This window comes from Plecotus auritus, assembly GCF_963455305.1.
Source record: "Plecotus auritus genome assembly, chromosome: 1".
NCBI lineage: Eukaryota > Metazoa > Chordata > Mammalia > Chiroptera > Vespertilionidae > Plecotus > Plecotus auritus.
This window is the reverse complement of record NC_137770.1, coordinates 9,058,077-9,310,412: the sequence shown is the minus strand read 5'-3', so window position 1 is coordinate 9,310,412 and position 252,336 is coordinate 9,058,077. Positions and strand designations below refer to the sequence as shown.

General features: G+C 53.3%; 3 protein-coding genes across 6 annotated transcripts; all 3 read right to left on the bottom strand.

Moving 5' to 3' along the window:
* Window positions 1-10,809: 10,809 nt before the first annotated feature.
* On the bottom strand, window positions 10,810-174,193 carry EML1 (EMAP like 1). Of its 4 annotated transcripts, none has more exons than XM_080664369.1 (23): window positions 174,045-174,193; window positions 79,506-79,688; window positions 65,640-65,775; window positions 54,189-54,323; window positions 43,078-43,106; window positions 42,222-42,278; window positions 39,591-39,720; window positions 36,270-36,419; window positions 34,451-34,520; window positions 32,138-32,248; window positions 31,300-31,395; window positions 29,203-29,337; window positions 28,367-28,466; window positions 27,205-27,359; window positions 25,801-25,926; window positions 25,172-25,303; window positions 22,495-22,562; window positions 21,183-21,271; window positions 16,220-16,317; window positions 16,033-16,120; window positions 14,313-14,408; window positions 12,887-13,017; window positions 10,810-12,329 (listed from the first exon to the last, which is right to left on the bottom strand). In XM_080664369.1, exons 1-23 carry the CDS (start codon window positions 174,070-174,072, stop codon window positions 12,204-12,206), a joined length of 2,469 nt encoding a protein of 822 aa, XP_080520495.1. In that variant the 5' UTR covers window positions 174,073-174,193; the 3' UTR covers window positions 10,810-12,203. The 4 variants fall into 4 exon arrangements, with proteins under 4 accessions (XP_080520495.1, XP_080520498.1, XP_080520497.1 ...); XM_080664372.1 differs by lacking the exon at window positions 174,045-174,193 and adding an exon at window positions 127,963-128,106; XM_080664371.1 differs by lacking the exon at window positions 42,222-42,278 and having other exon boundaries at window positions 174,045-174,182.
* Window positions 174,194-182,384: 8,191 nt separating this feature from the next.
* CYP46A1 (cytochrome P450 family 46 subfamily A member 1) lies at window positions 182,385-211,230 on the bottom strand. Its single transcript, XM_080679279.1, has 15 exons — window positions 210,987-211,230; window positions 203,048-203,128; window positions 202,416-202,497; window positions 198,087-198,160; window positions 197,532-197,618; window positions 194,519-194,657; window positions 193,672-193,782; window positions 192,437-192,587; window positions 192,255-192,317; window positions 191,317-191,389; window positions 187,550-187,634; window positions 186,774-186,884; window positions 184,225-184,313; window positions 183,305-183,371; window positions 182,385-183,143 (listed from the first exon to the last, which is right to left on the bottom strand). The coding sequence occupies exons 1-15, from the start codon at window positions 211,106-211,108 to the stop codon at window positions 182,973-182,975; spliced, it is 1,506 nt and encodes a 501-aa protein (XP_080535405.1). The 5' UTR covers window positions 211,109-211,230; the 3' UTR covers window positions 182,385-182,972.
* Window positions 211,231-218,426: 7,196 nt separating this feature from the next.
* Window positions 218,427-244,954, bottom strand: HHIPL1 (HHIP like 1; the record flags this gene model as incomplete). Its single annotated transcript, XM_080666845.1, has 9 exons — window positions 218,427-219,013; window positions 220,887-220,969; window positions 224,326-224,407; window positions 227,475-227,620; window positions 230,489-230,615; window positions 231,164-231,492; window positions 235,345-235,488; window positions 236,907-237,553; window positions 244,679-244,954. 9 exons carry the CDS (start codon window positions 244,952-244,954, stop codon window positions 218,427-218,429), a joined length of 2,421 nt encoding a protein of 806 aa, XP_080522971.1.
* Window positions 244,955-252,336: the final 7,382 nt, after the last annotated feature.

Here is a 252,336-nt window from a genome sequence, read left to right as displayed (position 1 = left end):
TCCCAATTTGATTTGTCCCTCTCTTCCAAGGGTCAAGATCGGTCTTTCTTGACCTGTCAGAAGAGACTTGTTAAGCCCTAAAAATTACTAAAATGGACAAGCCCAGGTCACTTGTTGTCATTTAGGCGTGCTCTGCAGAGGCAGGGTTACCCCTGGTCAGTGCATCTCAAAGTTCTCTGAGAAGATTCCCTGGGATACTGGCCTGTGTATTCCCAGCTTGGTTTGTTGAAGCATGTGGCCCACTCTGACCTTCAGATCACGCACTTTTCTTGCTGATTTGGAGTCTGACAGGTTGTTACTCTCCGGTAACTGGAAGGTTTGCTGGGAAATATTGCTGGTAGAGTTGCTATAGAACTCTAGTACCAAAGGCGAGGGGTACGTACCCACCCCCTCCATCAAACTTTCCTGCTAACTACCAATCCCCTGGAACCGTAGTCGGCAAACTGTGGCTCAAGAGCCACATGCGGCTCTTTGGCCCCTTGAGTGTGGCTCTTCCACAAAATACCACGGCCTGGGCGAGTCTATGTTGAAGAAGTGGCATTAGAAGAAGTTTAAGTTTAAAAAATGTGGCTCTCAAAAGAAATTTCAATGGTTGTACTGTTGATATTTGGCTCTGTGGACTAATGAGTTTGCCGACCACTGCTCCTGGAACAATAAAGACATTCACAATCCTTTTTTTTTTTTTTTTTGGTTAATCCTCACTCGGTATTTTTCCCATTGATTTTTAGAGACAGTGGAAGGGAGTAAGAGAGGGAGAGAAAAAAACATCTATGTGAGTGAGAGACACATCAATTGGTTGCTTCACGCACACGCCCCAACCAGGGTCGGGGATTGAACCTGCAGCCCAGGTACGTGTCCTTGACTGGGAATTGACCTGGGACCCTTTGGTGTGTGAGCCAACGCACTAACCACTGAGCAAGCCAACCAGGGCAAGACATTCACATTCCTTTTAGGGGGATCCGAGAATGTTGGTGCTAGAAGGGACCTGCAGATCCTGCCGGTGAAGGGTGAGGGCACAGCGCACTGAGAAAGGGAAAGGGACTGGTCCAACCTCCCTCAGTGCATTCATGGAAGTAGCTGCGCTGGGCTCCCCGAGAGGTCGTTCCTTGCATCTGATGTATGTTCCTCAGGGCATCACGAGCAGCAGGAAGGGTCAGGGAGGACAGGGGACCGCTTGTGCCCTAAGCTGAGCTCCGATTCCCCATGAATGGGTGTTGGTCTTTGTCTAACCAGCCCAAGGAGAGGAGAGCACGCAGACCCAGCTGCAGACCTCTTTGAACCTCCATTCTCATTCAAGAGAGGGGACACCCGATTCTGTCTTGCGGGCCCTGCTGAGAATCAGCACAAAGTAAGCTCCCGAAAAGCAGCCTTTCCGCCCTTCTCCAGCACCTCGCTCCTGTCTCCATCCCCTTTCCCCTCACTATGCCTCTTCTGAAACATGTCTTTTTAGCGTGTTTCCCTTTACTGAATAAAGGCGTTCTTCCTTAAAAGCACATGAATTCATGTTTTCCCTTCTTCTGATAAAAAGGAAATTCACATTTTGGGGGAATATGTGGCCCCCAAATGATTTGTTTGTGGAGGTCACCAGTTTTTGGATTTGAAAAATAGCTCACCGAAGTCAGTGACTTTGTGACGCAACAGTTGTTTTCTGGAAATACAACACAATTTGTATTCATTCATTCATTCATTCATTCAGTGTTTATGGAGCACCTACACATTTTTGCCTCCTCTCACACCCAGGCAGGCTGCTGCCTTAGTCTACGTGGCAAATCATCTTCAGACCCCACCCTCGTGATCTTGCTCCTGGAACCCTGAGCCCCTGCATGCACCATTCTCCACGTTGCTTCAGGGCAGGGGTCCTCAAACTTTTTAAACAGGGGGCCAGTTCACTGTCCCTCAGACCATTGAAGGGCTGGACTATAGTTTTTTAAAAAAACTATGAACAAATTCCTATGTGCACTGCAGGCCCGGGACGCGTCGGCTGCTAAGCAGGACAGGCAGCGGCACTCGGCGGGCCGCATGTGGCCCGCGGGCCGTAGTTTGAGGATGCCTGCTTTGGGGCTTTGGGCTCAGCCCATCTTCCCTGCCACGATGGTCTTAGCGGCTGGCTCCGCCACCAGACTGGGAACTTCATGAGGGCAGCAAGCATGTTGTATGCCTCTTTGCCCCGCTGCGAAGAAGAACCGAAGACACCCTGCTGAAGCATCCTCCTCATCGAGGCGGTGTCTGCGGGGGTCGGAGCAGCCTGTGTGCACAGGCATCACACGTTGGGAGCAGGAGTTCCTGCCTGTATCCTGGTTCCATGTGGCAGGAAATACAAACGGCCTCTAGCCCATTTTGCCCTCCTCGTGCTTGAGGATGGGTCACAGCTGGTGCTTCTCATTTGACTCTGTCTCATGGGCTCTTTGGCTCAAAATACAACTCTCCTTAAGGTTATGTTTCACCCACTTTGAAGACTCAGGAGGGGGGGGCTCTTGGGAAAGGAGCCTGCTGGTGTCATAGCGGGGGGGGAGCGACCCCAACTTCCTGATGGGGTAACTCAAAGACCTGGGCCAATCAAGGGGAAGCTTGGCCAGATGTGGAGGCGACCTTGGGTACTTGCCCGGCAGATGACAACTTCTTAGTGCCGTTGTTGGCAATAGGAGGAGGGCTGAGTCCCAGGCTGGAGCAGGCCTGCCTTTCTGGAGGGGTCTGAAGCCAAGTCCTGCTGTCCCAGGCTGCATGAGTGTTCCCACTTCATTAAGCTAAGAAAACTACGCCAAGTACATGCCTCAGGCCAGCCTAGCGGGGAACCCAGAGGAAGCTGCTGACTCCACGGGAGCCTATGCCCTTTCCCAGGAGCCCAGGACTTTGGGAAGGGATGCACCCTGACCCCCCGCGGAAAGCCCCCCTCTCTCCAGTATCCCAGCCTCAGTCATCAGGTCTCAGCATGGCCTGTGTGTGTGTGGGGGGGGAGGGAGCGGGACGAGAGATGGAGGGGGCAGAGAGGAGCAGTGGGGAAGGGAGGGAGGGGGGAAGAGGTGTCAGCCATGGAGAAGAACTTCCTGGTCACTTGTCCCTGTTGGCTGTCTCACACTGGTCTCGGCCTTGGAGACCCTGACAGCCAGGCCTTTGTGGGGGCCGATGGAGCTCACTCCCACGTGGGGCTGGAAGCGCTGTTTTAAAAACAGTATGTGCTTTTAAAATGTAAACTTTAATTAGGGGCAGTGAGAGACAGAAAACACACTGATCTAAACTCGGTTGGCACACTTTCTGCAAAGCACCAGGGAGTACATATCTTTGGCTTTTTGCAGGCCATTCAGTTTCTTTTCTAACTATTCCACCGGGTCTTACAGTTTGAGGGTTGCCATAGGCCATGTGTAAATGAGCGGGCATGACTGTTCTCCCATAAAACGTTGTTTATAAAACTAAGAGGCAGGCTGGATTGGGCCTGCAGGCCATCGTTTTGATCCGGGACCTAGAAGATCAAATGAAAAAAAATTCCCTCACAAAGCAGAGTAAAATAGGAGGAAATGGAAATGATCATTTTGACAAAATGAGACACGTAAGTGATAGATTCAAGGGGCCCAACTTCTCAATAATAGCAGTTCCAAAAGGGATGAAAGAGCAGAAGCCATAATTGAGGACAAAACGGAGTTTTTAAGTTAAAAGAGCTCACCAGAAGAGTGGGTGTTTCCCCCTAAGATCAGAAACAAGACAGGTTACCTAGCTCACCGCTGCTTCTCCATGTTGTACTGGAGGCTTGTCAGGGCCATTAGGCAAGAAGACATTACTAATGGAAAGCAAGTAACACTGTTATTTGCAGATGACGTGACTTTGTGTATAGACAATCCTAAGAAATCCAGTAAAAAACGATTTAAATAAACAAGTTCAGTAAGGTTGCAGGATGCACAATTAATGTACAAAAGATACACTTGCTTTGAACATCCGAAAATAAAATGGAAACAATTTTATTTACAGTAACTTCAAAAAGAATAAAGTACTTAGGTATAAATTTAACAAGAGAAGTGAAAGACTTATACACTGAAAATGACAAAACGTCATTGAAAGAAATTAGAAACCTAAATAAATGGAGAGACATCCTTTCATGAATTGAAGGGTTGAATATGGTTGAAATAAAAAGAATCCCCAAGTTGATCTACAAATTCCACACAATCCCTGTCAAAGTCCTAGCTGCTTGTTTTTTGTTTTTGCAAAAATTAGCAAGCTGATCCTAAAATTCATTTGGAAATGCAAAGGACCTAGACCAGCCAAACAATCTTGAGAAAGAAAAACAAAATTGGAGGAGTCATATTTCCTGATTTCCAAATTTATTGAAAAAACAATAGTAATCAAGACAGTGTGACTGATGGAATGGAACTGAGAGTCCAGAAATAAGCCCTTACATTTATGGTTAATTGAGGTTTAACAAGGGTGTCAAGATAATTCAGTGGAGGAAAGAATAGTTTTCAATAAATGGTGCTGGGACAACTAGATAACCACATATTAAAAAAATGATGCTGGATCCCTCTTTACATCATATACAAACATTACCCCCAAGTGGATCATAGCCTTAAATGTAACAGCTAAAACTATAAAACCCTGACAAGGAAACATACAGGGTGTGGCAAAAGTATGTTTACAGTTGTTTGTATGGAAAATGATACAATAAACCTATATAATAAAAGGCTAATACGCAAATCAACCAAATGATGGAATGACCCGTCGCTATGATGCACACTGACCACCAGGGGGCAGACGCTCAATGCAGGAGCTGCCCCCTGGTGGTCAGTGTGCCCCCACAGGGGAGCAGCTCTCAGCCAGAAGCCGGGTTCACGGCTGGTGAGCACAGCCGCAGTCTGACATCCCCCGAGGGCGCCTGGACTGCGAGAGCGTGCAGGCCGGGCTGAGGGACCCTCTGAATGCATGAATTTTGTGCACTGGGCCTCTAGTTAATAAATAATAATACAAGAATAAACTCTTGTGTTTTGTGGGCTCATAGCTGTAATCCTACGTTCGCCCACCCTGCATGTGGAAATCTTCATAACTTTGAGGTAGGCAAAGTCTTCCCAGGTATGACACCAAAAGCCCAAGCAACTGAAGAAAAAACAGATAAAGTGGACTTCATCAATGTAAAACACAGTTGCTGGAAATAGTACCATTAAAATGAAATGACAAACCACAGAATGGGGGGAAATATTTGCAAATTATGTATCTGAAAAGGGAATCCAGAGTATACAATGAACGCTTGCAACTCAATAATACAAATACAAGAAAGCCAGTTCGAAAGTGGGCAAAGGATCGGAATAGCTATTTCTTCAGAGAAGCTATGCCACTGGACCACAAGCACGTAAAAAGGTGCTCAGCATCATTGGCCACCAGGGCAGTGCAAACCACAGCTACGGTGAGACGCCACTTCACGCCCACGAGGTTGGCTGTGAATGTGATTCCACCTGAATTTGTGATTCCTTTGCCGTGGAACCTACATATGGTTATGAGGATATCATGGCAGTTTTATTTCAATACATTTGAGGAGCCATGTGAAATGGATAATTTTTAAAAAACACAAATAGGTAGAAATGTTGGTAAGAGAAATTGGACCGAACCTTAAAACCAAAGATTTTCAACCTTTCTCACCTCATCGCACACATGAACCAATTACTAAAACTCTGTGGCACACCAAAAAATATATATTTTTTTGCCGACCTGACAAAAATGTAAGTATAATTTTGATTCATTCATACTGGACAGCTATTGCTGCATTGGCTGTTGTCATTTTTTATTTGACGACCTTAGGGGAAAGAGGCCAGTGCCCCTGGCTAGTCAGTATTGTATGTTTAAAAAATTTTTGCGGTACACCCGTGTGCCTGTCATGACACACTGCTGGAAAATCGCTGCCTGAAACCAAATTGGTAGCTGGGGACCCCTGGATGGTGAGCGCTGGGAAGCCAGCCAGCTCTGGGACCACCTTGGAGAAATGTTATACGCTGTGACCGCACCACCAAGCAGGCTCATGGCCAGACCGCAGGTAGACAAGGCTCGGAGCCCAGCAGGTGACCCTGCTTGGCCACCACTCAGTGTGGCCTTGCTGGGCTTGGTCTTTCTCGAGTTGGATTCTACAGGGTAGACTTTGGTGTCACTGGGGCAGCTGGAGGTGGCGGGGAGGGCTGGGGTGTTGAGGGGAGTGGCGTGGGCGGGAGAAACGAACACGGGATGAGAGTATTCGTGGTTACCTCCACCCCGACGCTTCAGCCAAAGCAGCGGCATTCTCGCTCACATCACCGAGAGGATTGTCCTGCGCGATTTTGTCTGAAGAAAGCTTTTGCTGCTAAAACAAAGTTTGAAAGCCAGCGGGCCCCCCAGCCCCCAAGCTGCTTTCCCTCTCATCGTTTCATAACATTCACCTGCCACAGTTCATCGGTTCTGCCTTGATGACTTCCTGGTCTGTTAGCGTTTGGAAGAAGTTCATAACGTGTACGTTTTTCTCCTTTTTACAAAACCGCTGCTTAATGTGGAACATCATTTAAACTTGCTTTTCCCAAACGACCTAGAACTAGGCTAGTGCGCAGGGCTGACGGGCTGGGGAGGCGGGTACAGTTTCTGTACGACGCCCCACTCTCCTCTGAGAGTGATGAGGTTTACAGCTGTTAGGTAAAAATAGCTTCGAGCAGCTTCCGGCAGGAAGACACAAAGGGAAAAAGGATTCATTTGCTAAAAAAAGAAAAAGGCTCCCAAATTGCTACCATAATTTTGGAATTTATTTTTGCAAAATGTATCAGGAGGCAGAAAGATAATCTTGCACTCAAGTCAGCCAGTCCACTCGCCCTGAAGAAGTAAACCTAACTTAAAAAAAAAAGCCCTTGCCCTCACCGGTTTGGCTCAGTGGATAGAGCGTCGGCCTGCAGACTCAAGGGTCCCTGGTTTGATGCCGGTCAAGGGCATGTACCTTGGTTGCGGGCACATCCCCAGTGGGAGGTGTGCAGGAGGCAGCTGATCGATGTTTCTCTCTCATCGATGTTTCTAACTCTCTATCCCTCTCCCTTCCTCTCTGTAAAATATCAATAAAATATATTTAGGAGTGGCCCCACAACACTGCAATATCTCGTCCTTTACCCTTAAATTCTGCCCACACCTTTGTAAACACTGTAGACCTTTATTAAACCTGCCTCAGACTACCCCGGTTAAATGTGCTTTCTGGTTCCTACCAGGGCCCTGGCAAAATGTATGAATGCCCCCCCCAAAAAAACGCATTTACATTTACTCATTTAATCATAACAATGACCCTGCCGAAGTCAGTCACATTGCTTTAGAGATGAAATAAGCTATACAGTTGCCCTGGATGGTCGGTCAGTGGTTAGAGCAGGGGTGGGCAAACTTTTTGACTCGAGGGCCACAATGGGTTCTTAAACTGGTCCGGAGGGCCGGAACAAAAGCATGGATGGAGTGTTTGTGTGAACTAATATAAATTCAAAGTAAAGGAGCGGAGGGGAGAGCAAGAGAATCCTCCGCTCTTTCGGCTCCGCGGGCCGGATAGAACAGCCGAACGGGCCGGATTCGGCCCGCGGGCCGTAGTTTGCCCACGGCTGGGTTAGAGCGTTGGTCAGCAGACCGAAGGATTGCAGCTTCGATCCGTGGCCCTGATTGGGGTGCTGGCTGTGTGCGGGAGACAACCAATGGATGTGTCTCTCTCACACTGGTGTTTCTCTCTCTCTCTCCACCTTCTCCTTCCCTTCCATTCTGTCCGGAAAAACAAAACAAAACAAAACAAAAAAAACCCAAGCTGTTCTCGGCAGTGCTGTGGGCAAAGGTGAAACAGTGAAGCAGGAAAAAATACTCAGGGTTGAGGGCGAAGGTTTCGGAATCTCATTCATTCATTCATTCATTCTCATCCAACCAACACCTACTGGCCACCTGTCCACACCTGGTCCTGTGCGAAGTGCGGGAGGCAGAGCATTGATGCCTCAGGGAGCTTCCGGACGTGAGGGCTACACAATGCTTACAATTCAACGGGATCAGGGAAGCACAATGAGCGGGGACACAAAAGAAGGACAAGAACTCAAGGTTAGGTACTCAAGGAAGGCTTCCTGGAGGAAGCGACTTTTCAGCTGGGCTATGCATGTTGTGGTGGCTGGCAAGGAAATACGGGAGGAAGAGTGTTAGGACAGAGTGCGTGGTGGCAGAGAGCAGGCTTAGTGTCAGGACAGACAGCTCGGCAGGGGGAACCGAGCCGGTGTTGCAGGGACACAGCCCACCGAACAGGCCCTGGGCGCCACGTGAAGGAGTGTTCCCTGAGAGCCACCCTAGGGCTTTAACCAAGAGAGGGACGTATTTCGAAAGCTCGCTTACTGCCAGCAAGGCCTGTGCAGCCAGGCCAGCTGTGACAGCGGCTGGCCGGGGCAGAGGCAGCGCAGATGGGGGGAGCCCACGTAGATGCAGACGACAGTGAGTGTTGGGGAGGCAGAATGGTGCTGTGGTTCCTGAGAACTCAGCACCCGACTCCTCAGGTTCCCATCCAACTTCCTCGCTGTGTGGCCCCTCGAAGTTCAGGGTCACAGTCAGAAGCCGTCTCACGGGCTTGCTGAGAGGATGGAGGAGTGTGTCAGACACTCATGGTGCCGTGTGGGGTCACTGCTGCTATTCCAGTCAGTTACTGGCAGCCGTTGATACGGGCAGCGGGTCAGAGAGAGGGCGAGACGGATGCCCACAGGGCTGGTCTGGGCACTCGGGAGGACCGAGTGCCGATGTGGGGGGAGAGGTGGGTGCAGTGGTTTGGGGCATGAGACTGAGGCACCAGGGGGACAGCAGGGGTGAAGCTAAGGAAACCGAGTCAAATACAGGGATTTGGGCCTTCGAGAGGCCTGCACAGCACAGAGGGCTAAGCGACAGGCGGGGGGGGGGGGGGGGGTTCTTTTTAATGGGACAGAGTTGAGCTGCCTCCAGGCTGGTGGGAAGAGCCTGGGGAGAGCACACTGAGGTGTGGCCTTTACGATTCTTCTTGCCAGTGTCATGGCCGTGAAAGGCTGGGACAAGGAGCCACGATATTCATCACAGCCGCCTGTTATGCTGCTAACAGGAGTTATTTATAACGAGGTTATAATGACATGGAAAATGGCTTATAAAGTGATACGAAAAAAGCGATATAAAGCATTGTATAGGAATTATGTCAACCATGGAAACACACCCAAAAATGTTGGCGTAGGAAACCATGCAGGGAGCGATGCCTAGAAGAAGGGGTGCTATTTCTGGGTGGTAGCGGTCGAGCAGGCCACCCTCGGAACCTGCCAGAATGGGTGTATGTTAGCTTTTTCGTTAAAAAGTCAAGTCAACTTTATTTTATAAAAAGGAACCAGCTAGGGTGGCTGGGGGCTGCCCCTGCCAAGGTCACCAGGGCAGATCCTTGTTCTCCGAGGGCTTTCGTTTCTACATCTATAGAAAGAGGGGGCTAAAGAAGAGGTTCCCCAACGTGTTTCTGGAGATCCTGCCTTTGGAGATGTCCCAGGAAGGAAAGGCCGTGTAGCCAGGCTTTGGGAACTCTGTGTGCTCACAAATTCTGAGAAGATCCATCCGGAAAAAAAAAAAAAAAAGGCCCTGATCAAACCTGTTTAACTGTCAAACACACAAGGTCTATTAACGCCCTGTGGAATGGTGTTCCAAGGAACACACTTTGGGAAACACTTCCCCAAGTTCCCCTGCAGCTCCACCATTCTACAAGGCGTCCAGATAAACATCCTTCTGTGGGGTTGGCAGAGCACCTGGGGGATCTGGGGGGAGGGGAGACTGCGGTAGCTGCTTGGCTGCCCTCCTGGACCCCGCATTACCCCCCCTCCCCCACCAATGGCTGTCCTGAGCACCTGTGTTCTCCCAGCCTCTGCTCCTGGCTGATGCCTGAGTTCAGGTGTTGCCTCGGCCTGGGAAGGAGACACAGAGGAGGGAACATGCCAGAACAGGGAAAATCCTCTCCTTTTTCATCTCTGCAAACTGCATTTCTGAAAATGCTTTCACATTACCTGATGTCATGATCCCCAATGACTGATGTGAGGATGGGGCAACCTGAGGTTCCCCCAGGCCCGGAGCTCTGGGATGGTGCCTGGCTCCTCCCCCAGTGGCCAGGGCCATTGCTTGCTATGCTAATGAGGAAGGGAGTGAATGATGAATACCCACAAGGCTAATCCTGGGCTGTTTAAAGAATTTCATTTAAATGCAGGCAAGTAGGAAGATAGCAATAATGGTTTACAATACCCTTTTTCTATTATTGAGCTTAAGAAATAGTGGAAGTATACAGAAATAAAAATAGATCTTATAAGTAAACTAGAGGACTGGTGCATGGATTTGTGCACCGGTGGGGTCCCTTGGCCTGGCCTGCAGGGATCGGGCTGAAACCAGCTTTCCAACATACCCCGAGGGGTCCCAGATTGCGAGAGGGCGCAGGCCAGGCCCAGGGACCCCACTGGTGCACGAATCTGTGCAACGGGCCTCCGACATCCCCTGATGGGCCCTGGGTGCGGGTGAAGCAGATTTGGGGCTGACAGTGCCCCAGCAGCAACCTAACCCACGGCCGATTCCGCAAGGAATCGGGCTCCCTCCTCTACTGGTCAGAGCATCTGCCCCCTTGTGGTCATTGCGTGTCATAGCTACTAGGAGAACGGTCGGACTGTCGCTTAGGCTTTTATATATATAGATAATGGTTCCCTTTTCCTTCCCTGATATGGTTATTCCCTCAATTATCCATTTGAGAATGATTATTTATACACCACATGCAAATTATAGTCCCTAGGTGAGGAAAAATATCTATATATGAAACAGAATATAGTGTGAATCATAGCTAATTTTAAATATTTTAATTTATATACTTTCATGATTATAGGTCAATAAGAAATCCACTTTTCAGATTTTATTTCATTACAGAATATATTTGATAAGGATACATACAAACAGATTCACCTTTAACACATGTTCACTGGCGCCCTGTCCACAGCAGCCGGGAGCTGTCTGTCATCACAACGCTTCGCAGCGTCGTGCCCAATCGGCTGGCGGAGCAGCCAGGGCTGAGTCCAGACAGCTCAACTCATTTACTTGCCTAGAACAAGTAAAAATCTTAATATTTGTTTTTAAAGTCTGCTTATTACTCTTCTATTTTAAAATCTGAGATACATTCCCCAATGTAAACAATACATTTCAGTCTACCTCACAATCGAAATGGATAAGGCCTTCTTGACAAATGGACGGCGCCTACGTTTTACTCATCAGAACGCAATCTTATTTCATCGCCAAGCGAGCCGGCCAGGCACAGAAGACAGGAAAGAAGCTGCCTTGTGTACCTGGCGGAACCTCCCAGATGCCCCCCAGCGGGGGCTGCAGGTTTGTGGTGTCTTTTTGACTTGGTCTACTTGGTCTTAAGGTACAAATATACAATGTCCATAAGCATAAAATAGTAAAGCCTAGCCTTACGTATTTATTTTGAATCGCTAAAATCCTATACAAGTACAATACCATATCATGCCAATTAATATACAGAGGAAGGTGGCCACATGTCTCCACTCATGGGGCAGGTGGACGGGGACCACGGGGGGTGGGCATTCACGAGGGTGTCAGGGCTGACTACATGGGGCTCGGCGGGCAGTCTAGCTGCAACTCTGAGATGCCTGTGTCCCCGGCTGAACCGTTAATCAACCCCCTTCCCACCTGCCTCCCCGAGGGAGAACTGAATGGAACCGTAGACAATGGAACCAAATAAAGTCGTAGCTGCATTTCCTGACTCAGCTGTGCAGTCGGTTCTTCCCTCTACTCAATCCGTGAGTCCCTTTAGGACCAATTAACAGTGATCGTGATTCAGTACCTCGTTCTCATAAATATCCAGCCTCGCAGGCTCCACGGTGAACGAGTCAGCCTACGTACAGGATCTGAAAAGGCATTCTGTGACTGTTTCGAAGAGTTCATAGAAAAGGTAGGAAGGATATACCAGTTAACCTGTTGACGTTGCCGTGCTGTAAACCTTGGCTTTTTTTTTTTTTTTAACATTAAATGTGTTTTATATATTGTACAACGGAGAAACCTGAACTGCTGATCCGACGTGGCGCTTACTGATCCACTACGCTAAGGTAACCGGTACAGGGAGTGGTTTTCCTGAGGTTTGTGAGAACTTTTCAAACAAAACAGAAATCACAGTGACCGAGTAACCGAGTCCGTGCCTCGGGGCCTGCGCTGCTCCCGGGTCGCCGCCGGCACTAAATGACCCGCCACTGCATGATGCTGGTGTCTTTGCCGCCCGTGGAGATGAGGTGGCTGTCATCACAGAGGAAGTCAACGTTGGTGACGTGACTGCTGTGCCCACTGTACACGTGGCTGGGGGCCTGGGAAGAAGACAGGGAGGGAGCTCAACGCAAAGCGCACGCACTGCAGCCGAAGGTGTGAGAGTGCTGTGCGCGTTCCCACATTCCTGCATCCCCTCACTCGGCTGTGCTAGTCTGTGCAGTGCTCTGCACAGCTCAGGCGGGACCCAGACACAACCATTGGGGGACAGACAGGGGCAAGGGACTGTCCTGGGCGGATACATTCAATCCCAGAGATGCCAGGGGTGGAGGGAGAGGGGTGTGCTGCTGAAGGAGGGTCAGGGAAGGGAAGGGCCAGGAGGGGCGTGCTGGGCAGAGGTGCTGGCTCAGCACAGCAGGGCTGCAGCAGAGGGGCTGTGGTGGAGGGGAGAGGAGTGGGGCCCACGAAGGAAGCCACAGAGGTACGGAGCCAAGTCTAAGGGCTTCCTGGGGGGCGGGGGAGCCCCTGAAGTGCCCAAGGGCAGCGGGTGACAGGGTCAGGTCTGCACCTGTGACAGGTGGCATTCACTCACGGGCCTTTCTATGTAAGTGCCAAACGCGTCCCGCGAGGGGTGAGATTTGTGAAGACCAGTCCTTACCCTGAACTGCGAACAAGGGTAAGAGAAGAGGTGGACTTTGCCGAAATCATCGCCTGTCGCCAGGACTTTTTTCTCGTGGGCCCGACAGACGGCATTGATGTCGGTCCCGTCCGAGCCTTCTGGCCACACTCCTAAAACAAAGACCACAGACAGCATTGGAAATACCAGAAACACTGGCCACGCTGCGGGGGGGACTGCTTTAAACTCTCATCAAAGTAAAATCGCCCACGCCCCGGGCTCAGACCAGGGCCGAGAGAGCGCTCTGTCTGGTTTGGCCTCTCCCTGTTCCCGTCAGCGGCTCACTCCAGGCCTCCCAGGAGCCCCTCAAGGCTTAGCCCGCTCTGTGGCAGGGCAGGAGCAACAGCAGGCTGGCTGGGCTCCGACCTTTGGGCGGGGGGGCTCTTCTTTTTTGTCCTTTTTTGGGGGAGGGGAGTGGCTTCTTGACAATACAGCACCAAGTGCGCCAGAAACCCTGCTTCTGGACACAATGCCTTTCTTTTGTCCCAAAGTGTCTGATGGGAAGCTGACTAGTCCTCAAGCATGCCGTTTCCTAACTTTTCTTTTTTCTAGGTAACTCTTTACATGTGGAAGTCTCTCCCAAGAACTTTCTAACCCTGACTCTGAGTGTGCCTTTCAGACATTTCTTGGGGTCAGCTCTTTGTGGCTGCTGCTTGCTTCTGCCACCGGGCAGGTGTGGTGTCTGCCTGCTGTGGGCCGGGGGAGGCAGCAGCTCTGGCTCTGGTGGGCATGAAGCCTGGTCTGGGGGTGGTGTCTCCTGACCATTGCTCCAGGAAACCCCTTGGGTCCCAGTCACTTTGGCTCTGAGAGAGCTGTGTGTGCATCAGTTTCTCAGCTGGAAGTTCTGCAGTAAACCCGGGGGTCCTCGCTTTTAATACCAGAAAATGGTAAAATGCCAGCTCTAAGGAGATTTGTGAAATTCTGACCAAATGACTGACCTGTAGTCTTACAGAAAGAGGTTATAAATACTGCTTTTTCTTTCCTACTGCACTGTGGCAATTTAATTTAGGGCATTTATGAATATATTCCTAATCTGAACTTCGAAGTGAACATTTGAGTTGAAGGACCAAGAAGATGGAGTAAGAACGAGCAAAGGGTGAGTGAACTGACTGAGTGCCATCGGCTCCATCTAGCCAGGAACTCGGGCACAGCCACATGTGAGAAGATGCTAGAGCCTTATCCCAGGACCCCCTTCCCACACCAGGAAAGGGCGGACACATGTCCTGGCTCCTCTCGCCCGGCCCTTCCCGGCGCTGCAGGGACTGGGTCCCGGGGGCTCACGCAGCGGCACAGCACGCTGACGGAACTGGCGACGCCGAGCCTTCCTGACCGTTAGGGAGACCGTTAGGGAATGTTCTGAAAGCGGACGCACTTACGTCCGAACCGCGTGAAAGCGGCGGGGACTTACCGAAGACGTGGAATCCCAAAGTGCAGGTGTAGGTAGCCCATTCGATGTCTCGTGTAGTTTCCACACTGACCACTTGCTTGCATGCAGAGGGAACCCCTGGGAAAAGCACACGCAGGTGTGGTGACACCTGAGCATCAGCCCCCTCTCCTTCTGGGGCGAGGCAGGGCCCTCAGAGCCTCATCGGCGACAGCCCTCAGGACAGGGACCCATCCACCTCCCAGCCCAGCGCAATCGCACTCCTGGCCGGCACTGAGCCCAGCCCGGGGCCTGCGAGGGGCTCACCTCTTCCTCGCTGTCTTCCCACCCCCCGCTCTGGGCCTGTTCCCCCCAGTCTGGCTTCTTTTCTTTGACCATCCTCTGGCTCCTAGGCCTCTACCTGCTCCTGTCCTCCCCGGAGCCCTGAACACAACTTGAGCTCCCAGCCCTCCCCCGCCCCACATACACATACACACACACACACACATACCCCAATCCCTTTAACTCCAAGCTTATGGAAACCAGTCGACCAAGTACCTATGGCCTCCCAGGTGACTGGTTTGTTCCCCACATGAGCTCTTACCAGTCAAGTGTGAGACTGTGTCTGAGAAGAGACTAGACCAGGGGTGGGCAAACTTTTTGACCTGAGGGCCACAATGGGTTCTTAAACTGGACCGGAGGGCCGGAACAAAAGCATGGATGGAGTGTTTGTGTGAACTAATATAAATTCAAAGTAAAGGAGCGGAGGGGAGAGCAAGAGAACCCTCCGCTCTTTCGGCTCCACGGGCTGGATAGAACAGCCGAACGGGCCGGATCCGGCCCGCGGGCCGTAGTTTGCCCACGGCTGGACTAGACCCAGGGCCTGCCCCTGAAAACCTTCCCGTTTCTGCCCCGCATCAGGCAGGACCTTGGAGAGGGCGGGAGGGCTGACCCTGGCTGCCTGCCCTGCTGGAGGGGGCATGGTCCTGGCCCAGGTATCTTCTCCTTTCCTCCACCTCCAGCTGCCCTGCCTGTCCGGGCTCTTCGACAATTGGGCGATCACCCCCCCGCCCCCCGCCCCCCGCTGGCTCTTGGTGCCTATGGCCTCGTGTCTGGGCCCCGATTTTCTTGTCTACAAAAGGGGATGAGCCTGAAAGGGCCGTGGCTCGTGGAGGAGATGGAGGTCAGAGCAGCACCCTTTCTAGTACCTTCCAGCAGGTGGAGCCCAGGCCCTCATGCTCTGTGACCCGTGTTTAGCCAGAGCTGGGCATGCGGCAGGTGCTTGGCAAGTGTCTGCAGAAGCAGAGCACGGCACGCACCCTGTGCTCAGTAAGTGCCAGCCATTATGACCCTCATCACTCCCAGGTCCTGCCTGGGCACACACACTGAGCAGAGGGTTTGGGAGAGGAGGAGGAGGGGTGCCAGGGGGCTTCTGTCACCCAGCGGGAGAGCCTTCACGGTCTGCCTCGGGGGGATGACGTCCCCACAGGGTCCCTCTCCCTGTGACGGCTCTGACCCCATGCTCTTCGGCCACATCTGGCCCCGCCAGCCTCTCTCTGCAGAGCCTGGCCTTCCCTTTCTCGGGGCCCTTATCTCCTCACCAGGGCCATGGTCGGCCCGGTCTCAGGGGTCTCAGCGTGGGGAAGGACTTGAGAGGTGCCCAGCACACAGTGGACAAAGCCGAGGCCCAAGATGTACGGCAAGTGGGTTTTTGTAGGAGGCCACCATTGGTCTCAGGGCAAACGTAACCCTGGGTGCTACTCACAGTAAAGGATTTCATAGTCTCCGGAATTTGACACGAGGAACTGTGAGTTTACAGACCAGTCCAGGTGAGTAATGAAGCTGGAATGACCCTGAGAGACAAACACATCGTATGAGGGTCCCTTGCCTTATGAACTCCTGACCAGCAAGTAATGACCACCGACACGGGCATGAGAAGTAAGTGGGCTTACCGAGCATTTGCCAACTCGCGTGTACTTCCTCCCATTGTCACTGACTCCGTATATATAGATACAGTTGTCATGGGAGCCTATTGCTAAGAAATTCCCATCTACAAAGATATGACAGATTATAATTCAATTATTAAAAATAAACACTTGAGCGCATCATAGTGACCGGTTGTTCCACCAGTCCTTCTGCCATTCAGTCGATTTGCATGTTAGGCTTTTATTATATGGGATAAAAAAATAAAATTTTTTCAAATTGTTAAAAAACAGCCGAAACCGGTTTGGCTCAGTGGATAGAGCGTCGGCCTGCGGACTGAAGGGTCCCAGGTTCGATTCCGGTCAAGGGCATGTACCTTGGTTGCGGGCACATCCCCGGTAGGAGGTGTGCAGGAGGCAGCTGATCGATGTTTCTCTCTCATCGATGTTTCTAACTTTCTATCCCTCTCCTTTCCTCTCTGTAAAATATCAATAAAATATATTTTTAAAAAAATTGTTAAAAAACAACAACAACCCCTCCCCCCCAATAAAAACACTTGACCAATTATAAGGGCTAATGCTAGTTGCCATCACAGATTTAGAAAACAGCCAGATTAATGAGTTATTTCAAAAAGAAAATGTGCGCTTGAATGACTCCTCAACCACTTCTAGAACTACCTCTTGAAAACCGCACCTGGCCAGTTCCTCTCCTTATAAAACCCTTCCCCACTCAGAAACTGAGGGACCGAGGCTCCGTTTGTACGTGGGGCCCACAAGGCCCCCCAGGATGTAGCCACTCACTGCTCACGGAGCTGCAGGTTCTCTCAGGCCTCTGAACACCACCTCCTCTCCTGCCTGGAAGGCCCTTCCCGCCTCATCTCTGCGCACACTGCCCCCCGCTGCCTGATTATTTGAAAAGATAAACGAAGTTGACAAATCTTTAACTAGGCTGACCAAGAAAAAAGGAGAGAAAACACAAGTTACCAGAATCAAGAACAAAAGAAGAGACTTCACTACCAACTTCAGAAAAATGAAAAGGATTAAAAACAAATGTTATGAACAACTTTATGCCAATAAATTAGACAACTTAGATGGAAAAACCACCAAAACTGACTTAAGAAAAAAACCAAAACATCTGAATAGATCTACAAGAAGCTGAGAAATTGAATTAGAAATTAAAAACCTCCCTACAAAGAAAAGCCCTGATAGCTCACTGAATTCACATGAATTCTATCAAATATTTAATAAAGAAATAACACCAGTCTTTTATAAACTCTTTCAGAAAACGAACAAAGAAGAAACATTCTCCAAGTTCCTCTATAGGCCAATAGCAGTCTCATAACTAAGCCAGACAAAACCATCACAAGAAAACTTCAGACCAATATCCTTCATAAACATGGATGCAAAAATCCTTAACAGAAGATTAAACAGAATCCAGAAAAATATAAAAAGGATTAGACACCATGATCACGTGAGATTTATCCCAGGAATGCAAAGATGGCTTGACATCTGAAAATTAATGGAATGCACCATATTAATAAAATAAGGGATAAAAACTACATGATCATCATGATAGATACAGAAAAAGCATTTGGCAAATTCTAACACCCATTCATAATAAAAACGAAACAGGTTAGGAATAGAAGGGAATGTCCTCATCCTACTAACCAATTAATGACTGTTTTCACCCTAACACTGGGAGCAAGGCAAGAACCCACTTTGCCACTTCTGTTCATCGTCATGTTCAGGGTTCTAGCAAATGCAATAAGGAAAAAATAAAGGCACCCAGATTAAAAAGGATGAGTAAAACTGTCGTTGTTTGCAGATGACATGCTCCCGTATCAAGAAAAGTCCAAGAATTTTACACACAAAAAAACCTACTAAAACGAATAAAAGAGTTTAGAAAGGTCACAGATATAAGATCTATGTGCAAAAATTTTTTATTTCTCTATACTAGCAAACTACATTCTGAAAATAAAATAAAAAACAACTTCATTCACAATGGCATAAAAAGCAACTTAGGAACAAATTTAACAACGGAAGTATAAGACTTGTGCACTGAAAACTATAAAACACTGCTGATAAAAATTAAAGATCTAAATAAATGGAGAGACATTCTAAGTTCAAGGATTACAAGACTCAATCTTGTAAAGATAGCAATTCTCCCCATATTGATCTATAAGTTCAACATATTAAAATCCTGGTAGGCTTTTTAAAATTAGAACTTGACAAGTTGATTCTAAAATTTACATAGACATGATAAGGACCTAAAATAACTAAAACAATTTTGAAAAAGAACAACAGAATTGTAGTAATTACACTATTCAATTTCACAACTTACTTCAAAAGTACAGTAATCAAAATTGTGTGATATTGGTATATGGATAGTTATATAAATGAATGAATAGAACCGAGAATCTTGAAATAAACCTTTAAATTTATTGTTAATGGATTTTGTTGTTGTTGTTAATCCTCACCTGAGGATATTTTTCCATTTTTTTTTTTTTTTAGAGAGAGTGGAAGGGAGGGAGAGAGACACAGAGAGAGAAACATCAATGTGAGAGAGACACATCAATTAGTTGCCTCCCACATGGGATTTGAGCCAGCAACCCAAATATGTGCCCTTGACCAGAACTGAATCCAGGACTCTTCAGTCTGCGGGCTGACACTCTATCCACTGAGCCAAATTGGCTAAGGTATGTTAATGGACTTTTGACAAAAGTGTCAAGATAATCCAATAGGGACAGAATTTTATCTTCAACAAATGGTGCTGGGACAAGTGGACAGCTACATGCAGAATAAATAAACGTATACTGACTTCTCACCATACACAAGCATTAACTCAAAATGGATCACAGACCTACATATAATGGCTAAAACAACAACCTTTCTAAAAGTAAGCATAGGAGAAAATCTTCGTGACTTTTGACTATGACACCATAAGCAAGATCCATATCAAAGAATAAAATAAACGGGACCTCATAAAAATTAAAGTGTCTGCTTCAAAAGACCCCATTAAGAAAATGAAAAGACAAGCCATACACTGAGAGAAAACATATGCAAATCATATATCTGATAAAGAACTCATAGACAGAATATAGAAAGAGTTCTTATAACTCAGTAATAAGACAAGCAACCCAATTAAAAATGGGCAAAATATTTAGATAGATAGTTCATCAAAGAAGATACAGAATGACTGGTAGATACATGAAGAGATGCTTAACCTCTGGGATAGTCTTTATGGAAATGTAACTTAAAACCACACGAGAGACCACTACACCTCTATTAGGAGGGCTCTACTGAAGAAGACAGACTATGGCAGGTGTTGGTGAGGATGTGGAGAAATTAGACCCCTGACACAGTGTTGGTGGGAATGTAAAATGGGGCAGCCACTTTGGAAAGCATTTTCATCAGATGTTAAACATAAATTTACCCTATGATCCACCAATTACACTCCTAGGAATTCACCCGAGATAAATGAAAACAAATGTCTACAAAAAGTACATATCATGATTGTTCATAGCAGCCTTACTCCTAATAACCCAAACACAGAAACAATCCTAGTGTCTGTTAACTGATAAATGGATAAAGAAAATGTGGTATATCCACAAAATGGAATTCTATCCAGTAATTAAAAATATATAGGAGGGATAAATGGCAATGGAAGGAGACTTCACTTGGAGTAGTGAACACACAATCCTATCTAATAAAAGAGTAATATGCAGATTGACCATCACTCCAACACACAAGATGGCTGCCCTCATGTGGTCAAAGATGGCTGCCCCCATGTGGACACAAGATGGCCACCACAAGATGGCCAGCAGGGAAGGGCAGTTGGGAGGGACCAGACCTGCAAGGGAGGGCAGTTGGGGGGCGATCAAGTCTGCAGGGGAGGGCAGTTAGGGGTGACCAGGCCGGCAGAGGAGGGAAGTTGGGGGCGACCAGGCCTGCAGGGGAGGGCAGTTGGGGGGGACCAGGCCTGCAGGGGAGGGCAGTTAGGGGCAATCAGGCTGGCAGGGGAGTGGTTAGGTGGTGATCAGGCTGGCAGGCAGAAGCAGTTAGGGGCAATCAGGAAGGCAGGCAGGCGAGCAGTTGCGAGCCAGCAGTCTAGTAGGATCGGGCCTAAACGGGCAGTCGGACATCCCTCGAGGAGTCCCAGATTGGAGAGGGTGCAGGCTGGGCTGAGGGACACTCCCCCCGCCCCCATGCACGAATTCTGTGCACCAGGCCTCTAGTACAATATATAGTTGATGTATTACAGAATTGTACACCTGAAACCTATAATGTTATTAACCAATGCCAACCCCAAAATTCAAATAAAAAAAGGAATAAAGTACTGATACATGCACAATAACACAACTAATCTAAAAAAGATTATTCTAAAACAAAGAAGCTGATGTAACAGGCTACAGGTTGTATGAATCCACTGATATAAAATGTCCAGAACAGGCCATTCACAGATCAGCACAGCGCATTAGAGGGTGCCCAGAACTGGGGGTCGAGGCGGAGATTAATTGCTAACAGGCAGGAAGGGGACTTTTTGGGGGTGCTGAAAAGGTTCAAAAATTGTGGTGATGGTTGCACAACTCTACTAATTCACTAAGAATCAATGAGTTATATATTTATAATGGGTAAATTATCGTATGTAAACTGTACTTCAATAAAGCTGCTAAAAGAGTCGTCACCTTTTTGAGACTCAGCGATATTAACGAAAGGATAAGATGTCTGTGAACTGCTTCAAAATAACACGGGGGGGGGGGGCAGTGGGGCTCTAATAAAAAAGATGAATGAGACTGGCTGAGAGTCCGTAGTACTGCAGCAGGTGACGGATACACGGGGGCTCATTATGCTCTCTGTCCAGTTTTGTTTGTTTAAAAATTTCTATAATAAAGAGTTAGAAAACAACACGAGCATAGGGAGCATCCTGGGAGGCGTGTGAAACTTTCTGTAAAGACATCTGCACAGAACTTCCCGGGGAGCGGTGCGCGCTGACCTGGCGAGTACCGCATGACGGACAGCTGCTCGTTCCCATCCGTGTGCACGGTGACCAAGTCCTTTGTTTCTGTGTCAAACACAAACCACCTGGTGCCAACATGAGAAAGGGACAATATGAGATTTAGTGGGAAGTAGAGCAAGACGATTACAATAACAGGAAGACAATTAGAAACTTTAACCCAGGGGCTTAATAAGTACTCTGTGTTTACTTAGCAAGAACACTTAGTCCCAGCTTTCGCGTACAGAGAAGGTCCGACCTCTGAGCACACCCTACCACCAGAAACGGTTCGGTTACCAAGGCTCTGACGGCTTCCTCAGGTCTGAGTTCTGCCACTGACATGTAAAGGGAGGGACAGCTCTGGGCAGCGAAGTGGGACCAACACCGAACTCGGGGTTGTGGCCACAGGAAGTGGCAAAGGGACCCCCTGCATGGCCCCACCCCAGGGTGAAGCGGAGCAGGTGCCGGAGGTGGGGCTGGGACACCCTTAGGGGTGGTGATGTGCCTAACTGGGTGAAGTGTCTGACCTCTGGGAATGCTGGCGTGCAACTAGCCGGGTGAAAGAAACGATGGAGGGAACGGAAGAAGAGCGAGCAGAGGGCTGGTGTTTGAAGTTAACCCCTCTGGGCTGTTTCCTCAGCTGTCAGGTGGGGGTCAGGGCCCAGAACCACCAGGTAGATCCAGCGCTAAGTCAGTGCAGGTTGTAATAGATGCAGAAATGATTCGAATCCCTAATAAGGACAAGGCACTTGGCAAATGTCCAAGAGCGGAATGACCACACTCTCCAAGCGGAGAAGCGGGAGCTCCAGCACCAGTCTGCTGCCTGGCCTTCAGAGGCACATGGTCAGGAAGTGTGAGCCAAGTCTGAACATGAGGCTCAGGATTGGGGCGGTTTCTAAAATTCTGAAAGGGCAGCAAGAAAAGCATTTTTAAATTCTCAGTGCTGTGAAACGCTTCCTTGCCCAATTCTGAACTGAGGTTCCTCCCACCACGGGCAGCAGAGGCCTCGAGGAGGCACACATCCTGTGAAACTGGATGCAAGGGTGTGTGTGCCTGTGTGCGTGTGCACGTGTGTGCATGTGTGTGCATGTGCCTGTGCATGCATGTGTGTGGGCACTCCTCCAGGAGAGGGGGCCACAGCTTCCCCAGGTTTTCCCCAGGGCTAAAACGTGAAGGACCCTGCTTCGTTTCCCTGTGGGGTTCTGGCCTAACTTGTAGGTCACCAGAGGCTGGGGCTGCAGCCGAGAGCGCCGGAGCCCACCCGGGGAGACACTCCCTGAACCCCGAGCACAGCGCGCTGCGGTGGGCTTACCTCCCAGTCAGTGTTCCAACCGCAACCACAGACCCTGAAGGATGAAAACCAGAAGACTGAGCTGGATCCTAAAACATTTTAAAGGAAGTGTAAATTGATGGCCAGACAGCACTGCAGCATAAAAACACAGCACAGCCCAGTCCCTCGGGGCCGTGTGGCCCCATTTTAAATCTTTCCTCTACAGGGAGGACACTGTTTTCCTACTTGGACCAAGCAGGACTTCCCCTTTCTGTCTTACACCTTTCACAGCTACAGTAGTCAGCTGACAGGCAGGAAGTAAGCGCCTGTCCTCCAAGTCCTGGGAGCCGGTGCAGGTGACCCCAGGCTGCAGGGTGAGCGCCATCTGTCGGGACGCATGACCACTGCACCTGTTCCGTGAGGTGGACTCTGGATGAGTGCGGGACAGCCCGGAGCCCTGGAAGGATGGGAGACGAGCAAGGCCCGTTCCCATTTGGGTCTGGGGGTACACACACGTGTTCAGTGCTAACTGACACAAGATGGGACGCGGTGGATGAAAAGCTGTGGGGTCCCAGGAGCAGGGAGTCAGACAGGGAGGCTGGGTGGAGGCTCGGTGGAGGCAGACGGCCTGACTCCGCCTTCCGCCACAGGAAGACCCATCGGTGGTGAATGTGGAAGTAGACACACCAGTATTTTGGGGGATCAAGTGTTAAGGGGACAATAATGTGATAAAAAAGGTGGAAGCAATGTAGTTTGGGGCCCAGCTGAGAAAGGGCAGTGGGTTTACAGTGCAGAGTTCACGGGGTGGGGGACGGGGAAGCGTGCGGGTGACACTGGGAACGGGGCTGCGTTGCTATGCTAAGGACTGTGGTCACTAGGAAATAACACAGTGAGTGGTTTTTTTCTTCCAGTAAAAGGAGTGCGTGATCGAGTCTGTGATAGACAGAGGGTCACCTGGCAGGGGTGTTTAGGACAAACTGAAGTGAGAAGAGGCTAATCCCGGGAAGACAAGAAAAGAGCAGCGATGGAAACGGAATTAGGAGACGGAGAAACTTCTGGATAAACTAAAAAGATGAGACCAGAAGCTCTTCAGGTATTGATTCTATTACCGCGACGCTTTTTCCAAAGCGGGAGCTGTAATGAAGCTCAGGCTGCCGCGGACACACAGACAGAGGTCACGGCCACTGGAGGCTCCAGCATATAATTCCTGAGATGAAGACACCGAGGTTCAGGGAGGTCTTGTCCAAGGTCACATGGCCAGTGGAGAAAGCCGGTAGGACTTAACTCTGGATGTTTCTGGCGTCCGGGTCAGTCCCTACCCTTACGCAGGTGGAGGGAGCCCACAGCCTGGGGCAGGAGTGGGTGCGTGCCCGGACTGCTTACAGCAGGGCTGCCGTGCTGGCCGGGGCCTCAGGGAAGGCCACCCTCCCGGACTGCCACTGTCCCTGCTGTGCCGGGGCATGTTGTCAGATCTGCACAAACCCCTCATGTATTTTTCACACGTGAAGCCCCTGCGTGGGGACAGGTACAAGGCAGAACCTCCGATAGCCATGCCCTGCCACCTCAGGCCACACCATTCTCTCCTCTGAGCAGCTGGGCCACCCCTCAGGCCCTGGCATCCCATGATCTGCTCTCCCAGCGACCTGACCTCTGAAGGCAAAATGCAGGTGGCTGAGACTCAGACCCAGCGCATTGGGGCATGCTGGCAACTGTGCGGGTTGCAGGGCGTGTGGGCCACAGGGGAGCCCCCTTACACGGGGCCCTGCCGGATGTGGTCCTGGCCCACCGCAGTGGGAGCGGTGGAAGACCCCGGGTTTGGGGATCAGGCTGAGCTGGGTGAACACTGGCTCTGTCACCAACTCAGTGATCTTGGCAAGCGATGTGACGCCTCTAAGCCTCAGTGCCCGAATCAACAAGAGCAGGGTAAAAACACCTCAATTCGCAGGCTGCACCAGGGTGAAGGGTATAATTAATGCACGCACGGTGCTTGGTATGCAAACGGCCCTCAATACGTGCAGTCACGGCGGCCTTAAGCGTCGAGGACAGTTCGGCGCTGTGCTCTGTGAACTGAGGCCTTTCATAAAAATCACAGAGATGCGGACTTTAAAAGGAAAGCTTTGCCGTTGTTGAGTTGTAGAGAGAAGCTATGCTTTTAGAACAGTTTATAATTCTCATTCCAAAGGTACACTGTGAACAGAATGCAGGCTCAAACAAGGGCTTCTCAGCACTAAGCCGGTGGACGGGTGCAGTCAGGACACCCAACCACCGACTCAGGGGCTGACTTGCTGTCAAAAAGTTCAACAGTGCCCAGCCGGTGCGGCTCAGTGGTTGAACATCAACCTATGAACCAGGAGGTCCTGGTTAGATTCCTGGTCAGGGCACATGCCCGGGTTGCAGGCTCCATCCCCAGTGTGGGGTGTGCAGGAGGCGGCTGATCAATGATTCTCTCTCATCACTGATGTTTCTATCTCTCTCTCCCTCTCCCTTCCTCCCTGAAATTAATAAAAATATATTTTTTTAAAAAAGTTCGACAGCAACCTTCACAATTACACGGGTGAGACCGCTCAGGAATGCTTAAAGCAACACAATTCAAATCGAAGGTAAATTAAGTGACATTTGCATCGGGACAATTTTATATCTATCCATTTCATGCAAATAAAAGAAGAAACATGTTCAGATGAATTTCTACAAGGAAAATGGATGCAACGTGCACATCTACCTCTATTATCTTGTCCCAGACGGGCCGGTGACAGACGGCGTCCCAGAGAGTGGCGTGTCTGTCGTGCCCACAGGTCAGGAACTGGGGTTTTGAGGCGTGGATGGCCAGTCCCCAGAGCTCATCCGTGTGACCCTAAAGAACCAAGACAAATGCACGCTCTCTGAAACACTACAAACAACACTCGGGAGCTTTCCTTTATTTTCTTTTTAAAATATATTTTTATTAATTTCAGAGAGGAAGGAAGAGGGAGAGATAGAAACATCAGTTGATGAAAGAGAATCATCGATTGGCTGCCTCCTGCACTCCCCACATTTGTGATCGAACCCTCAACCCGGGCATGTGCCCTGACTGGGAATCGAACCGTGACCTCCTGGTTCATAGGTCGATGCTCAACCACGGAGCCACGCTGCTGGGCCCGGGAGCTTTCAAGGATTACAAGGTAGGCTTGCTGCAGTTAACCTCATCAGTCTCTTCCTCCCCAACCTCCGTCAGGACAGCCAACGGGAACTCCCGCAGTGCAGGCAGGCTGTGCTGGTATAAAACGCAGCGGTAACCCCCTCTTTGTGGATCGTTATCAGCTTCCGATATTCTGTAACAGGGACGCGTGGGGTGGGCCTGCTGGGACGCACCTGAGTGATGGCGGAGAAGTCCCCTGACAGCGTGCCCTGCAGAACAAAGTTCCTGGTGGTGCCTATCAAGATCACGTCGCCTTTCCCCTCGGCCACCGTCCGTATCGGACCAAACTGTTCCGGAATCTGCATTGAAAAGAGAAAATGTAAGGCGTCATTAAAAATGCTTGTTTATATACCATGACGACAGCTCCTGTCACAGTCTCGCACACACACGCACACATACACACGCAGGTGTACACGGAGAGACAGGGAAAGGTCCACAATCAAATGGTTGAGTGAATGATCAAAACCCCAAATCTTACTTTTAAACTCTGAACATTTTATAAACCTTAAAAAACCCACAAGAGTAAAGCTGTTAAAAAAAAAAAAAAGAATAAAGAATAAAGCATTTTTGCCTGGCTGATGTGGCTCAGTGGTTGAGTGTCAACCTATGAACCCAGGAGGTCACAGTTTGATTCCTGGTCAGGGCACATGCTGGGTTCTGGGCTCGATCCCCAGTAGGAGGCGTACAAGGATGTGTCTCTCTTACATTGATGTTTCTCTCTGTCTCTCTCTCCTCTCTCCCCTCCTATCCCCTTCCATTCTCTCTAGAAAAACAACAACACACAACTCCGTGAAGGGGAAAGTGATTTCCAAGTTCAGATGAAAGCCTTCCTTTATTAAGAGCAATCATCAGAAAACCAAGTTCTTCCACAGCCAAAGCACGGTGCAGTGGGGCGCTCTCTGATGGAACTCGAGCTACAGGATGCAACGAGTTTGAGAATCTGCCTTCCAGGCAGGAAATGCTTTACAGCGTGTCCACTCTACGGGAGGGAGAAAGACCATCAACTGTCAGACTGACGTGGCATCTGTCTGCTCATAATTTCTTGGGGCCTGGGGGGGAGTGTGCGGAGGGAATATTAGATTTCTCGCCTCTGGCTCCTACCGACTGCAGGCTGCTAACCAGGTGAAAGGAGGTGAAAGAGATGGTCAAGGACTCAGAGCTCACGAGAGAACATGCTGGCACTCAGCCAGGGGCAAAGTAGCTACTCAGTAAACATTAGCTCAAAGCGATAATGTCTCCAAAGTAACACCCTGGAGATTAAAGTGAACAAAAGGAGAAAGATTTTAATGGTAAGTAAAAACGTAGACAATATTCCCTTGGAAAAGTGAGATTGTTTCTATTATAAAAATATTCTAAATGTGAAATATGTTACCACCTCAGATTTTATACGTCGAATCCCATGTTACTAGCTGTATTTAAACTGCCTCCAGGATTTTAATAAAATACTACACTACTTAATAAAATTTTATCAAAACAACTTCCAAAACTGTAGGCTGATTTCAAATCAACAAGGAAACTGGTTAGGACAACAGCTGAAGGTTCAAAACGGATGTCAATAGTACTGTTTGCTGTCTTACCTCGGTTTTATGAAGTTTCTGATAGTTTCCATTCCAAGAAATGAGCTTCCGGTCCTTCCCGCCTCCCGACACCAGGGTGCCGTCCCTTAACATACAAAGTGCAAAAATACCACCCTCGTGGGCCCCTTGAATGGCATAGCTTATTCGATTCGTACCTAGACACACCAAGAAAACCATCCTTAGTCCCTTGCGAAGAGGCTCACCTCTGCCCGTCGCTTCCACTCTCGTTTTAAAGTTGACACTGTCGGTTAGGACATCACTGATGTGTAAGTCTCTAAGGGTCTGATTGGCAGCTGTTCACAGAGCACCAGGCAGACGTGGGCAGGGTTACTGCACAGTTAAGGAAACGTGCTGACGCGGGGGCAGTGTGATGAGAACCCAGGGACCCGAGCTCAGAACGGGGACTCGAGTCCGCGGAGCTGTGTCTTCGGCCAAGCGACTTAACCTGCCCCACCTCAGTTTCCCCTTTGCTTATCCACAGGCCTGTTCTAAGGGGAGAGAAAACACTGCAGCAAGCACCCGGCGCCCGGAGGAGCGGGGACTCCACAGAAGTCACCCTACTGGCCGGAAATAGCATCGATGGGTCTTTCCCACCTTTCCCACCCAGACCCTAAGGTCCTGAGCCAGGGATGGTGTATTTTTCCTTATTTCCTGGCACGTGGTGAGTGTGCATAGCTGCTCACTGAACAGAACTGAATGGATGTTTTCTGAGTGACGGCTCCTCCGTACCACAATGTTTGCTCACTGGGACGGGGGACTCGGGTCTGACTCATCTGTATGCCCCGGTGTCTAGCAATGCCGCCTCTCACATCCTGGTGATCGTTAATGTCTGCCAAATGCTATGAGAACCAGAATACTTATTAAATATTTCACAGCTAAGCAAACAGTCGTGGATGACTTCATCCTTACGATATGTTACTAGATCTTCTAATAAAGCTATTATTCCAACATAACATCTGGGCTTAATGAGTCTTTTAGGATGATGGAGGGTCACTGACTCTTCCCCTCCCTTTTCCTCTGCTCCTGTGTATTGTGTACCTGCATATGTTGGGATTTCACAGTCATCCCGTGGACTTATTGGTAGACAATTCTTACAGAAGTCGCCTTTGACTTCTCAGAGCACCGCCAAAGCCAGTCAGCTCTGGGAGCAACCAGGCGTTACCTTTTCCCCAGACCAAGATGTTGCCACTCGAGTCTCCGGTAATGGTGTCGCCGTTTTCAGAAAACGTCACACAGAGGACAAACTTTGGCTTCTCCTGCTTCTGCAAATGTTGTAAAGATACAAATACAGTCAGTCAAGGCTGCTTTTCGTCTGTATGAACACTCTCTAGACTCCCGATCATCCCAGCTGGATGGCGCCCCGCACTGATGCTTTCCACGTTCATCTACCGTCGTGGTACTTACGCTGTGAGATGATCTGCTCTAACAGAAATTCCTGGGATATATCAAGTTGCAGACAATTAGAGCGGAGGAAGGTGTTGGAGGGGGCTAAGGGGCGGGTGGTGTTGTCATGACTACAGTCTGAGGAGCGGGGTCCTGGCCCCAGAATAAAGAAACTCTAACTCCACCTCCTGGTGTGGCAGCAATTGTCCCCACAGAGAAGGTGTGCTATTCCCGGGGCTCTCACAAGGCCCCGCGTGGCCGGACTAAAAGGCACAGAGTGGCTACCACCCTTGGCAAAGGTGGGCTACCCAGATGACCCCCTAAGTGCCTTCTTAGCTGCTCTTGGCCATCATGGCCGCTCCCGGGCACCCTTTCCCTGTGTGGCCCATGTTGGCCCACCTTCTCCCTCGGCATCACCACTGTCATCCCCATGACACAGGGGCTCCCCAATCCTGTTAGGGATCTGGATCTGGGAATAGTCTTTGTCACGACACCCACATTGGCCACTGAAAAAAATGCTGAGACCGGATGCCTGACAGCTCCCTGGTCACAAGCAAAGTCAGGTGATCACCAGACACTCAGTGAAAACAAACGACCGGTGTCACTGAACTTTACCTCGAATAATCCTTGCTTCTTAATGAGGCAGTTTCCTTCTAGCGTCCAAAAGTAGAGGTGTGATTTTCCGCAGGTGACTATGATGTTGGTGTCCGTGGGGTGGAAGTCCACGGCAAACACGGCTTCATTAGAGCACTGAGTGAAACAGGAGACTCAAATGTCTCGGATCTCGCAAGACCCCACAAACAAACCACCCCCTCAAACTAAGCCCCAGCCTCTCCATTTCCCCCACTGAATTTAGCGTCTATAAACACCAAGCCTCTGACCTTGACCTCTCCTGTCTCTCTCCCCCACTGGCCCGTGGCCTGAGGGCAGGGCAGGGCCCCCCCTCTGTGAGGACCCATCACAGGAGTGGGTGCAGAGCAGGCCTGGCAGCGGGCATTTGCTGAAGGAGGGGTCGGGGCAGCAGGGGACTTCACGGCAGGCATTTGCCCTCCTCGTCCAGGCATGGATCCCAGCCCCAGACGAACAGCAGAATCAGCTGGGGTGCGTCTCGTGCAGGTGCCAGGTCTTGACCCCATTTAGTGAGGGACCTCGAGGAGGGCCTAGGAGTCTGCATGTTATACAGCCCCACTGCTCCTGGACGCTTCGCACCACTCGCCCTGGGAGTCCCTCCTGGTCTCATTGCTGGGCCTGGGCCGGTGGGTGCGGGAATGCAGCTCTTTGGGTTACCCTTCACCCCGTTATCTGGCTCCTATGCACCCTGCCAGAGGCACGAGACTGCCTGCTCCCTCCGCTTGATAAGCAGTTACACCTCCTCACACCTGGATAACAACTTGCCTCTGGTACTGCCCACCTAGCAACGTAGTAGGAATGTCAGCGCTGGACCAGATACTAGGCAGCCTACAGCATGAACACAGGTGCCAGGAACCATGAGATTAGTATAAGGACCTGCCCCCGACTCGCAAGGGAGGAAGGTGCCCAATGCTGTCCTCACGTCAGGTGAGTAGGTGCCCAACGCTGTCCCTCACGTCAGGTGAGTAGGTGCCCAACGCTGTCCCTCACGTCAGGTGAGTAGGTGCCCAACGCTGTCCCTCACGTCAGGTGAGTAAGGTGCCCAACGCTGCCCTCACATCAGGTGAGTAAGGTGCCCAACGCTGTCCCTCACGTCAGGTGAGTAGGTGCCCAACGCTGTCCCTCACGTCAGGTGAGTAAGGTGCCCAACGCTGCCCTCACGTCAGGTGAGTAAGGTGCCCAATGCTGCCCTCACGTCAGGTGAGTAAGGTGCCCAATGCTATCCCTCACGTCAGGTGAGTAGGTGCCCAATGCTGCCCTCACGTCAGGTGAGTAAAGTGCCCAATGCTGCCCTCACGTCAGGTGAGTAAGGTGCCCAGTGCTGCCCTCACGTCAGGTGAGTAAGGTGCCCAATGCTGCCCTCACGTCAGGTGAGTAAGATGACTCAATGCTAATATTAATGTGAGGGAAGCAAGGTTACCTAAGGTTAATTGATGCCAGCATGAGAAATATGAAGTTGATTCTATGAAAGAGACTGACCCATGACTTAACAGGGGAAACATAAGGGTTCGGGAAGTTCACCGCTGTTTTGTGTGGAATGGATCAAAGGCGGGAGAGAGAAACCCTAAGGGCACCAGCACGGTGATCCCTCGGGAGCCTGGGACCCGGCGCGGCCCCTCCTTCCCCAGTGCTGACCTCTGGGCCCTGGGCTGGCGGTCAGACCTCCTCCCCGTCTCCTCCCCCCATCGGCCCCTCCCCGCCCTCCCTGCCTGGAACTCAGTGTCACCACACCTCCAGTGCCTCCTCAGCATTTGGGCACACAGGGGACACTTGGCATTGGTGGAATCAAAGCGAGGAAAAGTGAACAAATGAATTTAAAGGGCCGTGGCTGTACAATGAGGTCGGCAGACCCTGGTAGACATTGTGAAGAGAGGAAGCAACTCTGCCAGGCTTGCGCATGGCATCCTGAGAGGAGCGGGGAGGGGCGGGCCACAGGGATGCTGGGGCAGGTGTCCCCCGAGGCTGCCCTGGGATGGGGACCCGCAGCCCTCTGAGAAGCGGGGAAGTGGCCAGCGGCCCGTGGCCTGAGAAGGCTCCACATGGAGAATGACAGCGTGGCCAGTGCCAGGCTGGGAGAGAGACCTTGACGTCCGCCAGCCGCTCCTCCCGCTGCCAGTCCCACACCGACAGCACGTGGTCGTTGGAATCGTCCACAGCACACAAGTTGCTCCCTCCATTCTGAAAAAGAAAAGCATTCCCGGGAAGACTACATTTGAGGATAAAGTGGGTTGAGCGTGATTAGAAATGAACAGTAATTTTACTTTTAACGGAGTCTGCTGCATGTCGGCTAAAGAATGTGGGCCGACTGCCTTTGAGACCTGCTGACTTGGGCGGATAGACAAGGAGAGACGGTGAAGGGGGGCTGATGAAGGGACAGCAGCAGGAGAGGGGTTTCGGGGGGGCTCCCTACCAGCAGGACCAATAAAAACAGCCTCCTCAGGGCTGCAGAACCCTCCCCGGCACAGCACAGGCCTGGTACTAACGGGGTTACTGAATGGTTGTGCCACGACGGAGAGCATTGGGGTGAAGCGTGTGCTGCTTGGATGTGGACACAGGCATGCGCCTTGGACATAAGTCTCTGAACTGGATGAAGACGTGGTTGACAGGGAGGATCTGGGGGAGACCCTGGCGCCCGTCCAGCCCGTGTCAGACAGTGAACCAGCCTGTGAGGACAGCAGGGGCATGCTGGGGTCCCCTAGGGAGGGGCAGGTGACATTTAAGGCCAGAGCAGGCAACGGCCCGCGGGCTGGAAGGTCTGACTGGAAGAGGGTGGCCTCTGAAGGTGGGGATGGGGATGTCGGCGGGTTTCAGAGTCAAATCTGCACACACACCCAGGAGCCACCCCGGCGTAACTCTCTCCCGCTTTGGCCACGAGCTGACTCCCTGTGGAGAGTGCGCTACCCGCAGAGCTCAGACTTACGGATTTAGAGAACGCGATGCAGGTGACGGCTCGGTCAAAAAACCCGGTCCCAATGACGTGCAGGGTATTCAACGTCACGGAGTCCCAGATGCGCACGTGTGGGGGCAATTGCTGTTGAGAAAAAAAACACGAAGTCACTATTTGTGAGAGTTACGCAAGTTTACCTTTACCTTGAAGCTACAAGATGACTTCAATTTTGTCAAGACAAAAGGTCTTTTTCTGCATTTGATAATTCTGTCTTTTAACATAAATGACAGATTCCCAATGTCTTCAAGGGATCACAGCCTCTGTGCCATTTAACCTTAGGTGAGGTCTGCCAAGTTTTAAATTTTGAATAGCCAATTCTTTTTTTTTCTTTTCTTTTTTTTCAAAGATATATTTTATTGATTTTTTACAGAGAGGAAGGGAGGGATAGAGCGTTAGAAACATCGATGAGAAAGAAACATCGATCAGCTGCTTCCTGCACACCTCCTACTGGGGATGTGCCCGCGACCAAAGTACATGCCCTTGACAGGAATCGAACCTGGGACCCTTGAGTCCACAGGCCAACGCTCTATCCACTGAACCAAACCGGTTAGGGCTGAATAGTCAATTCTTGATCACACAGGAATTGATATTCTAATGGATACATCTGGACGCAACTGAATTTTAAAATTAAAAAATGACGAGAATGGAATCTCGTATAAGGATTAGTCTTACAAAGTTCATATTGTTATTGTGTGTGTGTGTGTGTGTGTGTGTGTGTGTGTGTGAATTCATCAAGACGGTCACCAGCAAACCATTTTAAGGACTCTGTGGGGCCCGTAAGAGCAAAACAGGCAATTCATTATGCACAAATAAAATGCAGAACTGCTGTGATGCAGTACAACACCCTCTCAATTGTGTTTCAACGTGCTTTATACTAATTTTCTTCTTCCTCAACAGAGAAAAGCAGCCCATCACTGTCAGCAGACTTGTCAAGAAAAGGCCTAGCCGTGCACCTGGTGGACACGGTGGGGTCAGGCGAGTTAGGTTCTAGTGTGGACTTGTCTCTGAGCAGCTGGGCGGCTGCAGGCAGTCACGTGACCTCCCTGGACTTCGCTGTAACTTGGAAGGAGAGGCTCAGATAGCCATCACATTTTCTCTGGCTGCAAAGTTCTAATTTCAATGCCAGAAACGGAAATACACGTTCAATCCACCAGAGGGAGGAACAAATGGCTTACTACTAATTTCAAAGAACTTCTAAGGTCATTTAACATTTAGCAAAAACAGGCGACTCTGTTCCACACATGTGTGTTTACATAATGGCGGTCTGATTTACTGTTCCTGCTACTTCAACTGTAGAACTTCAATGGAAAATAGAAAAGTTAATCTTTAAAAGTTGATGTTATTGAAATATTTTCCAAAAAATGGTAACACTTGTGTTTGCTGGAAGGCAATGTTGATAAAAATGGAAGTATTTCATGTGGTAAGTATCAGGCCATCTATTGTTCAATAATAAGCTATCCTAAGGCAGGTAACAACAAAGCTACAGGGAGCCCTAGCCGTTTGCTCAGTGGTAGGAGCGTTGGCCTGAGGACTGAAGGGTCTCGGGTTCAATTCCAGTCAAGGGCACATACCTCAGTTGTAGGCTCAATCCTGGGCCCTGGTCAGGGCACATGCAGGAGGCAACCAATCGATGTTTCTCTCTCTCTGTCTCCCCCTCTATAACAAACAACTATCAATGGAAAAATATCCTCTGGTGAGGATTAACCACAATTACAACAACAAATAAAAGGTACAAGGAGTTTTGGATAAGACATGGCAATGACCACAGCCTGCAGGAAGGAAGGAACAGACAGCCAGTTCTGAATTTTTCTCTTGTTGAATTCCACTCGCTCCCCCTCCAACTGCTGACTCGACTGCTGACGTGCTTACAGAACTTGTGCGAAGGCCCGGCGGTCTCTGTGCATCTCACACAGATGCAGATTCCAGGGCTGAGGTCTTGATTACAGGGATTAAGAGAATGTGCCTGAAATCACCGGAGAGGCAAAAGGCCCACTTCAAATGATGTCATGACGATTTTAACTTTACGCATTAAATGTGTACTTGGCATTTTAATGTTTATCATGTATGTAAAGAATTAGTGAATTCTTAGGCAAGAATGATGTTATTTAAAAATTGGCTGAAATTAAGGTGAATTTAAGGAGTTTTTTAAGATTACTGTAAAATTTTAAATTTGCAATGAAAAGTTCTAATGAGAGATTAGGAAGTGTTCAGGTGCTCTATATCTAAGCGGCTTGTTCATCAGCACAAGGTTATGTAATACAAAGAGGAAGAGATAACGTAACTCACCTTCCCATCCTTGGACGTGCCCGCGACTTGTCCTGTTGCTATTGTAATCTTATCCGGATGAACTGCTAGGCTATAAAAAAGATACTTATAAATTCTTACTCTTTAAAGGTAAGCTTTATTTTTTCCTTGATCCAATATAATCTAGGTGACAATCCTATATAATAAAAGTGTAATATGCAAATTGACCGAATGTGGAACGACTGGTTGGTGGGGGGTGGGGCCGGCGAGCAGGCAGCGCCAGATCAGCCAAGGTGCATGCCAGCGGGCAGTGGGAGGGGACGGCGATCGGAGGCAGCGGTGATCAGCAGCAGTGGAGGGGTGATCGGGGGAGCAGGGCCAGCCGCTCGCCGCCGGCGCCTTCTCTGATCGGCCCGCCGGTTGCCTCCTACAGAGGGAGCCCAGACTAAGCCGTCAGTGGGACATCCCCTGAGGGCTCCCAGACTGCGAGAGGGTGCAGGCCAGGTTGAGGGACTGCTCCCCCACCAAGTGCACGAATTTTTGTGCACCGGGCCTCTAGTCTATATATATAAAAGGCTAATGTGCTCAGTGTCTGTCCGACTGGTAGCTATGATGTGCACTGACCACCAGGGGGCAGACACTCAATGCAGGAGCTGCCGAGCTGCAGTGACTTGGCAGCAGCGGTTCTCGGGTGACACACCCTGAAACCAGAGAGGAGGGAGCCTGATTCCTCGTGGGGCTGTGCGATTCCACCTTCAGCCATGGGTTATGTTGTTGCTGGGACACTGTTGGCCCTGAATCTGGTTTACTGCACACTTGCATTTGCATTCCACACCCTGTATGACAGCAACTCTGCAGAGTGCTCTCTCGCACTCCGGGACCCCTCGGGGGATGTCAGAGAACTGGTGTCGGCCCAATCCCCACAGGCCAGGCCGAGGGACCCCACCTCCTGGAAGGACCCTGCTCGCTTTGCAAACGCCCTTCGAGCTACGGCACCACCCCAGGTGCAGTCAGCGGGGAGGAACCACGGGAGGTTGGCTCCAGGATGTGTCTGGCCCGTCTCACCCAGTCCCGCCCCACCGGCCACCTTCTAATTAATTTCCTTTCAATGTGCATAAATCTGTGCACCGGGTCCCTAGTTCAAATATAAAAATATAGAATGCCTAACTTCTTACAGACTCTCAGTAAATCATCCTAGCACTCCAATGGCTTTAGACAATTAGCGCCTATTTCATTTCATCTTAATTCCTTCATCTCTAGAGAATTTTTAACTCAAGGAAAAAGCATTTTTTTTTTTTTTTTGCTGGAAAATATTTTAATCTCAGAACTACTTAATTAGTAGTCTGCAAGCTTTTTAAAGAAGTCATTTTGAGTATATCAAATAGCAAAGACATCACTGTTTTCAACAAGACTTTTATAATGGACTAGGGATCTAGGGCAAATAGAAAAGCATAAATCCATCGCTTCATCCATCCATCCCTCCAAGATACATAAAACCCCACCGAAGGCTGTGAACAAATTATGGGAATAGCAGAGCCAGCCCAAAACACGAGGCAAAACATTTTACTTTTTATTAAAAAATGAAGACCCAAATTAGAAGCCGTTAGCATGAGATGTGTTAAGAAGGCTTCTAATCAGGGGTCTGTTAGAGGTATTGGTTCAGGTAAGGTGGTTGGTTAAGAGTATGGGTTACAAAGATAGAAAACTACAGAGGTGCCTTGGAGAGCCAGGGAGCTAATGGACAGCACAGAACACGAAATGCTTTTCTCAGGTCCCTTCTCGTTAGGGATGTCCCGACATGGAGCCCTTCCCGCTAACGGTGCTACCCAGGTGCCCCTGCCTCAGGGTGTGGGGGACTCACCACTTCACGTCGTCATTGTGGCCGGCGTAATGCCTCTGGAGCTGCTCCTCCACGTTGTACAGCACGACCACGGACGCGATGAAGTACACCGTCTCGCCCGTCGGGAGCAGGTACAGGTTATTCCGACAGTCCCGGCCCCTGTACCCGTAGCTTCGTGTGTGTCAAGAGAAAACTTGTTTTCTTCTGAAGAGCTGACAAACATCAGCTTTATCTAACAGGCAAACAATTCTACATGACTATTACCATCAATTTCACAACGTTAAATAATGTTGGGTTGCAAACGGGGCCGAATACATCTCCCTCCCTAAATAGGAAGGCAATGAAGTTGGAAATGGCCATTGATTTAATGTGAACACTTATTTTTAACAATATGAAGATTTGGTTTTATTTTAAGAATGTGTATATATATATATATATATATATATATATATATATATATATTTAAAATTTTTACTTTTTAATTTTATTGATTTCAGAAAGGAAGGGAGAGGGGGAGAGAGATAGAGACATCAAAGATGAGAGAGAATCATGGATCAGCTGCCTCCTGCACGTCCCACACTGGGGATCAAGCCTGCAACCCAGGGATGTGCCCTGACCAGGAATCGAACTGTGACCTCCTGGTTCATAGGTCAATGCACAACCACCCAGCCACACCGGCCAGGCAAAAGTATGTCTTATATTTTGAAAGCTGAATTGTTTAAGCTTGATCAAAAGTGGTGATTTATCACTTTATTACTAAAGGTAACTAGGTCAGACATTCGTGACGTCACCGGCAGATGAACTCTTTCTGATTCAGCCTATTAACCCTGGCTCTGGGAAGCGACAGCCGGGGCACGTTTTCATGTTGAGCTGTTGGAATTTTACGTGGATGCCTGTCTTCTTTGCACCTCGTCTCCCTTTAAATTTGGCCAAACTGGTGTTCTGAAAGGCTGACAACCGTGACATCCTGCCTCCAGAATTAAAACCACCTGAAGCTGTAGACGCTGCTCTCACAAGAAAGCTGGAATACTTGGCAGCCCATTTTGCCTCTCGTTCCTTCCTGCTGCCTCACTTGCGTAACGTTTATCTCCAGTTATCACACGTGCTCAGATCTGCTGGACCGTCGCCGGGGCCCCTGGGGTGTTCACGTTCCCTCGGGCGCCTCTGCTCTTTACAGGTGAGGGCCTGACGCTGGGAAACAGAACCAGAAGGAGCAACGGGGCCAACGGAGCCTGCCCTCGTCCACGTCTCCAGGTCACTGTCGTCCTGAGACACAGACCTACAACGGGGACCTGAAATGGCCATTACTCTGGGTTAATGAGAGAGAAGGCCTGGTTCCAGAGTCATGACTGGGAAATTAATCAAATTCCTATTTTAGTTTGTGTCTTTTGTAGCTTGTATGGAAAACAAAATACATCTGAAAATGGTAAGGGAGGTTATCAATCCTACCCCAAGAAAAAACTTGGAGCTTTGATAATTCCTTATGTTTTAGAGCAGTGGTCGGCAAACTCATTAGTCAACAGAGCCAAATATCAACAGTACAACAATTGAAATTTCTTTTGAGAGCCCCATTTTTTAAACTTAAACTTCTTCTAATGCCACTTCTTCAAAATAGACTTGCCCAGGCCGTGGTATTTTGTGGAAGAGCCACACTCAAGGGGCCAAAGAGCTGCATGTGGCTCGCGAGCCGCAGTTTGCCGACCACGGTTTTATTTAAAAAAAGTTGAGATGCTGATAATGGACTTTAACATACTACGGTTATTAAGTCAATTATGGGCTTGTTTCTTATTGTAACCTTGGAGCTCAATCTTTATAAAAGTACTTGTAAAAGGTGCAAACCACACACACTCTCACACACACAAATAAAAAGTAAAATATTTAGGTCCTTCCTCCAACCGCTCCCTGCTGCCTAGGCTAATACCACTGAGATTTTGGCATGAACACTTCCAAACCTTGAAAACTATTTTGCGAGCAAAGCATGTGAACTTGGATGTGAAAAAGTAACCTGGAAAAAAAACAACACACCACTTATTGGGAGCAAATTCCAGTGTTTTCTATATTCTGCAATATAGACAGGGAGTAGGCTGAGCAAATGCGATGTTTCAGTAATGCTTTCCAGATCTGATTTAGCCAATTTAACAATTACTGACTTAAAGAACTCCAATTCCATGAGCCAGAATGGATAGAAAAATAGCGGCAGGGAAATGCTTATGACATTGAATCTGAAAAATAAAAAATATCTTTTGGCGGGAGAAATTTAGGTACAGATGCTAATTCTAAAAACATTCCGAAGCATATGATTCCGTAACTTCAAATATAGTAGCAATTCTCGTAAGTGAAACTGCAACAGCGTCTGCTTAAAACTGCTTCGTATAACCTGTGCTTAGGGCTTTGCATTAAACTGAAAAGCAATTAATAGCTGTTTAAGGGGGAGGAAGGATTTTTGCTTTGTCTTAAAATCTGTGTGGACTGGAAGGTGGCCTCTGCAGGCTTCCTCTAAAGCACAAGGAAGTACAGTAAAATAAAGTAAAATAAAATGCCAACATTTAATTCAGCCCTTCCACAGGCTCTCAGCGTCTCCCATTGGGAGCTTCTTCCCTTTCCAAATCTCACCCCACGAAGGGTGGGCACCAGCTTTATTTCAAGGACGGTAGTCATGTGGCCGACCGGCATTTTTGTGGCCTCGATTTGGGGGTGGGGGAGAGATTTTCTGTAGTGTTTAGGTGGTATCACAGCTATGCCACGTGGGGGTTCCATTTAGGACTGGGTATTCGCCGACAGAAGCCCTTCAGTGAGGCCGTGTTAACCCGCAGTCAGGCTCCGCGGGGGCCGAGTCCTGCTGGGTTGGAGGGGGTATCCGTCCTTCCTTCAGTGCTCTCATTTTCATTAGAATCCTAATCTTGACCCATTGAGATTATTTTTGCTAAATTTGCTTTTCGAGGAGTTTTTAACTAACTTTATTCTGTCAGAAAAATTAAAATACGGGCCAGAAACTAGTGATGCATTTTCCCACAACTGCCCAAAAGAACCATTCAACCATGTAACATTTGAATATTATCTCTTCAGGAAGACGATGTATATGTATTTGAGTGAGGACCACAAATACTGACCTCAGGAATGACAAGTCGGCGTCCTTCATCATCGCTAGCTCTGTTGGAACGACTTTTCTAGTCTACGGGGTGCTGACTTACGGCCAATCTTGTTAAATCAGTGTTACATGAGAGATTTTTTTTAAAAGACGCTTAAGAGAAATTAAGCTTTAAGAGTTTCTACCGTTAAGCATCAAGCCCAAAGCGTGACCAGCGATGGCTCATGTGAGCCCTGTGCGGGGGACGAGGATACACCCACTCCAGCTTGAGCCTCTTGGTCGGAAGGTCCACCTTGGCTTCCAAGTTGTAGGACTCCACCTGGTCCCTGGGCATGTACATGGTGACCGGGCGGCCGCGGAGGAACATCTTCACGTAGCCCTCTTCTACAAGAAGAACAGATGCCGTCAGACAGCTCGCTCGGGCCAGGGCCCTCTAAGCCACGGCCCTGCTCTAGCCTCTCGATGCAGAGGGAAATCTCCGCCCTTTCCTGTCACTCCTAACGAACGTCTAATTTCGCCTTGTCCTCTTTCGACATTCTGCTCACTGAAGTACATGAAGTATACAGAGGCTGTAAAAAGCAGGCAGGAACGGGATTCCATTATTTTTTCATGGGAGATTTTAGTGCTTACGTTTTTTATCATCAGGAGGGGAGAGAATGGTACTCCTCCCATATTATAACTAACACAAGAAATCCAATGAAACTTTTGGAGCTCAATGTATATATAATTTCCAGATCGAAAGTCGTAAGATATCCTTCAGTGTTTAAATTGGATGGTTACAGTGCAATGTAAAAATGTGTCTCTACGTGTCTTTTACGTTGAACAACTCCGTCCCCTGTAAAGAACCTCAAGGCGGAAGTACATGCTAGGATGCATGCAAAAAGGGAAATGCTCCAGGAAAAGCTATAAATGGAAAACAAACGAGCCAAAGGCCCATCGAGAGGGAAATTGGGAAATAAAACTTCCCAGAGCAAACACTTTCATAATAAAATAACTTTCGATGTTTTCATAAACAGTGGGTACAAAAGTAAAACCCGGGGATATATCGACATGGGGATCTCCTGGACTTTGGAAGAGAAGTAACTTGGGGTCTCTAGCGTTTTCAGGTCATGCTAAGACCGAAGGAAGTTCTGCTGTGCTTCTGAAGAATGCGGTTCCCATTCAGCGCTCACTGCGCTCGGGTGCGAGACTGCGGATCAAAGGACCAGCCGAGAGGCACTTACATCGGGGAGTTGGACGGGGGCGATCTGTGCGTGACCCCACACAAAACCATCCGCAGGAGGAGGGTGGTGAGCAAACAGGAAATCACTCCAATACCGCCAGATACCGCAGTCACACATTAGTCTGTCAGTCTTAGTCCCAAGGGTGTCAAACAACGCCGCATGCAATGCTGCCCAGCAGCACGAGGCCAGCTCCACGCGTTGCCGTGTGCGTGCCCCCAGGCCTGACGCATGCACGTGACACACTCTTCACTCGGCACGTGCAGCGGGACTCTGAGGTCAGAGCAGCACGCGTTCATCACGCACAGGGTGCCGCCGCTGGGCTGTGGCTCCTGCTGGGATGCTTCACTGGGCTCCGTCCTCCCGATGCACTGGGACCAGCCCGCCAGGCTCTCCTATCGGTCCCCTAGGCCAGTGGTCGGCAAACTCAGTCAACAGAGCCAAATATCAACAGTGCAACGATTGAAATTCCTTTTGAGAGCCAAATTTTTTAAACTTAAACTTCTTCTAACGCCACTTCTTCAAAATAGACTCGCCCAGGCCGTGGTATTTTGTGGAAGAGCCACACTCAAGGGGCCAAAGAGCCACATGTGGCTCGCGAGCTGCGGTTTGCCGACCACGGCCCTAGGCCATCTCACATTCTGTGGCTGAACCCATGCAGGCCCAACCTGGACTTCACTGAGTCTCTACCCCGAATCCTTCACTTGTCTTTGACGTGCTGGATGCCAAGGTCTAACTGCCCGGCCACAACCACCCACGTGGGTTCTCCTCCCTGGCCAGCTGCGCTTCCTGGCCACCCCGCACACCTGTCCTGCTCTGGACTCCGAACAGGCTCTTCTGGCCTCAAACCGCTTCCCTTCCTTACTCCCTCGCCAACCTCTGAGCTCATCAGACTGCAAGGCTCCCTAAAGAACCGGAAGCTCCCAGCAGGCTGACAGCCGTGCAGAGAGGGGCCGGCATGACAGAGCTTCATGTCACCTCGGGATTAATGAGTCCGCCCATTCCCCTTGTGAGAGAGGAATCGGACTCAGGCCAGGGGCCGAGGGAACGCAGCGACACTCCTGCAGCACACGCAGAGCCCCGTGCTGTATTTAATCAGTGTCGGAATGTGATCCAGTATATCTACTTGCACATCCTGGAGTCGGTGCTCCTTACGGAGGCCTTACAACTAAGGTTTACTTCCTGCACAGATCTCAACTACTGTCTGCACCCTACTGTCTGCACCCCACTGTCTGCACGGCCTTGGCATGGTTTTGTCCTGGGAACTCAGGTGTCCTACATCTAAAGCCCAACGCGGCAGGGAAGCAAGGTTTTCCAGGCATGTTAGGGTAACAGCAGACAGCCACCACACCCAGAGGCGCCGGGGCAGGCCAGCAGGGGTGCAGGGGCCATCTCACACAGTGGGTGCCCAGGCCTTGTCCTATAGCTCTCTCAAGGCTTATCCAGATTTTTTTTCGGAAAGTTCCTGTCATCAGCCAATAATCGACCAAGACCCAAATGACGGCTACTTAGTCAAATGCTCAGGGGCTCAACTTCCAGCCAAGTGGGTGCGTCGCAGAAACGCTTTCACACGGGGAGAGGGTCTGCTCGGCGTATGAAGAGCGTTTCCGGAGCCGGGGCCGCAGCTTCGCTCGGAGAGCTATGCGGGGCAGACAGGCGGCCTACCTTGGCAGTGGGTCACCCGGCGCTTCCCTTGAGATTTCGGAGACAGAGACAGAAGGGCTAGATAAAGAGACGTGGAGTACTGAGGGGGCCTGCCTGCCTGGGCGAGCGCTCCTAGCTCTCGGTGGGAGAGACTCCCTGGACACATTTCAGGGACTCGCGCTCTGCAGGCTCGTGGTCATTACACGGTCAGGAGCGACCTCACGCTCCCTGAAACGCAATGAACACGGCAGCACTTGCTGACACACCTGGAGCTCTGACTTCCGTGCTTCAATTCCAGGAGGAAAACACGGGGAAGGCGAAAATTAAATGAGTGGATTTACCCAATTACTCACGTGCCCATTTTTCTGCATTTTAAGTGCACGTTTAAATAAGGTTAATGCCCTATACGTAGCGTGTACCTTACTATGGGATGTGTTCACAAAAGACCTGCGGAAAGGCCCACACGAACTGTTTGTTCGCGGGTTAGGAAACCAAGGCAGCAAGAGGAAGAAAAGCTCCTTGTGGACAAGTTACAACTTGGTGTGTGGGAGAAGCTCCTTTCCAGGAAACGCAAACGCTGATGCCGGGAAGCCCGCGAGCGGGAAGGCGGAGGCGGCAGGCCTGAGGACCCCAGTGCCCTGCGCTGCCCGCGCGGCATCTTCCTCCTCCTGGTGGACGTGTCAGAAACCAGCTCTTAACGGGGCCAGGGAAGGTTTCGTCTGTACGATCTGAGCAGTGGGCCCCCCGGGACCGGCCGACCTCAGCCTCGCCACGCAGACACCCAAGTGCTGGTGTGGACAGCGGCCCCGGCCCGGCGGCGGCTGAGCTGGGCCCGGCCCCGAGGGCAGGGAGGGCACCGGCAGGGGCACAGACTTACCCGCGCTGAAGACGGGCTCCTTGGGTTTGCTGCGGAGAAAAGAAAAGCAGATTTTAAAGGGAGGCTGACCCCACGCCCGTGAGACCCCACCGCGGTCAGCTGGCTTGTCACACGCCTGCGGCGTGAGGGGCACGTGTTAACAAGGAAAACAGAACCACGCGACTGAGAAGGAGCAAGCGTGAGCAAACGTTTCCCGAGCCGGGGCCCGAGGCTGCCATCCGCCTCCTCCCGAAGCGGTGCTCCTCGTGAGCGGGTGAGGCTGGGGAGGAAACATTGGTTCGTCGAGGTGGGCACGGCCCTGCTAAGGGTGTAGGAGGCGTGTTTTCCTGCCCGTGCCCTTCAGAATGGCCACTTAAAGAACCTCTTTAAGACGAGCGGGTTCCTGGGAGAGGGGCTTGGCGAGGAGTTTCAGAGCCCGATTCCGCAGGGAGGCCACGGGGAGGGAGACAGGAGGAAAGAATAGTGAGGATTGGGGGGCATATCATCGGAGATGTGGGGACCCCACTGTGGACTTCGGCCAGGCTGAGGCCATCCCGTGACTGCACCCTGGAAGCAATCCTCCGAAGCCTTCAAGGTCGGGCCACCCCTGGGCAAGCTCCCCACGGCGAGCCCCCGCGAGGAGTCCGAGGAGTCCGGGTGCCAGGGAGATAGCCCGCCTGTGGGGCAGCCCCTGCCGGTACAGAAAGGGAGCTCAGGCCGGGCAAGAAGTGCACCTGTTGAGACCCCGAGGCCGTACGTGAGCCCAGGTCAGCGAGGCTCCGACACCCGAGCGTCTTCCCCGGCCGTCAGCCCCCTGGTCACGTCCCACTTTCGGGTGCAGAACGAGACACTGTGAAGGAAGCCCACCCAAGGGGCCTCGGGGAGTGTGAGCCCGGGAGGAACATGAGCTCACTGATTCTGAGTGTTCCTGAGCAGACATCACCCTAATGAGACTTTCCTCCTTCATTTTAAACTTGAAACATCAGCCGCGGAGTTGCCCTCGCCCCGCGATGTAATAAATAATGTCCTGCATTTCCGGGAGCTGCATGCAGTCGCAGGGCCTGCTGATGCTGCAGGCTGAGCACTCTGCTCATGGGCTTTCAGGGGTGTTACAGGGTCAGTTTCCTGACCTCTGACCTCTGGCCACTGAAAACTCCTCACCGCATGGCACACCCACGAGGAAAAGCCATGTCTGATCTTGGCCTAAAGGTCCCGAACCACCTACTGCCCTTTACATGCTGCCAACGTCACTGAGTCCAGCCACGCGGCCCGCGCCGCCCTCACTCGTGCCAGGAGCCCCGTGTCAGGCTCTGTCGTAGCTGCCCCGTCCTGGCGGCCAGTGCCGTGGCCAGTCCCAGGCCGAGTGGGCTCTGTGCCGCTCCACCTGCAGGCACCTCAGGCCCTGCTCCCGGGCCCCCCAGTCCATCACCCTCATTTTCCTCTAATGCCCTATTCGCCAAGCCATCCGTTTTGCTTTTCCCGCCAAGAGGTAAGTGCAGGGGGGTAAGTGCAGGAGGTAAGTGCAGGAGGTAAGTGCAGGGGGTGGGGTCTCAGCGCTGCCCCTGCTGCGTTCAGGCCAGGAAGTTGGTGACCTCTGGAGTCGCAGGGACTTCCTCTCCGCTGTCCCTCCTCAGACTCCAGCAGCCTGTGGGGCTGTGCCCGGGTCGGGGTGGGGAGACACTGCTGCCTGGCACCTGGTACCTGGGGTGAGGCCCCCTGGGGTGGGCCTGACTCCACTCTGCCTGCACCCCGGGGCCCCTCTCTGGGCCTCCCATCCCTCCCCCGTGGATGGCCTGGCTCCCTGCTCTGTCCCCGACCTGCCCGCAGTCTTCCCCAGTCCCCGAGGTCTGTGGGAGGGGGTGTGGTGTGCGGGGCCCCTGTGCCCAGGGCTCCAGGAGTCCAGCTGCCCTGCGGTCCAGTCCTCCAGGCCGCACTCCGCTTTCCGGACTCCGAGCCTCCAGCCGCCCTCCTTCCTCCCAGCACCAAGGCTCCCTCTGCCTGCAGCTCCGCGGACACAGGCGGCCTTCCCGTGACCCTGGTCGGGTTAAAGCAGCTTGATTTATAGGCTCCCCGGCGTGTCCGCTTGTGGCGGGGAAGCACCAGCCCTCGCTCCACATTTTCTAAATGATGAGATTAGATTCGCAGGCGGGAAAGGACACAGGCGGAGGGGAAAACAGATCACAGGCACCCCCCACAGGGACCCAAGGGCAGGGGTGCAGGCAGGGATCTGAAGACGGAAGCTGTTCTGTCCAGCACGACTTTGGTCACAGAAACAGAAAAATCCGAGAGCCACGAGCACAGAAGTAAGCCGCCCAGCGCCTTTCCGGGGAACGCGACAGCAACCACGGCCCGTGTTCCTCTTAGACAGGAAACCGCAGGGACCGGAGCGCGGCGCAGGGCGGCGGGGCTTCCGACGCCGAGGCAGCGCAGGAGGAGGAATGAGTCTCCGCAAAGGGTCAGAAAGGGCGGCCTGCGCCACGCCGGACGGGCACCAAGAGAGGCACCCGGCAGCGCCGAGGTGTTCACGTTCCTTTACGTCTTGCCCTAAACTCTGCGTCACTTTTTTGGCCTACTGTATTTAGAAAGCAGACTGTCGCTATGTTGCATTATTTTAGAAAGTTAGATTTTTATAGAAAAAAAAAATACTACATTGACTTTAGATTCCATTATCCCTGCCAACGCACCAACTGTCCTGAGAGGCGAGAAGGGCGCCCGGGAAGGTAATTCCACGCATGGGTGCACGTCTCGCTACCACAGACCGAGAGCACGGCCATGAGCAGTAGGTGAGGCCTATGGGATGGGTGAGGAGGCCAATGACCCAACATCAAGGACACTGTGGCCTCTCGTCAAAATCCGTGGACCCGCGTCCTTCCAGACCTCGCGGGCAGGGGAGCTGGGCGTGGGCATCAAGCCAGCACCACGTGAGACCTGCGTGGCCGAGTTCACTGGAGATCGCCTCTCAGGTGTCATGCATTTGTCTCTGATTACCATTCCTTAGTGGGGGCTCACGGAAAGATGAAGTGGGTGACAACACCCTCTCGGGCGGGGGACCTGATGAGGCCTCGTCCATCTCTGTCCGAGCATGGAGGCGACACAGGTGTCACCACCCTCCTGAGAGGCCCAGGAGAGAGTTCAGCCCAGAGGGGAGGAAGGATGTGCCCACTGGCAAGCGACCCCTCACCTCTTGGCTACCCCAACGATAGGCCGCGGCCAGTATCTGCAGAATGAACAGTATTGCAATCCGGGTGGTTTTACTGCCGTGCTCTGGCAGGAAGGAGGTGGGCTGGATGAGCCTGGCTTACACTCCCTAGCGCTAGGGGGTTCAGGAGACTCTCCCAAGGCTTCTTACGTGCAGGAGCTGGGGGCTCCCAGCAGGTACGGGGAGCCTGGAGCCTTCCCCAGACCCGGGCTGGGTTTGGAGGCAGCTGATTTGAAAACCAGGCAGTTGGGTCACGGTTTGCACTCCCACAGAGCAGCTACAGCTAAGTCATGTTATTACCAAGTCCCGGGAAACGCTCTGTGGCCTTGGGGCGCAGGGGCTCAGTGTGGCCGGCTCCCTTTGCAGCTGATAAAACTCACACTTGCCACCTGCAGCCTGGGTGTTTCTAAGGAGAGAGACCGGCAGGGACCATGTCCAGACTCGATCCACCGAGTGTTCACTGCCTCCTCCTCCGAGTGGGTTCGCACAGCACTTTCGTATCTGCTCCCTGATTTACCCCAAGTTCCTGGAAGGGGCTCGGGCTGCACTGACAGGGCCAAATGCTGTTTGAGCGGAGATACTGGCTTTTGAAAATGACTGATAAGGCTGGACCAAGGAGGAGACCTCTGCAAAGTCAAACATCTTATTTCCCTGTGACTTACCACCTGTAAAAACTTCAGCCCTCAGCACACATTCCATGACTCCTTTTCCAAAGATTGCCCCTGATGAAATAAAATTCCTGCTGGAAGTCAAAATACTATCCTATGCAAACGGAGATTCTTTACAGAAATAGCCCCCACCGGCTAGAAATAGGGTCACTGAGGAACCCGTCTATTAAAAAGGTTAAGAAGGCACTGAAGACCTTATTGGGGACAAAAACTGCTGCTTCATAGACACTTCCCACCACTGCTCCCAGTGTGCCATGTGGGCGGAGCACGGATGGTGAAGTCAGCTGACCTGCGCTCCAGCCGGGACAGTCACTTCCCTCCACAGGCCTTCGTTTCCTTCGTCTACAAAGCGGATGACACCACCGAGGGACATTGTCAGAATCAACTAAGTCGTGACAAAGGGCCCAGTGCATGGTGACCAGTTACCATCACTTCCCTCTTCCTCCTGACGTCACCGACACGAGTATATGCCTTTCTGGGCTCTTCACCTAATCGCCTCAAAACTAAAGCAATGTAAGAAAATCAGCATTTACTATTTTAACATTTATTAAAGGATAAATGACCCCGGGGGTCCGAAGAATGAAACAATCTCGTCAGTTAAAAAAAAAAAAAAGCCAAATTTTAATCACTTAATGTCAGTGCAAAATGTTCCAGAATCTAAAATGTAGTGTTAAAAGCATCTGCCAATAGGTGGCGCTGTTTACACACTTCTTAAATGGTTTTAAATTAAACAGATAATATCCTTTCATTCAGCGAATATTTATTGAGCAGCTACTGTGAGCAAGGCCCTGTGCAAAGTGCTAGAGATGCAAGAACAGTAAGTGATGCAGCTTCTGCCTCCCAGAGCCCCGGAGGGCGAGGGGAGCGGGGAAGGAGTTCCAGTTCCGGACAGAGTGAATGGGCTGCTCCAAAGCCACCTGACCTGCACCTGGCTCCGCCCCGAGGGCCAGGGAGGCTTCCCAGCGAAAGGGGCACCCTGCTGGGACCGGAAGGACAAGCTGGAGCTCCTCCACACATCCCCAACACCCTCTCCCGACGAATTCCCAGACACACATATAGGGTGTCCCCCAAAATGCATGCACACACGTTAACAGCTGGTCTGTTAAATGAAGATGAAATGTATTTTAATAAACACTGCCTTATAATTATTCGAAGTGTGTGTATACATATTTGGGGGATGCCCTGTACATATATGTCACTCAGGAGAAAGTTCTAGAAAGTTTAATTCATTAAGCTATGCATTTGTTTGTGTGTATGTGTTTTGTATCTGTATTTTATAATAAAGATTTTTCTAAATATACTGTCTTCTTACTTAGGTTTGCATTTCTTCAATTAAGACTTGAGTTTTCCCATGTTTTCATTAGTTGGTATTTGTATGTCTCAGAGAGAACCTGTCCCAACCCTTTACCCATTTTTCTAGTGAGCTGTTGTCCTTTTTCTCACTGGTTTGTGCGGAGTCCTTTGGAAATGAGGGAAACTGGCCCTTTCCAGTTACACGTGTCACTAGTGTCTGTTGAGAGAATGAATCTTTGTGTGCAAATCCTTTCATTTACCACCACGCCTTGCGCTGTGTTCTGCACATAGTAGGTGCTCAGTAGGTTAGGCAGTGCTATGGAACTGAATGAGTAAGGTGACAGAAGTATCCAGAACTTCTGATGCCTCCCTTTCCCCGTGGGGGTGGAGGGGTGAGGGCTGAAACAGGAGTTGGAAGATTCCAAAATGTCCCAACAAGGAGGGGCCTCAAGACGGGGGAGTGGAGCTAGCAAAGGTGTGCACACAGCAGCACTCACACTTTGGGAGAGAAAAGTAGGAACTGCAGCTACCATTTACCGAGGGCCAATAGTAGCAAGCTCCATGCTAAGGGTTCCACGTCCAGGATCGTATTTAATCCTTACTTCAGGCCCGGGAGGCAGTGCTGTTTTTGCTGGCGCTGAGGAAAAAAGCCCAGAGCCACCGAGAGTTCTGTCCACAGTCCCACAGAAAGTGGCGGGCTGGGAGTGACGCTGGGTTACGGCTGTATCGCCTGTCCGTTTAACCTGTTTTGTTATATTGACTGGGGTGAAAATATACACTCAACAAATGTTTACTGAAGCCCTACTATGTGCCAGGCAGTGTTCTAGAGGGTGGGCTGGTCAAGTTGGATTAGAAAAACCTTGTTGGTAACTAAGCGTGAAACTACAGTGCATTTGCCTAGAAAAATGATGATCCACATCTAAAATAACGTTGGAAGAGTATATTTACTGACACAAAGACCTAGTCATAGAGCAAATAAAAAAGAGGGCTACAAAACATATGCTGAAGAGTATAATTTTTGTCAAAATTATACGCTACACCCCAGAAACAAAACCAGATGGAAATGTAATAAAATGTTAAGTTATGAGTTCTCTGAGTGGGTGAGATTATAGGTAATTTCCATTTCCTCTTTTTTTTTTTTTTTACATCTGGGTTTCCTAAAACACATGTTACTTATGAAATAAATAAGTTTCCTCAAAAACAAACAAACAAAAAATCCCACAAACACACACACACACACACACCCACACACACACACACACACACACACACCACACACACACACACACCAACACACACACCACACACACACACACACACCACACACCACACACACACACCACACACACACACACACACCACACACACACACCACACACACACCACACACACACATACACACACACACCCCACACACATACACACACACACACCAAAAAACAAAAACAAAATAATCGAAAAACAAACAAACTAACTAACAACCTTGCTGGGGAGAAGTGAGAGCTGGTGCTGAGAGGCGTGGCTCCCAGGCACAGGGATGACGAGGCGTCAGGAGGTGGCTGGAGGAGGAGTGAGGCTGCACCATCGGTGATGCTAAAACACACATCTCAGGCCTCCCTGTGTCACTCCAGGATGGAGCTCGGAGTGTCCAGCCTAGTGGTCTGGACCTTCCAGTCTGGATAACACGGCCGGTTCAGGTGCACAGGATGTGCAAGGCAAAAGGGCATTAGGGGACCACGTCCACATGTAGAGATCTTTGTTATTATTTAAATATTCTTATTGATTTTTAGAGCGAGAGGAAGGGAAAGAGAGAAACATCTATGTGAGAGCAAAACATCGATCAGCTGCCTCCTACACGCCCCCTCCTGGGGATCGAGCCTGAAACCCCGGGCATGTGCCCTGACCGGGAATTGAACGGGCAATCTTTCCGTGTAGGGACAACGCCCAACCGACTGAGCCACACCAGGCAGGGCAACATGTTCATTATTTTGAAGTTTTTTCCATATATGTTGACTCTGAAGAAGGACAGCTTATATGTTTATTACAACAAGGTTTCTAGCAGATGGTTGAAACATTTCTTAAAATCAAACCATTAGAATAGCTTTTTGATGGAAACAAAGTATTTTTTTTTAAGTTGCGATGTCTCATTCCCGGCAGAATTATAAAGGGGGAACCAGTTTTATAATTGAAACAATTTAACAGTCTAACATCTAACATAAATTGTGCGTTCTAAATAGTAACTTTTTCAGTCTGAAATAAAAGACTTAAAAAAAAAATCCTATTGGATTGATATACTGGCTACATTAGATAGTCCAGGTTGTTCATCAGGATGTTACTGTTGATTCTCTATTTAAATTTAATAAGCACTTCACTGTGACATGAATCACTATATAATTGTTAGTATTTATTGCCATCAATAATATATAAAGAAAATATTACATTGCTATATATTGCTATTGTTTTTCTGGAAGTCTTGTCAGTGCAAAGATTAAGTGCTATTAAACTTTTGTGGCTTGCTACTACCAAGTATTATAAAAATGTTAAGCATCCTATATAATAAAAGCCTAATATGCTAAGTGTCCGGTCGTCCATTCATCCAATCAAACCATAATATGCTAATGATATGCTAAGGCCTCTCAACCTCTCTCTATGATGTGCACTGACCACCAGGGGGCAGACGCTCCAACCGGTAGGTTAGCTTGCTGCTGGGGTCTGGCCCATCAGTACTGAGTGTGATGGGCCAGACACGCCCTGGAGCCTTCCTGTGTCCCTCCCTAGCCCCGATCCTGCACCGGTGGGGTCCCTAGGCCTGTGCTCTCTCGCAATCCGGGCTGAGGTACCCCCTTCTTCCCCGAGTGCACGAATTTCGTGCATCGGGCCTCTAGTTCTAAGATAAAAGTCTACAATGTCTCACAGAAGACTGTCCAATCCAGTGACCATTTCCAAAGAAAATGAGAAACAGAAGCAAGAAGACGGACACTGCCGAAACCGGTTTGGCTCAGTGGATAGAGCGTCGGCCTGCGGACTGAAGGGTCCCAGGTTCGATTCCGGTCAAGGGCATGTACCTTGGTTGCGGGCACATCCCCAGTGGGGGTTGTGCAGGAGGCAGCTGATCGATGTTTCTCTCTCATCGATGTTTCTAGCTCTCTGTCCCTCTCCCTTCCTCTCTGTAAAATATCAATAAAATATATTAAAAAAAAAAAAAAGAAGAAGACGGACACTATTGTAAATCAGAGTGTCTATGAAAGCAAAGTGGAGCGACTTTAACATGAATTATATCTTAGAAAATGTGAATGTGGAGCTCTCAAGAACACTATTATTTTAGGTTCAACAGTAAGATTGGCCCATATGGACCGGCTTTTCACTTGCTGTAATCATTGTTATTGAGAACTATATGCTTGATGTGCAAAAAAGCCTCCTTTTTCTCGAGGAGGAGGAGCCTTTTTCTAATTTTCACTAAAGTGTCACACGTGCTAACGACAGCTTGCATATGGCGTGTGGTGACTGTGAGCTTTACAGCAACTAACCAGTGACTGACACCGGTTAAAGCAGCGCCGGTGAATGACTTGTTTGTCCTACAGATCGGGGCAGATCCAGATTCTCCTTCTGAGAGCATCACCTCACCCACCTGCATTCTGATGAGTGGTCCTGAGTCATCAGACCTGCAGACCAGCTCACCTCGCCCCCCCCCCCCCCCGCTTTTTTTTTAAGATACACAGTCTTCCAGCCGCCCCAGCGCTGAGGACCAGGCTAAAGCTGAGTTTTGAGCTTCTAGTATATGTGACCTATTTTCTTTGGCTTCATTTTCCATTGTCAAAGCCTGGCTTCAAGGACTGGCACCCTAAGCCCAATGTCAAGGTATCTTGGTTTCTTTTTTTAAAAACTTTCACCCATGTCCCTCTTCCCCCTCTGACAACCATCAGCTTGTTCTCTCTATGGGTCTGTTTCTGTTTTGTTTTGCTTATTCAGTTTCGTTTGTGTGTGTGTGTGTTGTGTGTTTTTTAGATGCCGCATCGAGGTGCAATCATACAGCATTTGTCTTTCTCGGGCCGATGTAGTTCCCTGAACACAGACAGATGTCTCACTCTAATGTGACATTAACGGCCGTGGGAGCCGCGAGGATTACCACACTTGATTCCCCCCTAACCACTTGGATTTCGTGGTCTCCTACCCAGCGCTCACTAGTACTTGCCCATGGTCCTGGGATGCGGTCTCACCTTTGAAAAGAATGTCCTGTTCGGTTACTGCCGGCGGCAGGACGTGATGGAAAGGGTACAGGGCTCCGGAGGGAAAGGAGGGTCTGGGTTTGTACATCAGCTCTGCCGCTGACCGGCTCTGGGCCTCGCTGCTTCCCTCTGTGAAGCAGGTATTTTAGAGCTAATGCCCTTGAGTCTTACCAATTTATAAGAAACAGTAGGAAAACACCCAGCCCGGTGCATGGCGTCCTCCTGGCAGCCGCTACAGTGAGACCTATGTGGAACACGAAGGTTCTACTGGGACAGGGAATTATTTTTAAATGGACACATTCGGTTGCTTACATTATTTTGAGAACATGACTAGTAAATTTACTCAGACCCTCATTTCCAAATCAAAATGTCCTACTGTGGCATTTATTTTTTGAAAAAAAAAAAAAAAACAAAAACCCTTTTAAAATACCTTTTATGGAAATGTTTACCCAGCATATTCACCAAAGCCATAGGATTTAAAAGATAAAACCGATCTGGAGTTTGCACAACGCAGATTCCTTTTGGAAATTCTTAATAAAATGCAGATGTGCATAGAAGGGGCCAAGTTTTCAACAGCTGCCAAACCTAGACCTCTCAGGTCAACCTGCAAGCTCACCCGGAACTCAGAGGCGCCCACAGGCCGCTGTGTGCCTGCTGGACTCGCCCTCGGTTGCCATTGTAACCACTTGGCCTTATTTCCAGGGTATTATCACCCAATTAACATAATCTTCTGATAAGAAGCACTAATAGTCTTCATTAGGAGACAGAACCCCTGTCGGTGGTTTCGAGAGACTGTTAATCGGCCATGAACTTGGCCTGCTGAGGATGTGAGACGTGCTCGCTTCTCTTCTGCAAAAGATATCTTTCAGAGATGAAACGGGAAACGGGTTAAGCCTTTATAGGACTGAATCGGGACGGATTTACACACTTGGAATTTTTACAGACTGTGGGTTGGAGTCGATGGCTTGATGACTAAGCTTTTTCCTTACATGAGCACTTGCAAAAACAAAAAGAGTTTTTGCCTCTGAAGCTGAAATTCCTCCCTAAACCTCGCTCAACAGAGAGAATAAAAATAAAGTACAATGTTTAAAAAGGCAGACCAAAGTACATGAGGTCGATATACACAGAGAAAGGGATCTCATCTACATGATACATTCTTCAACATGAAAAGCCATTAACAGGCCAAAAATGGGCTCTCACTCACAAAATGTTTCTATTCGTTTCATAGTTATTTGTCCTCATCCATTACACACTAACCGCAAAGAAAAATTCGAAATTAGGAGTAATCGCATTTCCTGAAACCAGTAAATAAGACAAACCAGACTGCTTCCGGCCTCCGTTCAGTACTGCAGACGGTTCCTGACAAATCATGAAAGTACCACTTTCCACCCACCCGACCTGAGAAAACACTGCTTCAGCAACGCGCTCACACTACCTTTCAGGGTGTGCTGGAGGCACAGAGCGGACCAGCCCCCCAATTCCATGAGCTGGTGCTATCGGCTTCTCAGGAACGGCTGCGAGTCCCCGGGGAACTCCCACCCGGACAGGAACTGCCGCAGCCTGAGCGGCCCCGGCGCCCCCGAGGGCCCTGGCTCGGGTGCGTGCTCGGGGTCTCTGCTCATCTCTGGGGGAGACAGGGACCCAGCGGCCTCGGCGCCCCCGAGGGCCCTGGCTCGGGTGCGTGCTCGGGGTCTCTGCTCATCTCTGGGGGAGTCAGGGACCCAGCGGCCTCGGGGGGCCCCGTACCTTTCGCTGTTCTTTTTGCCGCTCGAAGAGCTGCTGGTGGAGCCCGTGCGGTTGCGGTTGCCTTTGGAGTCCCCGTAGCTTTCCCTCCGGCCGCCGGGGGACACGCGTTCCGAAGAGCTGGTCCTCTTGATGGTGCTGAGGTGAGATGCAGAGGACAGTGAGAGGCTTGCCGGGTGACCTTCTTTACGGCCGAGTATAACAATATACGCCCAGGACACCCGTTTCCACGAGGATGTGCGAAGGACAGATCGCTTCCCACGTCCTGACTATACAGACGGAAAACCACTTTTCAGAGCATGACCGGACTCTGCCTCTGCTCACTGTTTTGTGACCTTAGCAATGAGTCGCGCTCAAAGGCATAGAGGGAACTGAAAGGAAGAACCCCACAGCACCAGGTGAGAGGACCCCAGGGCCTAACGGGAGGCCACCTGTCCTGGGGCAGCTTCCGATTAGCCCCGGGTGCTCAACTCGCTGACTCTGCCCCGGGACACTGGGCCATGTGCCAGATGCTTTTGGTTGTCAGGGCCGGGTGGCGGGGGGGGGGGGGGGGGGGGGGGGGGAGGGGCGGCTACTGCCCACATCTATTCCAGGCATCCTCAAACTACGGCCCGCGGGCCACATGCGGCCCGCTGAGGACATTTATCCGGCCCGCCGGGTGCCGCTGCCTGTCCTGCTTAGCAGCTGACTCGTCCCGGGCCCGCAGTGCGCATAGGAATTTGTTCATAGTTTTTTTTTAAACTATAGTCTGGCCCTCCACAGTCTGAGGGACAGTGAACTGGCCCCCTGTTTAAAAAGTTTGAGGACCCCTGTGAGGCCCCGGACGCCGCTCAACACCTGACCGTGTCCAGGACAGCCCCCAACAAAGGCTGTGCCAGCCCCAAACGTCCATGGTGCGGATACTGAAGAAGTCTGGTCGGAAGGCACACGTGGGACCAACACGAACAGACGCCGCAGGCTGTGACGGGGAGAGCCCACCCGTGTCAACGCCGGTGCTTAGCCCATGGAAGCACGAACTTCCTTTGGAAAACCGCGGACTGAGTGGAGGCGGGGTCGTTAGGTGTGAGTAGAATTTTTGACAAGTGAGAAAAGGAAAACTGAGATACTAGTAGATGGTTAGACAGATGGGGCCAAACAACTGGAGCAATTTACAGCCAGCTAGTAAACCGCCAGATCCCATCTTCCCCAGCCAAGGGCACGGGAGCAAATGGCTCCACCTCTCTTTTCTCGCTGGAAAGTGAAGAGCTTAGGTCACCTGGTCAGGGAGGTAGATACCAGAGACCCAGTTAGTGCCCTTGGTGCCAGCCACACCCAAGGGCGGATTAAGTCAGGGGAATAAATAACAACAAACCCAATTAGAACCGAGCACATCCAAAACAGAGGGAAAGCGGACCCGAATGCGGCCCCGGTCCCTCTTTGCACCGAGGAACATTCTACAGAGACCCTCCCAGGGCAGGGACCTCCCCTGGGTCCCCACCTTCGGAAAGTAGGTAAGAACCCCCCAACTAAAGGACTTTGCGCAGGCTCTCTCTGGAGCATGCCCACGCCTCCCCCCCCTCCTCTCTCCTAACCTCTAAGGGTCCCACAAGATTTGCACCCAGGGGAGCAGCGGGCAGCGGCAGCTCGTCCCCAGCTAACCCCCGAGCCTGTCCCCAGGCCTCCTTTGCTCGGACTCCCCAGTGAGCTGGCAGCAGCCGGGGGCTCCCTTCTCTCCCACGATGTCTCCAGAGCCCGGGCAGACTGCCTCGTCTCTTTCCTGTCGCTCTTCTCTCCTAGGCCCTTCCTGTCCCACGGTTGTTCCGGGATTTAATAAATGTCCTCTCAAAACCACCCGGGCTCGTGTGGAATCGTTCCTGTACAAAGCCAAGAAGCCGCACGTGGGGCCAGGTCCCTTTCTGGTGACGGAGTGGGGGGAGACTGGGGGGATGTGGGGGAAGACGCCTGGAGACTGAATTTCTGGGGGAGACAAAGGGCTTGAACGAAGTGAAATGACACCGTGGGGAAGAGCCTGCACACAGGTAACCCACAGGCACGTCCCAGACTCAGGAAACGCACAGGCGGGGTGGAGGGTGGGGGGGGTAAGGGGGTGGGGGGTACCCAGGGCCAGGCAGGGGGCGCGCGCTGACTGCTCTGCTCTGGGTCATGTGACTCTATCACAGGTATCCCTGCAGAGTTTTAAAATCACCGCCAGCGGCCACACGTTTCTTGAAATCTTCTCTCATTTACCATTCTTGTATACTTGTTGGCACTGAAGCTGGATAAATATTTATTACAGGAAAGGGTGAAACAGTGACCAATACAGGGGAGCCCCATGCTTTGCCCCTGTCACAGGTTAGCACCTGCTCTAGCAGAACGAGGGGCGGAGAGGGCAGGCTGGTGGGGCGGGCCCAGGACTGGGGCAGCGGGAAGAAGTGGACTTGGGGGGAGTCAGGTCTAGCACATGTGGAGGTGCATGGGGGGGGGGAGCGGGGGGGCGTCATAATGCAAGCCCGTGACCACGCGGTGCTCAGGGCAGGCACTGAACCCCAGCCCTGGGGAAACCACTGAAGGCGCTGAGAAAAATCCAGGTCAGAGTCAAGTTTCAGCTGTGGCCTGAGAAACTGCTCAGGAGCCCGAGGCGCAGAGACCCCCGAGGGACAGGCAGGCAGGAGCGAGGAGAGGGAGGCCCGACAGAGGAAACGGGGCAGGACTGGTTCGGGGCTGGCGCTGCGGGAGGGAGGAGACAAGGTCTGCGGCTCAGGATGCAAGCTCCAGGGGAGGGTGCGAGCCGAGCCCGCCAGACCAGACCGTGCCCTGGGCTGAGCTGTGCTGTCCTCACTGCTCCCGGCTGCCCCTCCTCGGCTCCGCTCTGTCCGTCCTCCCTCCGGGCACCGTGCAGTCCTCCTCCCTTCAGGACTTCCATCCTTCCGTGAGGAGCCTCAGCACGTTTTTAAAACCGCACGGTGCACCGGCGTTTGAGAAACCCCTCCCTCTCTGCGTGAGCAAACGGCACTCAAATGAGCCCAGTGCTCGGGTCTGAATGCTCCCTGCACCGCCCTGCTGGGGGCAGAGGAAGCTCTGAAGGCACAGCCCAGCACCGCCCCCCCCCCCCCCCCCCGCCCTGCGGAGCAGCAGGAGTGGGCGGGCCTCAGGCCCACGGGAATTTTTAGAACGCACAATTTGGGGACAAGGAAATTACAGATCTTAGGGAGAGCATGACATTTCTGAAATGTGGGGATTGACGTCTTAAAATTATAGAAACCTTTGTGCCTCAAGTTCAAGATCTTTCGATGAGGAAAAGCACAAGCTGATGTGACGTCAGGGGTCATTCCGTGCCAATCACCCGTAGCAGGCTCTTAGGCCCCGGGAGGCAGGGAGGCAGCCTCCGCGGGGGTCCCTGTGGGAGTTCACGGCAAGTTCACAGCAATTTATGGGGGGCGGGGGGAGAAATGGTGATGGAAGGATACCTGACTTGGCGTGGTAAACACACAGTATAATATACAGACGATGTGTTATAGAATCGTACACCTGAAACCTATCGAACTGTATTAACCAAAGTCACCTCAATAAATTCAATATAAACAAAGGAAGAGACTACAGCACTGTGGGCCGTCGGTCAGGTTGGTGGCAGAGTGCCCTGCTCGCTGGCTGTCGCTGTTGTATGGACTGCGTCTCTCAGGGGCGGAAAACAGGCTGGCTTCCTGCAAGCCCTGGTGGCAGTACTGATGGGCGGGGGGACCTTGACCTTGGATAGGTTCCCGAAACTCTAGTCTCAGCCTCCTCACCCAAAAGAGTAAAATAAAAAATTCAACCTCTCAATGGGATGAAATGCCCTGAAAAATGCCTGGAGAACAGATGCGCGCTGGGCAAATCTGAGCTTCCCATCCCTGCCCTTGGTCCCTTGCACAGATGGGCTGTCTTGATTTGCAAAGTGGAGAAAGTGGTGATGGCCTCTAAGGTCCCTCCCAGCTCAAATGGTCTATGAGGAGCCTTTGAACATAGAAGGTGCTGGGGGAAAATAAATAAATAAAGGCTTGCATAAAAACACCCTTAAAGAGCTGAAACCCCAATTTTCTGGTAATTAACACTCAACCTGGTGGCTGGAAGCGTTAACAGGAATATTAATGATGGAAACCAGAGCGGCAGCAACAGGTGACGTACACTGAGTGGCCAGATTATTATAATCTCTGAACGCATAATAATCTGGCCACTCAGTGTATTTGTATCTCAAATGGGTACCAAAAGTATTCTAGACTTTTGCTGCAGATCAACCACCTATTTGCCCTGAGCTTTCTATCAGCCAGCGCAAAGGGGAAAACTGATCAGGTGCACGATTTATAGTATCTTTGATAGCAAATCAATGAGGTACTCAAGAGAAGTACACTGAGTGGCCAGGTTATTATGCGTTCAGAGATCATCATAATCTGTGTATATTAAGGACCCTGCCTTTTACCTGTCACCTAATTCAGACCTCACAAAGCCCCTGCAGAAGCATCACTACCCCATTTCACAGGTGAGGCGACAGATTCGGGCACAGAGCCACCCGCTGCAGGTCCTTCACCCCTGCTCTCTCTCCCGAGCCCCCTTGTGACGCCCTGCAGTCCATGAGAGCCTAGCACAGGGGCTTTGAGGACCTGCTGAGTTACATGATCTGAGACCTGATGAACGGGAGGCACTGGCGAAGATCTCTCAGCTACTGTCTAACAGGGAGCTGAGCCCGGCCGGTGTGCCTCAGTGGTTGAGTGTTGGCCTATGAACCACGAGGTCAAGGTTCAATTCCCAGTCAGGGCACATGCTGGGTTATGGGCTCGATCCCCAGTAGGGGGTGTGAAGGAGGCAGCCAATCAATGATTCTCTCTCATCATTGATGTTCCCACCCACCCACATTTAAAAAAGGGAGCTGAGGTTACAGGGGAGGCAGCCAGGGTTACCAAGTACAGCTGAGTGGCCCTCGCCTGGATGGTACCTATTCAGTTTGCCTGCACCGAGGAGACTCACAGACCGTTTAATCTATGCATAAGGGTGCAGAAACGAAGCGGAATAAACGTGAGTGCCATCATCAAGGCTGGAGAAATAGCTCGGTGAGCTTCCATAAGTTACAGAACTCACACCACAGGCTGGAATGGGAAAACACGCGGTTTGCATATACAGACGTGGATATAATCCACCTCAACTCTTTCTGCATACTCGTCCTTCGCGCATTTGCATTAAAATGTAAAGCTTTTATTTTTTTAACCTACCACTGTTGTATGCCTAGAAGAAACAAGACATTTCCTTGTGAGAGCCAGGAGCTCTTATGAATGCCAGGATTTACTAGGGCCCAGAGTGAAGGACAGAAAATAAAGCGGGAAGACGAGACATTTGCAGAAACCAGGGCAGCCAGAGGGAGTAAAACTGTATCCGCACTAGGAGGCGCCTCTGTAAGCAGCCGGCGGGGACCAGCAAAGCAGCTGTGCTCCCTCTGGACAGCAAGTGGGAGGAATGCCCTTTATTCCGAGAGTCCGAGACTGGCTTGAGACACAGGCGTCTTTTTAGTGCCTAAGGCAGGGGTGGGCAAACTTTTTGACTCGAGGGCCACAATGGGTTCTTAAACTGACCGGAGGGCCGGAACAAAAGCATGGATGGAGTGTTTGTGTGAACTAATATAAATTCAAGTAAAGGAGCGGAGGTAAGAGCAAGAGAACCCTCCGCTCTTTCGGCTCCGCGGGCCGGATAGAACAGCCGAACGGGCTGGATCCGGCCCGCGGGCCGTAGTTTGCCCACGGCTGGCCTAAGGCCTGTAAAGGCTTTCTGGTGCGGAGATACACAGATGCCATCCTTTCTTCTTTTTCCAATATAAATACCTAAGTTCTGAAAAGATAACAGCTCTCCAGACGTCACACTTATATATGCCTCCAATGGTGTTTGCCAACCTAATGAAATTTCCGCCAGGGAAGTGGGAGACCAGAAAAAAGTGGCAATCTTCTTTCTTACGATCAGATAGGTAACTCTAAACATAATAAGCTATCATTATGTCTGTGTGTGTGTGTGTGACTCAGAACTGAGAACTGGTTTTACAAACTTTTGCAAAATGACCCCACATTTCTTACAGTAGAAAAACCAGAAATCTGACAGGTAGCTATTATGCAAGACCAGAGGTTCTCCGACGGTGTCATGGCGGCCACGACGCTAACCCTGGATTAAAACGATCATCCCCTCCGCAAACCTTTACTAGGCATCGGCCTTATCCTGGGCGCCGTGCTGAGCACTGGGGAGTCTACGTGGGGCCACAACATGGCTTTTGTGCTATAAAGTCTGAGCAATGCCCTAGCCGGTTTGGCTCAGTGGACAGAGCGTCGGCCTGCAGACAGAAGGGTGCTGGGTTCGATTCCGGACAAGGGCACATGCTTGGGTTGTGGGCTCGAATGAATAAAAAACATGTTTTTTTAAAAAAAGCCAAACAAAAAGAAAAAAAGCCTGAGCTAAAGCTGATAGTCTGAGGTCACTCCTCCAATGATTAAGAACAGCTCTCTCTCACTGTCTAAAGACATAACTTTGTGGCAAAAATCAAGTGATTTCCTAAGAAGGCTGGTGGCCTTGCCCTGGCCGGTTTAGCTCAGTGGATGGAACATCGGCCTGTGGATTGGAAGATCCTGGGTTTGATTCCCGTCAAGGGCACGTGCCTCGGTTGCAGGTTCAATCCCTGACACTGGTTGGGTTGCATGCGGAAGGCGACCAATCGGTGATGTCTCACATCGATGTTTCTCTCTCTGTCTCTCCCTCTTCCTTCCACTCTCCCTAAAAAAATCAATGCAAAAATATCCTCTGGTGAGGATTGACAGCGACAACTACAACAAAAAGAAGGCTGGTTTTCTCGGAGAATCGGCAGATCAAAGGAAGTGCGGGGGGGTTTTCTGCCAAGTACCTGAGCTCAGAGAGAAGACGGGATCACGCCTGATAAAGGGTAGGAGCCAAGTGGTCTTCCTCGGCTGACAGGAGAATATTTCCATCTCTATTCTGCTGCCGAGAACAGACCCAGAGCACGAATTCAACGTCTACATTTCCATGCACCTCAATGATACAAATAATAGTAGAAGTAAACATTTAAAAACAAACAAAAAGCAGATTTTGTTTTTCTATTCTTTAAGTCGTGCACGGCCCCTATCTGGCTTTGGTGCATCTATAAAAGATGCATTTCTAACAAGTGCGACTACCTTTCCTAAGGACCGTCAGCTGCCTGTCTGGAAGCAAGCGCGTTGACCGTCCTGCCTTCCACCCCGAGCGGAGTGATTTTAAAATAATGCTCTCTTTCTGCACCAGCTTTGTTCTCTCGATCTCTCCTCTCACAGCGCCGGCCCATTGTAAAACCCCACTTCGGAGTGGGAAGAACGAGTGACGGTCTGCGTTGAACCCGTGGAAGTGTTACTCTATTGTCAGCTTCAGCACTCCCACTGAGCAAGGTATGACCTACAACATCTTCCCGGATTCTCTGCCTTTTTTCCTTTGACTAATGGAAACAAAGCTTTTCCCAAGGAGGCCAAATCCAGCCCCCCCCCCCCACCCGTCCGTGTCTTAATTGACAACACAAAGCACAACCACTGGGTCCTGGACAGTTTCCAGGGGATTTTGTTCTTTAGCGCCAGGCTGAGCCCCGAGGAAGAAAATAAACAGACCCATCCGCACACCACAGATGCTCCAACTCGGGTAATTTGGAACTCCGATGACAGGAAAATTTCTACATGGTTGTAAACATATTTGAAGTGCTTGGAAGTTGTTTTAAATCCTAATATTTACAATACCCGTCTTTTTTTTTTTTTCTTCTTTGTTTTCAAAATTCTCTCCTAATGAGAGACTATAGGAACTTTACAAACATGGAGTAACCATCAGACGCTACTGTTTGGGTTTCCAACTTCCAAACGATGGGAACGCACATCCACAGAAGCCCATAAAAGCCAGAGAGAGAACGTAAGTGAATCCCTACACTCTACACAGAAACCAAGAGTCTTGGACACTCAATCTTAGAAAACTGTATTTCTAATTGGCAGCTAGATAATAACTTATACTTTTGTTTTTAAGCTCTGAAAAGAATTTCTTTTAAGTTCCAGGTATATAAAAGAGGCATAAATTATAAAATTGTATTTTCTTCAAGAAAAAAGGGAATCTCATTTTTCCCCCCATTAACTATTTGGCTCCTTAAAAAAAGTCAATCTAAGGCCGAAACCGGTTTGGCTCAGTAGATAGAGCGTCGGCCTGCGGACTTAAGGGTCCCGGGTTCGATTCCAGTCAAGGGCATGTACCTTGGTTGCGGGCACATCCCCAGTGGGAGGTGTGCAGGAGGCAGCTGATCGATGTTTCTCTCTCATCGATATTTCTAGCTCTCTATCCCTCTCCCTTCCTCTCTGTAAAATATCAATAAAATATATTTTAAAAAAAAAGTCAATCTAAGGATTAAACAACTCACTCTTAAACAACCAGTGGGTCAACAAAGACATCAGTATAGAATTTAGAAAATATCTGCAGACAAATAGAAATAAAAACAAAACATACTAAAACTTATGGGATGCGAAAAAGCAGTATTAAGAGGGAAACTTATAGCCATAAACACTTACACTAAAAAGAAAAAGGATCTCAAATCAACAACCTCATTTTAAGCCACAAGCAAATAGGAATAGAAAAACACAAAAGTTAGCAATTGTAAGGAGATAGTAAGGAGTACAGCAGAGATAAATAAAATAGAGAATAGAAAAACAAACAAAAAAAATCAGTGAAATCAATAATTTTTTTAAAAAGTTCAACAAACTTGACAAATCCTCAGCTTGACTAAGAAAAAGAGAGAAGACACAACTAAAATTAGAAATAAAACTTATCATAGAAAGAAAAAGGACTATAAGAGACTACTGTGAACAACTATATGCCAACAAACTGATAACCCAGAGGAAATGGATAAATTCTTCAATACATGCAACCTACTGAGACTGAATCATAACAAATAAAAATTCTGAACACATCTATGATTGGACGGACACTGAAGCAGTAATCAACTCTCCCAACAAAGTAAAGCCCAGGGCCAGATGGCCTCACTAGAGAATTCTACCAAATATTGAAAGAGGAATTAATACCAATCCTCTCCAAACTCTTCCAAAGAATTGAAGGGGGGAGGGGTGGGAGGGGGACACTTCCAATTTCATTCTATGAAGGCAGCATTATTCTGATACCAAAACCAGACAAAGACACAAGAAATACTACACAGACTGATATTCCTGATGAACATTGATGCAAAAATCCTCAACAAAGTAAGACCAAACTGAATTGAACAGTACGTTAAAATAATTATATATACCATGACCAAGTGGGATTCACATTTGGAAAGCAAGGATTGGCATATGAAAAGCAATCAATGTAATACACAGCATTAACCGAATGAAGAACAAACAACAAATGTTTGTCTTGATTGATGCAGAAAAAGTACTTGACAAAATTCAACATCCTTTCATATGAAAAATACTCGACAAGCTAGAATAGAAGGAAAATACCATAACATAGTAAAAGCAGTCTGTGAGAACCCCACAGCTCACATCATATTCAGTGCTGAAAGACTAAGAGCTTTTCTTCTGAGGACAGGAAAAAAGCAAGGATACCCACTGTCCCCACTACTACTCAACACAGTCCTGGAGGTCCAACCGGTGCAATTAGACAAGAAAAGTAAATAAAAGGGATCTAAATTAGAAAAGAAGACATAAAATTACCTGTTTGCAGAGAACATAACCATACATGTAAAAAACACTAAAGATTCCACACACAAAAATATTTAAAATGAATAAACAATTTCAGCAGTTACAGATAGAAAAATCAACACACAAAAATCAGTTGCATGTCTATGCACTAACAACAGCTAATCCAAAAAGGAAATTAAGAAAACAGTATTTGTTATAGCATCAAAAAGAATAAAATACTTAAGAAAAATTTAACCAAGGAGGCGAAAGACTTGTACAAAAAAAACTACATGGGAGGAGATAGAAGAGGGTAAAGGGGGGATAAATGGTGATGGACGGAGACTTGACTTGGGGTGGTGAACACACAACTCAATACACAGGTGATGTATTATAGAATTGTACACCTGAAGTCTATATAATTTTATTAACCAATATCACCCTAATAAATTCAATTAAAAATAAAGAAAATGACAAAACATTGCTAAAAACAATTGAAAAATGATAAATGGAAGTATATCCCATATTCATGGATTGGAACTCTTACTACTGTTAAGATGTCTATCCTACCCAAAGTAATCTATAGAGTCAGTATAATCCCTATCAAAATCTCAATGGCATTTCTTTGGTGAAAACAGAAAAAAAAACTGTAAAATTCCTAAGAAATCTCAGGAGACCCCAAATAGCCAAAATGAACTTGAAAAGGAACAAAGTTAGAGGCCTCACACTTCCTGATTTCAAAACATACTACAAAATAACAGTAATCAAATTGCTGTGGTATCTTCATTGGCATAAATACAGGCCAATGGAACAGAACAGAGAGCTCAGAAATAAACCATTGCGCATATGGCCAAGTGACTTTTGGCCAAGATGCCAGGACTACACAACGGGGAAAGGACAGTCTTTTGAGCAAATGGCACATGGAAAAGTGAGTATCTAACATGCAAAAGCATAAAGCTGGACTGAACCATTAAGGTTGTGGTGACCTGAATTTTGCCAGGTGCTGAGTGTAGACCTGGGAACAGCATTTTCTTTTTCACCTGGGTTATACCCTCATTTCTCCCCCAAAAGAGAATTGTAAGTAAAAATACAAGACGGTACAGTGTAATGTTAACTAATGGGTTTTTCAAATGTACTACGATTAAATTTTACAGGGATGTGAAATACAGCACAGGGAACAGAGTCAGTAACATTGTAATAATTATGTATGGAACCAGCTGGGTATTGGACTTATCAGGGGAACATTTCGTAAATTGTACAAATGCCTAACTGCTAGGCTGTACACCTGAAACTAATATAAAATAATACAGAATGTCAACTGTAATTGAAAATGTAAATAAATAAATAAATAAATAGCAAAAAATGTGATTAAATTTTAAAAAGCAGAATAATAAATCTATATGGTTTCTGTTATGGCAACACACCAAATATTATACTTTTATAAGCTTTAATCAGAGGAGAAATTGTAAAGTGTCATATAAGAACAGAAAAACATTTTTTAAAAGATAGCCTTTTTAAAAAAAAATTTTTTTTATTGATTTCAGAGAGGAAGGGAGAGGGAGAGAGAGATAGAAACATCAATGATGAGAAAGAATCACTGATTAGCTGCCTCCTGCACGCCCCCTACTGGAGATTGAGCCCGCCCTTGACCGGAATAGAACCTGGGACCCTTCAGTCCGCAGGCCCACGTTCTATCCACTGAGCCAAACAGCTAGGGCAGGAATACATATCTAAACACCTGAGATGGATCTGCTTTTAGACTTCCTGTAAGTCACTTTGTGCCTACCTTTTGGTTATTGCCGGCATAGCAGTTTCTTTCCTGGTCCCGGAGGGGGACGGCAGAGAGCCACTAGGTTTCTTTGGTAACACGGTGCCGTTGTTGACGGTGGTTCTTAAAGGCAAGGTCTGCACCAGGGGTCTTGCTGTAAGACAAGCAGAAAAGGAAATCAGAACGTGCCCCGTGTCAAGGTAACTCTTTAAGATACGTAGAAAGGAATCGACGTTTACCGATGCTAGCAAAAATGAGCAAAGTTGCAAAAGCAACTCAATGGGCATTTTTAACAAGTGGTGCTGGGACACACAACCTAGACACCAACCTCACACCTTACTCAGAGACGAACTCAAAACGGACCACAGAGCTAAGTGTAAAAGGCAAAGCTATAAAACTTCTAGATGAAAAAATGGGAGAAATGTGACCTGGGTTTGGAGATGACTTTTTTTTTTTTTTTTTTTTTTTTTTTTAGATACAACACCAAAAGGGCAATCCATAAAAAAAAAATTAGTAGCTTGGACTTCATTAACATTATAAAAATGTTCGCTCTGTGACAGACACTATGAAGAGGATGAAAAGAGAAGTCATAGCCTGGGAGAAAATATTTGCAAATCACATAGCTGATAAAGGATTTGTACCCAGAATATTTAAAACAAAACAAAACACCTCTAAAAACTCAACAGTAAGCAAACCAACAGCCCATTTTAAAAAAAAAAGGCAAAAGATCTGAACAGACCCCTCCCCAAAGAAGATGCACAGATGGCAAATAAGCATATGAAAAGATGCTTAGCATCTTTTGTCACTAGGGAAATGCAAATTAAAACAATAATGAGATATCTCTATACACCTATTAGGATGGCTAAACTCCAAAAAACAGACAGGACACCAACTGCTGGTCAGGACACGGAGGCACAGGAACTCACGCCTTGCTGGTGGGATGCGAAAGTGCGGTCACTGTGGGAGACAGTTTGGCAGCTGCCATATATAGTTTACCGGACAATCCAGCAATTGAGTGACACGAGGTATTTACCCAATGATCGGAAAACTTATGTCTATATAAAACCTGCACTTAATATTTACAGCAGCTTTATTCATAACTGTCAACAACCAGAAGCAACCAAGATATCCTTCAACGGGTGAGTGGATAAGCAAACTCTGGTATGTCCATCCAATGGAATATGACTTGGCAAAAAGGGCAATGAACCCATCACAGGACAACATGGATGAGCCCTATTTCTGTGTTGCTAAGTGAAAGGAGCCAGTCTGAAAGGCTACAGGCTGTAGCCTCACATGACGTTCTATAAAAGGCAAAACTACAGGGAAAAAGACCAGCTCAGAGGTTGCCAGAGTTTGGCGGTGGTGGCTGTGTGGGGAGGGGTAGACCAGGCAAAGCATCAGAGACTTTCTAGGGGGGTCAAACTATTCTGAATACTACTGTGGTGGTGAAATGCGACACCATGCATTTGTCAAAGCCTAGAGCAACGGTTCTCAACCTGTGGGTCACGACCCCTTTGGGGGTTGAACGACCCTTTCACAGGGGTCGCCTAAGACCATCGGAAAACACATATTTCTGATGGTTTTAGGAACTGAGACACCGCTCCTCTATCCGTCTCCAGGTGGGTACGCCCACATGCAGATACGCCCACATATGAGTACCCGGCGTGATGACATCATCGCACCAACCCCATCACATACACCCCGTACAAATACAGGTGTATGTGACAGGGTTGGCGCCATAATGTACTCATGTGGACCAGTCACACATGTGTAGAGAGCAGCTACTGTGTACAGAGCAGCTACTGTGTAGAAAGCAGCTGCTGTGTTGAAAGCAGCTACTCTGTTAAAAGCAGCAGTATTGGAGGTAAAACGACACTTCATGAATTATAATTACTGGGTAAATGTAAAATCATGTACTGTAAAATCATCAACTACTGCAAAAAAAAAAATCTGTACCATGGGAACTTAATCTGGATGCTGATCGGTCTTTTTATATTCAGCTGTGGTTGATGTGAATACTGCCCCTTGTGATAGTAACAGGTATGTAAAAAAACAACACAGAGAATGGTAAATCATAGGAAACTTCAATGAACTGTATTGACTGGACTATGCCATGTATCATGTTTTGTATTATTAAAGCTATTGTTATATATTATTTTCATTAGCAAACCATCCCATGATAATGGATCGTGTAGAGAAGAACGTTAAGAAAATATAGTGAGGATTTTTTACAGTATGGTTTTACCTCAATAATTACAGCAGGAATTGAGAAACCACAATGTGTTATTTGTTGTGAAGTTCTATCAGTTGAATCTATGAAGCCAAACAAACTAAAACGCCATTTTGATAGCAAGCATCTGAGCTTTGCCGGCAAGGATACCAACTATTTTAGAAGCAAAGCTGATGGACTCAAGAAAGCCAGACTTGACACTGGTGGCAAGTACCACAAACAAAACGTAGCAGCTGTTGAAGCTTCATATTTGGTGGCACTCAGAATCGCCAGAGCTATGAAACCTCACACCATTGCTGAGGATTTACTGTTGCCAGCGGCCAAAGACACTGTTCAAGTTATGATTGGAGACGAATTTGTTACAAATTTGAGTGCAATTTCCTTATCTAATGACACTGTCTGCAGAAGAAAAGATGACATGTCTGCTGATATTCTTGATCAGGTAATCCAGGAAATTAAATCTGCTCCACTTCCAATATTTAGTATCCAGCTTGATGAATCTACAGACGTTGCAAACTGTTCACAGTTACTGGTTTACGTGAGGTATATTAATGATGGCAACTTTAAAGATGAGTTTCTTTTTTGCAAACCTCTTGAAACGACAACTATTGCGTGTGATGTATTTGACACAGTTGGGTCATTTCTGAAAGAGCATAAGATCTCTTGGGAAAAGGTTTGTGGTGTTTGCACAGATCCAGCTATGCTAGGATGTCAATCTGGATTTCAACATTTGGTACTGAGTGAGTCACCAAAAGTCATCGGAACTCACTGTATGATTCATTGGCAAATATTAGCAATGAAGACGCTGCCACAAGAGTTACAAGAAGTAATGAAAAGCGTCATAAGTTCTGTCAATTTTGTAAAGGCGAGCACTTTAAACAGTCGACTGTTTTCACAACTGTGCAACGAGTTGGATGCGCCGAACAATGCTCTGTTATTTCACACTGAAGTGAGATGGTTGTCGAGAGGAAAAGTTTTAAAACGTGTTTTTGAGCTTCGTGATGAACTCAAAACGTCTTTTAATCAGAAAGCAAGACCGCAGTTCGAAGCACTTTTCAGCGATAAACGTGAAATGCAGAAAATAGCTTACTTGGTTGACATCTTTGCCATCTTGAATGAGTTAAATTTATCACTGCAAGGACCAAATGCAACATGCCTCGATTTGTCTGAAAAGATCCGATCATTGCAAATAAAACTTCAGCTTCGGCAAAAAAAAAATTTAAAAAAATGGATGAAAATAAAATTTACATGTTGCCTACCTTATCTGCTTTCTTTGAGGAACATGACATTGAACCAGACAAAAGGATTACGATGATAATTTCTGTGAAAGAACACTTGCACATGCTTGCAGACGAAATTTCGTCGTACTTTCCAAATCTACCTGACACCTGAGATAGCACAAGAGGAGTTCATTGAACTTATTAACAGCGATGCAGCGAGAACTGATTTCTCTACAATGCCAGTTACAAATTTCTGGATCAAGTGTTTGCAGTCATAGCCTGTTCTGTCTGCGACTGTGTTGGGCCTTCTTCTTCCATTTCCAACAATGTATCTTTGTGAAACAGGGTTTTCCAGCTTGTGGGTTATCAAGTCTAAATACAGAAGTAGACTTGTTGTGGAAGATGATCTTCGTTGTGCTCTTGCAAAGACTGCCCCGAGAATTTCTGATCTGGTGAGAAAGAAGCAATCTCAACCTTCGCCCTGACGTTGGCTTTTTACGCATACTGTCGCAAAATGTAGCAATGTAGTTTACTGTTGTTATATTAAGACTGTTACCCATGCTACACCATGCTTCAAGACAAAATTTCATTTATTTGTAATTAGAAATAAACATTTCACAATATATAATTACATATTGTTTTTGTGATTAATCACTATGCTTTAATTATGTTCAATTTGTAACAATGAAAATACAACCTGCATATCAGATATTTACATTACAATTCATAACAGTAGCAAAATTACAGTTATGAAGTAGCAACGAAAATAATTTATGGTTGGGGGTCACCAGAACATGAGGAACTGTATTAAAGGGTCGCGGCATTAGGAAGGTTGAGAACCACTGGCCTGGAGTGAACTTGAATGTATGCAAAAAAAATCGATTAGGAGATGGGGGAACCTCAGGATGGGATGCAGATTGTGACAAAAGAATGTAACTTACTACAAAGGTATGTTCCAGCCTCATGGATGGGAGTGGAGAGGAAAGGTGCTGACAAGTGATTCTGGGAGTGAGTGGAGGTTGTAAGATTACCGAAGGAATCGCCCAGAAGTTGCTCCCCAGGGGGGCACAACTCTGAAACCACTGTACATAAACACTGGATTGAACAACTGAGCAAATGCATGGAGGGTGGCTGGAGGCAGCTTCTCGCAGCCGGGGAGGGCGGTAAAGACCAGCAGGGGGCAGGCTGGAAGGAACAGGTGGTGATGGGGCAGACGAGGAGACGTGGGATGAAGCCACGTCTAGCTGGATTGAGCTACAGATACAAGATCGTAGACACGTGTGTGTACACAGGCTAGTATAAACACATGGATTTCCCAGCTGTCTGCTGAGAGCCTAAGGCAGGGACACCCAGTGCCCAAACCTTGGTTTCTAATATCATTCTACAAAAGACGAGTTAAAGGGAGGCGGGAGCCAACAGAAAGCTCCCGATGGCCAAAGCTGGAACAATTTGAGCAACGAAATAAAGCTGCGTTGAACTGTAGCCCCAAGTTTAGAATAAACGCCTTGAGTCCACACTGATGCACGTGAGTGACTGAGTAAATGACTACATGGGGAGAAGAGGTAAAAGTCCCCTGTCTCTTGGCCTGGCTATCTAGATTGGAGGCTCCGGGAAGTGGCACCCGTGAGACACCCCCACCCAGGAGGTATTTAACCTGTGTTTGTGGACCAGGCTGCATTAAATTCTGCTAACAAAACCCCTGCTTCAAAGAAAAGGCATTATGTTGCCACTTCTGGGTCACTCCCAGGTTTTGTCCCTTCGGGCCCAGTGCGCCCAGCACACCCTGATGGGCAGTGTGACCGCAGGCAAGACCCCTGGGCCCGTTTTCCTGATCCATCAAGTAGAGGCTTTAGTCTGTACGTGCTCCAAGGGCACGTCCTCCCGCTCTGAGATCTATGATACGAGCTCATGTGAGAACGGGCTCTGCAAAGCAACACTCTGGTGGGTTCTCTTTGACTCGCCACGCCACAGGAAGTGAAAGGAGAAGCATCCGAGGCGGAAGCGGACAGGCCCAGGGGGATGGGGTGGGGGAGGTGAGGGGGACGGGGAGCTGGAGACCCAGGCACAGGTGTGGCACCCGGGGCCAGCAATGACCGGGCATGCTATGCAACAGAAGGTCCCCACACACTGCCTGGAGTAAAACCCTGGCACACGAACTCCACAGGGTGGGGACGGCCCTCTCTGGCTCTGCGTTATTCCGAATGTCAGGTCTCAAACAGGCACCAGCAGGCCTGAGGGGAATAAGCTTCTCATCCTTCTACGTGGTAGACTGGAGGAACCAGACTTCACAAAGCACTGTCCATGGGAACACATTTTCAAAACTACGTCGATGCAAATATGGAAATGCGAGGATAGCTGGTCACATCTACCAGTGCCTACTATGACATTGATATCAAGTTATGATCTAAGATCAGGAAACCCTTTGAATTGATATTAACAACTCAACGTGCAACTTTCAATACGTAAAACTTTCCACTAGGCCTAAAAATAAATTTAATTATGCAAAGCATGACTATGTATGTGATTACATGTGATATCTAGTTTAACTTTAGCATATCTGACCAGTATGGACTTAGAATTCCCAATTATCCTTTTAAAAATTTAAAAATGTCTATATTTGGAATTGGAGAAGGCTACCTGCTTTTGCTAAATTGTAAGACAAAGTAGATAACTGATTAAGTGCTGGGGACGATTCCTGTCACCAATACCCAGGGAAATTGCAGATGCGTCTACCTTTGATCCAGTAACCCCACTTCCAGGAATCCACCCTAAAGATGTACTGGGATAATACAACATGCCATATGTACAATTATTTTTAAATTATTTGTAAAACAGCCGAAACCAGTTTGGCTCAGTGGATAGAGTGTCGGCCTGCGGACTGAAAGGTCCCGGGTTCGATTCCGGTCAAGGGCATGTACCTTGGTTGCGGGCACATCCCCAGTGGGAGGTGTGCAGGAGGCAGCTGATCGATATTTCTCTCTCATCGATGTTTCTAGCTCTCTATCCCTCTCCCTTCCTCTCTGTAAAATATCAATAAAATATATTAAAAAAATTATTTGTAAGACAAAGGCCCATCGACAGGGACTGGCATCAACTATGGCTCATCCCCGGGGTGGAGTACTCGGCAATGGTGTGAAAGGAAAGAGGAAGGCCTCTATGCACGGCAGTGAAAAGAGCAAAGTATGGGCTGGTGTGTAAATATGTTACCTCCTACCTACTGTGCCAGAACTCCGCAGGTTTAAAACGCTAACTCTTGTTATATCTTTTGGAAAAGATTTTGAAATTACCAGATGCACATGAATCAAGTTTTAATACACTTGAGGCTATCTATGGTACCATGATTATTTATGTGACTTCTCAGGCATAGGGCCAGTAGTGCAAGAATCCTGTAACACTGAAAATTCAAGGTAATGGAAATATATATGGGGGAAACATTAATGACTGGTTGCAAAAAGTCATTCATGAACATGCCAAGTTTCCATCCACAGATGAGCAGATAAACAATGTGTTGTATATCTGTACAATGGATTACTCAGCCACAAAAAGGGATGAAATATGGATGCATGCTTTGACATGCATGAACCCTGAATGCTGAGTAAGAGAAGACAGCGGTAAAAGGCCTCATATTGCATGAAGTGTCCAGAACAGTGAAACCCATGGAGACAGTAAGTTCACGGTTGGCAGTGAGGGTAGAGGGAGGGAGCAAGGGGGAAATGAATGCTGATGGGTGTGGGGTATTTTTTGGGTGGTAAAATGCTCTACAATTAGATAGTGAGGATGGCTATACAACTTTATGAAACTAAAAACCAATGAATTGTACACTTTGAAAGGGTGAATTCTATGTTATGTGAATTATATTTCAACTAGAGGCCCGGTGCATAAAATTCATGGATGGGGGTGGGGTGGGGGTGTCCCTCAGCTGGCCTGTACCCTCTCCAGTCCGGGACCCCTCGGGGGATGTCTGACTGCCTCTCGCAATCCAGGACTGCTGGCTCCTAACCACTCACCTGCCTGCCTGCCTGATCACCCCTAACCCCTCTGCCTGCCTGCCTGATCACCCCTAACCACCTCTGCCTGCCTGCCTGATCGCCCCTAACAGCTCCCCTGCTGGCCTGATCACCCCTAACCACCCCTGCCTTGCCCTGCACCCGGGACCCAGGATTCCCTCCCTCTGGCCAGCCGCAGGCACCCAGGACCTGGCCCGGCCTCAGCCGCAGGGGACCGTGGGCGGGCAGCTTCGCCCAAGCCACAGCTGCAGGCGCCTGGGACTATGGGGCAGGCGGCTTGACCCTCTCCCAGGCTGCAGGCACAGGCGCAGTAGCTGGTGCCCGGTACTGTGGGGTCTGTGGGGTGTGCGGCTTGTCCCTCTCACGTGCCACAGGTGCAGGCACAGTCGCTGGCACCCGGGACCGTGGGGTGGGCGGCTTGTCCCTCTCCCAGGCCACAGCCTGGCTGGTCCCCATTCCTCTCTCGTGAGCTCATTTGTGCCTGGCTAGTCCCCATTCACCTCTCCCCAGTGTTGAGTGTCTGAGCCATTATGGTGTGACGACCACTGGCATATTAGCTCTTTATTATATAGGATAAGGCTGCTATAAAGAAGTCATTTATTAGATAACTGGGAAAAATCTGAATGCTGACTTGATATTAAGTAATTGTTCTTTTTAAAATGTAATAATGTTATTATGGATTTTTAAAAAGAGAATCCTTATATCTTAGAACTACATAGTGACTTATTTACAGATAAAATAATGTAATGTCTCAGATTTGCCTTTAAATAGTCCTAATGGGGTGAGAAGTGAATGGGGGTGGTGGTGGGGAGGAATCCTATTTAATAAAAGCCTAATACGCAAATCAACCGAACGGCGGAATGACTGGTGGAACAATTGGTCACTATGACATGCACTGACCACCAAGGGACAGATGCTCAACACAGGAGCTGCCCCCAGCCCGCAGGCCCCAGGCCAGCCAAGGTGGGTGCCAGCGGGGGCCCCCCAATCACCCCACCGGTTGCCCCACAGATCAGCCCTGATGGCTGGCCAAGCCTAGGGACCCTATCTGTGCACGAATTTCGTGCACTGGGCCCCTAGTAATAAATAAAACAAAATTGACTACACGTTGATATATAATGAAGCAACTAAAAAGTAAGGTATTTTTTCTTTCTACTTTTATATACATGTGAACGTTTTCATAAAACAAAGTTTAAAAACAATCTTTCTTAGTCTCTGAAAAAGTGACTATACCTACTAAGCCTTTTCTATAAATCACTAAAGAATTCCTCCCTAAACTGGGGAGGGAGCTAGTGAGAAAACGGAAGGAACTGTGGTGTGCGCTGCGCAATAGGAAGCAGAAGTGATTTTCTCTAATAACTGGCGGGTAAGGCGAGAGAAAAGGAGAAAGCACAGTCGACGAGAGAGAGAGGAAAACTGCACTGTAACTGTGGTTAACCAGGATAAAGAAGGAAGTTAATTATTCGTTAATGCAACTCCCTGCAAATTTGCTGGTTGTATCTATCTAATAAGATTTGTGAAGGGACCATAACATAGTATTTCACACAATTATGTGCTGAATATGATCTACTGTGCTTGGGATACTTTGCAAATCAAATCAGTTCTTGAGAAAAGAACCCTCATTGCTAGTCATATAGTTATTCATTTATTAAATATTTGACTTGATTTGAATAATGCACATTTAAATAATATTGCCAAGAGGTGAGCGCAGCAAAGCAGCATGGATGGTGGAAAGAACCCCCTCATGTGTCCAGCGGGCCTTGGGGTCCAGACTCAGATCCCCCCCGCCCACTAGCCGTGTAGCCTGGGGCAGATTATTCAGTCTCTTGGAGGCTGCTTCCTCCTCTGTGAAATGGGCATGTTAATACCTCCCTCAAAGGACTGTGGGGAGGTGAGACGAGCTGGTGTACCCAAATATCTACCGCAAAGCCCAGCCCCGGGCTGGCTGATGAGCGGCAGCTACGGTGACATTTTAAACACCAGGAGAAACGTCCGGTAGCAGAGGCTACATTGTTAAAGATCGCCAGCACCGCCGACAGGGCTGTTTGGTTATATTTATTAAGTCTCTGATCATCAATGAGGCTTTAATAAAAAAGCCTGCAAAGGCACATGAAGGTTTTACAAGAGGCAAGCTGTCCAAATCACAGCAAAATTAAAATGAGCAACAGGAGCTACTCGCTGGTTAATGTCAACAAAGCCCACAACCCAGATGCTGGGGCAACAAGGACATTGCAGCCCACATTTTACACGTAAAACCCCACGACGCACGACGCTCTCCTGGCACTGACGTGAAGTTAGCCGAGCACGTGTACAATGGATCCGTTATTCATTTAACAAATTCGTGAGGCTCGGGAGCCACCTCCAGGCCCGGAAGTCAGCCGAGAGCCTGCTGCTTGCCCAGAGCACTGAAGGTCAGATTCGGTGAGAACGGAGTCACTTTTAGACATAAATGTCTTTTGCTTATGAAGGAATAGACTCCAAAGAACATTTAGAAGCCAACTAAAAGTAAAAAAAAAGAAAAAAAAAAGATCATAATCCTACCACTGAGGGGAAAAACCAGTAATAACTGTTGGTATAGCTCTTTCAAATGTTTGCATAGATTTGGTCTATGCCGTCGGAACGATACAGTGTATACAGTTTGACATCCTGCTTTTGACTCCTAACATAAAAACATAATACGTGAGCATTTTCGCTGTTGTTACCCATCAGGTATTTTTAAAGATACACAGCGCTCAATCAGGAGGTGCCACAGTTTTCTGGCCATGCCCTGTGCTTGCTTCCCCCTATTGTTTCCCATCCAATTCCCCTTGTGCATAACGCCACAATGAACCCCTTTATTCACCAGCATGTTCTGTATTTACACTCACAACAGCGACAGATAAAGGGTCAGTTCATGTGATTCCACCAGCAGTGAGCACAGCCCCACTGCAGCCACAACCCTGAGAAAACCTGAACGTTAGTGTGCGTTTTAGAATACAGGCCCACAAGCAGGTGGATTCTCTCTTCTCTGCTCTATGGTAACCCCAGTTCCGCAAATCTTCCCGTCTGCCCGGGGATCCAACGTGGACAAAGCTAACTTTGCAGGCAGGCATTCTCTACAGTAAAGACACAGGCGAGGGCAACCAGTTCCTAGTATTAAAAAATATATGAAAGGAAAAGGAAGAAGAGATAGCACGGCGTGGGGGGCTTGGCTGAGTCTGGCTGTGAGCCAGTATCGCTGGGGGAAGCAGCGTTGGAGGATGAGTGCAGGAGGCCATTCTGAGGACAGGAGACTATTGTAAAAGAAGAAGAATAGCCCGAGACACGCTCCCTCTCTTAAACGAGGTCCACAGGCATTTGTGGGGTGGCTGCAGCCTCCGGTCTCAGGAAGCCTGGCACTTGATCTGAGTGAGGAACTGTTGGGAGACCGCAGTTCTCACTGTCACACTAGTTTCAGGGGTCCTCAAACTTTTTAAACAGGGGGCCAGTTCACTGTCCCTCAGACCGTGGGAGGGCCGGACTATAGTTTAAAAAAAAACAAACTATGAACAAATTCCTATGCGCACTGCGGGCCCGGGACGCGTCGGCTGCTAAGCAGGACAGGCAGCGGCACCCGGCGGGCCGGATAAATGTCCTCGGCGGGCCCGCGGGCTGTGGTTTGAGGACCCCTGAGTTAAGTCCCACGAAGAAAGACCAAGCGAGTCCCAGCTCAGGCGGCCTGCCTTTCCTCCAGCAGGTGCAAAGGAACCGGAACCATCCTTGACGGCCTTGCAGGCCACGCGGAGGCCACAACCGGGGACGGGACAGCGCAGGCCACAGCTCACCCTGCACTTGCTCTGAGCGCTGGATGCTGATGGCGGCCCAGCCACCATCCCTGCCGCTGCGAACAGCACGGCGATGTGCACAGGGCCCTCAGCTTTGACCACTAACCTTGGGGTGGAGTGGGGAGGGGGGGTCACTGAATATTTAAAAGTTAGACTGCCCTGTGTCCAGTCTAGTTCAGGCCTGTATGAGGACGGCCAGCCAGTGTAACGTGAAATAATGTGGCCTTTTAGAAGCCAAAGGAGGTTTGTCTAAACCCATCTTCTCTAAAAGATTCCCAACCAAACCAGGGCTACGAGTGCCAGCTTTCCGGGCAGAGGGGCACGTGTGGGCCAACGCGGGCCCTTGGAAGCAGCAGCACCCGGCGCCGGTGAGGGACACCCCCTCCCCTGCTCCAGTGTCCTGCGTGGAGGGAGCAGCAGGGGAGCAGGGAGAACCAGGCCCCCCTCAGGGCTCCTCCCTGCACTGACCTCTATGTCTTTCTCCATTTCTTGACCAGACCTTCTGGCTGTTCCGCTTTGGTTTACGTTCACTTGTAGAAAGGATGGTACGAGAAACATCAGCTATAACCATGAAAAAAGTGATTTCTCCTAGGAGTTTTATAAAAATCAGACTTCACTTTTTTATTTTCTATTTTAAATCCTCACTGGAGGATATTTTTCCCATTGATTTTTAGAGCGAGTGGGCAGGAGGGCGGGAGGGAGGAAGGGAGAGAGGGGGATATAACCTATAACCCAGGTATGTGCCCTTGACCGGGAATCAAACCTGAGATCCTTTGGGTGCGGGCAGGCACTCCAACTGCTGAACCCCACCAGCCAGGGCGAACTTCACTGTGATCAATCAAGAAAAGGTAACTCCTGGACAGCCTTCTCTTATGATCACCCCCCTCCCCCAATTTTCTAAAAATAAAGACACTGCAGAAGTTTTACATGAAGCAACTACCTCGAATGTACCCTTTAGGATACAGTAGTCATCAGAATTATTTTTGGAAAGCTGAGTAGGTCAAGAAGACCTAAAATAACCCGGTTTCTATTTAAAACGCCCAATTGCTTTGCCACTGGGAAGGAGAGAAAGATTACTTAAAAGAATTATTCGAAATGTAGACGTTGCCAGCGTGCGTCTCTCACAGGACCTGGCGGTGATGACCCAAAGGACAGGGAAATAGACTTCCTTCCACAGAAACGTGAACAGAGCCAAGTCCTCGAGGAACAGCTCGCACCTGCGGGAGACAGGGCCCCTCCTGACTCCAGGAAAACGGGGGAACTGTGAGTCACCTGTCAAGTCCAAATGAAATAAGGAAGTCCATTTTAAAGGGACATTACAGCCTGGCCGGCGTGGTTCAGTGGTTGGGCATCTCTGTCTATGAACCAGGAGGTTAGGGTTCGATTCCCGGTCAGGGCACATGCCCAGTGTAGGGTGCTCAGGCGGCAGTCGATCAATGATTCTCTCTCATCATTGATGTTTCTCTCTCTCTCTCTCTCCCTTCCTCTCTGAAGTCAATTAAAAAAAAAAAAAAAAAGAAAATAAAGGGACACTACAGGCCACAATCTCAAATGTTCTAACCGAAGGAATTCCGCAGACAAGAGGAATTTAATTCCGCTCCCGAGGGGTGGCCACGAGGAAAAGTCATTCTGGCCAAAGGTGAGCCACGCGTATGGGCTGGAAGCAGACGGCAGGGCACCAACTAGCCGGACAGAAGCTGTCAAGAGGCAATTCCCAAAATTTCAAAAAGAAGGTCCCTACCAAGTGACTTCAACAAAAATGCTGCTTTGGCCGAAACCGGTTTGGCTCAGTGGATAGAGCGTCGGCCTGCGGACTGAAGGGTCCCGGGTTCGATTCCGGTCAGGGGCATGTGCCTTGGTTGCGGGCACATCCTCAGTGGGGGGTGTGCAGGAGGCAGCTGATCGATGTTTCTCTCTCATCGATGTTTCTAGCTCTCTATCCCTCTCCCTTCCTCTCTGTAAAAAATCAATAAAATATATTTTTAAAAAAAAAATGCTGCTTTCTCATGTTTTGTCTCCAGTGCCCCGGGGAAATGAAACAAGTGTTTCAATCTGCCAGAAGCCCAAGGGGCACAGGAGCCTGGGGGAGGCTGCGCCCACGGAGAGCGGAGAAGGGGATTCAAAGGAAAGGGGGTGCCCAGAAGGAGCTCACTAGCCAGTGTGTGTGTGTGTGTGCGCGCACGTGCGTGTGTGTGTGCGTGCACGTGTGTGCGTGTCTGAGGGGACGAGGATGAACTTCAGGGCTCTGAGCTCCCCAGGGAGGGCCTAGCTCCAGGCTCAGGTGTAAGGTGAGCACTGAGAAGGGGCGGGGAGTTAGCAAACGCCTCCCAAGGGCACCCACGGGAGGGCGGGGTATTTTTTGCAACCGAGCTCTACTCCAGAGAATCTGGATGAACAGCTGTCCTCATCCCTCGGCCCACCGAGCATTTACTGGTCACCGACAGCTGTCCCCCTCTGGGCCGCATGTCACCGGCATCAAGGAAAGCACTGCCTGCTCCGCGTGGTGACTGTCCACGCTGAGGCTGTGCGTGTGGGTTCCCTGTCAGCATCACAGCAGTGCATCGGCCGGGCAGGGGCACCCAGGAGACCGGCCCTCGCGCCCTCCTGGTGACGCGACCACCCACCTTTGGTAGGTCCTTTCCTGCTGAGCACGGCCTGCTGCTCCTCCGTGATGTTCAGCCGCCGCACCACGTCGGCCAGAGCCGACTTCAGCAGCTGGATGTCGTCCTCCTGCATCTGGACCCGCTGCTCCAGGGAGGCGATGCGGTCCGTCACCTCCATGCTACTTGCCGCGGAGGCGCTGTCATCTGAACCCAAGGAAAGGAGCAAGTGAGTCTCACGTGCACCCCGGGGAAGCCAGCCCAGCACGCGCCCAGCCGTCGCCGTGACGAAGCAATTAAACCCCAAGGTGACGGCCTTCCTGCAGAATCACGCGGAGCCTTTCATACAAAGGCTACACTTCTTCTTTTTTTAAAATATATTTTACTGATTTTTTACAGAGAGGAAGGGAGAAGGATAGAAAGTTAGAAACATCGATGAGAGAGAACCATCATCGATCAGCTGCCTCCTGCACACCTCCCACTGGGGATGTGCCCGCAACCAAGGTACATGCCCTTGACCGGAATCGAACCTGGGACCCTTCAGTCTGCAGGCCGACGCTCTATCCACTGAGCCAAACCGGTCAGGGCAGGGCTACACTTCTTTCTACTACAGTCTTCCTCCGCCGTGGGAGTGCTCCTCATTGTTTATTTATTATTTTTTAATCCTCACCTGAGGATATGTTTCTATTGATTTTCGGAGAGCTAGGAAAGGAGAAACATCGATGTGAGAGAGAAACATCGGTTATCTCCCATATGTGCCCCAACGAGGAATCGAACCTGCAGCCTTTGGTGTACGGGATTGATGCTCCAACCAACCGAGCCACCAGCCAGGGCAGTGCTTCTCATGTTCTGAACTGTTTTCATTGCTGCTATGTTTTCCTAGAGGCAGGCCGCCTTATCTCGTCCATGATATCCGAGAACCTCGGAGGTAGCGGGGTGCGGGAACCTGTCTATTTCAGCTCCCCACACATGGCCGAATCCAGCGCACCGTCTTCCAGCTGTTGCTCCAACAGGTAGGTCAGATAGTCACGAGGCCACACCATCCACCGGGCAAGACGTTTAGGGACTGGCTACGCTGCCCAAGCAGCATGAGGCGTCAGTCTGTGCGGTGTGCGTGCCCGTAGCGCCAGGTAACCACATTTTCTTGTAGGGAATCGCTGATTCCCATATTCCCACTCCTCCGCAAGGTGCGCCGGGTCTGCGTGATCGTCCCTGCCTCTCGGACCCCCGTTGATGCCCTTCTCCCCTTGGGCACCACGCTGCGGTCGTGCTGACCTCCCTCCCACCGGAGGGCTTCTGTATCTGCTGTTGCCTTTGCTTAACACATTTCTCCACCAGCTTTTCCCATAACCCAAGTCCTCAATCTTTACGTCTCCACTCAAGTGGGAGCCCTTCCGAGAACCTTTTAAACAGCCTTACTAACGCTGCCACCTGGCAATACTTCAACCTTATGTCTTTCTTCAGAGCTTCACTACAAACTCTGACTGCTCACGTGCCTGCTTATTGTCGACGTCTCCTAGCTAACACCTGCACGTCACAGAGTCGCTCTGCTTCCAGGTACGACAGACCCTGTTGGACAGCACCCCCTGCAGAAAGCAAGTATTAAGCCTGGAAACACACACGACAGCTTCTTGAAGGTTCTAGAAGTGGGCCCAGCAGCACAGACACTCTGACGGGGCTTTACGCGTGCTTGGCGGAGGCAGATGGACAACGATGCCCTTTTCTGTGGTGTTCAGCCAGAGCCAAGGGCACACGATGGGGGAGGGTACGTGTGGAAAACCCGTCACAGTTTTATCCCTAAGGAAACCCAAAGTTAACTCCAAAGACGGTGAACACCGAAGAGAGTGGGGAAATCCCAGGAAGGAAAAAGCCAGAGAGGGGATCCCCAAACTGTCTATTCACATACAGGGTCCCACGGACTCAACCATCCAGCTCACTGACTACAAAAGCTCCGGCTGGGCCTGGAGCTGCAGCCTAGAAACAGAGCTCGCAGTTCAAGTCCAACGAGAAAGGTCCCCACTGGGACACAGGAAACAGTGCTCATTAGAGAGAGCAGACACCAGCACGTCCGCCACTGAACATTCATCACGCCCAGGCGCAATCCAAGGACACTCAGGACATCGAAGAATCAAGACACGGAACACATTCTCAAGAGAAGAGAAAATAAGCTGAGCACCAATCCGAAATGAACAAAACGCTGGCGCTAACAGAGAACCCTTGGCTATCCACTTCCTTCAAGAGCTAACAGGCCTATGAATATATGTCAGCAGCCAAGAGGAAGATGCCAATGAAACCCACAGAGAGATGTCACCACACACCTGCTGGAATGGTTCAAATACAAAATGCTGACAAAACCAAAGGCAGCGAGGCTATCGGGCAGAGGGGGCTCTGCTACATGGCTGGTGGCCACACATGATGGCCTGGCCACCCTGGAGGACGGCTGTGCCGTTTCTTAGAAAGCTAAACATACTCTTACCATGGGACCTAGAATCCCCAGGCACTGACTCGAGAGAAACGAACGCTCGCATTATAGTGGCTCCGAGCAAACTTGGTAAAGATGGGAAGCAATGCAGGCGTGCTCCACCTGGTGAACGGACCGACGTGGCACACCCACACCGTGGAGTACTGCACAGGGACAGAAAGGGTGATCGATGGATACAGGCAACAATCTGGACGGCTCTCACAGCATGATGCTGAGGCAAGGAAGCCAGTCTCCAAAGGTTACACACTGTATAATCCATGTATGGGATTTCCACAAGACAGAGCTCTAGGGAAGAACAGATCAGTGGGTGCCAAGGGCTGGGGGAGGGGCTCAGCACAAGGGAGATGGGGAGAGTATAGAAAAGCTCTGTGTCCTGATGGTGGTGGCAGTTACATGCATCAAGACTGTGTTAAAATACATAGAATTATCTCACAATGGGAATTCTGTTGAATGTTAAGCTAAAAAATAAAATAACTTTTTGAAGCTCTGGTAGGGTAACTCAGTTGGTAAGCGTGTTGTCAGGATATGCCAAGGTGGCAGATTAGATCTCCAGTCAGGGCACATACAAGAAGCAACCAAGGAATGCATAAATAGGGGAATAATAAATCAATCTCTCTCTCTCTCTCTCTCCCCCCCCCTTCCTCCCTCCTCCTCTTTCCTCCTCCTTCCCTCCCTCCCTTCCATTCTCTTTAAAAATCAGTGGAGCCCAGCCGGCCTGGCTCAGTGGTGGAGCACTGATCTATGGGCGAGGAGGTCATGGTGGGATTCCAAGTCTGGGCCCATGCCTGGTTATAGGCTCAGTCCTCAGTAGGGGGCGTGCAGGAGGCAGCTGATCAATGATTCTCTCTCATCATTGATGTTTTCATCTCTCTCCCTCTTCCTTCCTCTCTGAAATCAATACAAATATATATATATATACATATACATACATATATACATATATATACACACACATACATATACATACATATACATACATACATACATATATATATACACATATACATATACATACATATATATATATATATATATATATATACACACACACACACACACACACACACACACACACACATAAAAGAACTTTTCGAGAGTCCAAGCAACAGCAGGTCTACCTACTGGCTTCGTCAACCAGGGGATACTTTTGCTTGTTGAGGTTGGTTGCTATTATACCATCTCAGCAAAGGGCTGTTTTAATGAAAACTGAGCCCCTGTGGCTCATTTGAGAGAGGCCGTCCTTAAGTTCTATAGCACATCTCGTGGATGGACAGGTCCTGTGGGATTTCCCCACTTGTCCTTGGGCCAGCGTGGGAAAACAGGCAAGTCCCCCTTCATCACGTCAAGAGCGAGGGGGGTGAGGAGGACCAAAGGGCATGTTACATCTGTCTTCCCTCTGAGGAGCTGAACAGCTGGATGAAACCCTCCAACGTGTGAGCAAAAGACGGGAGGGCAAGTCTGTGTGACAGCTGCCACGGGGGATCCTGGGCCACCGCACGCCTCGCCAGGAAGGCCGTGGCCGCAGGAAGAAGGCAGGGAGGGTCCTCTTGAGCTAAGCCCGCCTTGGAGAGGACTTGCAGGAGAGGCAAATACTGTGGTCACTCTTAGCACGGACTCTGGGTTCAAGTCACCTGGTTCAAATCCGCCCACTACTTGCCAGCCGTGTGGCGGAGGGCACAGTATTCCATCCCCACGTGCCTCAGTTTCCCCGTTTGTAAAACAGGGACAACAGTCATCGAATGTTGTAAGAGGAAATGAGTTACTATATGTAGAGCACTGAGGCTATCCTTTTGCAGGTAGTAAGTGCTTTATAAATGTGAGCTATGATTAAGCGATTGTCGTCATTACTGCTGATAAAAATTACCGAAGTGAATTCAAGTTGAACATTTCCTGGAACATTCCTATATGCTGTCTAAACACCGACATGCAAAATAGTGCTGAAAAATTAATTGGAAATCGGTGCTTTATTAGTAGGAGGTGTTTTCCATGTCATAAAAAGAATCTGGTCACAGAATCCTACACGTTCCTGTCCTCTCCTGGGGTTGAGCAGACGCGGCCGGAGCGGGCGGCGCTGACGAGGAATGCATGGCAGCCTCTATCGCGCAACCTTGTGTTTTCAAAACCATCACAACAACGTAGCCAGCACGGGAGGCCTGCTCTGAGCTCTAAAAACTTAGGGTGCAAAGAGCATCCGGGTGGCCACAGTCTGGCCTGCAGACGGCTTTACTAAAACTGCACGCACCGGACTCTGCTTTCATTCTGTTGTGAAATTTATATAAAAAAAGGTCTCATTTTAAAATTTTACCAAAAAAAACCCACACAAAACAAAATAAAAAACAACCCGCACCCCAAACCCAACAAACAAAACCCGAACCACCTGAACACACCTGCCTTCCAATACAGGTGACTATAAACCGAACGTCAGCCCCGCTAAGAGAACCTCCATTTATGGGGCTGGCTGAGCTTTTCCCTAAGACACGACCCGGCGCTTTCCCAACGCCGCCGCCGCCGCCGCCGCCGCCGCGTGACCCTGGGAACTGACGGCTCCCGCAGGCGGTCCCTCTCCGGGCGGAGCGTGTGAGCGGCGTGGCCTTCTTCCCTTCATGTGCACAGCAAGGCCAGTGGTTCAAACGACCTTACCCTCCAGGGCAGCCGGGAAGAGGCTGACTCGCATAATGAAAACCAACCCCAAAGCCTGGTGTAACCGACACCCCCTTTCCCACCTCTGACCCGGCACAGGGTTCCACAGCACAAGACGGGGGAGTTCACCCGAGTTCCAACAAAGGAAACCTCATGGGACTGGGAATCCCACACAAAGGAAACCCTGGTTTATGTTCAAGTCATTTTCGTTCCTGTACCTCTACGGCTGATCCAAGGAGGTCATTAGGAGTTTTTACAGTAGAGTCTCCATCTTTTCCTCCAAGTTTCACATCCTTGTCAAGCATCCGAACTTCATGAGGAAGCCAAGGGGACCCACGTACACGCGTCAGGCAGTGTCCCTGCACCTCAGCATCGGGGACTATCTCAGTGATCAGGCTGTACAAACCGGTGCTATGGCAAGGGCAGGCAGGACTAAATCAGGGCAGGAACCAGGCGCTGGGTGTGAGGCCCCCAGTGTAGATGTCTCAGCGGCCACCGGCTCTGGAAGCGGCTCTGCCTCCCCCGCCAGCAGCAGACCTTCTTGGGGCTCAATGCCAGCCTCGTGGCATCTTGTCGAGGTCCAGGCTCAGCTCAGGAAACCAGTCCTCGGGAAGGCTGGTGAGCGGCGCCACCGCACTGGGCGGCCTGGGGCCTGGAGCCGGGGGAAAGCACTGACGTGGCGTCCAGATCGGGCTGGGCCGGTTCCTGGGCCTGCCGCTCATTAGCCGCGTGACCCTGGCAAGGGACTGACCTCTCCGGGAACACCCCCACCTGCTTTCTGAGGTTCCTGAGGGTAAGTGTGAATGTACATGAAACATCTGCTACAATGATGGTGGGCAGATGCTCAGCACAGGCGGCCGTGGGCGTGTGTCCAGTTCGTTGTTGTTACTATTATTGTTCATAACAGCGAAAGGCAAGCACGGACCTCCCGTGAAATCAACATCAGCAATAGTCACTGAGCACATTCTGCGAGAACTGTGCATGCTGGGCCCCGGGGAGGCCCGGACTGGAGCAGACGGAGCACCTCTGGTCGGTCCAGGAGATGTGACCGTGACCTTAGGGAGAGGACAGTTCCATATACCCCCCTCACTGGCAGCACGTGATTCGTGGGCAAAGGACGGACCAGGCCTCACATTCATGGCTCGTCTTAGACTTGGTGCTCGTGAGAACCTAGCCAAACGCCCCTTCCTTCCGAATGTAAAGTGATGTCATGGGTCCAGGGAGCACCTACATCACCTCTGGTTCCACAGCAAAAAGATGACCTTGAGGCTCTGCCCTTACCCTGGATCTGCAGGTGGCTACCGTGGCTATGACTTTTAAGTTGAATTACCATCTTACAGTAAGAAGTGGCACAAAAAGATCTTCCAGGAACCTGTCTGTTTCATTGTATTCAACAGGCAAGGGAGGTGCACTCTTTCCTCCATTCCCAAGACCGTCTCACTATCTAGAGATAAACAGCTCTTCGCCCTGCGGATCTGGTGATAGGAAGACCTGCGGCTGCCTGAGTGAGTCCCGGACATCCAAGGGGCCTATCCATTTAAAAAGGGTCACTTAGAATCTGCCCCTTCATCTTGAGATGGTCCTACTTTCTTCTCTCCCATCACTTAAAACAACAAGAGCTGCACTTTCTCCCCACTGTGTGTCTGACGCCTCGCCGCTCGGTGTCTCTCCAGGCCACACCGCACCCTCCCATCGCACAGATGACTCACGCAGCAGAAAGAGACAAGCTGGGGATCAGCGGCAGGTCTCAGCTCTTCCCACGGTATCGCGTGGTCCACCCAATGACGGGCATTAATTCCAGTGGGACTTGAATGGTACTAAGTAAAATGTGCACCATTTTACCTTTTCCAAAATATTAGACAAATGTATTTAGGGGGGAAATCTTACTATAGGGTTTTAGTATCTTAGAACCAATCAGGTGAGCAGCGAGGAATGACAGCCTTTCTCTCAGTGACCTGCAGGTGGACATCTCATTACAGCTGGCTTTCCATGTGGGCACTGTTGGCGGAAAAGCCGTGTTGCACTGTCACCCCTGGACCATCTGAAACAGAGAGGCCGTGTGGGGAGGCCCTACCTCTTCTGCTGTGTCAGGGTCTGGACCGGCCCCTCGGATGTGCGGCTCTGAGCCCCTGACCTGGCTGGGGGGCTGCCGCTGCCTCTCTCCTAAGACTCCTCGTTCTCCCCTGATCGTGTGGGTCCGTCAGGAACCCCGAGCCTCGTTCGTCCCTGGGCCGGACCTGCCACATGAGCGCCAGCCCTGAGATTCATCACAGAAAATCGCAAGAACAGACCCTACCCGGCGGTCAACCTGTCTCGACAGCTACCGTTCGCGCGCCTGACTGTGAAGGGATCCTACAACAGCCCTCGCCTGGAGCAGATGCGGCCTCTGCCTGTTGATGACAGGAACATCAGCAGAGCCTCTTGAACCGGGGGGTGGGGGTTGTGAGGGGGGGAGGGGAAGTGGTATGAAGACCTTTTCTGAGTCTTCGGTTGTGAAACTGGAGACCAGGAGAAACACATACATCACCTTGAGAAGCAACACGTGACTATGCTGAATTCAGATGACGTGATGTGGTTTAAAGCTAACACTTTTTCTGTTCAATTCAATAAAGTATTATTGAGCATCCTTCTGGGCCAGACCTCGTGCCAGGCAATGCAGTGACCGTGCAACCTTCTAAACTCCAGGGCGCTCAGTCCGCCCGGGGAGAGACTGGCCCACAGAGAACCAGCCCAGAAACAGAGGAACCAATGAGAGCGATCACACAGCCCCCACCGGCCCGCTCACCAGCTCAGCAAGAAGTCTGGCTCCAGATGCAACACGAGGACCAGACAAACTCAGATCAGAACACAGGCGGAGGAGGAAGAGCCGGGTTTCAGGTGAGCTTCTGAGCTTCAACGAATGAAGCAAGAATAAGAGCAATCACAGCAAGAACAGCCTGGGCATCCTCGAGTTGAGTATTTAGGAAACTTGTTAATGGCTTTATTTTGAAATCATGTACTTTCATTTCATTTTTGCCTGACAAAGACTTCCCAAGGAAGCCTGGGAGCCTTCAAAATCTTTGGAGTGTCCTTTTTATACCACGCACACACATGTGCGCGCACACACATGAGCACATGCACACACATGCACTAACATACACGCATGCACACACGTACATACACACCTCTACCTCTGCACACGTTATCTTGCTTCTCGTTTCTGTGAGAAACCACAAGACCCAGAAAAGCAGCCCCCAGTGACGTGTGACACAACATGCTTTACAACGTGGCCTCGGCGCTGGGTTCAGTGGCACCAGGAGCCACAGGCAGGAAGGGTGCATCCAGTGTCTGGGACAGCTGGGATGACAGAGGAAAAAGACGACAGCCTTTTAGCAGCACGCCTGGCAAGTCCGGCAGGGTTGCCAAGTCCTAACCAGAGAAGGAAAGAGGGAAATTGTGGAGGTGGGGGAGGGGCGAGCAGACAGAATAATGCGCGTGAGGGTAGGACTTGAAAGAGATCTGGCCGCTGCAGTCCCCATTCTGTTTCACCGGGAGACCAACTATTGCAACATGTGCCCGTCACAGCTCTGGATAAGACGCCATCCGCTCCTAAACTGACCGAACAGAGTTATCTAAAAAGGCAGCTTTAAGAAAAGTTTGTTTGCTACATCGTTTCAAAACCTTCCAGCAAAAAGAACGCGCGCCTTGGCTGGTGCGGCTCGTTGGCTGGAGCATCATCCCAGGCCCCGAAGAGTCTTAGACTGCATTCTGATTGAGGGCACACACCGGGGTTGCAGGTTTGTTCCCCAGGCAATGGAGTGATGTTTCGCTCTCACATGGATGTTTCTTTCTCTCTATCTCTTCCTCTCGCTCTCAAATCAATAAAAATATATCCTCAGGTAAGGATTTTGAAAAAAGAATAAAATAAAAGCTATTATCTTAAATTTTTCTGTTAATTTCCATTAGTATAAAATGTTTCTGTTTGAAGTACTATGCAGTTGCATTATCACAACACTGACAGTCTTCGAGACCAGTGGTCGCCACCCGGTGGTCCGTGAGGGCCGAAAGGTTGGTGACCGCTGTTCTAGACCGAACAGTTCGGATTAGTTTCAGACAATAGTCCCTCGCATGAAAGTTTGTCCTTTGATAGCTGAGATGAAAACTCATGCCCGGCTAGTGTGGCTCAGTGGTTAAGCGTCGATCCATGAACCAGGAGGTCATGGTTCAATTCCAGGTCAGGGCACATGCCCAGGTTGCGGGCTCGATCCCCAGTAGGGAGCATGCAGGAGGCAGCCAATCCATGATTCTCTCTCATCGTTGATGTTTCTACCTCTCTCTCCCTCTCCCTTCCTCTCTGAAATCAATAAAAATAATTTTTTTTTTAAAAAAAGGGAGAGGAAAGCAGAACAAAACCCACACAAAAATACCAAATATATGTATGTAAATTATTTCAGAAAACCTACTCAAGTGTCACAAGCTATCAAAAACTCTTCATTAAATGAGACAGGATACAAAATAAAAAAATAGGAAGATATTCAGCTTATAGCATTTTTCTTAATAGTACTTAAAAATATTTTAAATCAAGGTCAGTGCTACATATTACAACAGTAATAGCAAAACTTTGTTTCCACCCCCACCCCCATACCCACCCCCACCCCCATCCCCACCCCCACCCTCACCCCACCCCTCAGTTTTACTCTCTTAGACTAGCTGAGAAAATCCCACTGGGAATTTCCAATTCCAAATTCCACAAAAGATACCACACCCCTACCCTCCCGCCACTCCCCCTCCTCCCCCGCCCCCCCCCCCCCCGCCCCCGTCACAGCTGCTGATGGTGCCCATCCCAGGGGCTGTAGCTTCCCCCACCCGCTCTCTTCCCCTTAGAGCTCAGAGAGTGAGGCTGAGATTAACCACCAACTCAGCCACTCAGCTGCATATTCAGATCTACCCAAGAGGACCTTTGCCTCTCTCCCTGCTTCCAACCCTGTGCAAAATGCATGGGGAAATACCACTCAGACTACATTTCCATACCATCACGTTTAAGGAGCCTTCAAACACCCTTTGAGAAGGGTACCTGGGCCCTGAAGCGGAGCGTTTCCCACGTGGCATTCTGCAGGTTGATTCTTCGAGGATCATTTGAAATTTAATTTGAAATGTGAATACAGTATGGGGGGAGGAGTGAGTGAAAGTAAAAAAGTGGGAGGGGGGAGGCACAGGAGACAATTACAATATCCTTGTCAATCTAGAACCCTCAAAGAAGCAGCTTCCTAGAAAGCCAGGCGTTACGAGGGTCCAGCCTTTTAAGGAGCCCACTTTTTAAAGTTCCAAACCTTTTGTTCAACGATGAAAAGATCATCAATTTAAGAAATGGGCAAAGGACTTGAATGGACATTTCTCCTGAGCAGATACACACATGGCCAGTAAGAACACGAGGAGATGTTTAACATGGTTAGACATTAGGGAATTGTAAATCAAAGTCACGACACACCCCCTCACACATACCAGGGTGGCTATAATCAACAAAACGGAAAACAGCCAGCTTTGGCGAGGATGCGGAGAAACAGGACCTCATACGTTGCTGGGGGGAAGGTAGGGCGGCGCAGCCTTGTGGAAAAGTGTGGTGGTTCCTTGGGGAGTTAAACATAGAATTACCATTCCATCCCTAGGGTGTGCACCCAAAAGAATGGAAAACAGGGACTCAAACAGACTTCCACACCCGTGTGTTATCACAACGGCCAAAAGAGGGACACACCCGAGTGTCCGCAGCTTATTCACACACCACAAACGCACGCCAGCCTACTGGGTTCAGGCGCTCTCCGAGGGTGGGCGAGCTTGCTAGGGCCTGTATGACATAACAAAGCCATACAGGCGGGTGGCATAAACAACGGAAATGTTTTCCTCGCAGTTCTGGAGGCTGGAAGGCCAGGACCAAGGTGTGGGCAGGGCTGGCTTCTCCTCAGGCCTCTCTCCCCCCTCACCACCTTCTCTGTCCTCACCTGGTCCTCCCTCTTTACGCATCTGTGTCCTACTCGCCCCTTCTTGTAAGGACACCAGTCCTACTTAACTAGGGCCCATCCTAGTGACCTCTTTAAAGACCCATCTCCAAAGGCAGTCACTTTCTGAGTTACAGGGTTAGGGCTTCAACATATCGGGGGGTGAGGGGTGGGCACAATTTGGCCCCTAACACACGGTGTTCACAGCACCCAGGCCTTACTCTCCGAGGGATTTGCACGCACTGCTTCCTCCTGGCTCCTGCAGCCACCAGGGTATCTGCAGTCCATGCGAGGCTCCCTGTTGCATTTATTTTGCACCTACTATGTGCACAATGCCTGGTGTTGAATGAATAAGGATGGGTGGACTTACGGACACTGTCCACGGGCTGAAACCAGTATCTGGAGCCGCCCTGACTGGTCTCCCCCAGTGTTCAGAGCCACAGTGCGGGTCTGTCTGTGCCACACGAAGGCCTTTGTTTGTAGAACGTTCCTGGTCACAACGGAGTCCTAATGCCCCTCTGTCTCCCGACTAGTTTCTTCCCCTGGCACCAAAGTGGACCTCAGCCTTTCCCTCTAGAATGGCACTGCATTTGTAACACTCACAGAGTCCTCAAACAGCCTAAGAGTCATTTTTTGCTCTGATTTTTTTAAAAAGAAGCAGGGTGATACTGAAATTGGACAGGACCCTGTGTTTAAGGTGGTGGAAATGCCGGATTCCGGGAACAAGGGAAAGTCTCCATTCGTGGCGGGACCCGAGCCACAGCGCTCATTCCCGAGACCGATGGGGACTGCAGGCTGGGCCGCTGGGGCTTAAAGTGACGATGCTGATGCTCCAGGCCAGTGGTCGGCAAACTCCTTAGTCAACAGAGCCAAATATCAACAGTACAACGATTGAAATTTCTTTGGAGAGCCACATTTTTTAAACTTAAACTTCTTCTAACGCCACTTCTTCAAAATAGACTCGCCCAGGCCGTGGTATTTTGTGGAAGAGCCACACTCAAGGGGCCAAAGAGCCGCATGTGGCTCGCGAGCCGCAGTTTGCCGACCACTGCTCCAGGCGATGCTCCCAGCGATGCTCTGGACGACATTGCAGGCTCCAGGAGGGAGTGGTCAGGTGGAATTCCTGCCCTTCTACAGCAGTGCTGAGTGCTTCCTGGTTCATAGGTCAACCACTGAGCCACACCTGTCAGGCAGGATGTGGTGCTTAACCCTGGCAATACCCTGGGCCACCAATCTGAGTCACTCAGTCATTAGCTCATTTTTTTCAGGTTCTAGCAAGACCTGTTCATCGACTTTGCTCACTTGTTCTCTGTCCCTCTCCCAGTAGGACAGGGGTGGGGAACCTTTCCTCTGCCCAGGGCCTTTGGATTTTATAACAACACTAGAGGCCCGGTGCACGAAATTTGTGCACTTGTGAGGGGGGTCCCTCAGCCTGGCCTGTGCCCTCTTACAGTCCGGGAACCCTGGGGGGATGTCCGACTGGTGGCGTAGTGGCCTAAGCCGTCAGTCGGACATCCTTAGCATTGGCATGTTGGCGGGAGAGGCCCCCACCACTGCTGCTGTGCTTACCAGCCATGAGCCCGGCTTCTGGCTGAGCGGCGCTCCCCCTGTGGGACCGCACTGACCACCAGGGGGCAGCTCCTGCGTTGAGCGTCTGCCCCCGCTGGTCAGCGCACATCATAGTGACCAGACATTCCACCATTCGGTCATTTGCATATTAGCCTTTTATTATGTAGGATACGCTGTAGATGAGGCCCCCTAGAACCATAAGGAATGCAAAACATTCACTGTTAACTCATTCTCGAATTGCCCCCACTTAAAGTCAAATTGTCTCCCTGTGGGGCGTGTGCTGCCCCTTGGGAACCACTGGGCTTGAAGCTTTTCCTCTCTGAGCTGCATTTCTGAATACAGACTCATATTCCATGGGAACTGTAATCTCTCCTCCGCCTGCCTCACTGGGTTGTCATGAGGAGGTTCTGAGCTAATAAACCTAGAAATGTTTCATCAAGTAAGTGATGTCTAAACGGGAAGGGACTGTTATTTTTAAGCCCACGGGTACCCTCACAGGTAGCAGGTGCTGATTAGGGGAGGAGGGCATGATCGTTTCCTGGGACTGTAGCTATGGAAGCTTTGCAGAAGGTTCCGCAGGCCTCGGAGGGGCGGGCTCTGGCCAGCAGCCCTGTAGCAGTGGTCGTCCCCGAAGGCGCTGGCAGGGGGCAGGGCGTTAGGGGGTCACTAGGGGGGCAGCAAGGCCGAAGGGGGAGTAACTGTCAAACCTTCCTGCTTGGCGCCATTCTTTAAATTGTATGTGGCTATTTCACAGCTCTACCTGCTCAGGGCGGGGCTCCAATCTCCTGGATCAGGGTGGGGGCCGGGCCAGGGTGGAGCCAGGTGGGCTAGGAGAGCAGGTTTAGCCACGCCCCCAGTGAGGTTCAGCGCGCTTCCACTTGGGAGACAGTGCTGCTGATGTGGGTGGGGGGGGGGTCTGACCCTGGGGGGCTGTTCAGGCCTGCCTCCACCAGGTCTGGAGTTGTAGGGAGGAGAGGCGTGCCCGGCCCCACCAGAGGGGGCCCGGCAGCGGTGGGCCGCGGGCCCCGTGTGCCTCTGGGGTGCTGACGGGTGGTCTCCAGTGGTGGGTGCCCCTGGCGGGGTGGCGGGGGAAGAGATCAGGAGTCGGAGGTGGGGGCTGCAGCTACCCCCTGAGACTGGGTCTTCTCCCCATCTGGTCAGCCTCCCCGTCTGGTCAGCCTCCCCGTCCCCCCCGGGGGTGCGGGGGCTGGGGTAGGGTGTCGGTGCAGGGGGATTGGAAGAGCTCCGTGGCCACTTCCTCTTCCTTCTTTGCAGTCTGGGCTCCTGTCAGGCACTCTCCTCAGACCCCCAGGAACTTGGCTCCAGCCACCGCTCCCTGCTGTGCGTGCACAGCCGCCTGCTGGTCTGTCAATATGCAAATTGGTTGTTACTGGGACACCGTAACGGCAATTAGCATATTGCCTCTTTATATGTATAAATTCATGGGCCATACAAAATCATCAACTCAAAAATTAGCCTGTGCCCAGCCAGTGTGGGTCAGCGGTTGAGCGTCGACCTGTGAACCAGATCACAGTTCACAGACATGTGCCAGCGGACTATCAGGGCACATGCCCAGGTTGTGGGCTCGATCCCCAGTGTGGGATGTGCAGGAGGCAGATGATCAATGATTCTCTCACATCATTGAAGTTTCTATCTCTCTTTCCCTTTCCCTTCCTTTTTGAAATCAATAAAAATATATTTTAAAAAAGAAAAAAACAAAAAATTAGCCTGTTATATTTGGTCAAAGATTTAATTAGCTCCCACCTAATGCCTTGGCAGAGCCAGACAGAAGGATTTCTCGGCCCTCATATAGCCCCTGGACTGGACGTCCCGCACCCCTGCATTAGGATGTAAGGCCTGTGTCCCCAGGGCCTAGAGGAGGGCGGGGCTTGCCGGAGGCCCTCAGGAAGCACACCTTGGAGGAATAAGCCAACTACCGCGTCTCCAGTGCCTGTGTGGTCCGCAGTGTGTCCGCATACATTGTTTCACTTGCTTCAGGAATTGTTCCATCACTTGATCCAATTTCATAGATGGTGGAAATCCAGGCTCAGCGAGGATCCAGACTCGAGGCCTCCTGCAGATCCCCTGAGGCCGGCCCTGACCCTCTGCCACCCCACACTACACGGGAAGGACTGGCCCTAACGCCCGAGCTGGGCCAGGCTCCCGCGGGGCCAAGCTCTTCTGCTGGCAGTAGGGGCTCCAAGCGGCAATGTTACAACAGGAAATGGAGCCGGGGTAAAAGGCGCTAGTTACCCTTCCTAAGCCAGCCCCCTCCGCAGCCCCTGGAACTGAGGGGCATGGCAGGATGGCAAGCCTCCGACTAGAAAGACAGAGGGGGGTCTTGGTCGCCTTCCCGAGGCGGCGGCTTCCCAGGGCCCGGCATGCAGGCATGCGGGACCCAGCCTGTCCAGGCGCTGACGCTCCACGGTGAATCCAGAAAGCACAGATGGACTGGACTGGCGACAGCCAGCATGTCTGGTAGGGCAACGCAGGCCAAGAAGAGGGAGTGTTAGAATACGAAAAGGCTAGAGAGAGGTGTCAGCTGCCTGAAACGGGGCCCAGAGGAATGGAAATAGGAGACACAATGGAAGGAGGGAGGAGAGAGCAGGGCTGGCCGGGCCATCCACCTGCGAGCCTCCACCCGAGCGGCACATTCAAGCTCCAGGGCCTTCATGAGGGACCCACAGGGCGACAGAAGGAAAAGAGATGGTGTTTTTAAAGGAAGCAGAGACGAGGGAGGCAGAGAAAGGAAAGGGAGGAGGGTGTATTATATGAATGAGTGTGAGTCAAAGAAATCCAACAGGAGGTAGAAGGGGCGAGGGGACGACCGAACTCTACCCGCCACCCCCCAGCTGGGGGCTCAACTTCCTCAGAGCCCTGATGGGAACAAGAATGACGTGAGCCCTGTTATCAAATGACGTCTGTGCGAGCACTCTGGAGAGTGACCGCACCTTATACCCACACGGGATTATTACCAGCGTCAACGCCAACAGCTGAGCGTCGTTACATGATCATTCATCGGCTACCAGGGGTCCCCACGCTCATGTGCACACAGGCTCCTGCCACTGACATTCAAAAACACCACTGAGAGACAGCGCTAAGGCCAGAAAGGTGTGTGTGTGTGAATGGGGGGGGCGGGGGGAGGGGCGCTAGGGTGCTAATAGTGGGAACCGCACCGAAGAGGAGGCAGCCCGCCCTCTGCGCAGATGCCAGAGCTCTGTTCGCCTTCGCCTGCAAGCACCGCACAGGCTGCGAAGCGCCTTCGTGCACAGAAGAGCAGCCGGAATCCGGTTGTGCGCGCCAGGCTGGCCGTCTGCTCCAAGGCGACGACGTGGCATCACTGGAGGCTGCACTCCTGACTCCCTGCCCCGGGGCGGGCAGCGAAGACGCTGGTTACCTAACCGCAGACACACTGACTAGCAATGGCTGTGGTTAGCCACAGACGTAATCAGAGACCGACAGACAGGCTAGCAAGCAGGAGTGCAATGGCAGATGCGGATCTGCATGCTTGTTGGAGCGGCTCCTGTTCCATTCGTCTCTTCTGTCACCTGGTGCAGACGGCCCGGAGTTGGCAGAGACCAGTGTCTCCTTCTTCCCACCCAGGAGGCGGCCAGGCGATAGACAGAGAGCCGGTTAGAAGACCCGGGCGAGGGTGCCGTTACCACAAAGAAGTCCTTTACCCCTGGACTCAGTGTCCTCATCTGTACAACAGGGACAAACGACCTGGCCTCACAGGGTCACTGCCGAGACCTCCCACATACACAGCTCTCACCGGGGCAGGAGCCACGTACAGTTCGTGAGAATCCCTCTGCAGGGACCATGTTCCTTATCACCGGCCTCTGCTGCAACCAGCGGCTGACACCGGGCCCGGTGCCTCCTGAGGCAGTGATTCCATGGTGAGGAAGTGTGCTGGTGTTTTAAAGATATGATTTTATTTACTTATTTACATATTTATTTATTTTAGAGAGAGAAAAAGGGAGAGGGAGACAGAACATCGATGAGATGAGAGAGAAACATCATCGATCGGCTGCCTCCTGCACGCCCCGCTCTGGGGACGGAGCCCTCCACCAGGCCTGTGCCCTGACCGGGAATGGAACCGTGACCTCCTGGTTCCTAGGTCGATGCTCAACCACTGAGCCACACCAGCGGGGCTGTGCTGGCTTTTTAAAACCCGCAGCTGAAATCCGCCCCGGGGCCTGTGAGAGGCGCCCCCACGTGCTGCCTCCCCACGCGTCCCGTGCCCTGTGACTGCTGCTCCGTTCGGTGGGAGGCGGCTGCCTGGCCGTCACACCCAGCACGCCGTTAATGGAGCTGGACCAAAGGAAGGCGCACTCACTCCGGGCCCACCCCCGGCTCCTGATCTGAGGTCGGGGTGCAGTGTTGTTGCGGGTAGGGCTTCGGGCCTCTTATTACAGGAAAACGCTGGCCTGGGTCACCGCCGGTGTGATGTGTTGCCAAGCTATCTGAACATCCACCCCGCCAGGACTGGTTTTCTAAGAATTTGCTTCAAGCCAAACGGTAAAACTACGATGCCACCATCACCCTGGGAAGGGGCTGCGGTGGCGGGGTTCTTCCTCTACATCCTGACAGTCCTCTGCCGGACAGCTGCGGGCCCGCCATGACAGTGACGGTGGAACCAAGAGCCGGGAGGTGCCGCCCCTTCCTCTCCCCCAGTGCGCTCCCCTCCAGCCGAGGGCTTATCAACTTCCATCATGGGCGAGCGCAGAACCGAGAATACATCAGCAAAGTAAAATACTGTCCACCCCTTTCCTCCTCCGAAAAGGAAGTGCAGAGGTAAAGCGAAAAAAGCTTTAAATACAAGTATTTAAGGGCAGGTCAGCCCTAGCTGCTTTGGCTCAGTGGATAGAGCATTGGCCTGCAAACTTAAGGGTCTCAGGTTCAAGTCCGGTCAAGGGCACATGCACGGCTGTGGGCTCGATCCCCAGTGGGGGGGCATGCAGGAGGCAGTCAATCAATGATTCTCTCTCATCATTGATGTTTCTCTCTCCCTCTCCCTTCCTCTCTGAAATCAATAAGAATATATTTTTTAAAAAGGCAGATCAACTTTCACAAGCCCCAACAGTTGCCTGAATCCCAGATCCTAACACAGAGGATGCCCCGTTCCTCCATCACGCACCTCCCTCCCCCGCACCTGGGTCCTGAGTTATGGGGGAGGGCCTTTAACAGACAGCCTGGGTGACCAGTGAATTGCCTGTGTGTTGCAAGTTTAGCGTTCGGAGACATTTTAACTGCTTACTCTTTTATTTGCCTTGATTTTAAAAGTACAAAGACACATCAGGAAAGATTTTAAAATGTAAAGAGAAATGAAAGTAACCATCAGCCCCTCCCCCCCAGGTGAGGCTGGCGGCTGGGCACCAAGCCATTGCTCAGGTGGGCCTGGCATCATCGGGGTGCCAAGGGGGCAGGGCTGAGCTGCCCGTCCAGACTCTCCTTCACGTTATCATTCCCATCGCTGGCCACCAGACATCATGAAAATAATAACTTCCAAAATCAGCAGTAGGCCTTATTAGTATAAAGAAAGCACATTCCTGAGAACTGTGAAACGTAGATGGGGAAAAAGCCACCCTTTTTTAAAAGCAAAATATTCAGGGGTGCGGGGAGGAGACAGAAACCGTAGCTGGCATTTTACCATAGTCCACACTCCATCGCTGGTGTCAGCTCAGGGACGGGATGTGAGTGAAACAGGCTGTGCTCTCAATATGCGTCCCGTTTAGTGTGGCGTTTGAAACACACTGGCCCATAACCAACATTTAGCTGAAAGGCTACAATGTGTAAATTTCTCTCTACTCCCTTCTATATGTGTGGGGACCAGGGAGACCTGGGTATCGGGTTTCCTTCCTCCCAAAGCTGGGGACCAGCAGAGGCCTCTCTCTGGCTGGAGCCATTCTCCCCCCCCCCCCCCCCCGCCGAGTGACCTTATTAACTCAGGGCTGCGGCGACAGCCTCTGCTGAGACCTGCAGCCCAGGGCCGCCTGAGGTTCCAGATCTGACTCCTCCGCCCGTTGCCCTTCACCAAAGACCTGGGTATGTACCAGGGTCTACACGTGTGTGTGCCCGTGTGCTATGTGGATTCCTGGGCTCCCTCACCTTGTGAGTGCACCCCTGCACAGCCCATCGGTAATCCACAAACTTCAGGGTATCTCTGACCGCTTCCATATTTCTCACCCTCAACATCAACTCAATCATCAGCTCCAGCCGTTCCAGATGTCTGAATACTCAGAACACGAAACACCTTCTCCGTGGCCAAAGATCCACGTCCATGGTCACCCTCTGGGCTCCTGCAACAGCCTTGACTGGCTCCCCTGCCCCAAGCTGACAGACCCCTCCCCACTCTTCTGCAACATGGCGGACGGCTCTTTCTCAAACACGGAGTCCGTCGCATCCCTGCTTACGTCCTGTGGCGGGTCTCCCTGTCTTGGGGACAAACACTCAGCACCTGCCCTCTGTACACCTCTAGCCCCATCGGACACCAGAGCCTCCTGATCCCAAGCCCTCCCTGAGCCATCCCTCCTCCCTCTTCCTCACCCGCTACAGTAGCAAGCTCCTGGGTCAGGGCCACCTCCTCAAGAAACAGCCTTCGTCGCCAGCACTGGAGAAGCAAGCTGGGTCTGCTGACCCTCTGACAGCCCTGTCATCCCTGGGGCTGACCATGACCATGGCACTTACTGCCAAGTCCTGCAGGCACCCGCCTCCTTGAGCCCTCCTCCCCCCGACTGTGAGCTCCTGCCAGCAAGGCCTGCGCCGTCCGTTCTGGAAGCCTCAGCCCTGGCACATTACCTGGCACCAGGCTGGGCCTCCCTGAAGGTGCCCACTGAGGAGCTGTTCCTCATTCTTCCAGCAGCAAGCAGCTCTTCTTATTTATTTATTTATTTTAAAATATGTCCTTATTGATTTCAGAGAGGAAGGGAGAGGGGGTGATAGGACATCAGTGATGAGAGAGAATCACTGATCGGCTGCCTCCTGCACACCCCGCACTGGGGATCGAGCCCATAACCCGGGCATGTGCCCTGACCGGGAATCGAACCTCAGCCTCCTGGTTCAGAGGTCGATGTTCAACCCACTAAGCCACACCAGCGAGGCAGCAAGCATTTCTTAACGTCTGGTCCCAAGACCCCTGGATATCCCTGAGCCCTTTCCGGAAGTCCAGGAGGGCAAAACGATTTCATCATAACACCGAGACGTTGTTTGCTCCTGTCCCTGTGCTGACGTGGAGCGTAGCCCGGGGGGTGGGAGGGCAACAAGAACCTGTGCTCTTCGCTGTCACTGACGGTAAAAAACGCCCGGCTCGTGTAAGAAGGTCTTTGACGAAGCTGCGAAACGTGTTAATTTTATTAAAACTCAATCCTTCGTATTCTGTGGGAGGAACAGACGCGCTCACGAAGCACCTTGGCCGGAGCGAGCCCACTGCCTCCGGGCGGAGCCTGCGCCCCGAGCTGCTTGGCGGCACCCCTTCCACTGTGCAGAGCAGCTCACTCCGCCGCGAGGCCTGCAATCGCTTCCCCAACCGCGAAGGCAGTGAGCCTGTCACTTCAAGAAAACAGGGGACAGAATTTGCCGCCAATGAGAGGATGGGAGCTTTCCAGAAAAACCAGGGCCTGGGAAACGGCAGCCCCTCCGGGAGCCGGATGCTGCCCGAGGCCTCCAGGCCCTTCGGACGACCCGGCGGTCATCCACAGCCCCCGTGACTCTGATACTGTGTACGAGCCACGTCGGTATTAGTGACACCTGCCCAGTGAGTCCCTGTTTTTCGAGCAAAATCACACGTGGGTCAGAGCATTCAAAGGCAGGATGGACTCCAAGGTTTGAGACCCCCTGACCTCCAGTGTCCACCTGAAGGACTCCAAGCAGAGAGAAGGGCACACCGCCTTCCACCAGAAAAGCCCTCCCCTCTCCAGGGACGGGCGCGGGCCCCGCGGTGAGAAACGGACGGAGCTGGGGCTTCCTCTCACCCCTGCCCCGCCCGAACCCACGCTTTCCTCGTTTCAAACGAAGCGCACAACTTTTCAAGTTGGACCGAACCAAGAGGCCCGTGAGACACTGCGGACCGGCATCCTAAGAACGACCCTCCCGCCGTCACCGGGGACACTGGTGCCAGCCGGCGGGCCGAGCGAAGTGCCCAGCCCACGATCGCGGTGTCCTGTCTGCGGCCCGAGGAACACTGTCCACCCACAGTGTGTGGGAGGCGAACAAAACGCGAGGGCGCCCCCCCCCTCCGCCCCGGTCAGAGCGGCACAGGCGCTCCCGGACCACGCTCCCGGCTTCGCCCGCAGGGTCTGGTCTCGGTGACCCCCGAGAGGAAGGGTGTGACAAGAGGAAGCACGAGGACCAGTAAAAGGAGGCCGAACCCCCCTCCGTGCTCTGCGGTGTCAGCGGTTAGCAGGTCAGAGCACCTGCCTCGCAGGGAGCCCCACCTTCCTCCTGGCGGGTCTGCCTTGCAGGAGCCACCTTTGACCTCTAAGCAAGCACAGTGCTCCGCTCGAGGCGTCTCCGCCACGGGAGCCACGCCAGAGTCACCCACGTGCTCTCCCTCTCAGGTCATAAAGAAGACAGAGAGGAAATGTCACAAACCCCAGAACTCAGCCGTGGGCAAACTACGGCCCGCGGGCTGGATCCGGCCCGTTCGGCTGTTCTATCCAGCCCGCGGAGCCGAAAGAGCGGAGGGTTCTCTTGCTCTCCCCTCCGCTCCTTTACTTTGAATTTATAGTAGTTCACACAAACACTCCATCCATGCTTTTGTTCCGGCCCTCCGGTCCAGTTTAAGAACCCATTGTGGCCCTCGAGTCAAAAAGTTTGCCCACCCCTGCCAGAGCCACTCACAGGGTCCCCCGTGATCACTAACGAGCCATCCATCGAAGCCGTCCTTCCAGACGCGGCAGCTTCACGGCTGCGACCTGGCATCAAAGTGAGTATCTCCTCATCCCGTCTCAACAAAGACACTCCCCTCCCAAAAAAATTCTCTACCACGAACCCATGTTAACCTGACAGTCGGTACCCCGTGAGAAGGTGTACCTCCTCATTCTGTGTCAGAGTGAGGGAAATGCAAGCTCGCATACCAGGGGCCGTGCAGGATGGCTCTGGAATCAAGGAACTGGAGCTGGAGGACTGGTTCAGCCACGCCCTGGCTGTGTGGCCTGGGGCAGGTCACTCTGCCTCTCTGAGCCTCAGCAGTCCCCAGCCTGCCTGCCACCAGATCGCCGGGAAGAGGAAGGAGAGCACAGACCCAGCACAGGGTCTGGCACAGGCCCTCCCTGGGGGTCTGGCTTCGCAGGAACGATGGCTACCGAGACACGCCTGCAGGGCGGCCTGGGAAAGTGGAAGGCCATCTCTGGGCCCTGAGCTAACTGGTCCATTGGGGGTGGGATCCCCGAGGGAGGGAGGGGACAGGAGGGGGCTCAGCTGAGCGGCGCGCAGCCTCTGTGTAACCCACATCTTAACGCACTCCACTGCGTAATCCCAGCCCCGTGACCTATTCATTCAAAAAACGCTTCATAATAAAATGGGCTCCTTTCATCTTCTTATTGATTCCTTTTTTAAGAAGCTGAGCTCAGCCCTGAGTCCCTTTAGGCCAGTGGTTCTCAACCTTCCTGATGCCGCGACCCTTTCATACAGCTCCTCATGGTGTGGTGACCCCGACCATAAAATTATTTTCGTTGCTACTTCATAACTGTCATTTTGCTACTGTTAATGAATCGTAATGTAAATATCTGTGTTTTCCGATGGTCTTAGGCGATCCTGCTAGCGGTTCTCAACATGTGGGTCGCAACATTAGAACCTCTAGCAGGGTCTCCTAAGACCATCGGAAAACACAGATATTTACATTCCGATTCATAACAGTAGCAGAATTACAGTTATGAAGTAGCAACGAAAATAATTTTATGGTCGGGGTCACCACAACATGAGGAGCTGTATGAAAGGGTCCCGGCATCAGAAAGGTTGAGAACCACTGCTCTAGGCCCTTTAATCTCCAGGTTTCTGTGAGAACGACCACAGCGCCACCCCCTTCCCTTTCGTGTTTGGGGGAAGAACAGGGTCCGCTCTCAGCGTTCGGTAAGGCGGACGCTGTGGGAGGCTACACGTGTGTCAGACACCTGGGCCTTCACGTCCGTGTAGGTCTTGGCGTGCGGTTTGCAGCACCAGGAAGCTGAGGAAGGCCCCAGGCAGCACGTCCGACTCGGCACCGGCCACCGCAAGGCAGGCGTGAAAGGGTGCCGGGGTCCGAGTGTCCAGAGCGTGACCGTAAGTGTTCCATTTATCTGCGTTTTAATTAATTTTGGCTGATAACTGGTCTTTAATTTGGATTGGTATAATCACAGTCACGCACAGCTTAAGGACGAGGGTACATTCCGAGGAACGTGTCGTTAGAGGACGCCGTCGCTGAGCGAACATCGGAGCACGGGCACCCACACCTGGGTGGCCCAGCCTGCGCCACACCTGTGATGCCACCAGCGCACCCAGGCGACGGCTGCGCACCACGTCACTGTACAAAACAACACACAGTTAGGTCACGCACGAGAGAATCGATGTGATGGGAGCTGGATGCAGCGGGGATGATGCAATCGCAGCCAAGGCCAGGCGTGCGGGGCTGCCGGGGCGCGGCACACGCTTTACAGAAACCTGCTCTTTCTAAGTAGGAAGAGCGCGCTCGGAACAGCCACAGAACACCTAACCCGGTGGTGGGGTCTCTTGCACTTGTTACCGAGCGCTGTGTTCTGTGCACAACGGCTTGGGCCCCCCTTTCATCTGAGTGGCAGCCTGTAGGTGCGCTCACAGCCTCATCCCCACGTGGCCGCAGGGATTTCCCAGCTCCGCTCACTCTTCTGAGACCACCTTGTATATCCGGTCTGTGGCTCATGACTGTGCATGCCAAGTTTACAGTCTTCTGACGTCTCCACATTTTTTTTTTTAGTTATTTTTGTCAGTTCTGATAATCTACCAGATTACCTGCTCTACGACCAAAGACCACATAAATGTCTATGCGAAGGCATTTAAGCTTTTGCCTTGAAGATTAAAAAAAAAAAAAGAAAAAAAGAAAGAAAGCTAAGTGACTGTTTTATTGCCCCCTCCCCCTGCCCCCAGCTTAACTCAAAAGCCAGCATTTCTCCTGCACAAGCTTGTCATGTGCTGCTCAAACCAAATCGACAGGCTGGTATTTCACAGCACCCAGAACAGGCTCGGCCACAACCCTTCTGCGGCCTAACAGCTCCATCTCCTTCCTCAAGAAAGGGAGCTCAGGAGATTCCTGGGCCAAGCAGGTACTCCGCTGCCAGGGCGGCATCTAGTGTAGTCACCCCTGAGGAGGAGGCTGGGGAGCTGTGGGCCGGATTCTTTTTGAAAAATACTTTTTTACTGATTTTTATTTTATTTTATTTTTTTTAGAGAGAGGAAGGGAGAGGGAGAGAGAGAGAGAGAAACATCAGTGATGAAAGAGAATCATGGATCAGCTGCCTCCTGCACGCCCCACACTGGGGATCGAGCCTGCAACCCAGGCAGGTACCCTGACCAGGAATTGAACCGTGACCTCCTGGTCAACCTCTGAGCCACACCGGCCAGGCTGGACCAGAATCTTGGCAGAGTAAACTAGAGGTCCTTTCTTTGGTTTACAGCCGCTCTGCCCACTCTCCCAGTGGATCAGAAAAGATAATTATTTCACTTAGAAACACTTTATCCCTTCACTTGCTTTTAAAACCATGTCATAATGTTTCGCTACAGAAAAGCAAATTGTAACAAAGCTGTTGATAACAGAGATGCTAGCCACTGGGAACTCCGAGCAAACTCCTATTCAGGAGCCTCTACTCAAAGGTTTAATGATTTCCTTGACCCTTGAACTTGCAGCCACCCTGCAGGGAAGCCTGCATCCCCCTCCCACCCCACCCACGTCAGAGGGCCCTAGATCTTGACTGACACTGAGCCTCTTGGGTATGGAGCCAGGCACCCTGTGGAGGGCCGATGCAGCCTGGGGCGCACAGTGCCACGAGGAGGGTCACCCCGAGGCTCCCGGCAGGGGACGGATTGTGAGAAACACCCAAGTGCTGTTTGGCTCCTCCAAAAGCCACGAGGGAGGGTCTTAAACCAACACCCAGCCTCGCACGGGCTGCCCCTCGTTGCAGCATCTCAAGTAGCGGCCACCGCTGGATGTTGCCTGAAATGGACCTTCCTAGGTTTAGGTGAAACACTCATTTGCTTGACTTTCTCCGACTACACCCAGTTGTTTGGGTGTCAGACACATGTGACTCGGGGGGTTAGGGGACCATGCCCGCTGAGGCACAGTCAGCAAGACCAGGCCACCACTGGCACCCCACCCACATCTCGGGGTGCGACTCCCAGCAGGCTCACTGCTCACTTAGCACAGAGGCTGCACGGCTCTCCGCGCCGCGTGAAGACAACAGAGGCCTTGCTCCGGAGGATGTCAGGGGAGACAGTGTGGAAAGAAGTACATGAGATGAACCCCAAAAAGACCTGGGGGAAACCAGGGGGCCCCAGACAGACTTATCTGGGTGTGGGGCAGAGAAGAGAGCGTGGGGAGCACTTCACGGCGTGGCCAGGCAGATTCTGGGGTTCACCAGGCACCCCTGACCGTTTCGCTAACAAGTACCCGAGAGCCCACTGCATGGCGGGGACACCGAGGCCCAGCGGCGTCAGCGATCTGTCCGGGCCTCGGAGAAGAGCCACCGCTTCACCTGACCTGGGCTTTGAAGAGCTGAGTCCTAGAAGGTAGAGACTTGGTCCTGATCATGGGGGCCTCGCAGGCAGCAGGAGAGGAAAGCACAGGCCTGGGACCTGCAGACGGAGAGGGGCATCCTGGGGAGCACCGGCCCTCACGCCTCTGCCCGGAAAAAGGCCAACCCAGTTACCACAGAGCTGCTGAAGGACAGAGGCTACACCCAATGGTGAGCTGCATGAGGTGAGGTCTCACCGCGCCCAACGCCAGGAACCCAGCCAATGCCAGTTAACAGTGGACACTCAAATCCTACGGCAGGAAGGGAGGGAGGAAGGGAGGAAGAGAGGAAGGAATGAAGAAGAAAGGAAGGAGGGGAAGGAGGAAGGGAGGGAGGGAGAAGAGAGGAAGGAGGGAGGGAGGGAGGGAGGGAGGGAGGAAGAGAGGAAGGAAGGGAGGAAGGGAGTAAGGAGGGAGGAAGGGAGGGGAAGGAGGGGGGGAGGGAGGAATGGAGGGAAGGAGGGGGGAGGGAGGAAGAGAGGAAGGAGGAAGAGAGGAAGGAACAAAGAAAGGAAGGAGGGGGGAAGGGAGGGAGGGAGGGAGGAAGGAGGAAGAGAGGAAGGAACAAAGAAAGGAAGGAGGGGAGGGAGGGAGGAGGGGAGAATTTAGCGAAGACAGCGGACTCTCCCTGGACTTGGCTTTCTCGGGACAAAGCCTGGCCCATCTGGCTGTCTGTGCTGGAGGCCAGGGCTGGCTCCAGAGGCGCAGTGACAGGTGACTGGTATGGCCTCATGTGCCCCAGGGCGCCATTCACCTACAAGCCGGGCTTTCCACTGAACGTCAATCAAGTGTAGGACCCAGGGAGGACCCACCATGGAGTCTCGTCAGGAACCACCCCGGGCACAGGGCCAGCTTGGCTACCGGGTCCACTCGCCCAAGAGCCTTCCCCAACCCCTTGGATACTCCTGAATTCCGGTTCTGACCTCAGAATGGAAGCATGGGGCATATTATCATGTGTTACCCCAAACCCCCAGAGGGCCTGGGGCGGCACGTGGGGTCACACTCGGAAACCCCTCCACAGAAAAGCAGAGGAAAGTTCGCATGAGAGAAATAAATGTAAACCATCAGAAGCCACATGTACCCATTCAGATGAGCTTCCTACCACCCCGGCGAGGTGATTTCAGACCCAGCCACGTCTGACAAATGAGTTACCAAAAAACACTTGGTTCTCAGAGCCTTCTGGAGTCTGAGACCCCAGATAAGGGGCTGTGGGCCGACCTGGAAGCTTGCTCTCCCGCGGGGCTGCTGAGTAAAGGCCACGCTGGCCGTGGGCACCTGGGTTCCGGCCCACACGGGCCAGGATGGGAAAGGCAGGAGGAGGGAGGGCCCACTGCATGCCGGCAGCTCCCACCTCCCATGCCCAGCAGGGGTGATCCGAAAACAAGGACTTTTTTTTTTTTTAAAAGAAGGCACTTTACCAGGATGTGCTTCTGAGGAAGAAGGTAAGTGTTTGGTAAATACATTTAAGCAGAAAAGGAAATTAACAGTTTTAAGAAAATGCTATGGGACCCTGTAAACACTCTTATCATGGCTTATATCTTATGCATCCAGATTCTTGAATGTTGCATTTTCTTAAAGCAGGATGCATCTATAAAAAAAATTTGCAGAACAAATGATGCAATTATCTTTATTTTTTTAAATATATTTTTATTGATATTTTACAGAGAGGAAGGGAGAGGGATAGAGAGCTAGAAACATCGATGAGAGAAAAACATCAATCAGCTGCCTCCTGCACACCTCCCACTGGGGATGTGCCCGCAACCAAGGTACATGCCCTTGACCGGAATCGAACCCGGGACCCTTCAGTCTGCAGGCCGACGCTCTATCCACTGAGCCAAACCGGTTTCGGCTATCTTTTTTTTTTTTTTTAATACAGTAGAGTGCTCTTGTAAAAAGGTAGGTTAGCAGATCAACAGAGAACTAATGTGAAGTCAACTAATGAAAGGCAGGTGGCACCATTCAAAGGGCCCGGGTTTTGCCAGCGGACCTGTCACTAATTGCAAAGCTGCGTAATGTCCACCAGTCCACCTGAGATAAAACAGTATTTTACTAACCCTGGGGTTCAGTTGTGGGAGGAAAGGAAGAAACAGATGGGAAGGTGCTTTTAAAGCTATGAAACATGACAGGGGAGATTAGTTTAACTGGGATTATGTGTCAAGTGAAAGAAAGTAAATGAAGTTAAAATAGAGAGTCTCAATATTACTCTTGAGAGTCCCAGTCAAGAGGGTGGAGTGGGTGAGCACTGTGCTTGCCACGCCCAGGGCCACATCAAATTACAAGCAAACTACAGGACCACCAACCTGGAGAGGCACCTGGAGAAGGGCTGAGCAGAGCCCATCGCTAAGGATGTAAAGAAGAAGCCGCGTGGAGAATGGTAGGAGAGGCAGAGACATGGGAAGGGCTGGCCCCACACCCATGTGTGGCGGCTGAGAATCAGGAGGGATAGCTCAGCTGCAGAGGCCCCCCCTGAAAAACGAGGGGGCCAGGCCCCATACCGAGCTCCCCAGCCGGGAACACCAGCACCGGGAAGAGAAGCCCACAAAACGTCTGGCCGTGAAGGTCAGCAGGGACTCTGTCTGTCCAGGTGAGATGACAGGGAGGGATGATGGAGACCTGGGTGTCCCTCCTAAAGGGCGCTCACAGACTCACGCTTGCAAGCACTCACCCTGGGCTCTGGCGGAAGGATAGCGGCTTGGCGGGGGGGCGGGGGGGGGGGCGGGGGTGTGCCAGAGAGAAACTGATCTGTGTGGCTTCAGGGAGAGGGCTGGAGGGACAGCTGCCATTGTCCCTGTGTTGAGCCCTCCTCTCACACGGCCAAATCTGAATCTGCATCAGACACCACTCGCTCCACCCTTATGGCTCTCTGAGACCTGCCCCACCCAGCTTTCGGACCACCTGAGGCTCTTTCATTGGCAGCCAGCCTGCGCCCACCTTACAGTCGTCCTTAAAAAAACTCTTGAGGAGTTCCAGTCAAGATTGGGAGGCGCCAGAGACATACAGGGACTATCTGATCTGTGTGGCTTCAGGGTGAGGGCTGGAGAGACAGCCACCATCGTCTCCATGTTGAGCCCTCCCCCGACACAACCAAATCTGATGCTCTCTGGGACCCCCCACCCCGTGACCAAGGTCCATAGGCCCGAGGCGGGTGGCGGCTGGCCACAGTGTACCCTGAGACTTTTGCTGAGTGGCCTCAGGCTCAGCACTGGAGCCAAATCTGAATCTGCATGGACCTGGTGAACACCACGTGCCCACCCTGGCTGCTCCCTGAGACCCTGCCTCACCCACCGGCACACCACCTGAGGCTCTGTCAGCAGCACCAGGCCGTGGCAGGGCTCGGTGCCTGTGCCTTCTGCTGGCCTGCCCCAGGTCAGGTACTGGTAGAAGCTGGTCTCGGTTCACAGGGTGGCCTCTCCCATGCACATCCAGGTCCAGCCAGGCAGCTATCAACTGCAGATCACTTTGTGGTTCCTAACAGGCAGCCCCAGGCTGGTCACAGACAGTGCCTGACATTGGCCTCTACTGGAGACCCTCCCAAGAGGCCCCAGAAGCAACACGCCCAGTGGCCAGCTTCAGACCACAGTAGAGCACCACCTGATGAGCTCCTCAAGCAGCCACCCAAAGGGTGGTCTCGGCTGGCACCGGTTCCCCCTGGTGGAATCCCCACTCTGTGGTCAGCCCCTGCACAGCAGCTTGTATGCTGTGGCCGTGGCCCATTCTCACAGCCAGTCAGCCTGTGGGTCAGTCCCACCCACTGACATGACAACAGCAATTAACACTCAACCACAACAAGAGAGCACACACAACCCATACAAGGGACCCTCCTGGTGCACCTGGCTCAGGTGATCAGGGAGGCTGTGCCCCTTGGCCCCTCAGGACACCTACTACTTAAGGCTACCCTGTCAAGACTAGGAGATGCAGCAGATCTACCTAATATACAGAAACAAATAGAGAGAGGCAGCCAAAATGGGGAGACGAAGAAACATGTCCCAAAGGAAAGAATAGGAAAAACCTCTAGAAAAAGACCTAAATGAAACAGAGGCAAGATATAGACCAGATACAGAGTCCAGAACTCTGGTTAGAAGATTGCGCCAGGGTCCCTGGCCAGGTAGCTCAGTTGGTTGGAGAATCATCACGATATGTCAAGGTTGTGGTTTCGATCCTGGTCTGGGCACATACACGAAGCAACCGATGGCGGCATAAACAAGTGGAACAACACCCTGATGTCTGTCTCCCTTCCTCTCTCTCTTAAATCAATCCATTAAAGAAAGGTTTGCTCAAGGAACTGAGAACTTCAACAGAGAGATAATAAGCATAAAAAGGACACAGAACCCACCTGGCATGACTCAGTGGTTGAGCATCAACCTATGAACCAGGAGGTTGTGGTTCAATTCCCAGTGAGGGCACATGCCCAGGTTGTGAGCTCAATCAATCACCAATGTGGGGCTTGCAGGAGGCCACCGATCAATGATTCTCTCTTATCATTAATGTTTCTATCTCTCCCTCTCCCTTCCTCTCTTAAATCAATACAAATATATTTTTTAAAAGACCATAGAAACCATAAAAAGGAACCAGTCAGAAATGAAGAATTTCTATAGAAGAACTCAACAGCAGATTAGATGAAGCAGAGGATCCAATCACAAATTCGGATGACAAGACAACTGAAAACACCCAATCAGAAGAGCAAAAAGAAAAAAAAATGAGGAGAGTTTAAGGGACCTCTGCAGAACCATCAAATGTAACAACTTTAGAATGGGTTAGCAATGAGATCAAGGAAGAAATCAAAAGATACCTAGAGACAAATAAAGATAAAAACACAAAGTCCCCAAATTGTTCTAAATCCCAAAATCTATAGGACACAGTGAAAGTAGTCCTTACAGGAAAATTTATAGCAATGCAGGCCTACCTAAAGAAACAACAAAAAAAAATCTTAAGTAAACAATCTAACGTTACACCTAAACAAACTAGAAAAAGAACAACAAAGCCCAAAGTGAGAAGAAGGAAGAAAATAATAAAGATCAGAGCAAAAACAAATGAAATAGAATCTAAAAAACAATACAAAAGATCAATGAAAGCAAGAGCTGGTTCTTTGAAAAGATAAACAAAAATGATAAACCTGAAAGTACCCAATAAAATCAGAAATGAAAGAGAAGTGACAACTGACACCACAGAAGTACGAGGAATTGTAAGAAAATATGATGAACAATTATATGCCAACAGAATGAACAATCTGGAAGAAATGGACAAATGCCTAGAAACATACATTCTTCCAAGACCGAATCAGTAAGAAACAGATCATCTAAGCAGACAGATTACTACGAGCGAAACTGAATCAGTAATCAAAAAGTCCTGATAAACTAAAGTCCTGGACTGGATGGCTTCACAGGTGAATTTTACCAAACATTCAAAGGAGAATTAACACCTGTCCTTCTCAAACTATCCCAAAAAGTTCCAGAGGAAGGAAGGCTCCCAAGCTCATTTTACGAGGCCACCATTAACCTGATTCCAAAACCAGATAAAGACACTACAAAGAAAGAAATTATAGGCCAATATCCCTGATGAACACAGATGCAAAAATCCTCAACAAAATCCTAGCAAACTGAATTCAGCAATGCATTAACAAAGAACATAAAACAAAGAAAAGAGAAACAGACTCATAGATACAGAGAAAAACCTGGTGGATGCCAGATGGGAGGGCGTTTGGGGGTCTGGGTGAAAAAGGTGAAAGAATTAAAAAGTACAAATTGGCAATTACGAAACAGTCACAGGGATCTAAAGCACAGCACGAAAAATATAGTCAATAATATTGTAGTAACTATGGTGTCAGGAGGGTATTGAAATATTAGGGGAACACTTTGTAAAGTATATGATTATCTAACCCAGCCTTGGGCAAACAAGGCCCGCGGGCCGGATCCGGCTGTTCTATCCGGTTCTCTTGCTCTCCCCTCCGCTCCTTTACTTTGAATTTATATTAGTTCACACAAACACTCCATCCATGCTTTTGTTCCGGCCCTCCGGTCCAGTTTAAGAACCCATGGTGGCCCTCGAGTCAAAAAGTTTGCCCACCCCTGGACTCTAACCACTATGCTATACACCTGAAACTAATGCAAAATAATATTGAATTCATTGTTGTTTTTTAAAAAACACCTATAATAGCAAAAACAAAATAAAATAAAATAAAATTACCCTTGGACAGCATGCGTGGTCTTGAGTAAACTGTAGCATCTCTCAGTAAGTCCCTCCAGTGTTGGAAGAGATTACAGCAGTCGGCCTGTGTGGGGAGCCCCCCTCAACCAAAGAAATAGGTAAATAAGCAAAACAAACTGCTATCAAAAACACATTGCTTTCCACCAGGTACGCATGCAAATATGTATACTCCATTCTACGGTCATGAAGGGCTTTGCCTACGACTGAGTGATTTCACTATGCAAACAAGGAAACGTGTTCTGGTTGGTCCTGAAGAGCTCCCAGCATCCGGAGGGCCTGCCCTGCCTTCCATGAGCGTTTGAAGATAGCACGGCCCTTGGTGTGGTTTTCGTGTTTGACTTGTTCATTCAACAAGCTTTACCAAGCACATACTATATGCAAGGCCCCATGCGGAGCAATGGAAGGGAGCGACACACAGAGACAACACAGGGTCCCTACCCTTAGGAACTTACTGGCTAACCATAGTGCAGGTGCATGTGTCCTACTGTGGAAATGCAGAGGAAACCCAGGAGCCCTGGTGGATGGGGGAAGGTCCTGCAGGCTGTGTCCCCAGGGTGAAACAGGAGGGGTGAGGATCGATGAGGCGTGACCGCAGAGCCATGGGCAGTCTGGGCTTACTGGAGACACAATGTGCACAGGAGGCAGAGGGATGTGCTACGGCCCCTGATCCAACATTCGGGGGGGGGGGGGGTACCTACGTGGCCACAGGAACTGGGATAGATCAATGTGGTTGCAACCATGAAAACACGTCTTACTAAGCAGGAACGTCTGCATTCTAGACTACATTGCCGACCTCTCGCATTAGCTCTCCAGACCTCTCTCCCCTCCTCTGCCGCGTCCCCCGTGCTGGGGGCCACCCAGCACCACCTGCGTGGGGCTCCAACGTGCTCCCTTGCTCTCGGCTTTCCTCTGGGTGTGCCCAACAGGGCACAGAGCTGGAAGAGAGTGGGGCCAGGGCATTTATTCCCCCAGCTTCTCTGTAATTCGCAAAATCAAAATTCAAACCCAGACCTGTCTCCAAAGCCCCCGCTTTGAACATTGGGGGAAAGTGCGTTGGTGAAAGATTCCAGCGGGTGTTGAAAGACAAGTGTGCGATTTTTTTCTGCTGATTTTCGGGAGCTCGTTCCTTTTGGACACGTGTAGCCTGTGCCTGCTTGTCTTTTTAAACAAAAAAATCCCGCAAAGGAGATGTTCCAGCCAGACATTCCTGTCAGGGGACGGTGCCCATGTGCAAGAGCAAGCTTCAAAAACAAAACCAAAACAGAAAGTCAGAGATATTCCAAGCCTCCGGCCCACATCTCGCCTGCGTCACGGGTCCCACATCTGCTGTTTCCTTTCTTAGTGTGCTAGCTAGTTGCGAGGGAGCATGCGCTAGTGGTGAATCAGAAGGCACATGCCGTGGAATTTCTTCAGCAAACGTATGCACCCCCCTCATCATTTTTCCAAACTGCTCTGCGTGCTTCCCACCTCCCCCATTCCTAAGAGAGCCCAGACACTTGTCCCCATTCTCCGCGTGTCAGAGGCGCCCTTTGTGGCTGTTCGCTGGGCGTAAAGGGCATCCCGGGGTCTGAGCCCCGCTCCGGGACTCTGGCCGGCCTTGTGCTGACGCCAGCTTGGGGGGAGGGGGTGGGGGAGGGAGAGGAGAACATGCTTTGTATTATAAGGATTCCAGAGATAAGATGCTTAGACTTTACAGGGGTGGAGCAGAGCGCCCGTAGGACATGTGGGTGTGACCTGGGGATGCCTCGGCAGAGCCCTGATGGCCTCGAACATTAAGGTGATTAGCCCGCTCTGCGCCTGGCCTTGAACCCTTACTTAGACACGGTTCACTTTGGATTCTGGAACTTCACGAAACTATAGCTCCTGCAAGGGACACAAACGAGTCACGGAGGGACAAAAACTCTGTGAGTCCACTCTCCTGAGGGGCTGGGAGCAGTGAGAGTCATAGGGACAAACACAGAATGGGGGTTGCCAGGCCGGGAGAGGAGTTAGTGTTTCATGGGAAGAGTTTCAGTTTTGCAAGATGAATTTCTAGAGATGGATGGTGGTGATGGTTGCACAACATGAATGAACGTCTGCCGCTGAGCGGTTGGCTTAAAAATGGTGAAGATGGACCCTGGCTGGTGATGCTCAGTGGTTAGAGCGTCAACCTGCACACAGGAGGGTCACCGGTACAATTCCCAGTCAAGGGCATGTATCTGGGTTGCAGGTAAGATCCCTGGCCTGGGTCACGCAGGTGGGAGGCAAGCAATTGATGTGTCTCTCTCACATTGATGTTTCTCTCTCTCTCTCTCCCCGCCCTTCCACTCTCTCTAAAAATCAATGGGAAAAATATCCTCAGGTAAGGATTAAAAAAAAAAAAAAAAGGTGAAGATGGTAAATTTTATGTTAGGTATGTTTTGTAATAATTAAAAATAAAAATGTTCTGAGAAAGGAGGAGACTAATTACTAGAATAAGGCCACTGGAGAAAAACCGAGAGAACCAGAACGGCTAACCAGAGAAGGAAGTTTCATTAAAGCTGCTGACAGAGGATCAAATACCTGCCACAGAGGCCATTTCCAGACCAAAGTGACTGCTTAGCGTTTCCACTCGGAACTGACTCAGCCCTGGTTCAGCACACAGGCACCGAGGCCCACGGCAGGTCCTCTGGGCGCTGCTGGTTCAGAGGGTAACCAAGGTCTGCGGGGCAGTGAGAGGCGCGGCCTGGGGCCTGGACACCCCATGCGCCCATGGCGTGCACCCACTGCGTGCACCCGCTGCGTGCACCCACGGCGCCTAAATGAAATCCCAGCCAGGGAGGCGTGCAGGAGGCAGCCTACCAACGTTTCTCTCATCGATGTTTCTCTCTCTCTAACCCTCTCCCTTCCTCGCTCTCTAAAAATCAGTAAAAGCATATTTTTTAAAAAAATGATAGCAACTCAATAAAATTTTGAAGGAAGGCCAAGACATGACGCACCGGGCCAGATTTCAGTCTGTGAGAGCAGCGGAGGGCGGGCAATGCGGGTCATCGCTGTGCAAAGGCCCGATTCCGCGAAGCCCTGCTAACAGGTCATTATCTCCATTACAGGGCCCACAGGGGACCAGCGAGCAGCATCCAGGTTTACCCTGGAGGCAGCATCACAGGTGACTTGACAATAGAGGGAAGAGCCCACTTGGCCTGTTCCTGTCTATGGTGCTGCAATGGGGCGGCAGGGCCAACGCTGGGGAGTAGCGGAGTCCCAGCCCCACAGGGCTCTCCGCTGGAGCACGGTTTCCCAAGAACGGTTACATCCCTGTTACACAAATGACCTCTGGGGGCTGATTTCACAGTCAGACCTTTGTTAGTGCTCAACATGCCCGTTTTGCCAACAACTACTTTATTGTGTCAACTACTTTGCTGCGAATAATCGTTTTGGGCTTCAATCACCCCGGGCTTTCTACAAATGTTTCCACTTCTCGATGCAAGCGACCCCGTGTCCGGCTGGGGGAGCTCTGTCATGTGTGCGCAGGTGAGTTCTGACTCCACCAGGCCTGGCTCCTCACAGTCCCTCTTCATACGTGTCCGAGTTTCACCCACCGTGTCCCTCGCCTGGAGTGCCTTCCCTTCTCAGTGCCCACGTCTACCAGTTCTCTGGTGAGGGAGCACGTCCCATATAACGTGCGTGTAGGTGTACATGTGTAGGCATGCACATGTGATACTTAGCACATGACTATATGCACATTGTTTCCAGCACACAGAGAGTGGCGGGAGTGCTGTCCCTCTTTAAAAGGCAGGTTAGCGCACACCTGTTCCAGGCGCATTCTGCCCGCTGTGTGTGTGTGAGGGGCCGCTGCCAGGAAAAGACTGTCCCTGCTTTCATTCCTCTGACATTCCTGGGGACCCGTCACGGTCAGGGACTGCCCGGGCCCCAACACCAGGGCGCTCTGCCGGGAAGGAGATCTGTAAATAAGCCACAGCGACGGCCTCTGGGGCAATCATGACGACAGCGGTTTACACTAAATAACCCGCGGACACCGAGGAGGCACACCTCACTGCCCGGGGGAGCGGGGCGGGGGCAGGGCGCGGAGCTGGGACCTGCTGAGACGGGCAGCCGCCCGCCGAAGGGCCCGCGTGCCAGCGTGGGAGGAAGGGGCGCGGGAGACTTTCGACAGGAGGCTGGCAGGCTCGGGTCTGTCTACCAGGAGGAACACGCCAAGTGCCCAGCTTGCCTTAGTGGGCTCACGCGGGCCAGGACCAGTCACATCTACCTACCGACAGCACTCACGTTTGTTATCTCCCGTCCAGACGTCGCCCCGGCTCCAGACCTGCCTCCCACAGCCTGCTGGCCCCGCAGCTCGATGTCCCACAGGCCCCCGATGCCCCATCCACCCTTCTAGCTCCCTCTGCCTGGGCACACAGCCCCCCGATGCCCCATCCACCCTCTAGCTCCCTCTGCCTGGGCACACAGCCCCCCGATGCCCCATCCACCCTTCTAGCTCCCTCTGCCTGGGCACACAGCCCCCCGATGCCCCATCCACCCTTCTAGCTCCCTCTGCCTGGGCACACAGCACCCCGATGCCCCATCCACCCTTCTAGCTCCCTCTGCCTGGGCACACAGCACCCGCTCAGGAGAATGAGCCTGACGCCTGATGGGCAGGTCCCCCCCGTCCCAGCTCCTAATACACAGTCCAGGCGAGGGGAGCCCTACTCCCCGGCGGTGGAAACGCTGTGGCCTCTCCCCCGCACCCACGCAACAGACGCCCGCCTCCACCCTGCCCTGATCTCCCAGCCCAACCTCCTTAGAAAATCCCTGGACATCTGACCACGCCACTCCCTTGCCTCAGAATTCTCCGCCACATTCTCTCTGCTCCTCGGAATAAGACCAACCTCCTTAACATGGCCGAGGAGCCCTGGGATCCCCCCCAACCCCGCCCCAGCCGCATTTCAGGCCACTCTGCTCCTTTTCCTTTTACTGTAGGAGACGTTGTGGCTTCCAAAAGGTCCTTTCTCCCCCGGGGCTTCCTACACACGCCCCTTGGGGACTGGACTGGCCTCCCCGCCCTCTCCCAGCCCCTTTCTACTCATCCCAGAGGGAGGAGCGCCCATGGGTCTTCCTTCGGAAGCACCAGCACCCAGCCCAGCCCAACGCTGCTCCACACGCGGCCCCTAGGACCACCCCCCGCTGGGGTCTTTAATACCCAACTGCAAGCCAAGGGTGAAGGTCTAGGTCCCAACAGCAATACGGGCCGCCCGTGCGCTGCTGGAACCGCAGATCACTGTCTGTGAGCACAGCGGCTCTCACGGGGGGTTCATAAAAGGGAGTGGCCTGCAGGGGCCGAGGCTGGAGGCAGAAAGTCTAGTTCGGGGCTGCTGTTTTTATTTTTATTTATTTACTTAGTTCATCCTCACTCAAGGGTATTTCTCCACGGATTTGTAGGGAGAGTGAAAGAGAGGGAGGGACAGAGAGAAACATCAATGTGAGAGAAACACATCGATTGGTTGCCTCCTGCACAACCCGGACTAGGGCCATGGCCGGGGAAGAGCCTGCAGCCGAGGTGCGTGCCCCTGACTGGAATTGCACCCGGGACCCTTTGGTCTGGAGGCCGATGCTCTATGTACCCAGCCAACTCGGCTAGGGCAGGGGCTGCTGTATTTTCTTAAAAAGAAATCCCAGAGGAGAGCTGACGAGGGTCTGAGCTAAAGCAGGAGCAATGGCGAGAGCCCAGCCATCAGCCCAGGCCTCGATGGTCAATTAATATTTGACGAAGGAGGCAAGAACCTACCGTGGGGTAAGGACAGTAGTCAGTGAATGGTGTCGGGGAAATTGCACAGACACATGCAAAAGCATGAAACTAAGCCACCTTCTACACCATATATAAGAAAGGACTCTTTTAATTAAAGACGTGAAACCATAAAGCTCTTAGAAGAAAACATAGGCAGTAAAGTCTCTGATATTTCTGTCAGAAATATTTTTTCTGGCATACCCCCTTGGGCAAAGAAAACCAAAGAAAACATAAACAAATGGGACTACATCAAACTAAAACGTGTTTGCACAGCAAAGGAAGCCATCAACAAAACTAAAAGACAACCTATGAAATGGAAGAAGATATCTGCCAGTGACACAAAATTAATATCCAAGATTTATACAGAACTCAGACAATTCAATACCAAAAGATAAAAAGTAAATTACAAAGTGGATGGAGGACCTGAATAGACACTTCTCCAAAGAGGACACACAGATGGCCAGCAGACACGTGAAAAGATGCTCAACATCGCTAGTCAGCAGAGAGATGCAAATTAAAACCACAATGAGACGCCACCTCACACCTGTCAGAATGGCGATCATCAATAAATCAACAAACAACAAGTGCTGGCGATATGGAGGTTCTTCAAAAAAGGTAAAACGGTCCTGGCCCGGGTTCAGTTGGTTGGAGTGTCGTCCTGTGCACCAAAAGGTTTCGGGTTTGATTCCTGATCAAGGTACATACCTAGGTTATGGTTCAATCCCTGTCTGGAGGTAACTGATCTCTCTCTATACATATATCCCCCCCTTCTTCCTCTCTTTAAACATATCCTTGGGTGAGGATCACAACAACAGGTACAAAAAATAAATAACAATGGAAGTGTGTTATGGCGCAGAGATTACACTTCTGGGTATATAACTGAAGAAAGCCAAAACCCTAATTCAGAAGAATATATGCCACCCATGTTCGTTATACTGGTAGTGTGATTTACCATAGCCAAGATATGGAAGCAACCCCAGTGTCTAACAACAGACGAGCAGGTACAGATGATGTGGTACATATACACAACGAAATATCACTCAGCCACAAGGAAAGAACGAAATCTTACCATCTGCGTCAGACCTGGAGGGTATCGTGCTAAGTGAAATAAGTCAGTCGGAGAAAGACAAATACCATATGACTTCCCTTATATGTGGGATCTAAACAACAAAATAAGTGAACAAGCAAAACTGAAAATACTCCTAGATGCAGACCACAGACTGAGGGCTGCCAGAGGGGAGAGGTGTTGGGGGGCTGGGTGAGAGAGGTGAAGGGGTTACAAAGGACAAATCGGCAGCGACAGAACCGTCACGGGGATGTAAAGCACAGCATGGGGCGTACAGTCAGTGGCGTTGTAATGCCTACGATGGTGCCAGGTGGGTGCTGGAAACATCGGAGAGACACTTGGTAAAAGAGACATTGTCTAACCCAGGGGTGGGCAAACTTTTTGATTCGAGGGCCACAATGGGTTCTTAAACTGGACCGGAGGGCCGGAACAAAAGCATGGATGGAGTGTTTGTGTGAACTAATATAAGTTCAAAGTAAAGGAGCGGAGGGGAGAGCAAGAGAACCGGATAGAACAGCCGGATCCGGCCCGCGGGCCGTAGTTTGCCCAAGGCTGGGACTCTAACCACTGTGCTGTATGCCTGAAACTAATACAAACTAATATTGATGGTAAATATATATATCAGGCGTCCTCAAACTATGGCCTGCGGGCCACATGCGGCCCGCCGAGGACATGTATCTGGCCCGCCGGGTGCCGCTGCCTGTCCTGCTTAGCAGCCGACTCGTCCCGGGCCTGCAGTGCACATAGGAATTTGTTCGTGGTTTTTTTTTTAAACTACAGTCCGGCCCTCCAACGGTCTGAGGGACAGTGAACTGGCCCCCTGTTTACAAAGTTTGAGGACCCCTGATATATATATTTATAATAAACGTACAAGTCAGCAAAGAAAACATTAAGCCTCTCTCCTGGAATGGTCAAAGGACACGAATGAATAATTCAGGAAAGAGGGAGTAGAGATGGCTGAGAAACATAAAATGTTCCAATTCTCAAGTAATGAAAAAATACACATTAAAACAACAATAATGTACATGCAAGACACCTCAAGTCTACCTATTTGATCGTAAATATTTAAAACAGACATAACATTCGACGTGTGCGGAGGGAGAGTGTGACGGCAGCTCGGACGCAGGGTAGCGATGCACCTGTGGTCTTTGACTCAATGATCCCACTGCTAGGAGTCTAAGCTAATAAAATTGCTAGCTATGTAGCGAAATGCAGATGCACAAATAAGTGACTCAGGAAATGCTTTACAGTAAAATTAAGTAAATAAATAAAGCAGGAGCGATGGCTGTCAGAGATTGGGGAGCAGAATCTACCCCGCCGACGGAGAAGGGCCGTGTGTGAGGAAGCAGAGTCTGGGAGGATTCCTGGGAAGCCCGTGTTTTGAACATTTTTTAAAAACCCTCACCAAAATATACGTTTTTATTGATTTTTATAGAGAGAGGAAGGGAGAGAGAGAGAAACATTGACGTGAAAGAGAAACATCAATCAGTTGCCTTCCTCATTACTCACCCCGACCAGGGATTGAACCCATAACCTGGGTATGTGCCCTGACCGGGAATCAAACCCCTGACCGTTCGGTGTACGGGACGACGCTCCAACCAGCTGAGCCACACCGGCCAGGGCTGAACATTCTTAACTGCCCTACACTGCAGGGATTCATTGGAAATAGGTTCCATCTGCCAACTGGACTTCAAGGCCTTAAAACCGACCCGACCGTTCCTATCCTCAGTCCCTTTAACTGTGAGCGGGCCGCTGTGCAAGCAAGGTGATGTGTGAGGATCGTTTGCAGTCCAGGACGGTGATGCACGGGACGACGGTGCCCAGAATGAAGGACACACCCAGTCCTGGACCACATCGCAGTAAGGGTACCATCTGGCCGCCGCCCCTCAGAGGCCAGCATGGCCGGCTCTCCCTCCTTCTGCAGGTGCCCAGCGCCTCCCGTCAGACTCCCCACTGGCCAGGCTCTGGGCTCAGAGTGCTTGCCCTCCGGCAGAATCCAAGCCTGTGAGTCAAATCCGTGCCTACACAGCGCGGGTAGTTTGTAAAAGACAGAGGGTTTACATCTTTTCCAGAAAGCTGGCCGAAGAGCCATGCTACTGCATTTTATTTTATTTTATTTTATTTTTTTAGCACACAACTGAGCACTCTGCAGAAATGTGGTTTTCCAAAGCCACAGTATTTTCCAGTAAAGACACAGCTTACGAGGAAACAACGTTAGAAGGATGCCCATCGAACTCTTAGTTACAAAGGAAGTACTTGGGAGAAAGATAAACTCTTCTGAAGAACGCTTCCTTTAAAACCAACCAAGGAGGGTGTGCCTGGCCCCTCCCGGCACCTCGGATGCCCCGTGCTGCCCCGCCCAGCGCTGCCCGCCCGCCCGGCCTCACAGCAAAGGTGCTGTTTCAGCAAGATACTGTATTGGCGTCAGAATCCAGCGAGAAAAACATGAAGCTCTGGGAGGGTTTTATTGATAGTAAAATTACAGCATTTAGAATTTACAGCATACTTCTTTTTATTACCAATGTTTCTGACGTTATTTAAAACATTTTGCTAATACTAGACAGCTTCTCTCTATTAATGAGCTGGGATTTTAAAGGGGAATAATAATATTTCTCCTGAAAAAGATTTTTGCACATAGTACCAAATACCCTTGACTTTAAGTGCTTGGAGAAAGCAACTCCTTACTGGTAAAGCAATGCTTCTCAACGCTTTCCGTGGTTAAGGCTTCCACGGTACCCGGTTTATAGCGCAAACAGACTGTAACAGTAGGAACCAAGAGGTTATTTCGCTTTTCTGATCCACCCTCCACTCCACTAAAATGTTTACTTTGTTAAGAGACTATAGGGAAAGGCTCACACTATCTCAGAAATTAACAATAACCAACGCCTGGTTACTTTTTAAACACAGTTTCTTCAATTTTCCACCAAGATGCTTGGGTTTGTTTATGATGCCATAAATGCTTGTGGTTTGGCTGTAAAATAAATTCCTTGCGGGTGGAGCACCAGGTGCACGAGGTAGAGGCTGCCGCCCCGCACGGCGCCGGCCCTGCACTTTTGCAGGAGGGCCTTGCCCGAGTTTGCCCTCTCGCAAAGCCCAGGGGCCTCCCGTCACCACGGGCGGGTGCAGAAGGGGTGTGAGGACACTCCATGCAGCTGCGTTCAGATGACCGCCTTCCACGAGTTCCTGGACCCCGCTTTAAACCCAACGATCTGCCAACTTGAAAATTCTGTCCCCGAGTTCAGAGGAAGTCATCTGTATTACAGATGCCAAACGCTGTTTAAGATTTTAAATAAATCATTCCTAATTCCCCGAACAGAAATGCTTGGAAATGAACACTGTTTTCCATTTCAAAACTAGGAAATAAGTCAATGGCCAATAGCGCAAAAGATGATGAAAGTGATTTCAAAAATGTGTCTGAGAGCAGCAGGAAGCGGGACTTGACCTGCCGTGGCGATTCGAGTAGCACCTGCAGGAGAAGGCGGGTATCAGGGAACGAACGTCTAGCTACACGATGGACAGGCGCTGGAAGGAACATAATAAAGTCCCTCACGACGCCTTCCAAGGCAAGAGGAAAAAGAGGTGGTTAGTCAGACTCATACCCTCTAAGGCAATGACCAACTTCCAAGTTACTGCAATGTGAAATGTGTTACAGGAGGGCTGGGGAGATTTACAGCATTACAGTGCAGATCACCACTGTGTTATTTATAATCTGATAGGGTTCTGTTCAAAAGGAAAAGTAAGAAAAGAAAGGGTTTAGCCACGATACACGTAAACAAACAAGAATTTTAGATGAAGACTGGTTTGGCTCAGTGGATAGAGCGTCGGCCTGCGGACTGAAAGGTCCCGGGTTCGATTCCGGTCAAGGGCATGTACCTTGGTGGCGGGCACATCCTCAGTGGGAGGTGTGCAGGAGGCAGCTGATTGATGTTTCTCTCTCATCGATGTTTCTAACTCTTTATCTCTCCCCCTTCCTCTCTGTAAAAAATCAATAAAATATATTTTTTTAAAAAAGAATTTTAGATGAAAATCAGTCAGAGGTTAACAATGTGAGGTGACCGACAAAAGAGCAAAGGTGATCTTGGGCTGCATTAGTAGAAATATAAACGGTAGAATAAGGGGGGTGAAGGATCCTGTTCTCCTCTGCTCTGTTTCAAAATCCTACCTGGGAGAGCACATTCGGTTGTGTCAAGTTTTAAAAGGCATACAGACAGAAGAAAGTATAGCTATGGCAAACCAGGGTGATTAAGGGTCTAAAACTGTGTCTTGTGGGGAATTTTTTAAAAATATAATTTTATTGATTTCAGAGAGGAAGGGAGAGGGAAAGAGAGACAGAAACATCAATGATGAGAGAGAATCATTGATTGGCTGCCTCTTGCACGTTCCCCACTGGGGATCGAGTCCGAAACGAGGGCATGAGCCCTGACCAGGAATTGAACTGTGACCTCCTGGTCCTAAGGTCGACACTCAACCACTGAGCCATGCCGGCCAGGCAGTTTTTGGTTTTCTTAAGCATCCCAGAGGTACAGGGCATGTGCAGGAGGCAACCTATCGATGTGTTTCTCTCACATCGAGGTTTCTCTCTGTCTTTCCCTCTCTCTTCCACTCTCTCTAAAATCAATGGAAAAATATCCTTGGGTGAGGATTAAAAAAGAAAAATGAAAGTAAACCAGGAGATGAGACGATCTGTTAGGTCCCTTCAAATGCTGAGAGTCTTATTACCTATGGCAGTGGTCGGTAAACCGCGGCTCGCGAGCCACATGCGGCTCTTTGGCCCCTTGAGTGTGGCTCTTCCACAAAATACCACAGCCTGGGCGAGTCTATTTTGAAGAAGTGGCGTTAGAAGAAGTTTAAGTTTAAAAAATTTGGCTCTCAAAAGAAATTTCAATCGTTGTACTGTTGATATTTGGCTCTGTTGACTAGTGAGTTTGCCGACGACCACTGCCCTATGGCAACTAAGCAAGGGTGTGCTTTGACACTTTGGTGAGCTGTGACAGGGGCACGTGAGTGTTGAAAGTGAAACGGAATGGCAACATTTTGTTCTTCCCACCTGCTCCTCTTTCATCCAGGTCCTTAATTCCCTATTCTTTTTACTAGCAAGGTGTAATACAAAGAGCTGGTATTTAGATTTCACAAACTCCAGACTGATTTCTCAAAAGTGTTAAACCCTGGGTTACAATATAACCCAGCAATTCCACTCCTAGGTATCAACCTAAAAGAAATGAAAATATCCGTCCACACAAAAACTTGTCCACGAATGTTCTTAGCAGAATTATTCATGATAGTCAGAAAGCGGAAACATCCCACATGTCCATCGACTGGCGAAGGATGAACAAAATGTGGCCGACCCATCCAATGGGATATTTGGCCAGAAGATGGAATGAAGTACTCACTTCAAGAGGCTACAGCTTGGATGAACCTTAAAACAAGATGCTCTGTCAAAGAAGCCAGACACAAAAGGCCAGTGATTGCAAGGTTCCATTTATATTGAACACCCAGGATCTAACTTAGAGACAGAAAGTAGATTTGTGGTCATCAGAGTCTAAGGTGATGGGGGAATGGGAGTAACTGCTCCTAGGTACTGGGGTTTCTATCCAGAGTGATAAAAAATGTCCCAGAATCAGAAATGTTGATGCTTGCACGATGCTGTGAATATACTGAAAGCCACTTCATTGTATATTTTAAAGGGGTGAAATTTTATGGTATGTGACTATCTCAACAACTAGAGGCCTGGTGCATGAAATTCGTGCATGGGTAGGGTCCCTAGGCCTGGCTGGTGATCAGAGCCGATTGGGGCCTGCCGGCCACCGGCCAGGGCCTTCCTTCGTTCCGCACCGCCCCCATGGTGGTCAGCACACGTTATAGCAAGCAATTGAGCTCCTGGTCTCCCAGTCAAACTCCTGAGGGGACACTTTGCATATTAGCCTTTTATATATATATATATATATTAGAGGCCCGGTGCATGAAATTCGTGCACGGGGGGGGGGGGTGTCCCTCAGCCCAGCCTGCACCCTCTCTAATCTGGGGCCCCTCGAGGGATGTCCGGGCAGTTGGACATCCCTCTCACAATCCAGGACTGTTGGATCCCAACTGCTCCCCTGCCTGCCTTCCTGATTGCCCCTAATCGCTTCTGCCTGCCAGCCTGATCACCCCCTAACCACTCCCCTGACAGCCTGATTGATGTCTAACTGCTTCCCTGCCAGCCTGATTGCCCCTAACTGCCCTCCCCTGCAGGCCTGGTCACCCCTAACTGCCCTCCCCTGAAGGCTTGATTGCCCCCAACTGCCCTCCCTTGCAGGCCTGGTCCCTCCCAACTGCCCTCCCCTGCTGGTCTGATCGCCCACAACTGCCTCCCTCACAGGCCTGGTCCCTCCCAACTGCCCTCCCCTGCTGGCCATCTTGTCACAGCCATCTTGTGTCCACATGGGGGCAGGATCTTTAACCACATGGGGGCAGCCATCTTGTGTGTTGGAGTGATGGTCAATCTGCATATTACTCTTTTATTAGGTAGGATAGAGGCCTGGTGCATGGGTGGGGGCTGGCTGGTTTGCCCTGAAGGGTGTCCCGGATCAGGGTGGGGGTTTCCTTGGGGTGTGAGGCGGCCTGGGCGAGGGGCCTGTGGTGGTTTGCAGGCCGGCCACGTCCCCTGGCGACCCAAGCGGAGGCCCTGGTATCTGGGATTTATTTACCTTCTACAATTGAAACTTCGTAGCCTGGAGCGGAGCCAAGCCTTCTGCTTGCTCCGTGGCAGCAGCCATTTCTGTTGGGATTTATGTATCTTCTATAATTGAAACTTTGTAGCCTTAAACAGAGGCCTGGGCCGGCCAGGGTGTGCGGAAAGCTTGGCTTCCTCCATCACCAGGGGCAACCCTAGCCTCCTGCTCTATCCAGCTCCGTGGCTGCCGCCATTTTTGTTAGGATTTACTTATCTTCTATAATTGAAACTTTGTAGCCTTAAGCGGAGGCCTGGGCCGGCCATAGTGTGCAGAAAGCTTGGCTGCCTCCATCGCCGGGGAAACCCAAGCCCCCTGCTCTCTCCGTGGCCACAGCCATCTTGGATGGGTTAATTTGCATGCTTGCTCCTGATTGGCTTGTGGGCGTGGCTTGGGGTGCAGTGTAGTGATGGTTAATTTGCATATTACTCTTATATTAGATAGGATTATTAGATAGGATAGATGCTGTTATTAAAACAAAGTCACACTGGTATCCAAGCCTTAGCAGTTGCGTGGCCTTATAAACTTACACATTTCCCTGAGCCTCAGTTTCCTCATATGTAAAAAAGGATGGTGAGACTGCCTCCCTCAAAGGGAGGCCTTGAAGAAAGTGTGGCGGCAAGGACGATATTTTCCAAGGCGTAAATTGGCTGACAAATGATAGCTTTTTCCACTTTTCAACTGCTGTCGGTTTTCTTAGAGCAATAAAGGAAGTTTGTGATTTCTAGCTCACTTGATAAAGTTCTAAACACGGAAGAAAAAACCGCACAGATTCTCTGCTTCTGTGAGAAAGCTAGTATCTAAACGCTGAGAATGGCTAGTCTTTCGGGAGACTAGAAACTGCCAGACTTTACGTGGAGCATCAATGACAAAGGAAGTAGGAGAAATAGCAAGAAAAAGAGCACAAGGCGAAGACAGAAATGTCATTCATTAGGACAAAATTTCCTCCTGCTCCCATCTCATTTAGATACGATCTTCTATCCTGAGCATGCTCAGTGTGACCATCATCCAAACGATAAGTATGGGTTGTATTGTCTGAAGCTAATAAGTAACTATGACTTTTTAGTTCCTGTCACTATCAAAAGCATGGAGCTGTACTCAACATTTGAAAATTAATGAGTTCATACAGTATGCTGTGTAGTCTTGCCATTGTAATGTAAATCTATAAAAAAAGTGTTTCAATGCAGCTAATAAAAAAATCCAAATGTTCCATTTAGTTCTTGGTGAAATGGTGTTTCTGCGATCCAATGTTTTAATTGAATCACCATAGTAATTAACTGAATTGTATTTATTTACATTTTCACTTAATGGGAGCCTCTTAAAATGAATAATCTCACATCAAAACATCTGTTGCTTAAGACATCACCAGTGAGCATTCATTTCTGCCACACAGACGACTCTTGCTCTAAGCTGTATTCAGAAGGTAACCCAAAAATAATAACAAGAGCTATGAACTTTTTGAGAAAAGTAATTCAACAGTCACGATTCGCTCCACTGTGTTTTGAAGTGATATTATTGTTTGCCTCTGGTTCAAGTGATTTTTCTTTAAACTGCTACCTACAATAGGTAAGAGTTGGTTTTTACTTTCTTTTAGACAGCATTACCAGTAAAATATCTTACCAATATCTCTAAACTAGCAAATAACAAGAGAGGGCAGAAAATAAAAAAACTCATGAATATGTGTTCAGGTCAACCCTATGACTGAACTGCTATTTAGGAACAATATGACCAGGCTTCCCTATCAGCTGCTCCAATAAAAACATCGAGGCTCATTCCATAACCTAAATCAAACTGTCAACATATATGACCACATAGTAATTTTTTAAAAGCCTCCATGCCTGGACTGCCGAATCTCAGAGGGAAGGCGGGGGAGGGTGGGTGCGTGGGAAATAATAAAAAAAAACAACCAAACTCCAAAACCTCTATGCCTGGAAATCATTTAACATAATTTTTCAGCCACATGCCTTGCACAACTAACACAGAGGGAATTCTACCATAAACATGTAGGAGGGGGTACTACCGTTTACATAAAAAAATAGTAATTCAAATATGATTGATTATAAGTCAATTAAGAAAGGTATTCAAAATCTATTGGAGAATAAAACCGTTCCCATGACTAAACTATGGGGGATCCCAGCGGCCAGCTGAGTACCCAATACCCTCCATCTGCCTTCCCACCTTCTGAGGATCAAAACACACAGAGGGGTTCTGCTCTGGGAAACTGGTGTCCAATTGGAAGAGAGTCAACACTTTCATTCCACTGTAGGGGGAGGGCGTTACTAAGTTAGGGAAGGCCCCATGGGATTAATATGAAAATTATAAGCTGCCAAAACCGCTTCCATGAAAAGGTGATATTTCACCAGAGATGAGAATACCATTATAGAGGATGAATCAGCACACTCACTAATATTTATTGCTACAGCTAATACCTCCTATGGCAAACAGGTGTTAAATGGCTAGAAAAATTCCCCTAAATCACAGTTGCAAAATAAATAGCTTGAGTTGTCAAAGCATCTAGAATTCCAAAAGATTCCAACTGCACTCCAGACAAATCCTAAAAAAAAAACCCAAACAATACACACTTTTTTTCCTTTACAAACTTTTGGGGCTCTCTGATAAAGCAATCAATCCAAGGTATGTCTAAAAAAAATCATGTTGTTTGTGCATGAACTACCACACATCGTGTTCTGATAAAATAGGTAGTGCTCTGTGGAAATCTCTCAACCTTACTAGGGAGAGCAAAAATTTTAAAGATGCCATATTGGTAGCTATTAATGTTTACTTCCTGTTAAAAAATAATTTAAATTTTTTTTAAATTTATCAACGTGTGAGCAAAATAAGTGGAAATACTTTTAAGGCAGGTCCGCTTTGCCTGCCCATTTAGATGGCATTAAACTGGGATGATTTCATCAAAGTGGAACTGAATGGATTCTGAGGGTCCATCCGCAACAAATGTGCGTGCATCCTCGCAGCAGTGTTTTGTTATTAAGTGATTTGTTTGCCGAGTTCCTCATCCAGACCTTTCCAACCAGATGTGAATGGGGAAGCAGAACGCAACCGTCCCCGGAGCCCGCGGGCGGCCGGGCCTCCCCACGCGCTGCGGCGGGTGCGCTCGTGCGGGAGGCGCCCCGACCAGCCGGTCCCGCGCGCACTGGCCGGAGCCGGGCGGCGGCGGCGGCGGGCAGGGGCGCGGGGAGCGCGGCCCGGGCCCGCGGCCCTGCACAATGCGTTCCGGCGGCGGGAACCGCGCGCCCCTCCGCCGCAACTTTACGCGGCCTCCTGCCCGGCCGCCCGGCCTCTCCCCTCGGCCCGGCCCCGCCGCGGCCCCCGCCCCCGCTCCCGCCCCCGCCGCCGCTCACCGTTGCAGAACTGGAGCAGCGAGGACGTGTCGTACAGGCTGCTGTAGCTCGAGAAGCCGTCCTCCATGCTGAGGCCGCCGGGCAGCGCCCGCTCCCCCGGCCCGGCCGCGCCGCCGCCGCTCACCCCACACGGAGCCGCCCGAGCCGCGGCCAGCGCTGGCGCTGGGGCGGCCCTGCTGTGGCGGCCGCTGCCGGTTACCACGGCAACCCCGGGCCCGCCGCCGCCGCGCACGCCAGCGCGGGTTCTGCCCGCCAGGGGGCGCCCGCGGCGGGGACGTGGCCGGGCGGGGCCGGGCGGGCGGGGCCGGGGGCGGAGTCCGGGTCGGGGTCGAGCCCGTCCTGTGCACAGAGAGGAGGGAGGGCGCGGGGCCGACGGGCGGGGATGCTGCGGGGGCTCCGCGGCCAGGCCCGCCTCCTTCGGGAGGCCGAAGCATGGGGGATGCGGGGACAAAGGCGAGCGGGGAGGGCGGCGGCGGTGGCGACGCGGGAGGGGCGGGGAACCCTCCCGCGGACCCTCCACTCCCTTCCGGCCAGGGCAGCCCCTCCTGCGGACGCCAAAGCCCGCGCTCCCTGGAGGCGCTGTCCTCCGGCCCGCGGCAGCTGCAGGACCAAACATGGACAACTTGCGAGCCCAATTCAGCTGCCTTTCCACCCCGGATCAGCTCCGCTTTTGGCCGCGTCCTGCGAGGAGGGCCCCGCGGTCCCCATGGTCTTCCTTGCAGCAGGGCCCGCCTCCAGGGAGAAGGAGCGCCTGGTTCCTAACTCCGCTGGCACCTTCGCTCACCAGTGGCAAAAGATGCGGCTTCCCACTTTAAAAAGCAGGAAGTCTGGGCCTTTCCAGGAGTTAAAACATCTGCTTTGTTCGCTCCCCCTCCAGCAGCCCCCCCGGGTGCAGACTTGCTACATTCCACACTAGTTAACTTGTTATGGGACCCAAGGAAATCAGGATTGATTCTACCTCAGGAGGAGAAACACACACGCACGCGGGTTTGTAGCGTTTCCAGTCCACCCATGCACAGGCGAGGCGGACCCTGGGAGTATCATTGCCCGTGGCCTGAAGTCAAGGCGCTGGCAACAAGGAATCCGAGAGTCCGCGGATCGGACCATCTCCTGGCTGCACAGCCAAATCCGAGTGGCTTCGAATTGTAGGTTGAACACAGGTGAAATGGAGATGGAGTAAAAAGTTCCTCTGTCTCCTCCCTGTGGTTCCCAGATGGAGGGAGGCCTGTGTTCCACAGCAGAAGGCAGGGTGAGGCCGGGGCTCTGTGGCTGTGCGTGGCATATTTGGCTCCCGGTTGGCCACGTCTGCCATTGGATGCCGAAGGCAGAGGGAATGGTGGAGTCCTCGTCAGAGAGACCAAGCCCAGAAGACGAGAGGGATTGTGAAGGAGAAAGGTACATGTAGGAGGCTGAAGGGCTACAGGTGCCATTTGCTTGACTGTGGCCTGGTATTTGAAGGACAGTGTTAGTGATGGTGAAGGAAGAGAGTAGGGCCTGCTGATGGCCAAGGGCCGGTCGGACATGACTGGACGGGTTGTCTGGCGGACAGTGGGAAATCAGAGTGGACAGAGAGGCGGGGTCAGGTGGGAGACCCGGCAGCGGGTGGAGCGAGGCAGGCGGTCTACATGCAGGTAGGTGGCCGAGCAGAGCACTGTTGGGGAGATGAGTCTGAGTGTGATCTGGACTGCAGGGGCCAGTGCCCGGAGCCGGAGCAGCTGAGTGTCTGTGTCGCTCCAGAAGAGAGACTGAGGGCCGAGCCAGAGGACCACACAGCTGGAGAGTCAGAAAGGCAGAGAGGGGACAGCAGCCTCCCATTAGAAACGCCCTGTGGCTACTGGAGGGGCAAGACCAGCTCCCCGGGGACTTGGGAACTGTTGGCAAAGAGGTGTGAGTGAACGGCCTGAGGGGGGGAACGGAAGGAAGGTTGGCAGGAGCTGGGCAGAGCCTTGGAAAGGGAAGAGGGAAGCGGACTCCGAAGGCACAGTCAGAGGGGCACGGGAATCAGCCACGGGTGCAACCCATCAAGCTAAGAGCACAGAAAGCTGCCAAGAGGCGGGCCTTGCCCTAGCTGGTTTGGCTCAGTGGTAGAGCGTTGGCCTGGGGACCAAAAGGTCCCAGGTTCGATTCCGGTCCACGGCACATGGCCGGGTTGATCCCCGGTGGGAGACTTGATTCTCTCTCATCGTGGTTGTTTTTATCTCTCTATCCCTCTTCCTTCCTCTCTGAAATCAACTATATATATATATATATATTTTTTTTTTTTTTTAAAAAAGAGGTGGGCCTTGTCACGGAACAGTCCAGGAGGGCGAGGCTGGGGAAAGGCCCTTCCGCCTGGTGACCGAGGGCTTGCCGACGACCTGGAGCATCTTAGTGGGCCCTGGGGTCAGGAGCAGGGCCACTGGGCAGTGAAGGGGGAGTACATGCATATGCATATTGGAGAACTTTTGGCAGGAAAGGAAATGGGCCAGAGCGCAGGGGTGCCAGAGGGTTACATAGGTGTCCCCCCCCCTCCTCAGAGTACTGAAGGACCCCCTGCATCTCGAAGGCAAGAGACATGTGTGACGGAGAAGGGGCTTTTGAAAGGTGAAACTTAGCAGAGAGACTCATTTGAACGTGGCCTTTCTCTGTTTTCTCACTCCCCACCCCCCCCACCCCCACCCCCACCCCCGCGTCTGGTCCGATCTTTACACTCTCCCTACGCCACCTGATGATTGTACGCGCCAGGAAGGATTGGGTAAGTGACAGAAAAAGCCGAACGGCATCGCATCTTGACCTTGGAAAGGAAATGAGGACCATGGGTAAATGAGTGGGCGATGGTTCTCTTTAAGAATGTTGGTGGTGTTGGTTTGTAATGTTAAAGGTAGATATTTGGTGACCCCCAACTACAAGAGGCGAGGGAATAAAGGAAATTCAGAAATGGGACAGGGGAAAAGTTCAGCTGCGCGTTTCTTTAGAAGGTTTTATGTCCACTAGAGCAAAATGACAATTAAGAACTCAGTCCACTTGCTTTGAGATGATAAAGATTATCACACTCTTAACCTAGAGTACTGGACAACTATGTTTTCCCCACAATAATAAAAGTGTACTCTAGCTCTAGCTGGTTTGGCTCAGTGGATAGAGCGTCGGCCTGCGGACTGAAGGGTCCCAGGTTTGATTCCAGTCAAGGACATGTACCTTGGTTGCGGGCACATCCCCAGTAGGGGGTGTGCAGGAGGCAGCTGATTGATGTTTCTAACTCTCTATCCCTCTCCCTTCCTGTCTGTAAAAATCAATAAAATATTTTTAAAAAAAGGTGTACTCTAGACACACACACACACACACACACACACCAGCAAGATTTAGTATAATTATAAGGATATGCATGTTAAATCAATTAGGTGTAATCTACACAGCATTTAAAAAAAAAAAAATCTATGGAGAAAGTTCAAGAAAAATCCCTGAAAACTTAGTTAGTAATGTGAGATTTTGTGCCCAAACATTTTTTTTAAATATATTTTTTATTTATTTCAGAGAGGAAGGAAGAGAGAGAGAGAGAGACATCAATGATGAGAGAGAATCATTGGTCAGCTGCCTCCTACATGCCCCACACTGGGGATCCAGCCCACAACCCAGGCATGTGCCCTGACCGGGAATAGAACCATGACCTCCTAGTTCAGAGGTTGATGTTCAACCACTGAGCCACGCCGGCCAGGCTTGTCCAAACATTTTTAACCGATCGTTAGTCTGCATCATTTTGAGATAATTTATGGCCTGAGTCCAGAGAATGTTGTCATTGTAATAAGGAATGTGAGCTCTCTGGGATACTATGACCACAGTGTTCCATGCACTACATGCACACTTGTGCAACCTGCGAAAAAGAGAAAGGGAAATGGGGGTCCTGTCGCCTCTATTCACCGAGAAGTATTACAATTGCCCAGAAACATGATCGATCGTCTATTGTTTAACTCAACATTCTTCCAAACGTAGTTGCTCAGTGATCTTGGGGCTGGGATACACTCCCAGCAGGTGGCTGTGAAGTCGATTTAAATAGTCGCATCAGCACTTTAAACAATGGAATAGAAAATTCCACTCTGGGTCCCTCCCCAAAGGAAGTGAAAGCAGGGCCTCAAAGATATCCTGTACCCCATGTTCATAGCAGCACTAGTCACAATAGCCAAAACCTGGGACCACCCCAAGTGCCCACGGATGGAGAAATGGGTAAGCAAGTACTCCAGCTGCACGCTGGGGTACGGATCCGTCTGGCGAAGGAAGGAAATGTGGGTGGGCCTGAGGACACAGTGCCGCATGGAATAAGCCAGTCCAAAGTGACAGATACTGTGTGATTCCACTTCTATGAGATCCCTAGAGCAGTCAAACCCATGGAGACAGAGAGTAGGAAGGTGGCTGCCAGAGGCTGGGGGAGGGAGGGCTCGTGGGGACAAGTTTCCTTTCGGGATGTTGGGAAAGTTCCGGAGATGATGGTAGTGATGGTGGCACAACAAAGGTAAGTGTACTTGGTGCCACTGAACCACACACTTAAAAATGGTTAAAGCCCACCAGCATGGCTCAGTGGTGGAGCGTTGACCTATGAACCAGAAGGTCACAGTTCGATTCCCGGTCAGGGCACATGCCCGGGTTGCAGGCTCGATCCCCAGTGGGGGATGTGCAGGAGGCAGCCGATCCATGATTCTCTCCCATCATGGATGTTTCTATTGCTCTTTCCCTCTCCCTTCCTCTCTGAAATCAATAAAATGACATTTTTTAAAAAAGACTTAAAATAGCAAACGTTATGCTATCTATAATTTACCACACACACACACACACACACACACACACACACACACAAAGAGGAAATGTAATAGGAAACGTCAGCGTGCACGGAGCAGAGTGAGAACAAGTATTTTGCTCGAAGGATTGTCTTCACTTGAAATGTCTGTGCGCTGCGCTGTGATGTCAGGTGTATTTCTCCCTGTAGGTCCCGGAGTCTGGGAAAACATTCAGGCGTACATAGTCATACAAGTACAGGGATCATGACAAATTGTAGTGAGTGTGCTATGAAACCAAAGAGAGGGGTTCCGGTGAGTGGGGAGCGTCTGGATTGGGCTGAGCAGGGGCAGGGGGAACAGGTAGCAGGGGACGAAGAGCAGGAAGCCACAGGCAGCCCCAGCTTATCTGAGGACCCAGGAGAAGACAGGCAAAGAAGGAAGTGGCCTGTGCGTGAGGGGGCTCCGAGTGGACTCTAACAGCCAAGGGAACTTGCCCTGCCGTTAATATTAGGGGTTCCATTGTGTCCTCCCCGCCCTGTCCCCCCACCACACACACACACACATTCATACGTGGAAGCACTAGCCCCTCGTACTTTAAAATGATTTGGAAATGGGGTTTTTACACAGGTGACCTGGTTAAAATGAGGTCCCTGTGGTGGGCACGAATCCAACATGGCCGGTGTCATACAAGAGGAATTAGGACACAGACATACACACAGGGATGACCTGTGAAGACCCCGGGAGGGGACGGCCACCCAAGGAGCGAGGCCTGGGCTAGGTCTTTCCCTCGGAAGGCAGCGTCCCACCGATGGGGGATGCCCAGCCTCCAGCGCTGTGGGACAAGGCGTTTCTGAGTTGAAGGCTCCCCGTTCGCGGTCCGTGTGACAGCAGCCCTCACAGTCTGGCTCTGTCACAGCGTCAGGACACCGCTCGTTACCGACGGTGAAAGATAACGTCAGCTTTCTCGCGATAAAATCGTTACTCTCTAAAATGAGAGGTAGTCACAGACTCTTAGCATCCGTAGAGAACGTGGCATTCCGCGATCCCCGGCCCTCCAGCCCACCCAGCTGTGCTTGGCTACAGCATCACTGAGGCCTGGGCATGCAGGCCAGCGCAAAGTTGTAAGAGCCTGCATCGTTAAAAAGACAGTTGGGTATTTTTTTCCCAAACCGTCCTTCCCAAAGCACCCCTCCTGGATCCTCCTTTGGTCGGGTCGATTTCATCTCCCTCGGTCCTGGTTCGGGCTTTGGTCTATTCTGAAATGTCGTGGTAACAGCCCGTGTCCTGGTTTCCACAGCCCCGGGCGGTTAACTCGCCCGAAGAGGGCTGAATGAGGTCATTTCACCCTCTGTCGCCTACCCCATGAAGTGCACGCATCTTGGCTCAGACTTCAAGTCTGTGTTCCTGCCGCAAATGCTGTCTTTGGCATCTGCCACGCTCCTGCCAGGCCACGCTACCAGCAACTCCTCCCCACGATGCTCAGACACGCCATGTCCTTGAATGCCTGGGACCCCCGCCCTGAGTGCCCGCCTTCCCCACCCACCGGTGTACAAGCTGCCCATCATCTGCATGAACTTGGCGGCCTCTGCGGTCATGAGCGATGCTGTCTGCTGCACCCCCACACCTGCTGACACCAGTTTACTGTATCCCTATGTCAGCCTTGTGTCAACCCACCTTGCCTGGTAGGAACTGGTGTGTGTGTGTGTGCGTGTCTTCCAGGAAATTAATGGTCTTAGGCTCTACAGCAGCGGCTGTAGATTAATGGTCCAATGGTCTTAGGCTCTACAGCAGTGGTCGCGACCCACAGGTTGAGAACCGCTAGCAGGGTCGCCTAAGACCATCGGAAAACACAGATATTTACATTACGATTCATTAACAGTAGCAAAATTACAGTTATGAAGTAGCAACGAAAATAATTTTATGGTCGGGGGTCACCACAACATGAGGAGCTGTATGAAAGGGTCGCGGCATTAGAAAGGTTGAGAACCACTTCTCTAGACCAGTGGTCGGCAAACTCATTAGTCCACAGAGCCAAATATCAACAGTACAAGGATTGAAATTTCTTTTGAGAGCCAAATTTTTTAAACTGAAACTTCTTCTAACGCCACTTCTTTAAAATAGACTTGCCCAGGCCGTGGTATTTTGTGGAAGAACCACACTCAAGGGGCCAAAGAGCCGCATGTGGCTCGCGAGCCGCAGTTTGCCGACCACGGCTCTAGACAAAAGCAGTTGCCCATTACACACAGCAGGCTTTCAACTGCCTAGAAAGCTCCTATCTTCTCCAGGTAAAGTTCTCCATTTCCTCCCTATCCATCTAGACCTATCCCCCGACCCTCCGCCCCGCCTTCGTCTGCATAGAAGCCCACCCCACTCCATGGACCTCTTTTCTACTGGATCCTGGTACCCAGAACTGAAAACAATAACCTTGGAGGACTGACCCCGGCGGCATTTCCCTTTAATAACTTGGATATTATGTTTCTTTTGATGCAATTGAAGTTTGCATTGATATCTTCTGAGCCGCCAGGATATATACTGTCGGTTCCTTTGAAACTTTCCATCAATTATAAACGGATCAGTCTTTGCAAATGAGCTGCGGTTGGGTCTTCTCCATCCTGTACTGAGCTAATTGATTTTTTTTTTTTTTACATCCAAAGACAGGATTATCTTTATCCCTGTTAAATGTCATTTTGTTGGTTTCAGTCCATCCTGTTAGCCAATCAAAATCCTTTAAACGCTTAAATCTGGCGTCTGACACATCAGCCTTTGACAGCAGCCCATGTGCCACAGCAAACCCTTTAATGTCGCCTTCATGTCGCAACTGACAAGCATTTAGCAGTGCAGGAGGGGGGACCCTGTGCACAACCTCAGGACCCCACCCCCGCTGCAACTCCATCGATCTGTCAGTACTCTGAACATGTCTGTCCAACTAACGATGAAATCCGCCCCATTGTGCGTTCGCCCAGTTGCTGTCTCTCAGCCACGGGAGTTGGGGAAGGAGTTTCGCCAGCGCTTTGTAAACGCCGCGGAAAGGGAGAACTGGTTGCTTTGGCTCCTGGTAACCAGCTTTCCTTCCAAGTCATACACACACACACTTGTGCTCAGAACCCATATTAACACCAAACGCATCGTCTGTATTCTCCAGAACCAACTTTGTCTGCATTTTGGAAATCATGACATTTTTCCCCTCCCCACTTTGCTGCGACTCCCCTCTGGCAAAATCCCAGATGGTGTGCCGAGGCCTCGAGAACGGGTTCGCAGTCACTCAGCAGCCCCAGCCCTCTCTCCCTGTCGTGGGCTCTTGACAATTTCTCATAAAGGCCGTTACTTCAACTCTTTCCCGTTTTAAAATTTTTCTCTTTATTGGAGAAAAAGAACCCAGCAACGTCCTGAATATGCAGACAGGCGCTCAGAGTCCTTCGTGACCCCCGTTCCTCAGCGCCCCCCCATCAATCCACTGTTCATTCCCCGAACCCCCCGCAGCTGCCTGCCCCTGGGGCTCCGCTTGTGTGATTCACCCAGAAATGCCCTCTGACTCAGTCTGCGCGCTCAGCCCAGACGCCGCCTCCCTGACCTGCCAGAGTCGCTGCCCCCTCGGATGCTGATGGCAGCCAGCGCCTGCCACCTGCCTTTGAAGCCCTAGACACTGGACTGCCGATACCATGGAGGCAGAGCTGGGCATGTGTGCGTTTATCCTGCCACGGCAGCCAGCGTGGAGGCTTCCCAGGCTCTCCCTGGCCTCGGCCCTGGCCGGGAGCCTCAGCCTCAGGCGTGGAGGCAGGCCCTCAGCTCACCTTGCAAAGATGAGGCATTCCCAGCCTGAGGCGCCCGGCCCCTGCCCACCTGGGCACCGCCGGCCCTGGGCGGGCTGGGTGCGTGAGAGGCGCTGGACCGGACGCGCTGTGATGAGCAGAGTCTCATGGGGCTTTCCCACCGCTTTATCCCATCACTGAGTGTCCTCGCTGTAGGATGTGGACCTCAGAGCCTTCCCCAGGCAACCTGTTCACAGTCCCAATGGCTATGGACGAGCCTGAAATAGCTAAGAAACCAGTGGCTTTGCCCCTCGTGGGTCATTCACGCCAACGTGTTCTGAATGGCTTGCCTCCATCAAAAGAACTGGCATCTTGGGAAGTGTCTGAAGTGAACCGTTAAAAGCAACATTCAGTTGGTTTTCTCTTGTAAAAACGGACGTTTTCATTGTCTCGGAGTCGCACAGTCACGCAGGTGCTCCGTAGACTGCAGGCAGAAGGCCCAGCCCAGGCTCTCCACCGAACAATGTCACTTTGTTCATTTGCTCCGTCGTGTTGCCTGTGAGGTTTTCTGGCCGTTCTTGGCTTACCACCCAGCGACCACAGAGTAAATACGCTAATATTAGGTCCACTACTCATCCCTGTGCTGGGGCAGCTGGGTGTACGCTGGCGTCCGGGGCCCTCGCCAGCCAACCCCCTCTGACCCCAAAGTATTCTGGTTTGGATGACAAACCCTGTGGTCATCCTAGCTAAGACGGAAAGACCTAGAACATTGAAACAATTATTGAGGTTCATACAGGTGTATTTGAAACGCCACCCTACGCTGCCTCACAGCATCTGCGTTGGAAGAGATAGAAGTTGCTGGACATTTGGGTAGTTATCAGGAAAGTCAAGTAAAAGCTCTGCTTCTGAGGTTTGCCCGTGATGGAGGTGGTGGGAAGGCCCCAGGCAAAACTCAGAAGCAGTCCAGATACACACGACTCATCTGTAATTAACCAAGTATCCGGGAATCCTTGCTCAAACCTGGGCCCGTGGAGTCCAGTCTCCAGTTCTCACCCTGTTTAAGGCAAAGATTTAGGGTCTTCTGATCAGAGGTCAGTGGTGAGACGCTGCCCCCACTCAGTCATGGCTCCTTCACAGTGTTCTTCCTCACAAGCTAGGGCTGACCATTGCTTCACTTGTTCACACACACCAAGTGCCCACTGCGTGCTGGGAAGAGGGGCCACAGAGGGAATAAAGCACCAGGCCGCCCCTGAGGGTTTGGGGTCCAGGAGGGGAGAAAACAGGTACAAACACACTGAAACCCACAGGAGGGCCCCGGCATACAAGAGCTCACTGGGGGAGCGTGGCAGTCACCATCCAAGCATCCGCTCCAGTCCAGTCTCTCTCCCCATCTCTGCCATGTGAGGACGCGGCAAGAAGGTGGCTGTCTGCAAGCCGGGAAGAGAGCCCTCACCGGGAGCCACCATGCTGCCATCCTGACCTCGGCCCTCCAGTCTTGAGAACTGTGAGAAATAAGGTTCTGGTGGTCCAGCCCCCGCTCCCCGTCTGTGACATTCTGTGATGGCCCCTGAGGTCACTAATAGAGAAGCAGGTCGACCCCTCCCCCGTCTCCTTTCTCTCCCTGCAGAAGATTGGAGATTCAACCTCTGAAACAGGTGAACTAAGGGTTCTCTGCACAAAGCAATACCAGGGGACCATCCTGAGCTGAGGACAATGGGCGCCTATTCAGGCAAAGACTGAGGGTCTTCTGACCAGAGGTCAGAGAATGGCGATACCTCCCCCAGCCCCTTCCCACCGCAGCTCCTAGAATCCTGGCTGCCAGTGTCTGCTCTGCAGACAAGACTGTGAGGACCCTTTTTTAGGGAATATGACAGACGCGTGGGAAAACGCCTGGAGTGTGGAAGGTCAGAAATCACTCAGGTTGACAAATCTCATCTGTGGGCTCAGAGCTTCTAGGGCTAGGCAGTTGTTGAATGCTCCTCTCTACAACTTGAAGGAAGAGCCAAGAATCTCTAAACACTTGGGAAAGTATGAAAGGAGAAAAGGGAGGAGGACTGTGAGTTAACAGAGAACAGAAGGAACTAAAACTGTCATTGACATCCTCAAAGGTCAAAGTCATTGCAGCCATGACACAGGGACAAGATGCTAAAATTAGATGATAAAAGGGAGTTTTTGGAAATGAAAACTGTGACAATAGAAATAAAATCTCCACGGAAGACTCTAACACAGAGTTAAGGAAATTCCCCAGAACAATAGAACAAAAGGAGAGAGCAATATAGAATACAGGAGGAAAAAAATTCAATAATCATATTGAGAAGTTCAATGTCTGCATAATAGGAGTTCCAGAAAGCAAGAAAGAAGTGAACAGGAGGAGGCAAGCCATTCTATAAATCATCCAAGAAAAGTCCCCAGAACAAAGGGACATGGATTTCTAGATGGAAAGGGCCTACTAAGTGCTAAGCACAATGTGGAAAGAAGGAAACATTTCTACCCCCGTTATATTTTAGAACATGGGAGAGAAGGGAAACATTCAAAAAGCGTCCAAAGAGAAAGAACAGGTCTAAGACAAAGGGTTAAGACTTAGAATGGCATTGGGTTTCTGAACAGCAATGACAGGAGCTAGGAGACCATAAGATATGCCGAAAGTTAAGTTTTTTGAGGGAAACTGATTTTCAACCCATAATATCACAGGCCCAGACAAACCAACAATTCAGGTGTGTGAGCAGACAAAAGATATTTTCAGTCATGGAAGGTCTCAAAAACACAGCTCTTTCTCAGGAAGCTACTGCAGGATGTGCTCCACCCAAATGAGGGAGTTGCCAGAAAGCAAAAGACATGGGATCCCGGACATGAGGAATCAAACCCTGGAAAGAGATGAAAAGAATACCCCGGAAAATGGGCCCAGAGATCCCGGTGCATGAATTCGTGCATGGGTGGGGTCCGGCCAGCCTGGCCAGGGGGCGGGGACATGGGTGGTTGGCCAGCCTGCCTGCTGGTCAAACTCCTGGTCGAGGGGACAATTTGCATATGAGCCTTTTATTATATAGGATATACACCGAGTGGCCAGATTATTATGCGTTCAGAGATCATCATCATCTGGCCACTCAGTGTATATCTTCAAGGAGGTTAAATATTTACGTGCCTTTTTACTTGTTTTGCCTAGGAGTTGAATTTTTCGAAGAACTCTAAGTTCTGCATTTGCAAGTCAATTGAAGCCTTGGGACAATGAGGGGCTGAAGCTTGTGACTTAAAGGGCTCTTGTGATCAATCTTTCAGGGGGAAAAAAGGCCCCCATAACGTATCCATGTGAACACTCGGGTGAGAAATAAATGTGGCAGCAGGAAAGATAGTCCGACCACACATTTACGGGCGACACACGGCCATGTGGGAAGAGAGGAATTCGTTTATGACCAATATTAGTAATGACAACAGATTGGAATTCACGTGGTGCTTAATCACATTATGATGCACATTCTTAATGACGTCACGTAATGATTAAAAACTAACCATATCCAATCAACGGGATAGTAAAATGCAAGCTATAGGTCACTGGGGTTCTGCATGCGTGGATTCCACAGGATTATAATTATTATTATATCTGTTACAGACGTACAGCTTCATCCACAGGGACACCCAGGAGACATCCTCTCTGTATTTCATGTGTGGCAGCTGTGTCACCCGCTAGGATTTTATTTCTGCCTGTGAGACACTTTATGGCACCACGGAGAGCAGCTGGGAAATAACCTTTTTTTTTTTTTTAATTGATTTCAGAGAGGTAGGGAGAGGGAGAGAGAGATAGAAACGTCAATGATGAGAAAGATTCACTGATTGGCTACCTCCTGCACGTCCCCCCCATTGGGGATCAAGCCCACAGCCCGGGCATGTGCCCCGACCGGGAATTGAACCATGACCTCCTGGTTCATAGGTCGACGCTCAACCACTGAGCCATGCCAGCCGTACAGGAAAATATTCTTAAAAGACAGCCATCGTCTGGAGGGACCACGTGTTTTAGTTGGAAGAGGCTACACGTTAGCTGCACCATGAAAACTTGCTGTGAAAATGCTCTTTCTCCCAAATGTTGCCTGGTGCGCGCGACTATTTATACTGTCCTGGGTGAATCTACAAAACGTTTTATCCCAAGTCCTCGCTGCTGTCCCCGTGCTGTGAGCCAAAGAGCAGGCTCCTTGGTGATCCCCGTGGATTAGGCATGCCTTTCAAATGGGAACAAAAAATGTTATTAAGTAAAGTACACCCCACCCACCTGGTTCATCTCTAATACCACTTCCTCAAATGCCCCCTCCTCCGGGGACCCTCCTTGCTCTCCCTGCCTGATGGCCCGCCCTTCCTCTGTCCAGGTGAACGAGGGTCCTTTGAGGCCCTGCCTTGTCCACCCAGTGGGCTCTGCGCTCCCTGACGACAGAGACTGGGTCCCTTAGATGCTCTGCCTTTAGAAGACAGATTTGACTTGGAGACAAATTCTTGTAACTTTTCAAGAAGGCTCTGCCTGTGTCTCGGGCACTATGCCAGCAAGCTGCATTCCTAATTATAAAACGGCATTAAAATGTAAAGTGTGTGTCAGTGCGAAGAGAGGAACAACTGCTTTCTCCTTTCTTTCTTTCTTTTTTATTGATTTTATTTTGCAACCAGGAAAGCTCCTTCTGATCGCTGGGCTAGCTTCCATTTTAAGCTAATTAGTAAATTGCATTTTTGGCTCTTTCGCTAACTAGGTTAAATTTAGCTCATCTTTTCCCTTCAAGTCAAGCTGTCAGTGGGATTTGCAAGTAAAATTTTCCCTCTCAACTTTCTTTCCCATTCAGGATATGTTGGCAACTCACCCCCGCTTCCAGCCCTTCCTCCCTGCGGCTTTTCCCCAACCTGAGCTGCCCCAAGCAGCTGTTAAAAATTTGCAACACCCTAAAGGCCAGGGCTGGAGCAGGGGCCTGGAGACCCCCTGATGTGTGAGGCAGGAACATTTTTCTTGCTGAACATGGGGAGGTCTGGTGGCGGCAGGGGGTGGGGGGTGGGGGGTGGGGGGTCCTAGAGGAGGAGAAAAGGGTGCCATTGAGGGAGGACTGGGGGTCGGGTAACATTACAGACATACTGAGCACTGCAAACAGTGTTTGAACACATTGGAATCTTTGGACAATCGCCATGGCCAAGCCCTGGGTGTACCAGCTGACCCCGGCCCTTCCAGGCCCCAAAGATGCCCAAGAGCATCATGGTGAGGGGCGTGGACCTGTGTCAGGGGGCAGCAACCCAGCCCACCCGCACACTGCCTCTACTGACCAGAGTCCTTCTGAGAGCCAGCTGAATCCCCCCCTCCCCACCCTAGAACCCCATCCTCTCACCTCCAGGCCCCCTGTTCTCTGCTTGGGACTTGGCTTCACCCTCCCATCTGCCTCCCCTTGAGCCCTACAAAGGGCTCTCCCTGCTCACCTCCCCCCAGTGCAGGTCAGAGGCCCCATGGCCCGGTACCCAGCCCTGCAGCAGCAGGCCTTACGGTGGAAGGGGGAGATGCTCATCCAGCATTTGGCAGAAGGAGGATGCCAGGCTGCACGATGCAGGCACTGCTGGGTCTCGGGCTCCAGCGCCCTGGGGAGCTGGGTGGGCTGTGAGCGGGGAGCAGCACCCACCTCGCTGGCTGGATCCCTTCCCATCCACCTCTGCTCTCTGCCCCGAGACCCTGCGGGTCTGGTAGTGGCAAGTAGGCAGAGGAGGCCTCCTCAGGGGACCGACGGCTGTTAGTGTGATGAGCTCAGTGGCTGGGAGTCCAGGAGCAGAGAGGGTCGGGGAACACGTGTCCAGGGCTCTGCAGTTGGGGCCACCTGAGATTTTGGTGAATTCCCTGTGGAAAAGCTGGAAAGCATTCTTTCTCTCCCAGATGTGTGCCCTTGGGCAGATGTCACCCCTCTCTGGGCCCGACCCCAAGGGAGGTGCATTCTGGGACCTCCCAGCATCTTTCTAGCCCCGGGCTCCCAACACCTGTGGGGCAAGGGGGGTACAGGAGGGGGTGGAGGGGGGGGCGGGGGGGAAGGATGGTGAGAAAAATGGGAACTGCGTTTGTCGTGGCACAAAATGAATTTAATTTTAGGACTTTGCCGAATTCTGGGATTGTCCACCTGACATTTTCTTAGCATTGCTTTGATGAAATGGCGGCCAGAGTAGAGAGCCGTCATTTTTAAAATTCCTTATTTAGCACTAGAAGGAGTTGGCAGCCTTATGTGGCGCCCAGGGGGCTCAGGGGCATGTACCCGTGTGTGAGTGACGGTCAGCAGTGAGGCCGGGCCCCTGAAGGACTCTCACTTAAGCTTTGGTCACTGTGGGCCCCAGAGGGGGGCGTGGGGGAGGGGACACAGATGTGCACCCCATCTGTGGGGACAGCACTGTGACCACCCTGCTCCCAGAATGTTCAGGACCCAGAGCCTTCAGAGCCCTGGGTGGGGGAGGGGAAGCGCTTGCATTTATCTTTTCAATGAGCTTGTGGACAGAGCATCTGCTCCTGGTCAACCAGCCATTAGGGCGCCAAGGGTCAAACCGTGGGCCGTGCCCCACTCCTGGGTCATGAAATCAATTTAGCAAGAGACCGAGACGCGCATCTTAAAAAAATGAAATGTTGTGGAGCAGAGCAGTAAGCACCTGGGTTTATCACATGTCCATATGCAGTAGGGTAAGTATTCATTCCTGAACCTTTTGCTTCCAACATACGTGCATTTGTTTTTGTTTCAAATACATATATTCAATACGTGTATAATGTATATACTCCTCTCTGCATGGAGAAGTAAATTCTTCACAAATCCACCCTTCAGCAGGCAACATCGACACACTGCAGACAAAATAACGGAAACAACACCCTGAGGACCCTAGAGAACAAACAAAAGCAGGTGGGTTTGGGAGCAACATCAAAACCTGGAAGAATCAATCCCATTTGGGTGGCTTTGCCCTACGCGCAGCCACATTGGTGGTGGGGGCACCAGGTGGTCCCCTTCAGTAGGAGGCCTCTGGTCCTTCTGGACGAGGAGAAGGGGCCTTGGACAACCAGGATAGCTGGCGAGTGGGGAGGAGCGTCGTAAAGGAGACAGCCAGGGAAGGAGAACCCCACATTTTGTGCACAAGTGTCACAGAGTTTGAAGTCTGCATCTAACAAGTGAGTTGCCCACTGAAACAAACCATCAACACGCTTCAAAACTATATTGCAGAATCCAGGTTGCACAACAGAATGTTCACAATGTCCAGGATACAATTCAAAATCCCTCTACACAGGAAGGGCCAGGAAAATGCAACCCATTCTCCAGAGAAAGCCAATCAACAGATAGCTCCCCTAAGATGGTGTAGATATTGAAATTATTACCTAAGAACGTTAGCCCAGCTGGAGTGGCTCAGTGGTTGAGTGTCAACCCATGAACCAGGAGATCACGGTTCTATTTCCAGTCAGGGCACATGCATATCTCTCTTTCCCTCTCTCTTCCTCTCTCTGAAAAATCAATAAAAACATTTTTTTTTATTTTTTTAAAATATATTTTATTGATATTTTACAGAGAGGAAGGGAGAGGGATAGAGAGCCAGAAACATCGATGAGAGAGAAACATCGATCAGCTGCCTCCTGCACACCTCCCACTGGGGATGTGCCCGCAACCAAGGTACATGCACTTGACCGGAATCGAACCCGGGACCCTTCAGTCCGCAGGCCGACGCTCTATCCACTGAGCCAAACCAGTTTCGGCAATAAAAACATTTTTTAAAAAGAACTTTATGGCAGCTATTAAAACATTTAAAGCAACTTTACTCAATGAGGTAAAGAAAAATATGTCCAGGAGAAACCAAGATGGCGGCATAGGTAACCACCTAAACTGCTGCCTCGCACAACAATTTCAAAACTACAACTAAAAGACAGAACGTCTATCACCCAGAACCACGGGAAAGCTGGCTGAGTGGAAGTTCTACAACTAGAAGGAAAGAGCAAACAGCATTGAGGGGTGCACAAGCGCTGAAAAGCTGAGGTACGGAGACGCGCGAATTGGGCTGGCGACGGGTGACTGAAAGCGCTGCTGTTTTCAACCCGAAGGGAGATAAGCTCCCGATTACTCCGAACTCGTTTCTGGGGAGACGCGGGGGACCCAAACTCCTACAGGAAGAAGCTGGACTGTCTGCCGTGGGGTCGGAAAGTGAGGGAGGCTTGCTTGCAGGGCTGCGCGCAGGAACAATTGTTTATTGTGCTGGGGCGTGGGACGCGGGGACAGGGTCGGAGCCACAGAGCCGGCTTACTGGCAGCCATTGCTGTTTGCCACGCCCTAGCCTAGTCACGCCCTGAGACCCCGCCCTGCACAATCTACGAACCCACCCAAGCTCCAAGCAGCTGCTTTAGCATATGAATGGCCTGCCCTATCGCAGCTTAACCTAGCAAACTTGCAGCCCGGGTCAGACAGCTCCAAAACCTCCAAACTCCAAGCAAAGAGGAGAAAACTGTAGTTCTTGCTGTAGCTCCTGCTGGGTGGCCTCAGACAGTACCTGACCTGCACCCCATTGGCGATCCAGAAGCCAGTGTACCTAGTGGTCAGTGTGAGACACCAGATTTCAACTCCTCACATCCATAAGTGACACATTCAAGAGGCAGACTCAGTGAGCACCAAAGCCCCACTGAAACAAGCCCTGCACCATAAGCGTGTCTCCAGCGCAGCAGTTCTTCCATTATAGACACAGCGGGTCCTCACAGCCAGTTGGCCTGGAGGTCAATTCCTCCCAGTGTACCAACAGCAATCAAGGCTTAACTACACCAAGACTTTGCACTCAGCCCACAAAGGGGTGTACCAAAGGCGTCCACCTCAGGTGATTGGGGAGGCTGAGCTACTGGCCCCTATAGGTCACCTACCACACAAAGCCACTCCATCAACATAAGGAAGCAGCAAAATGCGGAGACAAAGAAACATGTCACGAATGAGAGAAATGTAGGAAAGCAAACTAATGGACGACATAGTGTTCAGAACCACATTTATAAGGTTACTCAAGAATCTTCCAAAAACCGCCGAGAAACTTGATGAGACCTTCAAGGACCTTAATGAGAATGCCAAAAAAATGGAAAAGGACCAGTCAGAAATTAAGCATACACTGTCTGAAATAAAGAATATACCGAAACTCAACTGTAGATCAACCTACCCCAAGAATCAAACCAAAGATCTGAAATATGAGGAAACAAAAAACACCCAACCAGAAAAACAAAAAGAAAAAATCCAAAAATATGAAGATAGTGTAAGGAGCCTCTGGGACAACTTTAAGCGTACCAACATCCGAATTTTTGGGGTGCCAGAAGAAGAGAGAGAGCAAATTATTGAAAACCTATTAGAAGAAATAATGACAGAAAACTTTCCCTACCTGGTGAAAGAAATAGACTTACAAGTTCAGGAAGCGCACAGAACCCCATACAAGAGGAATCCAAAGAGGACCACACCAAGACACATCATAATTAAAATGCCAAGAGCAAAAGACAAAGAGAGAATCTTGAAAGCAGCAAGAGAAAAACGGTTAGTTATCTACAAGGGAGCACCCATACGACAGTCAGCTGATTTCTCGGCAGAAACTATGAAGGCCAGAAGGGAGTGGCAACAAATATTCAAAGTGATGAACAGCAAGAACCTACAACCAAGATTACTCTACCCAGCAAAGCTATCATTCAGAGTTGAAGGTCAGATAAAGAGCTTCACAGACAAGAAAAAGCTAAAGGAGTTCATCACCACCAAACCAGGATTACATGAAATGCTGAAGGGTGTTCTTTAAGAAGAGGAAGAAGAAGAAAAAGGTAAAGATAAAAATTATGAACAACAAAATGACATCAAATACATACCTACCAACAAGTGAATCTAAAAATCAAGTGAATAAAAAATCTGAAGAACAGAATGGACTGGTGAATATAATAGAATCAGGGACATAGAAAGGGAGTGGACTGACAATTCTCAGGGGGGAGGGGGTGTGAGGGGTGCGGGAAGAGACTGGACAAAAAGCTTACACCTATGGATGAAGACAGTGGCGGGGGGTAAGGGCATGGGGTGGGGTGGGGAATCAGGTGGAGGGGAGCTAGGGGGAAAAAAAGAGGAACACCTGTAATAATCTGAACAATAAAGATTTATTAAAAAAAATAAAAAATAAAAAATAAATAAAAATTTGGCTCTCAAAAGAAAAAAAAAAAAAAGAAAAATATGTCCATATAAAGAATAGGACATTTCAGTCGATAAATGTAAAATATAAAAATGAACTGATCAGTAGTATTATTCATAATAACCAAAAAGTAGAAAAGATCCAAACGTCTAGCAACCGATGAATGAGTAAACAAAATATTGTGTATTCATATAACAGCATATTATTAAGTTATAAAAAAGAATAAAGTACTGACACATGCAACATGAATGAACCTGGAAAACATGATGTTAAGTGAAAGAAGCCAGTCACAAAACACCCCATGTTGTACGATTCCATTAACAGAAAATTTCCAGAATAGGAAACCCTATAAAGACAAAAGGTAGATTAGTAGTTGCCAGGAACTGGGAAGAAGGGGAAATGAGGAATTATCGCTAATGGGTATTGGATTTCTTTGGGGAGTAATGAAATGTTTTAGTATTATTTAGATTATTGCACGACTTTGTGAACATACTAAAAACCACTGAGTCACACACTTTAAATGACAAATAAAACATTTAGAACTGGAAACCACATTATCTAAAATAAAAAAAATTCACTGGATGAACTCAGAATGAGAATGGAAATGACACGGGGGTGTGTGGGGGGGAATCAGTAAACTTGAAGAGAGATGAATAAAAAGTTCCTAATTTGAAAGAGAGAGAGAGAGAGAGAGAGAGAGAGAGAGAGAGAGAGAGAGAGAAAAGATGGAATAGAATTAACAGAGCCTTGGGGACATGTAAAACAACCCCAAAAGGCCTAAAAGAGAAAAAAAGAGAAAATGGGGCAAGGAAAAGTATTTAAAGGAATGCTAGCTGAAAACTTTCCACATTTGGAGAAAAACATAAATTATAGTTCCCAGAAGCTCAGCAAAATCTGAGTAAGATAGGCACATCATAGTCACATCATAGTCAAACTGCTGAAAACCAAAGATAAAGACAAAAATCTTTAAAACAGACAGAAAAATCATACATCACATACAGGGGATCAATGATTTGAATGACTGTGGACAGCTCATCAGAAACCATGGAAGTCAGAATACAGTGTAACAACATCTTTAAAGTATTTGAAAGAAGAAATATTGTCAACTCAGAATTCTATAGCCAACAAAATTACCTTTCAAGAGTGACGATGAGCCAGTAGGTGTGGCAAGGTGGTTGAGTGTCATGAACCAGGAAGTTATGGTTTGATTCCTGGCCAGGGCACATGCCTGGATTGCGAGCTGGATCCCTAGTAGGGGGTGTGCAGGAGGCAGCTGATCCATAATTCTCCCTCATCATTGATGTTTCTTCTCTCTCCCCTTCTCCCATCCTCTCTATGTAATCAATAAAAACATTTAAAAAAAAACATTTTTTAAGGAATGAAGATGAATTAAAGACATTTTCAAATAAAGGAATTCCTCAACCCAGACATGTACTATAGGAAATGCTGAAGGAAGTTCTTCAGTCTGAAAGGAAATGATGCTGGAGAGAAACTCAGGTCTTCATGAATGAATGAAAGCCACAAAAAATAGTAAGCAGTATTTGCAGAAATATAAAATCTTATTTAAAAAACTACCTGTGACTGTTTGAAGCAATAACTATCACGCTGTTTTATGGGTAAAGGATGGTGGAAATTAGGATAAATGGGCCTACATGGTTGCAAAGTTCCTACATTTTATGTAAAGTAGTGTAATATTAACTTTAAGAAAACAGTGAAAATTAAGATGTATAATCCCTAGAGCAAACACTGAAAAGGCAATATAAAGAGATATGGCTGAAAAGTCAATTGGTAAATTTATAGAATCCCCCATAAAGGGCAGGAAAGGTGAATAGAGAAATTGAAAACAGAGGTGACACATAGGAAATAAAAAATAAAATTATAGACCCATATTCAGTGAAGCCATAATTACATCAAATGTTAATGGGCAACATAAACACTCTAGTTAGAAGGCAGAGATTACCGGAATAGAAAAAGCAAGTAAGATACTACTATATGCTGCCCTCAAAGACCCACTTTAAATATAAAGATATGTGTGGATTGAAAGCAAACAGGTAACAAAAAATGATGTAACATGCAAACAGTAAGTCTGACAAGGTTGGAGTGAATATATTAATATCAGATAAAATGGACTTCAGAACAAAGAATAGCTACTAGAACTAAAGAGGGATACTTCATAATGATTAAAAGATCAATGCATCAGGAAGAGATAACTATAGTAAATGTATATGTGCCAAATAACAGAGCCTCAACATATACAGAGCAAAAATTGGCAGCTTTAAAGGGGAGAAATAGACAATTCCACAATCACACTCTTCTCTCAGCAATTTATAGAACAATTAAACAAACAAAAAATCAGTAATGACAGAGGGTATCTTGACCTACTTGATCTTTATACACATGGGTTCTAATGTAAAACATTTTTTTATTGTGACTCATTTCTGAAAAAGGTTTGAAAACTACTCTTCTAGGGCGAACACAGAGAACTGAATCAAAAACCCCATAAAATTCAACATCTAGTGGGTGAGGCAGGTCATTATAATACGAATGGAAATTGCTATAAAAACGAGAAGGAATCAATGTTTATTGAGCATCTACTATGTGCCAGACCCTGTGCCCAACCCATTAAGCAGTTAAATAATTCTTGTTACTTGGACAGGTGGTATTATCACCCCTCTTTTTCAGACGGGGAAACTGAGGCCCACGGAGATAAACTAACTGGGCCAGTGTCAACTGGAGTTTGAACTAGCTCTGACTCCTACAAAACGACCATGTAATCCTTTACTTGGGAGGAAAACGGGGAAGAATGGTACAACAACATTTAGGTACTAGAGGCCCGATGCACGAAATTCGTGCAAGAGCAGATCTTCCTTCCCCCGGCTGCCGGCACCGGCTTCCCTGTGGCACCTGGGACCCAGGCTTCCCTTGCAGCCCTGGCTTTCATCCAGAAGGTTGTCCGGAAGGACGTCCGGTCTAATCAGCATATTATGCTTTTATTATTATCGATTATTGGGACTGGGTGGATGAGGAGAAAAGAGCAATGGTGTGAACAAACGTGAGGAGGAGGGAACGTTTGTGTGTGACATTTACGGATGTCATGTGGCAGGAACTTGGAGGACACAGGAGGGACTGGTGGGAAATGTGAGGGGCTGACAGGGCCTGGATCAAGCCCAATTGAGCCTCCCTTTCTATTCCCAGGCAAAGGGAGAGAGGGGGGCAGTAACGGAATAAAGAGGACTTGGGGTCTTGCTCATCTCTCCTCTGCTGGGCTGGCTGATCTGGGAGATGCGGCCTCGGAATAGTTTTCCCTGCATTTAAATTGAGTGCCCCGAGTGTAATCTCCTGAGAAAACCTGACCATTACAGGCAGGTACATCCAGAGAACATCATGGCTCCTGTCCAAATACTGAAACACGTATGGCCCATCTTTGGTCCAGAAGGATGAACTGAATAAAGGTTGGGATGGGTAAGTGTGGAGACGTGCACACAATCAGCATCCCACTCGCTAGATGTGAGACCCCAGAAGGAGTGACGTCACGCTGACCACCGTAACCAAGGGAGCTGTGCTCAATGCATGGCCGGGGAGAGAGAAACCCCCAGAAATGAGAGAGCCACTTGTCTGTCTTCCCCGTGCCGGGAGGCTGCCGTCTCCGAGGCCTGGGGCCAGCGCTGAGCCCTGAAGGTGAGCTCTGTGGAACTCGAGTGCGCGCCCCACCTTCAAAGGGGCCGCCTCCGCAGGTGTTCTGGGCCTGCACCTGCTGCTGCCTCTGCCGCGGCCCTGGGCCAGAGCCACACCCTGGACCACGGTCCATTCCTTGGCATCTCGGGCTTAAGTTCTTTCCACAAGAGGACCTGCTCGTGGGCCAGCTGTCCCCACAGGTGCCTCGGGTGCCACCTGCAGAGCAGGCCTTGCAGTCTGCATGCTGACACCTCCCAGCACCCCAAGTGCCCGGCGTGCTGCCAACTCCTGCCTGGCTGCCGTGCCAGAGTGACGCTCCACGCTGCTCCCCCTCTGCTTCCCAGGCAAGTCCCGGGCAAATGGGAGTCTCCAGAGGCTGGCTGCGGGGAGGAGCAGCAAGGCTTCCCTCGACGGTGGAGGGGTCTGCAGTCCTTGGCTATCTCAACTCCATGTCCAAACCACGAACCAGTGCCAGCTGGGGTCATCCTGGAGCCCCAAAACTGCTGACAAAAAAGACACAAGCAGCACTAGGGGTCTTTCAAAGGCATTTCTAAGTCCCCCCTTGAACCAGCTGCCTGGTGCGTGCACACCATTGGAGTGCGGGTTCTCTGTGTGCCTGCCAGCCAGGTGCCGTAGTATGTGGTCATTCCTGGCCCGGGGCCTGTCTGACTTCTCTCCGCCTCCTCCCTTGTCTACACTCCAGCCACATGGAATGACTGAGTTCCCTGAATGGCGTCGAGCTCCGTCAGCGCTGTGGTCCTTCGCCCTCCAGCTCGGACATCACCCTGGGACTCAGGTGGCTGCCCCCTGGAACTCTCCTTCCCTCCTCCGTATCCCCTCTGCCCTCAGAGCATTTCACTTAAAGTGGGCAATGATGACCACACTTCTTCAACTCGGAGACACACCTCTGCTTCCGAAGGTCTCTGAGATAAGGTTTAAAGGGCATCTTACTTTGATGCCCTTGAGAGTCAGGGTGCTTCTCTCTGTCCCTCCCCCCCCCCCCCCCCCCCAGGAAACCCAAGGCAGGTCTCAGAATCAGGTGACTGAGGCCCCTCCCCTGGGTTATCTATGTGACCTCGCAGCCTGGTGCAGACTGGACCCGGCAAATATTTGCTGGATTCACATTTGAATTCAAGAGCCCCTTGAGGCCTGTTCTGAATGAGCTGGGCAAGGCGGAGGGTTTGGGATAGATATAAAGTACGTTTCTTGCCCTCCAGGTCACAGGTGTGTGTGTGAATGAGGAGCTGGGAGGGCCACGAGGAAAGCCACCAACATAATGTGAGACAAAGCCACCTGTAACAGCACCTTGCCCTGGACTAGAGGCTGTGCAATTGTTTTCTGTGTGCGATTTTTTTTTTTTTTTGAAAGGGGATAAGGTTTTACAATTTGTAAACATCTTGCAGTTTCTCAATCAGGTCCACAGAGAATCCCAATTCCCACTGTCCCTCTCATCTTACAGAGAAAGGAACGGAGGCTCATGGAAGTAGAGTCTTGCCCATGGTCAACAGGTAGAAAGCGCCAGAACCAGCTAGAAAGTGCCGGAGCTAGAACCCGCTGCCCACCGTCTCGCTCCCTGGTCCCTGTCCGCTCGGAAGGTAAACGCTGCCTGGTGGCACCCAGCTCTTCCCTGTACAATACGAACACACAATCCACCCTTCAGCAGAAGTCTAACCTCCGTTCCATGAAATAAGAATAAACCCTGAAGTTTCTCACTACGCCTTCTTCTCACGCAGTCGCCATGGCGATGGGAAAATATTATGCGGGGAAGGCATTATGGGAATATGAATCAGCAGAACCAGCAAAAGGACCTTTGGAAAACTGTGACTCCCAGTGGACTCGCCGCATTTTCCAAGCGTACAGTCCGTGATGATGGATTGCACTCCGCTTCCTACAGAAACTCAGCGGCCAGCCTTGTTCCATCAGCGACAGCCCCGCTGTCGCCGTGCCAACCCCGGCCTCTTCTTTTCTCAAGAAAAGCATTGGCCATTTATGAGCATGATCGCTGCTTGGCAACACAGGCTTGTGGATATCTGCTGGCTTCGCTCGATTTCAAACATTTTTCCTTGCCAAGTGGAACAAATTACTGGTGTTGATTCTGGTGGATACGCAACATTGCCCAAGAGAATTTCCATGGTGAAGGGTTCAAACCAGTTTCTAAGTCGAGAATGATGGCGCTATTCATCAAACACTAAGCAGTGTTGCTAGTAGAATGCGATGCCTGGCTTATCCTGTTATTGGTAAGTGTCCCTCCAGTGGTTAGTTAATCTAGGTGTGATACAAAATAGTGACTGAGTTCCTCAGAAAAGAACAAAAAACACACCACAGAAACAGAATTACCGTTTGATCCAGCAATCCCACTTCTGGCTAAACACTCAAAACGATGCAAAGCAGGGGCTCAGGCAGATCTCTGTATAGCCCGCGGTCATAGCAACGTTACTTACGGTCGCCAAAACGTGGAAACAAACGGAGTGTCCATGGACAGCCGATACACAAACAAAACGTGGTCCGTCCACACAATGGAATACTACTCAGACTTCAAAAGGAAGGAAGTTCTGACACAGGCACAGCATGGAGAAACGTTGAGGGCATTATGCTATCGGAACTAAGCCAGTCACAGAAAGACAAATACTGTATGATTCCGCGTACGTGAGGTCCCTCAGCAGTCAAAGGCATAGAGACAGAAAGCGGGATGGCGGGTACCGGGGGCTGGGGGGAGGGGGTGGGGCCTGAGTGTTTAATGGGGACAGGGTTTCTGGTTGACAAGATGAAAAGAGTTTTGCAGATGATGGTGGCATGGGAATGTACTTCACGTCACCGAACTGTACACTTAAACATGGTTAACATGGGCCCGGCCACGGTGGCTCAGTGGTTGAGCATCCACCTATGAACCAGGAGGTCACGGTTTGATTCCTGGTCAGGGCACATGCCTGGGTTGTGGGCTCGATCCCCAGGGTGGGGCGTGCAGGAGGCAGCCGATCCATGATTCTAACTCATCATGGAGGTTTCTCTCTCTCTCTCCCCCTCCCTTCCTCTCTGAAGTCAATAAAAAATACACCTGAAAAAGAAATGGTAAATTTTCCATGTGTATTTTATCACAATAAAAACTTTATTTATTTATTTATTTATTTATTTATTTACAATAAAATTTGGGGGATTGGGCAAGGCAGTGGTGTGGGGGTCCCTGAACACGGACTTGGACTTAGTCCTGGCCGAGCCAAAGGTCTATCAGAAAGCTCAGTCCGTGGCTCCCCAAGCGGGCGTGGTTCTGTGGGTCTCATGTAGTCCCCCCTGCATCTTCCGCTCCGTACCTGGGCGGTGAAGCAGGTGCGGGCCTCTCTCCTTCCTTCCTCCATCAGCCTCCTCCTCCTTTTCTCCAGCAGCACCTCTGCTGGAGACCCTGCAGGAAGCCTGCCGGACCCTCCTTCCCCGCCCGCTGTCTGCAAGGCCACGTGCTCCACCAGGCTGTCGCCCTTGGAAGCAGGATGCGGTGCCTTGGGACCCAAATGCATCAGTGACGATGCTGGACGGTTTGTCAGCCTCCACCCCACCCCCACGGCTCTGCCGCCGGCCGTGGTAATCGACAGGGTTACCCACAAGCAGCACAGCGGGCCAACGGTCCTCCGTTCGACACACATTGACTGAGCACCTCCCCAGGAAGGCCCTGTGCCAGCCACAGGAAGGGCAGAGCGGTGGACTGACGCTGGCCCGCACAGAGCCCACAGGAGCGAGGTGGTTTTCAGGATGGGCTCTGGAGCCAGAGGGCCTGAGTTCAGATCCTGACTGTGCCGTGAACGCGATGTGACTCTCAGCCTCTCTGCGCCTCAGTCTCCTCATCTGTGAGGTGGGGATAATAAGGGTGCCCTAAGAGTGTGGTGAGGACTGAGTGAGTTGACCTTTGGGAAGCTCTACAAACAGAGAAAGTGTTTTACAGCCTTGGTGGACATTCGGGGCTGCCAACAAGGGCTTCTGGGTCCTACCTGGGAGTCCTCAGCTCCCCCTCTCCCCGCCTGCCTGCGGCTCCCCCAGGGCCAGGCCTGGGTCATTTCTGTGGGCCTCGGGCAGCAGAGAGCGAAATGCACCCGGGAGGCACCCGCGTGAGGCGATCCTGGCTTGGCACTGGCTGAGGGCAAGGGTCCAGGTGGTACTGTTTGCTCAGCCTGCGATGGGGCCGGGGAGGCCCGAACGGGGACTGTCCAGCCCGGGAGGTGTGAACTTGATGAGACCATGATTGATGCTGGCGGCTGGCAGCCTGTGTTTGGGGCTTGAGCCCTAACAGCGAGGCCGGGAAGAAAAGTGTGTCTGTGCCACAGGAGGCTGGCTGCGTGGAGGAGGGGTCCATAGAAACCCCCCCACACACACACCGCTAATGTGATGTCAGAATTAAGTTAGGGGAAGGTCAAAAGGCATTTCCCTTGAACAGTGATGTAAAAACCCTGCAGAGCAACGCCCACGGTAAGGAACGGTCCATGCATGACGTTCGGCAGTCGGTAAACGCCGTAACTATGGAGGTGATGCCGCGACGTGGGGACCACGTGCGACCTGGACAGAGAGAGAATGGGGAAACGGGAGACGCCCACGTCTGGGCGGCTTGATCGGGCAGCTCTGCTCGGGAACGCGGCGCTGGGCTCCGATGGCGCCCCGGGCCTTTCCTCCGCCTGCTGCCTCTTCTGTGGGGGTGCTGCCCCTCGCACCCCTTGGGAGCTTTGTAAACCGAGTGGGGGAAGCCTGGCCCCCGTTGCTGACCATGGAGATTCCCGGATCTGAGGTGGCTCCGCGGGCCCTGTGGCAGGGGAGGCTCAGCTGGGGCTCCACCCAGAGCCACCGCGCTGGAGACGGTGACGGAGCTTCGGCGACACGCTCCACACCCTCAGGGCCCCCTCCCTGGCTGAGGCCTGGTTCGCAAGACATGCACGGATCCCTGCCCGGGCTGCTGGGCGGATGGAGGAAGGGAGGCGGGCATGCCCACGCGTGGTGGCTGTGGATAGCAGGAACGGCGCAGTCACACGCGGAGAAGCGGGCCTGGCTGCAGGGGGCGCTGGGCCACCACCGAACCCAGGGCCAGTGAGACCAGGAAGGTGGGCAGGTGTGGCAGCAGCTGGCCAGGAGGAGGGAGGGCCCCTGGGGAGAGGCCACCTCCAGCCAAGCAGGCCTGCAGGGACCCCCAACTTGACTGGCACGCCCGCTGCGTGCCCTGCAGCACCTCCGGGAGGCCCAGGCTGGCCCCACACCTGTGGTGGGTCGAGCAGAACCCCTCCCTTCCCGTCCTCCTGGGCCCCACCCTGACTCCCCGCCCAGTGCTCATTGGGGGATGTCAGGGCCACCTGGACCCGAGTAGGTTCCAGTTCAGAGGAACGTGAGCTCGAAATCTAAACATGTGAATCTCACGTCTGAGCGTCAGACTGCGGGGGCCTGAACAATCTGCCCGCAGGGCCGCCGCAGCCAAGAGCGGGCCTGACCCCGACGCCCTCTAGGCACACGCACGCTGCACCAGCCGGGGAGACCCAAATGGTCTGAGAACCGCTAAGAACCAGAGACCCGCGTGCAAATGAGCCTGAGCCGCGCTCTGCGGTCATTGTGACGGAAGGGAGGGCGGGCAGGGATGTGAGAAGCCCTTGTGCATGAGCCTTCTGTGGCGGGACTGAGCCATTCCAGCCCTCCTGGCCTCCCGGGGAAGCCCCGGTATCCAATGCATAATTTATGAGGATGAGCCTATGCATATTCATGAGCTCATTGCCTTCCAAGGCCAGTGCTGTCTGTGAAAAATCCTCACATAATGAATTATTGCCTGAGGGGCGGTCCTGGGTTCAGCGCAGGCCTCCAGGCCTCAAAATTACGCCAACCTCTACACCTTGCTTTGAAGAAAACGCTCCCGACCGTGCCTGCCTTTGGTCAAATGTGGGGAGGCTCAGAGAATGAAGCCTCCGCCCTCAGGAATCCCTGAGCCCCCAGGCTGCACCGGGTGGGCCACACCAGCAGCATTCCAGGGAAACTGAGGCAGGTGTCCTTCCCCAAAGCAACCCTGCATACACGGTGGGTGGGACTTAGTAATAAGCCCTCCTATGCCTCAGATCACATAATAGCAAGAGCCAAAACGCCACTTGGCTGGTTTTTCCTCTCTCCTGGCCTCAGTCTTCCCATCTATTAACTGGGAGGGCTGATGCCTCCTTCCAGCACCTCTGAGACTGGAGCGTGGCCCCTCCTCAGTGCCTTGGCTGGGGCCTGGGTTTGCATGGCAGGCTTTCCTCTTCCTTAGTGGCCAGAGGAGGGTGTGCATCTCAGCCAGTGGGATCCTGGGCTCTGAGGAAATACAGCAATAAGCACCTACTGTATACCAGGCACCATGCCTGGCACTTACAAACAGCGGTGCGTAGATAATGTGTGCACATCACATGTTTTACAGGACAGGGCGTGGCATATAGTAGGTGCTCAGTGAGTGTGAGCATTCCTCTCCTCCTTCCTAAGGAGGAACAGTGCCCCATGCATCAGAATTTGTCTGGTAGAGATGTATGTCCACAGAACTCCGTATGGTGAGCTTCGTGGCGTTTGGACTATTATTTTTTTAAATATATATTTTTTATTGCTTTTTTTATATATATATATATTTTTATTGATTTTTTACAGAGAGGAAGGAAGAGGGATAGTCAGAAACATAGATCAGTTGCCTCCTGCACACCTCCCACTGGGGATGTGCCCGCAACCAAGTTACATGCCCTTGACCGGAATCGAACCTGGGACCCCTCAGTCCGCAGGCCGACGCTCCATCCACTGAGCCAAACCGGTTTTGGCTTTTATTGCTTTTTTACAGAGAGGAAGGGAGAGGGATAGAGATTTAGAAACATCGATGAGAGAGAAACATCGATCAGCTGCCTCCTGCACACTCCCTAATGGGGATGTGCCTGCAACCAAAGTACATGCCCTTGATCGGAATCGAACCTGGGACCCGTGAGTCCGCAGGCCGACGCTCTATCCACTGAGCCAAACCGGTTAGGGCTAAGTTTGGACTATTAAATCAGTGCTGGTTTCGTGTGGATTTGGGTGCGAGTGGGGGAGCTGAAAAGCTTTCCCAGACTAGTCCGAACCCAACCAAAATGTTACTCACGAAACCCAAGACAGTGATTCATTTCATACTCCATCTGGTGTTTCTCGCTTACAAGCAATTCACGCATGACTCAACTCTGTGCCTATTAAACATTCACCAGCCCACTTCCTCGTCCCCATAAACAGTCCTTCGGAAAGACATGCCACCCAGGGGAGTGTGCCCCTGAGCGTGCGTGCCCGCACGCTGTGGGCAAGGTCACCCACAAGGGTCCCGGGATGTGTGACCCGACTGCCCTCTTTGTTCAGGGGTGACCCCTGCTGTCACACAGGGCCCGTGCCGGGTTCAATGTTCTGCTGCTGCCATCTCAAAAGGTTTCAAACATTCTCGAACATTATGCACAGGGCCCTGCAATCTTGTGACCAGTCTGCGTGCATACATGTGTGTATGTCTGCGTGTCTGTGTGGGTACCAGAGCCCACACGACGCTGGGAGCATGGGTGTGAGTGCACACAGATGGGGTGCGTGTGCCCTGTGTGAGGACTGGGGGGGCGGGGACTGGAGAAAGTGGACGACGTGATTGGGCGTTGAGTGAACGTGCGAGAGGGTGCCTGAGACAGGGGCGTGTGAGCCACATGGGAAGCCCCAGATTCCACGGCCTACGTGGGGCTCAGGAATGTGTCATTGTGGGGAGCCCCTCCCCCAGGGGACCAGCGTGCCCATCAAGGTCTGAGAACCACTGGCCGTGGGTGTTAGGCTCTGGAAATCGAGGCTGTAGACAGCAGAGGTGCTCCGTAAGGACAGGCTTAGAGCTTCACGCAGCTCAGCACCCGCCGCCCTGTGATCTGAAGTTCCGGTTCTAAAGGAACAGAAGTCTCCGGGAATGCCAAGGCACTGCCCCGAGGCTGCTGACGGCGGAAGCCCAGCCAGAGGCCTCCCGCTGCGGCCTGCGCCGAGCCAGCCAGCGACTCCCGGCCTCGCAGGACGAAGAGCCTTGGTGGCCAGCCCCCCGCCCCCTGCCTCTGCATCAGCCGCCTTGATATTTAGATTTATCCCTGTGGGTCCTACCCTGGGCCCTGCTCCCCGGCGCCCCACCCCGGCCCTGGTTCCTGGCCTGAGTCCCCCCCACGGAGGGAGACCCACCCTAAATCAGAGGTGACTCATATTGGTCAACACTCCCCACCCGCAAAGCCATAGGGGGTGCCACCTCCAAAAGCACAGGGGCCGATCCTCACTGCCCCCTCCTGGGGCCCAGCACATGCTGACCTCACCCAGATAACTCCACTCCTAGCCTTCTTTTCTTTCTTTCTTTCAATATATTTGTACTGAATTCAGAGAGGAAGTGAGAGGAAGAGGGAGGGAGAGAGAGAAAGAAACATCAATGATGAGAGAGAATCATTGATCAGCTGCCTCCTGCACCGCCCCCATCGGAGGTTGAGCCCGCAACCCGGGCAGGTGCCCTGACCAGGAATCGAACAGTGACCTCCTGGTTCATAGGTCGACGCTCAACCACGGAGCCACGCCGGCCAGGCCTTCACTCCTTTTCACTGCAAGTCATCCCAGGGGCCGGACGCTGTCCCTCACTGAGCACATCGTGGCTGGGGCGGTGGCCTTGGGAAGGTCACCTGAGCTCTCTGAGCCTCAGTTTCCTCATCTGTGAAACGGCCTTTGCCTGTGTGGACCCTGGGCCTAGGGCCTGGCCCTGCCCTGTACCCTCCTCCAGGCCGCACCTCCCCCCGGAGGCCCCTCCTTGGCCAGCAGACCCACATCTCAGTTCCCCCACCCCACCCGGCACAGGGTCAGGAACAGAGCCGCCAATCGGCATCATTGTCAGTTACAATTGGAGTCCCGAAAGCTTTGGGGGGGGCGGGGTGGGGATCAGCACCTCCACCGGCCCCGGGAAAGAAAGTGGTCCAGGATGGGGAGGATGCTGGCCCCCAAACCATCAAGATGGGGATGTCATAGGTGAGGAGATGAGGGCTCAGAGAGGTTAGGTGTCTTGCCCAAGGACACACAGCTTGTGAGGCCTGAGGTGTAAGCCCAGGGCCTTTACCGTGAGGCAGATGCAGACACCTTGCCTTTCTGAGAGGCATCAGCCCAGCCGAGCGCCCTGGGCCTCTAGGATCCCGGAGCCATCTGAAGCTGCCTGTCCCCTGTGGTTTAGGCCCTGTGGCCCCTCCCCTCAGCTCCCCACACAGCCCGGTGGCGTGGCGGGGAGCCCGTGCCAGCCCTTCTATTATTCACACCTCCCCTCGGTTGCCAGCGGGCCTGGGCCCAGCGGCCCGGGCTCTGCCAGGAAAGATAAGGGCCAACCCCTGACTCGCCGTCTTCGGAGTTCCATCTCGATTTCCCCAAAGCACACAAAGGCCTGTTGTTCCCGGCCGAGGGTGGAGCGGGATCTCCTTCTCGGGAAAGGGAGATAAACCAGCAGCGGGATGGCGGCCGGTTAGATTTACAGCTTTTCCTGTGGCCACCTGTCCCCTCCTGTAGCTCTGCATGGGCTCGAGCAGCCGGCGCCTGCTGTGGGAGGGGGGACACGGGGCGGGGGGCGGGGGGTGCTGGGGCAGGAGGCATCAGCCCCCACGTGCCACACTTCCTGGGGCCAGTGCCCAGGGCCACGTCCGAGGTGAGGAAACTGAGGCCCACGCGGCTGCTGAGTGGTCGGTCGGTGCTCCCTGTCCCGTGCTGGATGTCCAGCTGACCCATCTGTCCTCTAACCAGGACTTGGACGACACCTCTGCCTCCAGCTTATAGCCCGTCGAGTGGACATTGACAGCAGAAAGCAAAAACGCGAGGTCACCGAAGGGAGCCCAAGGTCTCTGTGGCCCCGCCGCACGCCTCCCTCCCTCTCCAGCACCCAGAGCCGGACAGCAGGCAGGTCAGGGAGCTGAGTCGCACCCTCTGGCGGCCTGACGGAGGTCCCTGGCGTCACAGGATTCCCTCGGTCTCTGGACTCCGAGGGTCATGGGTGCCACCTGGGGGGAGGGGGGTAAGCAGGGAGCGGGGGAGAGGAGACGGAGCCCCTCCACACCTGGCAGACCCCGCCACGCTGGTGCCAACTCGGCCAGCCACAGGACTGGGGTGACAGAAGGGAGGAGTTCAGTGCTGGGACAAAGGGGCGTCTTCAGTGGTTGGCATTCCAGGGCGCAGAGATGTCTTATGTCCCCCAACCCCCGTGAGGAGGCCTTGAGAGACTCAATGGCAACCCCCATTTCACACATCAGGAAACCGAGGTGCAGGGAGGGGAAGGGATTCATCCATGAGCCCCCAGTGATGCAGGGCCGGGCCAAGGAGCGTTCGGACGGAGTGGCGTGGGGCGTTGATGGACAGCCCTCTGGTTTTGTGGCCTGGAAGGTCTGCCGTTGAACCTGCGCTCCTCCCTGGACTAGCTGTGTGGTGGCTCACCACCCACCCCAACCCCCGACCCTGAGCCTCAGTTTTCTTGTCCATGAAATGGGAGTGACGGTGACACCTCGCTGACGGCGTCTGGGAAAGAGAAAACTCTGGGCGCGCAGAAGGGCCTTGGAGCAGCAAGCCCAATCGCTGAGCACCTACTGTGTGCCAGGTGCTGGGCACAGAGGTGCCTCAGGCGTGGACTCCACCCTCAGGACAGTCACCATCGGGCGAGGGGACAAGGAGCCATGGAGAGGCAGAGAGGAGACCCTCCCCGGTGGGAAGGGCGAGGGTGGGAGAGAAGGAGGTTTTGCTGGGAATGATGAATTCTTCCAGGAAGAGGCACCCCAAGGGGAGAAGCACGTGGGACTTGTCTGGTGCCCTGACCTGGCTGCACTTGGGGTGAGGGTGTGGGGAGGGGCATGCTGAGTGCTGGGCAGGAAGCCTGGGGTGGCCAGCGGGGTCAGACCACCAGGGAGGCCCCTGTGTGCCAGGCTGACGGGCTCAGGTTTGGCCCCAATGGGGAATTCTCCCTGAGGGTCCCGCTCGCTGAGTGTTAGGGATGCCAGGCCCCTGGGCTGAGATGAGAGGGAGCAGCCGGAAGGGGCCGTGTGTGTGTGTGTGTGTGTGTGTGTGTGTGTGTGTGTGTGTGTGGTGGGGGGGTGGGGGGGAGGAATGGGTGCATTTTCCTGGGAGTCAGGACAGCGACACCACAGGTCTTTGCAGGCAGAATCCCCTCCACGTGTCCTGTGCCCACGGTGCCTCCTTCCCTGCTTCCCCTCTCGGCCACCCTGAGGGAGCCGCGGGTACAGACAGGGACACCGAGGCTCGGCCGGGTGCAGCCACCCGCCCACCAGAGGCTGGGCCACCTCGCACCAAAGCCCCGCTCCTCCCAGCGCACGGCCTGCCCGTAGCTTCCTGCCGCGGCTCTGCCATTACCACACCGTTCAGGGCTCCTTTCCTTTCTCAGGCTTCGCTATTAAAAACAAACCAACAAAAACACAGAAAACCCTGCTGGTTTTAAAATGTGTGCTTTTCTTAAATGTGTATTTTTAAAAGGCAGCAGCCGATTCTTCTGGGGGTCAGGCCGCCCCGTCCATTGCCTCCCACGGACCCTTGTTTCCTCAGAACCATACATTACTTTCTCTTTTTTCTTTTTCTTCTTATCGATTTCAGAGGAAGGGAAAGGGAGAAAGAGATAGAAACATCAACAATGAGAGAAAGTCACTGATCGGCTGCCTCCTACACACCCCACCCTGGGGATGGAGCCTGCAACCCGGGCATGTACCCTGACCAGGAATCGAACCCTGACCTCCGGGTTCACAGGTCGATGCACAACCACTGAGCCACACCGGCCGGGCCACAGATTACTTTCTTAAGGGGCCAGGAAAACCAAAGGGAGAACATGCACCTTTGCAGTTGGCAACCTGCCATTCACCAGCCTAAGAGGGTTTGGGTCTGGGCTCCAGAGGCCCAGAGTGGCCCCGCCCTGATACAGGCACCCCTTCCCTGAGAAGTGAGCCTCCCCTTGGGTCTGCACACCCCCCCCCCACCTCCCAGGCAGCCTCTGCGCCAGCAGCACCAGACCCTTTCTGTGGCCCTGAGCCTCAGGCACCTGACCCCACCCTCTCCGGCTCCCACCACAGGGCTCAGGGAGGTGCTGGGGCGGGCGGCATCCTCAGAGGTGCTCCTGGGGGTGGGGGCATCTGGGTCACACTTACACTAAACATGTACCTGCTGTGGATCTGAAATTCAGACGCTCTGTGTTGCCCACATGAGTTATGAGTGAGGGACTGTGGGTGCGTCCTTGGTCCAAGACCTTGCAGCGGGATCGTCAGGAACAAAGCCTTGAAGCCGGGAGGGTCTTTCCAGGCACACAGGAGACACGCCTCCGCTGGGGGCTGTGCTGTCTGCCCTGTCTCCAGGCAAAGAGCCGGAGCTCCCGGTACATCTGAACCAACAGGCCGGTTGGATGGCATTTTAAACATCGCAGGGTCCGTTCACGGGGCCTCGGGGCAGCCACGTCGGGGACGCTGCGATTAATGATTCCAGCATGAGGGCAAGGAGGCCTTGGGTTTGGCGTCTCTTCTCTTCTGACCCTGGGAATCACTGGGAATGAACAACCCCACTTGCTACGCTTGCTAGTAAAACCCTAGTGAGATCTCATGCCTCCGCTGCTCAAACCCGCCCCCCCCCCCCCCGCCCCATGGCACATCTCACTCAAGGTCAAAGCCAGCTCACTCAGGGTCAAAGCCAATGTCAACAAGGCCGCTCTGAGCGCCTGTCCTCCTCTCCCCTTCGCTCTGCCCAACTTGACCTGCTGGTGTCCTCTGAAAAGACTTGGCACTCCCACCCCAGGGCCTTTGCACCTGCTGTTTCTTCTGCCAGGAGCACCGTCCCTCAGCTGTTCCCAGGGCTCGTCCCTGAGGTCCTTCTCCAGTGTCACCTTCTCAGGGAGACCTTCTGGCCTCTCTCCACAGCACACTCTTTCTCTCCCCTGATTCACTGCCCTCCATCCTTATCGCCCTCCTCACCAGTGCACATACTCTGATTATTTATCTTGCCTGTTGTCTGCACGACCCCTCTCCACCGCTGAGTGTCCGTGAGTGTTGCATGACGGATGGACTAAATGATGCTGCTGCCGCCTCTGCTGCTGGACAGGGCTCCCAGGGCTTTCCCACGGCGGGCTGCCCTCGAGGGGCTCAGTCCGTAACAGGAAGGCCCACGTGCAAGGCTGTCTCCACCATGGCACATGGCACAGCATCTCCCCGGGCCCTGGATGGCTGCCTGCCCTGGGATCTGGAAGACCCTTCCCGCCCTTGTCACCTCCCACTCATACCTCAGACCTGGCTTGGGGTCACCTCTTCCAGGAAGCCTTCCTTGACTATCCCTCCTCACTCCCACAGCACACACTCGCTGGGTTCTCATTGTCCCTCGGCCGTGACAGGCTGTCCTCTGTGCCCCAGGACCCAGCCGTGGCCTGACCCTCAGCAGGTGCTTGGGACATGAGGGGCAGCTGAGTGCTTGCTTGCGTGGTTTCTTCACCTGGAAGGTCTTTGCAGACCTGCTCTAGACGGGTTCCTTTCAGGGAAACTGAGGCCTGGAGGATGGAAGGCGTAGGAACGCGTTCGTGTCCAGCATCTCCACTGAGCCAGGCACTCACGTTGGAGCAGAGTGGCTCCTCCCCCCGGGCACGCCTGGCTTCTGTGGGACCCTCGGTGGCCGTTCCTTGGGGAACAGAGGTTATGGCCCTGAACTGAGGCCACGACCGTGGCATTCTGGGATGCCCAGCTTAGACTGAGTCCTCCTGGGGACTTGGGATCCAGGTTTCATCAATGGACGGGGTTTCTAAATCCCAAAACTTCTCTTTCCCTATCGAGAGAAAAGTCTGCAAGGCACAGAGACGGGGAAGCGGGAGGGAGGGAGAGGGGCAGGGGTCACGGGCAAGGAGGGAGCCAGCTCTCCCTTGGGGCAAAGCCATCCTGAGACCCTTGGCCGTTTTCCTGGGGTCCCCAGCTAGACCCCGGGGTAGGGGGGAAGGGGGTGCTATAGCTTCTCTGAGGAACCCCGTGTGGTACCTATGGCGGGCTCACGGGTGGCCCCAGGGTATCAGGCCCTCATCCCTGGGCCCTTTGCATGTTCCCAGATGCGATTAGATGAAGGGTCCGTGACGGGAGATTCTGCTGGGTTGTCCGGGGGCCCTAAACACCATCACATGTGCCCTCATGAGGGAAGCAGGCAGAGGTTTGCTGACAGGAGCGGAGAGGGCGATGGGCCACAGAGGCAGGCTGGAGGCAGGAGCTCCTGAGCAGCAGACACTGGAAGGGGCGGGGGCACGCATCCCCCCCGAGGACCATGACCGTGCTGACACCTCGACTTTGGCCCAGTGACACTAATTTCAGACTCCGGGCCCCCAGAGCTGTGAGAGAATAATTCCCGTGGCTTCAGCAGCCCCAGGGTCTAATACCAGGCTGTCCAGGCCAGGCTGTGCAGGAGCAGAGGAGGCTGGGAGGAGGTAAGGAGCTGGGTTGGGGGGCCCTTGGGGACTGAGCCCCTTGGGACCAGGCTACATGGAAGGTCCTATTGTAGTATTTCAGTCCCCCTGGGCAGCCATCCTATTGGTAGTGTCAGAGGCCCAGAGCGATGACATGACTTGCCAGGATCCCACAGCACCAGGTGGCAGAGCGCCACGCCTCCTCCCTGCTTCTCACCTGCTGCCCTAGGGGCTGGGACGCAGTGGCAGGATGAGGGAAGAGCCTGGGACTCCTGGCTGAGGCAGCGTCCACACCCAGCCGGCGCCTGGGGTCACCTTCGGATAGGACCTGCCATTCCCAGATTAGAGACTCAGCAGAACACCCAGGGCCCTCTGGGTGGCCCCTCCCGTTCCCCCACTGGCTCCAGAGCAGAACGCAATTGCACCCCTGGGCGTCTGCCGAGAGCTGTGTGGAGGTGGACGCGTTTCCCAGCTGTGATGAGCTGATCCGTTCCCTCGACTCCCGCCTGACTCTGGCTCAGGTTACTCTACACAATCAGCCTGACCATCAGCACCTCCACCGGCCCCAGGCTCTGCCCAGCCCCACGGGAGGGTGCTCCTGGCCTCTGTCCAGGGCTCTCCATGACAGACGCAAGCTTGCAGGTCCAGGAAGCGCAGATCAGCCCCCTTGGGAGCAGCCAAGGGGAGGAGGCCAAGGAACTCGAGATAAGAAAAATGCAAGGCGCCTCCTGACCAGGAACCTGGATGATGGTTGGGCTGGTCTTCACCGAGCCTGTGACCGGGACACCCACCTCGTCTATGTCTCTCCGGGGCTGTGTGGACGCGGCCGGGTCACCTGGCCTGCCCACCGAGCAGAGCTTCAAAGCTGGGAAGGAGTCACCCCGGGCAGGGCCAGTGTCTGGTGATGGCATCGCTTTCTAAACGGGTTTGCAGCTTGCAGAGACGCCGAGATTTCCAGCTTTCTCCACATCCCTCCCTTCCACCAGCCTTTAGAGGAGGGACTCCAAGCCCGGCCTGTAGCTTCAAGCAGCAGATGTTTGCTGGATGGCCACCCTGTGTCAGAACCCAGGGTATGTCTTTGTCCCCATTTTACAGATGAGGAAACTGAGGCGTCAGTGCCCAGAGCCAAGAAGTGATGGTGAATAAGTGCAAGAGGCTCGACGCCATGAGTCACGAGGGAAACGCCCATAGAAACCACACGGAGGTGCGCCAGCACTGAGACGCATGGATCCCAAAGAACAGCAAGTGTCGGCGGGGCCGGTGGGAGCCAGAGCCTTCATTCCCTGATGGCGGCAAGGCACTGGGGCGGCCGCTGTGGAGAACGGTCCGGGGCCCTCAAAAGGTGAAACGTGGAGTCGCATACGACCCAGCGATTCCACTTCAGGTGCACGCCCACGAGAGGCGAGGCAAGAACATACCTCACCCAGCACCTGCACACCAGTGCTAGGGGAAGGGAGCCGGCCTTTCTTAGCGCCTACTGTGTGCACTCTCGGTTACTGCTCCGGCCACCTCAGTCTATTCACCCCATGAACGAGGAAACTGACGTGGGAGGTGAAGGCAAGTCCCCCGGCTCTTCCCTCGCACCACCGTGCCAGGCAGTCACCAGTCACACAGGAGGTGCTTAGCAAGCACCCACCGAACCAGCATGTACACTGGGCCCAGGAGCTCACGCCTTCAGTGGGAAGAGCGGGAAGGGTGTTCTCTGCAGCTGAGCCAGCGTTTTGACGTGTTTTTCCACCCGAAATAAACGAGGCGAGAGTCCTAGGGGCTTAATCACAGGGGACAACAACAGCCTGTAATTATTGGAATCGAGAGTCTAGGTCAGCAGTCGGCAAACTCATTAGTCAACAGAGCGGCAAACCGCGGCTCGCGAGCTGCACGTGGCTCGCGAGCCGCAGTTTGCCGACCACTGTCCTAGAGGGTGTGTTTAAACTTGGTAGAGTTCTCAAACAGTTTGGCTTGGAGGTTGGACCGTGGGATGCAGAGCTGCAGGAGGGTCGGATCCCCCATGCAGAGCCTGACCATCCCCAACCAAATCCCAGCTTTATTCCTAGCGACTCAGTGGACATCAGCGGCTCCGAGGGAGGGGCGCGGGGACAGCCTCTGGTCTCGGGAAATGTGCTTTTGAAACCAGGTTTCATCTCATGCTATGAAACCATGTGTGCCATCCACCGCCACAGCCCTCCTCGAGTCTGTACGTCTTCATTTAAGTTCGTTTAGTTACATGCTGTGGACAGCTAGCTGGGAAGCCTGTCATTAAAGCGAGGCAGCAGCTTCTAGCTGGTGGGGTCATGTAGACAGGGAAGCGGGGTCTGCATTAGCGGGTGAACCACAGACTCTTCATCGTCCTTATTTTCCAGTATTTTTCTATAATCATTTCCTTCTCAACTCATAGCCCATTTTTTAAAAATACATTTTTATTGATTTCAGAGTGGAAGGGAGAGGGAGATAAGAAACATCCATGATGAGAGAGAATCATTGATCGGCTGCCTCCTGCACACCTCACACTGGGGATGGAGCCTGCAACCCGGGCATGTGCCCTGACCGGGAATCGAACCATGACCTCCTGGTTCATAGGTCAACACTCAACCACTGAGCCAGGCCAGCCGGGCCATAACCCACTTTTTAATGTTGGCTACATTTACTAAACAGACTCATGAACTACCCATCCCCACTCCCTCTTTTGAGCCTTAGCAAGTAATCAATCAACGGAGCTTTAGGGCAATTAGCAGGTATTGCTTCCCTTGGTTACGCTTTTCCTCTGGTGTCCTGACCAAACCTCTCGGAAATTTATTTTTGTGCTTTTAAATGTGAATTAGAGTGTGCGGGAGAGAGATGTTTTGAAAAATCTGGCCCCTCGCTTTGTGATTTGCATGTTGGAGGCATCATGAACTGCATCTCAGATGCTCCGGACCACCGCGCACGTGATATGCTCCAGGCATTTCCTAATTAAAATGAGTCACTTTAAAAAAGGAAGTGGCCCAGCCGGTGTGGCTCAGTGACTGAGCATCGACCTATGAGCCAGGAGGTCATGGTTCAATTCCCAGTCAGGGCACATGCCTGGGTTGGGGGCTTGATTCCAGTGTGGCGCATGCAGGAGACAGCCGATCAATGATTCTCTCTCGTTATTGATGTTTCTCTCTCTCTCCCTCTCCCTTCTTCTCTTAAATCAATAAAAATGTATAAAAAAAATAAAAATGAAAAAGGAAGTCAATGGCAAGCAAAGCCAGAGGGGCAGATATGACTACGGGTCACTGATGGAGGGCTGTACTCCGCCCTCCGGCCGTGAGGTGTGGCCAGGTGACTGCGGGAGCCAGTGAAATGCAGGTAGCAACAAGATCAGTCACTTCCAGGTGGGAACACTGAATTGCCAGTGTGGCATCTCCGCCTGCCTCTCCTGCCTCACGCCCGGGGATGCGTGGGGCACACGGGGGCATCGGGCTGGGCCACTGGGTAGGGGCGCTGCCCTGAGAGTGTCCAGCCTGCACGGCAGTCCTCTGTTGCTTTAAGCACTGGGATTTGTTGTCCACAGCGTCCCCAGCCCATCCTGAGGGACAGAGTCAGTAAAACACAAAGGGGCTGTTTCGGTAAACACAGACGTGTGTGTGGAATCAGCGGTTGGATGACAGCGGATGTGTGACCTGTGTCAGGACCAGCTTTTATTCTGACGGCATCGTTTCAAGGAAAAAAACAACACAAAAAACAGATAAGTGGTTGCACACGCTAACAGCTTTGTTTCATTTTCAAAATACATCAAAACATAAAACCTATCTTACTATGTCAAGAAATGGACCAACTAAAATGGAGCCAATATTTTAAAAGAGCAGAAATGGGTCACTGCCGCTTGCCCGTTGACTTCCCAACAGCTTCTAGAGAGAGTGGAAAGAAGGGAGGAGAGAGAGGGAGCGGGGGAGAGAGACAGAGAGAGAGAGAAACATCTATGTGAGAGAAACACATCGATTGGTTGCCTTCCAAATGCGCCCCAACCAGGGCTGGGTATCAAACCTGAAACCCAGGTACATGCCCTTGACTAGGAATTGACCCTACAACCCTTCAGTGCTCCGGCCGATGCTCTATCCACTGAACCACACCAGCCAGAGCCCAACAGCCTCGAACCTGTCTTTCTGGTCAGAGGTGTAAGAGCCTCGGGTCCTCGGGACACTGGGAAAAGGACTCCGCCACAGGGATGGAGCCATTCGCTGCTCGGAGGCGCGCGGGTTGTGAGAGGACAGCGCAGAGCAGGTGCCCTGAGCCCTGCCTGGTGCGGGACGGAGCGTGCACTCGCCTGTAGGGTTCGACAAGGCTAGCGGCAAACAGACAGCCTCTCTGAGGCCAGAAGGGGAAGGAGGCTTGTCTGCGGTGCCATGGCGATGAGGCCAGCAAACCCATCTCCCGCCATCCAGCATCCTGTGAGCAGGCAGGGGTGTCCAGGTTGGCACCGTCTCAGCTGTTTCCAAACAAGAGCAGGTGCAAGGGCACCCAAGGGTGCAGGGTCCCTGGGGAGCAGAACTCAGGGAAGGGTCCGGGGAGGAGGCCTGGCCCCGCCGAGCCCGGAGGGAGGGCTGGCTCTGAGCAGGAGGAAGTGGAAAAGCTTGAGTGAAGGGCCCAGAGGGGCTGCACCTATTTGGGAACAGGGCTGAGTTCCAGCTCGTCATCCCTTAGCCAGGTGACCCTCTCTTTCCATTGGGCCTGTTCCCCTCCATCCCACGGGGATCCCACGGGCGGCAGGGTGGGCAGGGCATGTGGTGTGTGGGAACTGGGAGAGGCAGTTATGGGGCCATCTAGACGCAGGGGTCCTCAAACTACGGCCCGTGGGCCACATGCGGCCCGCCGAGGACATGGATCCGGCCCGCCGGGTGCCGCTGCCTGTCCTGCTTAGCAGCCGACGCGTCCCGGGCCCACAGTGCGCATAGGAATTTGTTCATAGTTTTTTTTTTAAACTATAGTCCGGCCCTCCAACGGTCTGAGGGACAGTGAACTGGCCCCCTGTTTAAAAAGTTTGAGGGCCCCTGACTAGAGGTTCCCACATCTGCCCTTCCCCACCCCATCCCCACCCCCAGCCTCGTGTGCAAGGTCACTGGATGCTGCTCAGGTTAAGTCCTTCTTGTCATCAACACACCTGTGCCACAGCTTAATGGTTCATTTCCGAGGACACCTGCTGGCTACCACCCACCCCTGCCCCTGGCCCACTGTTCATAGACATTGTGAAGGTGTCATCTCATCTAATCCCCATGACACTCCCCAAGGTCATGGTGTCACCTTCGCTCAACAAACGAAATGACTAGCGGTCAGAGAGAAGGACCTGCCTGTGTCCCCCGCGGGGGACGGGTCCGCCCGACCCTGGAAGCCATCCTCCATCCGCTGCAATGTGCTTTACGATGACCCCGGGTCTTTGAGCAGCCTGTCCTCTACCCTTCCTAACGGGGGAGGCTGCACCAGGCCCAGCCGTCCCGCCCCGCCCCCACCTCCACCCCCGCGCTTTCCCAGTCCCCCCATTCTCCCCCCCCCTTTCCGCTTTCCTCAGGAGCACCTCCCCAGCCTCCTCCTAGCCTCTTGGCCTCCAGATTCTCTCCCCAGTCCCTCCACCCCCAACACAGAAGCAATCCAGGTATTTCCCTGGCTCCAGAGTCTACACTGGCTCCTGACTGCCCAAGACATGGAACTTGAACCCGATTTCCTGCCTAGAAAGGGGGCAGCCCTCACCAGCATGAGGGGAGCAACCTGGAAAGAAGCTGAGTCCAGGGACCACGCCCGCCTCTCCTGGGAGAGACCCCTCCTCTCCAAGTGCGGCCCCAATAGCTAAAGGCTTTGCCTTCATCTCCCGGGTCAGTCAGGAGCCAGAAAGGAGAGCAACCTCCTTGCATTCAGGCGGAGGGAGATGCCGCGAGAGCCAAGTATGGGGGCCGTTTGGGGTCTCCAGAGAGCTCTTAGCCCTCCCCCGCCCCCAAGTCACTTGGAACCCCTCCAGGAGCTCAGAACACTGGCAAAGGCAGCCACTCCCCACTCTACAAACGGGGTGACTGATGCCCAGAGTCGGGGGCTGGCAGGAGGTGACAGGAGGAGAGAGGGGGTCACTCCACTGGCTGAGCATGTGCTCGAGTTAGGGGTGTCCATTCTCACCTCACCCTCCGAGGCAGGGCCAGTGCCAGCGGAAGCTCAGAGAGGTTCGGTGACTTGTCCAAAGCCACAGAGCCAGGGACTCGAACCCTGGGCTCCGGTGGACCTGCTGAGGATACAGCGCTGCTCTTGGGTGCTGGGAACTGTAAAGTTGCTTTCCTGGAAACTGTCCCAAACACAAGGGAACTGACAGCCCAGAGGCTGGGCTCTCTTCCTGCGGACTTCTGCCGACAGGGGAGCGGGTGGGTCACAGGGTCAGAGGCAGGAAAAGACCATCAGCAGACCCAGGAGGCATGGAGCCAGCACTTCCGGCCCCACGATCCAGGCAGTGCCAACTCAGACACTGTCCCCAGGCCCAGCGAGGGACTGCCAGGGCCCCATCCTACAGACGAGGAAACTGGGCCTCGGTGGGGGAGTGGCCCGGAGACACCCCACCTCACTGAGGGGCAGAGCCAGTCCAGAATCGGGGCGACTGTAAGAGCAGCACCTTCCCTGGCTGTGTGAGCGGGCTGGCAGTGTGGGTGCAGCTGAGTTTCTGCTATAAATACGATGCTGACTCCGGTAACCTTAGCCTGCAGGCTCCCGGCCCAGGCCTGGGGCCACGCATCCTGGAGCCGACCGCCTACAGGGTCCTGCTCTGGGGGAGGCCCCCGACGCCCTAACAAGGTGCCACGCTTTTTGTGTTCTTCCCCCCACATTTTGTTATAGGCTCCATGTTGGTGGGAGACAATGTCGAGCTACCATCTCTGAAATGAGGAGGCCTGAGGGCCAAATAGGCCTCTGAGACCACCAGCCCCCTTGGGTGAGAGCAGGGTGCCCCCCCACCGGGGAGGGAGCACCGAATCTGAGTTCTGCACAAACAGGGTCTGCGGAGCTGGGTTCGAATCCCAGCCTTACCGTTCGCCAGCTGGGTGACGGTGGGGGACGTGTTTGCCTCTCTGAGCTTCGGTTTCCCTGGCTATACCGTGGGGTTCACGCCATGCCCCTCTGGGGATTGAACGCTGTGTCCAAAATGGCCAGGACACAGGACGCAGCAGACAATCCGCTCCCTGCATTTGCGCAGCGACCACGGCTCACTCGCTGGTTGAACAGTGACATCTGCAACTGCTCCCGGAAAGCCTGGCATTATTTCAAGAGCTTTACATGCTTTCGGTCACTTAATCCTCCCTGGAACTTGAGGAGCTCATGTTCCATTATTGTCCCCATTAACAGATGAGGAAACTGAGGCACCGTGCCCTTGAGTAAGCTGCCAAGGTCACTCAGGGAGCCGGGGGAGAGCGGAGAATTTTGCGGCTGTTGACACAGGCCCAGGGATGGGTTCCTAGAAATCGGTACAAATATGTCACAGCAGCCTCCTGGGCCCTATGGCTTCTGCGGTCCCTGTAGGAGACCCCCCCCACCCCGACACACACAGCCCTATACCCGGGCGCTGTCTTCACGTCTACCAACCAGGTCCTATCACAAGCCCCACACAGCAGAGACCAAAGCATCACACGGCATTTCACAGGCGGGCAGCCACCCACTCAGCCAGGGTGGGCAGAGCCAGGATGGTGCCCGCAGGCCCCCAACCTAGGTGGCCCTCTTCTAAACAGTGAAGGGACATGAAGGCTGTCTCCCCCAGCCTCCTAGACACACAGGCACAATCAGACACACGCATGCACACACACACACACACAACACACACACACACACACACACACACACACACACATGCTCAGGGCTCATTCCATAGCCCCGGCGGGCTAAATATTATCCTGGCCTTCCTGAAATACACATGTCCACGGGGTGGCTTTACAAGCTGCTAAAAGCAGGGCCGTGTCCCTGGTGGAGGGAAAGAGCTATTCCGGGTTCATGTCAGGTGTGGACAGAGCCAGCCAGAAAGGGCCTGTCTGCCCCCGCCCCCCCCCCCCCCCATGCTGGCTCCTCAGCCTTCACAGCCACGGCGGACAATTCCTGGCAGCCAGCACCACTGGCGGCCGGCGACAGAGGGTGAAGTCAGGCTAGGGTTGTCGGGGTCCCCCTCCCCAACACACACACACACACACACACACACACACACACACACACCATTCCAAATCTGGCTCAGCCAGGCCCAAGCACTGGGACTGTCCATCAGACACCATTCAGGGTGGGGCCACACCATCAACGCCCCCAGCCCAGCTGGACCCCGGGGACAGCGCCACAGGGTTCTCCCCAGCGGTCTGACACATAAGGAATCCACGGCTGTGCAGCGGCGTAGGCAGGGTGGCCTGGCCGGAGGGGCCGGACCAGGGCCCATAGGCTCCTGCACCCCTGGACTCCTGCCCAGACCCCCACCTGATGCTCCCTGCGCACCGGGCACCAGCAGAGGCTCCACGTGTTACCGTTACTCCTCACACCTCCTGTGCTCAGGTCTGTTATCACTGTCCCTTCCCCGGGGGACACTGAGGCTCAGAGCAGGTAAGCCACCTGCCCAAGGTTCCCAAGTTGCAAGGGAACGATCTGGGGTTTGAACCGACTCCAGAGTTCTCCATGTGCCCCCGGGATTGCACTGTCCCCGGCCCAGCCCCACCGAGGCCAGCTCAGGGACGTGTCCACATCACAGCTTTGCCTTCAACGGGAAGGAGCCAGGGGCAGCTGGCCAGGGACCCACCATCGCCCTCACCAGGGGCAGGACAGAGGGCACGGGGCAGACCCAGTGTCTGACCGCCGCTCCGCTGCCTGTGTCCCAGCCCTCTCCAGCCTAGAGGACCAGGGGGTCCGGCTGGCCGCCCAGGGGCTCGGGGGCTCAGAACTTCCCATGGGTCTCAGACCTTCGGGGAACTGGTGGAAACTGTAGTCTCCCCACTTCAGATAAAAGTTCACACACTCATTTGCCTGCAGTTCCTGCTCCATGGCACCCTGAGCCCCCCCACCCTGGGGTCCAGCCACAGCCCAGGCCCCCACCACACTGTGGGTCAGCTCTGGGTGCCCTGGCTGACAGCGGAGGGGTTTGTAGCAAACACAGCTTCCTGCTGCAGCCTCCCAGGGGAGCAGGGGTGCGGTCGGGGGCAGAGCTTCGCTTTGAAAGTCAAGCTCCCCGCTCCGGGAGCACAGGCCCCCCGGGCAGCAGGCCAGGAGGCAGGGGGTCCAGCCCCACCACCGCCTGCCGCCTGGGGAGCGGGAGGTGGGGGGGCAGCGCTCCCTGTGACCCGTGGCCTTGACTCTGCCACCGGACCTGTCGTGGGTAAATATAGTGCTGCCACTCACCGGCCGAGGGGCCCTCGCCGTCCGACATGGTGCAGGAGAGGCTCTGGCAGCCAGCCGCCCGCCTGCAGGGACGCTCGGAGCCTTCCCGGCTGTCACCCACCTGGTGGGGCTTGGGGCTGCCGGCCCTGCTCACGCCCAGTGTCCAGGCAGCGTCCCGCCCCCGCCAGCCAGGCCACCCCCCCATGCTGGGCTGGGCTGGGCAGATAAGAGCGAACTCCAGTGCCAGGGGCCCGTGCGATTGGTGGATAAATCTGGGCACTGCCCTCCCTGCCGGGCCTCTCTCAGCAGCCTCCGAATAGTGCCTGAGGAACCACTGCACCCTTGGGCGCCTGGTCAGCCCCCAGAACCTCAGCCCCAGCCCTGGGGACCCAGAAGGCCTGCACGCTCCCTCCCTGGGATGGTTCCACATAGTCAGCGAGGGGTGCTTATGGGCCTCGGAGAGAAACACCCACTGAGTGTGTGCCCACGCAGGGTTAAGTGACCCATCCAAGGCCACTCCGCCCATGGAGGGGTGTGGCTGGAGGAGGGAGCAGATGCTGGACCCGCAGGGTCCCTGAGCCTCAGAAAAGTGAGGGGGTGGAGTGGCACGCCCCAACATCCAGCAGCAATGCCGCCAGCACCAGAGACCTGCTCAGAGCCCTGGGGAGAGATGCGGGGGGGGGGAGGGGAGGCGGGAAGGGGGGGGCCAGGCCACAGTGTTCCCCAAAGAACCCCCTTCTGGGACGGGGGGTGGGGGGAAGTGCAGTCAACCCCGGCTGTCAGACAAACAGCTAAGAAGTTCAGTCCCTAGGAGGCGCTGCCAGGCCTTCTGGCCTCTGCCCATGCTGTCCCCGCGGTCAGGAATCCCAGCCTCCTCCCCCATCGCTCCCCCTCTCTCGGGGAAGCCTTGTGTGACGGCCCTGAGAGCGGGCCAGTGTCCCCTGTGCTCCTCTCTCTTACCTCATGGTGGTCGGAGCCTGGACGGCTGTGTCCCCCTCTTGGCTGGCTCTTGCTGTTCTATATGGTAGTGAGCTCACTGTCCCTGGAGGTATGTGAGCAGCGCGGGACAGCCACTAAGGGAGGACACAGTGGAGAGAGTTCAGGCATCAGGTGGGGTTAGATTAAATGGCTTTGGGGTTCCTCTCGGGCAACCAACTTGTCCTGGTCCCCACGGGCCTTCTGCTATTTTGGCCCTGAAAGTCCCCCATGCATCCCGGGACCTCGGCCTCAGGCTCTTGGTCAGCCTGGGTCCCTCCTAGCTGACATTTTATTTTAAGTGAGAAAATAAAAGACAAAGCCAGATTGAAACTGTCTCTGGAGCCCTAGAACCCCACCTGCTTCTCCCCCCCCCGCCCCGAAATCGCCCTCCTCCCCCTCAGGGCCAGGCCTGCTTCTGGGACCCCTCTTGGGGGTGGGTGAGGGGAAACCCCTGCTGCTCTGTCTTGGGTGGGTGTGAGGGGGAGACGCGGAGAAGGGGGAGCACCTGAGGCCCCTCGCCTGCAGCGTGGGGAGGAGTCTCACCTGCGTGCAGGTGGCAGGCGTAGAGGATTAGGGAGAGAACGTGCTGGTCTCTGCAGGTGGGATCGGGGCCCAGCCCGGCCCTCGCTCTTTCCCTGAAGTCATAGCGGGTTCAGGCGAGGGCGGGTCAGACCTGCCTTGCTGGTGGCCTCCGGGCAGGTGGCGGGCCTCTCTGTGTTCCACACGTGTGGAGCATGTGTGAGCAGCACATGTGTGAGCAGAGCATGTGTGAGCAGAGCACGTGTGAGCAGCGTCTGTGCACCCGGCGTGGGCCAGGCTCGGGGCAGGAGGAGCTCACGGTGCTGCCACAGGCACATGTGCTCTCACAGGGGCCTGTGGTCAGTCTTGGGGTGCCTCCTGCAGCCCCTGCCCTGGGCTCCCTGGTGGAGGGGCTGCGGGACCAGAGCCAGAAGGACGTGGTGTCAATGGGCCTGGGTCGAACGCCATCTCCACCAGCCGCCACGGTGACTGGGACAAGCCTGGCCCCAGCCTCAGTTTCTCGCCTGGAAACGGGAGAGGTGACACTTTGGGGCTGTGGTGAGGATGAGCACCAGGGCCCAGGTGCCTTGGAGGGCATTCCATCTCCCATCTCCCATCTCCCACGTCTGTCTGTCTGTCCCGAGTCCCACCCACACAGGCCCCGTGTCCACCGCGGGGGCCAGCTTCCTGCACGCAGGCCACGCCCTCTTCCTGTCTCTGGCCCCAAGTCCCTTCCTGTTTTCTTTATTGTAGGAACATGTGTAGGGAAAAAACGACTCGATTCCTGTGATCCTCACGTCACCGCAGCATCTATGGGCCCACTGCATGTGTGAGCCAGCGACAATGTGTATGAGTGTCCACGTGTGTGCTTGGGCTGGGTGCATGTGTGGGAAAGTGTGAGTGCATGTGAGAATGCATATGTATGTGTACATGTGTGAGTGTGGGTCTGAGTTTGTGCAAGTGAGCACGTGTGGATGACAATGTGTATGAGTATGCACCCATGTGCATGGGCGTAGGGGAGTGTGTGTGTGCCCATCCCATGTGCATGTGTATATGTGCGTGCAAGAAAGCATGTATGCATGTGGGAGGTGCTCCCATGTGAGCATGTGTGCAGGAGCAGGTGTGTGCATGTGGGAGCATGTGTATACATATGGTGGGTACACATGCACACGTACCCTCAGGCCCCTGCCGGCTCAGGCTGCAGCTTCGACTCCCCAGCCAGCTGTGGGTATCCCCGCTGTGGGCACTGAGACCTGGCATCTCCACGCATCAGTGGGCATGGCCATGGCAGCCCCCAGGCTCACAGGCTGGCGGAGTCGTGGGGGAAAGGTAGGGCAGTGACCGGGGTGAGGGGTATCGTGCAGGCAGACACCTGGGGGGAGCCCGGAGTCCAGGCAGGACCAGGGTCAGATGCAGATGGAGAGAAGGGCCAGCGAGGGGCAGGGGCTCCCAAATGGACAGCAGTGGGAGATGCAGGCTGCCCAGGGGGCCTCAGCAGTCGGCGGGAGTTGGGGTGCCGGAAGAGCAGAGTGCACGTTTACCAAACACCAGGCGGCCAGCCCCCCCTGAGTCACAGTGGCTGGGAAAAGCTATTGTCCCACTCCCCAGGGGAGGGTGACCGCTGGCCGGGGCACCATGTGCTCAGCACCCACCGGCACCCCACCCTCAGCTCCCACACTGCTCAGCACCCCACCCTCAGCTCCCTCACTGCTCAGCACCCCACACTGCTCAGCCGCCAGCACCGTCCAGGAGAGGGTCCAGGATGGATGGGAGGGTGAGGGGAGGCCTATGAAAGTGGGAAGGGCGTCTGAGTGTGGCGGGGTCAGGGAGGAAACCCCACTTCCTGCTCACCTCACATTTATACACATCCCAGCTGGGTCTCAGGGGTCCCACCCGCTCACACCCCAGGAACACCCAGTGCTCTCCTGGAGACCCATGCTGGGCAGCCCTGCTCCCAGGACAGCCCGCTCACCCGGGGCCTCGGGCCATGGCTCAGAGAAGGACCGTGATGCCTACAGTGGATGGCCCACGCCTCCTGGGGGTGTGGCCTTGGGCCACCTAACCTCTCTGGACATGAGTGCGGGTGGAATTCCCGATGCACAGCAAGGGACGGGCACCAATGGGGCTCCGATGGGCCTTGTCCAACTTCCCGGGTCCGTCCGCTCCCTCACGTTAGAACTGACACCTCCTCACAGCTCGGGTCAGAGCAGACACCCAGGTACACGCAGTGGAGACGCCAGACACGGACCCCGGACCCCTACACAGCCTCATACCTGAGACAGACGCACAGGGACGGACGGAGACCACAGAAACACGAGATACAGGGAACATGAGTGGACACATACATGTGAGGCTCACACACACATGGGCTCACATGTGCAAGCTCACGTACACGTATGCACAGAGGGCTCACACACATGCACAAGCTCACAAACGCACACACACGGGCTGGCACACACACGCTGCGCCACAGCTCCGGGAGCTGGCTTCCCAAACCCAGGGCCCGCCCGTCCAGCCCAGGCACCTAAGCTGGTGGCCACCTGGGTGGCCTTGGGGAGCCCCCAGTCTCCAGGCTCCCCGCCAGCAGAGAGGTGCAGAGGCCGTCTGGCTGCAGTGGGTGCTCTGGGTGTGAGGGTGTGGGCAGCCCCTGGGTCCCTTGGGGCAAGGGCTCCGGGTTCCTGGGTCCACCCCACCTCTGGGTGGGGGCCAAAGAGCTGCTGTCCTCAGGCAAGTGAGAGGGTGGGGGTGACCCAGGGGACATGGAGCTGGTGGCAGGCTCCTCCTTAGGCTGCTGGGCTCGCAGCAGAGGAGGCCTCCAGGGACAGCGAGGCCCCCACCTCTCCGGGTCTTGTCCGTAGAAAGGACCCAGCTTACAGTGAAGCTGGCCCCAGGCAGGCCACACCCAGGCACTTGTGCTGACTTGGTTTCCTGGAGTGAGAAGGACGTTCGGGAGACGCCGCGCTCCCCGAGGGCGTTTAAGCTCCAGGCCAAGCAAGGGCCTGGGCTCCCCGGCTCGCACCCCTCCCTGACTCAGAGTCGCGGCCCGCCTGCCAGAAATACCCCCAGCGTCTGCCCCTCCCTGGGCTGGGGTTATTTTGGGACGTCCAGGCGGAGATGGCGGAGGCTGTCTGGAGCCCAAGGGTGAGCTTTGGGCAGATACGTGGGCTTGAGAGGCACCCATCCCAGGCTGTTGAGACCCTCCTTTGGGTCACACCCACTTTGGATCCTGCTGGGGACATAGGATCCTCACCCAGAGGAAGGCAGGCAGGGGCTCAGCGGCTCCTGCAGTGTCTCACGCAGAGGGGGTGAGACACTGCAGGAGCCGCTGGCCTGAGCCCCTCTCGCCCTGCCCCAAGGCCCACCCCCCCCACCAGGTGACCATCCTCTCCCATAATCATCCAGGACCCCCCCACACACTGTGTTTGCAGTGGGCCACCTGGCCTGGGCCCACCTGACTCTGGACTAGTGTAAAGGACACCACACCCCTTTGGTCAAGACAACAGGAGGGGCCACGCCCCATCCAGAACCTTCCCAGATGGGCAACTGATTGTGATCCTCTGTCCACCCACACTGGCTGCCACCGAGGACTAGCAGGGCCCCCAGGTGACTCTGGAGCCCGTTTCCTGTCCCAGTCCCCAGAGCAAAGAGGGGGAACCTCTCACCGACCAGGCTGGGTCCATCTTCTCACCACAGCCCGCCTAGGTCACGGTTCCCTCGGCCTTGCCCCCATCCCGGCCTGGGCCACAAACCTCCAGGCCCCCGGGTCCCAGGGCATGGGAGGTGGCTTCCATTCTGCAAAGAGCTTTCTAAGCCCGGCCGGTGTGGCTCAGTGGTTGAGTGTCGACCTATGAACCAGGAGGTCACAGTTCAATTCCCAGTCATGGCACATGCCCCGGTTGCGAGTTTGATCCCCAGTGTGGGGTGTGCGAGAGGCAGCCGATCAGTGATTCTCTCTCATCATTGATGTTTCCATCCCTCTCTCCCTCTCCCTTCCTCTCTCTGAAATAAATACTATATATATATATATATATATATAGAGAGAGAGAGAGAGAGAGAGAGAGAGAGAGAGACGGAGAGAGATGGCACATTTTAAGCGTTAAAGCTGCTCAGCTCTGTGGACCACGGGCCACTCCGGCCTCCCAGGCAGCAGGAGGCAGCGTACCGCCTCCTGGACTCTCTATGCACGTTTCTCCACCATGGGCACTTCTTGCCAAAGTGGCCCCTTCCCAACAGCCCCACCGCCAGGCCCAGGCCCATTGCCAGGAGGGGTGAGAGAGAAGAGACGAGGGAATCACTGCACCCCCATCTGCATGACAGTGCTCCTTCCACCTCCACCAGCTGCCTCACCCTCCGGGCCTCGGTGGCCCGATCTGCGAAGTGGGGACAGTGATGACAATCTCCCCATCCTCACCCTAGCGGTCAGTGGATACCTCATACCACCTGCGCCTGCACCCGGTGGGGTTTGCACCCTCTCGCCATGACCAGCCTCCAGGAGACTGAGCTTGCATGCCTGGGGCCCTCCCTGGACCCTCCTGTGGGTGGGAGTACCGCCCATTTGGCCTGCAGTGGACACACAAACCAGAGCTCTGCAGCGCGGCGCCACCGTGTGGCTGTATTGGGAACTGCATGGCCTGGCCACCCAAGGAATCCTTCCTTGAAGGCGACAGTGATAAAGCTGCAGCATTGATGCTGACAAGCTCTATGCTAAGCAGGATCCACACAGAATGCTCTTAATTCTCCCACCAACCCTAGGATGTGGGTCCTATTATTTGTTCTCCCTTACAGATGGGGAAACTGAGGCCCCAGCTCCATAACCAGAGACAGAGGGGGTAGGATTGGACCCCAGAAGGCCCAGCTGCAGGGCCTTGGTCTTTATCCCACCCATCTTGCCTGGCCCCAGAGTTTGGCACCTGCCCTCTGCACATTGGGGTCTCCGGGGTGGGGGGGGGGGGCTTAAAAGAGAAGTTTCCAGGCCCCACTGCATAGACTTATGCAGCCAGGTCTGAGAACCACCTTCTGCTCACAGAAAGCCCATTTTTTGTAAGAGGGAGTGACTCAGGAGGGTCAGGATGGGTGCCCTGACCCCCAGAAAATAACAGCAGGCCTGGGGTGGCGTCGAACGCACCTCACCTCCAGCCCTGGGTTTCCAACACTCCGAGGCAAGCAGTGACCCGGCTTGTCGAGCTGGTGGGAGGTCACGGGATGCAAAGCAAGGGTCTGAGTCCTAAGTCCTCTATGGCCTGGCTGTGTGCTGTGGCCTTGACTTTCTCATCTGTGAAATGGGCCATACTCTAGAGGATTTGAAGAAACAGTGATGCGAAGGTTCAGGCTTAGCAATCGACAGATATTTTCTAAGTCAGGGGGTGGTCAAGGCAATTAGAAGTTTCCAGCTGACCCCTGCATACCTCTCTAGACATCTCCAGGTCATGTGCCTGGGATGCTGGGGCTGTGGCCTGTGGATGCTTTAGAGGGACAGTGCTGTCCTATGGGGGCCATGCCCAGCCATGGCAGGAGGCAGAGGGCATGGAGTGGGGAGGCTGTGCTGGGGGCCTGGTGTGGGGTGGCTGGGGGCCTGTATGTGGAGGGAGTATGGTGGGGGGCATGGAGTTTGTGGGCGGGGACTGCTGTGGGACTTCTGGGAAACTGTAGGGGCTGGTGAATGTTAGAGAGTGCCTGCAGTGGGCAGGGGTGGGGGTCACAGCAGGACAGGTTCCGGGCGCAGCGCCGGGCTGAGGGCCCAGGAATGAGACGAGAGGAGGCAGCAGCGTTCGGGTGGCCCTGAGAAGGGGCTGCTTCCAGGCAGGGCAGAGGCAAGCAAGGGCCGGGTTTGGCCATGCAGCTGGAGGCGGAGCCCAGGATACCAGTCTCAGAGCCACAGAAGGTTCTGGAGTCCCAGGCAGGGAACTGGAAACAGAGAAGGTGGGGAGAAGCTTGATAGGGGCCAGCCGAGTGCCTGCTGGCACTCCGGAGGCCAGACCCCGTGCCCAGAGGCTCAGGTGAGACCACGCCAGCCTGGGCAGGGCCCCAGCTCCACCCAGTTCAGGCACCCTCCTGCACCGGCCTGTCACTGCCTCCCTGAGCCTGTGTCCGCGTCTGCTACACGGAAGATCCTCGGAGCTGCTGCTCAAGACTCAGCAAGGACGGAGGAGCCAGGGGACGGCAAGGCCACCCAGATCCACTCCCTGCCTCAGGTGGGGGCACCTTCCTGGGCATGTACCCAGGCCGTGGGCGAGGGCACTTGGTTGTGTTTGCACCATGATATACTCCCACTTGTTGAAGGAGAGACGGGGCTGAAAGAGAGCCCTCTTCCTTGGCCGGGTCAATCTAACTGCCCCTGGCCACGCGGGGGCCCTGGGAGGCAGGGCAGCTTCTTCGCCCCCCACCATTGTAAGGGCGACAGTCCCACCACCTGGGGCTGGGCCGCGCCAGCCTCCTCTGACCAGGCTGGGAGGGGCAGCGTTGTGGCAGCAGGTGAAGAGGATGCCAGGGGGGTGAGGCCAGACACCCAGGTGCTTGGCTCTGCCACCTCCCCGAGAAGATTGGGGATCCAGCCTCTGAGCCAGTGGCCTGGTTGGGAGTAGACCAGACCGCACAGGCCCCCGGCCCCGGCCCTCTCACATCAAAACCCTGCTACAATCCCAGCCTCACACCGCCGCAGCCAGGAACACGGCCTGGCATGTAACAGGGCAGGTGTCTGCTCACGCGGGCCCTCCCAGCAACCTGGGCAGTTTTGTCCTGCGGGCACGGTGTCTGGGCCTCTCCAGGGGCAACTTCCAGAGCAGTGCCAGCCCTTGGAGAGACAGGCCTCCACATCACCCCCACTTTACAGATGAGCAAACTGAGGGCAGAGCACCCTGGCCTGGTCTGGCCGGTCATTCATGCAGTCAACACATATTTATTGAGCATCGACTCTGTGCCAGGCCCTCGGTGGGCATGGGGGCCTCAGAGACGAATCACACACAGACCCCGCGCTTGAGGCGCTCACAGCCTGGCAGGGTGATAGGTCACTTCAAAGGGCACTCACGAAACAGTGGTCAGTGTGGTGTTAGAGGTAGCACAGGTGACCAAGGAAGCACAGAGAAGGGGCCCCTGACCCGGCCGGGGGTGGCAGGGAGGGCTTCCTGGAGGAGGTGACACCTGAGGAGGGCTTTAGGGAGTAAGCAAGAGTTAGGGTGTCCGGCAGAGGGAGTGGCCTGTGCAGGGGGCGGGGGACGATGGCACATGGGAGGCAGCTGGGAGTCAGGCAGGGGCTGGTCCAGGAAGGGCAGTGGATTAGCAGCGGACAGGGAGCTCTGAGGGGCGTGAAGCAGGAGGCGGTTGGCAGAAGGCCCTCCGGGAGCCGGCGTGGAGGCCCCCGAGGAAGAGGACAGGGAGCAGGGTGGGTGGCAGTGGGTTGCAGAGGAGGGTGGGTGCGGCCCCTGCCCAAGGAGTCCGATTCTACCCCAGGTGCCCTCAGCAGGGCGGGGGCGGGGGCGCGGGCTGCCAGCCCCGGGGCTGCAGGGTGCAGAGCACGGGGTCCAGTGGCTTCAGCGTGGCCTGTTCCTGCACCCCGAACCGCTGCCCGGGCACCAGCCGGAACTCCAGCCTCTGCAGCAGCTTGGCCATCACCACCTTCACCTCCATCTGCGCATGTGGGGTGGGGGAGAGCGCGAGTCAGTGAGCACAAAGGCCACGGCCACTGGGTCCCCAGCCCCCGGCCGGGGCAGCCCGGGGCAGGGCTCCGACCGTGTCCGGCCCAGATCAACACCCTCGCCCTGCAGTCCCTCCGCAGCCCTGCCTCCTACCTGAGCGAACTGCTGCCCGATGCAGGAGCGCGGGCCCAGCGAGAAGGGGAAGTAGGTGAAGCGCGGCCTGTGGGGAGAGAGGCGTCAGGAGACGGCGCCCGTGATGGGCGGACGGGGGTGTGCACGCACTGAACGCAGTCGCTGCCTCTGCTGCGCTCGGCTCGGCGTTTTCTCCTGCACCCTCCTCTGAGCCTTCCGAAGGAGCTGTCATCACCCCCGCTTCGCAGATGGAGGAACTGAGGCTCAGAGGCAGGGCAACCCGCCCGAGGCCCCATGTCACTTATCCTTGGGCCGGCCACACGTCCAGCTCTGGGCAGCCTGGGTCTGGACCCAAGGTCCAGCACTTCCGCCTATTCACTGCCACGCCACCTCCAGAGGGAGCCGGTGGTGTTCCCATTTCTCAGATAGGAACAGCAAGGCCAAGGGAAGGGCTTCCCAGTATAAGGGACCGGTTATAAGCATGGGCTTTAGAACCAGTCTGAGCGGGGCCCACATCCCAGCTCTGCCACTTACGGGCTGTCTACCCTCGGGCTAACCCAGCCGTGGGCAAACTACGGCCCGCGGGCCGGATCCGGCTGTTCTATCCGGTTCTCTTGCTCTCCCCTCCGCTCCTTTACTTTGAATTTATATTAGTTCACACAAACACTCCATCCATGCTTTTGTTCCGGCCCTCCGGTCCAGTTTAAGAACCCATTGTGGCCCTCGAGTCAAAAAGTTTGCCCCCCCCCCCCCCCCCGGCGCTAACCTCTCTGAGCTGGGATTTCCTCCCTGTAGAAGGGGGCACGATGGGGTCACGGCTCGCTCCCATGGATCTGGGGGGCTACCTGGGCTCGTGGGCAAGGGCAGCTCAGACCAGAGGCCCCTGGGACCGTCCTTGTGCCACCAGGCCTCCCTCGTGGACAGCTCACAGGGAGACTTACTTGGGTGCTTTGGGGCCGAAGCGATCTGGGTTGAAGGTCAGCGGGTCCTCAAAGTATGTGTCCATCCGGCCCATGACGTAGGTGCTGAACTGCCGGGCAGAGGACCCGCTTGTCTCTGGTTCCAAGCATCAGTACCCTCGCACCTCCCCCACCTGCTGCGGCCACCCAATGGGGTGATTTGGAGCTTAGTCATGCCCCAAGCCCCCACTCCCGCTCTACTCCACCCATCCATCGCTCCACACACACACCCATCTCCCCACCCACCCATCTGGGCCACTGTGGGATCCCACTGGCCCCTGGGAATCTCTAAGGCAGGGGTCCTCAAACTACGGCCCGCGGGCCACATGCGGCCCACCGAGGACATTGATCTGGCCCGCCGGGTGCCGCTGCCTGTCCTGCTTAGCAGCCAACTTGTCCCGGGCCCACAGTGCGCATAGGAATTTGTTCATAGTTTATTTTTTAAACTATAGTCCGGCCCTCCAACAGTCTGAGGGACAGTGAACTGGCCCCGTTTAAAAAGTTTGAGGACCCCTGCTCTAAGGGGGAGAAGGGGGGCGGCCAACGTGCCCCGACCACCAGCTGGTGTGCTGCATCGTCCCATGCCTGGCCCGCCCTGTGGGGGCGTGACTCCGACCCCTGTTTTACAGATGAGGAAACTGAGGCTCAGAGAGGTTCATGATTTGCCTGAAGTCACCTGACCAGTAAGTGGTCAAACTGAGGTTCAAACTCAGGTCTGCTGCGAGGCCCTCCCTCTCCCATCCTGAGAGCCGGTGTTATTCCACGTGTCTGTTCCACACCAGGCTTGCCCGGGCGTGGGAGCCGCAGGCCCCCCCCCCCCCCAGCCTTCCACCTGCCCTCACGGAGCCTCCTGATCGCCCCGGTGCTCCGTGCCCTGCCCCCAGAGCCTCTGCCTCTGGACCCTGCACAGAGTCTCCCTCAGCCGCTCTGCCCTGGCTCTGTGTCGAGGATGGAGAGGGGCCTGGGACTGAGCTCTGAGAAGTGAGGGGGAGCGTCAGGCAGGGCGGGGTCTCAGGTCAGCAAAGGGCGCTGACTCTGGGCCGGGGGTTTGGGCCGAACAAGCGATGTACGTTATCCTGTCGACGCCTGTCAGGAAGCTGTGGCCGCCAACCCCATCTTACAAGGTGGCACTGAGGCCCGGGGACCCAGGGTCTCGCCTGAGGTGACCCAGCTGGGTGCAGGCCTGGGAGTGGAGCCTACGTCTGCCCACTAAGGCTCACAGGGTGCACCCCTGGATTGAGAGCCAGCCACAGGGCCAGCCCTGCCAGGTGTGAGGGCCTGCCAGAGATGGTCACTAAGGCGGGGTGTCAGTGCACTAAGGCAGATAAACAGAAAAAGGAAACACACACGTGCGCGCACAACACACACACACACACACACACACACACACACACACACACGGATGAAGCTTTGTTGCGTGGCCCAGCCCTGGGGAAGGGGTGCTCGGTGGGTAGGGCTGGATTCAGGGGATTCCCCATAAAAATAACTAAAAATAAAACTGGGTCTCATTATGGGCTGACGTGTGTCCCCCTAAAATTCATATCCTGAAGTCCTGACCTCAGCATGTGACTGTGTTTGGAGATAGGTCTTAGGCGAGGTAACACAGTGACTCTGAGGTCATTAGGGTGGGCCGTAACCCAATGTGGCTGGTGTCCTTATAGGAAGAGGAGATGGCGACACACACACACACACACACACACACACACACACACACGAGGCCGTGTGAGGCCACCCGCAAGCCAAGGAGACAGGCTCAGAGACCAACCCTACCGGCACCTTGCTCTCCGACTTCCAGCCTCCTGACCTGCGAGACAATACATTTCTGCTGTGTGAGACCCCGGCTGTGGCGCTGTGTTATGGCAGCCCCAGCTGCCGAATAGGCCTCCCTACCTCACGCCATACACAGAGTCAAGTCCACGTCGATAAGAACCTCACTTTCAAAAGGAAAACGAAAACTCAGAAAACAGCCCTAGCCGGTTTGGCTCAGTGGATAGAGCGTTGGCCTGCAGACTGAAGGGTCCCGGGTTCGATTCCGGTCAAGGGCACATACCTCGGTTGCAGGGTCCTCCCTGGCCCAGGCCCTGGAGGCAACCAATCAACATATTTCTCTCACATCTATACTTCTAGCTGTCTTTCCCTCTCTCTTCCACTCTCTCTAAAAAGCACTGGAAAAACATCCTTGGGTGAGGCTAATAAATAAACAAATGAACGTAGAAGGCGATGTCAGTGAGTGTGCCGAGCTCAGGGCAGGGAAGGGTTTCTTTCTTACACAAGACGAATCACCTCTCTGTGCCTCAGCGCCCTCAGCTGGGAATGGGGCACCCCATCCAGAACCCTCCCCTGTAATCTAAACGGGACAGTATAAAGGGGAGAATGACTTCATGGGGTTATGGTGAGACCCTGAGACCCGGATGAGATCACACGGGGCAGCCAGTGAGGAGAACGGGGCCATGGACCCTCCCCCACCTCGGAGGGGCGCCCACATCAGCCACTGCGGGGCAGGCGGGCAGGCAGGCAGGGCCCCCACGCACCAGGAGCGGGGTGTTGCCGGGGACTCTGACCCCGTCAATCAAGGTCTCCTCCTCCAGCAGGCGAAAGGTGCCCCATGCAGGCGGGTACAGCCTCAGCGACTCTTTGAGGACCTGCAGAGCCACACGCAGAGGAAGTGAGAGGAATGGGGACACCCCAGGGGACACGCCCAGCCCTGTCTCTGCTCCCACTCCCAGCCCTGACCGTGCCCTCGAGTCCAGGACTGGGTCCCGGACCCCTGCAGAGTGAACGTCACCTTTGTGTTCAACCCTCACTCGACCGAAGGAGACACTGAGGCCCAGGAGGAGAAGGGGGTTTGGCAAAGCCAGAGCAGCAGAGCCCGGACCGGGAGCCAGACCTCCCTCTGCACTGGGGTCCCTCCACCCTGAGTCCCCACGGCTCAGGCGAGGCCCCTGCTGTGCTCTGTCTCCCAGGGGAGGGGTGCTGGGCCTGCTCCCAGCGGGAAGCTCGGGCCTGTGGATCTCTGGCCGAGTCGGGAGCTCCATTCAGGGTGCGCTGTTTCCGACCTCGGCTGCATCCTGGAGGTGCCTGTGGAGCCTTCCCACGCGGCTGCCCGGGGCCGCCCCCCGCGACCACGGTGTCCTGGGTCCAGGGGCAGCCCGGGCGTGGGGCTTTTTTAGTCTCCCAGGGGCTCCCAGGAGCAGCGAGGTCAGAGAACCCCCATTCTAATGGGTTAGGGCGGCTGCAGGCCTAAACCCACGAGTCCCTCGCATCTGCCCCGAAGCGCCTGCCCCGCCCCCCTCCCCCCCACACACACCTGGGACAGGTACTGCAGCCTCCCCAGGTCCTCGTAGTCCAGGTGCCGCTTAGAGCCGATGACCTCGTCCACCTCGGCCTGCAGCCTGTGGGGTCAAAGACAAGTTCCTCTCCAAGGACAGAGTTTTAAGAGGGGGGGATGGAAGGAAGCCTGCAGAGTGGGTTGGGGTGCCCCACCTGTGAATACTGCCCCCCCCCCCACAGGGGTCCTCAAACTACGGCCCACGGGCCACATGCGGCCCGCCGAGGACATTGATCCGGCCCGCCGGGTGCCGCTGCCTGTCCTGCTTAGCAGCCGACGCGTCCCGGGCCCGCAGTGCGCATAGGAATTTGTTCATAGTTTTTTTTTTTAAACTATAGCCCGGCCCTCCCACGGTCTGAGGGACAGTGAACTGGCCCCCTGTTTAAAAAGTTTGAGGACCCCTGGTTTAAGACATCCCAGAGCTGCCATGACCAAACCACGGAGCCCAAGCAATGGGGGCGTGTCCCAGGCTCTCTACAGCTTTCACCCTCCCTGTCCGCCGCTGGGAACCGGCTGCAGGAAATCCGCGCACCCAGAGCGAGGGCTGTGCACACAGGGCCCTCGGCCCAGGCCAGGAGGCAGCGGAATGCGCGGTGCGGGGACCTGGCAGAGAGAGCCATGGGACGCCCCTCAGGATAACGTGTGGCGCTATGCGTGGGTATGGGCCCCCTCACACCCACTGGGAGGGCTGTTGGCAAGGACAGAGGAGAACAAGGTGGCGGATGTGGAGAAGCCGGAACCCTGGCGCTGCGGGTGGGAAGGTCAATGGGGCAGGTGGAAAACGGGAGGGCAGTTCCTCAAAAATTAACATGAAATCAGCACCTGACCCGCCATCCCACCTCCGGGTGTGCGCCCAGGGGAACGGAAGGTACAAGTAGATCTCTGTCCACTCATGTTTGTAGCAGCGTTATTCACAGCAGCCATAAGGCGGAGGCAACCTCACGTCCACGGATGCCTCCACAAGAATGGCCCAGCCGTACAGTGGAAGAGGACGCAGAGGACGCGGCCATAGGAAGGACGGACGTCCTGACACCTGCTCCCACTTGGACGAACCTTGAGGACACGATCTTGCGTGAAACAGCCGGTCACAAGGGACAGACAGTGCATGGCCCCCCTTCCATGCGGCACCTGGAGAACTCGGGTGCTAGGCAGAAGGTAGAATGGGGGTCACCAGAGCTTGGGGAGAGAGGGTGGGCGTTATTGGGGGATGGGGACAGAGTTTCCGTTTGGGAAGATGGGAAGGTTCTGGGGATGATGGGGCGATGGGTACGTGGCAATGTGAATCCACTTAATGCCCCTGAGCTGCACAGTTGAAGGAGTTAAAATGGTCAGTTTTATGTTATATATGTGTATCTTACCATGACATTTCTAAAAAGTGGATTTGAGAAGAGGTTACAATCACATGAGGTGATGTTGTGGCAAAATACATGGTGAAATTCAGTAGTTAACTATGAACTGCCTCTGAGAGGGTGGGGCCACTATGGACAGATTTATTATTATTACTAGAGGCCCGGTATACAAAAATTCATGCACTTGGGGTTGTGTGTGTGTGGGGGGGGTGTTCCTCAGCCCAGCCTGCACCCTCTCGCAGTCCGGGAACCCTTGAGGGATGTCCACATGCCAGCTTAGGCCCACTCCCCAGGGGATGGGGCCTAAGCTGGCAGTCAGACATCCCTCTGGCAGCCTGGAGCCCTCGGGGGATGTCCACATGCCAGCTTAGGCCCACTCCCCAGGGGATCAGGACTAAGCTGGCAGTCAGACATCCCTCTGGCAGCCTGGAGCCCTTGGGGGATGTCCACATGCCAGCTTAGGCCCACTCCCCAGGGGATGGGGCCTAAGCTGGCAGTTAGACATCCCTCTGGCAGCCTGGAGCCCTCGGGGGATGTCCACATGCCAGCTTAGGCCCACTCCCCAGGGGATGAGGCCTAAGCTGGCAGTCAGACATCCCTCTGGCAGCCTGGAGCCCTCGGGGGATGTCCACATGCCAGCTTAGGCCTGTTCCCCAGGGAATCAGGACTAAGCTGGCAGTCAGACATCCCTCTGGCAGCCTGGAGCCCTCGGGGGATGTCCACATGCCAGCTTAGGCCCGCTCCCCAGGGGATCAGGACTAAGCTGGCAGTCAGACATCCCTCTGGCAGCCTGGAGCCCTCGGGGGATGTCCACATGCCAGCTTAGGCCCGCTCCCCAGGGGATCAGGACTAAGCTGGCAGTCAGACATCCCTCTGGCAGCCCGTGAGCCCTCGGGGGATGTCCACATGCCAGCTTAGGCCTACTCCCCAGGGGATCGGGACTAAGCTGGCAGTCAGACATCCCTCTGGCAGCCTGGAGCCCTCGGGGGATGTCCAACTGACGGCTTATCCACAGTCGGACACCCTTAGTTCTCCCAAGGAGGCGGGAGAGCCTCCCACCACCACCGCTGCGCTCATAGCCATCAGCCCAGCTTGTGGCTGAGCGGCGCTCCCCCTGTGGGAGCACACTGACCACCAGGGGGCAGCTCCTGGGTCGTTCCCGGTCATTCCACCATTACGGTCAATTTGCATATCATCCGTTTATTATATAGGATTATTATTATTACTAGAGCCCCACAGGCCAGGCCGAGGGACCCCACCTATGCACAAATCTGTGCACCGAGCCTCTGGTATGCATATAAGGCCTTTGGTTAATCTCTTCCTGCCCTTCCCCTTCCCCGTCCCTCTGAGATTTATCAGTCTGTTCCATGTTTCCATGCCTGTGGTTTCCACTCCTGCATTGAGCATCTGCCCCTGGTGGTCAGTGCGTGTCATAGCTACTGGTTGGATGGTCGGCTGGTCGCTTAGGCTTTTATATATAGAGAGATTATTAATGTTGTTTTAACTTTTCTGCTCTTTTCCAGATTTTTTTTATAAAGACCATATTATTATGACATTCTTTTAGAAACTTAATAAGTGATTTCAAGTTCTCAAGAAGCCATTCCCACTGCCCTTTTATGCCATGATAACCACTAACCACAGGCCTCTCTCCACCGCCCCAGCGCCCTTCTGGCCACGCTATGTGGGTGACGGCATGCTCACTGACATTACCTGGCATTTTTAGAGCACTTTCACATTTGGCTCAGTCTTTGGGGGAACCTGTTTGTATTTAAGGAAGCCAATGGCCCACTCAGATGCCATCTACCGAGGCATCCCCCCTTTGTCCTGCCAGCTGAAGATGGGCGCCCCCCTGGCACTTTACTTAGAATTCTGTGCAGGCCTCAGAGGCAGCCCCTGGCCAGGCACTAAGTACCTGTGGCGGGGGTGTGGGGGGGTGGGGGGAAGAGCCACAGTCCCTGGAGTCTTGGGGCTTCCAGTTCCATGACTGAAAAAGACTTGGAGCAAACAGTCACAGGAGAAAACGCATTTATGAGCTGGGAGGAGGCTAGTGGTTACTTTAGGGGACTGAGAAGTAGGTGAAGGAGAAAGGGAAGAGGAGGAGGAGGAGGAGGGGGAGGAGGAAAAGGAAGAGGAAGAGAAGGAGGAGGAGGAGGAGGAGGAGAAGAAGGAGGAGAGAAGGAGGGGAGGAGGAGGAGGAGAAGAAGAAAGAGTGGTTGTTTTCTAGGAGAAAATCAGGGAGAAGAGCTTCCTGAGGCAGGAACAGCATGTGCAAAGGCCCTGGGGTGAAGAGAAGCAGGACACAGTGCCGAGGGCTCAGCCAAGGGCGGTGGGAGCAGGTGGCCCTTGAGGAATAAGACATTGGACAAACCCCTTCACGCCCTGGCCCCCTCTGCGTACCTTGCCAAGATCTCGGGCTGGCGTGACAGCTCCATCACCGTGAATGCCAAGTGATTGGCGGACGTCTCGTGACCTGCAGGAAAGGAGAGGAGTGGCAGCTCCACGCGGGATCACAGGGTGGCTGCTGTCTGGCTTCTGAGACCCCGAGCCCCTGGTGGCAGTTCGGGCCCTCACCTCTGCTCCCTGGGGTTGAGCTGGGCTTACGGATATAAAGGAATGCTGCCCACTTCCACATCACCTGATGCCAGCCATTGTGGTCAAACAAATGGCATCTGCCCCAGGCCTCCGGTTTTCTCACTCTGAGAGCCCCTTCCTCCAACCATCCCCGGGCCTTGCCTGGCCTGGGGCGATGTCCATCCCCATTTTGCAGAAGAGAAAGCTGAGGCTGAGACAAATGTCTCTCTGAGGTCACAGAGCACACCCCGTCGATTGAATCACACCAACAAATATGCAACTTCAACTGTGAGGCGTGTGGGCAGAGAAGCTCTGGCCACCATGGAGAGCTCCCGGAGGCGGTGGGGGGGGGGGGGGCGGCCTGATGTGTCTGGGCAATCACGGAGGGCTTCCCCAGGGAAGAAGCACCTGAGGGGTCCTGAAGAGTGAGGAGGAGTTTTCTAGGTGAAGATCGATGCTCAAGAAATATCTGATGAGCAATGAATGAGGTTGCCTCCCCACCGCCCCCAATCCTCAATTCTGAGTGAGGCAGGAACATGAATTCACATGGCCAAGCTCTCCTGAACCCAAGAAGATGCCACCAAGAGGGCCTCCGGGAGACCCCTAGGCATAGAGAGGCTTCGCTCCCCTCAGCCCAGCCCCCCAATTCCACAGCCTAACTCTGCTCAGCCAGCCAGGAAAACCTCCCAGAGTCCAGATTCCAGGGACCCATTGTTCCCATCGTTCCTGCAGCTCAGACCCTTGGTCGCGATGGAACTACGAACCGGCAATGAAGAAGGTGACAAAGTTGTCCAGCAGAACCTCGTCGTCCTGGGCGCCCTCTTCAGCTGGAAGACAAGTGGGGGCTCAGGGTCTGCCACACTCACATTCCCTTTCCCAAGACCCAAAGGACAGGCACCTTGTCAGGAGGTGCTCCAGCCGCCCGCCCTCACCGAGGGCTCCCCACCTTTGAGAATCTGCGTGAGGATGTCAGCAGGGACGTCCTCGCCCCGCTTCAGGGCCTCCCGGCGGCGCTGCACCCAGTCCCGGCCAACCTGGCGCAGAAAGCGGACGCTCTCCCGGATCTCACGGAGCTGCTTCCACTTCCCGGGCATGAACTAAACAAGAGTCCCAGCTCAGGACGGGCCGGAATGCCGACACCGCCCGCCCGCCTCCCCCAGCTCCCAAAGCACCATACATCCACGGCAGCACCGGCAAGCTGGGAGGGGGAGGGGGAGACTGTGAGGACATTTTAGAGAAGATAAAGGAGCCAGGGAGACGAGATCCAGAAGGCTGGCGAGGCCCAAACATCCATTGGCTTCCCCTTCCCGCACCAAACCCCTAGAAACGATGGGAGAGAAGCCTGAGAGCATTCAGGGAGCCCTGAAAAAGATGAGGGGCCCCTGAAGGATGGAGGCGGTTAGCACTGCAGTCGGAGGAAACCCTGCAGAGGGCAGCGAGCGGGAATCAGCAGCCGGAAAAATGGGGCGGCGTCAGAGGACTGCAATCTCAGAGGCTGCGTCTCAGGGAGTGGGAGGGGGCCCTGGGCATCGGTCTGAGAATCAACTCAAGCACCACTTTCTCCCTTCGTCCTCCTTCAAGCCTACAACCAGGGGGTGATAGCAGGAGCGGCAGCAGCCACCTTATGACAATGAGGGGGTGTGCTGGAGACAGTAGAACAACAAGAAAATCCAGCCCGAGCCAGTTTGGCTCAGTGGGTAGAGCTGCGGACTGTAGGGTCCTGGGTTCAATTCCAGTCAAGGGCACATGCCTGGATTGCAGGCTCCATCCCCGGTTGGGGGCGTGCAAGAGGCAGCCCATCAATGATTCCCATCATTGATGTTTTTATCTCTCTCTCCCTCTCCCTGCCTCTCTGAAATCAATACAAATATATTTAAAAAAAAAAAAAAAGGAAATCCAGGAACATCTGACATTGTGGGTCCATCCTAGCTATCCTGGAGTGCCTGTTTCAGGGGGCCATTTTACAGGAGAGAAAGGGTCCCTGCTACTTTCCATAATCCACTTTCATTTTGAGCCTCCACGTTAGGCAACGTGTGCAAATCCTAACCGAGTCCGAAGTCACCTCACACACACAAACCGGAACTCAGAGAACTCATTCTGGAAAAAATGACTGGAGGTGCCCCAGCCGATGAGGACGACACAGACGCGGTGGCTGGTCGCCGAGGGGTGCGGAGGCCGTACCTTCGCCAGGGTGTTGCGGGATGCAGTGATGCCCTCCAAGATCAGCTTCACCTTCCCGGACAGAGGCTTCTGGGCGCCCAGCAGCATGCCAGTCTCCATCCCAAAGGCCGCCTGGGGAGAGAGGAGGGACGGGCTCAGACCTCGGGGATGGGAGGACCGAAGACCCAGCGCAGAGCCGGGCACCGTCCAGCTGGAGACCCGGACCCTGAGCCAAGGACTGACCTGCGTCGTGTCATAGACTCCTTACAAGGAGCCATAATTCCAACCCCGTTGAATGTGGTGAGAATCATGGCTCATCGAGTAACCACTAAACAAACCTCAACTCCTTCCTTGACGGGATGCATTGCCCCTGAGACACAGCCTTCCGTGGGTGTCCGCTCTGCACCCAGCTCCCCGGGGAATGGTTGAATGACAATGATGCTTCCCTCACGGTCCCTACACTCCAGCTGCCTGGCCTGCCTTCACCTGGGTTTGGGGCTCTCTGGGCCACGGCTGGGTCTGCCGGGGTAAACAGCCCAGCCGCTACCCCACGGGGAGCTGAGGGGCAGGTGGGCTTTGGGCTGGGAGGACGGCAGACCTCAGAGCCAGTCCTGTTTCTGCCCCTGACCAGCCTCGGCCAGTGCCCACACCTCTCGGTGTCCATTCCAGAGAATGAGCTAGTAGCTCCGGTCTCACGCTGGGTTGTTTTGAATAGTTAAGGAGATACAAAGCACTCGGCCCAGAGAAGGGGCCTCTGGCATGGGGGAGCAGCAGGGAGAGGCAGAAAGCAAGGAAGGGGAAGAGGGAGGGAAGAGGAGCCCTCTGCCCCGGGGTGGGGGTGGGGGGTAGGGGGCCGTCCACCCCTCACCTTGGCCAGGATGTCCATGGTGGTGCAGGTCAGCATCTCCTGCATGGACACTGGGGTCTGCCCATCCGCCTTGGCCTCCAGGATCTCCACCAGCTGCTCCGCTTTCTCGTTGAATGTTTCCATCAAGCTGACCAAGGAGCTGGGGAAACAGCACACCCATCAGCGGCCACGGGGACCAGCCCAGGGCTCCTGCGGGGGGCCACTGTGCGGAGTGGAAGTGGGGGCCCCTCCCAGCCTCCTGGCCTCCCTGTGAGGCACAGCTCCCGGGCTTGGGTTCCAGTAATCACACAAGCCCTGGGGTTTCACATGCCCCTCCACTCAGATGCCGCTGTCCCTTTGCCTAGTCCCCATGGTCCCACGGGTCCTCGTTCTGAACTGGGCCCCTCAACTCTGACCTCAAGGTGATGTGGCCGTGTAGAAACTCCACAGGGAAGAAAGGGAGGAAAGGCTTCTGGGGTCTCCAGAATCCATGAGTTTCCCCACCAGCCTCTCCACTGGCACTGCCCTGCCCCGGGCTGCCATCTGCAGCCTGGCTTTGCCATCCCATTCCCTGCCCGTGAGCAATCACAGTGCCAGACCCCACATGGACATGAGTCCGCAGAGCCAGGGATCCCAACACACAGTGCCCCCTGCCCCGGGACGGCTAGCCGGCTCATCTGGCAGGCCTCGAGCTTAGAAAGACGTGTGGAAGGATGCACTCCAAACTCACAAAAATGGCACCCCGGAAAGGGGGGAGGGGGGGACTGCCACCTGGCACATTACACATTTCTGATTTTTTACTAACAGAAAACGCTGCTTTTGAAATTAAAAGTGCTTTTTAATGTTAACTATCTGGGTAAAGGAGATAGAGCCCTAACCGGTTTGGCTCAGTGGATAGAGTGTTGGCCTGCGGACTCAAGGGTCCCGGGTTCGATTCCGGTCAAGGGCATGTACCTTGGTTGCAGGCACATCCCCAGTAGGGAGTGTGCAGGAGGCAGCTGATCGATGTTTCTCTCTCATCGATGTTTCTAACTCTCTATCCCTCTCCCTTCCTCTCTGTAAAAAATCAATAAAATATATTTTAAAAAGCTTATTTAAAAAAAAAAAAGGAGATAGGGGTGTTCTTTCTCCTATTCTTATTCTTAAAACATATCTAGAAATGTGAAGTTTCCAAATACAAAGATTTTTAAAACATGAAAAAGAAAAAAATGGGAGAAGAGAAAAAGGATCCATTTTTTTAATTAGGAAAGAAAATCCGCTCTTTGCCGCCCATCCACCAGCCCTGCCCTGGCTTCCCTGCTCCGGTGCAGGCCCAGCATCCTCCTACGGCTGCTGCCTGCCCCCCGCCCATGCTGGCTGCAGTCTTATCCGCTGTGGCCCAGGCCAGACAGAAAGCACCATTCTGATGGGGTCCTTCTCCTAAAACACTTGGAAGCACCCTGTCGCTCTTAGGAGGGAGGCAAAAATCCTCACCTGGACCAGGAGGCAGACTCTGTCCCCTGCCCACTTCCACCTGTAGCATTGCCTTCCTGGGACCACGGCCTTTTAGCTGCTCCAAAGCACAATGATCCTTCCCACCTCAGGGCCTTTGCACATGCTGTCTTTTCTGCCTGGAGCTCTCCTCCCTGGCACCGTCCATCCCCAAGCCCGTTCCCACCTATGCCTGTCCACCCTCCAGATGGACACCCAGGATAGCAGTTCCATATCCTCATTTTGATAACTATACGGTAGTCATGTGAGAGATAGTCCTTGTTCTTAGGAAATACACACAGAAATATTTAAGGGAAGGGATCACGCTGCCCCCAACTTACTCTCAAATGGTTAAAAAACATGCACTATAATAAATAATGTGAACAATGCACACACAGAGAGAACTGTAAGCATGTTTATGTTTACACACAGAGAAGAAACGATAAACAGAGGTGATTTAAATAAAAAGCAAAAAGTGAATCTGGGTAAAGGTCACACGGGAGTTCCTTAGACGATCTTGGCAGTTTTTCTGCAAATTCGAAGTTACATCAAAGTAATTGATTAACCTTCCTCAAAAGGTTAAACACAGACTTGCCACGTGACCCAGCAGCCTCACTCCTAGGGATTCACCCAAGAAAAACGGAAACGAACGTCTACCCAACAACTTGCACTAATACATGAATGCTCAAGCAGCATGATTCACAAAAGCCAAAAAGCGGAAACAGCCCAAGTGTCCGTCAGCTGGGGAGGGCGGATGAGCCAGCGCGGTCCATGGACACAAGGGACCAGTCCTTGGCAATAAAAAGGAATGCGTTTCTGGTGCATCACGCGGCATGAATGGATCTCGTGATGCTGCGTGAAAGAAGCCAGACACAAAGACCACACGTGTGTGAGTCCACTTATAGGAAGAGTCCAGACTATGAAAATCCAGAGACAGAAAGCAGGTGAGTGGTGGCCGGGAGCTGCGGGCACAGAGGGGAAATGGGGGTGACGGCTTGGGGGCATGGGTGACGAAAACGTTCTAAACGTGACTATGGTGATGGCTGTACACGTTTTGAATACACTAAAAACCATTAAGTTGTACCCTGTAAATGGGTGGATTATATGGTACGTGAATTGTATCTGAAGGTGAGTTACTTAAAAAAATAAAATGTTACCCCAAAATGAAAACTCTAATAAAATAAAAAGCCCAGATGAGAGCGATGAGGCCTGTGCCGGGGGAGCTCCTGGGGACAGGGACCCCCACACGTCTAGACGTCCTTGTCACAACCCTGATATCCGCAAACCAACAGGGGCCTCTCTCGGCCTCACGCCCCACTGACCGGCCTCCTCCCTCCGTCCCTTCTGCCTGGATGAGCACCTCCCCTTCCCCTGCCCAGCAGCCCAGCAGCCCAGCACCGCCCTGCACCGCCCAGCAGCCCAGCAGCCCAGCAGCCCAGCAGCCCAGCACCGCCCAGCAGCCCAGCAGCCCAGCAGCCCAGCAGCCCAGCACCGCCCAGCAGCCCAGCAGCCCAGCACCGCCCTGCCCAGCCAGGACCCACGCTGCCCGGCGGGCCACGCTCACCTGCGGCTGAAGGCCAGGTCCATGACTCTCCGCTGCTTGTGCCAGCGCTCGTAGTCACACTCGGACACCAAGCCTTGGCCAAACAGCCTGCGGGGCACAGACACTTGATGAGAGAAGCAGGCTGGAGGGATGGGGCCGACGGCCAGGTGGCCAGGGGGTCACCTTTGGGGCGACGACAATGTTCTGGGAGTGGACAGCGCTGATGGTTGCGCCACGCTATGAATACACCCAATGCACTGAATTGTGCCTCTAACGGGGTTAACAGGGTGGATTTTATGTCGGTGAATTTAACCACCATGAACAATAAGTGAACACAAAAGGAACGAGGTGATCATGTGCCCCAACCTCAGCGACCCCCACACTCCCACCTGCCACGGGAGGGGAGAGAGGAAAAGGGAGGTGCCCGTGGCGAGAGCGGTGGCCACCGGGCCTGGGGCACGTGCTCTGTGCCTGGCAGCCAGGAGCTCGGCCCCTAACGCCACCCCAAGGCTCTGGAGCCCATGAGCCCTCTACTCCCAGCCAGAGGCCTCCCCCAGGCCCTCCCTCACACCTTACCTCTCACCAAACACCGTCTGGATGGCGTGGTACATCTTGGAGTCCTTGTTGTACTTGGTGGACATCAGGAATTTCTAAACATCCCAAAAAAACAACATCAGCGCGGGCACCCGAGAGAGGACCTCGGCAGTTTTGATTCTTGTGACAACCCCTCTCTGCCCCCAGATAACTACCTGGAGCCGAGCCTGCTATGGCGTGAGCGCTTCACACACCGGGCCTCACCTGACCCTCTGGAGCAAGAGCATCCCGTTCAGGGATGAGGAAAACGGGGCACAGAGGGGTGAAGCAATTGTCCTGTGGCCACACAGCTGGAGAGCAATGTTGGGGGGTTTCCTCACTCCAGTACCCATACCTTGCCACCTTCCAGAGTGGCCAGAACAAAGAAGGACATGGCTGCTCTGAACCCTGGAGGGAGAGTGTCTGGGACGTAGGAGAGACACTCGGCACAGACACGGGGTTGTTGCTGCCAACCCAGCCGTGGCAATCTCAGGAGGCTTCCTGGAGGAGGCTCAGCTTCCTCACCAAGCGCTGCATGGTGCAATGGTAACAGTAGCTAACAGCTCTTTTTAAAAAATTCTTTATTGTTTGAAGTATGACATACGAATCCCTTTTCCCCCATTGACCTCTCCTCGCTCATTCCCACCTCCACTCCAACACATGCTCTCACCTGGCCCTACTGACTGTGTCCATGGGTTATGCTTATATGCATGCCTACAAGTCCTTTGGTTGATCTCTCACCCTCCACGCCCCCCGTCTCTCTCCCCCACCCCGCCACCGCCGCCTTCCCCCTGAAGTTGGATGGATTGTTCGATGCTTCAATGTCTCTGGATCTATTTTAGTTCATCAGTTTATGGGGATCATTATATCCCACATATTAGTGAGATCATGTGACATTTATTTTTCTCTGCCTGGCTTATTTCGCTTAGCATCATGCTCTCCAGGTCCATCCATGCTGCTGCAAATGGTAAGAGCTCCTTCCTTTTTTACAAGGGCGATGTAGCCCAGGGGCTAACAGCTCGGAGCCAGCGGGCCTGAATTTGAATATGGGCTCAACATCCGCACTCTTGCTTTTGCTAACAACCCTATGACCCTGGGCAAGTCAGTCCCCTCCTTTGGCCCTCAGTTTCCTCATCTTACAAGATGGGGGGAAAGAGAGTGCCTGCCTGGTGGGGCTGCTTGAAGAATAAATTGGTTCCACATGACAGGGATGAGAATGGTGCCCGGCACCCAGCAGGTGCTCTGTAAATGCCAGGTGCGCATCAGCACCTGGAGATCATTCAATGCCCAGTCAACCCTAAGACGTGGGTGGTACTGCTACGCTCATTTACATCGAGATGAAGAAACCTGGGATTTAAAACTGGCCTGAGATCACACACACAGTAAATGGCCATAGGCTTTGGATCCAGACGATTGGCTGCGGGGGTGGGGAGAGATGACCTTGGTCCAGGCAGGGGAAGCAGAGTCACTGGTGCATCCGCAGAGGGCGGGGAGTGGGGGGGCTGGAGGGGCCCTCCCTGGGGACGCTGAGCTTTATTCTGGGGTGCTGGGAAACGGGAGGTGACATTTCTGCTGCTCATCCGCCCTGGGGGTGCTGGTTTCTGTGAGATTTGCTCCCGGGGAAAAGTGAATATCACACAGATCAGGTAAACATTAAAAAGATAATAAGTAGCCCTAGCTAGTTTGGCTCAGTGGATAGAGCGTCAGCCCTCGGACTGAAGGGTCCAGGGTTCGATTCCAGTCAAGGGCATGTACCTTGGTTCCAGGTTCCCGGCCCTGGTCAGGGTGTGGTGCATGCAGGAGGCAACCTCTCTGTCTCTCTCTCTCCCTTCCACTCTCTCTAAAAATCCATGGAAAAAATATCCTCAGGTGAGAATGAACAACAACAAAAAAGGTAAATAAATATTGCGGACAACTTTATACCAATAGTTTCAACAATTTAAAAGAAATAGACAAATTCCTTGAAAGACACCAAACTAAGAAAAAAAATAGAAAATCTGGATGGTCATATAGCAATGAAAGAAATTGAATGTATAATTAAGACAAAATAACACTTCTCTAAAAATAATGCCAGGCCCAATGGCTTCACCAGTGGATTCTATCAAACATTAAAGGAAGAAATAACACCACTCTTACACAAGCTCTTTCAGAAAAAAAGTGGAACGGGAACATTTCCTAACTCATCTTCTGAGGCCGATTAAACTGATACCAAAACCAGACAAAGATCGTATAAGAAAAGAATCAAGATAGAAACAAAAATTCTTAATGAAAGATGAGCAGATTGTATCCATGTACCCAGGAGCAAACTGAATCATGACCAGGAATTCAGCGTTGGTTTAACACTCGACTGTTTACCAATGTATTTCATTATATTAATATATATCTTTCAACTTATTTTCTCATTGAGCATCATGAAGGTTTTTGTGTATGGCTGTTGGTAGTATGCTTTTAAACATCTTAAACCCGTCGTCGGCAAACTGCGGCTCGCGAGCCACATGCGGCTCTTTGGCCCCTTGAGTGTGGCTCTTCCACAAAATACCACGGCCTGGGCGAGTCTATTTTGAAGAAGTGGCGTTAGAAGAAGTTTAAGTTTAAAAAATTTGGCTCTCAAAAGAAATTTCAATCGTTGTACTGTTGATATTTGGCTCTGTTGACTAATGAGTTTGCCGACCTCTGTCTTAAACTATGTCTGTATTTGAAATTAAACTTTTTAAAATAAAGTTACTTTTGCCCAGCCAGTGTGGCTCAGTGGTTGAGCATTGACCTATGAACCAGGAGGTTGTGGTTCAATTCCCAGTCAGGGCACACGTCTAGATTGTGGGCTCCATCCCCAGGGTGGGGCGTGCAGGAGGCAGCTGATCAAAGATTCTCTCTCTCCCTCTCCCTTCCTCTCTGAAATCAATAAAAATATATTTTAAAGTTATTTTTATCATCTTGTTAGAGGCACTGTAATAGTTCAGCTTGTCTCCTGATCTGAACCCTAAGCTGTTTTTATCCCTCTTTGTGTCACCCTCCATGCAGAGAATCACCCCACCCATCACCTGCGTGAATAACAGCACCATCATTTACTGAGCAATTGCTGTGGGCCAGGCGTGGCCTAGGTAACTCATGTACATCATGTCAGTCCCCTTCTCACAAGCCCTGTAAGAGAGGTATCGTCCCTGTGTCATAGACAAGGAAACGGAGGCCCCGAGCGAGAGGTAACTTGTCCGGGTCCCACAGCCATTTGGTGGCAGGGCCCAGGGTTGAGCCCAGTTCCACTGACTCCCAAGCAGATGACCGGATGGCCGCTCTTCATAAATACCTGCAGGGCAGACACCATCCTGCACCCGTTACAGACCTCTCAGTGGCCCGTGTCCATTTCCTCAGCTCTAAAATGGGGACTGATCAGAGTTCCTACCCCTGTGAGATCTAGTCTATATATATAAAAAGCCAGCAAGCAGAACGCCGGAACCACCGGTCCAGTCACTATGATGCCCGATCAGGGAGCGGGGCTGGCCAGCTAATCTCCTGCAGCCCTTCCCCGGGCTGGCCCTGCCCCCGATGGGCCCCCACCACCCTGATCAGCCAGTGGTCACTCCCCCCGGCCAGCTCCACCCCGATCAGCCCCCACTCCAATCAGGGGCAGGGCCAGCTGGCCAATGACCCATGGCCCCTCCCCTGGCCCAGCCACGCCCCCAATCGGCCCCCCACCCCAATCAGGGGTGGGGCCTGTTGGCCAGTCGCCCACAGTCCCTCCTCCCAGCCAGCCCAGGCTTGATTGGGCCCCGATTGGGGCAGGCTGGCCGGTTAACCTCCCATTGTCTCCTCCTCCCCACAGGCCCAGCCCCAATCTGCTGATTGGGGCGGGACTGGGTGGACCCCACCTGTGCACGAATTTGTGCACTGGGCCTCTAGTGGGGTAATAATTGGGAAGTACCTAGAAAAGCACACGGCCCGCGGCAAACACGGTTAAGTGTCCTTTGACCCTTATTTGTTAAATAAATCGATCAATATTTAATTTGCATCACAGCCCTGAGAGAGAGAGGTTAGTTATAGTCTCACCTCACCAACGAAGGCACTGAGGCTGAGAGGTGAACTAACCAAACATGTGTGCACCAAAGCGGTCCAACAGCCAAGTCCCCCTCACTGCCCACGTCCAACAGCCCTGCCTTTAGGAGACCACCAAGTGGTGGGGGATTAGAAAGAAGCCATTGCCTTTGGATCCTCGGGAAACCAGCCCCAATAGGTGTGACTCTGGAACATTCCTCCCATAGTCCCCAAGGCCAAGTGTCACACACCCAGCCACGGGCAGGAGAGGCCCCTCCCCATGGAAACCACTCTGTTTCCTACCTTGACCGACTCCGGGCTCGTGACGATGACCGAGGTTTTGTGGAAGACATTGACCCGCACAACAGGCCCATACTTCTTAGCCCTGGAAACCGAAGTGACCCAGAGGAGGCTGTCAACTACCGGAGACGTGAGTATCACCCGCCCAGGCCCAGCTGGAGAAACAGGGTGTCCCCTCCCAGGAGGGGGCTCACCGTGGGCTTGGGGCCCAGGCTCCGTCCTGGGGCGGACTCACTACGGTGTCACATCTCCCAGTGAGTCTCAGTTTCCACATTCATGAAATGGGTTGCTACACTCCTCCTTTGCCCCAAAGGTTGTACTGGGAACCAAGCATATCAGGTCTCCGAAAATGCTTTGAAAAGTATAAAGCACCACCCCAAACAATGACTCTTATCCAGCCATGCCCCACACCCAGGCTATAGATGAGGAAACTGAGGCTCAAACAAGTTCTGACGGCTGGTCTGAGGTCATGAGATTGCCCTTCCAACCAGCCTGATGTGCCTCTCCATCCAGGGAGGACCTGCTGGCGGTGGGAGGGACCTGGGCAGGGGAGCAGGGAGTGTGTGTGCTGGACTGGGCTGGCCCTATAGGACCTGGACTGGAATAAGGGCAATGAATGACAAGATAGGACCCACCAGTCCAAAAACACATCTTGGAGCACGCGGCCACAAGCTTCATCCTTTTTCCAAAAGTAGGGAAGGTGTCCTAGGAGGAAACTAGAAGAAATGAGAAACATTATGATCACTGGACGTCACCATTAAAGAGTGCTCCCTTACCCACAGGGCCCTGGGAGGTCGGCGTTGTTAGACATACTTCCTGGATGGGAGGACTGAGGCATGAGGAGATACGGTACTGGCTTGGAGTCACCAGGCAGGATGCAAACCTGAGTCTGACCGACTCCAGAGGCCTCCTTGGAGAGGTGATGGAGAGAAATAAAACCATCTCCCTGGTGCGGGTCAGGGGTGGGCACTCAGTGACATTGTGTGGAATGACCTTGAGACATGCATCGAACACTTCCCGTAGGTTGGGTGCTATGCTAAGCCTCACCCCGTCTGACCGCCCCGCACCACCTAAAGGCAGGGCAGTGGAGGCTGGACAGGTGAGGTCACCTGCCCACAGCTGTGTGGCTGGCACCAGGGCTCCCCATCGTCCTTACCACCAGGAGATGGATGGGTCACGCTAATCCTGCACAGTGATCACCCAATCACAGGCAAGCCTTTTGATGTCACCTGGAGGCCCGTTCCAAGGGACTCATGACCTCCTGTCTCCTCTAGGACCCTTCTCCAGTCAAGTTCACTTACTACAGCATCCAGACAATAAAGCTGCAATTGGGATTTTCTGGGTCAGTGAACTCCTTCTCCTGGGGGAAGACAGGAGACACGCAAATATGGACGTAAATAGGAATTCAGAGAGTGATGGGAGAAAAATCCGGGTGGGGGTAAGGAGAGCTGGGGCTGGATGTGGGGTGGCCGTTTTATACAGGCGGGAGGGGGGGACCATCCCTCTAGGAAGGTGTCACGTGAACTGTAAGAAGTAAGGGACTAAGCCAAGCAGGTATCTGGGGGAAGAGCATTTGAGGCAGAGGAATGGCAGGTGCAAAGGTCCTGAGGTGGAAGTGTGCTTGGTATGTTCAAGGAAGGCAGTGTAGGAGAAACCAAGATGGCGGCATAGGTAAACACCTAAACTGCTGCCTCGCACAACAATTTCAAAACTACAACTAAAAGACAAAACAGACATCATCCAGAACCACAGCAAGGCTGGCTGAGTGGAAATTCTACAACTAGAAGGAAAGAGAAAAGCACACTGAGACTCAGAGGAGCTGCAGGAGGCAGAGGTACGGAGACGCGTGCGCGGAGAGGACTGGCAACTGAGTGTGCGGCTGGCTTTCTCAAGCAGGAGGGAGACAAAAGCTCCCGACTGCGCTGAACTCCAATTCCAGGTGAGACTCTGGGGACCCAGACTCATTCGGGGAGAAACTGGACTGTCTGGCAGCGGGCGGAACTCAAGGATGGCTTTCTCTCAGAGGTGCTTACAGCGATTACCACGGGACACTGAAACACAGGGGCCTATTAGGGCAGGGATGATGGGAAACCAATGTCTGCTCTGCCCTGAGACTTCGCCCCATTCAAGCTGAGCACAGAGGTTTTTGCAAGTCTTCTCCCATAAGGGTGTCTCCAGCACAGAAGTTCTCCCATTGTAGACACAGCAGGTCCTCACAGCCAAATGGCCTGGAGGTCAATTCCTCCCAGTGATACCAACAACAATCAAGGCTTAACTACAACAAGGCTGTGCACACAGCCCACAAAGGGGTGCACCAAGAGTGTCCACCTCAGGTAACTGGGGAGGCTGAGCCACTGGGCCCTATAGGACACCTAGCACACAAAGCCACTCTATCAACTCAGGGAAGCAGCCAAAATGCGGAGACAAAGAAAAAGGTCACAAATGACAGAAATGAAGGAAAGCAAACAACTGGATATAGAGTTTAAAACCACAGTTATAAGGTTTTTCAAGAATTTCCTAGAAAAGGCTGATAAATTTAGTGAGACCCTTGAGGATATGAAAAAGGACCAACTAGAAATTAAGCATACACTGACTGAAATAAAAAATATTATACAGAGACCTAACAGCAGACTAGAGGACCGCAAGAATCAAGTCAAAGAGTTGAAATACAAAGAAGCAAAAAACACCCAACCGGAAAAGCGAAAAGAAAAAAAAATCCAAAAATATGAAGATAGTGTAAGGAGCCTCTGGGACAACTTAAAGCGTACCAACATCAGAATTATGGGGGTGCCAGAAGAAGAGAGAGAGCAAGATACTGAAAACCTATTTGAAGAAATAATGACCGAAAACTTCCCCCACCTGGTGAAAAAAATAGACTTACAAGTCCAGGAAGCGCACAGAACCCCAAACAAAAGGAATCCAAAGAGGACCACACCAAGACACATCATAATTAAAATGCCAAGAGCAAAAGACAAAGAGAGAATATTAAAAGCAGCAAGAGAAAAACAGTTAATTACCTACAAGGGAGCACCCATAAGATTGTCAGCTGATTTCTCAACAGAAGCTATGCAGGCCAGATGGGAGTGGCAAGACATATTCAAAGTGATGAATAGCAAGAACCTACAACCAAGATTACTCTACCCAGCAAAGCTATCATTCAGAATTGAAGGGCAGATAAAGAGCTTCACAGATAAGAAAAAGCTAAAGGAGTTCACCACCACCAAACCAGTATTATATGAAATGCTGAAAAGTATTTAAGAAGAGGAAGAAGAAGAAAAAGGTAAAGATAAAAATTATGAACAACAAATACATATCTATCAACAAGTGAATCTAAAAATCAAGTGAATAAAAAATCTGAGGAACAGAATAAACTGGTGAATATAATAGAATCAGGGGCATAGAAAGGGAGTGGACTGACAATTCTCGGGGGGAAAGGGGTGTGGGGGTGCAGGAAGAGACTGGACAAAAATCGTACACCTATGGATGAGGTCAGTGGGGGGGGTGGTAAGGGCAGAGGGTGGGGTGGGAACCGGGTGGAGGGGAGCTATGGGGGAAAAAAGAGGAACAATTGTAATAATCTGAACAATAAAGATTTATTAAATTTAAAAAAAAAAAAAAAGGAAGGCAGTGTGGCTAGAGCAGGGTGCATAAGGGAACCAAGATCCAGGGTGGGGTCACCAAGATGGGGCGGCTATGGACGGCCTTGTGGGCTACTGTCCACACTTTGGCTTTGCCCTCAGTGAAGGCTTTTGAGCAAAGCACAGACAGGACCTGGGTTTTAAATGTATTGTGCTGGAGGGAAGGGGCGAGGAGGGCTCAGGGGTAGAGGCAGGGGCCCCGGGAAAGGGCTGTGAGAGGTGATGAAGGCTCAGACAGGTGGAGGTGAGAAGTAACCCGATTCTGAGTGAAGGTGAAGCCAGGAGCCCAACCACGTGGGTGTGCTGAGTGACAGGGGTCAGGGAAGACCCTGGGCCGCTGGGAGCAGGTGGAGCTGCATTCACTGAGGGGAGCAGCCCTGAGAGGGAGCAGCAGACCCCTCATTGCCCCCTGCCGTGTGGTGCAGGTGTGCCGGCTTCCGAAGGCCAAGCCCCCCCCCCCCCCCGCCCCCGGCTCTGGGGCCCTGCCGGCAGGAGGGGCAGGCGGAAGCTCCAGCTCCACACCCCCCAGAGCAGCCTCCGCCCACCGGGGGACCCTGGCCCTCCACCTCGGGGCAGCGCTGAGGTTCCAGGCTCCCAGGGGGTTGCACTCGCTTTCACCCAGAGCCCCAGGGACAGGCCGCAAAGGGACAGCCTGCCAGGGAGGCTGAGCAGGAGGCACAGGAGACCCAGGGCGAAGGGCTGGGTCCTTTGAAGGGAGGCTCCGAGCAGGAGGGAGGCATCCGTCTGCCCGGGGCTGTGGAGGGGCCAGGCCAGCTAGGGCCCAGCCGGACCCTGGAGGAGCGCCATGGAGGTCACTGGGACCTTGACCAAAGCAGGTGGGGTGGAGAGGTGGGGCCAGAGCTGATGGGGCGGTGGGTTCCAGAGAGAACAGGAGGGAACAATGGGGGCCCAAAGACAGGCAGGCTGCAGTGGGGGGTGCAGGGACGGGGCGCTGCAGGAGGGAATGAGAGTGGGAAGAAAGGGGTTGGTTTTTAACAGCATATTATATAAAAATGGGAAGGATGCAGAGGAGAAGGAAGCTGATGGCGCAGGGGAGGGGCAGTGGGGGCAGAGTTGCTGAGCAGCGAGGGCAGCTGGCCTTGGCCAGGGGCCCCGGGTCCCAGCGGGAAGGGGAGGGCGAGCGGCCCGCTGCCGGCAGAGGGGTGGCTGTGGCAGCACAGCCCTGAAAAGAAGTTCTCTCGCTGATCCATTTGCTCCGGGAAGTGGGAGGCAAGAAGAAAGGCTGCGGGTGCGGGTGGAGGGGCGGAGGGGGCGTGCAGGGACTGCAGAGCGGCAGGGAGGCTGGAGGCAGGCAGCAGACGCCCGCCCCGGGAGGAAGGGAGGGGGAGCTGAGCCCCACCTGAAGTGAGGACTTGAACTTATCCCGCTCCACCTGCAGAAAGGTGGACCGTGGACACCACGCACCACTGGCTGTATTTCCAGAATTATCCAGTATCCACGGTCACGCCCCAAAGCTGCTCCTTTTCAGGAACGCGTTCCGTTTTGAGTGAGAACAGCCTGTAACTCCTCACGCCCCCAGGCTACTCTGAGATCCTGCGCCCTAACCCCTGGGGTCCATGCCCCTGGGGAGGAAGGCGAGGGACACCTTGAGAAGGTCAGGGGCACAGAGTGGCTGTCCACGGCCAGGCAAGGAAGGGAACTAAAGCCTATTCCCTCCAGCCCCTGCAGGGGGCGCTGGGGAGGCAAAGGCAGGGCCAGAAGATGGGTTAGAAATGAGTAGGTAAGGGACCAGAGGATGAGCGGATGGTAGAACACTGGGACTGGGAGGGGCAGCAGAAGCCCACCTGGCATGCCCTGTGGTGGACTGGAAGGGGCAGGGCAGCCCAGGAGAGAGGGGAGGGCAAAACCCCCCTCCTGGCTGGTCCCCAGGGCATGTAGTTCCCTGAAACACTGTGGCGTGCACAGTGGGGAACCCGTTTCCTGTGGGCAGAGAAGCGGTGACCGTCACTGGAGCAGAGGTCACCTGGAGAGCCCCCTGTGAGAGCACCCAGAGGGTGGCAGAATGGGCCACCTTCTAGGAGTGAGGGGCCGTGGTGGTGCCTTGTGCCAGAAGGATGGGTGGGGGGGGGGGAGTGCTCAGCTGGGCACCCAAAGTCCAGCAGTGGGTCACCATCACCAGGAAGCACCCGGCCACTTGTTGAACAGCCCCTACCCCCAGCAACTTGGCAAGCAGGAGTGGGAGGAGAGAACCAGCATCGCCCGGGAGTCAAACTTGAAGACCTTATGGCAAAAGAAATAAAACACTGGGACAGTGAGACTTTTCATTGTCAAGTTCACGCCCCCTCCCCCCCCCCCCCAGCTACCAGGAGAGTGGGGGCTGATGAGGAGTTTAGAGCAGTGACAGAAATCAGGAAGCTAAATGTGCTTGTGTGGGATCTGAACACGGAGCCTGAGTTTTCAGCCACCACGTGGATTGGTGTTTGTAATAAGAACACAGAGGCGGGGCACTCAGGGAGGGCAACCTGGAGGAGAGGGCATCTTGGCGACTCCTGCAGAATAAGGAGGATAAAGGGTTGGTGTGCAGGAGCCCAGCAGCTGCCTCTTTGCAGGGGAGAGCCGTCCTTGCCTGCCAGCTGGCCAAACTCTGAGGCATGGAGGGGCAATGGCCACCCCTGGAGACTCAATACATTGATTGCTTGCCAGTCACGGGCTAGGGATCCCGGCTTTGGATGCCAAAGCACCTGATTTGTGCTAGAAGAGGTTTCAGAACTTTCACTGAGTGCAGTTTTATATTTGGTCACCAACCAACTCTTAATCCAAAATCTCTTGCCTATGCCCTATGCGGCTCACCTCCTGGAACAGAGCCCAACCATAATTACATTCAGCCTCCTCCCGCTCCTCTGCCCACCGCCCACCACACACAACTGTGAGATCTGGGGGGAGAATTCAGACCTAAAAAGGAAAGAAATGGGGACACACGCTACTCCATGGTGACCCTTGAAAACATGCTAAGTGCGAGAAGCCAGACACCCAAGGCCACATAGCGTATGACCCCATGTACATGCAATGTCCAGAGCAAGCAAACCTGTAAAGACAGAAAGCAGATGAGTAGTTGCCTAGCGCTGGGGGTCGGGATGAGATGAGGGACAGCTCATTGGTGTGGGGTTTCTTTTAGGGCTGATGAAACACTAGTGCTGATGGTACAGTTTAGAAGGGCAAATTATATGGCATGCAGAATTTTATTTTTAAAAATGCAATGACGGGGGTGGGAGTGGGGTTGGAGGGGGGGGTTGTAGGGAGAGGAGCAGAGAGAGGCTTGACTTAAGAGCCTGACCGGGTCTGCAATGCTGGAAGCACTTGGGTTCCAGAGAAAGCCAGCCATGATGAGATCGATCAGAACAAATGATTTGAAAACTTGCCAGGTGATCGCGCCCCTAACAGAACTCTCAGGGGATCTCCACCAGCCACCTTGAATCAGTTGTTTATCAAGTGCCTACTATGCGAATACCAGACACTGCTGAGCTAGGTGTGGGGCACACAGCAGCGAACGAGACAGACACAGGCCCATGGGCGAGACGGACACTTAACAAGAGGTGGCACAAATACTTAATTACCCAGTTGCCATTAGGGTCACTTAGCGTGTATAAAATGAATAGAATATATTTAAGCATGGAAGCAGGTAAGGCCTCCCTGAGGAGTTAGCATTTAAGTCAAGTCTGGAGAGCTGGGAAGAAACATGGAATGAAAGAACAGAGCTGCTACAGAAGTGGAAAAGGGTCAGGAAGACCCCAAGGTGGGAGAGGGCGCCTGTGAGGACAGAGCCCGCAGGGAGACACACCAGCCACAGAGATCTTCCCAAACCCACCAAGCAGGAATTCAGGCTTCTAACACCAGGATCTGGCTTGTGCTGGAAGTGGGTGCCTTCCAGAATGTTCGGGTCCTGAGGTTTTAAAAAGTGTGTCTAATACTGTTGGTTATTCACTCATTCAACAAATATTTATTGAGGATCCTCGATGTGCCCGGTGCTGGGGATACACAAGCAACACGGCATCCCTGCCCTCCCGGGCTCACATTCTGAAGGGGAAGACAGTCAACAGGTGAGCAGTCAACAGGTGAACAGAAGGTTAACTTCACGGGAATGGCCCCATCAGGAGCCTGGGGCTAGTGGACTTTAAACAGAGCGGATGGGGAACTAGCAAGAAGGGATCAGCTGGGGAATGGGGGTGAGGGCTGCCTGGGGGCAGCAGTGAGTAGCAAGGGGGAAGAGAACCTCACAGGCAGGTTCTGACAGCTCAGCAGGGGCCTTGCTGGCCAGGGACTGGGCTTCCTTTAGAATCAGACTTAGTTCTAAGCGATGGGAAGCCTTTGGAGCAGAGAATTGACACATGTGATTTAAGCTTCCGAAAGGTAAGCTTCTTGTGGGGGGAGGGGAGTTGGGGGGATGGGGGGGCCAAGGATGGAATGGAAGTACCAAGGAGAAGACGAACAGGATATACCAGGACAGAAATACAAAAGCGAATGTGACCAAAGTAACAGTGTGTTCCAATCCTGGTTGAGTGACCCCGGCCAAGTCACCAAAGTTAAGAGCGCTCACTTGAGAGCCCGGCTGATCTGGGTTGCAATCTAGGCTTAAGCTCATCGATGGTGTGACCTTGGGCAGGTGACTTTGCCTCTGCGCGCCTCAGTCTCCTCGTCTGAACGATGGGGTAATAATAGTGCCTACCTAACAGGGTTGTCGCTGCCATCACGTTTGTGGGGCCCAGCCGAGCGCGGTGGTCGCCAAGCAGCTGCGGCGACTGAGTAATTCGTTACTAAGAATAGTTAGCGCCCCTCTCCCCGCCGCAGTATCCAAGCCGCCGCCGCGCGCTAAGGCAAAGCTGACCCTTGGCCTCGACTCCGATTCAGGCTTGGATGCGGTCCCCCGACCCCCTATTCGAGCGCCCCTTCCAGGCCCCCGCCCCCACCTCCCGCTCACCTGGGCCGCGGCGGCCCGGGGATGTGCTCGTAGCGGCTGCGAGCGCGGTGCACGAAGGTGCAGCAGAGGCCGAAGGCGACCAGGACGGCGCTGCCGAGCAGCAGCAGCAGCCCAGGGCTCATGGCTCCCGGTCAGGCCAGGCCAGGGTCAAGGCCGGGCACGGAGGGGGCGGGAGGCCGCGAGCCGACTCAGCTGTCAGCGCCGAGCGCCGCCTCGGCCCCAGGCCCGGCGCGACCTAGCACCGCCCCCACCACTCGGCTCCGCCCCCGCCGGCTCCGACCCCTCCCAGGGCGCTAGGTCCCCACCAACCACTTCTCCGATTCCAGCTCCACTCTCGGGGTCCGCCCCCGATCTGCCCCGCCCCTCCTTAAGCTCCGCCCCAACCTCAATAAAAGTCCAGTGTAGGCCCCGCCCGTAACATGTGGTCTTCGCCAATCACAACTCCGCTTCTGGCTCAGACCGCAGGCCCCGCCCCTCCCCGCCTCTCCAGGCTCCGCCCTCAGCCCTCAAGCTCTACTCCGAGAAGCTCCGCCCAGAACGCGTTGTCCCTGGCAACCTGGTTCCGCGGAGCTTGCTATCTGGAGGGGCTCTACCTCCTGCTGGTTCAGCTTTCTTTGACGCCTCCAAATAGCATTTCTCCGCGTGCGCGGTCCTAGGTCCCTTCATTTTTCCCTAAAACCTTCCTGAAAACCCCAGCCCACTGTCCAAATTTCTGTATTACACCAACTGTTCCCAGCCCTCTCCCTGGAAATCTCAGCCCCCAAAACTGGTTTCCCCTGTCCAGCCTGTCCACGTCGAGTGCCCTTGGTCTCCCAGCCGGGCTCTTGAGACAAGTGACCAGCAACCCGGGGACACAGGGAGGCCTGTGTCTGCTAATGAAGAGCGCACGAGGCTGCTCTCCAGGAATCTCGGGCGCTTCTGGAACCTCCCAGATCCAAGGAAGCCGCGTCAGAGGCGTTGACACCGGTCCCAAGGAGCTGGAGTCGGAGTGGCTGAAAATCTGGGTACGGAAGGTCGGTGTGGCCAAAGGGTATTCTTGAACCATAATGACCAAGACTTCCCTCCCTTTTATAACCTGCTTCTCCGTATCCATATGTCTGGATATGACAGAAGATGCCAGCTCTGAGCTTGTTAGTTCCCAATTCTACACTCAGGGCCCCCCAGAAAGAAAGCAATGGATGCGAAGGGCCAGGTGTGCCCACGCCTAGTCCAGATAAAGATCCTCCGGGTTGGTGAGGGGGCGCCCAAAGACAAATGCTGCTGGGTTTCTGAGGAGAGGACATGTCCCCTGCCCACTCGTGGACCAGTCCAGGGGAGGTTTGGGGACTGGAGAACAGTCCCCATTAGGAACAGGACTATCAGGGGTGTAGGGGCTGCGGGGTGACAGACAGCGCCAAGCTTTAGATCTGGGTCCAGCTCATAAGAGACAGGATTTCTGCCCCGGGGACAACAGCCAGGGCATCCTTCCTGGAGCGGGGAACAGGAACAACCTCCCCATAGGGCCAGTAGATGGCGCGCCCCCGTGTGGCGGTGAGAAGCAGCCGCAGGCGCATACAGGAGACCTCTGGCTGCCCAGGCTGCAGGGGCCCAGGGAGGCGGAGAGGTCGCAGCCCAGAAGCAGCTGATGCGAATACCAGACACTGCTGTGCTAAGTGTGGGGCACACAGCAGCGAACGAGACAGACACAGGCCCAACTCTAGGAGTTGGAGGCAGTTTGAAGGGAGGACCCCGAACAATTGTTCTTTGAGGGCAAGGAGGGCAGGGCCAGGTCCTGAACTGCTGAGGCCACAGTCTGGGTCCCATATGAGGCAGGCATGGAGCAGCCTCAGCATACAAGTGGGAGTGGGAGCCTATACAGCTAGAACTAATGAGATGAGTGGGTGTTCCTGAATATTCTCTGCTGCATAGGTCAACACCAGTGACTTCTGGGTCAATGTGACCGTGGCTCAATCTGGCATTTCTGTCAACAGAGCGCTCCTGTCCCTGCTGGGGCGAGTCAGCAGTGTCCCCTCCCCCTAGCCGCCTCATCCTCATCTTCATCGTCATCCTCATCCTCATCCTCATCCTCTCAGCGCTCCTGTGATTGGGTGGGGAATAATGAGCCGGCCGGCAGCACAGGGAGCTACCAGCAGAGGGCGCCGCTGGGAAGCACGTGGCCAATCACCTGGCTCTCCTGCTCCCCCTCCCCCTCCTCTAGAGCCGTGGGGAACCTCTCTGGCCCTCCAGGAAATCATTTGGTCACATGTGACTATCGAGCACTTGAAGCATAAGTAGTCCAAACTGAGATGGGCTGTGTGTGTAAAATACACAACAGATCCCATCAATGTAATACAAAAGGAATGTAAATCTCATTGATATTTTTATATTGGTTACCTGTTAAAATGATAATTTCTGAATATGTTGGGTGAAATGGAAGTTATTATTAAAATTCATGTCACCTGTTTTTCACTTTTATCATAGGGCTACCAGGAAATCTGAAATTACCTATGTGGCTCACATTACGTTTCTGTTGGACAGCAGTGGCATAGGCAATGGTTCTCAAAGTGTGGCCCCAGCGTGCACATCAGCATCACCCAGGGTCCCAATGCGAATTCTCAGCCCCACCAACACTGACGGGGTCAAAACCTCTGATAGGACTTGGCAGCTTGTGTTTTAACCAGCCCTGCAGGTGATCCTGCTTAAATTTGAGAATCAGCAACTTGACCCAATGACCCCACTTCTAGGAATATATCCTAAGAACCCCGAAACAACAATCAGAAAGAATGTATGCACCCCTACGTCCATAGCAGCACGATTTACAATAGCTAAGATCTGGAAACAGCCCAAATGCCCATCAGGAGATGAGTGGGTAAGAAAGCTCTGGTACATTTATGCCATGGAATACTATGCAGCAGTAAAAAAGAAGAAACTCTTACCCTTTGAGACAGCGTGGAGGAACCTGGGGAGTATCATGCTAAGTGAAATAAGTCAGTCAGAGAAAGACAAGTATCGCATGATCTCATTCATATGTGGAATCTAAGTAACAAAATAAACTGATGAACAACAGAGTGGATCCAGAGACATGGAAGCAAGGAACAGGGTGCAGAATCTCAGAGGGAAGGCGGGGGAGGGTGTGTGAGTGGGAGGTAATCAACCAAAGACCTTGTATGCATATATGCATAACAACAGGGTGGTGAAGGCCTGGGGTAGGGGGCAGGGGCGGGCTGGAGAGGGCCAATGGGGGGAAAAGGGGACATATGTAATACTTTCAACAGTAAAGATTTATAAAAACAGAAACAAAAAAACAAAAACTTATTCTCTGGAGTATTTGAGGTCTTGCTCCCCAGCATATTCTCTACAAAAATATCTCTACAAGAAAAATAAAAAAGAATCACCAGTATAGATGATGCCGTAAAGGAAGTGGTTTCCCAGCAGGCATTGTGGAGGGAGCTGCAGGCAGAAGAAAGAGGTAGCTCTGAAGAGGACGCTCAGTTGAGTGGCCTGGCAGGGGACAGGTACCCCAGGGAGGGGAAGGGGGGCTTGGTTCAAAACTGCCTCACCCTCTGAAGGTGGGACCCAAGACCAGTTAGTTACATAGCCATGTTGGGGGTCCACCCCCTTGTCTAGAAAAGAGAGACGGTGATATCAAGGGTGCCTTTGTGAGGATTAAATGAGCCGGCACACCCGAGGAACCTGGCGTTTAGTAAGTGTTCAATAAATGCTAGTTCTTAGCAAGGGGGTGCCCTAACTGGTTTGGCTCAGTGGATAGAGCATCGGCCTGCGGACTGAAAGGTCCCAGGTTCGATTCCGGTCAAGGGCATGTACCTTGGTTGCGGGCACATCCCCAGTAGGGGGTGTGCAGAAGGCAGCTGATCGATGTTTCTCTCTCATCAATGTTTCTAACTCTATCCCTCTCCCTTCCTCTCTGTAAAAAATCAATAAAATAAAAATATATTTGAAAAAAAAAGGGGGTGAGGAGATGGATGTCCCCTCAAGAAGACACAAGTTCTACATGTTAGCGTGAAGAGGCTCATCTTCCTGCCATTTTAAGTATTTGTCCCAGGTCATTCTGTTGTGGTCCCTCCACGTGGGTTAGCCCTCCCCACCCTGTTGTGCAGGGGCCAGCTGCCGGCATGGGCACCACCAGCCTGGTATTTAGCTTTCTGTCCAGGAAGCAACCTGGAATGAGCTGGGCATGTTTGCAAATGTTACCTCATTTTTCTTCCAATAATCCTGCTGATTACCTCTGTGTTCCAATGAGGCTCAGAGAGGTTAAGCGACCTCCCCAACATCACACAGCCAAGGCTGGGACTCCGGAATCCAGCCTCGCAAACATTCGCAAGGTGTGAACACAGGGATGCCTTGGGGAACTGAGGTTGCCCACTAGCAGGACAGAGGGCCTTTCCTATTGTCAGAGAAGAAGGTGGCTACTCGAGGCCCTGGCCCAGCTGGGGCTTGCCAGAGAGTTACAGGTGAACGAGGAACAAGCGAGGCGCAGCCAGGGCCCTGGGATGGGGTTACTTGAGGCTGACTCTGTAGATGCAGTACTGGGCCCAGGGCCACACCTGGGGCATCCCTGCAGCACTGGGCTTCAGAACTAAGCTGTGTGACGCTGGCAGAGGCAGCCTCTCTCTGGGTCAGGTTCTGAGCGATCACTCTAGCCGCTGTGGGAAGACCGGATTAGAAGGGCTGAGGGCAGGGGCCTGGAGGGAGCAGGTCTATAGACTATCTCCCCATCCAAGACTATATCCCCTCCTCAGAGACCCTGAAGGACGCTAAGCAGGATGGAAGTCCCTGGGAACAGTCACTTGTGAATACTTCTAAGGTGGCCAGCTGCAGGCGAGGGAGGGAAAGGAGCACTGGACAGGGAGTCCACACCAGCTCTGCCCTCCCTGGACTTGTCCCCATCCGCACAATGACAGGGCCTGATGACCAGGGACAGTGAATTCAATGCTCTTGCGGCAACAGAGCGTGACAGCCCACGGCCAGGCCTGCAGAGCCTGCCTGCCCAGGTTTAACGCTGGCTGTGTGACACTTGGCAGGTAACTCAGCCTCCACATCTGTAAATGGGGTGTGTGTGACTGTAGCACCTGCCTCACAGAGTTACGGTGAGGTGCGGTGAACACGCAGTACAATATACAGGTGATGTATTATAGAACGGTATACCTGAAACCTATATCATTTTATGAAGCAATGTCACTCTAAGAAATTCAACAAAAATTTTTAAAATTTGTATTAAAAAAAAAAAAGATGAGGATTAAATGAGTGAATAAGAGGAGCAGTGCCTCACATGTAGTAAGTGCTCACCCAATGTCAGCCGTCCACGCTGTTAGCGCTGTTTAGGGGCAGTGAGTCTGTTGTCAACTTCCTTCTCAGGAGTCCGCAGCCTAAGCCTTGTTTGGGGCCTGGGGGAGGGGCCTGGTAGGCTGAGGCCAGCGCTGTCCAGAGGAGTGGAGAAGCCTGGACTCCCCAGTTACCCCAGCAACAGCAGTGACGCTCAAGGCCCCAGCTGAGGGCTGGACCACTCCTCCCCACCACCTGGGGAGGTGCTGAGATGCTCTCCATCACTTCTGCCCCACCTCCCGGGCCCCACCTGTGGCCTCGCAGCCTCCAGGCTGTGAAATGAAGAGGGGAGCTGGGCAGCGCGGGGAGGGCATGGAGGAGCCCAGGAAGAGGAGGCAGAGGCTGCTGCAACCCACCCCCTGACTCTGGGTCAGAGGGACCCACAGCTCTGTCCCTCTGATGGGCAGGCCAGGGTGCTGCCTGCTCTGAGAGCCTGGAGGGCCACCCCAGCTTCCTGGGCTCTGGTCTCGGCTCGGCCTTCACAGCCACAGGCTCTCACAGCCTCCAGGCCCGCGCTCCCCTCTGCACAGCAAGGAGTTTGGCTGGACAGACAGGGGGGCCCTCCCAGCTCCTGACACTGCTCAGAATTCCCGGGCGTCCTGGGAAGGCACCCAGCCGCACCTTTCTGGGCACAGCCTCGCGCTCTTGGGAGTGCGGTGGCCAGGGCGCCGGCAGGCCCTGGGGCTACGCTGCTTGGGTTCAAGTTTGGTTTCTTCCCGCCCCGCCTGGGTGCCCCCATTTAAGATGTTTAGCCTCTGTGCACCTTAGTTGCTGTGCAGTCTCGCAGTGGTGACCAGCCGCGGTGACACGCTGTGGTGGGGCTGATGGAGGTTTCCACCAGGGGCTCAACGGGGCCGACACGCCGCAAGGGCCGGGCCCAGGACACCCGCTCCGGGCAGAGGTAGGAGTCGGAGGGGTGGCCCTGCAGCCCGGACTCTACACTCGGAGCCGGTTCCTGGGCCGCCACACGGCCCCCAGTGCCCACTCCGCTCTCACTGCCCAGTGGCCATCTGTCCCTGACCCCCATCCGAGGCCGGGCCAGCCGTACCTGACGCCCCTCCACCGGCCTGGCACGAGCCAGGGCCAAGGCCGTCCGTGGTCAAAGAGACTCAGAGAGAGGCTGCAGGCTCAGCCCCATCCCAACAGCCCGGCAGGCGGGGGCAAAGAGAAGAGGCAGGAAGGGGTTGTACAGTCACGTGTCTGCACGGCCCCTGGTGACAAAGCATCAGTAGACTCACTGGGCCACAGCCCTGGGCGCCCCTTCACCCTTGTGGGGCTGGAGGGAAGGGAGGGTTCACTGAGCAGGGCTGGGTTTGGAGACCACACAGGGGGCCCCACAGGCCCGGATGCAGCCTTGAAGGTGAGTGGAGGAGCCTGGAGTCCCCCACTCACCTGGGACCTGGGTACTGGGAGTGGCTGGTGGCTTCTGTCCTGAGGAGCAGGGCAGAGTCAAGCCTTAGGGATGGCTGTCCCAGTACACACACACACCCCGCCCCCCCGCCCCACGCCCCCGCAAAGCATCCACAGGGGCCCAATGTAATGAAGAGGTCCAAGGTGACTAGGAGGCTTCTCCCAGGGTCACCCAGTGCCCCCCAGCCAGCCAGCCCTCCCGAAGCCCTGCTTCCCCTCAGGCAGCCTGACCCTCACTGGGGCAGCCATGATGCCTTCCCGCTCTCTGTAGCGCCTCTGACTGCCGGGCCACACATTCCTCAGCTGCTCTGGGGCCTTCTGCTCCAGCCCTGGTCCCCTCCCCCGGTCCACCAGCGGTGCCTCTGTTAACACAGCCAGGGGCCATGTCTGTCCTTCAAGGGTGGCTGCCCTCAGTGCTCAGGGTCCCAAAGCCAGACGGAGTTCATGCTGCTGCTCAGAGGTAAGAAAAGACCAGGACCACCCTGACAGGGCCCGGGGCCCCAGCACACATGGGACACGTGAGCTGGGACACACACAGAGAACACGGTGCACCGTGCACACCTCAGTGAGGGCCGCAGTTCAGATGCGCCGCCCTCTACACCACACCCATGGCCACCTGCACCCTCCACTCGGTACACGCCCCAGGCACACACAGGCGGAGGGCCCTGCCAGGCTCCCACCCGAGGCAGGACAGCCGGGCCTGACCCACTACCCTCGCCCACGGTCGGGGTCCTCCTGGCTGCATATGACGCCCGCGTCCTCCTCGTGGCTGCAGTTGTGCGTGCCCAGGCCCGCGTGCCTGCACTCCAGCAGGGTCTTCTCGTCGCCCCCGCAGCGCACGTCGTCCAGCAGGATGGGCAGCGCGCGGCCCTCCCCAAACTCCGCGCCCTTGGTGGCCCGCACGGCGTGGGCAAAGCCCAGCTGGCGGCACACCACGGCGGTGGCCTTTATGTCCCAGCCGTCGTCGCACACAGTGCCCCAACGTCCGCCGGCAAACACCTCCACGCGCCCGCGGCCCGGGCTCAGGCCCGCAGGCCGCACCAGGCGCACGGCCCCATTCAAGGGCGCAGAGTTCTCGGTGCCAGGCCGGCCCCGCCGCCGGCCGCTGACCCTCCGGCCGCCGGGCCGCCGGGTGGGCCTTGCCGGGTGCGGGGTGGGCCTTGCTGGGCGTGGGATACGCCTCGTTGGCCGCGGGGTGGGCACGGGCGGCGGGGCTGTGGGGCGGCCACGCCTGGGCACCTTCGTGGGCGCGCGCGCTGTGGGCGGCGGGGTGCTCTCGGGCCTCCGGATGAACTCTGCAGAAAGAGAGAGCCTGCAGTCAGAGCGGCCCTGGCCACCCAGCCCCCGTCCCGGAATGCAGACCCCAGGGAAAGATGTCCTGGTTCCACCCTCCACTCAGACACCGAGGCCGCGTGCCTCCCGGGTCACCCTGGCCCTCAGGTGTGAAGCTGGAGCTGGCACAGGTGCTTCTGCAGTCACGCTGCAAAGGCCCTGGCACTGCTGGGCCTGCCCTCCCAGCCCCGCCTCCCGGGAGTCCCAGCCTCACACCGGAAACTCAGGAGCTCATGGAAGGGAAGGCGTGTCTGAGAGGGCTTCTCAGAGCAAGTGACCCTTCCCGGTTCCAATGGGAGGTTCAAGGGGGAAGCTGAGACCCTCTGATGGGGGGTTAGGGGGTGGGCACGGCAGACAGGCAGGATGAGAACCAGCCTGCCCAGGGCCTGCTGCTCAGGGTGCAGCCTCCCGCCAGGCCCCTGGCTGCCCGGCTTCTCCCGCTTGGCCTCTTGCTGCTCCCTCTGCCTAGACTGCCCCCCCACCCCCCGCGGTGCACCCTTCCTCTCCCTTCCAGGTCAGCCCTGAGCCTCTGCTCCGAGACCACCACGCCCTCATCCTGCACTGCCCTGGGTCCCCATGGCACCAGCACACACGCTGTCACTGGGCCTGGGACGCTAAATGACATGTCTGTGTGTCCCGGCCAGGACAGGGCCTGGCCTGACCTGGAGCGGGTCACTCCAAAAGTGCCGGAAACTGCGGAACGAGTGTCTGGAAAACTGGCCCAGGCCCGAAGCCACCTGAGGCTGGACTTAACTCCCCCAAACCCGAGTTCCTCTCTCCCCCAACTTCCTCTACCCAGGGTACCCTTCCTCAGGGCCAGGCACCGCGCCCACCCAGGGGCCTAGCCTTCCCCTCCTCCTACCACCCCCACACCCAGGCTGCCGACGGGTGACGTGCTGGGTACACTAGCCCTCCTGAAGTGGTTCCTCTGGCCCACAAGGTGGTTTTCCAAAGCCAACACTTTCAAATGAGGAGACCTGTCTGTAACAGCTCGGAAAGGCAGACACCACGTCCATCTTGCCCAGCGTTACATCCCCAAAAGGAAGCCCACGGAAGTGCGATGAATGAACTGACTAATTAACGGACGCGTTTCCTGCTTCTCTGAAGAATGAAAGGTTTGGCCTGACCAGCGTAGTTCAGTGGTTGAGCGTTGACCTATGAACCAGAAGGTCATGGTTCGAGGCACAGGCGTGGGGCGTGCAGGAGGCAGCCGATCCATGATTCTCTCTCATCATTGATGTTTCTATCTCTCTTCCTCTCTGAAATCAATAAAACTATTAAAAAAAAAAAAAAAGAATGGAAAGTTCTGGCTACACTGGCCGTCGCTCCCACCCAGCCTGGCCCCACAGAGCAGCCCCTTCCTCAGGACAAGCCCTCTCAGCGGGCCCCTGATCCCAGGGCAGCCATTGGCGGCCTTGCCCGGTCCCTCTGGTCCTGAAGACTGGCAGCCCTCCCCACCAACCTTGTCAAAGTGGAAGCATCTCGTGGCAGGCCCAGCCCCGACGCCCCCTCCCCTAGGGACCCTGGCACCCAGAATAACTTTCCAGTATTCCTTGCTCACGCAGGGCACACCCTCCTTCTCTGTGCCTCTCATGGACTTGGGGTGCACTCCCCTGGAAACAGCTCTTTCTCCCTTTGCATGCCCCCTTTGAGACCGGCAGCCCCTTTGTGCCACCCACCCATGGCCTGGGGCTGGCACACGTTGCCCACTTTAACTGAGTGTATAATGTGTGCCCAGCACGGGGCCCGGCAGAGGGTCCACCTGGGAGGACCCACGCTGGGTGTGGGCTATGGGAGCGTCCCTCCCGCTCTGGGTCCCTGTTGGTGGACACTTACTTTCCTTGGGCACAAAGCGGATGAGGCGGCTCCCCACCTTCACCTGGGCAGGCTGGATCTGACACTTGCCGGGGGGTGCCCGTCTGCCAACACACAGAAGGTCATGAGCCCGGCCCTGGGAGCCCGCCCTGAGCATGTCCGTGTGCTTCCAGGCCTGGGCAGGTAACACCGGTGGCCATTTATGGAGCACCTACTGTGTGGCCCAGTGTCCCCACGTGCTCCGTGCCCCGGATCTACAGGAGTCCAATCCCAGGACATGAACCCCTCATCCCACTTCTGCATGAGGCGGGTGGCTCACCTGAGCCACTTCTAACTCTGAGCACGGCCTGTCCTCTGAACCTGGTCGAATGGCATCCTCCTCCCCCCACAGCCTGCCAGTCCGACTCCTGTCACTGGAACTACCCCAGCCCCGGCCCACAGCCTTTGAGGAGGGTCCCTGCCCCCCTGGTTTCCTGGATTTCTGGTGATGCAGAAACAGAGGCTCCGCTGCCTGCAGGAACCAGGGAGAGATTCAGTCCATTTAAAGGGAAAAGGTGGAGAGACAGTGTGTCTCAGGGTTGGCAGCAGAGCTGGGGGACCCGGGGGCCTTTGGGGGTGGGGGGAGGGGGAGCGTAGAGAGTTGGGAGAGAAAAGAGTCAGAAAAGGTTGCCAGGACTATGAATTGGGCTCTTCTGGCATCTTCGAGGGGCACCAGGAAGGAATGGAATTTTGCTTTAATTAGTTTTTGGCTCTCGATCTGTGAGTCTTTGAATGGGACCCGCCGATTCTGGGCTGACCACGTGGGTATAGACTTCAATAGGTTCCACCAGCTCAGGGGAAAGCCAAGGGGTGAAGCAGCCACGTGACACGAGGGGCCTCCAGACGGGGTTGGCCAAAGAGGGAAACCGTGGAGGGAAACCCTGGGCCTCCCCCCACCCCCCCCCCCCCCAGGCTGAAGAAACACGTGCAGGCTGCACTTGTCAGAGCTGGAGAGGGTGGGTTTTCTGGTGGCCCTGAACCCAAATAATATCCACATACCCCACACAGACCCAGCAGATGTTGGTTCCTCAAAGAAATTATGAAAAACACGTTTGTTGTGCAAAAGGTAGGAGATACACCCAAAACTGCCACATTAATGCGGTTATGTTTGGGCGGTAATGAATAGCCCCCCCCCTGCTCCCCCCCCCTGCTCCTCCCTCCCCCCCGCTACACCTCATGTCTTCGTTTTCCAAAGACTCTGTCATGGGGCCTCCGTGCAATATGTTGCAGGGCAAAGCAACACGTTTATTCCAAAAGAGAAAAATGAAAGGGATGAGGAGGGTCAGGAAGGAAGGAAGGGAGTCTGGCCGGCTTCTGCCTCCTCCCACACACGAGACCTTGAGCAGAACCGACCTGCCGCGGGATAAGCCAATAGCGCGCGGCACCAACTAAGGCAGTGACGGGTCCAAGGCACATCTGGCGTGAATCAGGTGCTCCGTGCACGTGACATCTCCTTAGAGAAGCGTCTGCTCTGAACGTTGGAAACGTCCAGGAACGGGAAAGACAGCGAGGGCACAGTGACTCAACAGAAAATTACGCGGCCATTAAAACCGATCCTTCTGCGGGTGATGTTGCAACGTGCACATGTTTATGCAGAACGGGGAAAAGGAACGAAGGAAAATGCAAAGTTTGCAGGTGCCTTCCGCAATGAGGTACATCCTGGCGCCGCCCACGTAAAGATGGGGAGGCCGTGGGAAACAAAAGGGGTGTGGTGAGAGGAAGTGCTTATGTTTTTCTTGAGAAATATGTCAATAATGAACAGGCTGGCCCTAGGTGGGCAAACTTTTTGACTCGAGAGCCACAATGGGTTCTTAAACTGGACCGGAGGGCCGGAACAAAAGCATGGATGGAGTGTTTGTGTGAACTAATATAAATTCAAAGTAAAGGAGCGGAGGGGAGAGCAAGAGAACCGGATAGAACAGCCGGATCCGGCCCGCGGGCCGTAGTTTGCCCACGGCTGCCCTAGCCGGTTTGGCTCAGTGGATAGAGCATCGGCCTGAGGACGGAAGGATACCAGGTTCTATTCCGGCCAAGGGCACATGCCTGGGTTGCAGGCTCGATCCCCAGTAGGGGGCGTGCAGGAGGCAGCCAATCAATGATTCTCTCTCATCATTGATGTTTCTATCTGTCCTTCTTCCTTCTTCTCTGAAATCAATAAAGAAATATATTTTTAAAAAAATAATGAACAGGCCGATTTGGCTCAGTGGATAGAGCATCGGCCTGCGGACCCAAGGGTCCCGGGTTTGATTCCAGTCAAGGGCACGGACCTCGATTGCAGGCTCGATCCCCGGCCCAGGCTGTGTGCAGGCGGCAACCAATGGATGTCTCTCTCTCCTTGGTGTTTTTCTCTCTGTCTCTCCCCCTCCCTTCCACTCTCTCTAAAAATCAATGGGAAAAATATCCTCAGGTGAGGATTAACAACAACAAAAAATAGCAGCAATAATGAACAGACCTGTGCTTTAAGAAAAAACTGTGGTAGACAGGAGGGTCTGCAAAGCTGTCACAGACCAGAGGAAGCTAAGGAGACCTGACGACTAATGTAATTCTGGAACAGAAAAAAGAACGTGAGAGAAAAACTAGAGAAATTCTTTTTAAAAAGTGCAGTTACCTCCATTTTAAAAAGGAGTGTGGAGTTTAATGAATAGTGATGTGCCAATATTGCTCGTTAATTGTGACAAAGGTGCTATAATAATGTAAGACATTCAAATAATAGAGGAAAAGAAAGAAAGAAAGAAAGAAGAAAGAAAGAAAGAAAGAAAGAAAGAAAGAAAGAAAGAAAGAAAGAAAGAAAGGTAGGTCGGGGCATATGGGAAAATGCTGTATTATCTTTGCAACTTGTTTGTAAACCTGAAACTATTCTGAATTCTAAGTGCTTTAAGTTTTTTTAAAAAAATATATTTTATTGATTTTTTACAGAGAGGAAGAGAGAGGGATAGAGAGTTAGAAACATCGATGAGAGAGAGACATCGATCAGCTGCCTCCTGCACGCCCCCCACCGGGGATGTGCCCGCAACCCAGGTACATGCCCTTGGCCGGAATCGAACCTGGGACCCTTCAGTCCGCAGGCTGATGCTCTATCCACTGAGCCAAACCAGTCAGGGCAAAGTGCTTTAAGTTTTTAAAAAATGTGATGTTAGAGCTTGTGCTTATGAGCCCCCATCAGTGTCTTTGACTCCCTCCTGTCACGGATAGAGGTGGCCTTGGAAGCCGGCAGTCCGGGTTTGAACCCTGGATCTGCCTCTTACCGGCAGTATGGGCTGGTCTAGTCACTTCCCTCTTTGGGCCTCAGTTTTCTCATCGGGAAAATGGGGGTATGGATAATCCCCACCTTAGGGAGTGCCAGAGAGGGAAACTGAGGTAATGGAGGTACAGGCTCCCGGAAGACGGCGTCGGCTTTGGCAACGCGGGAGGTGTGACTCACCTGGAGGGGTCGATGATCTTGTAGATGACCCCACGCGCTGCTGTGGCACTCGGGACGCCCGTGGACATGAAGTACAGCTCCCCTTGGACAAGAAACAAGGCAGGGAGTGAGCACGCCGCCCGGAGGCCGTCCCAGCGGCCCCACGCCCCCACCTCAGCCCTGAGACCAACCCCAACCTCAGGAGGCCAGCCCTGAGGGGTCCAGGCTCACGCAGCTCCCCAGCGCCCAGAACGGAGACAGCCTGAGAAAGGCAGCTGACATGTCCAAGGGCCTCTGTAGCTCTCCAGGGCAGTGGCCACTCTGCCAGGCCACCCAGGCTCGACCCTCTGGAGCCCCTGGTCACCTGCCTGGGCTTCACGCCCAGCACCACACACCTCTGGGCACAATGCGGGTCCATGCCCCAGCTCCTGACTAACTGCCTACTGGGCAATGCGGGCACCCCTGGCTCTCCCAGCCTCAGCTTTTTCATCCCAAAATGAAATGCCTCATGGGACTGTCATTTGGATCTATTTTTATTGATTTCAGAGAGAGAGGGAGAGGGAGAGGGAGAGGGAGAGGAAGAGGGAGAGGGAGGGGGAGGGGGAGGTGGAGGGGGAGGGAGAGGGGGAGGGGAGAGGGAGAGGGAGAGGGAGAGGGAGAGGGAGAGGGAGGGGAGGGAGAGGGGAGAGGGAGAGGGAGGAGAGGGGGGAGGGGAGAGGGAGAGGGAGGGGGAGGGGAGGGGGGGAGGGAGAGGGAGAGGGAAAGGGAGAGGGAGAGGGAGAGGGAGAGGGAGAGGGAGGGGGAGGGGGAGGTGGAGGGGGAGAGAGAATCATTGATTGGCTGCCTCCTGCACGCCTTCTACCAGAGATCGAGCCCACAACCCGGGCATGTGCCCTGACTGGGAATTGAACCATCACCAGGATGACCTCCTGGTTCACAGGCTGATGCTCAACCACTGAGCCACACGGGCCGGGCAGGACTGTCATTTAGCTTAAAAGAGCACACGGCCAGTGCTCAGTCAGCATCAGCTTTTACTGCTGATGTCAGTCACCGGGATCTGGGTCCGGCCAAGTCCCAGAGGCTGGAGTCTGTCTCCACTGACTAGCAGGCAGAACACCAGCTCGGGGAGTTTCTCGTGTGAATACCAGCCCCTGAACTCAGCCCCGTGTGAGCGCCAGCAGCTCCGGGACCGCCCCCCTGAGCCTCAGTTTCCCCACCTCTCGGGACTGGAGTGAAAATGCAGTGAGTGGAGTTACAAGCAGTTGGCGCCACGTGCGCTCAGGGAATGTGAGTCCTCGCTCTCTGCCCGGCCCTCGCTAGCAGAGGCACCTATGTCCAGGAAATAGGCTTCATATTCCCGTCTTACAGGCGAGAAAACAGAGCTCAGAGAGGCCAAGTGACCTGTCCAGCGTCACACAGCTGGGGAGTGTCAGCGAGGCCCATAGCTCAGGAGCGTCTCTGCCCCAAGCTCACACTGATGTAGCACACCTGGTGGCCGGGAGGCCGAGACACGCACACTTCCTCTCCGGGTCTCTTCCTGGAGAGAGGCCCCCTTGGAAGCCACGGCCTCCTTCCTGGCTGTGTGGCCCTCCCATCTACACCCCTGGGCTCGCCACACACTCAGCTTCCTCGGGCTGACCAAGTTCAAGCGTAAGGCCCTCTGGGAGGCCTCGGGGCACCAGCGGGGTCCAGCATTCCCCTCCCCAGGGCTGAGCAGAACAGTCAGCCTCCGTTTCCCCACCTGTAAAGTGACGGGGTTGGACCAGGCACACCCCACGCTCCCTCCAGCCTTGATCTGCACAGGCAGGGAGCCCCCCCCCCCGCCCCCCCAGGAATGAGGAACCTGCCCGGGGCCGGCTGCCCTCCAGGTCTCCGCCATGTGGACGGCCCCTGGAGGACGTGGGACCAGCAGAGGCCCTTGTTTCACAATTTACAAGTATTAGAGGAACAACTAGAGAGATGGAGGCTGGAGCCTGAAGCTGGGAGAGGTTTGTTTGCATTGGACCCCAGAGCTCAGTGCTTTCTAGGGGCCGCGGCCCACGCTTGCCAGCAGGCTGTCCCGGGCTGTCCGTCTCAGAGGGGCCTCCGCCTGCTGTCACATCACTCAGTGCCACTCAGAGGGCTGAGGCAGGGCCCTGGGAAATGCATCTTCCAGGCCCCGCCTCTCTTGGGGGGGGGGGGGCGCGGAGTGAGGGGAGCCGAGGGGGGCCGAGGAGAGAGAGAGCATCTCTCCTTCCAAACCATGTTAACCCCCTATTGACCAAAAGAAAGGGCTTCCAAGTGCCCCCTGGGCTTGGGGAGGGCAGTGGGGGCTGCGGCTGCCCTGTGGAGAATTCAGATTCTGATGGGTGTCGGTTCAACAAAGGTTTCCCACACTCAGGCCTGGGGTCTCTGGGCACTGGGCTCTGCAAGGGAATACCCCTCCAAAGGCCCCCTGGTGGGTGTTGCCCAGCAACTGGGGCCGAGCATCCACTAGGCCCCACCATGGGCCCCTAGTCTTTTGTCCAGGGACAATCCAGGGCCAAGGACAAAGGCCGGAGGCTGGAGTGGGATCCAGCCCCTGTGGCCCCTCTTCCTCCCCCCTCCCCCACTGTTCCTTACATTGAAAATGCAAGTGCCCGAATGGGAGACCCACTAACAGGCAAGAAGGTGGTGTTACCCACGTTCTCAAGACCGTGTGGCTTCGTTTTATAGGCCCAATACACTTGCCATCAGGAACCCAGGGCAGTGGAGGTCTTGGGAGGCACTCCCCACCCCCCCCCCGCCCCGCTCCTGCCCCCCGCCCCACCCCCCCGCCTGCATTTCCACCAGTACTTCCTGGTCCCTAACTTTCCTGGTCCTCTAACTGCCCTGAACTCTTCCCCAAGTCACCTTGCCTAGCCTTGAGCCTCTCACAACAACCTCACCCAGGGCAGAGGTGGGGGGAGGGGGAAGAGGAAGGGGAGGGGGAGCTGAAGCTCCGACTGGTAAGGATGATGTGCAAGCAAGGTCTCCAGCCCCCTGAACACATCACTCTTCATCCTGAAGTGGTTTCAGGCCTGAGACCCACCCCATTCCTTCAACCTCAGACCTGAGACCATATCCCTTGAACCCCAAGCCAGAAGGAGCCAGGGGAGGGGGGACCAGCCAGGCATGGGCCGCCAGGACGGAGCGTCCTCAGCAGTACGCACCGGCCTCGTCCTCCGCGAAGGAGATGATGTGTGGGTAGTAGTTGTTGATGAGGCCCGGGAACTCGCAGGTCTGGCCACGGCCCATGCAGAGCTCGCTGTACTGCCACTGGCCTGTCCCCGGGCTCTCTCGAAGGGACATCAGGCGCCTGCAAAGGAGAATGAGCTGTGGGGTCATGCCTGGCATGGTGAGCCGGGGAACCCCACCCAGCCATCCGTCCACCCACTCATCTATTATCCATGCAACTGTGGTGGGCAGTTAGCCGGGCATGAGCAGAGCAAGGACGGTGGGCCAGGTACAGAAGGTCACCAGGATGGAAAGCCCTGGGTGCCTAGCAAAGGACAAGTGGAGGGGGACCTCGCCCCCAGGGCGACCTTTCCTCCCCTAGCCTATCGCTGCTCCTGCGGTTTGGTCTCCCCGACTTTTCCTCCTCAGAGATATCTAGGCTCGGCTGTATTTCAGCTCCAGGCCCAGAAAAGCAGCAAAACCAGACAAACAACACCACAGCTGACCTCAGGACCAGCTGCACTGAATAAGGACCCCTGCCCTGGCTCCGACCAATCAGTGGAGGCCTGAAAGGACACCCCTGGAAAGCTGATGAATATTCTATTGAGATCTTCCCCTGGGACCTCCCCTAAAGTCTCCACCCTTAACACCCTTAGGATGGAGGACCCAGCATGCTCTCCCTCCTGGGAGCACGCCCCTGCCTCCGCGCCCTGCACCCCCCCCCCCCCCAGGTGCCTCAGCTTTACCTTCCTCACTTCTAAACTCCAAGAGCCCTTCCTTTGCCTCTGTAACTTGTTCCTAAGTCCATTTCTTCTACAAATTTCTTCTACCTCTGTGATTTTCCAAACGAATGTTCTCTTATAGCAGTGGTCGGCAAACTCATTCGTCCACAGAGCCAAATATCAACAGAACAACAATTGAAATTTCTTTTGAGGGCCACATTTTTTAAACTTGAACTTCTTCTAATGCCACTTCTTCAAAATAGACTCGCCCAGGCCGTGGTGTTTTGTGGAAGAGCCACACTCAAGGGGCCAAAGAGCCGCATGTGGCTCGCGAGCCGCCGTTTGCCGACCCCGGTCTTATAGTTTGCGTCTTGGCTCTGAATTCTTTCCTAGCTACAGGCTGCTGAACCCAGGCCGCGTCTGACCCCACTGGTCTAACACCTGGAGCCGCTCTTGCCGCCCCCAACACAACCAGGACCACACACAATGCAGGGTCCAGTGCAAACTGAACGTGCAGGCCCCTTGTGCTAAGAGCGTTAAGAATTTCAAGACAGTGACAGCAGAGCGTTAAGCCAAGTGTGGGCCCTTCTCAGCGTGAGGTCCTTCACATCCATGAAGCTAGCCCTGCATGAAGTCTTTACTGAGCACCGACTATGTACCAGAGAAGCATGAAGGGAAGGCGCACAGAGACCAGAAGACCAGCTTGGTTCCTGCCCCCTCGGGCCACCCCCGCCCAGTGGCCACCAGGAGGCAATCAGGAGCTGACTTGGATTGCAGAGCTCTGTGAGGCAGGTGCCACGAGTGTGCACACACTTTGGAGGTGCCTTCACTTCGGAGCTCAAGATGGAACCTGGGGAGGGCAGAATACGCTGATCTGGCCCTGACCGGTTTGCCTCGGTGGATAGAGCGTCGGCCTGCGGACTCAAGGGTCCCAGGTTCGATTCCGGTCAAGGGCATGTACCTTGGTTGCGGGCACATCCCCAGTAAGGGGTGTGCAGGAGGCAGCTGATCGATGTTTCTCTCGCATCAATGTTTCTAACTCTCTCTCCCTCTCCCTTCCTCTCTGTAAAAAAATCAATAAAATATGTTTTTTTTAAAAAAAAGAATATGCTGATCTGGCCCCTTACTCCCTTCCCCACCTGTCAGTTACCTACTGATACTCCCAGGCCCTGTTCGCTGTCCCCTCCTCCGGGAAGCCCTCCTGACTGCCCCCACCTTGGACTTCTCCAGCACTGCGCACAGGCTCTCTGAGGCGGACTAGAGTGGAGTGTCTGTCTCCCTGACTTGGGTGTCAGGTACTCTTCAAGTCTGTTGCTCTGGCCCTGGCACAAAGCCTGGCCCAGCAGATGGGCTTGGGAAAGGGAGGCAAAATTAGTTAAATGTCTACAGTCAGGTGACTTAGGAGATAGGAGAATTGGGGTAAAAGCTGAGGCTTCATCTAGACCCACTTTCCAGATGGGATAGTGGAGTCCCAGAGGCAGACCCCAAGGAAGGGGCGGAGCTGAAGAAAGGACCCAGCATCCAGAGGCTCTCTCTCAGCTCCAGCTGCAGACACGCCCGCGTCAGCAGCCTGCAGAGGTGAGCGTTCTCCTCCAACCTCAGGCTCCTTAGCGCCTCCCTTCTCCTGAGGGAGGGACCGCTGCCCTCGCGTGCACAGGCTAGAGTGGGGGGATAAGCAGCAGCTGCCAGCCGCTGAGCGTGCACTCATTCTCAGAGCTGTGCATGCATTCACGGACTCAGCCCTCAAACAACCGTGGAGGCAGCTGCAATCATCATCTCCATTCTGCAGATGAGGAAACTGAAGCTGAGAGAAGTCAAGTCACGTGGCTAAGAAGGGGGGCAGGATCGGACCCAGGCCACCCCAGCTGCACTTTCAAGCATCATGCCAGGTGCATCTCTGCCCTGGGCCTCGCGGGGCCTCAGTTTTGTCCTCTGTACAATGGGAGAATGAGGTGGTCATGAGGCCCCATAAGCTCCTCTGGGGAAGGAGTCTGACCCACAGCAGGTATGGGGGGTATGCTCTGCCCCCCAGGGAGGCACCGAACCGAAGAGTGTGGGAATCGGGAAACAAGGCTCCAGGGGCCCCCGTGGTCAGACCTGGGCTGGAGTCCCAGCTCCCCTCCTCCCCAGCAGGGCGGCCTCTCTGGCCTCTCCTGGACCAATGCACCCTGGGGCCCTGGCCAGCTGGTACAGTAACAGGTCCTGGCCCCCCAGGGAAGTTGTTAGGGTCCCTCCCACCTTGCTCCTTTGCCCTCCCGGCCTCCTAGAATGGCAGTCAGGCCACTTACCCACTCATGAAATCGCCGAAAATGTAGAGGCCGTTCAGGTTGGGGTACTCACAGCCCCGATACACATAGCCACCCGTGACCGACTTGCCCAGCTTGTGTGGGTAGGCGAATATGGGCAGCACATCATCTGCAGGGTGGGGGGAGCCGGGGTGAGTGGAAGGGATCAGCACGCCCCTCCCAACAAATCTTTGCGGGTGGTCCTGAGTCTTGAGGGGCAAAGGGCTGTGAGGTCACTAGGAGGGCCAGAGATGGGGACCCAGGTCATTACCAAGGGAGGGAGATGCTTATAGCTTCTAGGTGCAGAGAAGAGCAAAGAGCATCCCGGAGAATGGGGGAGGGGGAGAGTGGGGAGAGGCGAGGTCAGGTCCTGGGTGGGGTGTGGGGGACCCGGGAAGAGGCACTGGCGCACATCCCTTGGGGTGGATCTGGGATCAGGGGGTCCCCCAAGGGCGGTCTCCTTGAGCCTGGGGCAGGCACAGAGAGAGGTGCTTGCGCACAGCCTTGAGGTGGGGAGCGGGAGTGGGGGGATGGGAGAGATCTGGGAGGTGGGTCCAGAGCGCAGAGGGTGGGAGGCGGTCACCCAGGGAGACACTGGCGCAAGCCTTGGGGTGGGGAGTGGGGGGATGGGGAGAAATGGGAGGTGGGTCCAGAGCGCAGAGGGTGGGAGGCGGTCACCCAGGGAGGCGTTGGCGCACAGCTTGAGGTCGTAGCACTCGAAGCCCTCGCGCGCGCGCCAGCCGTAGTTGCGGCCGCGCTCCACCAGGTCCACCTCCTCGAACTTGTTCTGGCCCACGTCGCCGCAGAAGAGGCGCCCGCGGCCCGCGCCCGACGCCGGGTCGCCGCGGTCGAAAGAGCAGCGCCACATGTTGCGCACCCCCAGGGCGTAGACCTCGGGCCGCGCATCGGGGTCGCCCACGAATGGGTTGTCGGGCGGGATGCGGTAGGGCGGGTCGCGCTCAGTGCGGTCCACGTGGATGCGCAGCACCTTGCCCAGCAGCGCAGACCTACAGACAGGGCAGGTGGGGAGGGGGCAGGCGGGGAGAGGACAGGTGGGGAGGGGACAGGTGGGGAGGGGGCAGGTGGGAGGGGACAGGTGGGGAGGGGGCAGGTGGGGAGGGGGCAGGTGGGGAGAGGACAGGTGGGGAGGGGACAGGTGGGGAGGGGGCAGGTGGGAGGGGACAGGTGGGGAGGGGGCAGGTGGGGAGGGGGCAGGTGGGAGGGGACAGGTGGGGAGGGGGCAGGTGGGGAGGGGGCAGGTGGGGAGGGGGCAGGTGGGGAGGGGACAGGTGGGGAGGGGGCAGGTGGGGAGGGGACAGGTGGGGAGGGGGCAGGTGGGGAGAGGACAGGTGGGGAGGGGACAGGTGGGGAGGGGGCAGGTGGGAGGGGACAGGTGGGGAGGGGGCAGGTGGGGAGGGGGCAGGTGGGGAGGGGGCAGGTGGGGAGAGGACAGGTGGGGAGGGGACAGGTGGGGAGGGGGCAGGTGGGAGGGGGCAGGTGGGGAGGGGGCAGGTGGGGAGAGGACAGGTGGGGAGGGGACAGGTGGGGAGGGGGCAGGTGGGAGGGGACAGGTGGGGAGGGGGCAGGTGGGAGGGGACAGGTGGGGAGGGGGCAGGTGGGGAGGGGGCAGGTGGGGAGGGGGCAGGTGGGGAGGGGACAGGTGGGGAGGGGACAGGTGGGGAGAGCTCGGCTTGAGGTGACTGCCCCAGGGTGCTCAGGCACCACCCCAGGGCCACTGGCTGAACCAGGGCCAAGGTGAGCCTGGCTGTGGGGCCCGAGACCCCGCCGGGTCAGGTCCTCCTCAGCGACTCACCAGCTGGGTTACCTCCTTCATTCACTCAGCACTCCCCCGGCACCTGACTCTGGGCCAAGCCCTGTCCCAAGCACTGGACTGACACACCACCTGCAGCCTCGCTTCAGCCTCACAACACACCTTTAAGCAGGTGGGTATTGCGTGACCCCCACTTTACAGATGGGGGCCTGAGCTCAGAAAGGTCACCTAAATGCCCACTCGCCACACCCATGGCAAATGGTGGGGCTGGGGTCTAGTCCTGGCGGCTGGCTGCAAAAACCCACACTCTTTTAAAATATATATATTTTTTATTGATTTCAGAGAAGGAGAGGGAGAGGGAGAGAGACACATCAATGATGAGAGAGAATCATTGATCAGCTGCCTCCTGCATGCCCCCTACTGGGGATCGAGCCCACAACCCCATGTGAGCCCTGGACCGGAATCGAACCCAGGACCCTTCAGTCCGCAGGTCGACGCTCTGTCCCCTGAGCCAAAGCAGCCAGGGCAAAAATCCCACGCTCTCTACCACAACACTGACCTCCCCCGACCGGTGTCCTCCACGGTCACTTGAGGTGGTCTGCTTCCTTGCCCTCTTAAAGGGATGTGCTACGGGGTGAACATAAATGCTGTGAGAAAAGTGAGTCGTGTGGTTTTCTTTGAGCCCAGCACAGTGCCTGGTACACAGTAGGCGCTCATCACGTGTTTGCTGAGTGAGTGAGTGAGTGAGTGAGTGAAGGCAAAGCCAAGTGCACCGTACAGAGTACAGGGTGGGCTGGGAGGGGGGCAAGAAGACACTGCTATCTTAGCCGGAAACGGGGCTGAATTCTCACTTTCTCTCACACTCCCAGGGCCGCCTCGGGTAGAACCACGGCACGTCAGAGTAAAGACGGGCCTCAGTGTGGTCCAGTGCACCCCACACTCTCCACCCTCCACCCCCACCCCTACCTCAAAATGAAGCAACTTGGGGGGACTCCTTGCCAGGTCCCCCAGACAGCTCTGGACTAGAAGGCAGGCCACTCCATGTAGGCACGCAGCGTCACCTCTGGGGCCCTCCAGAACCACGTAGAACGGGGGTGCAGCCCTAACCTCCACACAGCTCCCGGGGTGAGTAGCTTGTGGGTTTCATTTGTCACAGGGCAAAAGTGACCCCTGATGGGAGAGATCCGCCTTGTGCTTGAAGACGGGGAGCGCGTTGGAGACCACACTCTCAGCTGTGGTTTTCGATGCACCTCAGCAGTGATCTTTTGGGGTTTTTCTCGCTCTTACACTTCGGTGACTTCCCTCCAGGCTGCTTGACAAGGCAGGACTGCCGTGCTTTGCAACGGTGTGCCTGTCATTCTCACCTCATCAGCACCCCAGCGTTTCCCTCCTCATCTCACTGTGTCCTCTGGGGTGAGAAAACCCTCCCACCCAATAGAGGCCCCACAGTTAACCCCCTCCCGCCCAAGGGCTCCTTCGCCCGCTCCAGCCTGCTCACCACCACGCTGCAGACCACACCCAAGCTTCCCTGTATGAGGGGGCCAAACTCAGAGCAGCAAAAGAATGTTTTAAGTTCTGTCCAGTTACCCACAAACCCTTCGTTTCCATTTTCTGAACTTGGTCCCAAACATGAGAAAGCGCGATGCCTCTCACGCAGCCCCAGGTGAAAACAGGAGCCACGAGCTGTGAACACTTTATCGCTGTAATCGACATCAGGCTCGCTATTTTTACTTTCTGGGCCGGAAAGAGAAAGGTTTCGTCATTATTGGCTGAGAGAGTGGAGGAGGCTGCCCCGAGACTGCGGGATAGCCTCTAGACTCACAAGACGTGTGTGTGTGTGTGTGTGTGTGTGGGGTGTGTGTGTGTGTGTGTGTGTGTGGTGTGTGGTGTGTGTGGTGTGTGTGTGTGTGTGTGTGTGTGTGTGTGGTGTGTGGTGTGTGTGTGTGTGTGGTGTGTGTGTGTGTGTGGTGTGTGTGTGTGTGTGTGTGTGTGGTGTGTGTGTGTGTGTGTGTGTGTGTGTGTGTGGTGTGTGTGTGTGTGTGTGTGGTGTGTGTGTGTGTGGTGTGTGTGTGTGTGTGTGTGTGTGTGGTGTGTGTGTGTGTGTGTGTGGTGTGTGTGTGTGTGTGTGTGGTGTGTGTGTGTGTGTGGTGTGTGTGTGTGTGTGGTGTGTGTGTGTGTGTGTGTGTGTGGTGTGTGTGTGTGTGTGTGTGTGTGTGGTGTGTGTGTGTGTGTGTGTGGTGTGTGTGTGTGTGTGTGGTGTGTGTGTGTGTGTGTGTGTCCAGGAGTGGAATGACGGCAGGCCATCTGCTCAAGCCAAGAAGAGACTAACTGCCCCAGCCGGTTTGGCGCAGTGGATAGAGCATGGCCTGCGGACTGAAGGTGTTCCATTCCGGTCCAGGGCACATACCTCGGCTGCAGGCCCAACCCCTGTCCCTGGACAAGGCACGTGCGGAGGCAACCAGTCAATGTATCTTTCTCTGTCTCTCCCCCTCCCTTTCACTCTCTCTGAAAATCAATGGAAGAAATATCCTCAGGTGAGGAATAACAAAAATAAAATAAAATACTTAAATAAAATAAAATACTTAAAAAAAAAAAGAAGTGACTAACAGAACAGAACTATGCTTCAATGTCTGGGTGATCATGGGGAGCCTTGGGCAGAACAGCCACGTGCCATGTAGCCCTGCTCCAACCAGCTCACGCCCCCCCCCACGTGGTCTGAGAAGCACCCCTCTCCTTCCTCTGTTTCCTGCAGGGCTGAGCTGACTTCCGGAAAAATTCCCATCTTCCCAGAGGCCCTCTAATGTCGCCTCGCAGGTACCTGTGGCCAGTGGGCACTGGGCCTGGCCACAAACACGACCGCTTTTACTCCTCACAGAAAGCCTTCCCGTGCAATAGTGCTGCTCTCCTCTAACTGATGCGCGGCGGTGGCCTGACTGGGTCTCCGGCTGGCCAGCTGCAGGCTGAGCTGGGACCCAGGCCCCTGTCTGCTGCCCTGTGCTGCGTGGCTGAGGAGGGAATGCCCCCCCAGCACAGCATGTAACCCAGGGTAGGTGAACCAGCCCGCCAGGCAGCCAAAAGCAGGACATACTTGTTTTGGGCATTTCCAAACTTCCCAAAGGGGTCTCCGGCCATCCCGCCATCTCCGGTAAAGATGTAGAGGTACCCATCGTCCCCAAAGAGCAGCTGGCCCCCGTTGTGGTTCGCCGCTGGCTCTTCAATCTCCAGGATTATCCTAAAAGAAGATAAATGTCCCCGCCCCCAGCCCCCCAAATATCCTCAGCCAAAATACAAAACAAGATCACAGCCATAAAACCTCCTCGCTCCTGGACACCATTTCACAGCGGCAAAGGCTTGGCGTGTCCTTTCTAGCACGAGATTTTTACAAAGATCTGGAGGGCTGGGCATGGACAGTTCCCTCTATGGTGCTAATGAGAACGTGGATGCTCAGAGGGGTTGACCAACTTGCCCAAGGGCACACAGCAGAGCTGGAACCAGAACTCGGGTCCGCTAGTTCTGGTCTCACGCTTCTTCTACTGCTCCCCACTGCTAGCCCCTGCCCTGTTATGATCACGCAGAACCGTGGGCCCAGGCACAGCTGGTGGTTCTATCAGTCACAGTTCCCCACGCGTAAGCTGAACACTTCTACACTCCCTCCTTGGCAGGAGATTGGAGGGAAGGAGGAAGGGAGCAGCCAGGGCATTTCTCTCTCTCTCTCTCTCTCTCTCTCTCTCTCTCTCTCTCTCTCTCTCTCTTCAGGTTGCATCTTGGCAATAGTTTACCTCCTCCCTGGATCCAGCTCCTGCTGCCCGGGCCCACCATGGTTCCAGCTTCCACTGAATGGCCCCAGCCTCAGGGCTCCAGTGCCCCCACCTCCTCACTCTGTCCTCCAGCCCAAGAGGCGAGGCAGCCTCCTTCACCTGTTAAACTCAGAGCTGCCTCACTTCCTCCCCACAGTGCTCTGTCGTCATTCCCAGCACCCCAGTAACTCCCATGCCAAGCTCTGCCTATTGAACAACCTGGTACAGGGGTTTTTTTTCCTATGGGACTCACACCGATGCATATGCCCTCCACGCCAGGTCAGGCCAAGCCCATCTCAGAAACAGCCGGGTGTAAATAGTACCCAGAGAGCAGGATCAGTGTTGACAGGGACAGAGGCCTGGGGGCAAGAAATGGCTAAACCAGCTGGGGGTGGGGAAGTGTGGAAGGTCCAGGCGAGGAGAAGTGGAAGGCCGGGCTCAGTCACCTGGGGCCGTGGGATGGGGTCGGGGTGAGAGGAGCAGTGGGATGGGCTTGCCAGACAGACAGGCCGAGTGCTGGCTCTGAGCTTCCTGGCTGTGGGACCGAACAGGTCACTTCACCTCTGAAGCCTCCACTTCCTCATCTGTGAAATGGGACAGTAATACTGACCTGGCTCGGCTTTATGAGAACCCAGTGAAACAAACCATCTGAAGTGCCTGATCCAGGGCTCTGGATCCTGTGATGTCTGTGTGGCAGCTGTCCCTCCCCTGACCCCAGAGCACAGGGGTCAGCCCCTCTCCAGGGCGGCACTGACACCCTTTAACCACCTGTGCAACCCACGGAGTGTATGAGCTGGGTCCTACTGGCCCCGTTTCAGCCCCGCCCCGCCCGGCCCGGCTCCCAGGAGGCCACCTCTCAGAGCTGTGGTCCACGGCGTTCATGTCGTCCTCCGAGACCCTGAACTCGCTGATGCGGATCCACTCGTGGAAGTCGAGCCCCACCGAGTAGTAGACGTAGAGCCTGCCGTTGTGCCGGAAGTGGGGGTGGAAGGCGAGGCCCAGGAAGCCCCGCTCGTCGCCCTGCCAGGGCGAGGTGAGCACGGCCCGGCTGATGTTCAGGAAGGGCCGCTCCACCCGGGAGCGGTCGGGCAGGTAGGCCCACACCAGCCCCACCTGCTCGGCCACGAAGAAGCGGTGGGTGCCATCCTGGGCGTGGACCATGGCCACGGGGTTGCGCAGCCCGTTGGCCACCTCCTCCAGGCACAGCTGCAGGCAGCCCTGGGCATCGGCCACCACGCGGCCCAGGTTCGAGTTGAGGTTCTCGTTGACCAGCAGGCGAGGGAAGCAGTAGTCCGTGTCGTCCAGGGACAGGTAGCGGCAGAACTTGGCACGGTTGCCCTCCAGTGCCCAGAGCTTGTGGTCGGGCGACAGGTGGCGGAACAGGCCCCGGCAGGTCTGCCACAGGTCCAGGCAGTAGTCCTCGCAGAGCCCCGGCACGGTCCGCAGGGGCGTGGACGGGTCCTCGGCGTCATAGAGGTGGGCTGCGTAGGGCGAGCATTCCTGCAGGGACAGGGACAGCTCGGGGATGCTCTGTGGTGGCTCTTACCAGCTGTGTGACCTTGGAGAGGTCGCCCCGCCTCCTAGAACCCCAGGCTGCTAATCTGTAAAATGGGGACAATCCTATCTGTTACCAGGATTCGACTCAACTACGGCAGGCCTCCGACCTCCTCACCTTCATGCTTCTGTTGGAACCACTAACCACAACTATTACTGCTACTAACAACAGCATCGGCAGCGACTCTTGAGGACCTACTGTGTGCCAGGAGGGTCTGAGGTTCTTTCATATACTTTCTCTTCTAATCCCATTGATGCCGCTGCCCTTTAGCTGCATAACGTACTCCTTTGCTCAGCTCCCAACTCAAGGGCCACCTGGTGCTGCCCTCTCCAGTGGCTGCCGGAGCAGTTTCTCTATGAGACAAAGGAGTCGGACCCTCTGGGCCTCACTGGCCCCTTTTCAGCTCTGCTGGCCTCTAACTCTGTAGGACAAAAGCCAACAGCCCAGGCCCCCCCCCACCTCCCCCCAGGGCGTCCATTGGTGAGACTCTGTGGACCCCATTCAGTGCCCCATGGACATGATTTGGGAGGTAGGGGAGTTCATGCCTCGGGGGGCAAACCTTTGCTCCCTGGGAGAAAGCTGCCGATGGCCTGATTGTCCTGCCTTCCTCCCGGCCCGCCGGCAGTCCTGCCTCCCAGGTTGTACAGTTTCTTGGAAAGGTGGTCCCACCGGCTGAAGCATCAGCCACATTTAGCAGCATCCTGGGCTGGGCTCTCCCTCTGCCCCCTGTCACTCACCGGAATAAGGAAATAGCCCACAAGTTCTGCCCCAGGTTCTGCTTTTGGGAACCCAGACGGAGGCAACAAACCTGCTCAGGCCTCTCCCGGTGTCCAGCCCGCAGCACCCAGCCCGTGAGAGCAAGACACAGGTACCAGGCCCTCGCTGACCCCTGCTACTCTGCCCACAGCTTCCCCACAGCTCTGCCATCAGCTCCTGTCTCCACTGCTCCTGCTTCCCGCCACCTTCCATTTCCTGACACTTCCACCTCTGAGCCTCAGCAAGCGCTGTTCCCTTTGCAGGCCTGCCCTTCCCGGCAGGCAGAATCCTATTCAGTCTGAAATAACAACCGTGCCCCGGCCTTGGGAGAAACAGCAGTTAACAGGAACAGCTCCGGGGTACTGGGGCAGACTGTGGGCAAGGGACCAGGCCGGGTACTCCGGTGAATCTGAATTTCCTCCTGAGGCAGCTGTAGGCAGGTGGCTGGCTCCCGTCCGTCCCCATGGCACAGATGGGGAAGGGGAGCCTCAGAGAAGGGAGCCACTGACCAAGCTCACAGGCCAGAGTGGCCAGGCTGGGCGGGTGGAGCAGCAGAGTATATCCCAGCTCCACTGGCTGGCCAAGTACCCACCCCTAAGGCCTAGTGACCTGCCCCCCCGCCACTCCTCGGCACCTCCCCTGTACCCCACCTGCCCAGAGCAGAGGCCTCAGCTCCCCCGCTCTAGAAGGACCTCCCTTGCTTGCAGTCCCTGACGAGAGCAGATGTAATTACTTATGTCTGAGTCTGACACATACCCTCCTCACCATGGGCTCATCAGGCCAAAGTCTGCTCTGACTCAACTGCGGGCCCAGGAGGCCTCAGAGGCAGCTACTCCCGTGGTAAGGGAGGCACTGACAGCCGCGCATGCCCCTCATCGGCCGGGCCAGCCGGGCTCCAGCAAGAGGCCTCCAGGGGAAGCGGGTGGCAGGCTGTCCTCTGGGCTGCGTGCTCAGGCTCCGGGCCAGGGGTGGCTCCCTCCGGTTACATGATTGTGCGTTTGGTCACACCACGGCCTGTCTCCCTGGACCCTCCGCTGCTACTGTGGAGCTGAGGGCCACTGGATGACGTGTGCTTAGAGTCGGGTCAGTCCCTGTCTCAGGCTCAGACAGGGACAGCACATTTCACACACTCCACTCTGCTGACAAGTGGGGCAGATGGCCAGGCCTGGCTCTGGGCAGTGTCACCTCCCCACCCTCAGGGTCCCCCGGAGCTTCCTGAGTCCAGCCAGTGGCTGTGGGAGGACCAGGAGGGTCTATCCAGGGGTGGGCAAACTTTTTGACTCGAGGGCCACAATGGGTTCTTAAACTGGACCGGAGGGCCGGAACAAAAGCATGGATGGAGTGTTTGTGTGAACTAATATAAATTCAAAGTAAAGGAGCGGAGGGGAGAGCAAGAGAACCGGATAGAACAGCCGGATCCGGCCCACGGGCCGTAGTTTGCCCACGGCTGGTCTATACACACACGTCACTTACTCTTCACGAGGCTTGGCCATTGTGACTCCTGTTGCACAGATGATGGACTTACGCTTACAGAAAGGCACCTGTCGAGAAGTGGCCAAGCTGGGGCCTCATGACATCCAGACTCCACCAGGTCACAAGCCCCACTCGTACTCAGGGAATACCACCTCTAGACACCATCGCCACCTCCTTCCATGCCCGGGCCTCATCATCCCTCTGACAGACAGCAAGGATCCCGGCTCTGAAGGAAAACTTTGCCCCTCTTCAGCAGGAAGCAGTTACAGAAGAGACTCTGTGTCCCTTTTCTCTGAAAGAATTCAGAGCCAAGATTATTGAGGCGGGGATGTGGTGGGCAGTTAGACAGACATGAGCAGAGCAAGGACGGTGGGCCAGGTACAGAAGGTCACCAGGACGGAAAGCCCTGGGTGCCTAGCAAAGGACAAGTGTAGGGGGACCTCGCCCCCAGGGCGGCCTTTCCTCCCCTAGCCTATCGCTGCTCCTGCGGTTTGGTCTCCCCGACTTTTCCTCCTCAGAGATATCTAGGCTCGGCTGTATTTCAGCTCCAGGCCCAGAAAAGCAGCAAAACCAGACAAACAACACCACAGCTGACCTCAGGACCAGCTGCACTGAATAAGGACTCCTGCCCTGGCTCCGACCAGTCACTCAGTGGAGGCCTGAAAGGACACCCCTGGAAAGCTGATGAATATTCTATTGAGACCTTCCCCTGGGACCTCCCCTACAACCTCCACCCTTAACACCCTTAGGACGGAGGACCCAGCACACTCTCCAGGGCCTTTCCCGTTCCCCTCCCCTTCCCCACCCCCCCAGGCATGTCACCTTTACCTTCCTCACTTCTAAGCTCCAAGGGCCCTTCCTTTGTCTCTATAACTTGTTTCCTATGCCCACTTCTTCTATGAATTACTTCTTCCACCTCTGAGATTTTATAAATGAACTAGAGGCCCGGTGCATGGATTTGTGCACCGGTGGGGTCCCTCATCCTGGCCTGCGGGGATGGGGCGGAAACCGGCTCTCCGACATCCCCAAGGGATCCCGGATTGCGAGACCCCTCCTGCAGGCCCAGCCCCCAGGACCTGGATGCCCACTGGCTTCCTCCTCCCTCCTCTCTGGGTCTGGGGTGCGGGTGAACCGCATTCGGGGCTGACAGTGCCTCAGCAGCAACCTAACCCACAGCCGATTCCACGAGGAATCGGGCTCCTCTTCTGGTCAGAGCGTCTGCCCCCTGGTGGTTATTGCACATCATAGCTACCGGGCAAACGATCGAACAGTCGGACAATCACTTAGGCTTTTATATATATATATATTATTCTCTTATAGTTTGAATTTTTTTTTAAGTTCAGTACCCATGCACTGAGAGAGACATGTGTCTTGTAGACTCATGGCCTGTATTCTTTTCCTTACATGCCATGCACACCTGGTGCCCAGACCAGGGCAGTCCAGAAGCAGGAAATGAGAAGAGGGGGCAGTGATTGCCGCTGACAAGGAGGATAGTCAGCAGCTAGCCTTAGAGTGGCCGGTGGGGCAAGGCTACAGAAAACCCATGGAAAACTGACCAGCATCCTACTGCCGGGGGCAAACCACCCACCCACCTCACTGCCCCAAGGTGCCACTGTAGACTCATGATCCCGAGTCCCGAAGCCTTCTTTTAAATATATGTATTGTGTGTGTGTGTTTATTGATTTTGAGAGAGAGAAGGGCGAGGGAAAGGGGGAGAGAGAGAAACATTGATGATAGAGAAACATCTATCAGCTGCCTCCTGCACGCCCCCTACTGGGGATTGAGCCTGCAACCTGGCATGTGCATGGAATGACACTCAACCACGAAGCCACACGGGCCAGGGCGTGAGTCCTGAAGGCTTCTGATGTCCCCCAGGCCTTCTTCAGGAAGACCGAGTCTCTGCACACAGTGCCCGTGTAGGATGGTCCCTCCTTGCACGCTTCGGCATCTGGAAGACATGACTTGGGCCCCAACTGAACAGCCTCCACTGGCTCCTCCATCCCCCAGGACCCTGGCTCTCCCTGGCCTGAGGGGAAGGCTGCGGAAAACCCAGGGAAAAGTGACTCGTGTGTGTGTGTGTGTGTGTGTGTGTGTGTGTGTGTGTGTATTGATTTTCGGGGATGCTCCCACAGCCCTCGGTTCATATTGCAGATGCAGCATTCACCAAATTGTACTTCTGTGGCTCATGGGGTGAGCTCTTTACTTCTGCTCTCACACTGTAACGGCCAGAAACGGCTCAGCCGGTCTGCTTAGCTAGGACTTAATCATCTCTGAGCATGTCTGTCCACGCCACAGACGATGGGACCCTCCAGGGCAGGGAACCCGGGGCTCAGCACACAGTGGGGCTTCAAGAAGACAGGCAATATGGCAAGAGAAGGATTTTGGAGCCGGAGCACCCTGGAGGTTGAGTCTACCATTTCCTGTGTACCCTTGGGCAAGTTCCTTAACCTCTCTGTGCTGATGTCCCCATCTGCAGGAGGAAAGGAACCCCAGCCTCACAGAGCTGTTGGAAGGAATACATTGAGATGATGCATGTGTTTGTTCAGGAAATGCTCAAACCACATAGGCTACGCAACTCAAGGTTCCCTCCTTCAGAAAGCCTTCCCCAACTTTGCCAGGGAAAGTGTGACCTTTCCAAGAAAGCTCCAAAAAAGGATCTGAAAAGGCCGGGAGGGACACCCGCCCTCTAGCTAAGGAGCCATCGGGGCCTCTGGAAGAGTTGTGGGTGTCAGACGGGCAGGTTCTGGAGGGGACTGTGGGGGTGGGCATGTCTTCAGGGTCTCCCTCCTCTGGAGCCCATCCCCCAAGGCAGAGGTAAATGCCTACCGTCACTGACTAACACTTGCAAATAAGGCACTGGGCCACCGCCCCCAGTGGTGGAAATCAGGAGGCGCTGAATCCAGACACAGCCTGGGCTCACAGGGCACAGTCCTCCAAAAGGTCCTCTCCCACCCTCCACCAGGCCCGGCAGGGAAACCCCGGGCCAGCCTCGCTGCCCTTTCCCAGCGCACTCCAGACCTGAGGTCACTCCCAGAAACGCCTGGGGTGAGGTGCTAGCAGCCACTCCACCCGGCTGCTCAAGGCCAGCCCGTGCTGGGAAGATTCCCAAGGAAAGAGGGGACCTCCTTTCAGGGGAGGGAGCAGGACTGACCCTTTCCTCCCTCCTCCTCCTAGGACGGGCCACCTTATTTGCCCTGCTGAGCCTGCCACACAGTAAGTGCTCAACCCTGCTCTGGGACGGGGCTGGGAAAGCCATGGGACCTGGGCCTGTGGAGCCCCCAGCAGGAGACGGGCACTTGACCAGACAGTCTCGCTCCTGAGATGCACAGCAGGGGCTCGAGCCCACCAAGGGCAAGCACCCCCTTTGCATGCTGGAGCTCCTCAGGCCCCCATCGGCCCCCATCCCCTCTTATTTCCTACCCACGTGGCCACTCACATTGGCAGTGAGTGAGGGCCCGGTGCCCACCATGGCCACCACTGGGCTGTGTGACCACCCAGCAAGTCCCTGGCTTCCAGGGGTCCTCACACTTTTTAAACAGGGGGCCAGTTCACTGTGCCTCAGACCGTTGGAGGGCCGGACTATAGTTTAAAAAAAAAAACTATGAACAAATTCCTATGCGCACTGTGGGCCTGGGAGGAGTCGGCTGCTAAGCAGGACAGGCAGCGGCACCTGGCGGGCCGGATACATGTCCTTGGCGGGCTGCATGTGGCCCGCGGGCCATAGTTTGAGGACCCCTGCTAGGCCCTCGCTAAACCGGCCTCTGGGCCTAGCTGGGTTCCCACCCAGGGCTGGGCAGCCAGTGGGGGCCAGTGGGGGCCAAGAAGGCATGCACTAAAGAAATCCAACTGGAGATGTCCACTGAGCCCCTAATATGTATCACGCAGTCTGCATGGCAATCCTGGGGGCGGGTAAGATTGCCTCCATCTGACAGGGAAGGAGCTGTGACTGCAGGGTCCAGCACCAGGGAGTGGCGGAGCCAGGATTAAACCCCAGTATGCCTGACTCCCAGCTGCCCTCAGCCCCTCCCCACAGGCCTGCCCCTCCTGGCTGAGGGCTGCGACCTGGCGCTGCCCTGCAGAACCCTCCAGCCCCCAGTCCTCTCACTGCCCAGGCTGGGCCAAGGCCAGCCTCAAAGCTTCACAGCCTTGACCCCACCACCCACCCGGTGGTTCGCGTCAGGCGCTGGGAGTCAGACCCTCGCAGGAGAATGGACAGCCAAGAATGGTGGGCTCGAGCCCCTGCTGTGCATCTGGTGTGAGCGGAGGCTCCGGCTCCGCCCTCAGAGGGGAGATGGGGGCAGAGAGGTTTCACCAAAAAGGTGTCACTCGGGTGGTCTTGAAAGATGAGAGCCTCTGCCTGTGGGGGCGCCAGCCCAGAGAGAGGGGCGGGGCGGGGCGGGGTGGGAGGCGCCTGAGGCTCACCCAGGGTCCCCCACACCCTTCGACAAACACAAGGCCTGCGCATGGACCATGCCCTTGGCAGCCGTGGGGCAACGGATTCCGACCCTGGTACCACGACAAGGGCGCGGCTCCCCGGCGGGGTCCTGGAGGGCTGACTCCAGGAGGCCCCAGGACAGAGGCGCCCCAAACGCTGGGGGAGTGAGGACATCATTCGTCCATCCCTCCTGGGTCTGGAGGGGAAACCGAGGCCCAGGGGAAGCCCAAGTCACAAAGCCGGTGAATGGCAAAGCCCTAGGGGGCCATCCCAGGATGCCCGTCTCCCCGCCCCGGGCCCGGTCACTCCCACTGGAGACCCAAAGCCCGCTGCCCACGGGTGGTCCTCGTCCAGCCGGGTGGCCGACGTCGCCTGCCCTCCACCCTCCGCCGCCGCGCCCGCTCACCTGGCACAGCAGGTCGAGCGCGTAGCCGGCGCACGCGGCCCACACGCCGGCGTCCACGCGCGCCGCCAGGGCCCAGAAGCGGCGGGCCAGCGCGGCGTCCTGCTCGGGGGCGCAGCAGCCGAAGGCCGAGTACTGCGCGCAGAAGCTCAGCGGCTGCGGCGGCCGGAAGGGCGGCCTGAAGTCCAGGCACTGCGGGTGCGCCGCCGCCCTGAGCGCCCGCAAAGCCAGCAGCGCCAGCAGCGCCCCGGCCCCGGTCCAGGCTCGCCGTCCCGCCATGCCGCCACCGCCCTGGCCGCCGCCCTGCTCCGCCCCGGCCCGGCCCGGCCCCCTGGAAGTCGGGGAGCCCTGAGCTCCCGCCTCCCTTCTCGCCCGCATCCTCCTTGGGCGCTCGCGACGGCGGGCCCATCCCGCAGGCCCACGCGTTTGGCGACCTCCCCAGCGAGGAGGTCCCCTCGGGTCCAGGACGCCTCGGCGGGATTGAAGGAAGGGAGGCGCCCGCAGAACTTGGACCTCGCCAGCCTCTGTTCCCGCTGTCCCGGCGGCCCGGCCGTTCCTCCTGGACGGGAGCCTCTCCAAGTACAATGGCAGGAGCCTGGCCTCCTGGGGCCCCGCTGTGGACCGGGTTTCTGCGTTTCCCGTTCTGCCAGGGACTCAGCTTCCGCCCTAGGGCGCTATTTCTTCCTCGAGGTTCGGGAGCCCTGGCCAGAGGCCCTGGCTCCTGGGTTTCCGTCCCGCTGTTAGGACGAGGGTCTCAAGGTCTGGGCAGTTCTAAATGCTGTCATTGAATGGGACTCTGGTAAATGTTAGAAGGTAGCTTAGTGTGGAGAGCGGCTACCGTGTTTGGACAGGTTCAAGCCTCAGGTTAATGAGAGGGCACAGTCCTCTCCTGGCCCCGTGCAAGTCCCAGCTTGGAGGGCAGAGCCCCCCAGCACCATGATAGCCAACAGCTATAGTTGTCAGCTTGAACCTATGGTCCGAACACGTGGCCCCACGTGCCTGAGGGATACAGGCTGCAACAAAGCTTGATCAGGTGCATGCAATGGAGTAGGATCGTAACCCACGAGAATGTTGTAAACATCTTGACCACGCCCTTCCTTTGCCTCCTGGCATCTGGCTATAAAATAAAGACACGGCTTGTAGTCCCTGGCGCTGTCACTAGCTCTCCATCAGAGAGGCTCTCCATCAGAGAGGACAGCGTCCCACCGAGACCCAGCTTTCATTCTCTAGTCTTTTCTCAATCCTTCACCGCCCCCTCTCAGGCTCACCCTTGGCCGTGCTGGCGCCGCACAGCTTAGTATTTTGCAGATGCCACTGTAAACAAAATGACCTTGACAGGAACTCAAAGGGAGAAGCGTAGCCAACCGCCAAGAAGGCATCAACATGTAATTGACCTTCCGGGAGACAGAACTTTGGACACCAACCCCGTCTCCTGTACTTGCTGCAAGAAAATAAAACTACCCGGTGACAACCATGGCTGGTTACTGAATAGAACACCCCAAGCGGCAAACCCCTTGAGTTCACCGGGCCAACGTGGCTCAGTGGTTGAGCATCCACCTGCGAACCAGGAGGTCATGGTTGGATTCTGATCAGATTCCCCATCAGGGCACATGCCCAGGTTGCAGGCTCGGTCCCCAGTAGGGGGCGTGCACAAGGCAGCCAATTGATGATTCTGTCTCATCAGTGATGGTTCTATGTCTCCCTCTCTTTTCCTCTCTGAAATCAATAAAAAATATATTTTTTTAAAAATTCTATATCACCACCTCTGATGGGGCCAGGGTAGGGATGCAATAGAGCCAGTGGTTGGGCATTCGTACAGAATAGCTTAAAAGTGGGTAAGGAGTGGTGCAAAGTACAGGTATTGTTGCCCCGGGAATCACAAGTAGAAGTGAAACCTAGGCTAGGGGTGGGCAGGGGGCAGGGGGTGGCCTCCGGAATCCACCCTTGGTCCCCACCCCAGGCTTCTTCCTTTCTCCCCTCTTGAGCCAGCAGATTGCCCTGCAGCCCGGGCCTGCTGGGCCTGCTCCCTTCCACGGCTGCAAACCTCCCGGCAGGGCGTCCAGCTTCCATTCTGCAGCCCCTGGCGGGGCTCCTGCCCTGGATCGCACCTCTGGGTCATGGTCCCGTCATCCAGCCGAGGGAACACAGGCGGAGAGCCGGAGCCTGCCCGGCCCACATGGCAAAGCTGGTGCTCGAGGGCCCGAGCATCTCCATTTCTGCTCTGACGCGTCAGGAGCTTGGACACCGGCACTCCGTCCTGCCAGTGAGAAAAAAGCTAACAAACTGAAAATCAACTCCTTTTCTTAGACCCGTTTGAGAACTGAGTTCTGAGGCCCAACACCCCCCGAAAACCTGAGGACAAGCAAATCCCGTCTCAGCCACGATCTGTTCACCAGGAGAAGGTGCTTGAGCCGTAAACTGGTAGGATGGCTTACACCGAAATGCTGATGAATGGCTGGGGCCAAGTGTGCGCTAGTATGAAACTGAGAAACCCCAAGGGGGTGGGGGGGTCACAGTCTAGAGCAGTGGTTCTCAACCTTTCTAATGCCGCGACCCTTTAATACAGTTCCTCATGTTGTGGTGACCCCCAACCATGAAATTATTTTCGTTGCTACTTCATAACTGTAATTTTGCTACTGTTATGAATCTTAATGTAAATATCGCGACCCACAGGTTGAGAACTGCTGCTGTAGAGCCCAAGACCATCGGAAAACACAGATATTTATATTACAATTCATTAACAGTAGCAAAATTACAGTTATGAAGTAGCAACGAAAATAATTTTATGGTTGGGGGTCACCACCACATGAGGAACTGTATGAAAGGGCCGCGGCATTAGAAAGGTTGAGAACCACTGGTCTAAAGGAAGGGAGCATAGTTTTGTGATTTTTACCTCCAGGAACCCCCCCAAACTCCCTCATAGCTCTTGCAGGGGGAGTGGGAAAGTTGTCATTGTGAGATACACTCATATCGTTCTCCTTAGCAAAGGCCCACTCTCCAGGGAAAATGATTTTACTAAAACCTACCCACCCTGGGGGAAGGCATTCCCCCCAACTCCAGCCCCTCTAACCTTCCTGTGTTCCTAAGGGGGTGGTGGTGGGGGGGGAGCTAAGAGACACTAGTGACTATCATAGCCCAGGGACATACGAATAAGAACATTTCTCCTCCCAACCCCTCACTCTCACCTCAATAGGCCTCCAGTATAACAGGGCCACATTTACAAGAGCTCCCGGACACACTCTATCCAAGGAGGAGTTCTTAGGGAATCGCAAAAAAAGACGAGAGGAACAGGACGCCAGAGGAATCTGCAGCCGCTGGCCCCTACAGCTACCGCAGAGATGAAACACCGCAACCCCTCGCCAGGTTAACAGAAACCCTCCCACCAACAGCCCGTCTGTCTCAGTTCCTGTCACCCAGCACATCACGTCTGGCTTTCAACAAAGGTTGCACAGCATGCTACATAATAAGAAGAGACACCGACTGAAGAGGAAAACATCAGAACCAGACCGAGGGGAGACGTGGAATTTGGAACTGTCAGGCAGGGAGTTTAAAATAACTATGATTAATATGCTAAGGGCTCTAATGGAAAAAGTTAACAAGATGGGCAGTGTCAGCAGAGGGATGGAAACTTTAAGAAAACAATTTAAAAGAAACGGTGGAAATCAAAAACACCCACAGAAAGGAGGAATGCCTTGCTCTGGCCGGTGTGGCTCAGTCGGTTAGGCATCGTCCCCTGCACTGAACGGTTGTTGGTTCGCTTCCGGGTCAGGGCACACACACGCCTGGGTTGCTGGCTCGATCCATAGTAGGGAGGCATGCAGGAGGCAGCCCGTTGATGTTTTGCTCTCACATCAATGTTTCTCTCTCTTCCTCTCCCTTCTTCACTCTCTAAAAATCAATAAATATTTTTTTTAAAAAAAAAAAGGAAGGAGAAATGCCTTTGATGAGGCCATCAGTGGACTTCCAGGGGAAAAATCAGTGAGCTTGGGGATATGTCAGTAGAAATATCCCAAACTAAGATACACAGAGGAAAAAAAATGTTCTGAAAAATCAAATAGATCAGAACATCCAGGAACTGTAGGACAATTTCAAAAGGTATAATACTTGTATGGTTGGAAAACCAGAAAGAGAGAGAGAGAGAGAATACAGCAGAAGAAATATTTGAAGTAATAATAGCCAAGAATTTTCTAAAATTAATGACAAACACCAAAACACAACAGATAAGAAATCTAAGAACATAGGAAGCAGGAGAAATACCCCAAGAATCTACAGCTGAGCAGATCATACTCAAAGTGCAAAAACCAAAGACAGAGTGAAGATCTTAAAAGAAGCCAGAGGGGAAGAACAGCTGACCTACAGAGGCACAGGACAGAAACGGCAGCAAACTTCTCCTCCGGAGCCAGGCAGGAAGAGAGCAAGCCGCGTAGTTAAAGCGGCGAAAGGGGAAAAAAGCCATCAACATAGATTTCCCTCCCTGGCACAATTATCCTTCCAGAGTGAAGGGAAATAAAGAATTTCCCAGGAAAACTGAAACGGGGCATGCAGCAGCCGCAGAGCTACCCTACAAAAAATGTTCCAAGTTCTTCAAACCGGGCTGGTGTGGCTCAGTTGGTTGAGGTCACTGGTTCAATATCCATTTGGGGCACATGCCTGGGTTTGGGGTTCAATCTCCAGTAGGGAGTATACAGGAGGCAGCAGATTGATGATTCTCTCTCATCATTGATGTTTCTATCTTTTCCTCGCCCTTCCTCTCTGAAATCAATTTAAAAAAAAAAAAAAAGGACAAGGCTTTACTGTAGGTTGTCTATAAGAAACCCACTTTAAATATAAAGATTCAGGCCCTAGCTGGTTTGGCTCAGTGGATAGAGTGTCGGCCTGCGGACTGAAGGGTCCCGGGTTCAATTCCGGTCAAGGGCATGTACCTTGGTTGCGGGCACATCCCCAGTAGGGGGCGTGCAGGAGGCAGCTGATCGATGCTTCTCTCTCATCACTGTTTCTATCTCTCTATCTCTCTCCCTTCCTCTCTGTAAAAAAAAAAAAAATCAATAAAATATATTTAAAAAAATAAAAATAAATAAATATAAAGATTCAGGTAGGTAAAAATAGAGGGATGGAGACAGACATACCACCATACCACAAATCAAAAGCAACAGGAGTAGCTCCATTAACTTCAGAAAAGATCATACGTCAGTAATAGGAGTCGGAACAGGGTCTTCTAGTCCCTCCCAGGGGGCGGGGCTCCAGCTGTTGAACCTCCAGAGTAGGGTGTCTGGCACATGCCAGACATTCTACTATTTGTATGAACAAATAAGCACAAAAGGATGAATGAATGAGTGAGTGAGTGAGTGAGTGAGAGTGAATGAAATGCTCTGGCTTTGCTATTTTCATGAGGCCTGAGCTCCTGCCATAGCCGGTAGGCACAGGCTAGATCAGTGGTCCGCAAACTCATCAGTCCACAGAGCCAAATATCAACAGTACAACGATTGAAATTTCTTTGGAGAGCCAAATTTTTCAAACTTAAACTTCTTCTAACGCCACTTCTTCAAAATAGACTCGCTCAGGCCATGGTATTTTGTGGAAGAGCCACACTCAAGGGGCCAAAGAGCTGCATGTGGCTCGTGAGCCGCAGTTTGCCGATCACAGGGCTAGATCAATGGTCAGCAAACTCATTAGTCAACAGAGCCGCAGTTTGCCGACCACTGGGCTAGATGACCTGGACAGCTTCACTAAATGCCTTTTGGAACCGGGGGATGTTCATGGGGAGCTGGGGGGCGGATGCGCCTGGCGTCAGGAGCCTTGCTGGCCCTTTGAGCCCATTGCCCTCAGGCCCTGTCTGATGGGAACAGCCTGGGCAGCGGGCCCTGTGACAGAGCAAACCTCAGATTTTCTTCCCCAAACACTGGCTTAGTGATGTCAGCATATGAGTCAGGGCCCACAAAGCTGCCTTCTCACCCATTCAGGCTCCGCCTGGCATGAGAGGGACACCCAGCCCTGCGGCAGCCTCCCCTCTGTGACCCCACGCAGAACCCTCCCCTTTCCTCAGCCCCAGTTTCCCTACCTCTTGAGTACAGGTGGGGAAGAGGGGAGACTGGGCCTGGCCGCTCTGGGTGCCAGCCCATTGGTCCTGAGGGTTGCATGAGTGTCCAGGAGCACTGCCCACATTTCCAGGAGCCCAGCGGGCCGGCGCTGCCAGAACCAGAACACACAGGCCAGCAAACACCCCAACCCTCTTCCAACCAGACCAGGTCAGCGCGGACAGCCATGCATCGGCCGCTGCAGACCAGACCTCTGCCAGTTACACGGTCATTAGTTCCTTCTCCGGAGCGACAGGGAAGGAAGGCCAGGGGCAGCCTGATTGTCCACTGGGCCACCTGCCCTCCCTGACTTGAGGTGGAGCAGCCCAGGTTGTGGCTAATCCTTTCTCCCCAAGGCTCAGGCTTCCTCTGGCCACTCAGCCCCAGCAGGACAATGTGCTGGGAGTATCTCATGAACACCGAGCATTGAATTGGGCATTGCTCTGCCACGCTGGCTGCCTGATTACCTGTGCGATGTGGCTCTTGGTGAGGCCAGGGGCCTGGGGCCAGCAGAGGGCTTTTGGGGACATTTCACACCGACAGAAAATTATAAAGAAGAGGGGAAAGAACATCCAAGAACACACCACCACCAGGCTTTACCAATGTGAACATTTGACCACATTTGCTTCAGATGTCTTAAATCGTTCTTAAAGCATGAGCCACTGTGAGCCACAGGTGACGTGGGTTAGTAATCAAGAGCGCCGGGTTTGAGTTAGGGCTCTGCAACGTGCTGTGTGACCTTGGGCAGGACACTTAACCTCTCTGTGCCTCGGTTTAGGCATCGGTGAAGTGGCGATTGTAAGTGAGGCCATAGAGGAGTGCCTGGCCTGTGGCACGTGCTCAGTAAATGGAGCTGTGGCAGGGGCAGGCTGCTGCCTCCTGCCTTCCCTCTGCTCCTGACAGACGTTCTCCGGGAGAGTGAGCCCACCAGGCGCCACAAGGGACAGAGAAGGTCGCCTTCTATGTTCTGAAGCTCTATAAACGCTCTCTGGGTGCCTACTCCCCCTTTCGCGACTTCTCTTTCCCCACAGCCCCCTGTTTGGGGTTCTTCCACGCTAACACGGTAGTCCTTCCATTTACCTGCTGTCCAGAACGCCACTCGCAGCCGCTGTCGCAAACCACCAAAGGCGGCTCGGATCGCCCCAGGGGACCTGCCTGCCTGCCAACCTGCTGGTCTCTTTCACAACATCTATTTTTAAGTTTAAGCTTGGAAAAAGAAGAGAAGCGGAAGGAAAACAGTGTTTATTGAACACCCGCTGCTGTGCCTGTGTGTGTCACCTCAGGCACGCCCCACCCCAGTGAGATGGCACACGGGAGGTGTCAGGCCTCAGCCCTGGCACCAGCAACTAGGAGTCCTTTTTCCCCAGATGCTGCCCCCACCGCACGAGGACCCCCGAGTCTTCCCAGTTGTTCTTAGAGCAGGGGTGGGCAAACTTTTTGACTCGGGGGCCACAATGGGTTCTTAAACTGGACCGGAGGGCCGGAACAAAAGCATGGATGGAGTGTTTGTGTGAACTAATATAAATTCAAAGTAAAGGAGCGGAGGGGAGAGCAAGAGAACCGGATAGAACAGCCGGATCCGGCCCG

Excerpts from the sequence above, each read along its gene's own strand:
- EML1 (XM_080664372.1), bottom strand. The coding sequence starts at position 128,029 with ATGGAGGACGGCTTCTCGAGCTACAGCAGCCTGTACGACACGTCCTCG. Across the intron at positions 22,563-25,171 it reads TCTGGGACAAGATAATAGAG|GATCCAGCTCAGTCTTCTGG; the intron begins GTAGATGTGCAC and ends AAAATGTTTTAG. Across the intron at positions 12,330-12,886 it reads ACCCTTGTTCGCAGTTCAGG|GCCCCCAGCCACGTGTACAG; the intron begins GTAAGGACTGGT and ends TCTTCTTCCCAG.
- CYP46A1 (XM_080679279.1), bottom strand. The coding sequence starts at position 211,108 with ATGAGCCCTGGGCTGCTGCTGCTGCTCGGCAGCGCCGTCCTGGTCGCC. Across the intron at positions 197,619-198,086 it reads CAGACGGTGTTTGGTGAGAG|GCTGTTTGGCCAAGGCTTGG; the intron begins GTAAGGTGTGAG and ends TGTGCCCCGCAG. Across the intron at positions 192,588-193,671 it reads CCCGCAACACCCTGGCGAAG|TTCATGCCCGGGAAGTGGAA; the intron begins GTACGGCCTCCG and ends ACTCTTGTTTAG.